Below are 288358 nucleotides of genomic sequence, written 5' to 3'. Positions count from 1 at the left end.
GCCTGTCAGCTGGGGTGACACACCTGATCACACTATTTATAATCAGAACAATATTAATTTTGAAAATATTTTTAATTTTGGGAAAGATGAAACTGAAGAAAATGATAATGTGGCCCAGTGAACATATGATATTATTTTGATTTAGAAATTAATAAAGTTCAAAATATGACTTAAAATACAACGATTTCGGAGGAGTGCAATTCCTTGCCGGCGGCTATATTTCCGAACTCATATAACCCGGCGACCTTCAAATCAAGAGTGAACAGGCATCTTCTGGGCGAGCTCACTCCATCGTAGGCCACTTCTTTGCCTTTGGCTAGTCTGTGGCCAAGAATAAGCCCATTTATAATTAAAAAAAAGTATGTAGTAAAGGAAGAGCTTGGGAAAACGTTCAAAAGACGTGGAAAAAGATTTAAATAACAGAACATGTTTAAAACGTATAAAATAAAACGTGATGTTGGAAAACTTGGAAACACAAAACAAGTTTAAGAAGATTTTCACGATGGAAAGCGAAGAAGTGAAAATGTGTAAATACGGTAAAAAAACTAGAAAGTGCAGTGGCGAGTCAAGCGTCGGACTATAATTATGAACTGTAGTCAGATTACTCATTATGGGTTTGAAAGTAACGGCGTGGTAAAATAGACTTTTTGTTAGACTTAGCGTCTTATTTATTATAAGTATTATGGCGCATTTACTGCGTTTTCATATTATCCGATCCGATATCGGATGTAGGACCGATATCCTATACATTACTAATAATATAATTTTTGCCTTTGACATCCTTCCTACATCCGATATTGGATCGTATGAATCGTAAAAATTAAAACGCACTTAGACTTAATAGAGTCCGATTTTTGAACCTCGGCCATTCGATTTCGTGAAATACATTCAATAATATCTCCACTACAAGCGGTTTAAATTCTACCAACAGAATCGGAAACAAGTGGTAATTACCACTAGTTTTAAAATTAGCCGTCCTTTTTCAAAAATAGTTTACGTCGTTTCCCACAGACTTTCGAACGGCGAATTCGTGCGTTCGTAATTCAAAAATCGATCCCCTGATCAGTTTTTTTTCTCGGGCGTGAATTTTCTACTTTTGTGTGATTTGATGAAAAGCATGTAAAGTACCATAACTTGGTTGCCTTAACTTCGACGCAAAAAGTCAACATTTATTGTAAGATTGTATATATAGGTATGTAACTATTTTCATTGACAATGAATAAATAATTATTAAAATTTTTTGATAGTTTTCAATACATACCTTTGCATTTAGCTATAATACTCTCAAACTCTAAATCAAAATTTTAATAAAAGGATAAGAAGAGATGTTTTTTTTGTAAAAAAAACATGAGCCTTAAATTCTCTTACCACGTCTGATTTATAGCTTTTATCCGTGGCTTCGCTCGCGTTTAATTCGAAATTTCCGGAATACTCCATACAAACTTCCACCCTCCGTTTTAGAGAAGAGGGGGGTTATATAGAGACAAAAAGTAGCCTATGTCACTCTCCATCCCTTCAACTATCTCCATTTAAAAAATCACGTCAATTCGTCGCTCCGTTTTGCCGTGAAAGACGGACAAACAAACAGACACTCACACTTTCCCATTTATAATATTAGTATGGATACATATAAAAAGAACCACTATCATACTGGTACTAAACTAGTACTTATATTATAAACAATAAAATATAAATAAACCATGACATGGTTTAGTTAAAACAATCTCGTAGATAGTTATGATTATGACAGACTAAAGTTACTCACAACTTGCCTGATAATTAAAATTTTGATAAGTTTATTTGGGGCCACTTGCACCAACGAAAATGAAGGGTTATTTTACATGGAATTTGACAATTGACAGCCCACTTACCCTGAGTTAAGTGGTTGGTGCAAATGGGCCTTAATAAAAATCTTCATAAACGGTTCACAAAATCTCCGCCTGTTTATCACTCAAGATTGAGACAATTGTCACTCAAGATATGAAGTATATATGTCACTAACAAATGTCGGCTTGGTGAAATAGGGTTCAGAATATAACATTACAAATTAAATTGTGACACTATAGATAGCAACGAAACAACGAAACTAGCAGTCAATGACATTTAAAATGGCGGAATGGAACCCACAAAGTGTCAATCAAGTCGGCCAAAATTGAAGTGTTGACATATAACTATGATACCTAGTTTAAAATGCCATGATTAAAAAAAACCGGCCAAGAGCGTGTCGGGCCACGCTCAGTGTAGGGTTCCGTAGTTTTTCGTATTTTTCTCAAAAACTACTGAACCTATCAAGTTCAAAACAATTTTCCTAGAAAGTCTTTATAAAGTTCTACTTTTGTGATTTTTTTCATATTTTTTAAACATATGGTTTAAAAGTTAGAGGGGGGGGACGCACTTTTTTTCCTTTAGGAGCGATTATTTCCGAAAATATTAATATTATCAAAAAACGATCTTAGTAAACCCTTATTCATTTTTAATACCTATCCAACAATATATCACACGTTGGGGTTGGAATGAAAAAAAATATCAGCCCCCACTTTACATGTAGGGGGGGTACCCTAATAAAACATTTTTTTCCGTTTTTTATTTTTGCACTTTGTTGGCGTGATTGATATACATATTGGTACCAAATTTCAGCTTTCTAAGTGCTTACGGTTACTGAGATTATCAGCGGACGGACGGACGGACGGACGGACGGACAGACAGACAGACATGGCGAAACTATAAGGGTTCCTAGTTGACTACGGAACCCTAAAAAGGCAATATAAGTAACACACACTGTACGGTTGTTTGTTATCCTGAAAGAGAACAATGAACTGTACTCTACCACAATAAATAAACAATTTATCACATCATCAATGCGATGAAAAACTCAGTATCATTCATTACAATTCATTCAATCCTAATGAACTTTACTTAATATTTAATCATTTAAAATTATCACTGAAAAGAGTGAAGTCAATGCCACCAGCACCAGCACACAAGGAAAAAACTCAAAAATTTCATCAAATTACTTTGCAATCCTAGTGAATAAAATGCAACCTTATCACCAGTTTTAGAATAACTACGTTATTTTACTAGAACCAATTTTAACTTAAACTTACATACATTATATATTAAGTAACGTATTCCAAAACATAAAAACTCACCGTAAACGTACATTAGTCATCACATGCGCGTTGCCGCTAACCGTGAAACAAAGAGTGCAAAAAAACTGTTGCAATTGGCAATGACCCAAACTGGTCTGTGCACAAACCAAAATGGCGGATAGAGAAATACGTTTTTGGCGTGGCTGATTGATTGTATTCAATTGAATGTGTAAGTTAGCAAATTATTTTGAAAGAATATAACAATATTCACCTACATACTGGTGTGCAACAAATAATAATTAATTAACACGAAATCACGAAAAAATCACGATATCTCGCCACTTGGTAAAATTTCGTAAAAAGTAATTTAATAATTTATGTGGTACGTTTCTACAATCAAAACAATACAAATAACTACAGGAAACATATCACACAACTTTTCTTCTTCTTTTTCTATCAACATTTCTTTTCTTCCATTACAACCGATACTACCTTCAAAACTTTAAGAAAAGAGCGCACTCGCTACGCTCGCGGTTCAATATTGGAATCTTTCGCTCGGGTATCAATATTGGCACGTGCGGTTAAACAACAACTTTGCCCCCTTGTAAAACAAATAACTATTGTAGAATCGTAGTTTTCACTACAGCAGAAGACCATTAAGTTATGAAGGCCCACGCCTTAACATTTCTACCATTACACAGATAGAAAATATCTCTTCAACCAAAGAAACCTATTTGAACCAAGAGATATCCAGTTTCCCATATCAGGAAGATTTTAATTACTTGATATAAAACATAAAATGTCTCGATGTTTATTACTTGCACTAACCATTTTATGTATATCTTAACATGATTAGCAAAACAATCTTTTTTTTAAAACTTAATCATTTATTCCAAGAGCGTAAACGTTTTGTTCAGTGATAATTATTACTCAGAAGCAAATCAGCAAGTTCTTAAAAACAAGTATAATATTTCTTGGTTCTAAGTAATAAAATTGTTGTATTAAGAGTTATGACGGTTTTCGGTTAAGAGTTATGCATAATTAAAGTAAAAGTTAATGTTTCTTGGGGTGAAACAATTAGTTACTTACACCAAATATATACATTTTTCATTTTAAAAGTTCTGACGGTATTAGATGAAGATTTACATGTTTGAAGTTAGATTTAATGTTTCTTGGGGTGAAACAGTAAGTATCTTAAACCAAATATACTTACTTCTTGGATGTAATTTATCTTATTTCATTTAAAATATATAATTTCGAGTTCCCCGGCCAGTTAGAGAGAGAGAGAGAGAACTGGAGCGGAAGCACGTTTAGGATAGTCCTCAATAATAGCGCGTAGTTCCCAGAGGGAAGCAGGGGGCTATTATGTCGGAATTTGTATTCCTATGATTCGATACATATCAAGTTCCAACCGGCGAGCCTAACCAAATCGGGAAAAATCTTAACACCGCGATGTACGAATTCTATGGGCTGGGGTCAGCGCCATCTAGCGGGTTTTTTGGTAACTAAACCGGTGTCGCCGCTCGGCGCGCGAACTAAATCTTGAAGCAAAACTTTATTATTTTTCGATCTAAACGTGTTGATTCTCAAATGGAACTTGTAGGCATTAAATCAAGAATTTGTGATATGAAGCCAAGAATGTAATAAATCTTGACCTAAGTCCGTGTTGATTTTTTATTTAAAACCTGCTCGAATTATGAATGAAGTCTATAAGCATCAAACCAAGAATTATTATAATCAAGCCAAGATTGTTCTAAATCTTGAAGTAAAACCTTGATATTTTTTGATTTGAACTTGTTGATTCTCAAATGGAGCTTGTAGACATTAAATCAAGAATTTGTGACACAAAGCCAAGAACTTAATAAATCTTGACATAAATCTGTGTTTATTTTTGTTTTAAGTTATTCTGGAACTTTGAATGGAGTTGCAAAGCATCAAATCAAGAACTATTAAAATCAAGCCAAGATTGAACTAAATCTTGACGTAAAACCGTGTATTTTTTTTATTTAAACTTTTATGTCTTGACTGTAGAACGTAAAAGTTAAATTAAGAAATTATGATTTCCTATTAAAAACGCAGAATTCTTGTAGTTAAATTGTGGTGAATCTTCTTTTAACAGGTTTTTATTTTTGCTTTGATAAAGGTTACTTGAACCAAAGACGTTTTTTAAGAACTAGCATATTCATACTAAAACGGTGTAATATTTTGTTGCAAATAAATACTTCTTTGATTCAAATCTGTCCTATTTGTACCAAATGTATATAAAGTTACGACTGAACAATTTTGATTCTTCTTTGAAAAAGGAATATCCCTTTAGGTTAAGACCATGTTATTAGATGAAGAATTATATTATTCCTTTTAAGTAACAGTGTTTGAGAGAGTTTTCCGTCTTAAATTAAAATATCTTTTCTATCTGTGTAGTGAAGGCGTGGCTACACGGGCGCGGCCGCGTAGCTTTACTTCATTATTTAGGTAGTAGACATGTCTTTGTCTATACGTCTATGTCTATAAAGATATTGGGACCGTGCGCGACGACACGCCACGTGACAGGTGACCATTATGGACAATATTGTCGCCGCTGTTAAGCGAGAAGTAAGTAAAAATTGTGAAAAAATTAATGAAATCTTGTGTTATTTTACTATATTAGACAATTTTGGACGACGGTGGTTACAACATTATCGCCAATAACATTAAAATTGTTGTTTTCAGTGAGAAATTAACAAACTGGTGACTAAAACGGGGTTTCGTGCCATCGCTCACGAAATCATTTTCCAACCTAAGACGATGAATAAAGACAAGAAATTGGTGCTAGCTGGGCATTTTCTAGAGATTGAAGACTTTTTTACACCATTTGTACCTATGTGCAATAAAGTATAAATAAATCATTGGCTTTTGAAATAGTTGATCAGTTCACTGCTATCCTGTCATTTTCATAGGCTAACTATAGGTATTATAAGTATCATTGCAGGGTACAGGGTTTATTGTAAAATAAAAACAAACTAGCTATAATAACGTTTAATTATAATATACATTACATAAACTTGTTTCATTTACTTAAAATATTGGAGGTTTACCAGATATCACATCAAATACAATCATGAATGCGATGAAATAAGTTCTCAGGAATTTTATTTAAAATGTGATAAGCCTTCAGTGGATGGACTGCTTCTGCTTCTATTGTTCTCGTGCTCCTTCTTCCCATTGAAACCTCGATATTTACGCATTTTCATCAATCCGTTTCGATTTGTAAACAGGAGCACAGATGAGGAAACAAATAAAATTATTTCCGAACATAACTGGGATTGGCTTCCACGTCGGCTTTTCTACCTCCAATAAAATTTGCACTATAAATTCACCGTAAATTCAATTCAATACTTGTATCAAATGATTACGCACTTTAAGTAAAACTTCAGAGATTGGACGACACTTTTCTTCTTACGGCAACTATTCACTTAAACGGTGGTTTCGTTTCCACCACGGTCTTGGAAATAGCTAGAATTTAGTCGCTACTTTTCTTGGAGTTATTACAATTCGCCATAACAAATTTTACTGGGCCCGTATTAAATTTATCTCAAAAACGACATGAAAATGTTTACTGCAATATGGATTTGACAGCGCAAGTCAGCGACTAAGATGTCAATTTTGGCCGTAGTGAGCGCTGTGATCGTTTTAGCTACCCCCTCCACCCGCTTTGCACCCTGCCAATAGAGTGTGTAAAGGTAATACGGTTGAATCTCTTAACGGTGGTGAGTAATGAGTATACGACATAAGAAATGAAATTAGATAATTTTTACTTGAAAGTGAAATATGTAATTGTAATAATAAATCGGTTCATCCGTTCGGGAGTTACGATTCCACAAACAGACATATACACAAACAGACAGACGGACATACAGATAAACAGGTCAAACTTATAAACACCCCGTCGTTTTTGCGTCGGGGGTTAATAATCTCCTAATGTAATGCAATCAATCAATCAATCAAAATATTCTTTATTCAAATAAGCACTTTTAAATGGTCAACAATGTACAATATTCATCTTATTCTAAATATCAAGCAAATAAGCAAATACTACCGGTCTGGCCTAGCGCGTAGTGACCCTGCCTGCTTAGCCGCGGTCCCGGGTTCGAATCCCGATAAGGGCATTTGATTAAACAGGAAAATATAATACCTAAAGTCGCGTCTTACGGTCTATATTTAGTGTCGATACCTACCGAGTTTTACCCCCCCTTGGTTCAGAAATGACGGAGATATCGAATAACAAACATTAAAAAATATACAGACGAATTGATAACATAATACAACATTTGAAAGTATTTATCACCAGAACCCCAAAGGAAGGCGGTTTTTTTTTTCTTAAAAATTATTTTTAACATAACCATACACCTGCGATGCCTGCGATAGATGTTACATGAATTGCTGTTTAGAAACGGGCTTTACAATTAACTACTTAAGTAAGTGTCAAAACTATGACATGCCAATCTCACATCGAACACACAAAGCCCGTTTCTCAACAGCATTTGAACTACTACACCGTGTTTTATTGAATTCCGTTAACTTCGTCATACGTCTATATTTAGAATACGGAATGGCATAGTTAGTTTTCTTAAATTCGTATTTTTTTTTCTAAACAAGACCATACACCTGCGATGGGTGCAGTAGATGTTAGATCAATTCAACCCTCGATCCTCTTTGGTATAAGTTGGTATAAGTATTAGACTAAGTCTATAGTATGGGACAACGTGGCACCTTTTACTTGAGAAGGCCACAGTTCTGTAGGTCCCCCCCCCCACTTTAAGGAAGTGCAGAGTTAGAAAGAGACAGTAAAAGTAGCCTATGTTACTTTCCATTTCTTCTACTATCTCCACTTAAAAATCACGTCAATCCGTCGCTCCGTTTTGCCGTGAAAGACGGACAAACAGACACACACACTTTCACAAGATTTGGTTGATCGTCTATGATTTCACTGTGTAGGAATACTATTATATTTGAGCCGAATTTATTAAAGTAGGTACCTTGTACCTGTTATTTTTATGCACTTTCCTCAGTCCAAGTCTAATTAGCATTTATGACAAGGTTCCACTATTTATGGTAACACATTTGCCCTGTCCCTATTTAGGTAACATTTATAAATGGTAAAAATCATTGACGGCTTCTCAGGGCCTGTGGAAAGGTAGAACCGGTCTATATCTAGATTCTAGATATAAATAGGTGGCCTGGGTAGTCTAACGGTATGGATAACTGCTTTCCTGGCGTGATACTGGATTTGAGATAAATCTAAATCTAGGCATTTAATATTATCATTAAGTAAGATGGGACTTAATAGCGTGTAAATAAGTATGCAATTGCAAATAGCGTGTAAATAAATATGCAAACCAGTAGCAGCCGATTCCCACCGGCTTGCCTAAAATTGATTACTAGTAAAGTACCTTATGGGATAGGAGGCAAACGAGCACAGGTCGCCTAATGGTAAGCGATCACTGCCGCCCATGGACACCCGAAACACCAGAGGTGTTGGAGGTGCGTTGCCGGCCTTTAAGATGGGTCAGGGTATCCACTACTAAACCCAAAAAAAATTCCCTGACTTTTCCCTGACTTTCCATGACCATTTAAGAAAATTTCCCTGACCAAATTTACATTTTATGATGACATTTATACCAATTTTGCTTAGGGTAGCAAAAAAGTTTTTTTTCTGTCTTGAAAAAAAAAACAAAAAAAAAAAAAAGTTTGGCCGTCTTTCACGGCAAAACGGAGCGACGAATTGACGTGGTTTTTTAAGTGGAGATAGTTGAAGGGATGGAGAGTGATATAGGCTAATACTTTTTGTCTCTTTCTAACGAAGCGAAGCTGCGGGCAAAAAGCTAGTACTTTTATACCTACGTTTTTTTTAATCTTTAGGTTAACTATTAAACTTTAATTTCTGGTTTTATAAAACTAAACTTAACGAAATCTGTAGATTGGTAGTTATCATTACTTATTTATTTTTGGCTGCACCAGTTGCCGGCCCGTGCACTCTTATCAGGGTAGAGCGAATTTGAGTTTCGGCGCCCTTGGACAATCTGCACTAGAAAAAATATCGCGAAATTTTTTCACCTCTTATACGTCCCTGGGACTGATAGTAGTTATTATGTACAAAAAATAACGAACAAACCGACCGAGGTACTATCAAGGCAGAGTCAGGAAAGCAAAAACGAGATTTCGAGCTTAGTGAGCGCGAAATATTGACTAATATAAAAATAATTACCTAGGTATTACCAATGTAGAAATAGTAAACGCGAACGAAGCGAGCGCGAAATTTTTTCTCTGTTATCAGCGTCGGGATGCTCATTTAGGTGTTTTGCCACTAAGTACATGCCTTTGGGTTTCCAAGTGCTTTATAGTTTTCTCATCGTCACGCTTACTATCCTCCTATGCTCCTTTGACTCATACAAAATTGTCGTTCGGCCTCGCAACGTGGTTCGTCAAGGGCTAGAATCCCCCTTTCACGTCACCCTAGCAAAACCACCACCTTATGAATGTTGTACATTGAGGTACAACTCTCCAGTTAATCTGAATCACAATAACTGAATTTTTTCCCTATCCCCCTCGCCATTTTGGAATATGTGGGTGGGGCACGCAATGTAAAAAAAAAATATCTGGATTTTTCCACATTTACGATTTTGGGCCGGACAGATTAAGGTCAGATAGAGCATGAAGATATCCCTCATTCATTAGCCATCACTGGGATGTAGGGCAGGTATTATATTTGTCAAAAAAGTCTAAACAGACAATTCTAAGTTGCCTTACAATCACTACTAGGAAGATCTTTGCTGTCATGGATGTGGCCAACCCAAGAAATCATATTATTTTTTCAATACTTTTTGATTTTTTCTCTTGGTGTCAAATTTTTCCCTGACCTCCAAATCATTTCCCTGACTTTCCCTGACTTTCCATGACCACTATGAGCTTCCCTGACTTTTCCCTGACTTTCCCTGACTTTCCAGAAAGTGGACACCCTGTGGGTGTACGCTCTTTTCTTGACCTAATCCCAAGTAACATTTTAGTGCTATAATTTTGGTTTTCGACGCCAAAAGCTACTATAGATATCGTATAAAGGTTTTCGGCGTGACCGCTTGTCGTATAAAAGCCTCCAGTAACACCTTTTAGCTCTATAAGCTTATACCGCTAAAAGGTGTTATTAGGAAGTGATGTAAACGTTTATATCACCATTTTATAGAGCCGCTATAGGCCTGGTCTATAACAGGATCAAATATGACTACTATAGATCTATATTATTGTATAATAGTGTTAGGAATCACTGCTATGCAATCAATTTGCGCTATTAAGGTTCCCGACAAGCCGCTATAGTTGTTGCGTTATACAGCTAAAAGGTGTTATTAGGAAGTGATGTAAACGTTTATATCACCATTTTATAGAGCCGCTATAGGCCTGGTCTATAACAGGATCAAATATGACTACTATAGAACAATATTATTATATAATGGTGTTAGAAATCACTGTTATGCAATCAATTTGCGCTATTAAGGTTCCCGACAAGCCGCTATAGTTGTTGCGTTATACAGCTAAAAGGTGTTATTAGGAAGTGATGTAAACGTTTATATCACCATTTTATAGAGCCGCTATAGGCCTGGTCTATAACAGGATCAAATATGACTACTATATAACAATATTATTATATAATGGTGTTAGAAATCACTGTTATGCAATCAATTTGCGCTATTAAGGTTCCCGACAAGCCGCTATAGTTGTTGCGTTATACAGCTAAAAGGTGTTATTAGAAAGAGATGTAAACGTTTATATCACCATTTTATAGAGCCGCTATAGGCCTGGTCTATAACAGGATCAAATATGACTACTATAGAACAATATTATTATATAATGGTGTTAGAAATCACTGTTATGCAATCAATTTACGCTATTAAGGTTCCCGACAAGCCGCTATAGTTGTTGTGTTATACAGCTAAAAAGTGTTATTAGGAAGTGATGTAAACGTTTATATCACCATTTTATAGAGCCCCTATAGGCCTGGTCTATAGCAGGATCAAATAACCTACTAAAGAACAATATTATTGTATAATAGTGTTAGGAATCACGGTTATGCTATCAATTTGCGCTATTAAGGTTCCCAACAAGCCGCTTATAGTATTTTTAGTAGTCGTATTTTAACAGAAATTAAAACCTAACTATACCACTATTTTGGGATATAGTGGCTTTGGAAAACACTGCTACAGTATTTAACACTGTAGTAGTGGTATGAATACCATTATAGAGCTATTTTGCTGTATAATGAAGTTTTCAGGATACGTTTATATAGCTTTGAAAAGCGTTAATAGTCGTTTTCTAATGTCTTTTATATCTCATCGCCGTATACGTCACAATTACTCTTTTATATCACAGAACTGTGGAATAATGGTTTCGGTATCTCTTTTAAAACACAATAGCGTTATAGCTGAGTTTACTATATGTTTTATAAAAAAAAAACTGTTTAGAAGATCTTTCTATAGTAAAACATTGAAAACAAGTATTGTTTTCTATATAAAGAACTTATAAGTTAAACTGGATTATAGTTAAAGTCTCATGCAACCCTAATAGAATCCACAATGGCGGGCTTATGGCAGTGAATGCGTATGATAAGTGACATAGTCGAACTATAAAAGCGTATGTTTTACTTCTTGGATCCATAGTAGAAACTATGGTGCCAATAATTTTATTGTATTAAATTATATTTATTTATTTTATTCAAAACAGGTATAAATCGAGGGCGCACTTAAAATACTCCATTAAACTAATATTCTTTTAACGGTAAAATTTCCATCGCATACCTTTTTGCAGTAATGATGGAATTATACGAAATCCAAATTATTTTGATTGACACTAAACTTCACAAGTTCACACGCCACTTTTCATAAAGTTCCTCGTTTAGAACAGTTTTTGTTAAATATTACACACATTAAATTATTTTAGAAATTTCATTCATTCGCATTAAAAGGGACGGCAACTGCTATTACAGAACAAAAAACCTGTATAACGGAATCTCAAATGCTACTATAGCATAAATTGATACTATAATAGCGTTACTGTGTCCTCTATGTCAACAAAATTAGCACAATAGTCATCATCACATCACCATTATAGACCTTAAACGTCACGGATGATACTGCTATAGCCCTATTATATCACTAAATGGCTGCATAATTGCGCCAAATCGGCTCTACAGTACCAATATAGACTATTTATAGGACCATTTAATGTGATTTAATTTGGTGCTCGCGACCACTATAGGACCAGAAATTGTTACTTGGGATGTTAAGGTAGGTTTTTTTTGCTGTGTTGCCTAGCAAAAATTTTCACCAGCCGTCACTGATAGATAATTAGGTATGTAGGTGGTTAGGTATAGGAACAGTATAAAAAAATAAAAAATGTATCCTTTTAAGCTACTTGACCTAAAACAGATCGATTGACATCAAATTTATTAAAACCTTCGAGTATTAATTGACCTGCCCTGCCGGTCAATTGCATCAAATAGGGCCACGTAATTAAGTATGTTGTTTTGCAGTTAATCAGGGGCCCGATTTGACTTGAGAAAAGAAACAAAAGTTGTAAACTTAATTAATGCAGACTATTTTCAAATTAATTATAATGAAGGCATTAATTTCGCCATTTCGTCACTACTTTTAAAAAATCTCGTATCTCACGCTGCTTCTCAAAGTTAAAACGCAGTAAGTCTATATGCATTCCATACATACTTACTACAATTTTTTTTTCATTGACAGACGAAGATACAAGTCTTTTTAACCGACTTCAAAAAAGGAGGAGGTTCTCAATTCGACTGAAGGTTTTTGTTTTTTTTTTTTTGTATGTATGTTCCTCGATATCTCCGAGAATTGTGGACCGATTTTCAAAATTTTTTTTTGATCGAACGGGTATAACCCCGAGATGGTCCCATTGGCACCAAGTCAGGGTCTGATGATGGGATCCTGGAGAAATCGAGGGAACTCTTCAAATGTTATAGGCACATGTAATGTTTTTAGTGTATTTTTCAAAGGTAAACCAGTATTTACGCCTGATGGTAATAATTTTATGTGGCTGAGCTGATGATGGAAGGTCAACTCCTCAATGGTTAGGAGTTAAAGGATAATTCTTTCACTAGTGTACATGTATTCGGACTGATACATGTAATATCAATAGGAACCACTAAAAATCAACAAATAAATAAACTTTTTAACAAAAAATAAAACCGCCTTCAAAAATAAGCGCGTTACAAAACACGGAGAAACTAAAAAGCAAAAAATAATAAACCTTTGAATTCAGATTTCTTATCGTATTGCAATAATCTAAACATCCAAATTATAAACAAATCAATTATTTTTGGAGTCGGTGCCAGCCTGCGTATGGTTGGGTGGGGCAAACAGGCAATTGGCAGGGTGCAAAGCGGGTGGAGGGGGTAGCTAAAACGATCACAGCGCTCACTACGGCCAAAATTGTCATCTTAGTCGCTGACTTGCGCTGTCAAATCCATATTGCAGTAAACATTTTCATGTCGTTTTTGAGATAAATTTAATACAGGCCTAGTAAAATTTGTTATGGCGAACTGTAATAACTCCAAGAAAAATAGCGACTAAATTCTAGCTATTTCCAAGACCGTGGTGGAAACGAAACCACCGTTTAAGTGAATAGTTGCCGTAAGAAGAAAAGTGTCGTCCAATCTCTGAAGTTTTACTTAAAGTGCGTAATAATTTGATACAAGTATTGAATTGAATTTACGGTGAATTTATAGTGCAAATTTTATTGGAGGTAGAAAAGCCGACGTGGAAGCCAATCCCAGTTATGTTCGAAAATCATTTTATTTGTTTCCTCATGTGTGCTCCTGTATACAAATCGAAACGGATTGACGAAAATGCTTAAATATCGAGGTTTCAGTGGGAAGAAGGAGCACGAGAACAATAGAAGCAGAAGCAGTCCATCGACTGAAGGCTTATCACATTTTAAATAAAATTCCTGAGAACTTATTTCATCGCATTAATGATTGTATTTGATGTGATATCTGGTAAACCTCCAATATTTTCAAGTAAATGAAACAAGTTTTTGTAATGTATATTATAATTAAACGTTATTACTTATAGCTAGTTTGTTTTTATTTTACAATAAACCCTGTACCCTGCAATGATATTTATAATACCTATAGTTAGCCTATGAAAATGACAGGATAGCAGTGAACTGATCAACTATTTCAAAAGCCAATGATTTATTTATACTTTATTGCACATAGGTACAAATGGTGGAATAATGTCTTCAATCTGTAGAAAATGCCCAGCTAGCACCAATTTATTGCATTTATTCACCGTCTCAGGTTGGAAAATGATTTCGTGAGCGATGGCACGAAACCCCGTTTTAGTCACCAGTTTGTTAATTTCTCACTGAAAACAACGATTTGAATGTTATTGGCGATAATGTTGTAACCACCATCGTCCAAAATTGTCTAATGTAGTAAAATAGCACAAGATTTCATTTATTTTGTCACAATGTTTACTTATTTCTCGCTTGAGAGCGGTTACAATGTTGTCACTGTCACGTGGCGTTGTCGTCGCGCACGGTCCCAATAGCAAGGCGACGAACAGGTCTGGTACCGACTACAAAAATAATTCATTTGTTTATAATTTGGATGTTTAGATTATTGCAATCCGATAAGAAATCTGAATTCAAAGGTTTATTATTTTTTGCTTTTTAGTTTCACCGTGTTTTGTAACGCGCTTATTTTTGAAGGCGGTTTTATTTTTTGTTAAAAAAGTTTTTAAAAGTAGTGACGATTTGTCCTTTATTTTGTGCAATAATGGTTAAATAAATAGATAAATTGTATTTTTATTAATTTTCTGGAACCTGAATATAGGATCACTGGCATACCTACATTTAGAATTTTAGAGAACATCTAATAGTTTAGTTGGTCGCTTAAGTTTTCATACTTAACATCTTTTCGACTTAAAAAGTGAGTGACCCTGTATAAAACCCATTGAAAAAATCCATCCAATTTTATTAAATGTCATGCCTAAATCGATGCAAGGACATAACAATACTTCTCAATTGTAACAAGATATGACTAGAGTTATGCCGATTGCAATACCTAAGTTTTTAATAGAAAGCGGACTAGGGTGGTTGCACTTATCGATGTAATAACGAAACCTAATTGACGATGATTAAAAGTAACCTACTCGTAATGAATTGACTAGCTTTTGCCCGTGGCTTCGCTCGCATTAAATCCAAAAATTCGGAATGCTCCATACAAATTTCCATCCCCCCTATTTTAGGGAAGAGGGGGGGGGGGTTAGAACGAGGCAAAAAGTAGCTTATTATGTCACGCTCCATCCCATCAACTATCTCCACTTAAAAAATCACGTCAACCGTTTGTCGTGATTTCGTGAAAGACGGACAAAAAAACAGACACACATTTTCCCATTTAATAATATTAGTATGGATTACTCATTATAATTATCTAAGCAATAACCATGACCTTTAGCAAGTTCATTAAAACTATTATTTTGCAACGTTGTTGTATTAATAACACCTTTTAAAACACGCCTTTGCTTTGATGGGTCGTGGTATATTGTCACGCATTCCATTTTGCCATGACACCAGACGAAATAGTAGATTGTGTCACAAGTGAGTGAAATGGCATAGGTAATTACAATTAAATACGGTTCAAACCAACGAAGCTATGGATTATATGTAATAGTAGTAGTAGTAAACACTTTATACCGTTATAATTATTCTCTGTACATGTAATTTACATGTACAGAGAATAATTATAACGGTTATGTACAAAGGCGAGCTTATCCCTTTAAGGGATCTCTTCCAGCTAACCATATGTGTGTTCAGTAAAACGTCCCATTAAGGCCAGCGGTTACCATTAAGGCCAGATTTACTGGTATTTTTATATGAATAAAATGATAAAGCAGCTTTACTTATAGCAATCGATAAAGTGGGACGTTTTCCCGTGCACACTCACTATAATGGATTTTAGATAAAGCTAAGGATAGAATGCTGCGCGTAGGGAGGGATACAAGTGTTAGGTAATGCCGAAGGCGAAAAGTTTAAGAGCGTTTTCACACTATCCGATGCGACATCGGATGTAGGATTTCAAAGACAAATGTCAAAGATGGCGCCTTTATGGACTAATAGAGCCCATTCTTTCTCATTTTCTCAAGGATGAAACTTTGGGATAATATAGAGGTCGTATCGACGTTTAATGTCTGCATTAGGGTTGCCAACTTTTTTTTAGGGAAATATAGTATTTTAGAAAATTCCATCTAAAAAATATAGTACACCGAAATAAAATATAGTACTGTACACATAATCGATAACCAAGTCGTAGAGATCGTTCTTTCTGTCCACTCTAAGGGGCTCCATTCGGTTTTCATCGATTTTTGACAAGTTTTGTGTTGCATTGGTTCTCTTATTTAAGTATCGTCGAAAGTTGTATGGCCGAATATCACTTCCCAGGCTACCTAATGATTCTCCGACAATTTTTTAGCCGATTATTGATTCGCCGAATGCTATTTAGCCGAATAATCAAACTATCGCTGTCACTTTTGGTCGAATAACGTTACGCAGAATCTTGGTTCGCACACAGTTTAGTTCGCTTCTGTGCAAATTATCCGAACTATTATTGGACATTTTTCATTTAGCAAAGTAACATTTTCGTCTAGGCCACGTTTAGTCGAATAACGTTTCACATTTTATACATCGTTAAAATATTTTCGAATAAACTGACACTCTTGTTGAGTGTAGAAACATAAATAAATAAATATTTTAAAAATTTCTTCCACGGTATCACATTTTAAATTCTCGTAGGTATTTTGTAAAGTACAGCGGGACAATTGCAACTGGGGGCAAATTTAAACTGATCCAATTCTTTTAATGTTTTACACTATTAATTTGAAAGAAATAAAGTGGCCAAACCAGATACATATCAAAAAAAAACAAGTCTAGTAGTTCCTTAGATGTAATAGAAAATTTGCCATCATCATCGTCTTTGAAGCAAATTATATACTTACTTTCCGAATGGGAGATGTAAAAATAACAATACATCATCATCATCATCATTTGCCTTAACGTCTATTGCAGACGATTTATGATGTAGGTAATATTCGAGGAGCACCTTTTCTGATGACTTATTAGACCGATGCGAGACCGACATAGTCTACCGCAGGACTGACAAGAGAAGTTTTCGAAAATCGGCGCTGAACAATACATAGGTACATAATTTACTAAAATTATTTCTTAGAATCCGAACATGATGATTAATATAAATAAGTAGTTGAAATGAATGTGAGTTACTCTTATAAACGTTCTACTCGTAACAACTATATTTTTGACTCCACAGAACAGTTTGTATGCAAGTTCCTGCCAACTCACCAAAAAAAAAACCAAATGATCACTCGACCTATTGTGTTTCGACCAATTTTTTGTCGGCCAATTTTATAATTACTAAATGATTATTCGACGAAAAGTAAATCGGCGTATGAAATTTCTGCTTACCGACTCCGTTTACGAACGGATATTATGCGAAATGAGAATCTTCCAATCGTTATTCGACCAAAAAAGGCGTCGGCGAATCGTTGTCGGCGTACAGAAAATCGGCGTATTTTATTTCGGAATATCAATCGGGCACCCACTTCCCAACTCACGTTTCGCGCAATTTTATTCCGCCGAATGTTCATTTCCCAACTTATTGTTTTATTTGCCAAGCTCACATTTACCAACTTAACATTTGGCCTTTTTTAAAAAAGCAAACTTTCATGTTGTCGAATGTTTTACTTAGCGTAATATATAACTAGTTTATTTATTGAATGTAATGTACCAAATCTTTTATTGAACACCAACAATATATATGGCGTATTCCGAAAAATATGCAATATTGAGTCTTCTATCACTTTCTAAATGTATTGACAGGTATGCAATTTTTACTTACGTACCTATTAATATTTTTTTAATTTCATTAGTTACCTACTTAATTTTTTTACAAGACCCATATTTAAAAAAGAATACCCATATTATAAGTATGTACTTATATTTTTTATGAAATTTGACATTGTTTTAAAAACATTTTTACTTCAATGAAATCTAGACTTTTATAAAAATGCAAAAGCGATTTTAATTTTAAACTAATTAAGGCAAAAATTTTGACCAAAGAACCAGTTTCGGTCCTAAAATAGTTCAACTTTGATGCTAAATATCACAGAATCAATGAGCTGTGAAGTAGGTACCTAATTAATATGGGATGCTAGTTTGTTTAAAGACGATTCTGTTAATATGATATGCTTTAGAAACTATCGTAATATTCATAATACCAATGGATTCAAATCGAAGCTCATCGGAGTAGAGAATCCCCTTAAGAAATGTCGTTATTTAATATATCATGGAAAAAATACAAATGTTTGCAAACAACGGTGGCTTTATACGTAACTGCAATATTTGCAGGACAGAACGAAGCAATGAAATATACAGTGAAGGACAAATATGAATAAAAGCGCGAGCGGAGCGAGCGCGAAATTTTTTTCATTATCAAAACGCCGCTCCTGGCGGTTTGACCCTAGTGTAAATTCGCCACTGGCATGGACCCCAAAAATATAGTACTTTTGCGTACTATATATGCTTCATATAGAATATAGTACGCTGGGCCAAAATATAGTACAGTACTATATTATATAGTACGGTTGGCAACCCTAGTCTGCATGTTACCTAGTTCGGCCCGTCGCCATTTTTTTTCTATAAGGTTCTTTTAAAAAACACTTTCTTTAAATTCTCAATTCTGATCTTTATATATGTGCTAGAAAATACTGTAAGGAATTGATAATCATCATTTCCTAATCATTTGGGCTCTTAGTCCATTAATATATAGAATATCGGTCCTCCATGCGATATCAGATCGGATATAATGTGACAAGGCACTGTCTGAAACTAATCTAAATATATATAGTATAGTTTGAGTTGCCCTACCTATTATAGTATAGGTGTTTTTAATTTTTTTAGGTGAAGAAATCGTGTCTACTTTATATTATTCTGTTATACGCCATGACACAATGCATAGCATGTAATGACATCATTATGCCATTTATGCCGTAATCGGCACTAAATGAAACATAATCGTGATTTTCATGCGTATTTAATATTGAAGAGCGTTGCGTAATAGCAATAAAGAAATGTTACAATTTTATGGTCAGACAATACGGAAGATGTAAGTTTGGGTAATATATTTCGGTAATGTTCAAGTAGATTTTGTCACTAGGGAGTAAAATGACATATTTTCGCATCGTACACAGGCAACGGAAACTGCTTACCACCAAGCGGGCCGCATGCTTGTTTACCATCGACGTTGTGTGACAATAGATTACGATAAAAGTGCGAACATGAGGAAATTCGAATCGTGTGGCGATAAATTAAAACACAATTGAGTTACGAATTTCCGCTTCGCACGTGTATCGTATGACATTTTACAGTACATATGGCACTTTGAATTTTCGATAAGGACAAATTAGTTAGGTAGTACTTTGCGCACTAGTGCTGAAAACAGTTCCCATTTATAATATTAGTATGTATGGATAATAATGGATATATAGTATAGTATGGATAAATAAATAAATGTGTTGCTTAACTTCAAAACTGGGTAAATCCATTCTGCTATAAGGTTGATTATCTTTCAGATCATGTTATATTTTTTTATATATATATTCAACCTTAAAGCAGAATGGATTTACCCATGCAGGTTTGAAGTTAATCGACACATTTATTTATTTATCCATACTATACTATACTATATATCCATAGTTATACTTATATTATATAATATTATAAATGGGAAAGTGTGTGTGTCTGAGCGATGAATTGAAGTGATTCTTTAAATGGAAATAGTTGAAGGGATGAAATAGACATAGGCTACTTTTTGTCTCTTTCTAACGCGAGCGAAGCCGCGGGCAAAAGCTAGTAATATTATAAATGGGAAAGTGTGTGTGTCTGTTGGTTTCTCCGTCTTTCACGGCAAAACGGAGCGACGAATAGACGTGATTTTTTAAGTGGAGTTAGTTGAAGGGATGGAGAGTGACATAGGCTACTTTTTGTCTCTTTCTAACGCGAGCGAAGCTTCGGGCAAAAGCTAGTCCTAAATAAATAATCCTTAGGATTACAAACATTAAAAGAATGCAGAGAAAACGACCTACAGGTGTCTTCATCTTCATTATCAGCTAAAAATAACTGTACTTAATAACTATTACGTGTGAGGTAATGGAAGGGTATTTAGATGTAGGTAATCGTCAAAGATGGTTGAAATTACAGGATGCGAGGTGCGAGCGTTACAGTGATTATGTCAGTAACGTACTGTATACAAGGTGCTCGCGAGGAACCCGCATAACTTGAACCACGCGTTTCTGAGGCCAAAAGAAAGAAAAAAATTTATATGAATTTTATTTATTATTTTTGAATTTTATTTTTTATTTTTTCTGTGTGGTGACGGGTAAAGAATTTCACCACCCCCTTTCTAAAAAATGTTATATGAATTTTATTTATTATTTTTGAATTTTTTTTTTTATTTTTTCTGTGTGGTGACGGGTAAAGAATTTCACCACCCCCTTTCTTCCCGTGGGTGTCGTAGAAGGCGACTATGGGATATTGATTAAATTGTGGCGTAGGCGAGAGGCTGGCAACCTGGTATGTATCTGTGAATTTAAAAATTTTTTGGACGTATTTAGACATAAAAAATAATTTTTATTCATAAAGTTGGCAATTAAAATGAGTTTCTTAATTTATTTTTCTAAAAAGCAAATTTTTTGGAAGTTTTTCTTGTCACATTTTGACATCTATCAATGACTACTGTGAGACTATGCTCCACAATTGCGCATCAGTGCCGTTAAGAAGACCTTTTCTAGTGAGTAAAAATACGGAAATGTTTTTTTTTAATTGGCAATAACTCTGAAACTAGACGAAATCTAGAAAAGTTTATATGACATTTTACTCTTAAAATGTGACCAAGAATATGCGGTTTTTTTTTATACTACGTCGGTGGCAAACAAGCATATGGCCCGCCTGATGGAAAACGGTCACCGTAACCTATGGACGCCTGCAACTCAAACAGTGTCCCATGCGCGTTGCCACCCCATTAGAAACTTGTACATTCCCTTTTGCCGTGCCGTTAAAGCTATATGGGTTCCTCGCGAGCACCTTGTATATAAAGCTGTATGTAATGCATTACGATAGGTACTAGCTAAGACTACTAACTACTACTACTAAATAGTATTTTATGCAACAGGCGTTTAAAGGAGGTTAAAAAAGACGAGTGGCGTGGATAACGATTTGAGGCAAAGCCGAAAATTGACAATAAAGACACCACGATTTTTTTTAAACTCAGTTAAACACCGTTGCATATAATACTTTTTCTACGACCATGTACAGTTTTAACAGTTTTCTAGAATAACTTTCGTGAAATTCACACTGTTTCCTGTATTTTGACGCAAAGGTTTGCACTGCAGTCAGCGCAGCTGCCGTTATAACAATGCGTTGCCATGGTCACAGAGCCAAACAATGCGTTTTTAATTTTTTCATTACTGCGCGCATGTGCGGAAAGCCGGCGGACGCTGACTTTGGGGAATAGACTTTTATGTAGGGTATTAAAGATTTATGCACGCTATTTGACGCGTGATTGTCGCTAGATGTCACTTAACTATGCCTATACAAATAACCCGAATTACTGATGTATTGAGTTACAACTCTACCCTTACTTATACCTCCATGCTGTGAGCCTAAGAAATTCTGCCTTGGCAGTAAAGGAAACCTAATTGATATGAAGCTAGTTCTCATCTACACCACATTTACTTGTAAAAGTGAATTTACGCACGAGAACCAAATAACTTAATTGCTCAGACACACGAAAGCGAATTCGTACGAGTTTTCTCTTCGTGACTGGTTTAGTTTCACTAGGCGACGATAGGTGGCGCTGTACTTCAAGTGTATTCGGAAACATGACGCAGTAAATGCTTCGGTTCGGTATTACCAAAGACATGTAACTCCGTATAGACAGCTACAGTCTAAGAAAAAAACGTACCTCAAAACCGTATAGAAATAGGTACGGTGGCCTAGATGGCGTTACACCTTCGGGGGACGCTAGGCTAGATGGCGCTAATATTAATAATTGACATTTTAACACATACCAAGTTAAGAATATGGGTCAAATTGTCAAATCTCAGGTAATTATTAAGAATCTTAAGGCAATTACATAAAGGGGAAGGTTATTTAGAAAATAAATTAAATAGTATTTTATACAATCGTGATATAATACAAAGCTTATTGATTTAAACTAACACGATCTTCACTCATATTATTAAATTAAAACGGGACTTTTTTTCCATTCATCAGAAGGTGAAATTTACGTATGAATTGGAATCAGATCGAAGTTTGCCTTTTCTGGACATAAAAGTGATAGGTCGGATGGATGGATCCTTGGCGCACACTGTCTACAGGAAGCCTACTCACACAGATAGATACCTCAATGCTCAGTCTCACCACCACCCTCGTCACCTACTGTCCGTCGTTAATTCCCTAAAGAACAGAGCACATGACCTTTGTGACCCTGAATTTTTAGGGAGTGAGATGTCACACATTCAGGAGGTTCTTAGAAAGAATGGGTACAGGGTGGATTGTCGGCAACCAAGACGAAAGCCTGCGAAGAAGCATCCGAATGTTGCAAGTCGACCGGCATTTATGCCCTATGTCAAGGGAGTGACAGACAAGGTTGGTACCATACTAAAGAAGTATTCGATACAGACTGTGTACATGCCGTTGTCGAAGGTGGCGGGGCAACTAAGGTCAGCAAAGGATGTTATTCCATATCAGACGCCAGGCGTTTATAAGATTGACTGTAGCTGTGGTAGTTCTTATATTGGAGAAACCAAACGCACCATAGCGGAAAGGGTCAAAGAACATATCGCGGCGGTCAAAAAACGACAAATAAATAAGTCTGCGGTTGCCGAGCATTTGCTAGAGTCAGGACCGAACCACTGGATTGAACTGCATAATCCCAAAGTCCTTTCAACTGAACGTCTTTACTATAGCAGGAAAGTACGTGAAGCGATTGAAATCAGGAAACATCGTAATTTCAATCAAAATGAAGGGCAAGGGATTTCATCTTCGTGGAATCCAGTGATTAGCAAGTGTAAACGTGAGAAAACTTCCCGTCTCATACCATCGGATGTCGTGAGTGTTGTATGTAGGCAGAGTGGCAACCCTAGCGTAAAAGTGACTGATGACAATCAAGTGCGGGTAGTTCGAAAAACTCGTACAGCTAGAAGATGTTGATACAACTCCCAGCCAGTCTACCCGTGACCACGGACGTAATGTCATGTCCGAAACGTCGGGTTAAATATAAAACGTAAGTTTTACGCGATTAAGTCCCGTTTTAATTTAATAATAATACAAAGCTTTTCAGTCGAGTACCATGTTTAGGCCACGAAGCTTGCTGAGTGGCCTAATAGTACGGTACGAGAGTGAAAAGCTTAATTATATCACTATTGTATATGTCACCCACAATGTCACCGTAAAATTGTAAAAACCGTTAGTTTATAATTTCACTAGCGAGATTATGAACTAACGAAATATTGTAACCGTAACCTACAGTTCACAATTTGACACAATACTTTTTCTACGAGTCATCATCTTCATCATCAATGTACGGAAATATCATCATTCAAGTTAAAATTAATGTTAATAGGCGTCGTTCACCGTTGTATCAACATCGAATTACCTAGCAACCAATTGTTTGTAATAACCGTCTCTGATTGGCCGATAACGCGACAGATAAAAAAAAATGTATTTCAGATGCAGGAAAATTTGCCAGGTATCGCAAATTAGTATAGAAATTGTATGAAGTTCTATTTTTGAAATTATTACAGTTAACTAAAGTCAACTATAATGAGCTTATTATAATTGAGTCGGAACTGCCATAGAGTATCCAATACTGAAAAGTTAGCACTTATAGTTTAGTCTGTGGTGTCCTAATTGACAGATTACAGTCGACAAGTAGAAAAATATATTTTTGTTAAGGAAATGAAAACAAAAGAATCATGGCGGCTAGCTCCCGTTTAAACGGCACGCGGTAAAGTCTCAGTGTAGTTAAAAAGCAACTATCATGACAGCAATAAGGTTCAAATTTTATGAAACAGTTCGCAGTATGCAGCCGCGTGCCGTTTTTTAAACGGGAGCTAGCCGCCGTCAATAATAGAAACAAAGGCTTTTGTTTAACAGATTACGGCAAAAGCCAAAAAAATCATCTCAGAAAATTCATACTAAGTATATGTTAGTGTGCGTCAAAACGTAGAAGTTAAATTTGACCCACTTCCCGGTTTACGATCGAGCTGAAATTTTGCACACATATGTAAATCACGTGACAACGCAATATTATGGTATCATAGAGCTGATCTGATGATGAAACAGAAAGGTGGTCATGAACTCTGTCATGAAACGTCATATCTCATCGAGTAAGGGGTTTTTAGAAACGTCTCGTAGAGCAGTAGAGGACTGTTGAAAGGAAGGTACAGTCGGCGATAAAAGCTTGTGCCATTTTTTTTTCGCAAAAAAGACTTATTGAAATTATTGCCCATTAAATAAATCATAATAATAGAATCTAAATAGATACTTAACAGATGTTTGTACTACTCGTTCATCTTTGCAAACAAACATACGGCCCATCTAACGGTGAGCAGTAACCGTAACCTATGGAGTATCACTACATAGTATAAAACAAAGTCGCTTTCTCTGTCCCTATGTCCCTATGTATGTTTAAATCTTTAAAACTACGCAACGGATTTTGATGCGGTTTTTTTAAATAGATAGAGTGATTCTAGAAGAAGGTTTACATGTAGGTATAGTACCCGTGCGAAGCCAGGGCGGGTCGCTAGTTACGAATAAAACACAATGGACAATACAAAAATAATTTTATTTGGCGACAATTCGAAAAGGAACATTTTATTCTTGTACAATTATTTTGATCATTATCATTAATTAATACTTATTATTAAAAATGCGATTGTATCAAAAATACTTAATTATAAAAATAATAGTAATCTAAATTCTAACCTAAAATGTACTCATCATTTTGCATTATTTTGCATCAAAAACATTAACTTAACAATCTTATAACTATTATTACAGTAAAGCTCAATTACAACATTTCAAATAATTATGAAATACCTACTCGTACATGAACTGAAAAATTTTAATCCTTTTTTTTTTTTAATTATTTGATGGATATCCGAGTTGGAAAACTACATACGTACAAGTTGTCTCAAAATCGTGGAACATTATTGTGGTCGTTTTAAACGGATTTGGATCCTCTTACAGCTTAGCAAAAATTGTTAGAAATTAATTGACAACATCGTAGTAAACTGAAATAAATGTCATATACAAAGAAAAAGTGACCAAGGCCTCCAACTGTTCAAAGCTGGATTCGAACCAGCGTCCTCCGTTATCGCGACGGATGCCTAAACCACTCGGCCATTCGGACACGGTGGCAAGGGTCGAAATTTCCAAGTATATGACACTATTACCGAAGGCTTATGGCGCCCCCCCGCCATCTCTGAGGTAGAACCGGAACTAGTTCGACCTCCTAACTGAATCAACACATGTGATTACGAGCTAGCGAAGAGAGATGGCGCTGCCGTGCTAATTCTTAGAACAAATTCGATAACGGAGGACGCTGGTTCGAATCCAGTTTTGAACACTTGGAGGCCTTGGTCACTTTTTCTTTGTATATGACATTTATTTCAGTTTATAGTTAAAATAGTAGTGTGTCTACTAAACCATACAAATTAAATTATTTTCTATGAGGATAAATTAATTTGTTCTAAGAACATTGTAGTAACTTAACTTTGAAACAAACTTATATAACAAAACGGGACGATACTATTTTGCTACATTTCGATTTCCACACTTTTTTTGGGTGTCTTATTTCCAGTGTCAATTTGAAGTGCGAGTTTTGGGACATCCTGTATTGTTTGGGCCATTTTTTTCAAAGTTGTCCACCCCACTTTTTTTGTATCATGGGTATGTTTTACGCGATTCATACTCAGAATCGCGAGGTCTTTCGATCCTGATAGGAGAAAAAAAATGTCCCAAGATTTCCATACATTTTTTCGAACCTTCCATTCCGTTACCGCCATACAAAATGTATGAAAAATTGGTAACGGAATGGGAAAAAACCCTTGGGACACTTTTTTTCTCGTATTGGAATTGAAAGAGCTCGCGATTCTGAGTGGAATCCACATAAAAATTTCCAAATCCAAAAAACTAGTGGGGTGGACAACTTTGAAAAAAATGGCCTGTTTACGTAGTTATTGAATCTTGGGTGTACGTTAACGGTTGTATCGTAGATGTTACGTTACGTGAGGGGTTCGTCGGTGAAGTAAGGGTGCTCCAGACAGTCTAGTGCCGTGAGCCGCTTGGCCGGGTCGAATACCAGCATACGCTGAAAATAAAAACAACTTTATTAAGAGCGAAAACACACCTCGGACACTGGCGATCAAATATATGAAAGAGGCGCGTTCCTAGCACACAGTCTAAGCTCGTGTAGGTGAACGCGTACCATGCTTGTATGAGTGAAATATGACAGGTCGACCGTTTTTGACAGGCGGTAACTGTGAGGTAACCGAGAGGGGGTGGGCGGCACTTTCAGCGGGGAGCGGGAGTGGCCATACTACGATAGTACTCTTTATTATACTGTGGCGAAAATGCTAAAATGGAAAGACCCCCTTTCAATTGGGAAAATTTAGTTAAATATACTAGTGTTCTGAACTAGATTTATCGAAAAAAAAAAAATGTCCATTCAGAACAACTCAGATAAAAGATATTGTGAAAAATCTTATAAATCGAGGTTCGAAAATGGTGCAATAATAGTACATTGCGATACAAGTGCGTAAAAAAGGAAGTTCGAAACGAGTGGCGATAAATTAAAACACGACCGAAGGGAGTGTTTTAAATCGACACGAGTTACGAATTTCCTTTTCGCACGTGTATCGTACGACGTTTTTCAGTACAGATGAGCCTCCGAAGTTTCGACCTGGCATATAATGAACCACTTCTCGAACTAGTGCGTAAAAAAACGACCATCTGTACTGAAATAGAATATTTACTTACTTACTTACACAGATCAACCTAGCCTAGAGTACTGAACGACGATATACATACATACCGCGTGTGTATTCCATACGGGCGAATATTTGAATAACGATTAGTATTGGACCTAAGGAGCCTAACTACATGGTTTTTTTATTGAATAGATGAGATATTTTTTTTCATACATAATAATTCAGCACACAATGTATTACGTCCATATCAATTAGCGTACCTACCTAAACGTCATTACGACATGACGTTTATGTCATGTCAAGTTAATATGGACGGCGTACATTGCTGCTTGGTCAGATTAAAAAAAATTATTACTCTTAATTAATAACACTTTTTAATAAAATGATTATCCTATATGATTCGTATGATTAGATACTATAACTGGATACATTATTCGCCCGTATGGAATCCACACGCTGTATATAGATAAATACATACTTATATACATAGAAAACATCCATGACTCAGGAACAAATATCTGTGCTCGTCACACAAATAGATCCGAACCTAACATAGATTACTTTTTGTCTCTTTCTAACCCCCCACTTCCCTAAAATGGGGGGTGGAAGAATGTATGGAGCATCTCACAATTTTTGAATTTAACGAGCGAAGACGCGAGGAAATGCTAGTTTATTGAACTTGTTTGAGTATTTTCTACTTTTAAAATGTAATATTGTACATACATACATACAACATACATACAATCACGCCTGTATCCCGTAAAGGGGTAGGCAGAGCACATGAAACTACTAAAGCTTCAGTGCCACTCTTGGCAAAATAAGGGGTTGAAAGAAAACGAAACTGTGGCATTGCAGTGACAGGTTGCCAGCTGTGTTGCCAGCCTCTCGCCTACGCCACAATTTAATATTGTAATATTGTATTGTACCCTAATTATGATAATTTAACTTTAACTTTGACATTTTTTTTAATACCACGTCGGTGGCAAACAGGTGTACGGCCCGCCTGATCGAAAGCGGTCACCGTAACCTATGGACGCCCGCAACTCAAGGGGTGTCACGTGCGCGTTGCCGACCCATTAGAAACTTGTACACTCCTTTTTTGAAGAACCCCATACTGTAGTTCATCGGGAATACCTCGACAGGGAGCTCATTCCACAGCTGGGGCGTTCGTGGGAGGAAATTCCTCTGAAACCGCACGGTGCGCGACCATTTAGGTTGCAAGGTGTGTGGATGAGCGCTGTCGATGGCGACATGACATGTAAAATTTTTAATTTTATAAATAAATGAATATGATCTTACCCGGATGAGATCCAGGGCATGGGGGTGTATCCGGGGCAGCACATCCGCTAAGTCCTGCGGGGGGTACTCCGGGAAACTATCTGCTACGATAGACACATTCTCAGGCCATTCTTCTCTTGGAGGTCGACCGATTAATCTGAAGAAAAATGTAATATAATTATTAGTTAAATATATATTTTAAGGAATAATGATTATCCTAGTTTTTGGCTTTGTCAATAGATTAAATATAAAAAGATCATAAGATTTATGGCTCGAAAGTGACACTTAACGCCAATCTACAAATAATCGACGGCAACAAGGCATTTTTTTGTGGCGCCATCTATGTGTAGTGTATGCGCGTTCTTAGGCGGTCGCATTTTCATGTATAGGATGGTATGATTTTCTTATATTTAATCTCGAAAGCTACAAGGCATTTTTTTGTGGCGCCATCTATGTGTGGTGTGGTGTAGTGTATGCGCGTTCTTAGGCGGTCGCATTTTCATGTATGGGATGGTATGATCTTCTTATATTTAATCTATGCTTTTTCTGACCTGATTGTCAGCAGTATTAAGCTTATATTCTAAGATTTCTAAGTATCAGGTCGAAAGCACAAGGTTGGCTTAGCAAACCAGTCATAGAATTAAGGTAAAGCTTAATAACAACGTGGGACTTTATCCTACCTCATTGCCAGCAGTTCCTAACCTTTTTTAGAAATACTAGTTCAAAACTCCAATGTTTTCCAAAGAAACCAGTCACTAACTCAAGGCAAGACACCATAAAACTCCATGATACCTTTACCCTACCTAATTGCCAGCAGTTCTAAACCTACCCTCAAAATCTCAGTTCAAAACTCCAACGTTACCCAAAGAAACTAGTCACCAACTTAAGGTCATACACCATTTGACATGGTGTAACGTTTACCCTACCTAATTGCCAGCAGTTCTAAACCTATCCTCAAAATCTCAGCTCAAAACTTCAGAGTTTCCTGAAGAAACCAGTGAACTTCATACCTGAAGATGCAGTGCAGCTGACTAGGGTGACTACACCCTACCTCATTGCCAGCAGTTCTAAGCCTATTCCCAAAATCCTAGCTCAAAACTTCAAGGTTGGTCAAAGAAACCAGTGGCCTTCTTAGGGTTGCAAAAAAACGGTTTTTTTTTCTGGCTTGAATAAAAAACCGTGAAAAAAAACAGTTTTTTTTCTGGAGTATGTTTTTTTTCTAAAGTACGAAAACTCAAAATTTGCATAGTAGTTTACTTTTATACGGTTTTTTAGACTTAATGTTAACTATTAAACGAATTTAATCAAATAACTTTAATTTCTGGTTTTATAAAGTAACATTTACGAAATCTGTAGTTGGTAGTTATCACTATTTACTGTTGGAAACACCACCGCCTCTCCACGCTACACGCAGCATCGGGGATTCCCCAATAAACGTTTGTATACTGAATGTAAATTGAATTAAAATGTACGTTATTGTTATTGAAACACGTTACTACTCACGAAAAACCGTTATTGTCGTATTATTTGTTCATCTGAAAAAAAAAACCATATTTAGAAAAAAAACCATGGTGCTCGGTTTTTTTTCATGTTTTTTTTCATAATTCTGAAAAAAAAAAACATTTGGTTTTTTTCTATTTACAACCCTAGGCCTTCTTACCTGAAGATGCAGTGCAGCTGGTCAGAGTCAGATGCTCCTGACCACACGTCCACTCCTGTGATGTAAGATACTCCGAGGACCTAGAGTGACTATACCCTACCTAATTGCCAGCAGTTCCTAACCTATCCTCAAAGTATCAGCTCAAAACTCCAAAGTTGCCCTAAGAAACTAGTCACCAACTTAAGTCAAGACACCATAAAACTCCATGTTACCTTTACCCTACCTAATTTCCAGCAGTTCTAAACCTACCCTGAAAATTTCAGTTCAAAACTTCAGAGTTTCCCTAAGAAACCCACTGGTTCTTACCTGAAGATGCAGTGCAGCTGGTCAGAGTCAGAGGCTCCCGCCAGGAGAGGCGCCCGGGAGTGTAACTGGGCGAGTACACAGCCCGCTGACCACACGTCCACTCCTGTGTTGTAGGATACTCCGAGAAAGACCTAGGATGACTATTCCCTACCTAATCGCCAGCAGTTCTAAACGTATCTCCAAAATCCCAGCTGAAAACTCCAAACATTCCCTAAGAAACCAGTCGCCAACTTAAGGTCATGCACCGTTTGACATGGTGTAACGTTTACCCTACCTAATTGCCAGCAGTTCTAAACCTATCCTCAAAATCTCAGCTCAAAACTCCAAGATTACCCAAAGAAACCAGTGACCAACTTAAGGTCATGTACCATTTGACATGGTCTAACGTTTACCTTACCTCATTGCCAGCAGTTCTAAACCTATCCTGAAAATTTCAGTTCAAAACTTCAGAGTTTCCCTAAGAAACCCACTGGTTCTTACCTGAAGATGCAGTGCAGCTGGTCAGAGTCAGAGGCTCCCGGCAGGAGAGGCGCCCGGGAGTGTAACTGGGCGAGGACACAGCCCGCTGACCACACGTCCACTCCTGTGTTGTAGGATACTCCGAGAAGGACCTAGGATGACTATTCCCTACCTAATCGCCAGCAGTTCTAAACGTATCTCCAAAATTCCAGCTGAAAACTCCAAACATTCCCTAAGAAACCAGTCGCCAACTTAAGGTCATGCACCATTTGACATGGTGTAACGTTTACCCTACCTAATTGCCAGCAGTTCTAAACCTATCCTCAAAATCTCAGCTCAAAACTCCAAGATTACCCAAAGAAACCAGTGACCAACTTAAGGTCATGTACCATTTGACATGGTCTAACGTTTACCTTACCTCATTGCCAGCAGTTCTAAACCTATCCTCAAAATCTCAGCTCAAAACTCTAAAGTTGCCCTAAGAAACCAGTCACCAACTCAAAACTCCAAGATTACCCAAAGAAACCAGTGACCAACTTAAGGTCATGTACCATTTGACATGGTCTAACGTTTACCTTACCTCATTTCCAGCAGTTCTAAACCTATCCTCAAAATCTCAGCTCAAAGCTCTAAAGTTGCCCTAAGAAACCAGTCACCAACTTAAGGTCATGTACCATTTGACATGGTCTAACGTTTACCCTACCTCATTGCCAGCAGTTCTAAGCCTATTCCCAAAATCCTAGTTCAAAACTTCAAGGTTGGTCAAAGAAACCAGTGACTATCTTACCTGAAGATGCAGTGCAGCTGACTAGGGTGACTACACCCAACCTAATTGCCAGCAGTTCTAGGCCCATTCCCAAAATCCCAGCTCAAAACTTCAAGGTTGGTCAAAGAAACCAGTGACTATCTTACCTGAAGATGCAGTGGAGCTGGTCAGAGTCTGATGCTCCCGGCAGGAGAGGGGCTCGGGAGTGTAACTGGGCGAGGACACAGCCCGCTGACCACACGTCCACTCCTGTATTGTAGGATACCCCGAGAAGGACCTCGGGTGGTCTGTACCAGAGGGTCACCACCTGAAATGATAAATAAGTAATATAGGAGGGCTAGAGATGGGCCGAATATTCGGTAAATATTCGGTATTCGGCAAGCATGGTCGCGCGATAAATGATAAAACATCAGGCGGTCCCTATCGCACTTACAAATAGGGACGGCCTGATGTTTTTATCATTTATCGCGCGACTATGCTTGCCTGCCAGATCTCAGTGAGCAATACAGGAGTGTTATACACCATGTTTTTATTGAACTCCGTCATGGATCAAATACAATTAATTTCTGTAAGAAACTACAGTCTTACGATTACCGAGTTATTAATAAATACAAATAATTACTGAACAAGTGTGTGACAGCCTTTACCACTTCCTAATGTTATTTGTTTTGACATGTGCTGTCAATCACTTGAATGTTATGCTTAAGGGTCTCTCACACTGATTAATTCATTTATCATGTATGAAAACGATGAAAAATTTTTTTTTGCGAATTAAAAGTGATATACAGGCTGGTTCCTGATAATTAACCTAGCTGCGTGTCGAATTTAACGGAAAACAAAAAAAAACACGGTGTATATCTCACTTACCACACTGGTGAGTTTCATATCGGTGTCATAAGTATTGTCCAGCCCGAAGTCTGCCAATTTGACCCGGCCTTCAGAAGTCACGTGGCCCGATAGAGTCTTCTATTCGGTATTCCGAAGTTATTGACTGTTTGTGAGGCTCAGGCAGGCAAGCATGGTCGCGCGATAAATGATAAAACATCAGGCAGTCCCTATCGCACTTACAAATAAACGTCAAACGTCTACCTATTCATACTAAAAAAAAACCGGCCAAGAGCGTGTCGGGCCACGCTCAGTGTAGGGTTCCGTAGTTTTCCGTATTTTTCTCAAAAACTACTGAACCTATCAAGTTCAAAACAATTTTCCTAGAAAGTCTTTATAAAGTTCTACTTTTGTGATTTTTTTCATATTTTTTAAACATATGGTTCAAAAGTTAGAGGGGGGGACGCACTTTTTTTTCCTTTAGGAGCGATTATTTCCGAAAATATAAAAATTATCAAAAAACGATCTTAGCAAACCCTTATTCATTTTTAAATACCTATCCAACAATATATCACACGTTAGGGTTGGAATGAAAAAAAATTTCAGCCCCCACTTTACATGTAGGGGGGGTACCCTAATAAAACATTTTTTTCCATTTTTTATTTTTGCACTTTGTCGGCGTGATTCATATACATATTGGTACCAAATTTCAGCTTTCTAGTGCTAACGGTTACTGAGATTATCCGCGGACGGACGGACGGACGGACAGACAGACATGGCGAAACTATAAGGGTTCCTAGTTGACTACGGAACCCTAAAAAAAAGTGCGATAGGGACGGCCTGATGTTCTCTCTGAGTTCTCTGATCTCAGTGAGCGATACAGGAGCGTTGTATATGTCACTTACCACACTAGTGAGTTTCATGTCAGTATCATAAGTCTTGGCCAGCCCGAAGTCAGCCAGTTTGACCCGGCCTTCAGATGTCACCAGCAGGTTGTGGGGCTTCAGGTCTCGGTGGCCCGATAGGAGTCTTCTATTCGGTATTCCGAAGTTATTGACTGCTTGTGAGCCTCAGGCAGGCAAGTATGGTCGCGCGATAAATGATAAAACATCAGGCAGTCTCTATCGCACTTACAAATAAACGTCAAACGTCTACCTATTCATACTAAAAAAAAAAAGTGCGATAGGGACGGCCTGATGTTCTCTCCGAGTTCTCTGATCTCAGTGAGGAGTGTTGTATGTCACTTACCACACTAGTTAGTTTCATGTCAGTATCATAAGTCTTGGCCAGCCCGAAGTCAGCCAGTTTGACCCGGCCCTCAGAAGTCACCAGCAGGTTGTGAGGCTTCAAGTCTCGGTGGACGATTCGGTGGGAGTGGAGGAAATCCACGCCCGAGAGGATATCGTAGGACATGCTCTGAAAGATGATAAATATCGCTTAGCTTAGCACAAGTAAGTCACCGTCCCCACTCAAGAGACGCATGTCCTGAGGCGCGGAACGGACGTCCGCGCCACGCCGCCTGAATGTAATTTAAAAAACGTTTCCTCAGTACATTTTGTATAGGAAGGATGTCTCTTGGCGCGCTCCAGGGCGCGTCTTACGTCTTTCCTATACAAAATGTAGTGAGGAGACGTTTTTTAAATTACATTCAGGCGGCGTGGCGCTGACGTCCGTTCCGCGCCTCAGGACATGCGTCTCTTGTGTGGGGATGATCCCTAAGAGAAAAGAAATGATGCTAATAAAGGAGTGTACATGTTTCTAATGGGTCGGCAACGCGCATGTGACACCCCTTGAGTTGCAGGCGCCCATAGGGTACGGTGACCGCTTTCCACTGGATTCTACGCACACAGTCTAAGCTCGTGTAGGCAAACGCGTACCATGCTTGTTTGAGGTGGTTGATAACCTAACCACAAAATTAAAATTTTGAAAAAACCCCCGACCGCGACATAGTAGACCGATTTTCATGAAACATGGCTAAAAACACTCCTGACTAACTCACCTTTCAGACGAAAAAAACTAAATCCAAATCGGTTTATCCGTTCGGGAGCTACGATGCCACAGACAGACACACAAACAGACAGACAGACACTTCAAGCTTATAACACCCCTTCGTTTTTGCGTCGGGGGTTAAAAACTACAGGGTGGCTAGCCGAATGGCACAATCGCTCACGAAACGCTCACGAAACGAAGCGCTAGTAGATATCTATCTCTATCGCGCTTGCGTATTGGCGCGACAGAGCCAGCGGCGTATCGCTTTCGTTTGGCGTCGGAGAAATGCCATTCGGCTACGGGGCCAGTTCATCAGGAATAACTTGCCCGTGGTCCGAGATGTGTCCCATGTGTCTATGGTACTCACCCGGATCCTGTTTTCTGACAACGGTCCCGGGGCGCGCTTCAGGTAAGAATCCAGGTCTTGTTCCACGTGTTCGAAGACCAGGAATAGCACCAGCTGCTCACGCTCCATAGAGTGGCCTCCGTGACACACATCCAGCAATCTGAATAAATAAATAAATATCATAGGTCATTCTTACACAGATTGACTGAGTCCCACGGTAAGCTCAAGAGGGCTTGTGTTGTTGGTACTCAGATAACGATATATTATACAAATACTTTATATTGTACATAGGAAACAATCATGACTCAGGAACAAATATCTGTGCTCATCACACAAATAAATACCCTTACCAGGATTCTAACCCCGGACCACGGCTTAGCAGGCATTTTCCCCATAGTAAAATGTATCATTGATTTGTGGGTTTTAAGTGCATTGTCATGAGTTGACCCCTGAGCAAATATTGATACTGAATAGGAATGGAATCGATTAGCAACAACACCATGTGAAATTTTTTTTTTTTTAGTTTTCTAGCCAGAATTTTTTTTGGTCCCATACAAGCTTTTGATCCTGAATAGAAATGGGATTGATTGGCGTCAAAAAAAAAGTTCTCAAAAATGCCCTTTTTCTCGCACCTGTATGTTTTTTCCAAAATATGTAAATGCCATTTTTCATCCATTTGAAATCGAGGGATGGTCTCCTTAGACCGTTTTCGCGTAGGACCACGGGATCTCATAGCTGCCCCAACGGACCCCGCTATAAAAATACACCCTGTATATTCATGTAGCTGCTTCTTCTGTACTTGGTCTGGTGTCTCATGGTTCAGTTTTTTTTTTTATTATAAATGGGCTTACTCTTGGCCACAGAATAGCCAAAGGCAAAGACGTGGCCCATGCGCGGATCCAGGGGGGGGGGTCATGGGGGTCATGACCCCCCCTGGAGCCTAGGTTGGCCATACAAATAGACCACGTGACCCCCCCTGGGGCCCCAGGCCTTTACCACGTGACCCCCCCCTGGGCACGAAGCTGGATCCGCACTTGACGTGGCCTACGATGGAGTGAGCTCGCCCAGAAGATGCCTGTTCACTCTTGATTTGAAGGTTGCCAGTTTTTTTAGGAGTCGCATAGTTCAATGTACCTGTTAAATGACTCATATTATTATAGCTCTATTTTACCTGACTATATTAGGATGTTTATAAGCCCCAAGCTGTTGCAGCAATGCTATCTCCCGCAGAGTAGACAGCGGGATCCCATCCTCGGTCAGAGCCACCTTTACTTTTTTCATGGCAACTATCTGCCCGCCTTTGAGCAGGTCTCGGGCTTTGTAGACGGTTCCATAGGCACCTGTAAGGAGGTTGTTTAATGTATTTAGTGTTTATAGAATAAAATAATAATACTTTTAATAAAATTAATTTAAATACAACCAAGCCACCAAAGGGCATCCCACTGCTGGGCACAGGCCTGCTCTCATGAGTAAGATGGCTTGGGCTGCAGTCCCCATGGTAGACCAATGTGGATTAGGGACATGACATACACCTTTAAATTCCTTCGTCAATATATGCAGGTTTCCTCACGATGTTTTCCTTCACCGAAAATCTAGTGGTAAATAGATATTTCATAATGTAAGTTCCGAAAAAACTGGTACGCTCCAGGATTTGAATCCGCAGCCTTCTTTATTATATTATATATTATTCTTTATTATATTATACAGGTTTTGCTGATTGTTAATAAATTATGTGCTTTAGAGCCAAGTGACCTTTTATTACGAACGTCGCAAAATTCTTTACACGGAAGGCAAACTACGTACACAAAAAAATAGACATTACTTCCGTGTTTTTTATTATAACAATATTCTTGTTCTTCATTTAAGAGAGGCAGGGCCGGATTAAGGGTAGAGCGAGTGGAGCGGCCGCTCTAGGCGCCACAAGGTAAGGGGGCGCCAAAATCGAGAATGTGAAAAAATCCATACAAAAAAATTAAACATTGCGTGGGCGCGCACATATCACAAAATGGCGAGAAGAGTGGGGAATTAATCCAGCTATTGAAAATCTAGATTTGTAATTTAGATTAAGTGTAAAGTTGCACCATATTGCCAACATATACCAACAATCATAAGGGCGCTGTTGCTAGGGCGTCGTAAAAGGAGGATTCTAGTCCTTGACAAACCACATTGTTGTGCGGCCCAACAACAAAGTTACGTTGTTATCCAAATGCAAAAATATGAGTATATCCGATAGTCTAAAGCGGAGTTCCTCATAGAGTCAAAGGCGCAAAACGTCTCAGAGAGGCGCAATTTTGTAAGTCACAGGAGATGATGAGCGAACTTCAAAGGACTAAGATCCCGAAGGGCACTTAGTGGCAAAATACCGAAATAGGTATCCCGACGGTGGCGATCGAGTTCGCAGTTAATATTTTAATTATAACTCTTAGTATTATAAAAATAATAGTGATAGCGAAATATAAGGCCTAAAAGTCTGGAACATAGGCGCCCTGTGAAGTCAAAATACCCCAAAATATGCCAAAGACCGCAGCTCTGCAGTTGATCAAAGCTTGGAAGCTCGCTGCTTCCCCACTAGCGGGTTGAGTCTTAATAAATTGCGTCAAAAGGAAAAAAATCGCGCTCTCTTCACTCGCGCTTACTATATAATGTCAGTCCTCTTTTAGGACGTTACTTAGGAAAAATTCCTCACTCACAGCGCTTGCGTTTTCATTTCAAATCTGCTTTCCTGACTTGGCCATAGTAGGTACAATAGTACTCTTTATTATATGTACTGTGCTATAGTACTCCATTTTGTTTGTTATTTTGATATCCACGTTCAGCCCCATGTAACTATAGTACTAGGGTGCGACTGAGAAAGTTCAACCCTTGTCCCTTTCGTACTCTGTATGATGAAATCCATAAATTCTGCATGTATAGCGTTCATCTTCAAACTACGGCATTACTATGAAAAAAATTTTGCGCTCGCTACGCTCGCGATTTTTTTTCTACGTCGTAAAACTTCTTCCCAAGGGCGCCGAAATTAAAAATCGCTCTACCCTGATCGACAGCACGGGCCGGCGCTGAAGAGAGGCATAGATGTTATTATGTTTTCAAGCATACATTTTTAGATATTACACAAATATTTTAAAATTTTATCTGAATTAAATGCTAAAAAATGTTGCGTGAAATGTATCTATTCTAAAACCCGGCACATGGATATTTAGGTTACAATAATTAAGATTATATTACGTTTTTAAAACGATACAGTACCTGTGCCAATGACGTTGAGCTCTTCATATTTCTTGGCAGACTCAAATAATCCACTAACTTCATTTATTGATACCAGAGGAGCTGTTTTTGAGCTACTAGCTGAAGATTGGTCCGACATGTTTATTGTTTCGAACTAATTTTAACTCACATAACACTTAACTATATCACAGATTACAAATACACACTCTTCATGACTGTCTCAAGGATTTGCACAGGTATTTACACAGTCAAAGTTCTTTATTTTGTCCTTAAAACTTGTTTAAAAGTTTGTTTTATTCAGCGTGAACTTTACAAGAATCAAGTGCAAGCTTTGAGGAATGAGGAGGGGCGGGGAGGTGAGGTGTAACTGTAATCAAAGAACACCTGTCGTGTAACCCAACTACATTTAGAAGGCAAAGTATGAGTTGTTTGTAAATGCAAGTGACGACTTTTTACTCTGGTCGTGTTTTTGCGTCAGTTGTAAACTGTTATGGTCTGTTGATTGCCATCTAGCGCGAAATCAAGGAACTAAATAATACAGTTACGAACTGCCAGCAAATGCGATTAGATTAGGCTAGAGGGCAGCACATGTCTAATTAGTAATTATGTCAAAAGCATCAAAAGCTCACAGAATGATACTGAAATTTGATTGAATTCAATATTTATTGAAAATGAGCTCTATTTCTTTTGATAGTTTTGGTTTTTTCATCATTGGATTGTCTGGATTAGATTTTGAGTTTTTGCCGAACCGCGTATTCATAAAATGTAATAAGAGGTTACTATTATTACTAACAGTCTAACAATATTGAATCCGAGTCTGCAAAAAAATTACATACATTCAATTTAATTTTCAACATAACAAAAAGATTACATTTTTAATTAAAAAGTTAAATTCGTCCGTCAGGGTAAGAAAATTAAAAAGTATGCACCAAAATTGCAAAAAGGACAGAGCCGGGCTCGTCCGGGATTTGAACCCGGGACCTCTCGCACCCGAAGCGAGAATCATACCCCTAGACCAACGAGCCATGTTAAAGGTGGGCGAAATACATTATCAGTCCGTGCAGACGATGACGTACCAAGGTATTGATGCTAATCTAAACAATTTTGATAAGTTTAACATAAAACTTCCTAAAACTTATCTACAGGCTTTTAACGTTTATTAGCATACATTGCTACTAAAATTTCAAGTTTACCTTTTTACAAACGGCGATAAAAATGGAGTGAAGAAAATTGGGTTACTCAATGATCATAATCTCAAAATTCTTGCCTGTTTGACGTAAGTTTCGTGCTAAAAATCGAACATTCCGTGACAAACATACCACATTACCCTTTCAAAGATGCTGCATCGTCACAGTTTTTGTTTCTAGCAATAAACTTTGCATTTTCTAATAGATGCCTGTATTTTTTAATAATTTTGATAGCGATACAATTAACGTGCAATCAAGTGTATGCTTAACCACATTCAAATAAGAGTCAAAACAGTTTGTATCATTTTAGAAAGTTGACGCGGGAAAGGAGAAAAAAAATACCGCTACATGACACCTCTAGCCGTCTCTTTCTTTCCCGCCGTACTCGTATGTTCTCTCTTTCTCGCCTGAGGCACGGTCGAATACGTTCTGAATGAAACCAGTCGTGTGTTGTATACTGCGCGCGCATGTTCGAATATGGCGGACAATTTGTAAAATAAACAATTTGAATACTTTTATGAATTGAAAAACTTTAAAATCTCTTCTTTCAGTGTCGTGCCAGTGATAATAAATAGTTATTTGTTGTGAATATAATTGTTATTGACAAATCAAGTGTTGATACGTGTGCTGTGCAGATGTGAAAGTTGGGTTTCTTATAAGAAAAGACTTCTTTTTTGCAAGCTCATCCTACTTTTTTTATTTGAACAGCTGTTTTTATTGCTAATTAAGCTGAGGTGAGTTTATTTCATAAATAATAATGATAATAAGTTAGTTAATTAATTAGAATAATGGCGGGTAGTTTCCCTAAAGAATTTTATGTGTTCCGTGTTCCGTATCCGAATGGTGGCGATTTGGCCAAAATTTGTAAGCATGACCGTTATAATGGAATTATTTTAGGCTGTGTGGCTTTTTGTACCTAATGAAATTGCAAAATTTTGGGTATATTTGAATAAACAATATACCTCTGTCACATAAGTACTGTGCGTTTACTGTATTAGAATAGGGAATGCAAGGTACAAATGTCACACGCGGGTTAATGGTCACATATTAGGATGTGTCATTTTGAGAGTATATTACACTACATAGGTATTGCATGACTATTGAGCAACTTATGCGAAATTGGCTGTTTCAAGCAAATAAATGTTATAGTCATAATTTGGCATCAGAAAAATTATTGGTGGTCGTAACGTAATAGTAAGTTGGAACCTGGGACCCTGTATATGGTACATAATTTAGTACTTAGTTCTAAAAGTTTGTCTTAGTCAAACCACGTCAAGCGAACCTGCAGAAAGTTAAATACTTATTTATGATTTTCAACAAGAATATCAATCATTAATCGTCAAACAGCATCCAATCCAAGAAGCTGAAATTACATTACGCCCCTAGTAGTGCAAGCACTAGGGGCCCTGTACTATAAAACTATTCTGAACATATCAAAAACTATTTTTAATTTTATACTCTATAAGCAACAATTTCGTCTGTCAAGTGTACAGAGAAGGGCCACTTTCCTCTTGATCCACTATATCTATATCTTTTTGTATATTTGAAGGTCACTACAGGACCGGTCCTAATCGGGTCAGCGACGCCCTTCGAACATGTTCTAATCGTTCTACAATATTTACTCGAGGCTGGGTACAGTTAGAAGACATTCCATGTCGCAAATAAATGTGGACGCTCACAACTGTAGATATAGTGTTTTAAAATAATTACCATACAATACAACTTATACCAGTACCCTTACCACAAGTTTGACACTGATAGTGTGAGCGAGTGTCAAATAGTCAAGCTTAAAAAAGGTAGATAAACTACGATTATTCAATTGTCTCAAGAAAAACAGTAATATAGGTGTACTAAAAATAAAACTAAATACAAATACTTAAATACAAAAATAAAACTGTTATAAAGAGAAAACCCCATCCAATAGTTCGGGGTGCGGCATAAAGAGGCAAAAAGTAGCTTATGTCACTCTCCATCCCTTCAACTATCTCCACTTAAAAAAATCACGTCAGTTCGTCGCTTCGTTTTGCCGTGAAAGACGGACAAACAAACAGACACACACACTTTCCCATTTATAATATTAGTATGGATAGGCGTCTATTGTACCTGACGTAGTATACCCAAAAGGCTTAAAGTGGAACTCCATTTTACTGAGCACTTAAAAGTTGCACTACATTCCTTTGCAACCCGCATGGAAACGCATTAAAAAGTGAAAACTGATAACTTGATAAGGCAGCACGTTTAAACTGGGTGGTACAATGGCTTAATTAGCACTTAGGTTATTTTCTATCTACCTTTAAACAAGAACGACATAATACGGGACAGACAAAGCTAAATACTAGATGGGCCTGTTTCGCAGCCTGAAAGTGGCCAAAATTATACTTTCCTGGAATATTTTTGCGTGTTTTTATTTTTTGTAAGAACAAATGACATATTTCTTTATTTTAATATCATAATATGTCAATACACATTTTGAAAAAAAAAAAAATGTAGGCATCACCAATGATAATATGATAGTATTTAATAGGTGGCGCTAAAAATTCGAGGTATGATTCTTAATATGAAAATTGTAAATCCTATATTAAATGACCCTTGCTTTAGCTATAGGAATAAGGGCTTCGCTTCCAGTCGGTGCATACGTCTATTAAAATTATATTAAAATATTACATGTTCCTTTTAAACAAAGCCCTTATATTATGACATCAGAAATCTCAAAATATGTAGAAAGAAATCCGCTAATTTTCGCCAACATAAACGTACAGATAGGCGGAATGAAAATCATCAACCTTTGCTTCACCAACACTACAGTCAGATAAAAAATGCAAGTATCCCCAACCGCACTCGAATCAGAACAGATACCCACTGCTCCACTGCACTCCATCTAGATATTCTAGATTGCAAATTACTGACCTAAGCCTAGAATTACCTTCTTCCCATGGGACTATTGCGGGTAACTTTCCATGGCGTAATTGGTGCGTAGGGATAATGACAGTGGGCTTGGCTTTTGAGGAATCCAGAGCGAAGTGAGTGAAATAGCTACGCCTACGCTACCTAATAATTTGAACTGAGAAATATCAGTCTTTGGGATTTGTATAGCAGTTTTAATAGTACAAGCTTTAAAAATAAAAAAATATAGTACATTACATCAGAGGCCGGGAAAATGAGGATTTCCGGCCAAGTGGGTATATACGGCCGAGCGAGCGTGCGAGCGAGGCCGGATAGGGATACGAGGCCGGGAATCCGTTTTCACGCCGAGGCATGTATAGTGCTTTTCTCAAACATACAATGAAATTAAAAAAAATGCTCTAAAGGACAATATTTTATAAAAAAAAGTTACTTTGCAGGCCTAGGCCTAAAAAATAATATGAAATCCCTTTACAGTCCTCTCGAGTTGTTGCGCCCAAAAAGCGATACTTCCCAGCCCATTTTAAGGAACGTAAAGACAATATTTCATTGCATGTTTGAGAAAAAGTATTTTTTACAGCTAGGGAACGAATCATATTATTTTATTTAATATTTTTTTGATTTGTTATTTTTTTCAAGTAGTCACACCACTATACCTCTATATAAATTATAAATTGAAATAGATATCATACACGAAAGAAAAAACGGGCAGGTGGTCTAGTGGTAAAGACGTTAGCCGCGTAAGCTGAAGACCCGGGTTCGATTCCCGGCTCGGCTACCAGTGGGCCTTGTCGTTTTTTCTTTCGTGTATAATATCTATTTCAATTTATAAGTATTTTTTTTTGTAAATTATATTTTAACAAAGTGAACGATGGACATTTGAGTCATGTCTTAAAACAATTTCCAACATTACACTTTACACCATATTCAATATTCAATAATTACTATAATCTATCTATACAATTGACGACCGGTCTGGCCTAGTGTGCAGTGACCCTGCCTGCTAAGCCGCGGTCTCGGGTTCGAATCCCGGTAAGGGCATTTATTTGTGTGATGAGCACAGATGTTTGTTCCTGAGTCATGGATGTTTTCTATGTATATAAGTAAGTATTTATCTATATAAGTAAGTATATCGTAGCCTAGCACGCATATTACAAGCTTTGCTTGGTTTGGGGGTTGGTTGATCTGTGTAAGGTGTCCCACAGTATTTATTTATTTTATAATTAGTAGCCATCGAAGATTTGAGCTATCTAATTAAAGATAACGCCATACAAAAGGCGGGTAAAAGTCCCACCACAGCACGTGAGCGCACGCGCATAACGGTATGACAGGTGCGCGACCCACATACTGGTACCGTAGACCCTTCGGCGTTCTGGCCTTGAACAAGTTCTAACAGGGGTTCAATGTAGAGATGGGCCGAAAAAGGGCTTTGCCGAATACGAATATTCGGCCGAACATTCGGTTTAACTCTTACCGAACCGAACATTCGGCCGAATTCGGTTACGCCATATTTTTAAAGCGGATGTTCATTAAAACTATTAAATGATTGATAATGGTTACATATATTACTATATATGTTCTTATGATTTAGTGGATAACTAAACCTTAGTTAAAACAACTCTAAACTCTTCTCAACTTTTAAACTACGGTTTTTTACATATTTTGACGCATTAAATATCTCTTTTTAGTAGTTCCTTAGAAAGCTACTAAAATAGGAGCTTATTATCCAGTGGAATACGTAAGATCTTCATTAGTTATTTATTACTTTGTTTATTCGGTAAATATTCGGCAATGCAACCGAATTATTCGGCCGAATACGAACATTGAAAAACTTGCCGAATATGCCGATTACCGAATATTTCTCTCCATCTCTAGTTCAATGTAAATGATTTTGAGTCATACATGAACGCTTACGCTGTCAGTAGGTGCACCGGTGAAGGTAGCTCTTAGTGCGTTTTCACATTATCCGATCCGATATCGGATGTCGGACCGTTATCCCATACATTACAGGAGCCATCTTGGATTTTTTCTATTGAAATCCTTCCGACATCCGATATCGGATCGGATAATGTGAAAACGCACTTAGGTATTAGGTACAGTAGGTCACTCTAGAACTCTGTCTTATTGACACCGTGCTGTATTTGTAAAAGAAGTCACTTCAACGTTTACTGTAAAAAGGTTCTGCAGCCTAGGATTCAAATTGGTTGACTGTATACTCTCCTGCAATAATATATATTATACACCTAAAAAACCGGCCAAGAGCGTGTCGGGCCACGCTCAGTGTAGGGTTCCGTAGTTTTTCGTATTTTTCTCAAAAACTACTGAAGATATCAAGTTCAAAACAATTTTCCTAGAAAGTCTTTATAAAGTTCTACTTTTGTGATTTTTTTCATATTTTTGAAACATATGGTTCAAAAGTTAGAGGGGGGGGGACGCACTTTTTTTTCCTTTAGGAGCGATTATTTCCGAAAATATTAGTATTATCAAAAAACGATCTTAGTAAACCCTTATTCATTTTTAAATACCTATCCAACAATATATCACACGTTGGGGTTGGAATGAAAAATATCAGCCCCCACTTTACATGTAGGGGGTATCCTAATAAAACATTTTTTTCCATTTTTTATTTTTGCACTTTGTTGGCGTGATTGAAATACATATTGGTACCAAATTTCAGCTTTCTAGTGCTTACGGTTACTGAGATTATCCGCGGACGGACGGACGGACGGACGGACGGACGGACGGACGGACGGACGGACGGACGGACGGACGGACAGACAGACATGGCGAAACTATAAGGGTTCCTAGTTGACTACGGAACCCTAAAAAAGGTCAGATGGCAGTCGCTTTCCTAAAACTAGTGCCTACTTCAAATCTTGGGATTAGCAAAGGCCTTCCTCTTCCCTTTCCACGTGTCCCGGTCCTGACCCGTTTTCCACCAGTTCTCATCAAAAGCGTCAAGGTCATCTCGCCAACGCCGTCAAGGTTTGCCGCGACCCCGGGTTCGATTTGGTGACAAGATGTTACTGAACTCATAATAAAGAGCTTATCATTTATATGTGTAAGTTGGACAGGTCAAATTCAAAATGAAAAATCCGTTGTTAATTGATATATGTAATTGATATGCGCACAGTTAAATTACATTTGAAGTCACTTGGGGTTCAAGCGCCATTAATTATCATCATTTTAACTTTTTCCGACGAATCGGACAGATTTAAACTTAAAAAAGCATGTGTAAAAACGCGAAAATTTTAAACCGATATTGTAAAATTATTTCTCTGCAGATTTTAAAGACATGAGAAACATATTTTTAAGGCACATTTTCTTACTGATCCAATTAACCCTGTAATCCGATTCGCCTTTGCATACCCCAAAACACTTATTTTTCTTTTATGAAACTCACTTTCAGTTATTTTCATATTCACATGCCTTTCATTATGTAATAGTCACATAACCAACGAATTAATTGTCTCTGACTCTAATTATGTCATTATTGTGATTTCTAAATTCATATACTTAATTGCGTAACTTTATATTTGTTGGTGACATTTTTATGCATACGAGACGAGACATAACATAAGTAATGTAAAAACTCTCTCATGATAAGTACTTAATAAAATTCTGCATAATATTAACGATGCATTAGCATAATGGATGTCTGTCAAGTCAAAATCAAAATCAAAATCAAAATAATTTATTCAGCAAATAGGCCACAGGGGCACTTTTACACGTCACAAGTACATAGGTATTTAAAAAAATATTTAAAATTGAGTTGAAATTACAATTGATACTATTATATACTAATTCTAAGTTCTAACTAAAGTTAACTCTATACAATTAATTAGAGATGTAGAAGGTCTCTAAATGTCGAATTACAACCAAGAACTACACTAAATTTTAATATAAAAAGTACAAATACAAAAAAAAAAGTCTAAAATTACTTTAGAGGTGCAAATGACTCTAAATGTCACAACTAAAAATAAAATGTATATCTACTTAATCTAATTCTCCTTAGAGATGTATATGGTCTCCATGAGTCAAAATCATATATTTAAAATATTCACTAAAAGAAAGGAAACAAACGACAACCGAACAGTGTCCTAATTTAATAAAAATTAGAATTAAAGTTACTAAGTTATAACAGCCCCAGTAAGCTTAAACAGACCGGTCTTCACAGACGGCACCCGTTCACGAGTATGACGCGTATCTCAGCCATCGCCTCCCTCAACCTTTATTCGGGAAGGTGGCGACCCGATCAACGACGCCACCGAAGCAAAGACTTTTAAGTGTGCATGACATGTTCAAGCTGCCAGGCTAAATTAAATATTCAAATAATAAAACATAGCTGTAAGACACTATATTCTGTGCTCGTATGTTACAAAGGAAGGAAATATAGATTTATACAATAAAATTAAAGTAAGATAAACATTAAACATTAAACACATAATCTTGGAGATGTATAAGGTCTCCAAGTGTCCACAACTAAACTTAAATAAAAACAATATAATCAGACGAGAATATGTTCTCATACGTCAATTGAACACTAGTATGCTTAATTACACAATGCAGAGAAAATGAAAAAATATATACGACTTCATTCATCTATTGACAAGCAACCACCTTAAAGGCATCCCTATCATCTATAAAATCCTTCACAGTGTAGTACGCCTTACATAACAACAAACGCTTAATGCGTGCCTTAAATTTGTCAAATGGCAAATCCACTATATCGGTTGGTACTTTGTTATAAAAACGTGTACAGTTCCCGACGAAAGACGTACCAACCTTACGGAGACGGTGGGCGGTCACAGCAAGTTTATGTTTGTTCCTTGTGTTATAGTTATGGATGTCACTGTTAAGCTTGAATTCGTGGATATTTTTCCGAACATACATAATATTTTCGTATATGTATTGAGAGGCAACGGTAAGAATGTTCACCTCTTTGAATTTTTCTCTTAAAGATGCTCGACCGCCCAATCCGTAGATTGAACGGACTGCTCGTTTTTGCAGCACAAAAATAGCCTGAATGTCTGCAGCTTTTCCCCATAACAGGATCCCATATGACATAACACTGTGGAAGTAGCTAAAGTATACCAGCCTGGCCGTCTCTACGTTTGTTAGTTGTCTGATTCGCCTTACTGCGTAAGCTGCAGAACTAAGTTTGCCAGCTAAAGTGGCTATATGTGCATGCCATTGCAGTTTTGAATCCAAAGTGACTCCAAGGAAAACCGTTCGATCTTCAAATTCCAGCGTTTCACCTTTCATTTGGATCTTACTGTTATTTACCTGCTTAACGTTCGGAAGCGCAAATCTGATGCACTTGGTTTTCTTGGCGTTTAGAAGTAAGTTATTCGCCGTAAACCAGTCTGTTATGCTAGACAGTGCATCGTTGATGTTATCGAAGCTGCTTTCCTTTCTGTCAACTTTGAATATAAGAGAAGTGTCGTCAGCAAATAACACTATATCATGTTTATCTTGCACTAGTTTCGGTAGATCATTAATGTATACTAAGAACAGGAAGGGACCGAGAATTGAACCTTGAGGCACTCCAAGTGCTACCGGTGAACCTGCTGATTGAGTCCCATTGATAACAACTCGCTGAGTTCTGTCGGAAAGGTACGATGAAACAAGGTCAAGGGCAGCAGCTTTAACCCCATAGTGGCTCAATTTTCTCTTTAAATTCTCGTGATCAACGCAATCAAAGGCCTTTGATAGATCACAGAAAATTCCAACAGCATCTTGAGCTCTTTCCCAGGCGTCAAAGATGTGTTTTAGAAGTACCACACCGGCATCAGTAGTTGAACGACCTCTGGTAAAACCAAATTGATTATTGTCAAGCAATTTATTTCTGTTAAAGTGAGACAACAGTTGATTAAGAATAAGCTTCTCAAAGACCTTACTTAGCGCTGGTAATATTGAAATAGGTCTAAAGTTGGTCGGGTCTGATTTCGTTCCTGATTTAAACAGCGGGATAATTTTGCTGTGTTTCATAATATCAGGAAAAATGCCAGTTTCAATACATCTGTTGAAAATCTCAGCTAAATAGGGTGCGATTGATTCTACTATTGAGTGTAATACTTTAACTGACAAGCCCCATAGATCTTCAGTTTTCTTTAAATTTAAAGATCTGAACGTTTTAATAACTATGGTCGGAGTAACATAAGAAAATGTGAATATTTCTGAACATTCTTCTACATTAGCTTGCAGCATTTCTTCAGCGACAATTGGCGATGAGTTAAGAGACTTTGTTGTCTCTGCCGGTATATTCGAGAAAAATCGCTCGAAGTGATCTGCAACTTCACGGTCGGAACTTACTAAAGTATCAGCAACTCGTAGGTTGTAGTGCCGTTCTTTTATTTTACGCTTTCCTGTTTCACTGCTGATCACTTGCCATGTAGTTTTAACTTTATCGCTGGAATTTAAGATCTTTTTGGATAAATAATCAGCTTTAGCGGCGACACACATCCTTTTAAAAGATTTCGAGAAATTCTTTACGTACTCTATAAATTCCGGCCTTTTATCAGTTGTTCGCAGATCATACAAATCATAGAGCCGGCGTCTCTTATCGTGAATATCCGGCGTAGCCCAGTCGCTAAATTTAACCTTGACCTTGCCCTGCATCTTCTTGGGGATGAAGCAGGCATCAAATTCCTTTTTTATACAGTTAAACAACTCAGAACTCAGACAGTCAGGGTTCTCTCGGTTACATGAAAGAAAAGGTAAGTTGTTCCTAATATTACGATTGAATGACTGTAAGCGCCTTTCGGAAATCAGTCTGCACACAGTGTCTTGTGGAATATCCTCTATCTTCCCGCCAAAAGAGGCTTTTAGTCCACAGTGGTCAGAACTCAAGGTGTTTATTACAGATTTACTAATCGCAATATCGTTACTGAAGATGTTGTCTATACATGTTGCACTGGTTGCCGTGATTCTAGTTGGTTCACAAAATAAATTTACTAAATTAAAAGATTTAAAGGTATTTAGTAACCTTCCACACAAAGGCGAATTTTCTAGCAAATTAATATTAAAATCGCCACATACAACTATAGTTTTCTGACTTCTAAAAACACGACTAAGGACTTCATCTATAACCGATTCAAATACATTATAGTCCGCCGATGGGGGCCTGTACACGCATACAACAATAAATCGTTCCAACTCGACACAAGAAAGTTCTATAACGCGTTCTACAGACAAGTCAACAATGTCTCTACGCTCTTTACTTTTTATACTATGTTTAACCATTATCAATGACCCGCCGCGAATGCAGGATCTTCTGAAGAAATAACTAACTATACTATGATTATTGTAATTAAACATAAATTCATGCCCTAAGTCGATTCCATAATAGGTATATGAAGTCAATAAAACTTCTGATTTGTTACATAATTCAGATATTTAAAAAAAACATATAGCATAACAAATTTCCCTGCTTATATACAATCAATGTTACGCTCTACTGTTAAACCGAAAAGCTTAAAACTACGTGGAATTTTGTTAAGTGGAGTTTAAAAATGCATAAACATTAAAAAAACGCCACTTTTAAATAAATTGTTGTCTGGAAGAGATCGCTTTTTAGCGATAAGACCGCCTGTTGTTACCTAGTTATACTCTCACTCAACATTCTGTATATTTATAACATGTAAAATGGTGCAATAAAGAATATTTACTTACTTACTTACTTGTTTAAGTTTCCCAACTGGACAACTCTCCTGGATCCCCCCTACAGTCCTCAGGCAGATAACGCCGCGTCTTGCGTGAGCGACGAACCCGCGACGGCGACGCGATGCGATGCGATGCGACGAAATCAAACCTTCTATCTCTATGGACTTGTCTTAGGTGGGCGACGGAACGCGACGGCGATGCGACGCGACGAACTAGCGATGAACATGCGAATGTTAAGCGACGCGATGCGACGCGATGCGATCAAACCGCTGTGTTCATATGGGAGTGTCTTGCGTAAGCGACGGCCCGCGACGGCCCGCGACGGCGATGCGACGCGATGCGATGGCGATGGGCGCGCGATGCGCGATCAAGCTATTTGATTTTTAGAAGCAAATTCAATACGTAGAGAGGTCGGACTAGAGAAATAACGATTGATTACTAGTCTCACATTTCATTCTTTATATTTTCTTATAATAAAAATTCAAAATATTCAAATTAACATTGTTGACCAAAGGAGTAATGTGCCTAAAAAGTAAGGAAATTACAACTTTTGTAACTTGTATTGACAGCCTTTGATTATGTGCACGGTGATACGAGATTGTCTGCGTAAAATACTTTGAGTAATTATGTTAACTAGAGAGGGCACCTCAACTTGATTTTGTGTAACAACACTTAGAGCCGATCAGCACAAACGCGCTTAGTCTGTGCCGAACGGCTGTGGTAGATTGACGTATCACAATCAAAAATATTTCGTCTAAATAATGCCGTCATGTGTAGTGAGGTACTGTACAAACTGCTCAGGAAAATCTAACAAAAGCCAAGGAGTGACTTTTCATACGTAGGTTTACTGTATTTTTGTTTAAACACGCTTACTTTTTAAAAAATGTATCAATATAAACTCATGCCGAAGCGCCATGTTGCGGCGGCCATGTTTCGTTGAAACCAAAGACTAAAAAATACAACAAAAGCAGACGTGACAATATCGCAAGTTAGTTCAAGTTTCCTATCATATATTAAATTATATATATTTATCGACGCAAAAAAGGTTATTTAATTATTATTGTCAGAATTGCACAGTTTTCCAGCATGTCGGTCTATAACAGATTCTCAATACGCGTGTCGAATTTCATGTGAGTATGTAAATGTAAGTGCAGTACCTAACCTGCCTGAATGAATTTGGGTAGGTAGACGGTCAAGCAAATTATGAGAGTATAAAAACGCGCGAAATTCAAATTTTCTATAGGACGATAAACCCGCGCTCATACATACATGGATGTAGATAAAGTTATGTATGCGACTATACATAATTAGGCATTAAAACACTCATGTTATCTTATTAACACAACAAAAACAACACTCATGTTTTAATGCCTACCATTATGCAAATGTCACATAAATAACTAATATCCAGTTGCGGCTACGTGTACACATGTACGCTCAGTCCGTATGCAGTTTTATGTGGGCATTTAAAAAAATTGGGACTCACAGAGTTGTTAAAAAAAGTTAAATCGCTGTCAGTTTTGAAACGATAATTAAGCATGGAATTTCAATAAAAACATCGTTTTTGTTTTAATTATGTAAATTATACTAAGCTATAATCTAAATTCAGAACGTGAAAAAAGTTTAGTTTTAAATACAGATTTCAAGCTTGATAGTCGTTACAAAACTAACAGCGTTTTATGTTTTTTGTTAACAACTCACGCTAATTGAGAGTCATAAATTAAAAAAAATGCCCATGTAAACCCATGTCACTTCTATACTACGACTTCTAATCTATGCACTCTATGCAAGGCTCATCATCGCGACCGAAAGATCGTAAGCGCCGAGTAAAATAGTAGCGCATGCGACGTTATGGAAGCGGGCCATTGGTTCACACCCCGCCCCCTCGCCCCGCCTTCAGCTTACAGGCTGTGACACGTTCGTTGTTTGCTATAGCTCCTCTATACGAAGTAATAATTACTCAATGGTAAAATATTAAAATTTAAGTGTGAACTAAAAATATGAAACACCTAGTGCGATGACCTTACGATATATGTACTAGCACTTGACTTTGGTGAATAGGATCACAAAATTAACTAGTTATTACAACGGGCTCGTAGCCTAGCGGTTTCGACGTCTGGACGCCGCGCCAGCGGTGTGAGTTCGAACCTCGGCTGAGGCGTGCTTTTGCAGTTTTATTTTTGTTTCTTTTATTTTCTATTATTTGATTGTTTACTTTTTTCTTTCTGTAAGAATCTTCATTCTTATTTTTATTTTATTTTTAATAACTCCGGCTTTTATACTAACAAGGAAAGGTACCCATACAAAAAAAATATAATTAGACTACTCTTTAAGGGGCGTTCATTGTAATTCCTACGATTCCTGCATTTATTGTAACTCTTAAATAATAATATTATCCTAAACCAGAACTTCTTGTTGCCATATTAAAAAAAATACATATACCTTTGTGTCGATAGATATTTTTCAGTACAGATGGTGTTTTTTTTACGCACTAGTGCGAGAAGTGGTTCATTATATGCCAGGTCGAAACTTCGGAGGCTCATCTGTACTGAAAAACGTCGTACGATACACGTGCGAAAAGGAAATTCGTAACTCGTGTCGATTTAAAATACTCCCTTCGGTCGTGTTTTAATTTATCGCCACTCGTTTCGAACTTCCTTTTTTACGCACTTGTATCGTAATGTACTATTTTAAAGCACATAAAATTCGAATAAAATACACTGCTGACACGGGCCCGCTCAGTTCAGTCTGCGCCCAGCGCTCATAGACAGTGGACCTACGTTCGATAGTCCGGCGCACCGTGCTCTCGTAAGCGTAAGCAGCTAGATAGTTCTGAGAAGTGCTGTATAGGTACTGCGACTAAACAAATCTTGATCCTGTTGGTGGCAAACAGGCATACGGTCCGCCTGATTTTTACACATGCAATTTTATCCAAGAAATTTTACTTGAAATCTGATGAGAGTTTGAATTATTATTATATTTCGGGACCAGGGGACCGATTTTTGAGTCTCACGCGTTCGAATTCAGAAAATTGTCACTGAAAATACTAAGCAATTCACTGTTTTCAACCGGTATTTTAGTGACAAATCCCATATGTGAGATTCAAAAACCGGCCCCCAGGATGAGGTTCTGGTTTTCATGGTGGAGTCAGGATATGGTCAACAAAACTGCTAGTTTACTCATAATAACTCCACTATGTTTGGGCTTATTACATTTGGGCTGATGAGCAGCGTCGATCTCGATGATGTCCAAGGTCACATGATCGAGTCAGGAAATGAATAACAGAACTGCTATTCTACTTATCGTAACTCGACCATGTTTGATCTCATTAGCCGGGCCAATAACACATGTAATTTTTTGCACACAGCTCAGCTCTTTGAAACTGTTTATTTTAAGTTACTTACAATTAGTAGGTACCATATAATAATAATATATTCTTATCTCTTGTAAACTTTACAAAAAAGTTAACACATGAAACCAAAAGAATTGTTACTAGCAATTAAATTCAAAACTATCAAGATCATTCTTGCCTGTGTGTTGCGTTACCGGTGGCTCGCGTACCGAGCGCCAACGCCATCTATCAATGGCTATTTCACGAAATTGATGAACACTCTAAGGAGTAAGGGCTCTTAGTGTAGTGGTTATGCCAGTCGACACTAGATGGCAGCATTAAAAAACACTGGGTTACACTGTATGACATTTTTTCATTTCAACATTAAGTAAATAGCATTCGTTATAAGTAAATAGTATACGTTAATTCGTCGCTCAGTTTTGCCGTGAAGGACGGACAAATAAATAGACACACACACACTTTCCCGTTTATAATATTAGTATGGATTAAAATAAACATTAAGTTAATAAAAACAAAATGCAGTATTATTGTGTGCTACTTAAAACTTTCCTTGTTAGTATAAAACCCGGAGTTCTTAAAAAAAATAAGAAAGTAGAATCTTAGAGAAAGAAATAAGCAGGTAAACAAAATCAAATAATCCATACTGATTAAACTGGAAAGTGTGTGTGTCTGTTTGTTTGTCCGTCTTTCAAGAGAATCCGCGGGCAAAAGCTAGTAGAACATAAAAGAAAAAAAAGTAAATAAAAATGCAAAAAGATTGCGTGAGCCGAGATTCGAACTCACGACACTCATGGCGCAAACGATTCCACCTAGAAGTCAAACCCGCTAGACCATTTGCACATTGTAAAAGACGGCGAATCTTGTGATTCTAATCACCAAAATGCTAGTGCCGAAGTTTCGCGCGATGGATACGCGATGACCTTGAGCCATCGCCGTCGCATCGCGTCGCATCGCGTCGCGTCGCCCGTCGCTCACGCAAGACGGAGCGTAAGGAAAACTAATTCATGTCCCTATATATGTATTTGATATGTATATAGTTGGCAGTCAGGCGTCTATAGACAAAGTTAGTGTTCGCATACAAATAAAGATCTATCTAAAGCAGCACGGGTAGCATGGTCGCGCGATATTAGACGATAAAATAGCAGGCCGTCCCTAATATACAGTATTAGTAAGTGCGATAGGGACTGATGTTTTATCATTTATCGCGCGACCATACTTGCCTGCCAGGTTACTAGTCCGTTGCTTCTGTAAAGTTATGTATGAAAATGTTGGCATAATTAATGGAAGATTTTTTTTGATTGGGATATGTACATTACAGGCCGAAGTTATTTTTCATCAACCCTCCCCATCCCTCCCCCCTCTGCGTCACCCCTCTTCCCCCCCTTAAATAGTCGAAAATGCGGTTTTTCGCGATTTCTGACAAAACCGTTGTAGATACAGAAAAAGCGTGTAGGAAAAAAGTAATCCTTGATAAATTTACTACAAATCGTTCATTGACACTTTGGTTCTAGCACTTATAGGTTTCGCGTGATCCATCACGAAAGTTGGTCCTTTGCTGCAATTTTCTTTAGTTAATTAATGTTAAGTTTTCTCCCAAATTGCTTACGAAATCTGTTTGATATTACTAAAATATTATAAACTGAAAATGAATTTCTGGGGGGAAAATCACTACCATGGGTGGGACTTGAACTCACGGCTACTGGATTGATACTCCAGGGCTCTACCAACAGCTACCAAAAGCTCAACCCCAGTCATAGATATACTATATAGATCAATGGTACTCCTAGCGACTACTACCGTGAAAATATTACGTCTTAAATAGTTACTGGAATTCCAAGATATATTGGAAATTCCACCCATGTTAGTGATTTTTCCCCCTTAATTTTATTTTAGTCATGAGTTACAATATTTTAGTTATATCAAACAAATTTCGACGATTTCGTATGCATTTTGGGCGAAAACTTAACATTCACTAAAGAAAATTGCAGCAAAGGACCAACTTTCGTGACGGATCACGCGTAAACTATAAGTGCTAGAACCAAAGTATTAATGAATGATTTGTAGTAAATTTATTAAGGATTACTTCGTTCCTACGCGTTTTTTCTGTATCTTCAACAGTTTTGTCAGAAATCGAGAAAAACCGCATTTTCGGCACTTTAAGGGAGGGTAGAGGGGTGACGCAGAGGAGGGAGGAGTGGGGAGGGTTGATGAAAAATAACTTCGGTCTATAACGTACATATTTCAATTAAAAAAAACCTTCCATTAATTATGCGGTAATTTTAGCTAATTTCCCCCTACTATACACGTGGGTTACAGATACACAATGGACTCTAGGAAGGCTGTAGCAAAACATTGCTTACAAACATCCTACTTACATTATTAACTAGCTTTTGCCCGCGGCTTCGCTCGCGCTGAATTCGAAAATTGCGGAATGTTCCATACAAACTTCCCGCTCCCCCATTTTAGGGAAGTGGGGGGTTACATAGAGACAAAAAGTAGCTTATGTCACTCTCCATCCCTGAAAATATCTTCAAAAGTGGATCGATTCGTCGCTCCGTTTTGCCGTGAAAGACGGACAAACAAACAGACGCACACACTCTCCCGTTTATAATATTAGTATGAAATATGGATTACGAAATTTACGAATAATCTTTAATCGGCGGGAGTCAGAATTGTTATGAAATAGTACATTACGATACGATACAAGTGCGTAAAAAAGGAAGTTCGAAACGAGTGGCTATAAATTACAACTTACTTTTAAAACGACACGAATTTCCTTTTCGCACGTGGCAGATGGCACTCCGAAGTTTCGACCTGGCATATAATGAACCACTTCTAAAAACTAAAAAAAACACCATCTGTACCTACTGAAAAAATATTTACAAATAAAAAACAGGAGCAAGCTCGGCGGATGGTAGGGTGCCCAGAAGGCTGGTAGCGCTGTGCAAGAAACGAACCGTTCGTTCGTTTAACAAACTTTTTGACACTGACATATTTGGATTCGATATCCGACTGAGATCGTATCCTTAGTTTATACTTGACATAATACCCATTGAACCGGGCCGAATGTCTATTTCAATTTACCCATCACAAAGTTCATTGACCGCATCTATAATAAATATAATACATAAACAAATTTACATTTACATACTTTCTAGTTTATATAACATCAATTTCCCAGAGGTCATTGAACTCAACGGTTTCTTATCATTAGGAACCAGTTTGAGTAGTTTTTCTACTTTTTTAACAGTTACGTGAATTAGACTAGCTAGAGGAATGCGCTTCGATGGTAAAAACATGACCATAAATAACTTTTTTTTAAATCAGGTTTAAAAAAAAACTGGTGTGCCCCTTCGACCCCGTCGGCCGTTTTTCTGATGAGTACAGATTTTTATGGTTAACTGGAAGAAATCCCTTAACGGGATAAGTTCGCCTTTGTACAAATGATGTGTGTGCTCTTTTTTCTTTCCTGTGTGTGTTCTTATTTTTGTACAATAAAGTGTATTATTACTACTACTACTACTACTTTTTTCAATAAGTGCATAATTATGGTTATAAACTGAAATAGATACCATACACTAAAGAAAAAGCAATCAAGCCCACTGGTGGCGAAGCCGGGAATCGAACCCGGGTCTCCAACTAACGCGGCTGACGTGTTCGACCGCTACACCACCCCGACCGCGTAGCGCCACAGAATATATAATAGTACAAGTAGCGCGTAGTATTGGTCGAACACGTCACGTCAGCCGCGTTAGTTGGAGACCCGGGTTCGATTCCCATGCTTCGCCACCAGTGGGCTTGATCGCTTTTTCTTTAGTGTATGGTATCTATTTCAGTTTATCCATACTAATAAAATTATAAATGGGAAAGTGTGTGTGTCTGTTTATTTGTCCGTCCTTCACGGCAAAACGGAGCGACGAACTGTCGTGATTTTTTAAGTGGAGATAGTTGAAGGGATGGAGAGTTACATAGGCTACTTTTTGTCTCTTTCTAACGCGAGCGAAGCCGCGGGCAAAAGCTAGTAATTTATATATGTTTTACTACTTAAAAAACAAATCAAAAAAATATTTAATAAAAATAATTTGATTTGTTCCCTACATCGGAAGTACCTACATATGGTGTTTTTCCCCCACTAGTTCGCAAAGTAAGACATTCTTATCAGGTCGAAACTTCCAAGGGCCATCTGTACTGAAAAAAGTCGTACAATACAAGTGCGAAGAGGAAATTCGTAACTCGTGTCAATTTAAAACACGCCCTTCGCTTCGATCGTGTTTTAATTTATCGCCACCCGTTCCGTTCCACTCTTTTCCGCACTTGTATCGTTATTTATTAGCTTGCGTCGTGCGGTTAAACAACAATTTTGTCCTTCACTCCCGTGGGTGTCGTAGAAGTTGACTGTGGGATGTGAGTTCAAGTGGTACACTGAGACAAATTTGCATTGTGAAATGTGAATTTAACAAGTTCGACTTGTTGCGGTTTATCCGTTTGAATCAGCCAAACGTATGTTTAAAACAATATGTGTCAGGTTGTTTTTATAAAATCGACTTGTTGATTCAAATATATTGCCGATTCAAATGACAAGTAGCTTGTTGTTTGAACCAAAGAGCACGTAGGCGCTATTTTAACCAAAAAACTTGTTGAACGAACATGAAAACTGGTTGTATTTTCTCTCAGTGTATGGGCAATGGGCCTGAACCTGTCACTATCATAATTTTTTTAACCCCTTTCTTAGCACTTTTAACTTAAGCAGTCACACGTGATCTGTCTAGGGTGTCACAGATACGCTACGTGGATATGTTCGATATTCACCAATCATGTGTTGTTGTCACAAAGCACAGCGCTAGTGGGAACGGGTTCGACTAAGTGCGTTTTCACATTATCCGATCCGATATCGGATGTCGGAAGGATTTCAATAGAAAAAATCCAAGATGGCGCCTGTAATGTATGGGATATCGGTCCGACATCCGATATCGGATCGGATAATGTGAAAACGCATTAAGGTGATTGCATAGACGTTGCGTCGCACATCTCTGGTGGAAAGGCACCCTAATCCTTTTGGACAGACATAACTTCCACCTTATTCATAAACGTTCACTAAAGTTATCAAGCCGGTAATGTTCGTTTGTCCCTTTCCGACGTATTGGTGTGATAGAAAGGGACAAACGAAATTTAATACCAGCGGGTAAAAACGCATTTTATCCACTAGTGGGTAAAGTAATTTGACCTTGAATAAAGTCAATTTAACTGCTTTAAAACTGATAAAAGTAGGTGAATCTAGTAATAAAGATGATTTACCACCTGTGGAACTACTGGAAGCGGTGATAAACGCATTTTTTGCGTTGTAGTTTCCTCGCTACAGTGAGGTGAGGGGAAAAGTTTTGTGTTACACTCGGGTGCAAATGTATTTTACTTCTCGTGTGTTAAAAAACTCGCAAGTTCAGGATTCAATTCTCGAACCACTCGCTTCGCTCGTGGTTCAACTATAGAATCCTTTCACTTGCTCGTTTTTCAATTTCACACTCGGCGTTAAAATACAACTTTGCCCCCTTGTATAACAAATAACTATTAAACTTTATTGCACAACAGACAAACTGTACAAAAGGCGAACTTAATGTCATGAGGCATCCTTTACCAGTCAACCTTAAGGCAAAGCAGAGAAGATTGTAGGCGGTGCATTGGAAACAAAAGAACAAAAAAAAATCTAGAAATCTAAAAATTAATTACATATAACAATCCTTAATAGTAACTACACACATATTTATTTCATCAAATAAGTTATCAAACCGGTAAAGTTCGTTTGTCCCTTTCCGACGTATTGGTGTGATAGAAAGGGACAAACGAACTTTATCGGCTTGATAACTTTAGTGAAATGAGGAATAAGGGGAAATGAGTTTATGTTGTGTCTACGCAAAGTATGTCTTAGTTCATAGTTTTAGGATGTCCGCTAGTGATTCATCTGAGATTGAGGCCAGAACGAGGCCTTTTCGACATCAACACTTAAACTCGACGGGTTGTCGCAAAAGTTGTTATTTTTCTGTGTCGCAACCGGTTTAGTCCAGTCAATGAGGATTTTGTCTGATGAGATATAAAAACTCATAGATATTTTAGGTAAAATTCTTGCAATTGACTACAGGAAATCTGTTCCCTATAAGTGAGTTTTCACATTATCCGATGGATAATGGGATGTAGGAGCAATATACCATACATTGAAGCCGCCATCTTTGATTTTTGACATCGGATAATGTGAAGGAGTCAATTTTAAAAGGTGGATGTCCATAATTGTAAAATCAGAACAAAACTTAACTTAAAATGAATTTGTAAATTAATGTGAGACGATATTAATATATAATATATGCGATTTCTTGACGTTACGTGGAAAAGCCTAATGGAAAAACTATATATGATTTTTTCGACTTCGTTTGGTCCCATCCCATCCCAAAATAAAAGTTACTCGAAATAAAACAATCGGATACGTAAATTTTATTTTAGATTTTTAAAAGTACATATTAATTTACGAAAACATCGTGAGGAAACCGGACTAATTCCATTACAATAAGATAAGATAAGTTTACCCTTCGGGTTGGAAGGTCAGATGGCAGTCGCTTTCGTAAAAACTAGTGCCTCAGTCAAATTTTGGGATTAATAGTCAAAGCGGACCCCAGGCTCCCATGAGCCATTTCAAATGCCAGAACAACGCAAGGAGGATCATTAATTTACGATATCGATATTAGTAACGCCAAATGTTGAGACATTTCAAAAATTCAATCACTAGCGTGATGACTGGTTCAGTAAAAGCTCTAAAAAGACTCGAAGTTAAAGCCAATCCTATTTTTGAATTTGGTTACTTAATTTTATGACGTCAATCATAACCCTCCAATGATCGGTGAGTGAACCGGCAACCCGGACCAAACTGTCGCAACTTCGCATGCCAACGCCACAAAAGCATCAAGGCACATGGTTACGACACTGTGGGACTATTCATTGAATCACAAAAGATAAATTATATCACTAGGGTTAGACCAAGGTAACTCTGCAGCGATTTTATGACAAACTGTGCAAAATATATTTTCCCCTCACTAGCTCGGAAACTCGTGTTTTGTCCTTACCAGCGGGTAAAAACGCATTTTATCCTAATGGATAAAATGCGTTTTTACCGCTGGTAAATTACTGTACCACTAATGTGGGTACAGTAATTTGACCTTGAATAAAGTCAAATTAACTGCTTTAAAATTGATAAAAGTAGGCGAATCTAGTAATAAAGATGATTAACCACCTGTGGAAGCAGTAATAAACGCATGCTACCTATATGTTTAATGTCTGTTATTTGTAATATGTTATCCTTGTGGTGCAATAAAGAATATTTACTTACTTACTTACAAATAAATGCCCTTACCGGGATTCGAATCGAACCCGCTACCGCGGCGTAGCAGGCAGGGTCACTACGCGCTAGACCAGACGTCGTCTAATGAGTTCAATTACCTTATTATAAACAAACTTGACGTCAATTATAACCCGTCGCCGGTGAGTCACCCCGGACGCGTTGCCCAATTGTCGCAACTTGGCATGCGCGGACGCAACTCACAGCATAACACAACCATCATAAGACAGTCACTGAGTTACGACACTGCATGGGGGAACCCTGCGGAACTTTCTATCGAATTCACAAGGAAACTGATGGTTTACATCAAGTATTACTTATATAGGCTTTACAGTCTCCATTTTCAGCCTTCTAGCTCAAAAAATAAAATTTTTAGACCCGGGTTAGATTTTTTAATAAAAATTTCCATTCTAAGAATCGCACCCCATTTTTTTAGCGTCACCTATTAAAAAATACTATTATAAAATACCTATTATAAAATACTATCTATCTATAACTACACTGATGATGCCTAATTTTTTTTCAAAGTGTGTGTCGATGTGATATTATGATATTAAAATAAAGAAGCATATCATTTGTTCGTATAAACACTAAAAACACGCAAAAAATTTATTTTGGCCACTTCCAGTTTTAAGCCTTAAAAGCCCATACATTTCTTAGCTTACATTATAAGTAGTATGTATCATTAGGTATTTATTTAAATAAATGTCCACAAAATCTACGAGTATTTAACCTTAAATGGTTCGTTATGTGAGGGTAAATATAAGAATAAATTATTGAAAAACCTTATTGCTAATATTACATTTATGCGTTTCCTTATCCTACGTGCAGTGTTACGTGCGCCCGAACTAGGAAGAAAAATCCTGTAAATGAAAACATTACACGACCAAGTAGTAAAGTTAACGATTAAGTTATATTGTATTGTAACGTGATTGAAACAATAAAACGCTACACAGTATACATCTATGGCAGACTGCAGACCAGGGATGTAACGGAGCTCTGCTTCTGCTTCCGTTTCTGCGGAACTTCCGTTTTGTTTTACACATCCGCTTCTGTTCCGGTTCTGTTATTTTTCAAACGGAAGTTATAACGGATGTCGGAACCTAGCGCGACGGTGGGACATGAGCGGCGTACATCAAAGACCAACAGGTCTATACTTGTCATTCGCTCATCTCTCCGTTTCCACGTGCTGCGATACTAAACATCAATCGCTGCATTCCATTGCGCGCCAATATTTGTCCTGTCCACCTAGTTAGTAGCGAATGAACAACTATTCAGTGGTGCAGGGCTTATCTACGATCCCCTTAGAAGCAAACTGCCGGGAGATAAAGCTGTTAATTTGTTTATTAAATACAGTTTACTTTTTTTTACAATCACTCCATTTAATTTAAAAATTAGGCTACTTGACCCTTTTTCAAAGTATGTCTTATACTGTGGTCTTATATTATTAATTACTGTCTAATTAAACGAAAAAAAAATAGTACCATATTTTGTTACGACTTAAAAAGCCGCAATAAAATTATTTAAAGTTTACTTTTACGTGATCAGGCAAAAACAACATCAGCCATATTAATCTATAGAATATCTATGACATGACGTCAGTATATTTAGAAAAAAATATTTCACATTGTCACACCCGTCAACGACTATGAATTTTAATACAAAAGAGGTTGCTTCTATGGAGATCAGATTACTACCTCTAATTTCCATAGTTGATCTGAATTATGTGACGTCACTCCATTGGCCAACACCGTTTTCGGAGTCCATAATTAAAAAAAAAACATACACACATCTTTAATTAAAAATACGCAATCATCACGCACTTTTAATGCCCGCAAGCTATAAATATTGATTTCTTAAGTCAAATACTACCGAAAACAATAACTTGATGTTCTAAATTCGATACGAGTCTAGTAGCCTATTGTGTGCTAACAATTACACATATAATTTTTACTGGTTGGTTTTGGATTGTATTATACTACCTACGAGTAAGTTTTCTTTTCGTTTCTAAAACCTTTTACGGCATAACAAAGGTTTAAAAGGATTCTTATGTGTTTTTAGTGATTACCTAAACAACTAAACATCTTAAAGTTCAAGGTGATTTAAATTTTTGGATTGTAATGAATGATATACTTAAGATAAAATATCAGGTAACTTTTCGTTTTTAAAACCTAAGTGGGCCTAAAGGCTGATTACAAACTGCTGATTACAGGCTGAACAGTAAACACCTAAAAGTTCTAGGTAATTTAATTAGTATTGGTTTATGTTATACCTATGTGGTATTTTTTCATTTCGTTTTTAACATCTATAACTTCCGCTTCTGGTTCCGGTTCCGCTTCTGCTTCCGTTAAACTAAATTCAAAACTTCCGCTTCCGCTTCCGGTTCCGTTAAAACCACATCTGTTACATCCCTGCTGCAGACACGCTTCAGTGGACGCGTGCCAAAGAAACCATAACACAAAGATAAAGAGTACCTGGAACTAACATCGGAATAGGTAAAAATAAAATAAATATTGTTACGCACCTTATAAAAACCAACACCTAGCCCCAAACTTGTGTTATAGGTACAAGTATTTAAAAAGTTTTGATTAATCACTATGTTTATTTAATTACACAATGTTGTTACACTTGTTAGTAAACATATATCAATATTGCAATCGAAATAATATAAACAACAATAGAACAACAAAAATAAAATTTGTTATAACAATATTCCTTAATAATATGTATCACTCGATCATTTAAGGCCGGTAGAGACGGACTGCTAACGTCAAAGACAATATATTATTTATTCGATTAAATAAATAAATTCAAATAGGTAGTTTGAAATCGTCAACAATGTGCAAGTATTAATATTATATCATGAATGTGTTATTAACTATCGTCGAATTCTAAATATTGGAGCAGTTTATTGGTGCAAGTAGCAAAATTGTTTAAAAATTACATTATATTATTATTATTTTTATTTGTTTTGTGCAATTTGTGTGGAAACTGCAGTGAGCGTGCATTTAGCGTACGCTTCACAACTTCATATATACCGGGTGAGTCTTGTGACACGACCCAAAAACACCCTACCTTTTATCGCTATTATCCCATCGCTACCAAAGACATATATAACTCCGTATAGACAGATAAAGTCTAAGAACAAAACGTACCTCAGTACCATACAGAAAAAGTTACGGTGCGCGGCCTAGATGGCATTACATTACACCTTTGGGGTACGCTCAGCTAGATGGCGCTAATATTAATATTTGATATGTTAAAACATATCAAGCTAAGAATATGGGCCAAATTATCAAAACTGAGGTTCAAAAGTTTTAAGCCTGTGTCAAGAGATGGCAGTCTATGCACTGTGATTACACATTTTACTTCGACAGTAACTCTCTATAATACTTGATCCTCTTTGGTTGCTACTTAACATTGATATGACATTAATTGTACGGATAAATTAAACAGCGCCCCCAAATGGTTACACTAAAACCAAAAATAACATACTTTTTCCGTGACATTTTTGCTGTAGAGTAAATAAATAAATCAATATTATAGGATATTCTTACACAGATTGACTGAGTCCCACGGTAAGCTTAAGAAGGCTTGTGTTGTGGGTACTCAGACAACTATATATATAATATACAAATAATTATATACATAGAAAACATCCATGACTCAGGAACAAATATCTGTGCTTATCACATAAATAAATACCCTTACCGGGATTCGAACCCACGAGAGTAACATTTATTAATTGAAGACCCGGGGAAGGATGTTATAATCCTAAGCTCTACCTGCAGGGTTAGCACATGATTGCCGCGAGAGTATGTCTCCGCGAGATAGACTACCCGTCCTTATGTCATTAATACAGTTAGAAGAAGACGTGTCATCTATCTCGCGGCGACATACTCTTCGCGGTCATACTGTCCTTTTGAATAGTGTGTGACATAGTTAGCATTGAGAATGCATTTTGCTGTAAATCTGACCTAAAATTCCTTCAAACTTTGGCCCCAATGGAAAAACCAGGGCTCGGATACCGGTTAAATATTCAAACCGTTATCATGTACTTGCAGCAAATCCTTTAAATTTCGTTTTCGTTCGAAAACCGCTATTTTTAAACCGGTTTTTAGGGGAACGTTTTCATAAAGGTTTCGTTCGGTTAACCGGTTTAGAACAAAATAAACCGGTTTATTCCGCATCATGATCGGTAATACTGCTCTAACTCTGCAGTATTTACGCGGCGCCGGCGCGATTCACCGCTCGTCAAATAAACCGGTTTATTTCGGTTAAAATAAAGTTCTCATAACGTTCGCGTTCTTTAGAAAGTTAGAAGTAAAATTGAAATAAACCGGTTTTAACCGGTTTAAATCGGTTCCGAGCCTTGGTAAAAACTTTGGCCACCAGACCGTTTGTTAGTCGCTTTCTGGTCACATCCAGTGGTTCCAGTATGTCAGTCTGTGCAACTGTTATCCGTTTAGTATTCGATGCACGCTTGCCCCACTTTACCACATACTGTAGTATTCGGAATTAGGGATCTAAGTAAAACCACGGAGATAGCTAGATCAAGACTGATTTATTTTTATATCGAGCCTACCCCACTTTACTTGACTACCCACATGTACAATTATGATAGGTATTCAATATATATACAACATCTTCCCCCTTATAAATAAGCACCCGAAATAAATCACTGTTAAATTGCTTACACAAATTTAAAGTACAGCGTTATCTTAATAAATGTATAAAACCGTGCGAAACCTTTTTTACATTTAAATCTTAAGTTTATTATGCCTATTTTCTTAACCTAAGTTGAATGATGCCTATTTACTTAACAATCATTATAACAACAAGTCACTACTACCCAGTACAAAATTACATATAAAGCAGACATATCAAACATGTCACATATCACCTACTTATCAACATTAACATGCGGCGACAAACTATTGCTAACGTTATTACATCGGATTAGAGTTCATTACAAACATAATTAGCTAAAGTGCGCTGAAGATAAGCAAGAAATTACTTATTATATGCATCCTTATATACTAGTCAATAGGTTTACGTGAGTGTAAAATATTATTCTATAATTTCTTACATTAATTACTTACGATAGGTTTTTTTTTACAAGATTCACCGAAAATACTTATAGATACCTAGTTATGTGTACCTATTATACAATTAAAACCTTTCCGGCGTACGTACTCGCCGGCCTGAACGAGTGTAGCGGAAAGTGGTATGTTGAGCTGTATCCTGGGGTCCTTGTAAACTCTGTGGACCCAGCGGTTGACCTCCGCCACACTCCTCCAAGTCATCATAGTATTTAGGTATATTAGTCCCTGAGCTGGTACTATTGGCAATAGTACCAGCCGGCGGCGCGGCGCCGCCGGTATGATCTGCTGCCTGTTGCGGCGGTAGCGGCGGCCGTCCGGCGTGCGTACCCAGTAGGAGCGCGGCTCGGCGGCGGCGCGCTCCACCTGCGCGCGCACCCAGCGCCCTCTGCCGTTTATCTCGGCCGGGTCTCGAATACGCACCTGCTCATTATCCTTTAGTGGCTTTAATGCCCTAGTTCCTCTATTGTAATATTGACACATTTTATCATTTTTAATATTGCGACTGATTGTTATTTCTTTTTTTAAGGGAGTTTTAGGGTTTAATAAGCAACTTTTTACTGGTAACTTTGTGTTTAATCTTCTACCGAACAATAACTGAGCAGGTGAGTATTTCTCTCCCGATATTGGTGTGTTGCGAAAATTCAACAGTGCCACGTAAAAATCAGTTTTAGTCTCTTGTGATTTTATAATCATATTCTTTACCGTTTGCACATTTCGTTCCGAAAAACCGTTCGAACGCGGATAATGTGGCGAACTAGTGACCTGTTCAAAATCCCAATCTTTAGCAAAGTCTCTAAACTCTTGCGACACGAATTGACAACCGTTATCTGATACTAATCTTTGCGGTATCCCATGACGCGCAAACATAGGTTTCAAAATACCTATCACTGTCGCACTTCTCAAATCTACTAAAGTGGCCACTTCCACATACTTTGAGTAATAGTCAACCACTAGCAAATAGTGTTTGTCCTTTACCTGAAAAATATCAGTAGCGAGCACCTGCCAAGGCCTGTCAGGCACGGCGTGCGGCGCGAGCGGCTCGCGCGGCGGCGCGGCGCGGCGCTGAGCGCACGCCTCGCACTCGCGCACCGCGCGCTCCACTGCGGCCGCCATGCCCGGCCACCACATCACGTCGCGCGCTCGCCTCTTGCACTTCTCGATGCCGAGGTGACCCTCATGTACCTTATTGATCATTTCGGCCCGTAAACTGTTAGGGATGATCACCAAGTCGTTCCGAAACACTACGTCCTCCACGACATGAATCTCATCTCTAACTTCCCAGTACGACTTAGCTTTCTCGGTTACCTGGCTTTTAGTATGCGGCCATCCCTTTCTGTAAAGGTCCATTACTTCGCATAAACTCTGGTCGATCCTCGTAGCCTCTCGAATCGCTTGCATTTTATTGCTACTAAATGGTAGATTAGTCACCAGAGTATTTATGTGTAAACTTACCTGTTCTTGTATTCGCTGATCGCACTTGCCTCCTAAATCCCTGGTCGCCCTTGACAACGTGTCGGCTACGTACATCAGTCGCCCTGGTACATAACAAATATTTAAGGAATATATTTGCAATTTAAGTAGCATCCGTTGTAGTCTTATCGGTGTTTCATTCAGCGGTTTTTTGAAAATAGCCTCCAATGGCTTATGATCTGTCTCCACCGTCACTTGAGAGTGTCCATAAATAAACTGATGAAACTTACTGCAGCCAAACAGGATGGCGAGGAGCTCCTTCTCTATCTGAGCCCACCTGGACTCGGTGGGCGTGAGCGTGCGCGCGGCGTAGGCCACGGGCCGGCCGGCCTGCAGCAGCACCGCGCCCAGCCCGCGCGAGCTCGCGTCCACCGACACCGTCACCGGCTCGTTGGGCGAGTAGTACCTCAGTGTGGGCGCCTGCGCCAGCTGCCGCTTCAGATCATCGAATGCTCGAGTGTGCGCCTCATGCCACTCGAAACTTACGTCCTTTTTCAATAGCTCCCTCAACGGCTCCACCTTATCTGCATAATTATGAATAAAACGAGACACATAGTTAGTCATACCTATAAACCGTTCTAACCCTTTTTTATCTTCCGGAATGGTCATATTCTCTATACATTTAACCACCACGTTCTATTTACGATTATAAACAGAATTTACACCTGACACCATGTAGTATTCGGAATTAGGGATCTAAGTAAAACCACGGAGATAGCTAGATCAAGACTGATTTATTTTTATATCGAGCCTACCCCACTTTACTTGACTACCCACATGTACAATTATGATAGGTATTCAATATATATACAACACATACCTTCCTCACCTGTCCGATTGTATATTTAATGTTGCGAATTTATTGTGCCAGGCCTTTGGGCCTTCCAAATACCGGTTTTAGTCATTTCGTTCGCTCAGTACCAAAATTTGGTTATCCAAATACGAGTATACAATATGTAAGGTACAGTGGGGCAAATCTCGACTGGGGGGCAATTGTAACTAATATTTTTTTTCCATTATTGCACTATGATGTTGAGTTCAACATGTATCCACTGAACACGTCTACCATATATAGCCGGTAGACACTCTATTTAATAATGCAAACATTGTAAAACATGGAAAAAATGGACCAGTTATATTTGCCCCCCAGTCGAGATTTGTCCCGCTGTACCTTACATATTTTATAATAGTAAATAATGGATCATGGATGTGAGAAAATAACATTAATTTAGATGAACTAGGTGGCCTAATAAGAGTTTTGAATGATTCACGGTTATTTTCATTAAGTAGACTTATATAGAGCGTGATTACCTTTTTAATTTTTGTCGAGCTAATGGTAAGGATGTTACGTTATCCACGTAATCGATCGAAGTTCGATTCCCGACTCAACCACCGGTGAGCTTAGTCAGTTTTCTTATTGTGTGATATCTTTTTGGTCTATAATTTATCTAGACTAACGAAAAGACTGTTAAACTGTTTGGTATTCAATACACGTGTGTCACCGTTTAGCCTCGCATACCTGCCTTTTTTTAGGTTTCCGATCCGATACAGTTGCAAATTGTTATTGGGTGCACTGCCTACAATGTAAGGTTCTTTGCTCGGCCGAAAATTATTTGAGTCTTTTTGTGAGGAATAAAAAATCTTACTTTATTATTGAGTTTATTTCTTAGTGCAACCTAGTTACCCAGGGTATGTATTAGGTATTATTGTTATTCAATTAACCTCACTTAACTGCACACAATGGTGTTGGACGGGACATGTTGCTAGGCAGAGTGATGGCAGATGGACTAAAATGTTAACAGAATGGTGGCCGCTCACAGATGTAAGAAGCGCTTGGCATCCGTTAGCTCGTTGGGTGGACGACATCCGGAAAATTGCGGGTCACAACCGGATGAGACTAGCTCAGGACCGGGACAAGTGGCGTACTAAAAGAGAGTCCTATGCTCAGGCACCTGCCTTTTGAGGTTTCCGATACTATACTATGGAGCAAGGGACTTTGACACGGTATAGAATGGAGTCATTTTAGATCGTCCCCGTAGGCACATACAGAAAATACACTGCGCGTTATCACTATGTTTTTTTTTGCATAGTTACTTACTGTATTGGCGAAATGCAATTATTTAAACTGACTAAATTACAATCTCAGGTCTCAAATCGTTCTTATAGGTATACTTATAAACTCGCAGCACCCTTTTATCGCCTAGTATGTAGCCAAAAAAATGTATATTATATGTGCATTAGAATTTATAATAATCTACCGTTTGAATGTAAAGAACACTGTTTCCATGTCTTTAAGAAGAAAGTCACAGAATGGCTTCAGCAAAATTGCTTCTACAGCCTTAAGGAATATTTTAATTGTAACGCAATGTAATTATTTAATATTTAATTTAATATTATATCATGTTTCAATCTTAATCTAAATTTGACATTAGTATATCCAGACATTAATAATTGACTTGTGTAGTAAATAATAATTCTTAATTTTGCAATACTTAAAATTCTGAAATCATGATAATATCTAGACATGTGTGTAATAAATAGTGTAACAATCTTTTACTTGTTAGGACCTTGTATATTTGTATATTTATTAAGTTAGATTAAGCACACCTTCTTTGCATGCTTTGATAAGCAGAATGTACTATGGGACATAATGTATACTGTAAGAACTTGTTTTGTGTACTACATTCTTGCAAATGAATAAATGATTATTATTGATTATTTAAAAAAAATGATTATTATTGATTATTGAATGCATGTGCAATAATAATGGAACTAGGTGTGTAGTGTGTATCTCTGATAGGTAGGTGCTATAACAAACGTAGAAAAATAAGATCATAATATATGTATATGCAATGAACTATTCATAAAAGCTTGTAATAAGGCCTACATGAATAAAGATATTTTTGAGTTTGAGTTTGAGAAATATACAAAAGGCCCCAAAGTACTTGGAATCCATCTTAAGCCTCCGCCACACATAAAGCGTTTTGATAGCGTAGCGTCAGCCAGCGTTCGTCCGGCGCACCGCTACCGCTCCGCTACCGCTCCGCCTACGCTATCAAAAATTCAAAACGCGCACGTGTGGCCGAGCTTTTAACCAATGCCAAGAGCGATAGAGTAGCGTTTCGACCGTCGCGAAGTAGGAACGATTGTCACTTCCACTAGGTCGGCTCGGTCCTATTCCTAGATCCAGGACTTGTGGACCTCGCCTCTGCAAACTGTAATAAAATCCCACTTAAGTAGCATACTTAACTCAACTTTCCCTTATTTCAGCCACAAATGTAGCCAGAGCAATGCAGAGCGGATGGGCAGCGCGCTGCTGACGTCACAAGATGGCCGCCACAAGATGGCGGACGTGCCGAGGCGCGGTGCTGTGCGCCATACTGCTGCAGGTCGTGCACGGTCAGTAAAATTAAATATTGCTTAATTAATTAATTTATTTATTATTTAAGACAACATATGGCCCGTACATACACTATTGAAGATTTTAAAGCTAATTGTTAGTATAACATAAAACAGAAAGTATACAACACAACAATACAGCAAGAGGTACACATTACTACATTACAGCAACAAAATACTCACCTAGTGGCGGTCATGACACACTCAAAATGCCGCGCCATAGGTGAGTCATATCGTCTGGCTACAGTAGCCAGGATGGGGTTGGTACTGGCCCGCACTCTACAAAGCAACGAGGCAGTTCTTTTGCGTCATCCGTGCGAGCTTGTGCGAACATACCTGATGCGCTGCAGAAACGAGACAGCCCCAACAACATCCTATCCTACGTGCCCGTGTGCTGACAGGTTAAGAATTTCAACTCCATGGTGGAAAGGCGGTGGTGAAATTCTTCTTGATATCTTCACGGACAACTAATAAGAAGCACCAACGAATGTTATATTTGTTCACGGTTATTAAAGCTCGTCCACACATGCGCGTTTTTAGCGTAGGCGGAGCGTTAGCGGAGCGCAATTATAGCGGTTCGCCGGACCAAGGAGGATCGAGTATTATAGAGAATTACTGTCAAAGTAAAATGTGTAATCACAGAGCTGTGTAATCAGAGAACTGACATCTCTCGACACAGGCTTAAAACTTTTGAACTTCATTCTTGACAATTTGGCCCATATTCTTAGCTTGATGTGTTAAAATGTCAAATATTCCAAGCGTCCCCCAAAGGTGTAATGCCATCTAGGCCACCGTACAATTTTCTGTATGGTTCTGAGGTAGGTTTTTTTCTTAGACTTTATATGTCTATACGGAGTTACATATGTCTTTAGCCGGACGAACGCTGGCGTTGCGACCAACGGACGCCGGCGGGAATTAACGAGTGCGTATTTCGAGCGGAATGCGCGCGGATTGCGAGCGGAACGCCAGCGTTCCGCCGGCGCACCGCTATCCTTGCGCTCCGCTAACGCTAAGCTATCAAAACGCTTTACGTGGGAGGCTTTAAGAGTTTCAACTCCATGGTGAAAAGGCGGTGGTGAAATTCTTCTTCTTGATTTGTTCACGGACAACTAATAACTAGGCTTAGGACTTTTTATTGCATAACGTGGTTCAGTGGTTCTAAAATCCGTGGAGTCGCCATATGAAAAATTATCGAAGTCAAAGTCAAAGTCCAACAGTATGATGTCATTGATGTCATATTAAATATCATATAGGATGTCCTAAATTGAATTTGTTAAATACGTGACAGAAAAGATTAATAATAAGTCTCCAGTCATGTCAATATTTCTTGACATGACTAAAGCTTTTGACCTAGTTGATCATGCAAAGCTTCTAAATAAATTAGATTCTTATGGAATTAGGGGTCAAACTCATGATTGGATTAAATCTTACTTAACAAATAGAATGCAGTGTACGCAAATTAGTAAACTTGTTGAAACTAATAATCAAATCCATAAATTAGTCTACAGATCTCCTCTTCGAACTATAGTTGCGGGAGTACCTCAAGGTAGTAATTTGGGTCCTCTTTTATTTTTAATTTTTATTAATGATCTTCCGGCATCGACTAAACAAAAATCTATTCTCTTCGCTGACGACACGACTGTTATAGTTAGTGGACGTAATCAAAATACGTATGAAACAGATATAAACAGCTCTTTGATGGACATAAATAGATGGATAACAGATAATAATCTTCTAATAAATCTCAGCAAAACGCAATATATGCAGTTTCATTCATATGGATCAGTACCTCCTCAAATCAACATTCACATTAACAACGCCACATTAGTTAAAACAAGTTCCATCAAATTTTTAGGATTCAATATAGACTCATTTATGAATTGGAAGGACCATATTAGCTCTGTTTGTTCAAAACTTGATCGGTTCATTTTTGCACTACGTAAGTTAAGACTTTCTGTTTCTTGTGAAGCAGCCCTTACTGCTTATCATGGATACGTCTCGTCCATACTTAATTACGGCTTAATTTTATGGGGAAACTCTGTTGATGTAGAAAAGGTTTTCAAACTTCAAAAAAGATGTGTACGCGCTATAGCAAATGCTCGCATAGGGACTAGTTGTAAACCACTCTTTAAAAAGCTGAATATTTTACCACTTGCTTGTATGTACATATTCAAAGTCTGTAATTTCTCCAAAAAATATCCAAAGTATTTCCAAAAGCGTTCTGATATATGTTCAATAAATCCAAGATCACAGCACAAGGATATTTTACACCAACCACGATGTATGACAGATATATACAAAAAAAATGCTTACAATATGTGTGTAAAAATTTACAATAACTTGCCTGTTCATATAAGATCTCTTGAAGGCAATAAGTTTAATAAAACACTAAGGAAATGGCTATTAGAACACTGCTTTTATAATATCAATGACTATATTGCTCATGAAAATTGTAATGATGATTATACAAATTGTACATAATAGGTGAACTTTACTATAAGATTCGTTTTAATAATTTTCAATTTACGTTTGTATGTACATCACTGTAAATAGCTTTAAAAGTAAGGTATAATAATTTATGTTTGCTATCTTCTAATTCTGTGTCATAGAGGTTTTTATTTTCTGTATATTTAATTCATGTCAACATAATTATACATTTGCATGCTGTTTTTAACAGCTGAAGAAGGTGGAACTATTTTATACTATTTAATAAGACGCTATGTACCCTTTTTCTGCAAATAAAGAAAATAAATAAATAAATAAATAAAATAAAAGCGCCACCTGTCGGCCATCGGTATATCGTGTGAATCATGGGAGGAGCTTGCAACTCAGAGATCGGACTGGCGAACTGCGATCAACACTGGTCTCAACGACTTCGAAAGTGCACGCCTCGAAGATCTTGACGCTAAACGCCAAATCTCGGCCCAAACCCTCCTACACATACACCTATGACGCAAATGGTGAGCTTTACTGCATGACTTGCGACCGGAAGTTTAAAACAAAACTCGGCTTCGCAAGTCACGTTCGAGCCCATGCACGTCAGAACTTATAAAATACCTGAATTGTCCAGGTGTCGCCGTCGACAGATACGTCTGGGAGGACATCATCATCATCATCATTAAATATAACTATTTATACATAATACTGTCACATCGTTTCTTAGTTCATTTTAATCGAACATAGTTAATGTTAACTTTTTTTTCATTTATAAGTACTTAACATTATTTATTGATTGAATTTAATTCTAATGGCATAAAAAACAAGGAGTTAGGTAGTTACACTAGTTACACGTGTCAAATCTATGAAGATTTGATACGGAGCCCCGCCATGACAAGACTGTATTTTTTTATACGCGCTTATTACAGCGTGCATCGACTAGGAAGCTTTTTGGACTTTAAATGAATTCGTGTAAGTGTTTACATCGAGATGTTATTCCACGCGATAACTGATAAAATGCGTATTGAACTTTCTGCAAAGTTTTGGTTCTTCGATATAGATAATGAATATGCCAGCATCTTGGGCACTATGCCTCAGGGGCCCTCTTTATACTTAGATTTTTAGTTTTTTTTTTTAATTGCCTAGTTTATGATATTTATTGTATGGAATTTTTATTTAGGTGTTATGATAAATAAATAAACATATAAGTTAAAAAAAAACTACTAACGTTACTCGTTTGCCTCCCATCCATACTTACTAATAATAAAAAAATAAAAAATAAATAATATAGGACATTCTTACACAGATTTACTGCTCAAGAAGGCTTGTGTTGTGGGTACTCAGACAACGATATATTTAATATATAAATACTTATATACATAGAAAACATCCATGACTCAGGAACAAATATCTGTGCTCATCACACAAATAAATGCCCTTACCGGGATTCGAACCCGGGACCGCGGCGCAGCAGGCAGGGTCACTACCGACTGAGCCAGACCGGTCGTCAAAATAATATTATTAAATGGGAAAGTATGTGTGTCTCTGTTTGTTTGTCCGTCTTTCACGGCAAAACGGAGCGACGACGAATTGATGTGATTTTTAAAGTGGAGATAGTTGCAGAGATAAGAAGTTTAGAAAGAGACAAAAAGTAGCCTATGTCTACTTTTTGTCTCTTTCTAACCTCCCACTTCCCTAAAATAGGAGGGTGGAAATTTGCATGGAGCATTCCGCAATTTTCGAATGTAACGCGAGCGAAGCCGCGGGTAAAAGCTAGTATTATATAAAACTTTACTTTTATTTGGCCTGTGTGGTGACGGGTTAAGAATTTCACCACCCCCTTTCTTCCCGTGGGTGTCGTAGAAGGCGACTATGGGACATGGGTTAAATTGTGGCGTAGGCGAGAGGCTGGCAACCTGTCACTGCATTGCCACAGTTTCGTTTTCTTTTAACCCCTTATTTGCCAAGAGTGGCCCTGAGGCTTTAGTAGTTTCATGTGCTCTGCCTACCCCTTTATGGGATACAGGCGTGATTGTATGTTTGATTGTATGTTTACTTTTATGAGTTGAGCACTTTTTTGTATGGGAATTCCTTTGTACTTTATATGTATATTTGAAAGGGTTTTTCTGTAGGCAAGCCCTTTCGCTAGCCATCCGCTCGCTCAAGCTTGGAAAGCTATCATAAGGACTTGATTGTTGAAAGCACCTCTAACGTCAAGGTCGTGCGGTCAGTGCCTCTAAATACCAACGAAAGAGTCCAATTTAAATGTCTGTCGTTCTTAATCAAAATGTACCATTCTCGTTTAGACACATAAGGACGCTCCAACAGGTAAATCTTATAGAGAGACGAGACAATCACGCCCTTGAAGTAAGTGACATGTACCTAACCTTTCTCTAGAGAACGACACATTCTCTAGGAAACGTCATGCACTCCAACGTCTCCAACTCCACATTGCATTTTCTCGTTTTTCCAAATTTTGCCAAAATGATTTGTTCGTAAATTTAAAAGGTTATCCAGTAATAACCGGACACTGCATGAGACCTCAGCTGTTCATGCTGTTGGCAGCAAGTGTAAGATTTATAATAAAATACCACAAACAATAAAATCAATAGCAAAACCCAAACTTTTTGAAACCGCTATGTTAAATAGATATTTGTTACATAAAAGCTATTATTCAATGAAAGAATTTTTTGATGATGCCTCCTGGAAAAATAATTAAAATCACCATAATATTACAAATTAGAGATGGGCCGAATATGGACTTTGCCGAATACGAATATGCGGCCGAACATTCGGTTCAGCTCTTACCGAACCGAACATTCGGCCGAATATTCGGTTAAGCCATATTTAGAAAGGATTAAAACTATTAAATGATTGATAATGGTTGCATATGTTACTAGAACTACATATGTTATTACGATTTAGTGGATTTAACTAAAACTTAGTTAAAACCACGTTAAAACAACTCTAAACTCTTCTCAACTCTTAAACTAAGGTTTTTTCAACTTTGTATTTGTATTTTGACGTATAGGCAATTATCTCTTTTTAGTAGTTCCTTAGAAAGCTACTAAAATAGGAGCTTATTATCCAAAGGAATACGTAAGATCTTCATTATTTTTTTACTTTGTTTATTCGGCAAAGATACCAAATTATTCGGCCGAATACAAACATTGAAAAACTTGCCGAATATGCCGAATACCGAATATTTACCGAATATTCGGCCCATCTCTATTACAAATATGTATAGTTATAGTGCAGATGTCTATATGAAGGTATAGACATATCATTAGCTTATAAGAAATAATTGTAATTATAATAAGTACATATTTACAATATGTAAGTTGCTATGCCCTTACAGGGTCTGTATTACCTGCTACATTTTTATGTAATGTGTAATATTACTGCAATAAAGATATTTGATTTGATTTGACTCACCTGATAAGCTGCCGCATATGAGAGCCTGCAGCTCCAGAGATGTCACATGTGCGTTGACAAAACTTGCCAGGCAAGTATGGTCGCGCGATAAATGATAAAACATCAGGCCGTCCCTATCGCACTATTTGTAAATTTTATCATTTATCGCGAAACTATGCTTGCCTGCCTGAGCTTCCGCGGGAGGAAATTCCTCTTAAACCCTTTGACCATTTGGTGTCTAGGAGGTTCTAGGGTTTATTGATGAACTAGAAATCTCCTTAGACTTTAGTCATGCGTAGAAAGCTATTATAAAGATTTGATTGAAGCCTCATCACATCAAGGCCGCGCCCGCGCGGTCAACGCCTCTAAAATCTCGAAATAGCGATGAAATGGTTCGATACATAACGGTACTTACTTATCAACCGAAGTTAAACATGTTTCTCATACTTAGCTGTTTAAGGATATATTATGATGATAAATATAGATGATATATTACGCTTTTGATTTTCTTTCAACTCCTAGATTGCTAGAAATGGCACTGAAACTTGAGTAACCCTTAATGGGAATATACTGAGATTAAGTAGGCATGTAGGTATCAAGAACCATGTAATACGAGACAGACAAAGCCCATACAAAGAAGCGTACCCCTGAAATGTATGGACCTTTTAGGCTTAAAACTAGATGGCGCTGTTCGCAGCCTGGAAGTGGCTAAAATCATATTTTCCCCAAATATTTTTGCGTGTTTTTATTTTTTATAAGAACAAATGGCATGCTTTTTATTTTCATATCATAATATCACGTCAATACACATTTTGAAAAAAATACTATATTTATTTTTATGGCATAGGCATCATCAGTGTGGGCATGATAGTATTGATAGTATTAAATAGGTAGCGCTAAAAAAATGAGATACGATCTTAGTATGGTGACTGAAAATCCTATATAAATCTAACCGGCAAGAATTAATAAAATCCTCTGTTTAAACCTCACCAGTCTCACCACACTCACCGCCCCATAGGCCCAAAATAGTAGGTAGGTACATTACGATTTACGATACAAGTGCGGAAAAGAGAACGATCTTTTTTGACACCGGAGCCCTATAATGAGTTTATTAAATATAAATACGAGTCGCAGTTCAGAAATCGCTTTCACACAATACTAGCTTTTGCCCGCGGCTTCGCTCGTGTTAGAAGAGACAAAAAGTAGCCTATGTCACTCTCCATCCCTTCAACTATCTCCACTTAAAAAATCACGTCAATTCATCGCTCCGTTTTGTCGTGAAAGACGGACAAACAAACAGACATACACTTTCCCATTTATAATATTAGTATGGATATATAAGTTACGCTCTCGTTTTCAAACGGCATTCTTGAATTACGTGAAACTTTGTATGGACATTTACATAACAATTAACAAGAGAATACGCGTGTGGAATTGTTGGCAGAAAAACTTTTACTTGCTCTAATTTATTTGTAAGTATTATATCTACAATTTCTAACAGTCAAAATTATGTCATGGTATTTTAGTGAAAAAATAATTTTGTTTTAGGCACTGGTCCCACCGCGAGCTAGTAAGCTATGAGCTATCGGCTATAAAAACGAACAAAATATAATCACTCCCGTGTAAATAAAAGAGACACGGCGATGTTTATATTTACTCGCCCAGCGGTGAGCTATCAATTAGGGATTGCAATCCGGTCTGATATCCAATCCGGCCGGATTTTGGTCCCAATCCGGCGGATCCGGCCGGATCCGGCCGGATTGGCCTTGAGGATTAAAAGTACCCAAATAGTAACTTTTTTTGTATGTTTTCAGCATAATATGAGAAATATGATGGTATTTTGCTTCACGATTAATAAACCAAAAGTTGGAAGCTTAGAAATCAACATTTTACCAGGTAACAAGTAAATTTTACTAAAATAATCAGTTTTTCGTTCTTTTTAAACTTTCATAGGGTAACAAAATTATTTTTACTGTATTGTTTTACAATAATACCTAAAGAGCCTTTAAGATACAATTAGGAACGGACATTATAACATTATCTTTGTAACATTAATTATGTTTTGTGTTATTTTACGGTTAACTTTTCTCACACGCAAAGGAGAACTAAAAAAACTGCAGTAGCTAAATTAAAGTCTTCAAGAGTAATTGACCTTAGTATTATTTGCTATTTCTGAAACCACAATCTTACTGGATACCTTTTAAAAATGTTCATATTTAAGCTTTGAATTGTTTTTTTATGATTCTTGTAGCAAATGTGCCCTCATACTTCTTATATCATTCTGAAAACGTTGTTGTTCTTGTAGTCCTACGTCACCACAGAGATGAAAAGGGCCTTCTCAAGCTCGCGCCATGCCATCCTATCTTCAGCTACCCTCGTGGTCTCGCTCCAGCTGACCAGGTCGTTCGTAGTTCATCCTTTCCTCAGGCGATTTCCAGCCGAAAGAAATGGTTGCGTTACTTCGTTAGAGGGAACTCTTGGAATTGTGTGCTACCAATGTACTTTTTGTGTCGCGGTTTCCTCACTAACGGGTGTTTGCTGGCATATACTCAATAGGTCTTGATTTCGGCATAAATTAAATATAACAAGATCATACCATCCCATACATTAAAATGCAACCGCCTAAGACCGCGCTTACACTCCACCACACATAGATGGCGCCACAAAAAATGTCTTGTAACTTTCGATTATACTTGTAGATGGCGTTAAGTGTCACTTTTGACATAGATTTACGGCTCGGAATTGACACTTAATGCCAATCTACAAATAATCGGTGGCAACAAGGCATTTTTTGTGGCGCCATCTATGTGTGGTGGAGTGTAAGCGCGTTCGTAGGCGGTCGCATTTGAATGTATAGGATGGTATGATCTTGTTATATTTAATTTATGATTTCGGATAGTGTTTGGCCAGAAAACGTGAAGGATCGACCTCAGTGTTTTGAGTTTCAAAGACGGAAAGTTTGACGCGTCACTTGAGCACATTATTTCACTTCCAAACGGCCTAGTAATGCAAAAAACATACGTATTAAATTATTTTTTTGATTGAAAATCAGACCGGATTGCAATCCCCTGTTGAGCTACGTTCAAATGTTAGCGTAAATGTTATTTTTTTGCACTATTCTAACATATTAAATTACATTACCGGATCCGGCGAATTTCACCGGATCCGGTAAAATGAAAAAAGCACCGGATCCGGCCGGATTACCGGATCCGCCGGACCGGATTGCAATCCCTACTATCAATATCGCCGTGTCTCTTTTATTTGCACGGGAGTGCTTATCTTTTGTTCGTTTTTATAGCCGATAGCTCATAGCTTAGGTACTAGCTCGCGGTGGGACCAGTGCCTTATGGCCGTTTTTTAAAGGGCTGTGTCCGTGTATTAACTAGAGTTGTATAAACGTCATATAATGTCATGGTCATAGACGAATAGATAGAAGTTTCCATAAACTTACGCCAAAAGGGGTAGATAAAACACATGAAACTGCTCAAGTTTTAGTGCTACTCTTACAGCAATTAAGGGGTTAATAGCTATTAAGATATTTCAGTGAGAGGTTGCCAGCCCATCACCCATAATACCACAATTTAGTCGACTTCTAAAGGGGGTGAAACCTACAGAAAGGGGGTGAAATTCTTAAGCCATCACCACACGGGGCCACAAACACAAACATCTATAATGGCTATGTTGAACCCGAAACGCACTATTTGCTAAGAAGCAGTTAGTTAACTGTGTGTTGGTCTGTATGTCTGTATGGGCAATTAACGCTGTATGATCATGCTCCAGTGGGCAATATGGCGGCTACGGATATCTATTGCTAGCAGGTAATTATAGAAATAATAGACGGAAAAATTGTGAAACAACTAAATTGAAAGAAAACAATTTAATAATTCTGGAAGAAAATAGGGTCTTAACTAGGGTTGCAAATATAAAAAAAAACCGAATGTTTTTCTTCATAATTATGAAAAAAAAAACATAAAAAAAACCAAGCACCATGGTTTTTTTTTCTAAATTTACGGTTTTTTTTTCAGATGAACAAATAATAGGACAATAACGGTTTTTCGTTATTTTTAACGTTTCAATATCAATAACGTACATTTTAATTCGAAAAACATTTCAGTACTTATACAAACGTTTATTAGGGAATCCCTGGTGCGGCGTGGAGAGGCGGTGGTGTTGCCAACAGTAAATAGCGATAACTACTAACTACAGATTGTGTACGTAAATGTTAGTTTTATAAAACCAGAAATTAAAGTTATTAAATTAAATTCGTTTAATAGTTAACATAAAGTCTAAAAAACCGAATAAACTGTTAATTGTTTTGCAAATTTTGAGATTTCGTCCTTTAGAAAAAAAACATGCTCCAGAAAAAAACTGTTTGTTTTTCAAGCCAGATAAAAAACCGTTTTTTTGAAACCCTAGTCTTAACCTTAACCCGTTAATACAAACAGACACACACACTTTCCCATTTATAATATTAAATAAGTAATAAGTATGGATAAACTAGCTTACTTACCATTAGGTAAGTTACCCGCCTATTACTTCACATTCCTACGAAAGAATGTTACCCGAGTTACGAAGACAGACAATGTAGGTCTCACCGTTACTCGTCGATGCATATAGGAAACATACAGCGAGAGAGAAAAATGTCGTGTCTCTAGTGCTATGTCATAGGTAGTTACGATGTTGTGAAAAGTAGGTTTGAAATACGGATAGTAGTAAAGTCTGACCAGAAATAAGTATATGACTATTGTCAGGAGGGCGCTGTTGACAGTTCAGTATGGTATGAACAAAATAATTCTAATGAAAATCCGCATCAATATGGCAGCCTGCGAATCTGGTATTATGCGAATCTGGCATTCTGCGAATCCGACATTCTGAGAATCTGACTTTTTGGGAATCTGGCATTCTGCGAATCTGGCATTCTGCGAATCCGACATTCTGAGAATCTGACTTTTTGCGAATCTGGCATCCTGCTAATCTGACATTCTGCGTTCCTGGCATAAAGCGTCAGAATCGATTCTTGATGCAGAATATCTGTCAGAAAATGTTAGTGAGATTTATTTTATCACAACATGTCTAGGTATGCGTCGTTATTTTATCAAAGCTTTATTACATTTGTCTATATTTTATATCCTCGGGAGACTAATGAATCTCCAGTTATTGCACAAAAACAATTGCAATAAACGTAGGTACTTTCACTGTATCCAGTCACGATTGTTTTCAACATTCGCCATTTTTGTTCAATCTCCAAACGTAGAGAACAAATCGAATTATTTTATTAAATACTAGCTTTTACCCGCTGCTTCGCCCGCGTACTAAAAGTATTTTTATTCAAACGTATACAAAAATTAAGATTTTCATTTGGATCCGTAGGTTTCTCTGTAGGTACATTTGTCTGCGATTATTTCGATTACACATAATACTATTGTTTTTAAAGAAATGCTTGCAATGATTGTAGAAATGTTACCACATCGACCACAGCGTAGGTAGTAGGTATGAGTAGGTATGTATTCTATATACGCTGGGGAAACCTTTATAAACAACCCACATAGCCCGTATTTCGACACTAATGGTCGGTGGGTAAAAAGTACTTTCTTGCATTATCCCTTACAATAACGATCCCTTCCCACTGAGCCGCCTGCTTTTTGCACTGCGTTTTACACTGCCTGCATATCCCTCTAACGATACCCATATTATCCCTATCCCTGTCCCTGTCGCTGTCCCTATCCCTATCCCTATCCTTATCCTTAACCTTATTCCTGTCCCGGCCCGTCCCGTCTCGTCCTGTAGCGACTACATTATATAAGGAACCTACGTGCCAAATTTGGAATCTCTAGGACCAGCGGTTTCAGCTGTGCGTTGATATTTTATGTTAGTCAGCCAGTCAGTCAGTCAGTCAGTTTCTTCTTTTATATATTTAGATTTAGAATGTTCGGGAAAGTTCTTATATTTTCTAGAATGTTCTAGAACGTTCCAAAACGTGTAAAACTTAATGTTGTTCATAATAATGTTCTGGAATGTTCTAAAAATTTCTGAAATGATCTAGAAAAGTCCAGAATGTGTGTAATCGATGTTTCAATCGATATGGAATGTTCTAGAAAGTTCTGAAAACTTATGGAATAATGTAGAAATTTCATAAATATGTAAAACTTAATTCAGTTTAACACATTTTGGAACGTTCTAGAGCATTCTAGAAAATATTAGAATTTTCTAGAGCATTCTATATCAACTGTATTCAGTTTTGCACATTTTGGAACGTTCTAGATCATTCTAGAAAATATCAGAACTTTCCAGAATATTCTATTGGGTTGGTAAGAAAGTAATGAGCGAATCATCGTTGTTATTTGAATAATAATATAATATAACCAATATTGTAATTTTTATTTAATTTATTATTTTAATCATTTATCAAAAATATAACGGCCTTCGTTATCTACTACTTGTCTCCATCGTTCTGGTAAAGAATGAATAGCATCGGCGAAGAAGTTCTTAGGTTTAGATTAAAAAAACTCAGCTATATACTGTCGTAGATGGGCTTGATCATCGAACTTTTTTTCATTCAAGGCATTGCTTAGCGATCTGAACAATGCGTAATCCGTAGGTGCCAAGTCTGGAGAGTACGGTGGATGAGGTATCACTTTCCAACCTAGCTCCAATAGCTTTAGCCGAGTCACTTTTGCAATGTGTGGGCGAGCATTGTCGTGTAAGAAAAAAACTTTAGCATGCTGTGGACGATTCTGACAGATTTTTTGGTTTAAATTTTCAAGCTGATTACAGTATACTGATGCGGTAACAGTCATTCCACTTGGTAGGAGTTCCCAGTGAATAATACCATGAATATCCCACCAAACGGACAGCATAACTTTTTTCGGATGAGGCTCTGTTTTTGGTGCCTCTATTCCTTTTTCGTTTGGAGCTAGCCACTGACGTTTGCGTGTGTGATTTATATATAAGACCCATTTTTCATCTCCAGTGATAAGATGGTCCAACCAGTTGAATGTGCGGCGAAAAGACAGAAGTTGTATGCAGATATCGGCACGGCGGTTTAGTTGATCTCTATCAAGTTCGTGCGGTATCCAAACACTGTATTTGTAGTTTTTTCCCAACTCGTGTAAATGTGTTTCTATGGTGACATGAGAGCAGCCTAACTCGGTAGCAAGAGTACGACTCGTTAGCCTCGGTTCTCCTTCAATTAAGGTTTTTAATTTGGCTACATCAATCTTCACCGGTCGACCAGACTTAGGTTGATCTGATAATGAAAAGTCGCCACTCCGAAACCGCTGGAACCATCGTTTCGCCGTGGCCTCAGACACAACTTCAGGAGCAACACGCTGACATATATTACGCACTGCTTCGGCGGCTGAATGGCCAGACTGAAATTCATACTCATACTCATACTCATACTCATTTATTTATAATATTGTTACATATTACACGTCACAATTGATTTAGGTACATAGTTATTAAATATTATATAGTAAGCAATGCCTTACATGCACTTTTAATTCGTCCATTTTCTTCCTTATATTAGCTCGGCGACAGCTAGTGAATGGCTGACAAGAAACAGTGCGACTCGCCCTTTATATACTTTCGACCATAGAAGATTCTAGAACTCTCTCAAAAATTTTATGTGGAATTCAATCGATCGCTCATTACTTTCTTACCAACCCAATATATCAATTACATTCAGTTTTGCACGTTTTGGAACGTTCTAGATCATTCTAGAAAATATTAGAACTTTCCTGAACATTCTATATCAACTACATTCAGTTTTACACATTTTGGAACGTTTTAGAACATTCTAGAAAATATTAGAACTTTCCAGAACATTATATATCAACTACATTCAGTTTTACACATTTTGGAACGTTCTAGAAGATTCTAGAAAATATTAGAACTTTCCAGAACATTCTATATCAAATACATTCAGTTTTACACATTTTGGAACGTTTTAGATCATTCTAGAAAATATCAGAACTTTCCAGAACATTCTATATCAACTACATTCAGTTTTGCAGATTTTGGAACGTTCTAGATTATTTTAGAAAATATTAGAACTTTCCAGAAGTATCTAGAACTTTCTAGAACATTCCAGATCGATTGAAACATTTACACAAATTCTGGACTTTTATAGATCATTCCAGAAATTTTTAGAACTTTCCAGAAGTACAGATATATAAGTACAGATGCACTTACCCACATTTTTTATATTGCGTGACACATTTAAAATTATATTGCGTGATACAGAAGTAGAGATGTACAGTACAGAAGAAGGACAGATATATATTTTTTTAACATTTTCGCCACCCACAGCCACCCACTTCCACCCACCGCGACCAAACTCCCTTACTTTCATCTAGAGACCAAGGCGTATTTACCACCCCAACAGGGGGTTGATTGGAATTGATAGTGATAGAGAAAACCCCGGACATACGTACATTAGCGTTAGCATTTTATATATGTATATAGATTTTTTGATTTGTTTTTTTAAGTAGTAACACTGCTATATATAAATTATAAACTGAAATAGATACCATACACTAAAGAAAAAGCGATCAAGCCCACTCAAGCGATACAACGACGAAACGTTGCCAGTATCCTTGGTACAATGCCTCAAGGGCCTATTTTAGACATTAGCACAGAATACATAAGAATAAGAATAAGAATAAGAATAACTTTATTGCCCATAAAATGAATAACAGATATGACAGAGGTCTCCGCACTAGGCTACGCCTGTATCGCGGGGAACCAGTTACAATTTAAGTAATTGAGTTAGTTACACAATGCAAATAATCTTAAGTAAAGTAAGTGTAAGGAATACAGGTAAGTACAAAGATACCTACATGCTTTTGAAATGTATAAAAAAAAAAAAAAAAAAACAAGATTTAAAGAACATTAACTAAAATATCTTCTGTCTCGGCATAAGTGAGGGAAAGTAAAAATTGAGATAAGAGTTTTTTTGCTTCTGTCATGGTGCAGTATTTAATGTTGCAGTGTTTAAGAATGGCGTTGTAAGTAGTTGATCGGATTCGTTCTCCAAAACGCTTCCCAAAAGCGGAACGTACTTCGGGGATTGGTAGGTTAAAGACACGTTTTTTGATTAAAGATCTATAACATGGAATCAGTTTGGAAGATTTGTGTGTTTGTAAGGTTATTTTCAGTAAAAATAGTTGGCGCACTGTAAATACTTTTGCTTGAGCAAAGAGATCAATAGTTGGACATCGAAAGGATCTTTTAAACATAACTTTTAAAACTGAACGTTGAGCCCTTTCAATTTCCAACATTGAGGTCTTTGCTGCACTTCCCCAAACTGTAATGCAATAGCCAATTACAGATTGACAGAGTGCGGTGTAGATCATTTTAAGTAGGGATTCGTCGGCTGAGTTACGTAGTTTTTTGAAAATAAATATGGATTTTCTTATTCGAGCGGAGAGTTTGTTAATGTGGATTTTGAAGTTCAGTTTGTCATCTACTAAAAGTCCAAGATATTTTATCACATCAGTGTTCTGTATGGATTCGCAGTTGCAGGAGTTTGAGATAGGGTATTCTGGGCATGAATGAATTTTTATTATGGGAGTAAAAGATGGTTTAGAGAGTTTGGTTTTATAGAAACAGATAAATTTAGTTTTGGTACAGTTCAAGGTTAGGAGATTGGAACGGAACCAGTCCGAGGCCAATCTCATGCCCTTTTCCGAAGTCGCAACGGTGTCCTCCCAAGATACGCCATTAAAAAGTATGACGGTATCATCAGCGTAACAAAGAATTTCGGCATTAGGAATTTGTAATTTTAGGATATCGTTCATGTAAATAGTAAAAAGGGTGGGACCAAGAATACTCCCCTGTGGAACGCCGAATTTAATATTTTCTTTCATGCTATTAAAGGAACCTATTCTAACAAGTTGACTTCTATCTTTCAAGTAACTAGCGAACCACGAAAGTGGGACACCGTGTATTCCCAGATTCTGAAGTTTTCGGAGTAAAATCGGTGTCGACACGGTATCAAAGGCCTTAGCCAGATCCAGGAAGATGCCAATACATTTTAAATTTTTATCTAAATAGGATGAGACTAGATTAACAAGAGTTGTAGTGGCATCTTCCGTGGATTTGTTCCTCCTGAAGCCGAACTGCCGATCCGATAATAGGTTATTACTTTCAAGGTACTTTACTAGACGATTGTTGACTAATTTTTCTAAGACTTTTGATAATACACTGAGCAGCGAAATCGGTCTATAATTACTGGGAATACTTTTTGGCCCATCCTTATGTATCGGAGTAACCGATGCGATTTTCCATTGGTCAGGAAAGCAGCCAGAACCAAGGCTTAAATTATAGATATGGGTTAGAGGCAACATAATAGATTTAATTATAAATTTTAAGAGTTTGTTAGTAACGCCATCGATGCCTGGTGAACTGTCGTCTTTTAATTGTCTGATAATGGTTTCAACTTCTCTATAGTCAGTTGGATGCATAAAGAAGGACTTTTCGTTGCAAGAGCTTAGTTTAATATTATTGGCAAGATCTTCCTCTGATTTTCCGGATTGTAATATGATTTTATTGGCTAAATTTTGACCGACGGAGGAAAAGAATCTATTGAAGTTATTAAGAGATTCCTCAGGATTGGTTGCACATATGAGTTCAGAATGTGTTGTGCTTTTTTTATTAATATTACAAATAGTTTTGACTGCTTTCCACAGTTTTTTTGAGTTATTATTACTATTAAGAAGTTCATTTTTTTCGTATTCGGTTTTCAATTTTTTAATGAGATTATTGCAGAAGTTTTTATATCGGTTATAGGTTAATTGGAGTACGGAGTCATGTGGATGTTGTTTTGATTTTAAATGCAGCTTGTCACGGTGTTGTGTACAGCGGAGGAGTCCTGGCGTCATCCAGGGCTTCAGCGTGAATTTGGATCGAGGAATCTTTACGTGCTTCGAGTTAGCTTCTATAGTCTCCTTGATAGTGGTCATGAAGGTGTTAGTTGCGTTATTCACATCAGTTTCTCCTAACACGTCGCTCCAATCTGTCGCTGAGAGCTCCTGATTGACGCCTTCATAGTCAACTACAATTTTAGTTCTGTCTCGTTTTGTACTAGAGGACAATTGAGAAGAGATTTCTATAGCGGCTGCCTTGTGGTCTGTAATATTAAGGTCACACACCAGGCCAGTTATTGATCGTTGAGTTCTTACGAACACATGATCCAAACAGGCTCTTTCACGCGTGGGCAAAGTTATCGCGGGCGAGAGGCCATTTTCTGCAAGAAGACATAGGTATTCTGTGGCATTATTGGCGTGGTGAGTATTTGAAGGTAGTATATCAATATTTATGTCACCTGCAATGATTAATTGGGTTACTTGTTGGAGTTTATCAAGAATACTCTCTAGGTCAAGTAGGAAATTAGACGTACACTTAAAGGATGGAGATCTGTACAAGCCAAGAATAGTGGCCTGGTTTGGAATCTCTACTAATAAACAGCAGGCTTCATTAAAATGGGGCTCTGAAGCAGTGACAGTAAAGTGGTCTCTGACATATATTATTACTCCGCCGTTTTGGTTTATGTTGTGTGATGTATGATAAGCTGAGTATCCTGGAATTTGATCAATGGTTGCAGAGTCTTGTAGCCTACACTCAGTTAACACTAGTACATCAAAATCAGTCTGCATTCGATATATATTAAGGAGGAAAAGATCCAAATTTTTATTAATACTCCTAATGTTATAGGTCAGAACTTTAAAATTACGCTTTAATTTAAAAACAGTTTTACAGTAGTCCGGATTGGGAATTTCAAAACAAGGAATATTAATTACAGCGTCTAAATCTTCTGCGATGGTGGCACTATTCATATTTGAAAGAAAGGTAGGTGTGTGTCAATGTTGGAAAATAAAAGGTTTTAGTGCTCTGAGTATATCTAAGTTGATTAAATATCACGATTTCCGGGAATGAGTAGATCAGTTTGGTTTTTGTATTAATAAGTAATGCGTTACTGCAAATAACAGTACTAATTCTTGACTTTTTCCGATTAAGATTAGTTAAATATACGACTTTCTCCTGAATCGGATTGATGTAGAGTTGGTACAGTTTGTGTAAGTCCATACTAAAGACATATAGTGGTAGAATGGTGAGTGTTGTGTTTGTTATGTATGATATAGAGTAGGGAGTAGCAACAGACAGATAACGAGTTAAACAGTAAAGGCTTAATATAACAGTTCGGTTCCAAATAAATACAGTATTAGAACTACAATAAAATATGGCACGAGACAGATATTTTTGAGATCCATAACAAGGCAAGCTTGTGTTTAAATTAATATCAAAATTATAAAATATTATATGGAAGCAAGTTGCTAGCAGGGTTAATAGTATTATGTACCCGCGTTCAATTAGACAGCCCTTGAAACGGCTCATATTAGTACAAGTGTTGGGGTTGCACTGAAAACATTATTGGTAGACTTGGTAGCTATTTATAACACGATGTAAAAATTGTTCTTGAATAAATAAACTGAAAATGCACAGAATGTGCAAGTATCAATTTAAACAACAAGTTGTTGACAATGAGCTATCATTTTGTACCTTTTAGCGTTGAAATTTTAGGTCCCAGTTCGACCAAGTTTTTCAATAACCTAACCACAAAATTAAAATTTTGAAAAAACCCCCGACCGCGACATAGTAGATCAATTTTCATGTAGATGGCTGGCTAAGAACACTCCTGACTAACTCAGATTTCAAACAAAAAAACTTAATCCAATTCGGTTCATCCGTTCGGGAGCTACGATGCCACAGACAGACACACACACAGACAGACAAACAGACAGACAGACACGTCAAACACCCCGTCGTTTTTGCGTCGGGGGTTAAAAATCAAAGATGGCGGCTGAAATATATGAGATAGTCCTACATCCGATATCGGATCGGATAATGTGAAAACGCACTAAGGAGCACTAAAAATATTCAGTGACTCGTATTCGAGTTAATTTACTTACGCATAACCCCAGATTTGATCCAGTTAGACACAGCGAAAGTACTTACGTCACCATTGTGCTCTGACTCTGACGGCACAATACGAATTGTGTCCGATTTGGACATTTGACAAGTACAGTACCGTAATAGAGACGCAGGTGTAACGTGGTTGAGCAGTAAGTTGTGGTTGGAGGATTTCTTGCAAAATAGGAAGCTGAACATTGTGATGATACGTAAATAATAATCACCGTCTTTTGTCGCATGGCCTTATACATTCAGAGTACATAACCTAACCACAAAATTAAAATTTTGAAAAAACCCCCGACTGCGTCACAGTATAATAAAGAGTACTATCGTACAGTATGGCCACTCCCGCTCCCCGCTGAAAGCGCCGCCCACCCCTTCTCGGTTACCTCACAGTTACCGCATGTCAAAAACGCGAACAGTCAACCTGTCATATCTCACTCATACAAGCATGGTACGCGTTCACCTACACGAGCTTAGAATGTGTGCTAGGAACGCGCCTCTTTCATATATTTGATCGCCAGTTTCCGAGATGTGACCGCGTTATAGTTGACCGATTTTCACAAAACATGGCTAAGAACACTCCCGACTAACGCAGCTTTCAGACAAAAAAAACTAAATCAAAATCGGTTCATCCGTTCGTGAGCTACGATGCCACAGACAGACACACACAGACAGACAGACAGACAGACAGACAGACAAACAGACAGACAGACAGACATACACACAGACAGACACGTCAAACTTATAACACCCCTTCGTTTTTGCGTCGGGGGTTAAAAATAGATAGATAGATAGATATTGCATAAAAATATCATGACAAAAAAAATTAAGAACTAGAATGTAACTTAGGTCTACAGAACTAATTACTAGCTTATTTTGAGAATTTAGATTTTTTTTTATAACGGCACAATTGCGAAAAGGCGCCGACATAGTACATTTCGTACGACGTTCTTGAGTACAGATGTCCCTTCGAAGTTTCGACCTGACATGAAATGCACCTCTTCTCGCACTGGTGCGTAAAAAGGACCATCTGAACTAAAAATCTACCTATTTGCCACCAAAGTGGTATATAAAAAAAAGTGCGGAAAAAAGGAAGTTCGAAACGAGCGGCGAATCGACACGAGTTACGAATTTCCTTTTCGCACGTGAATCGTACGACGTTTTTCAGTACATATGACCCTCTGAAGTTTAGACCTGGCATATAATGAACCACTTCTCGCACTAGTGCGTAATCTACACCATAAGCATGTTCGGCAGAGTTTTCTTTCGTTTCACTTTTGTAACATTTTGAAAATACCAGAAATTATGCTATTGCGATCTAGAGTTAGACATTAGAATGAAATGCATAAACCCGTGTATTGGATTTGGTTTTTATGCAGTAACTATAATATTTGTTTAACTGCCTCATATTTTATAAGATTATTTGCATATTATGCTATAAGTATATTTTACTTTCAAATAGCGATTTCTGCATCGTCTCGCTTTCATATTTTAATGGACATTTTAATCTCAATGACTTTGTATTTTATTCTAAAGAGTAAAAGTCATTTTGGGAAGGTTTATGGTGATGTTTAATTTAAGGTACAGCGGAGCAAATCTCGACTGGGGGCAATTATAACTGATCCATTTTTTCCATTATTACACTATGATGTTGTTCTACATATATCCACTGAACACGCCTACCATTTATATTATAACCGGTGGACACTCTATGTAATGATGCAAACATGGACCAGTTACATTTACCCCCCAGTCGAAATTTGCCCCGCTGTACCTTACATATCTTTCATAAAAAGAAAAAGTATCTACTTAGAACAGACAAAGTATCTACTTAGTACATAGGAAATGGTCACCATTGTAAAATACTTAAGATTGTATTTTCTTTTGTTTCAGGTTACGAAGACATCTACACGATATCGCAACTATCCCCAAAGTCGGACTCCTTCGAACAAATAGAAGACGCAGTCCTCCACACAACCAAGTCAGATAACCTAGCTTTTAGGATAGAACCCAGTCTCGCCAGGTACGACGATCTAGACGACCTAGTTCCTGAAGACATATTCACTGATGAAGAAAAAGAAAACCACGTAATTGTAGCCAGATCAGCTGATCCTAACGATAGAGAATCTAGATCTTTAAAATACGATGAAACACCATCAAACAATGATATAGACAACGATATAGAATTACTCGTACACAATAAAAAGAAGTACTATGACATACATCCAACGAAAGCATCTGTTTTTAGTCAAGAGAATGAGGTGCTGATGTCTTCTGATGGAGACAGATTCGAGTTTAATTTTCCGGGGAAGCCAGGAGGGCTCCAAAGGCCAGGGCGTTGCCTTTGGGGCCCAGAATACGGCCTACTGCCGTGCAACCGATGTATGCCACTATCAACCCTAATGAACCCAGACAAAACACAGAAATACAGAACATCATAACTGGTATAGTCAAGCTTCTGAACGGTAACGTCAACGTACAAGCTAATACACAACTCCTTAGACCAGGCAGACCTATGAACTCAAGGATAAACAACAGAGGACCACCTCGCATATCTGATGTTCCACCTATACCTGACTTTGACAAGCCTCTAACTCCCCCAACTCACACCTTTCATCCTACAAAGACCCCTCCCCCCTACCCCTTCGATAGACCCCATCATGGTGTTAATTTGCCTGAACAAATTGTCCCACCACTGAACCCTCACAGACCAGGGTTCCACAGGCCCAACATTCCCCCTTGGCAACGACCTAGACCTAGGCCTCCTAACATGCCAGGCAGACGGCCCAACCCTGGTCTACCTATATACAAACCTCCTCCTATGCCTGTTGATATACCCAACTTAGACGAAGAGGAAGAAGCTGATAATGAAACTAATCATGATAACCACTTAGTCCAAGATGAAAAAGAGACTGTAACTTTACTGAATTTACTAGTCTCAAATACCACAGAAGAGATTGAGAAAGAAGAAAACAAACTAACCACAGCCCCTGAAACTACAAGTAGTACAACAACCACAACCACAGAAAAAACAACAACATCCACAACGGAAAAAACAACAACAGAACCACCGAAAACAACAACCGAAAAAGCCAAAACCACAACAGAGAAACCAAAAACAACTACCGAACGTAAAACTACAACAGAAAAACCAAAAACTACAACGGAACGTAAACCTACCACAGAAAAAGCAAAAACTACAACAGAAGCTAAAACAACTACAGAGAAATCTAAAGTTGATAAGAAGCCAGAAAAGAAGAAAGAACCGTTTAACGCTGATAAAAAAGATAAATACAAGATAGATGAAAAACCAGGGAATAAGACAACGATTGAGACTATTATAGACATTATTGAGTCGTCGATAGATGAGTATAAGGCCTCATCAGCAGCTGCCGCCACCCCGACTGAAGGTCTGATATCTCACGCGCCGACTGCTAGTGTTTCGGAAAGTCCGCATAGCGTGGTGAAGACATCTTCTATCAATGCTCAACCATTGCCGTGTAAGTATTTGTTTACTATAATTTCTGTTGTCAATGTAAGTAGGTTAACATTTGATATTCCTGAATATCTGCTAATAACTAAGATGATACTTTCCCTAGTATACGTAAAAAGTAAATCCAATTTCGTTCCATGAAGACATTAGATTTAATTGCCTATATCAAACTCGAGTTCTCCATTATTTTTCTCACCATTAATAAACCAATGAAGATCGTTATTATCCATCATGAATATTCCGTTATGTATTTTGAGAATCACGACAGTTATTTTTGATAAAATTACTTTTGACAAGCAAATTGTAACAATTAGCGCACTAACTTCTATCATCTTTTAAACACAGAGAAAAGAGTAGCCCTATTTTTTGTCAGATTATTGCTTCAATGTTTGCCTTCCCAAAAGTTGGTCTTAAATTTAAAATGTTTTAAGCGGGTTACTTATATTAAGGTGATGTAACACTCGACATGTTTTGATCCATTTCCGAGGATCACCTCGAGGAGCACCTTTGCTCGTCGATCGTTAACATATCGAGCGTTATATCGACTTAATGCGTGAGTAACCCGCTTGAAATATTTTAACTATGTTTGAGTCTCACGGAAGTTTTATAGTTGGTTTTAAATTCCTTTCAAATCTTCGTCACTGATAATGTATTTCTTCCACAGCCTCCCAAACGCCATACCGTCCGTACCGCCGTCCGGGCATCGTGCTCGACGATCCGGACTTCAAGCCGGCCGGCAGCCGCCGTCCGGTGCCGGACGCGCCCGTCCTCACGGCGCCTTTACCGGGATACGGAGAGATCTTTGATGTCACTGTGTCTGCTATTCAGGGACCTGGGGAGAAAGGTGGTGCTTCTAGTAAGTCTCTTGATAATCTTGATACTATTTCTTTAAAAATACTGACAAAGAAAGATCGCCAGAAAATAGAATTAGGCATACACGGAGACATGACATTATGACTTCATTTCTGATTTTAAATGACATGTTTTGAATGAACGAATGAATGAAATCATTTATTTCAAACGTTTAAGGTCAAAACTAATATAACATTTTTGACTTATGATACCACCCCAATGGATTCGTTTGGAGATATATTTAAATGATTTACTTCTTCTTCTTATCGTGTCGAGCTTCCTTTCTTATGATTTACTGAAGTCATCGAAACTGCAGAAGTCTGTGGCACTTCATAAAGATTGTCTCACAACAGAAGTAAACACGACGAAATAATCTTATTTCTATAAATCACGAAACACATACCTACTAACTTCACACGCGCTTTAGGTAATTGTACGTTTCTCCTATACGTCTAAAAAACTTATTGGCACCAATATTTACGAGTAGATCAAGGGAGAGTCTTTGTTCCAAAATTGTTATTGTCTGTTATAATGGCACTAACTGTCACATGTCACAGTTTAGTTTTCATTCAATCAACCCCTTATTTGGCAAGAGTGGCACTGAAACTTGAGTAGTTTAATGTGCTCTGCCTACCCCTTTATGGGATAGAGGCGTGATTGTATGTAACTAACTCTTTTCTCTCTCTTTCATTCCAGTCCACATTGAAAACGTGAACCCAATGTCGGGGCATGCGGAGGACGACATAATCGTCTCACCGTCAGGCGAGCAAGGCTTCGTGTCCATCGACGGCAAACGGACTTATCTCAACCTGTTCGACACATCCAGTCACCATGTGGAGCCGACGAGGGTGCAGAGCATTCAGCATTCTGGTGAGATTCTATTATACGTAGTCTATCAGTCAGGGACGCCAGGATAGCAAGGTATCCATGAACGGCAAGCGGACTTAGCTACCGTCAATCACCATGTGGTGCCGATCAGGGTGCAAAGCATTCAGCATTCTGGTGAGATTCTATTATACATAGTCTATCAGTCAGGGGCGTCAGGATGGCAAGGTATCCATGAACGGCAAGCGGACTTAGCTACCGTCAATCACAATGTGGTGCCGATCAAGGTGCAAAGCATACAGCATTCTGGTGAGATTCTGATATACATCACCGTGAGGCGAGCAAGGTATCCATGGACAGCAAGCGGACTTATCTGAACCTGTTCGACACTTCCAGTCACCAAGTGGAGCCGACGAGGGTGCAGAGCATTCAGCATTCTGGTGAGATTCTGCTACACACCAGATTTTTGTCGGTGGCAGCAGAAGAAGATGAATAGAGAAATAATGTCCATAATCTTTTTCTGTCATAGAGATTGTGTCAGCTATACCTACCTAAAATGCATTTGAGTATACAGGCTGAAATAAAAAGGACCATTCAAACTTTGCACAGTGACTTTTGAGGTCATAATGAACTACTTTTATTATGGGACCAATGCCGTCGCAATAGGAATTTCTGACCTCATGTGTCATTCATATGTAGACCTTCATCTGTCTTCTGTGTCACACGCATTATTGATGAAAAGCACATGTGTTGAACTGTCATAACGCGAATTTAGACGTAAAGTAGTAAGAAAATTATGTAAGATTTAGGTCAGCGGTTCTCAAACGTATTTTCCCATGGAACCCCTTTTGGAAGTTATGTATCTGCATTAATGTATGACGTGTAAAATAATGTTTTACCAATAAAGTATCTGAATCTGAATCTGAATCTGGAATGCAAAATATCTGACGGAACCCTTAAATTAAATAAATAAAAAGATAGTTTATAGCAATTTTTATTTTAATAAGTCTTAATCATAATAGTAAAATCTAATCACTAGATTCTAATGTGAGGTATTACATGGAACTGTTTTTATTTTTACAATTGGTGAATCTTTGGTTTTATGGAGTAGAGTAAAAGTTGCATATCAGTCAACCAAAATTCACACGGAGCCCCCAGAGAGGTTTTGCGGAGCCCTAGGGCTCCGCGGAGCACACTTTGAGTATGGCTGATTTAGGTATTAATGAATATATCTCTGATACAGCACCTCCGGCACCAGTGCCTCACCCGAGCCACCCCCTCCCCAGTCACCCACCAGCGCCAGGAGTGGGCACCGGCATAGCGGTCCCAGCAGACCCTGAGCCAGTCCCACCGAGGAGACCACCTGCCTACCGTCCGAGACCACGACCTCAAGCTACCGTCAGGTTAGTACCATACTCATCATCCATACCAGAAATACTAGACCCATCAGACCTTGAACCATCCCCCAGGAATACCAGGATGATCACCAGGTCGATCCAAGACCACGTCCTCAAGCTACTGTTGTATTCTTCACTCTCACCAGCTGTGGGCTTAGGGACCAGTTCTATAGACCCTGGGCTTGTTCCACTGCCACCATCAGGTCCTCAAGCTACTATCAGGTTAGTACCCTCCACTTATCTTCCACCAGCAGCAGGAATAGCAGTTTCACCCACCAGCGCCAGCAGCGGGCACCGGCAGAGCAGTCTCAGCAGAACCTGAACCAGTTCCACCGAGGAGACCACCTGCCTACCGTCCGAGACCACGATCTCAAGCTACCGTCAGGTTAGTACCTTCGATTCCTGTCATCTATCAGGCGATTCAGGTGGCACAAAGACTACTAGTTCTTCCAGAGGTCAGTAGCTTCACTGTCAGTATTTCGACAGTAGGTCCAGCACATCCTGAAGCTGCTCCATAGACAAACATCAGCTTACCGTCCAAGACCACGCCATTCAAGCTACCTTTAGGTTAGTATCCTCTAATTCCAGTCACCTATCAGCAGTTGGCACAGATAACAGATCTTCCAGAGATCAGTACCTTCACTGCCAGTCCTTCAGCAGTAGGTATAACAGTTCCAGAATGTCAAAAAGCTGTTCCAAAGACAAACATAAGCCTACCGTCCAAGACCACGGCCTCAAACTACCGTCGCATCAGTACCTAGCTACCACTCCCTGGTTTACCAGCAGGAGTAAATAATCGCAGTCTCAGCAGACACTGAACCAGTCCCACCGAGGCGACAACCAGCTAAAGTAAATTTTATACATACATACATACATGTAATCACGCTACTAAGTTTCAGTGCCACTCTTGGCAAAAAGAGGTTGAAAGAAATCCAAATTGTGATTGCAGTGACAGGTTGCCAGCCTCTCGCCTACGCCACAATTTAACCCTTAATTATTATATTTTTTTTTAGTAAAATTTATATAAGATAAATTCATAATCAATATTTTGCTTTCAGGATTGACACGTGTATAGTTGGCGACGACTCGACGTGTGACCAGGCGCAGAACGAGAAATGCAGGACTGAGGCTGGTTAGTACATTCTTGGGGTACCCTAACTCCCCCTCCTCAGTCTCCTAAAAACTAAGAAGTCGGTAGAATCATACGTTTCCGATTAACTGTATGCACAGTTAATTTAAGTAATTACATATTGTTTTTGTCAGGTTTTTTTAAAATTATAAATGGACTTACTCTTTGGCCACAGACTAGCCAAAGGCAAAGACGTGGCCTACGATGGAGTGAGCTAGCCCAGAAGATGCCTGTTCACTCTTGATTTGAAGGTTGCCGGGTTATATGAGCCCGGAAATATAGCCGGGAATATATATAGGAGTATGGTTTTTTACAATAAATTTATAGGTTTTTTGGCCTGTGATTGATTTTGCCCCACTTTGTGCCCCAGGTATATCGAGCTGCCAGTGCCGGCCCGGCTACGCGCGGCGCACGCACCGCGACCCGTGCCGCCGCGTGGTGTCACTCGTGCTCAACTTGAGAGTAGACCGGCTGTATGATAAACCGGTACGTTTTACATTGATGTTGATTTTTTCTTGCCCTTAGCAAGGAATTGCAAGAGAACAGTAGGCAAACTCTGGATTGATTTTGCCCCTAAACTCCTGCTCAACTGGTTGGTTAATTATACCCAACTTATGCCTTGAAAATCTATATTATTTTGTAGATGTGATTGTAAATATCTATATGGCTAAAAATTTTATGATAACGTTACTTATGAGCATTTTTATTTTTATTTTCAGATGACATGGGACAACAAGTTGACGGACAAGGATTCCGAACTATACCAACAACTGAGCTACGAGGCGCTTAGGGCTGTAAGTATTTAGTTCAATCTTGTGCACAATAAATTAAAATAGCTAGTAAACTATTCACTTGCAAACATATTCTAACACACCCAGTTTCTCACAAGAAAAAGGCGGCATATTTTTATAATTTAGGCGCATAGAAAGAATCAAAAGGTTCAAAAGAATTTAGCAATTTTCTCTACTGACAAAGTGAATATATTAAAAAGACAAGTACTAGGAATAGGTATGTTAAATTAGACTTACACGATTCTTATCATAATTTTAAATGAAAAAACGTAAAGCAGGTTTTCGGTATAAAATTGTAAAAAGTATTTTGCTATTTTTGACCTTTATGGCGGTCAGCAGAATATTATCAGCGCGTGACGATAGTTAAACGCCAGTTAGTGTCGATAATTAATTCTGTATATAAGCACACAGTTCGTAATAATAAATCAGTCTAAGTTAACCCGACATAGGTGACTTTTACTCGCCCAATCTTGTTCCTTTAAAACCTTCTAACATTAATTTAACTTAACACTTTAAGTTCTCGCGCTTTGTACACATATTTAAAGTCACATACAGGTCGAACGCGATTAATTAACATTATTTTACCTTTTTTCCACGGCCAGTGCAACCTGGCCGAAACGTTGGGAAAAAAGGTAAAACAATGTTAATTAATCGCGTTCGACCTGTATGTGACTTTAAATATGTGAATTTAACTTCATGTGATTCATATTGCCCCTAGAACCACAAGAGTTATTGTAAATGGCAGTAAATGGATTGATTGTGCCCCACAGATCGACTCCGCGTTCTCAATGACGCCGTTCTCCGACGAGTTCGTGAGCGGCTCCATCAACTCTGTGCACCGCGAACTTGGTTCTGGCGTCTATGTCAACTACACCATATTGGTAAGAATAATTATTTTAATTATGGATTGATTCAATAAGGCCTACTTAGTAACCTTTCGGATTAGAAGGTCAGATGGTAGTCGATTCCTGAAAAAAGTAGTGCTACGCCAAATCTTGGGATTAGTAGTTAAAGCGGACCCCAGGATCTCATGAGCCGTAGCAAATGCCGGGATAACGCAAGGATGATAATGATGGTTAGGGGTTGATTCACCGTGCCCCACCGACAGTAAATACAAATGTCGTTCTTGACATTTAAAGGTCTCTATTTCATGGCAAATTTAGCCACTATTTTTTTTATTCTACGCCGGAGGCAAATCAGCATACATTCCATCTGTAGATTGATTCATCGTGCCCCAATATACCCAACCCGCTTGCTTTCACAGCAAAGTCCTTGCGGTTCCTTGTTCTGATTTTACTAGTGTGTTTGTATGTTTATTTCCATTTGTCCCTCCCCCATACACTAAGGAATTATTTATAAGTGCGTTTATAAAAAAACAGTAATTATGACAAGCGCTGGCAGCGTAGCAGTAAGTAGTTAAGTACGTGCGACTTTTATTCCGGAGGTCGCGGGTTCGAACCCCGGCTCGCACTAATGAGTTTTTAGGAATTTATGTGCGAAATGTCATCTGATATTTTTGCCAGTCGCTTTTCGGTGAAGGAAAACATCGTGAGGAAACCGGACTAATTCCAATAAGGTCTAGTTTACTCTTCGGGTTGGAAAGTCAGATAGCAGTCGCTTTCGTAAAAATTTGTGTCTTGGGATTAGTTGTCAAAGCGGACCCCAGGCTCCCATGAGCCGTGGCAAATGCCGGGATAACGGAAATAATTATATTATGAAATAAATGAAATATTTATTTTTCCAAGTAGGCATATTACAATGCGCTTATGAACGTCAAATAAAACTACGCCGGCTCTAACCCTACGCCTCAGCCTCGAGAAGATTTCAGTCCCCCCTCAGTTGGAGGGGGGTATCCACTATGGGACCGGCAAGAAACTCGGCGGTTACTATTAACTTATTCCACAGATGTTGGAATCCGGAGAGATGCTGCGTCCAGCAGTGGGCGCCGAGATCCACAAGCAGGTGCTCGGCGTGCTGCGCCGGCGCTCCAACAACGTCGGCGCCTCCGCGCTGTGGGTCGACCATCTCGCTGGTGCGGTCGCTCCACTCAAAGGTACATATTCAACACATTGTATTGTGTTCCTGTGTGGTGACGGGTTAAGAATTTCACCACCCCCTTTCTTCCCGTGGGTGTCGTAGAAGGCGACTGTGGGATACGGGTTAAATTGTGGCGTAGGCGAGAGGCTGGCAACCTGTCACTGCAATGTCACAGATTCGTTTTCTTTCAACCCCTTATTTGCCTAGAGTGGCACTGAAACTTTAGTAGTTTCATGTGCTCTGCCTACCCCTTTATGGGATACAGGCGTGATTGTATGTATGATGATTGTATTATACAACACTAGCTTTTTCCCGCGACTTCGCTCGCGTTATAAAAAGACAAAATGTAGCCTGTCACTTTCCATCCTTTCAACTAGAGATGGGCCGAATACGGACTTTGCCGAATACGAATATTCGGTTCAGCTATTACCGAACCGAATATTCGGTTCCACCATATTTTAAATCCTGGCTTAGAGTTAAAAACTCTTCAATGATTGGTAATGGGTACATTGGGTACCTACTAACTAAGGCTCTTAATGTTCCTATAATTTAGTGCATAAGAAAATTTAAATTTTTGTTTCGTAAGCTATGTTATTTTTACTTTTTTACATAATTTACTGTAGTTACTTATATTTCACGCATTTATTGGTCCTTAGAATCCTGAAATGGGATGTCATTATCCCATGAATTACGAAACAACTTACGCTATTTATTTACTTTGTTTATTCGGTAAATATTCGGCAATGTAACCAACTATTCGGCCAAATACGAACATTGAAAAACTTGCCGAATACCGAATATTCGGCCCATCTCTACTTTCAACTATCTCCACTTCAAAAACGACGTCAATTCTGCCAACCATGAACCTATAGATAGCCTAACCGAGAGATAAGACTGACCAACTGGGTTTGTTTCAGATCTGGATGAATGCGCGTCTCCTGAATACAACGACTGTCATCAGCTGGCGCACTGCATCAACACCTGGGGAGGATTCCGGTAAGACCGAACTCATCTTCTTTACGACCTCTTAGACGACCGGTCTGGCGAAGTTGGTAGTGACCCTGCCTGCTCCGCGGTCCCGGGTTCGAATCCCGGTAAGGGCATCTATTTGTGTGATGAGTACAGATATTTATTCCTGAGTCAAGTGGTGGAATATGGGACGGGTGCTGGTTTGGGACGCAACTTGCGTTGACACACTGGCCCCATCTCATCTCCACCGAACCTCTGTGAGGGCAGCGGCAGCAGCAGAGGCGGCCGAGAAAATAAAGGTAGGAAAATACAGCGGTCTCGGCGCCGAATATAATTTAATTCCATTCGGCGTCGAGACCCTTGGTCCGTGGGGCCCTGGCGCTCTGAGTCTCTTCAAGGACTTATCGAAGAGACTAAGAGACGCCATCGGCGACCGAAGAGCTGGCAGCTTCCTCGCTCAGCGCATTAGCTTGACAATCCAGCGAGGAAATGCTGCCAGCGTCTTCGGTACTATGCCACAGGGGCCGTTTTTAGATTTACTTTAGTTTAATTTTAGATTTATTTAGTTTAATTTAATTTTAATTTTATTTTAAGTTTAATTTTAGATTTAATAGTTTAGTTTTATTGTAAGATAATTTGATGTCCCTAATGTTTTATTATAATGTATTTTTATTATACAAATAAATTTCTTCCTGAGTCATGGTTGTTTTCTATGTACAGAGATGTTAACTATTTGAAATAAAAGCATTTCAAATAGAAATACAAAATACAAATACCTATTTTGTATTTGGTATTTTAAATACCTTTATCGAAAACTATTTTGTATTTTATTTGAAATACTTTTTAGTGCAAGTATTTTGTATTTTCTACCACTTCAAAATACAAAATGCTTTTTGTCACTTTTTGACGTAAGATAGATTGTACCGAGCGCGTATTCTATTTTTTCTTTGTCTGCCTAAGTTATGTGTAGGTGACCGGGACAACACGTTCGGAAGTGCTTTATTTGATGTTTTACAAAAACACACTTATTTTCGGTGCTGCCAACATAGTGGTTCCTACAATAATTAAGGTTCAATAAATAGTAAGCGATTTTTACAAGATCCCAAAGCACCCTGACCGTGAACATCGAAAAATCCGGGAAAATCCATATTGATTCGTATACCTAATTAATATTAAGTACTATTTTAGGATTTTTTTTTTCATTTTAACTTCTGATTAGCAGAAACGTCTGCAATCGATGCCACTAGGCCGATGATGATGATGGATGGTATCCAGAGGCCGTGAGTTCAAGTCTCACCCAAGGCAGACATTTTCCACTTTTAATTTTTTTTTTTCATATTTCATACATGCGATGTAACTCTTTCATTCGATTTTTATAATATTAGGTAAAAGACATGGAGACACTCTATTTTGGTTTCACTTTTTATAGTGTCCATTTTATAGAGCCAGGAAGGAGCCAGTTTTCTGGGTTCTCTGGTGATTCTGTGATTTCTGTGTTTCAAACACATCTTAAAAATAAAAGTTTTACCTTATGTCAAAAAAGTATTTTATTTGAATAAAGGTATTTTGAAAATACCTATTTTGCATTTTGTATTTCAAATACCTTTTTGTAAAACTATTTTGTATTTTTATTTGAAATAGGTAAAAACCCAAAGTATTTGCATTTTGTATTTAAATACATTGCACAACCTATTTTTTAACATCTCTGTCTATGTATTATTCACGTCTACGTATATATTTATCTATATAAGTATGTATAATGTATATCGTCGCTTAGCACCCATAGTACAAGCTTTGCTTAGTTTGGGGCTAGGTTGATCTATGTAAGGTGTCCCCCAATATATATTGTCCCCCAATATTTACACTATTACAGTTGAATTAAACAGAAATAATAATTACCACTCAATAATTACCATGATGTGTACAATTTTATGCAAAACCAATAACTTTTGCCCCAAATAATACTTGATTTTGTTTGCCCCAACTATACGGTACCCATAAATAGGTCGCTTAACTTTGAAGTCGGTTAAATCAAATTAAAATATTTTGCAATTTTAAGGTAAATGTTGTTTTATTTTCTAAGAGAGTACGGACGCATCCGAGTTTGAAATTAAATTATTCTATTTAAAATTGAATATTAAGTTTGACATGTTTGCAAACAAATCCTAGTATTCTGTACGAAAATGCATCATATTACTATTTAGCTCACCAAACTAAACTTGATTTCAGATGTTCTTGCCCAGACACGACACTAGACGCGCAGGAATCTGGGCCGTTGGCTGGAAGAGATTGCCGCGCGTGTGCCAGTAGCCACTGCAATGAGAGGGGGACTTGTCACTACAGCAACCGACGGCCTACTTGCAGGTATTAACATGATGTATTCTAGAGATGGGGCGAATATGGATTTTGTCGAATACGAATATTCGGTTCTTGCCGAACCGAACATTCAGCCGAATTTTCGGTTTCGCCATATTTTTAAAGCGGATGTTCAGATTAAAACTATTAAATGATTGATTTGAACTCTGAACTCTTCTGAACTTTTAAACTCCGGTTTTTTTACTTTTTTACAAAACAATTATATTTATTATTTAGTCGCATAGGTAATTTTATCTCTTTTTAGTAGTTCCTTAGAAAGTTATTAAAATAAGAGCTTAATATCCATTGAAATACTTAAGATCTTCATTAGTACCTACTTTGTTTATTCGGTAAATACTCGGCAATGCAACCGAATTATTCGGCCGAATACGAACATAGAAAAACTTGCAGAATATGTCGAATACCGAATATTCGGGCCATCTCTATTCTCACTTGTCTTCTACTCACGTGGTACAAATAAGAATAAGAATGGTTTCAGTCGTATTTGTGTTTAATCCATGTATCCTCATGTGCATGAAATGGAGAATAAAATGACCTATTAATTATGCAAGTAAGGTGTTCATTTGAAGCAAGAAGGCAAAGGGGAAGACCAAGGAGAGCGTATATGACTGAAAAAATCAACGTGGTGTCGTATCAGGAAATCTAAAGGAAGGCAGAAGACTGGCACTCATGGAAGTTCCTCCACCGGCAAGAGTCCAACTCTTAAATGATTGCTGATGTCATTATCCTCCTTGCGTTATCCCGGCATTTGCCGCGGCTCACGGGAGCCTGGGGTCCGCTTTGATGACTAATCCCAAGATTTGGCGTAGGCACTCGTTTTTACGAAAGCGACTGCCGTCTGACCTTCCAACCCGAAGGGTAAACTAGACCTTATTGGAATTAGTCTGGTTTCCTCACGATGATTTCCTTCACCGAAAAGCGACTGGTAAATATCAAATGACAGTTCGCACATACATCCCGAAAAATTTATTGGTGCGAGCCGGGGTTCGAACCCGCGACCTCTGGAACGAAAATCGCACGTACTTACCGCTAGGCTACCAGCGCTTGATGATGATGATTCAAATATTTGCCTTCTACTTGAATTGTAGCCTAAAATGTCTTATTGGATCTCTTCTAGTTTTTGTATGTTTATAAATTTCATTAGTGTTTCATTAATAATGACAAACCTTGACGATTAATCGAATCATTTTTTCCAGCTGCACATCAGGCTACTACGGTTCTACGTGCGAGGTGGACGGCGAGGTGGTGGGAGTGGCGGTGGGGGCGTCCCTCGCCGCCGCGCTCGTGATCGCCGCGACGCTGGCCGCGCTGCTCAGTTGGAGGTAGACATACCATTTTTATATTAAACGAAAAAAATTTAATAATTTACGTTTCCGGCGGGACTTGAACCCGCATCCCAGACATTGCTCTTAACCAATTGAGTCTTTTCATGCCTTTCCTTATGTACTGTGTGTCTCGGGGTTGGGGTGGGGTCTTGGGGTGGGGGTCCATTTTTTCCTTTAATATAAAAATGTTTAGAATCGTTAGCGGACGTTTCTGCTTGTTAAAAATAAATGTAGGCATACCGATTCAGCAATTTTAAGACCATGGATGCATTGGACCATTTATGTACAAAAATGTTATCAAATTAAAAAAATTGACTTAAGGTAACTGTACACTATTCCGGGATAGTAAAATGTGGTACATTATTCCGGGATACTTTGGTTTTTGTCGCAAACTAAGGAAACTATCAGTAAAATCATAATTTAATGCAGTATTTTATTAACTATAGATCAAATAGAACCGAAAAAGTCGATTTTCGAATATGTATCATATCTTTTGAAGCCGTGAGGTACCTCCAAACGCGTCAGTCGCAACCACGCAGTGGTTTCTATGGGCGTGTTTGACGGTGAGCTTAACGCGGCAGCGGAACTTCTTAAGGGTTTACTGTGATGCGGGTAAGTTTATTTATATTAAATTTGTATCATAATGGTCTTATACTTATTAAAAAACATTTATATCATCTTTTCAAATTAATTTAAAGCATATTTTAATTAAAATACCCGCTCCCGGAATAATGTACACCATTTTGACGCGGTGTACATAATTGCGGGAGTATCACGGAATAACGGAAACACAGTCTACAATGTTTTTATGTTTTATTACTATTTGCGGTGAAGTATAATTATATATTTGATGTAAATATATTGAGTAAAGATTTCAGATTTATAGTGACATAATTACGGCACATATATTTTTTAGATTTTAGTCTCATAATTGAGTACGAAATGTATACTCGTTGAGTAATACGTGCGAAATATTGGAAGTGTGGCATCGACATTAAATTTGTTTTATTTCATAAAATTAAAGCACAAAGGTTACTTATTTCGATGTTTTGAGTATAATTGTTATATAATCTTCCAATGTACTAAGAATAAAATCTTGTTTGTCTTTTAATATAGCCTTCGTTTTGACTGCCGTAATTAAGTACACGACTTTATATGAGTGTATCTTATTCCGGTATGCCCATATAAAGTATATTAAAATATAAAAACACAAAATAAGGTATAGAGACCCGACTATTATTATGTTTTTAAACTTCCTTAGTTAGCTAAAAATCTTTATACCGCACATTGGTTTGTCCGTCAGTCAGTCTGTCCGTCTGCGATTTAGCTCAATCATTATTAGTACTAGAAAGCTATATAAATATAAAATAGTACAAATTCTTCGGACAGTCAATCTGTGTAAGAACGGCCTATAATATTTATTGAGTACTATTTATTTATATATACATACTTGAATGACGTATCACCACCATATATGTATACGGTGTAGCTCAGTGATCACCAGTAACAAAAAACTGAAATTTTCACGAGTACCTTGCAATTTTTATAACCGGCAAGTGCTTCTGGATTGAAATTAAATTTTGAAAAAATAAACCCCGACATTGTGAAGTGTTTTTCATCAAACATGGCTAAGAACACTCTCGACTAATTCAGCTTTCAAACGAAAAAAACTAATCTAAATCGGTTCATCCATTCGTAAGCGATGCCTTAGACAGACAGACAGTAAAACTTATAACACCCTGACATTATATCATACAATCGTTATACCGTAAAATATCATGTTTCCCATCCCACCCCAACCCATCAAAACATTGCTAATTATAAAAAATACACTGTGTATAAGCATCTATTAAAACGATATGTGCATTTATATATTTATGTAAACAACATTTTTAATTCATTTTCTTACATTATGCTTAAAGAACGTCGACTTTAAAGGTATCCCGTAATTACGTACTACGACTCCCGGAATTGAAGCCATACCAAAATTGTATCCCGGAATAATGGGCAAACTAAGGGTTAAGTAAAACAACGGTAATTTCTATAAATTAGAAGTTACGATGGAAAATAGTATCTTAAATCCATCGTAGAAGACTTATCCTTAAAATAAAATAATTAACACGACTAGAAACTTCGCATTTTTTTTACAATCCTCACTCAAAGTAGGAAACGTCTTAAGTTCCCGTAATATGGGACAGTTACCTTATGGTGATCCAATACCTAAGTCTACTCAATAAACTATCTACTTAGTTGTAATGACTGGACTTCATACAACACTAACTTGGAATAAAAAAAAAATCCAATACCTAAGTCTAAACTAAACCCTATCCATTTAAATGAAAATATTAATAGATACCCACCTACTCGTACCGTGGACATATTTTGTTCACGAATTACAAATGGTTATTTTTCCCTCACTAGCTCGGAAACACGTGTTTTGTTTTGTCCTTTAATACCAGCGGGTAAAAACGCATTTTATCCACTAGTGAATAAAGTAATTTGACATTAAATAGAGGCAACTTTTCTGCTTTAAAATTGATAAAAATGGGTTAATCTAGTGATGAAGATGTTTTACCACCTGTGGAACTACTGGAAGCAGTGATAAACGCGTTTTTTGCGTTGTGCTTTCCTCGCTATCACTATAGCGAGGAAAGCACAACGCAAAAAAAAACGCGTTTAGGGGAAAAGTTTTGTATTACACACGAGTTCAAATGTATTTTACTTCTCGTGTATTGAAAAACTCGCAAGCTCAGGATTCTATTCTCGAACCACTCGCTTCGCTCGTGGTTCAACTATAAAACCTTTTCGCTTGCTCGTTTTTCAATTTCACACTCGGCGTTAAAATACAACTTTGCACTCTTATATAACAAATAACTATTGTATCACTGTGTCACTTATGTAAAATAAATAATAGGTACTTAATGAATATTCCTTAATTAAAATAAATAAATATTATAGGACATTCTTACAAAGATTGACCGAGTGAACACTACCCGCTAGGCCAGACAGGTCGTCAACAAAACACACAATAAATACAATAATTAAATGCAAGGTCACAGAAGATTATAGTGTACTGTTTTTTTTCTGTGTTTATTATCTCCATTTACATTTAGATACTCTTTGGCTCAAGTTTTTCGGGCATGATCGATCAAAATATTGTCCTTCATATTTATTTTATGTTTCCAGTCGTAAATGGTCCCGCGAGCAGAAAGCGGTGGGCATGGGGTCCCCCGTGTTCAGCTACATGCAGGGAGTCAACACTATCAAGGCCCCGCCGGTGGGAGGCCCGCCTTACCAGGTAATTCTAGTCTTCTCAGTCTTATAGTTTCTTTGATTCATTGTGCCCTACTTACAGTAAAGGCTTTAGTACCGTGGTGATTAATTTTGCCTCATTTATCTCTGATTTATTTTGCCCCTGCTGTTAATTTATTTGGGGCAAAAAAAAACATTTGTTATTTATAAGTAGAAACACCACCATTAAGCAAAAATCTGTTTTATACAAAATATAAATTCTGCCTGTGTGGTGACGGGTTAAGAATTTCACCACCCCCTTTCTTCCCGTGGGTGTCGTAGAAGGCGACTGTGGGATATGGGTTAAATTGTGGCGTAGGCGAGAGGCTGGCAACCTGTCACTGCAATGCCACAGTTTCGTTTTCTTTCAACCCCTTATTTGCCAAGAGTGGCACTGAAGCTTTAGTAGTTTCATGTGTTCTGCCTACCCCTTTATGGGATACAGGCGTGATTGTATGTATGTATAAATTCTTATTTCTTCTAAAATAATTTAACAATATTAACTTAATTTGTGTTTAGGTGACATTGGAGGAACGAATGCGCTGGGCGCAAATCGCAGAGGCAATGGCGCAATCCAACCATTACGCGGTATGACTTTTTCTGATTATGACACCCTTTTAAAAATAACTATAATATTAACGATACTTTTTTTTTGGAAAATCGGTAATTTTATCGGTAAGCTCTTGATATGCAAGTGGCGGCATTTGAACACCCTGTTTTTATTGAATTCCGTTAACTTTAGGGGAAGATTCTTTAGTTCAAATACAATCAATTTCTCTAAGAAACTAGCATCTCTAATTAAATTAATTATAATTGTATCCGATCGTAGTAAAGAAAATGTATTTAGTATTTAGTCTAATGACTGTAAAATTTCTTAAGTATTACCTACTGTTCATGATTTCTTTTGCTTACCTATTAGCTTACATATCTAATTTTGTTAGTATGTTAACAATCTTTATATTCAGTAATGAACCTCCAGGTCTTTTTTTATCCAAATTACTTAGTACCTACATTGTAGTACACCAACTCATTTTGTTTATGTGACTGTTTGTGTTCTAAATAAATTAAAAAAAAAAAAATCTTAACTCTTACAGTTATCGAATTATTAAAAAAAAATTAATTACTAAACACGTGTGTGGCATCCCTTACCACTTCCTAATGTTATTTGTTTTGACATGGGCCGTCAAACACTTGACAATGACTTTAATGTTGTGATTAAGGTCCTCTCACACTAATTAATCCATTTATTGTGTATGGATACGAAAAAAAAAAACATTTTTTGTTCGAATTTAACAAAAAGCGATATCGGGTGGTTCCTGATGATGAACCTAACTGCGTGTCGAATTTAACGGAAAACAAAAAAACACGGTGTATATTATTTGGTATGTTTTCAGACGGAGAACCAGACGATGGCGACGCGACCGTCGTCGGCCATGTTCGGCGGCTACCCCACGCTACCACCCGTGCCCATGCCCAGGTAGGAATATAATCTAACTAGCTTTTGCCCGCGGCTTCACTCGCGTTAGAAAGAGACAAAAAGTAGCCTATGTCACTCTCCATCCCTTCAACTATCTCCACTTAAAAAATCACGGCAATTCGACGCACCGTTTTGCAGTGACAGACGGACAAACAAACAGACACACACACTTTCCCATTTATAATATTAGTATGGATAACTATACTCATTAGACAAATACCAGTAATAACAGCCAAAATAAACTATCTACTTAATACTAATGGCTGGACTTCATATAACACTATTTGAATTGAATAAAATAAGATATTAGTTCTGTAGTTGTACTGAATTTCGCTGCAATATATTTAATACCTATTTATAATAATTTATAGATTTGATTCACATCTTTGTGATAAGTGATAAACTTAAAATTTCATTCCTAAATGTGGCTTCAGGGCAGAAAGGGGACTGAAACTAAAAAAAAAACGACGGGTTGTTATAAGTTTGACGTGTCTGTCTGTGGCATCGTAGCTCCCGAACGGATAAACCGATTTAGATTTAGTTTTTTTTGTTTGAAAGCCGAGTTAGTCGGGAGTGTTCTTAGCCATGTTTCATGAAAATGGGTGCACTATCGCGGTCGGGGGTTTTTCAAAATTTTAATTTTGTGGTTAGGTTATAGTGAATATTTTGTCCCATTTATAATGTAGTATGGTTTATTTGATACAGACTGGGACTTCACCACTCGGGTACGCTAAACACAGTGGCGTCACGCGTCAACACAGCCGGCTCACACCACAATTTATATGGTAAGAGTTTTACTGCCAATTTACTCATTTTATAGTTACTTATACTTACATTGTGAGTGTGCACGTGATAACGTCCCACTTCGTCGATTGCTATAAAGCCGCTTTCTCAGTTTATTTATATAAAGATACAAGTAAATCTCGCCCTAATGGTAACCGACTCAGTGGGACGTTTTACTAAACACACTCACCATTTGTATCTCTGGCTCTAAACTCGTCGTGCTTCTATAGACGTTTAATTTATTTACTTGTTCCACATAGTATCGAAATATTTTTTTGCCACTAAACACTTGTTTTTAACAAACTAATATGATCGCCAAGCGTGGAGAAGTCATGTCATGTCATGTCATGTAATGTCATGTCCGAAACGTCGGGTTAAATATAAACTAGGGCTCTGGATATTCGTTACTACCCGCCGATCCGTGCGCCCGGCCCCTTAGCCCCGGCGGTGCTAAGCGTCCGAACTACCCGAACCCGCCGAAGTCCGTTCCCGTGTAGTGCCGTTCGCGCGTGTAGTGCCGAATCGGCGTTCGGGGCCGGACGGCCGGACGCACGGACTTCGGCACCGTTCGGGTATTGAACACACGAGGCGGCCGGCGGACCGATCGACTTATTGCCGTGCCGGTTTGCATTTAAAAAATAAGTGAATTTTAAAATTTATGTTAATATAGCGAACGAATACGAATTGGTTTTATACATACTCGTTTTATTACAATCAATAACGTGTTAACTATATTTTTTGTACTTGTTCCCGTTACGTTGTAGGCTACTCGTACAGATTAGATAATATGGAGTGATATTCAATACAAATATTACAAACGTATTCCTATTCCTATAGGTCCATTATTCGCCAGGCACACTAGTCTACTGGTTTTTTTTTCAATAAAGTTGCTTAAGACAATTGCGAAAAGTAGAGTTTAATGGACTTTATTTGTCTCTAGGTTAACTAATAAAAGTATAAACAGGGTATTGGTTTGTGTGAAAAATACTATATTAGTTCTATTACTTGATTGTTTTATAATGTTCATGGTGCCTTACTATAGGGACCATACCACCTATAGTATAGTTATATAAAATAAAATAAAAATAAAAAAATAAAAAATAAAAATTGTTTATTTTCAGACAATTACAGTCCATAGTTGTTAGTGTACACTTACATGCTATGTTACGTTCTTATAATCTACTAACATATTTTAATGACTACAAAGTGAATTGAGTGATTTACCGAATCACATGCTTGTACACATGTAATTCGATATATCGCCCCAAAATGTCAGAGTCGAAACGCTCTGCTATCATCTTCAGGATCCCATTGCCGCTCCCCGCATACGGTGCACCACTGAAGCATTAGACTTTCGCATAATGGCATAAAAGTCGTCTACATGCGCATTCGCGAACATGCCAGAGGCACTACAATATCGGGGAAGCCTCAACAGGGCCCTGAAGATGTTATTATATTGAACCCTAAGAGAGTGAAAGGTTTTCTGCTTAAAGTTGGTCCACAGGCCGCTAGTATAAAAACATTGGCAATATGATCGGAATAGAGTAATTTTTACCTCAATGCTACATTTAGCGAACCTGTGCGCCAACATGCCACCTCTAACAGATAAAGCCCTTCTCTCCCTCTCCATGTCCATATCATCTTTTAAATCCTCAGTCACTATGTGACCTAAATATCTGAAATTGGTAACACGGTTCAAAGCAGTTCCATTTAAGATTATAGGAGGCACAGTCGCCGGACCCTTATTTTTACCTGTAATTACCATAAATTCACTTTTCTTCTCATTGTACTTTAAACCATGTTCCACAGCATATTCTTGGCACACTTCCAATAATTTACGTATACCCGCTACCGACGGACTCAGCAACACCATATCATCAGCATAACTGATATTATTAACACTTGTGTTGTCTATTCTACATCCAACATGCATGTTACTGAGTCTGCCGATGAGCTGGTCAACATATAGATTAAAGAGCCTAGGCGAAGTTAAACCGCCCTGTCTCACGCCACAATTAAGTGTATATGGATCAGAATAGGCATTGGCCCACTTAACTACATTAATTTGAGTTTTGTACCAATGTGACAATATACCTATTAATTCAGGTGGAATGCCTCTCTCTCTTAACTTCGCCCACAGTATATCGTAAGACACTAAGTCAAATGCCTTAGTTAAATCTAAGAAACAGGCATAGATGGGCGTTTCCCTCTCAACATAATAGCTGGCGGTATGTTTTAATGCTAAAATAGCACTTTCTGTTGATAATCCTTCTTTAAACCCGAACTGAGCATCATTTAATTTAATTTGCCGGCTTAAATACACATCCAATATTCTATCAAGGACTTTTGCCAGTACTGTTGCCAATGATATTGGCCTGTAATTAGTTTTATCTGACAGGTCACCAGTACCATTTTTAACCAGTGGTATAACTAAAGTTTTAGTGAGATCTGATGGCAAATATGCGTGTCTTATGCATGTGGTGTATAACGTTGACAACAGTCTGGCAATATGAACACCTGCATATTGGAGGTGCTCAATACTGAGCCCGTCATGGCCAGGCGATTTACCTCTTTTCATGTTCTTAATGGCATCTACAACCTGTTTGCTAGTAATTTGGATAGGTATATAACCAGAGTTAAGCGTGTCTCCGACCACATTGTGTAACGATGGGCATGGCGAGAATACTTTAAAATGATCTTTAAAAACATTTGCAACATCTTTTTGGTCGCTTATCCCATCGACACTTGCAGGCAGGCCCACCTTCCCATTCAAGTTTTTTGTACTCTTCCAAAACTTACTAAATTGTTTTTTGGAATGTTGCGAGGCAAGTATATCAAAACGGATTTGTTCTTGATTATTTTGACAAAATTTCAGTCTAGATTTGAAAACCTTACGACTCAAACACATTTTTTCATACACCACCCCGCAGTAAGGTTTTCCATAAAGTACAAACATTTTATAATCTAGTCTGGCCTGTCTATGTGCGTCAGCGACATGCTTATTCCACCCTAAGATACATTTTCCTTTAACAGCTGCCTTGTGAGTCCGTGCCCGGCTGTCCACGGCTGCACTCTTTAGAGCACATATAATGTCAGAATATAATTTATCAATAACTTTTTTATGTGTTATGTTGTGGCACATTCTATCAGCACATTGATTTAACTCATAAGGAAAATGTATTTGTTTAAGATATTTATTACATAATTCATGGTACTGGTCTGATTCCTCTGTAGTCCTAAGACCCCATACAATATTATTTTGTGATTCGTTTTGTAAACTTAATTTATTTTTAATAATTTTCATATTACACACAATTTTTAATGGATAGTGGTCCGACCAGTATATGTCATCAACTACTTCAATATTTGCTATGGTAGACATTGCTGAGGTACTTACCACACAGTGGTCCAGCCATCTACGGCAACCATGCGCTTCACTTACATATGTATGAGTGTCAGACGATATACCTAATCGCACCACATCTGCACATATCCAACTCTTTTCGTGACAAAAATTGAAAAGTTCTTCACCAAAACATGCTGACGGATGGGCATTAAAATCCCCTAACATATACACATTTTCGACACTGTTGTCCTCAATAATAGCGTTCATTTCTCCTAAACACTGCGTGAAAAGTGGAAGATTACACGATTCGTCAGTCGGCATATATACGCACATAACTATAATCTCACGTGAATCAGCTGTTGAGGCCTTAATTGCTACTACACGCTCACTGGTACACTTTAACACTGATACGTTACGGAACGCACTGCTTCTCCAAAGAATAGCTACGCCACCGTGCGGTCTTCCGCGGAGTACGCCACTGGAGAGATCTATTGAAGACTTGCCCGTGAAACTGAATTGGTTGTCTATTTGTCCTAAGATATTTATATCATGACTGTACAGCCAAGTTTCTTGAAGCGCCACGATGTCTGCTTTTTTGCATAGTTCCCGGACGCAGTGAAAGCTTCTTTTAATATTTTTACAATTATAACTGATAAATATGATGTTATCCTGATTCATTTAGAGGTTAACTTCGAATCATCCATTGCTTCTTCGCTGTCAGTCTTCTTGAAACGTATAAAACGCCTACAACTGACACCATTTGGCCATAAATTATCATTTAAATACAAGTGTAGATTATGTTTATACACGTACATTTTAAATGAATTATAGTGTCGATCTTTCTTTAGTGTCATTTTTTCCACTGTAACCACTTCGCTAGTTTTTTCCAAGATGTACTCAGAAATATCCTGTTCAGTAGATTCTTTGTTTACAAAAGTAATAAATAACGGCACTTTAATGTCGGCGGCTTTAAACTTCGCTCCCGGTTGCGGTATTGCTTTGCCAGTATTTCCGATGAACCGATTTCGCAACCTTTTCCTCTGCACTTTGATCCAATCTTCACTTGGTTCACTGTCTTTAAACTGGCCCTCCTTGCGAGCAACGTCCGCAAAACTAGGCATATTTTTAGTATTCTCACTTCTTTCTTTGTTCACAATGTCCGTTACAGATTCAGATGAGTTCAACTGAGAGAGGCATAGATTCTGGCTGTCAACGCCATGTTGTGATTGCGCATGCGCAATAGAGGTAGAGACAGAGTTCGCTTGCGCGGCATCACTTACGCGCGGGAGCGACAGAGAGGGGTGCGATGACTCGTTTGCTGATACTTCGGTCGTATCGTCGATCGCCTCAACGGTCTCAACGTCGCGCTCAGCTGTTACAGAGCTACCCGCGCATTCCGAATTTATGCTATGTGGTAAACCATAAGGCCCACTATCGAATAAATATGCTCCTCTTTTTCTCACGTTTACATTGTAATGGTTAACAATGGACGTCGATTTTAAGGTATCTAAATCCGCTTGCACTTTTTGTAATTGAGAAACTGTTGCATATGTTTCATTTAGACAATTTAGTTCGTTTTTTATTTTAATGATATCTTTCAATAACGTCACACAATCTATATGGTCGATCGATGTTGGTGGTAATTTTTGTAGATCACGGGCCACAAATATCGGCACTGAATCAGGATCCACTTCCTTGAAAAAGCTGATGATATCTTGCAAGTCTCTCATCTTTTTACCACCTTCTTGGTTTCCTTTACGTCTACTTATGAATTGCTGTGAACTTATTGACGATTCGAATAATAACTTTTTTGCATTTTCAATTTCTTTCTCTGAGAACGCGGAGTCACACATTTTCTTCAGGCTTACTGTGTCAATTACATCAAACTTGTACTGAATATAACACAGAACTTCACAAATAACAACATTGCAGTTGTTACATTTTAACGTATTTAACGCCATATTTTTAAAATCGCCGAGCACACCCGATCGGTTACGCTGTGCGAGCGAGACTGATGATAGTATAGTTATATCTATGTCGCATAGTTGTAAAATAAATATAAAAATTTTACCTTCCAATAAAATTGTTATTATTTTGCCTGGTATATCCGAGGTCTTATATAGAGAGAGTACGTCGTAGACGTCGCATCGGACCGATAGATGGCGCCATCGTTCGTTGTAAGTCGCTCCGGCGTCACACCGCCGCGATGTTGGTAGTCCCGTTTTCCCCACCTGCAACATAAGGCTCCTACGCGCCCCGGCCCGCCACCAGCCACCCTCATTGTTGAGGAGAAGTGCCGACGGTATATTAAGCCTACCAGGAAGGCATCACTCAGACCTCGGATATACCAGGCAAAATAATAACAATTTTATTGGAAGGTAAAATTTTTATATTATTTGTGCCGTTTGTATATCCGAGGTCTTATATAGAGACCTGTTTATTATCTCCTGGTGGCGAGTCAGCTGGCGCGCAAGCCTTTGGTAGCCCTATTGGCATAGCATAGAAGAATAAGTGAATCGGTTGTTGAACCGATTTGACAGATGTATCAGTCGAAATCGCCTTCGATCCGCGAATATCTCGGTGCCAGAAACGCCTAAAGAGATTTTCGTGATGACGTTTAGCTTTAGTCAGCGAATAGTTAGAGAAATGACATTATTATACATTGTAGGCGAGGCTGACTTGAACAAGATACAAAAACCTTAGATACACTTTTATTATTAACAGACACGTTATTTTATCAGGTTATTATAAACCCAATTTCAGACACAAAGTGTGGAAATTAACTGTAAAAGTAGTGTAACTATCTGTACTGTAGCAGGGTAACGTAATTGATACTGCTTTTGTCAACCCTTCGTAAAAATTATCTAAATCAATATTAGCTTTGATATGACTATTTAAAGTCCAACGTCTTACGTCCATATCAAACACAGAAAAAGGTCATCACTCACGCGCCCGAGGGCTATTTGTTACGATACTGGTATTTTCGATCAGACTATTTCGCGTCAAGCGAGCGCGGTTACAAGCGAGACTCCTGAACTCTGAACTCTTTTTAGTGAGGGCATTTGAGGATACTGATCGCTCGGTAAAACTAGCCTAGAAGATGAAAAGTACGAGCGCTGTCGATTGCTACTACACTGGACGGAGGTATCAGTCGATTTCTTCAAGTCAGTCATTGACTCTTAGGGTAATCCATTACCTAATCCAAAACCCGATGCGACGGATTTCTACTTCGTGCAATGAAGGTCGACAGTGTAGACTGAGAGGTGACGTCCGTGTCGCATCGCTGGTGGTTGCTGAACACGTCGTGGTAGCAGGTCAAGGGGTGAATTAAAACACCGCCACACATGCGCGCTTTGAGAGCGTAGGCGGAGCGCAATAATGGCGGTGCACCGCACAAACGCTGGCGTTGCGCCCAGTGGGCACTAGCGGGAACTAACGAGCGCGGATTGCGAGCGCAACGCGCGCGGGACGCGAGCGGAATGCGCGCGCATTCAGCGCGCTGATAGCGTAGCGTTAGCGAAGCGGAATGCGCTTTATGTGTGGCGGAGGCTTAATACGTACCGTTGTACGGCGTAATGCAGGGCTCTCGCAGACGAAGAGGTACGATGACGGGCGAAGCAGAAGAAGGCGAGGTCACCGAAGGTCACTTACTTGGCTCCCAGGGGGTGCATACTGACCTCGTACGACAGTCTGTTGGAGTCAGCAGTTACTGTCGTAGTTACTCGTAACCGAAGAGATGTAGTCCTGTCATCGTACAGCATAACACAACATACAACCGAACTGTGCATAGCATATAGTGCTATGCGAACCTTAATCCGGCTGCATGTCACTTCAGTCGCCAGCGCCACCGCCTGTTGAAGATTATTTTCCATCGGAAGAGCTTTACTTTGTACAATATTCCGATTATTTAAGGTCTTATCGGGCTGCAAATGCAAGCAAAACAGGAGCGATTGGCCTACAGCTATCGGCAGCTGTACGAGGTAATGCTGGAAACCAACCTCCCTCTGTAGACTACGAAAGTTGTGAAATTGATGAAATCAGGTTCTACGATCGAATCAAGCTCTATACTAATTCAGTATAGTCGAGCCAGATGATAACTACTGAAGTCCTCCTGAGTTCCTGGCCCCTTTCGCTTTGAGCTGGAATCTCAAGTTCACTAAGGCGAAGCGGGTTTATTTTTCCCAATTTGTTTATTAGAGGCTCGGCGAATAAGTTAATCTCTCGAATGGACAGGGGGCGCCACAAGCCTCCGGGAAATCGTCGTGTACTTGGAACCCCCGCGGCCAGATTACCGATCGGTTTTGGTGTCCGCCCGGTAAACAGACGCACGCTCAGGATGCAGCACGCTGGCTCGAATTCAGATCTGGACATTCTGAAAGAGTTTTTTTTTTTTTTTTTTTTTTTTTTTTTTTTATTCCGCAAACCTTTACGATGTCTTTGACCTACACAATGAGCGACGTACAGGAATCACAGGGTCGTCTCGCGAGGCGCCTCTCCGATTAGATAGCTCGCGAACATCGTCAGGACACCCTCGCAGCAGTGCGGCTCCTCGTCCGGTTATTGACGTCTTACCTCGTTCAACTATGGGTGGCCAAGCCACGTTAGGACGTAGCATCTTTAGAATTTATCTGTTCTCACTTCGGCGACGGAGGAGTCATTGGTCAAAATAGAGTGTAAATACTGTCGAAGTACTTCACGGGAACTGGAAAGAGAAGAGTGGATACCATAGTGTACGGGATGTCAGCTGATAGCGGCGCCCGGCGTCACATTGGAGGGCAGTATCAGCCTGGTCAGCAACAGAGTCTGCAACGATACCGTAGCAGACGGAGCCCGGATATGGTCGTGGCACCATTGTAGGGGAAGACAGTGCTCGCGGTGAGCGTGACATCTTAGGCGCGACGGGCGTTATCAGCGTGGCGGCTAGCAGTACCAAGGGACCACATCAGCAATCTTACCAGCTTGTCACTGCAGCAGACGATGTTACGTTCGGCGGTGAGATTGAGACGGCCGTCGTCAGCTCGAAAGGCGTCTTCGATGCCCCTGTCGCGTCACGCAGTATCGTGCTCGGTGGCCCTCTCGAGGTCGCCGCCGTCAGCGCGGGAGGCACCGGCGCCAGCATGACAGTCAGCTACATCGGTGAACAGCATCAACAGAGTTCGCGGCGTCGTCACGGCAGACGCGGCAGGAAAATTAGCGACGCCTTCGCGGCAGCCGCAGTATTGCGCTCGGTGGCGCGATGAAGGTCGCCGCGTCTGCAATCTTACCTCGTGCGATCGAGGCGACATCAAGGCGCCAGCATCAGCGTGTCGGCCGACGACACCGGTGGAAAACTTCAAGTAGCTTGCGGCGATGTCACGGCAGACGCAGCAGAAGGATTGCGACGCCTGTGCAGCGGTTAACAGTATTACGCTCCGCATCACCACTGAGGCTTGTCACGGCAGACGAACGCTCTGCATCACCATCGAGGCGCCAGCATAAGCGTGGCGGCCAGCGATACTGGTGGACAGCTTCAGCAGGGTCGCGGCGTTTTCACGGCAGATGAGCGCGCTGCATCACCATCGAGGCGCCAGCATAAGCGTGGCGGCCAGCGATACTGGTGGACAGCTTCAGCAGGATCGCGGCGTTGTCACGGCAGATGAGCTCGCTGCATCACCATCGAGGCGCCAGCATAAGCGTGGCGGCCAGCGATACTGGTGGACAGCTACAGCAGGATCGCGGCGTTGTCAGGGCTGACGCACGCTCTGCATTACCATCGAGGCGCCAGCATAACCGTGGCGGCCAGCGATACTGGTGGACAGTCAGCAGGATCGCGGCGTTGTCACGGCAGACGAACGCTCTGCATCACCATCGAGGCGCCAGCATAAGCGTGGCGGCCAGCGATATTGGTGGACAGCTTCAGCAGGCTCGCGGCGTTGTCAAGGCAGACGCACGCTCTGCATCACCATCGAGGCGCCAGCATAAGCGTGGCGGCCAGCGATACTGGTGGACAGCTTCAGCAGGATCGCGGCGTTGTCATGGCAGACGAACGCTCTGCATCACCATCGAGGCGCCAGCATAAGCGTGGCGGCCAGCGATATTGGAGTAGGCGGGGGCAGAAGGTGGCCGCGCTGGTAGCCTGCATATTGACGACAGATCACTAACGGCGCGGCGCTCGCGTCGGGGCAGCAGCAGACATACTTACAGCGTCGCACGCGACGCCTATGTGGCGGCCACAACGTTGTTCGGCGGCACCGCAGAGATGGCCATCGTTAACGAGGAGGCAACTTCTACGCAACTTCGGCGGCGCCGACGCGGCGGACAACACTGCCGCGGTCAGTGGCGCTATCGCAGCGCTACAGTAAGTTCCGGCGCCGACACGTGGTTTGGGGCCTCCGCACCGAATCGGAAACCGAACATGTTCTTTCTAAAATAATATGAATCTGCTCACCCATTCGTCGGAGAAATTCAAACCTCCTTGGAGCGCGGTATTCCTCCACCGCGCCCTCCGCCGCCGCCGCCGCAGCCCGCAGGTCGCGCAGCCCGCGGTCGCGAAGCACGTGGTCCCCGGAGCACGTGGTCCCCGGCGGAGCAACTTACCTACGTTACCGCTTATATTCTCGCGCGAAACTTTTAATACGCGGATAACACTTCCTACTTTAGTCTCGGAAATGCGAATAGTTTAAAAAGAAAACTGATTAACGGTAACGATTTTTGCAGCATGGAACTTTCTTACAAAAAAGTGGGTAGAATCATAAAGCACCGCTCGTTCATTTCTATCGTGAGAACCCCGAAAGACGAATAATGATCGCTAGCGAGGCATAATATATCTCATTATTCAAGAAGAACGAGCGTAAATTAAAAGGGAAGAAAGAATTGACGGTGAAAATTGAAATTGAAAAATTTCATAGTTCCGAAACGTTATAAGCCACTTTTTAAATAAAAACACGAATAACTCTGGTTTGACCAGGAGTAACAAGGAAATAGAAACTAAAAGATTAATTTCGAGACACCATGCTGTAAAAATGTTCGAACGGAATACGCGACAACCGGTCACTTCGGCGTTCGACGAAACAATGTGTGGCTGGTGGCGGGCCGGGGCGCGTAGGAGCCTTATGTTGCAGGTGGGGAAAACGGGACTACCAACATCGCGGCGGTGTGACGCCGGAGCGACTTACAACGAACGATGGCGCCATCTATCGGTCCGATGCGACGTCTACGACGTACTCTCTCTATATAAGACCTCGGATATACAAACGGCACAAATAATAAATAAATATTGGGGACATTACACAGATCGACTTAGCCCCAAACTAAGCAAAGCTTGTACTATGGGTGCTAAGCGACGATATACATACTTAAATAGATAAATACATAACTATGGAAACGGATTAAATTGCGTATCCTGAATTTACTATTCATCCCGACGTTTCGAACACTTTACAGCGTCCGTGGTCAACGGGTGACACTCAGTTTCCACAGTTTTATTTCATAAATATCTTTCAAATTAAGGAAATGTATTTGAACTGTCGAGTTATTAGTTTTTATCTAAGAAGTTAGTAGAATTAACGTCGCATGAGAAGACAAAGGTATAATAATAATGACTTGTGGGCGGCACAATAACCAATACCCGTGGTGATTTTTACTGATAATAATGACACTCAAACCTCACACTCGGCTTCCCTTTGACATGGACAAACCTTTTGTTTGAAAAGTTCTAGATGTAGCCGCGCTGTTTTACAAATACCTAGATAAGAATGGTATTTTTTTTGTTATTTTGGAGGGAACCACTTTGAAGTGAATATGTATCCATAGTCCTGGTTCTTAACTTGAGCTAGTCGGATAGGGTGTGACAAAAAGCATGAGATTTGACATGTATATAGATAACTTACAAACACTTAACAGAAAAAAATAAAAGTACGCAGACGCCGAAATGTCAATGTTTCCCCTCTTTTCGCTCATTATATCATTATCTTCAGTTTTTTTTATATTGTCATGAAAACCGTGAAAGCTATAATCACGATATTTAGGAAAAGTATATTCTCCATAAAAAAATTTCTACAATACTGTCTTTTAAGGTATATAGCTTTAACTCATCATTTTTAAATTATGCTTAAGTCCCCCGCATAATAATTGTGTTTAACTACTAGTGGGATGAGTAGGGGTAGCACTACCGACTGTTAGTAATATACTTAAAATGGAAATATTGTAGAGAATTTCATGGTACTTCTCCTAGACATATTTCTGGTAAGTACCTACTCGTAATATTTACTTATCAAAACCTTTAAATAATAGTTTTCGTGAAAATTTTAAAACGCTAAAAATGGGATATAATAGTGGAGGGAAGAGATTGACTCCTCGGCGTGTTTCTACTTCTATTTATTCTTATGAACGTCAAAGCTATGTGCACACCAAGTTTCATGCTTTCTGACATCATAATAATTTAGGCCACTGAAAACGCGTGCCCTATATAATAATACCTAAAATGTAAAACATGGAAAAAAATCGAGTAATTAAAATTTGTCCCCCATTCACAATTGCTCCGCTGTCCCTTTCTCGTTTTAGTTATTAAGGTTTTATCATTTTTGGTTCTTTAAACTGATTTTCATATTCGCTTGAACCAAGAACGCGAACGATCATCAAGCATCACTATACGTCGAGAACGGATCGGACCCGCGGGTTTTTAGAGTCCGTCGATCCGGACGCACGGACTACACGGGTACCCGGATTACGCACTAAAGGCCAGTTGCATCAACCATATTTGACAGACACATCATCGACATGCACGAGACATCTATGGAATTTCTCATACAATAAAATTTAACGAACGCTTTAACGGTGACAGACGGTTTGATGCAACCGACCCTAAGGCCTAAATCACTCTGCACATACTCTGTTCCAAATGTTTATGCTAAGGGTACTAAAAAGTAGAGATAATCCACTGACCCCTAATATCTCATATAACAGGATACACAAACCACATGGCGACGGAATCCTCGTCATCTGAAGCGTCGTCGCACGCACAGGAGCGAGCTGACTTACTGCACGCGCCGAGGCCCAAGTCCAGAGCACGCAGCTTACACGTGAGTAAATAAAGTACATAAATAAGTAAATAATTTAATTGGGGACCTATGACCTGCGGGCCGATTTTTGAGTCTCACGGGTTCGAATTCAGAAAATTGTCACTGAAAGTAATAGGTAAGTCAACGTTTTCAACCGGTATTTTAGTGACAGTGAGACTCAAAAATCGGCCCCCTGTAGGGGATCTAGTCTGTGTGTCACCACGGGTTAAGAATTTCACCACCCCCTTTCTTCCCGTGGGTGTCGTAGAAAGAGACTGTGGGATATGGGCTAAATTGTGGCGTAGGCGAGAGGCTGGCAACCTGTCACTGCAATGTCACAGTTTCGTTTTCTTTCAACCCTTATTTGCCAAGAGTGGCACTGAAACTTGAGTAGTTTCATGTGCTCTGCCTACCCCTTCATGGGATACAGACGTGATTTTATATATGTATGTATGACTTTAGAAAATGTAAAAAAAGACAATAAAACGAAAATCACAAAAATTGGACTTACAGTGTTGCCTCTCAGGTACTGAATAATTGCTAATGAAAAATTTCCAAAAACTGAATCGACTGGCATGTTATCATAGGAATGGTGGTAAGATCAGTTGAGATTTGTGATATGGTAAGGAACATCCGGACATCTAAAAGCAGATTGCCTAACTCAAACTGAATCTACAGTTAGTTTTTTTTTCAAATAACCGAATGAATAGAATGTACCATTTTGCCGCTTAATATAAAGTTAATTTTTATGGTAATACTAGCTTTTTCCCGCGGCTTCGTTCACGTTAGAACGAGACAAAAAGTAGCCTATGTCACTCTCCATCCCTTCAACTATCTCCACTTAAAAAATCACGTCAATTCGTCGCTCCGTTTAGCCGTGAAAGACGGACAAACAAACAGACACACACACTTTCCCATTTATAATATTAGTATGGATTGGCAATTTAGCAAGCGATACGGTTTGATTGAGATGAGAACCTTACATCTTACCTTCAAACTTGGGTAAATCCATTCTGCTTTAAAGTTGAATACATGAAAAATATAATATTGATCTGAAAGATAATCAACCTCATAGTAGAATGGATTCACCCAGGTTTGAAGTTAAGCGACACAATTGAGAACGTTACAAATAATTCTGTAACTAAATTCAGAAAAACCATTTATTTGCAGAACCAAACCGGCATCTATTATGACGTGGAATACGAGAACGCGGAACCCATCTACGGCACGAAAGGCATCCCTCTCTCAACATACACGGTGAGCCGCGGCCCGCCCTTCTACCGCGCCTAGTACTTGTAGTGTCGCTGGCCTCTCACGACCACCCTTCCGCCGTCAATGGAGTTTGCGAACGATGTAATCGAACGTTCAATGAAATATCCAAATTCTAAATAATTAAAGGTAAGGTCCATACGGTTAATTGTGTCCGGCCATCTCATTTGACCTTTTTTTCTACTCCCGTGTTGTTATTCGTCATTTACCGTGTCGTGCATAGATCGTTAAAACCCTACATGGCAGATGCCCGCCCCCGGCCGGCGCCCCGCGCACCCACGCATACGATATAGCTCTTACAGCATTGTTAGGTAGCCTTTAAGGGATATAGCGGGCCGCGGGGCGCCGGCCGGGGGCGGGCGGCGGCGCGGGGGAGTGCGAGCGACAGGGTGAGGCAGAAACATTGCAGAGGACAAGTCAAAATACTTATAGGAAACAATGCGAATTTCACGAAAGTTATTCTAGAAAACTATTCAAAAGTGGTCGTAGAAAAAGTATTTTATGCAACGGTGTTTAACTGAGTCAAAAAATACTCGTGGCGTCTTAATAACAATTTTCGGCTTCGCCTCAAATTGTTACCCACGCCACTCGTCTTTTTTGACCTCCTTTAAACGCCTGTTGCATAAAATACTATTACTCCACAGGTGTTTTTGCGAGTTCATATTTTTGCTGCTTGCTACTCGCAATTAGTTGTAAACGTATGAACTCTTAATAAACACTGATAATTTTGTTTAAACATACCAAATGTGAAGGCCAGACCAGACACACTTCACCGTATTGACCTTACTAAGTTTACTTACATATTCGACAGATTCTATTGATGGCAAGTTTCTAATGGGTCGGCAACCCTTGACACCCCTTGAGTTGCAGGCGTCCATAGGTCACGGTGAACGCTTTCTATCAGGCGGGCCGTATACCTGTTTGCCACCGACGTGGTATAAAAAAAATTAAGTAATATCTACGATGTTGATGACGCAGATTTCTCAACTTTAACGCAAAGCACAAGTCTTCTTTAATGAGACGATCTGTGAAGTCTTTAGGTGTTCTTTTGGACCATGACGGTCCAAAAAGATGCGTTAAGAAGTCAAGCTAAGTTCTGAGATTTTTGTTTTATTTTAAGAACCACAAGAAGTTGTCATTAAAAAAGTTCCGAGCAGTCGTGTGTAGGTAGAGGAATAAACTTTTAAGTTTTGAAATAGTATCTATTTTAATTGGCGCAGCCGCTAGGATTAGAAACTACGCTCTCAGAGACTTTATGTTTATCAACTATGACTTAACCTATGATGTGTTATGAACCTTTTTCATGACTCCCAAAGTTTATGGTTTACTAAAACAGATTGAATTACAGCTCGAAGACTAAAGACTACTCGGTTGGCGACAGTTTTTGAAAATTTTTTGGTATTTTTTTTAATATTATAAAACAAAAGATTATAGGCCAGCTTAATGTAATTCTGGTCTGATGAGCAGATTTTGCTTTGCGAGTTGCGACCGACTGTTTTGTAAAAAAAATATACTGAAAAAGTACTTAAGTAAGTAGAAATTAGAGACATTTTTGAATATTTGATGCATTTTTTACAACGAAACGAAAAAAAAACGTTTATACCGCGAAAATTTAATATTGTAATTCGCTACGCATATATTTCTATAATATATTTAATGTATTGAGTCTTCTCATAATACGAGTACTTAGTCGAATAAGATTTGTTAAGGATACTTAAGATTGTACATATATTATTTAATGATTAACATATAAGTAAAAAATATTTTAAATATTTCCATTTTTCGGGCCATCGACACAATAGCGTTTTTTTTACTTTCATCGAAATCTTTAGACTGAATTAAAATAGATTTAAGAAGTTTTGTTTTGAGTTTTTAAACCAGTTATGTAGTTTTTATTTTATTTGTGAAAAACAGTGATTTTTGAGCATTGTACATAGTTTTAATGTATTAACATAGTCATTGTACTTTAAGGTTGCATTTATAATGTAAAACCAGTTTTTATGTATACAGAGAAATAGTTATAAGAAGATATGTGTATTTATGATATTTAATTACATTTAAATATAAAACTGAAACTTTTGTTTTATTTAAATGTGTTCACATTCACACTATCATTCCTTGTATCCACAAGTAGTATTAGGTAAGCATAAAAAGAACGAAACTTTTATTATACGAGTAGACCATCTCGGCATACAGTCGGAGACATCATTATATTGATAAATAATAGGAGTTATACCTATGTTCATTCACTCATTCGTTATATTCGTGCCAACTCTTGATGATAATTCTACTAGCGCAACATCAATTTTTATCTTTAGCTTATTCTTTAAAATACTTTGCCCTAATAAACAACTCAATACATTTAACCTTCAATTGGCAACGGTAACCAGGATGTACATTAACTTTGACCATCTATTTGTATTTTTTCTAGGGATGTACCGACTATTGATTTGGCCGACTGCTGGCTTGCTTGGGTGGCCGATTAGTCGGCCGACTAGTCGGCTAGTCGGCCAGAACATAATTTTCGACTAATTCACCAGAATTTTTGAATGAAATTGGTCCTTTGTTAACGCTCTTCATTATTTTTTACAGGTTCAAATGTCAATGAGAATATAGATATAAAATTTCCATTGATGACAAACGGTTTGGCTTAGTGGGTAGGAATTCTGCCTATGAAACCGATAGTCCTAGGTAGGACATTTATTTCTGAGATGATCACAGTTGTTATTTTGACTAATAAAGGCATAACAAATAGGTTTATAATACAACAATATCAGCTGTTCATTTGTGTTTGTACTGTTTTTCTATCAGTTATAAAGTGCCGACTAATCGGCCCTTTTTGCCGACTAGTCGCCGACTAATCGCCGACTACAAATGTGGCCGGATAGTCGGCTTTCCCGACTAGTCGGTACATCCCTAATTTTTTCTCCTTTTCGTACGTTTTTGCCAATTTAAGGGTTAACGAGCTAGGAAAGAGGAATTCTAAATAAAACAAGATATACAATTAGTTATTTATTACACCCATACTGTAATGTTACAAAGAAACCCCACAGAGGGCGCTACCGACGACAAACAATAAACTTATAAATCGAAAGCGATTTAAACAAAACAATAATAATTAGTGATTTTATTTGGTTTTCCCTATAGAGGTTACAATGTATAATATATTATAATAAAAGTATCAAAATTGTTCGCGTGAGAACTGTATGCGATCGAGACTAAAATTATTCATAAAAGACATTAAAATAACAAATACATATTTTTATACAGATTAATTTTTAACGTGATACAATTTTTTGCTTAGTTGTAAAAAAAATATTATAATGTTAAGATGAGATTTTCACTGTGTACTTATATTATATTTTTGCATTTACTTGTCTTTAAATATAATCTGAGACATTGTAATTCGTTCAAAATTATTCTGCATTTAAAATATAAGGCAAACAGTTCGCTCGCAATATCTACATTACATATATTAGATTTCAAGATTATAATAATATAGTCATAACTATATTTATATTAATAATAATAAGACACCAGATTAGCCTGACGTTATATGACGTCATAATTATTACAAACTTACAAAACACACGTTTTGTTATATGTTTGATGACTTGACAAATGTATAGTCTAGTCTGTGTCAATATAACCGCTAAAATAAAATAAAAAGATAAAAACGACAAAAATACTTGAACCAAAGTGTTTTCTGCCTTTTTTCTATTTCTTAGAACTTTAGCGTAATATATCTGACACAGACAGTCCAAACTTATATCTAATTTACCAAGTACAGTTAATTATAATAATTATACTATACGAAATATATGTAAAGTTAATATAGACATAAATCTATTTGATTGGTGTTATATTACCTCCAGTGGACGTGACGCTTTTCGCGGGCATCTTATATTAATATAATATAATATTAATATACAAAAATATTAATTATCACACGCTTAATATAATTACCGAATTCAAGCTGTCATCAAATAAAATTGGAATTATATATTTATGCTGGAATACATTTTCAAGCGAAATTAAGGCACAATAACATTTTACAGGATCTTCTTCAAACCACGGTGGACGTCGCCATAATTTTTCTATAAAAAATAAACCATATATCATAATTTGTTTACATTGAAATAAATATGTTATATGCATTAGAAATAATCTCAGATATACTCGCAATCTATGTAACTACCGTATAAATGCTAAATATTACGACATCTATATAATATATTTAAGCAATTTGACCCATTTTAATATCCAGACGCATTAATATAAATGAAAAATATCTGAGATTATAAGCTACCTAGCTGTTACAATCATTAGTACTTAAATAGTTTAATATAAGCTATTTAGAGCTCATTCGCTCATACGTAGAGTATGGGCGACTGAGCTACAGTTTGGCAAAAAAGAATAGAAATGGTTTTTTTTTTATCATAGCAACACTTAATATTTTCATACAGAAGTGTCATAATAGTTGCCACATGCAATACGATTTACATAGACAGTGGCGCCCCTATTATTTTCTTCTCTTATTTGCCAGACTATGTCTTACATGTTATGTGTTACATTTGCACCCTACACATCACATAGTATACATACATTATGTACAAAAATGTTTATGGCACGTTTGTGGGTAGTTTTGATATAACATATTATATCAAAAGTACCTTTAGTTTTGACGCGTTGTAATAAAAATTTATTTGTAATAATTTAAAGACATTAGAAGGCTTTTTATTTGTTAAAGGCACGGTTGTAAATCAATAAATGTTTTAATGGCACATTTGGTTTTGGCTTAAGGACTAGGGGCGTGGGTATTTTATAATATTTTTATCTTTATATTTTTGTTTATTTATCACTTTTTAATATATTTGAGTGTAGACGTTATATATTTATTATGAAGATATCTGTGGCAAGAAATCTAATATACTAAATTTAACCTAAAATTCAAGTAATATATTTATATATTTTTAAGGTCTGTATATTTGAGTCCACTTTGACAGTCAATATTTTAACTGTAAAGAGATCTAAGTTTCCCCACTATTTTTTTTGTCTCTACTCAATAGTTTTTAATACAATTCCAGTTTAATGTTTTTTTTTTATATTATAATTTGAGTTTGTCGAAAAAAACTTTATTTATCTTTTCACCACGCCCCATTGCCTGCCTTGGTTTATATATTTTAATAATTTCACATTTCATAATACATTATTATATTTAAAGGCATAAGGTATAAGGTACCCAAAGGGCTAGCACTTCGTGAATTCGACTAGGAGCTCTATTTTTTATCAAGAAATATAAGGAAAGTTAAGAAAATCCTTCAATTGACACAAATAACATAAGTTATTTTTTTGCAACTTTTCTTTGGTAGAATATTGTTTTTGTGTTAGATTTTTTATAAAAGAAGAATAATATGTTTATTATTGTTTATAACATTGGATCTTAAAAACGATAATGTTATTTATATATATTGGTATTTAATTGTAAGTCTATTAAATTAATAAGTTTATTTCATAGTTAGTGTTATTCATTGTTGGATGTTGTCCAAACCCAGTTGTTTATTAATTTAGTCAATTTTCAACCGCTCCCAGTCAGAATAATAATTTTCACCAAAACATCAACTTTTATAGAATTTTCAAATTGAAACAATACTCTTTGTATACTCTTTCTAAGGCCAAGTTTAGGCACTAAGTAAAGAAAACCGTGTCTAGCACCGAAAACAAAGTACTAACTGCTAACCTTTTACACAAAAGGTAACTTTTTGGCATTTTTTAAATTTAATCTTCAATATTTTTTATTATTTCGCAGTTATTACTTTCTCGCAGTCAAGAATACATACAAAAAACGTTTAAATAACATGTAACAATATTTACATATTTTTTAAAGTAGCATTTTTGTAATAGTATTCTTGACTTGATCGTCATGTTACTTTTAATTCCTTTATTCTAAAATATGTTTTTACATAAGTCCTTGCATTTATAGTAAGGAACTAAAAATAACATAATATTGACACGTTTAACTATCAAGACAAAGGCAGTATTATCATCTAAACATAAAATCTTCGTTCGAGACATATATTTTATAATTTCAATATATTTTTAAATTTCAACGTGCGTTCACATATTTCATAAGAATCAATTTCATTTTAATGCACACACAAATGCCATATAACATACGCGTGAACTCTATCACCTTTACAATAAGGACTAGTTTTGGTTAATCCACGCGCTACTGAAGCTCTATTATATGATGCCATACAATCGTCTAGTATGACTACAGAAGCTACACACATAACTACTCCTTTAATTGACGAACACAACATCTACTTTAAGCCTTGAAGCCGATTCTATTGATACAAAAATATTTAATATTATGTATATTTAGAAATAAAAATAATAGCCAGAAAATATTAGAAAAATTGGGCGCCAATTGTTATTGTTACCTGTATAACGTAACGGCGGATATTTTCAGTACTGTACATATGTTTTGCTAATTTTAATAACAGCAAATTCCGCTTATAGATATCCGATACTGTAATATCATCTGGCTAAAAACATATTTACTTATAAAAACAATAAAACCGGCGGAACTAGCAAGCCTGTAGCTCAAAACCTTATAAGTGCCCTTATTCTATACGTAACTCAAATCATATTTCAATTTTGTCATACAAATTGTGGAAAATTGAGTTGACATATAATATGTTATAGTCTAAGGGCACTCAAGTTGAAACGAACCTTTAAAAGTTCCCAAATTTCTTGGTGACAGTCGAACTCGTTTCCGATTTATGCGATTTCGTCATAACGCTCTTCTTCTCAATAGTTTCCGAACTAATAGTCGATTTCGAGAACTTCTTATCCAAGTTATCAATCTCTTTCGACAGGTCTTTTTTAACTACATGGCTCTCCTGGAACTCAGAAGGTCTCATGAAGGATCTACTTGTGTCTGAACTTAGTTTTGACTCTAAAGTGTTGAATCTCGAATCCAAAGTGCTGTAGCGACTGTCGTTGTCAAAAGACTTGGATAATTCATCGATGCCTTCTAGTTTGACAGGTTCATATTTTGTGTTTGTAGTTGTTAGGTTCACTGGTGAAGAGCTGTATATTTTGGTAGTGGTGACCTTTTGAGTTCCATTAGGTATCTCTTTGACTTCTGTTGTAGTTTCTTCCATGTAATTCGGGCCTCCGTAACTGTGTACTTCTTTGCCGTAAGGCGAAGATATTCTTTCGTAGTCTGGCGTGGCCGCTTTGACAAGATCTGTGGACGTCTGTTTGAACTCTTGGTGGTAATCGGACTTTTCGAATTTCGAAGGCGTCGAGGTAACGAAAGGTGATTTTGTTTCTGTTTTTATGAATTCTGTTTTAGGGTAGCTTTGATACGATTCGCTTTTCATAGAGAATTCTGTCTGTTTAGTGCCGCCTGGGATTGCTTCTGTAGATTTTTGGTGTTCGGAGAAGCTTTGTCCGACCCCATCGAAATTCGCTGGTTTTTTAAGGGTTGAATAGATATGTTCTTTATCATCAAATTTGAGGTCTCTCGCGTTGAATTTAGGGCTTATAGGGCCCATTTTCTGTTCATAACCGAATTCTTTTTTAAAGATGTTAGATTCGTACTGCCTTTGTTCTTCCGTCTTCTGTTCTCGCGGAGTATCGAAGAGCCTGGTTTCGTAGCTGCAATGTTTTCCATGATTAGTTGACAACCGGATGTTACCCGCCACCGGAAGGGAGCATGCATTTAGTGACAGTTAGAAGCGGTGTGCGTCTGTCTCTGTCCCACACGGGGGGTGTGAGCGAGACGGAATGGTGGTCGACTTTAGCAATTCGTTTGTACGGCCAATGTTTGGTGCTGACGACGGTAGTCTACAAAAGTGTTATGAGAATTATGACTTTAAACGATTCTGTATTAACCAGTACCTTCTGTTCTGGTATTTGATATTTAGTATGAGGGATTGAACTAACAAAAGAATTAGCTGTTGAGCGGTAAACTACGTTATAAATCGATTTATCTTGATCAATCAATCAAATGTAATCCAAAGACGACTTAATTTAAATTCACAATCAAATTATAAGCCTTTCATATAAAAATTTAAATTCAGACACAATGCTATTTTGTTCATGAAAAATTAAATATAATTATTTGGAATATCGACTTAAGAAAATTCAACAAGCCTTTTAAGATAAGTTATAGTTAGTTATATATGTAATCGAATGGATATATGTATATTTAGTCAGATTAAAAGTGGTTGTATTTTGTCGACGATACGTACGTACTTATATAAAAAGTCATAATTGTTATCACACTTTTGCAGTCTAGTTGTACTTTGTTTTCAGAATTAGAAAGAATTCCACAAAATAAACTTCAACTTATTAGCACCAAATCATTCTTTAAATATGTTGTTGCAGCTGTTTAATAGGTTGGAATGAATTATTTTGGAGGCAAATATTTGGATGTACTCTTGGATGTAATACTTAATGTTTTAATATTAGTTCATAAGCTTCAGATTTAGATGTATAATCTCTTTCGCATAGTAACAAAATCATCCCTTATTTAATTATTTGCCAGCTTCGAAATTACCCGACAATCAAATATGATACGTAACGTATATAGTTTTGTATGTACACGCTTGGTATAGGTACGTATATTTTTTGTATGTGTGTATGTATTAAAATTATACTGATTGACTACTTTAATATTTTAATGGAAATTGAATTGTTTTATTTTTTTTCTCACACCCGCACTTTAAATGTACTATTGCATGCAGGCGGAGCGTGAGTTATAGAAAAATTGTTCTCCCAAGGGAATAATGAAATTTCTTGTACCGTACTTAACTTTTTTACATCTATTTACATATTTTTTACATTGCGAGTGTGATGAAAAACATTGTGTGTAACTCGGGGAGTATGAATATTACTAACTCGAATCTTTAAATCGCTCCGGCAAGCCGTCGCGATTTAACTTACTCTCGTTAGTAATATTCAACTTCCTCCCCTTGTTGCACAATGTACTATAACACATTACTAACATTTTATTGTGGAACACAATCTAACCCCAAAAACAAAGCACACCGTCAAAATAATGGTGCAAAATGGCTATCCCCGATGCGGAAAATGTCAACGAACCCTCACTCCGCATACTTTAGCAAGGAGGCGCGGCGCGGCGGCGGCGCGGGCTTCTCCCTCTTGTAATATATCCTGTCTCCCTCCCGCCTGTAGGCCGGCTCGGGGCCGGGGCCCACGAGCACGGCGGTCCGCACTTGGGGCAGTTGCAGCGATCGCACGGTTATGGTTTCGTCCATGCTCCTATTAGTTCCCCATGCAGGTTAGAATTAGTGGTCAGTTGGTGGGTTGGTTTAAACGATTTTTTTATTTATTTTGATAATTTTGCAGAAATATATTGATTGGGGACACCTTACAGAGATCAACTTAGCCCCAAACTAAGCAAAGCTTGTACTATGGGTGCTAAGCGACGATATACATACTTAAATACATAGAAAATATCCATGACTCAAGGTAGGGTCACTACGGACTGAGCCAGACCGATAGAAGTCTCTAGGACAAAGCACGATCTATTTAAAAATAAATCTGAGCTTTTATAAGTTTTATATTATCTATTCCCTATCTATCGTGTATTAATTTGGGTTTTTACTACAAAATGTATAGCGCCGAACTTGACTACCTGTCTAATTTAGCTGCCAAAATTGAAGATAGATCTCACTTTATGAAATATCTCATGTTTTTGTGCATACGTCTAAAAAGTGTTTGTAATTTGTAATTTTTTGTATAGAAAATTTGTCAATTTATAGGCAAAGATATATGATTTTTTTGGGGTGTCTTGGAAGACTATTATTACGCATACTAATATTATAAACGGGAAAGTGTGTGTGTCTGTTTGTTTGTCCGTCTTTCACGGCAAAACGGAGCGACGTATTAACGTGATTTTTTAAATGGAGATAGTTGAAGGGGTGGAGAGGGAGATAAGCCACTTTTTGTCTCTTTCTAACCCCCCACTTCCCTAGAACAGGGGGTAGAAGTTTGTATGGAGCACTCCACAATTGCGAGCGAAGCCGCGGACAAAAGCCAGTAATTTAATACATAGAAAAATCGTTTAAAACAACCCATGCTAGATCTACAAGTCAACACATTAATACAGTCTGTTATCTGTCAAAGCTGAAAAAGGAAATCATGGGATATGTACAGAACGATGGTTCGAAGCGCATGGCCACAGGACGAAATACCTTACCGTAGTTATTAAGTCAGTATCAATAAGATTAGTACTTAAAATCAATTAATTTAAAAATAAATCTATTATAGTATTTCTAGGTTTTGAAATTTGATTCCCATTTTTAGTTAATTATTGCATAATTAGTTAGTTATTCATATTTAAAATCATAGGTATATGTTTAAGAACAACAACGTATTAAGTAAATTCTACTCAATTTGTAAGGTATCTTGTTCTGTGGATTGTAAAAAATGTTTTTTCAAAATCGCGGGAAAGCGGTCAAAAGTCGGCGTCAGAAAAAAAGGAAAGAGCAAAAAGCGGACAAAAACTTGTATGGTAAGTTAAACCGTACTACATAATCAAAACTATTCTTTCCAAGTTATAAGTTACCTATAAAATAGGCGAGATGACTAAAAAAACTAATTAGTCCGTCAGTTAGATTATCAAAGAATTAACATAAATGAAAAATTACGACGCTACAGTAACTTTCGCGTGCCGTCACGCCTAGGTACAATTTTTACTTAGAAGTGACGTCACAAGCACCCACTCCGGAACTTTGATGCTTTATATGTTAGTATTTTTTTTTAATTAGAAAAAGTGATAAATACGTATTTAGTATTTTTGGACGATCTAACTGACGGACTAAACAGAATGCCATTTATTTTTATGTTGTCGTCATATCTATTGTGTTGTGTTACAAATGCTAAAAGGTGAAAATGTTGAGATTTATAATTTTCAAATGAATCTATAGCATTAGGAATCAAGAATTAAAGAGAAAATTGTATGTACAGGGGATTTTATAAAGGAATAATTCTTTTGATGAAAGATAAAACAGTAAATACAGGAAAAATATTTTTAAGATTAAAAAAAAAATGTATGAAAAAATAGTATTTTAAATATCTGACGCCGACCACACGGATTGCCATTGCACACAACAATTCGTTTTTTCTTACATTTTGTATGAAAATACATTATATAGTAATTTCATACAAACATATAAACGAATCATGTGCCCAAGCTTTACAAAGACTTACTTCATCGTTCTGTCATTTCTGCTTCTGTAAATTAAATTAAACGCTAGAAATAGGTAAAACACAGATTATAAGAAGATCTAGGTTTAAATCTAGACACGTAGCAAGCACCGGTCTGCGGACTATGCTAACAAGATAATATATTTACTAGTTTTCTATATAACATTTTGTTAGAATGTTGAAGGCATCAGAAGTGGGATCGCTAAGGCACTGGTCCCACCAAAAGCGTGTGAGCTATAACGAACAAAAGATAGCTCCCGACATATACACATAAAAGAGACACGATGATAGCGCGAGCGAGTTATAAGTATAGTTTGTCGCCGAGCGATCAACTATATATCGCTCGCTCTCTCTTTTTTAAATACCAGAAACACCAGAGGTGTTGGAGGTGCGCTGCCGGCCTTTAAGATGGGTGTACGCTCTTTTCTTGAAGATTTGAAGGTCGTATCGGTCCGGAAATACCGCAGGCGACAATTCATTCCACAGTTTAGCTGTGCGGGGCAGGAAGTTTCTGGAGAAACGCACAGTTGAGCAGTCCTCAAAGTCCAGCCATCTAAATGATGGATATGGAAATGTTGTTGCGTAGGGCGATGGCGGAAAGAAATGGCAGGGATTAATCCGAACAATTCCTCGGAGCACTCCCCGTTTTTACACGAGAGCGACTATATTTCGTTCGCCAACAGCTAATCGCTTATTAGAATCAGTGCCTAAGGCTATTTAAACGTATTTTTACAACTATATGATGGACTGTGCAATATGTAGAAAACCAGTAATACAAATATAAAAGGCAGTTTTAAGTAATTTTAATGTGTCCATTTTAAAGAACAGCAATCAGTATTTGCCCAAGAAGGGAGCAAGCGCTAAGCCATGCTAATGACGAGATATATTCTTAAAACTAACTTAAAATTACTTTAATTAGGCACAATATTGAATAAACCACACTTTTGTGACGTGAAACATTTGTTAGACACATTTTTGTAACGTAGCATATAAGAATTTCAAGTATTGTGCATAGGTTAGATATTGAATGGCAATATGATTTGTTAAATATTACAGCATAAAATTTATAAAAGCACCAAAGATGTGTATGTATAGTTATAAGAGTGAGCACAATACTTTGATTTGGGCCATTTTTTTCAAAGTTGTCCACCAACTTTTTTTTTGGATTTGGAATTATTTATGTGGTTTCCACTCAGAATGACGAGCTCTTTCAATCCTAATAGGAGAAAATAAGTGTCCCAAGTTTTTTTTCCCATTCCGTTACCATTTTTTTCCATACATTTTCTATGGCGGTAACGGAATGGAAGGTATGAAAAATGTATGGAAAACTTGGGACATTTTTTTTCTCCTATCAAGATCGAAAGACCTCGTGATTCTGAGTATGAATCGCGTAAAAACAACCCATGTTATAAAAAGTGGGGTGGACAACTTTGAAAAAAAAAATGGCCCATTTGACAAATAGTGATGAAACAGGCATGATTTGATGTAGAAATAGTTTTTGTGTTCTTAAAATGATCTAGAAAAGTGTAGTGTATTCTTAACAACAACTTAGTCCCTTCTTTTAAACTATGGTTTAAAAGAATGAGACAAATTAATGTTATCGAGTCCATTTCCAATAATACCCTCAAATTGTTTCTTAATTTGAGGGTAGTTTGAAAATGAATTTCCTAAATATTTGTGTAATATAAAATTTGGAAAATCTTATCAAAAATGCTTAAACTATATCAATGTCTTTAGGCACGTAGTAATTTTAATGTAAAGGCACTTCTAAAATTATCCTTAACGTATTGAAATTATCACTCATTTCAAGTTTTAGTTTTAGCGAAGTTGCATAAAAATTATGGCACAAGTGTGTTAATTATTAAAAGTACAAAATCATGTCCTTTATAAAGAACATTTATGTATAATCTTTACTTTTAGGTATTTAAAAGATCGTAAACATATAATTTTAAAATTTTCGAATACTTCCAATAGGCTAGTTTCCTACTAGTCAAATCAGCTTCTTTTTAAGAACTGTCAAAACGATTTGCTAATATGGAATGACTATGAAATACTGAGGAGTGACGTCACGGTCAAATCATTTACTTTATATGTTTCTCTTTGGCTTATTAAATAGAAATTATATTTAAACATAACTACTGTATATATTTGTCTTCTAATTATGTGGTGCTTTATTTCGTGCGCTGCATAAAATATTTTATTTTAAGTATAGGAAACTAGCCCATAAGCAAACGGATCAGTACTGTCTTTTAACCTTCTTATTTGGTCGTATAATGTTTCCATGTACCCCTCTAGACATAAGGAGGGCTTTGATGGTAGATTTAGTTTACATTTATTTTAAATACCTAAAGAGTATATATTTCTCCATTTCGGAGAGCAGTCTTGCTAGTGTTCCTGATGTTATGGTGTTATATACAGGGCGTTATCTTCTGTGGTCCAATGGTAGCGTGGAAAAAAGCATTAAAAAGTTAAAATTTGTGAAAATGTTAGTTTTGCGGATTCGTTTGATATATGAAAAGGTACGCATGATATTAGAGGGAAATGGAAATATTACTATAACAATTGTTTGTTTACTATATCCATAGATATAAATCAATATTCATAATTAAATTCAATAATATACTAATTAATATACTTGTAATTTATATACTTGCAAGTATTTTTGTAATTATTATACGGCTAAAAATGTCACTGATATTTCAATAGGTACACTTAAACCCAAGAACTAAAAACAAAGTTTTCATAGTTTTATTTCATAAAAACAAAGATCCTGACCAAATTTTTCAATGAGCTAAATGACATAATTATCTTCTCAATACAATTTGTGAACTTATTTCTCGTAAAATTGTACCTATAGAAATTACATTATCTACCTACTCAAACTGTTTAAACACTATAAAAAAGGCATATATTGATTTATTGACAACTCTTTTAATGTTAATGAATAAACATAGTAATATTCCCATTTACCCCCCACTTAACCCCCATTCCCCCACTTACCGAGTAGTGAACCCCTCATAATTCTGCTTGGCCTCCTCTTGCGGCCGAAAACTGGAAAAGGTCGGGCTCTGCACAGTATACTGCTTTTCATCATGCTTTCTCTCCAGCGTAGAATAACCGTTGCTCGAGTGCGTTGTATGTGACATGTTCTGGTTATAATTTTGATTATAGCCAGGGCTTGTCGGGTGTATATTTTGGGTATGAGTTTGGGTGTAATTTTGACCAGTTTGGCTGTACGTTTGACCTTGAGTTTGCCCATAGCCAGGACTAGTTGGGTGTATACTTTGACCTTGAGTATAACCTGGGCTAGTTGGGTGTATATTTTGTCCATGACCTTGAGTATAACCTGGGCTAGTTGGGTGTATATTTTGCCCACTTTGGTTATACCCCGGGCTAGTAGGGTGTATATTCTGGCCGTATTGGTAACCAGGGTGTTGTCCGTGTATAGAGTGGTCTAACTGCGAGATGTGTTGGCTTAAGTTCGTGTTGTAAGCAGAGTATGTGCTGTTGGGGCTGTATGTTGTGTTTATGTAGCTGCTGTTGGGGGTGCGAGGCCTGAAAGGGTGGAAAAGAATTTGTGACATTCAGAGTGAAATAATATCATGCTGACAAATTCATAGTGCATGCTAAGTCAGAATACACCATAAATTTATATAAGTAAAGTACAGCGGGACAATTGCGACTGGAGGGCAAATGCAACTGATCCATTTTTTTCCATGTTTTACAATGTTTGGATTATTATTTTTTAATCTAGCAGTAAGCATGCCAATGTACCAGGGTACGTAGCCGAACGGCACAAACGCTCACGAAACGAAACGCTCGTAGATATCTATCTCTGTCGCTCTTGCGTATTGGCGCGACAGAGCCAGACTACCTTTCGCGGCGTTTCGTTTTCGTTTCGCGTCGGAGAAATGCCATTCGGTTACGGGGGCTGACGTGTAAAATTTTATTTCATCAATAAAGGATTGTATTGTATTTAGAGTATCCACTGGTTGTATATGGCACGCGTATTCAGTGGATACATGTGGAACTCAACTTAATAGTGTTATAATGGAAAAAATGGATCAGTTACAATTGCCCCTCAGTCGAGATTTGCCCCGCTGTACCTTACCTAGCTAGTCTGTCATCTTAACATGTACATTAGTGGCAGAGACAAGGTAAAAGGTAGGTATCTTTTGCAAAGAATTTTTTATGCAAAAGCATCAAGCTAATAGTATCCAAGTGTGACGTCAGTGTCGGTTTCATCGCCAGAGGTCTCTGCTCCGCGCATCTTGTACTTGGCCTGGCGGATCGCGTTGAGGCGCCCTCTGGCTTCTAGCTCCTTCTAGAGGTACATACCTGACGGGCACTCGTCCAAGTGTGACGTCAGTGTCGGTTTCATCGCCAGAGGTCTCTGCGCCGCGCATCTTGTACTTGGCCTGGCGGATCGCGTTGAGGCGCCCTCTAGCTTCTTCTAGCTCCTTCTCGATGCGGAGGATTTCGGATCTGTGGAAAGAAACATTAAGTTTAGATATGTTTTAGAACTGTAAGGGTTAAGCTACGTTTCCATAATAACGTTACAGCGTATTCTAGTTATGTTTAGTCTTTACTTTGTTTTGGCGTTGTGTAATGGGGACACAGTGTTTATGTATGAGTGTCTCTAAACATGCATCGATTACTCGTTTGATCTACTGTGCTATCCCTCTGATAACCTGCTTGTCAGTTACTCAAGCAAGTTATCGACTTATATTGACCGGGATATAGACGGTGATTACCTTTTTGATTTTTGTCGAGCTCCCGATATTTCGACGCAGTTGCACGCATCATGATCACGGAAAACTGACGAAGGCGGGTGGATGTTAAAGTTGCATAGACAGCGCGCGATCTACCCTCCTTCGCGCGCGTCGGCTGCGTTCACTTTCAGCGTTACCACTGGTCGTATTCACACTCGATGGTCTGTCCAAACACACTACACTCAAGTGTAGTGTGTGTCAATATAGGTATTTCTGATAGAACTAACCTGGCATCGATCTCCTGAGCGATTCCCCCCACCATTCTCCTGTTCAGCACCAAGCTCCGCTCCTCCTCACAGTGCATGGCGTCCCTGGCCGCTCGCACGAGGTTGTCTGTGGAGCGGATGACCTCTGCGCCGGCCGCTTGCAGGCGCCGGGTGGATTCTGACGACGGGTCTGCTTTAACCTGGGAATAGAAGGTTTTATTAAGATTAATATCGTAATGAAAGGTTTTGATTTGTGTTTTTAAGTAGTCACACTACTATATATAAATTAAAAATCGAAATAGGATGTCATATATTAAAGAAAAAATAATTCAATCATTTTTTACGTGACATCTTATTTCGATTTTTAGTTGTTGAGTATGTTTAGATGAGAAGATATTAGTTTTTTTTGGCGAATTATGCAAAAATAATTAAGCAGAAAAAAGGCCCTGTCTAAGCGGATTTTAGGTTTAAAAAGTGGGTCTTACCTTACAAGCCACCAACAGTTGAGCCGTAGACGATGCCACTTGTCTCGCACTAGATATAAACCTTTTTTCTGACCCTGCCCCCTGGACCAAAGCATTGGCAGCTTCCACCAGGGAACATACTATTCTTCAGACCTTCAGACTAGTTAATAGTTGAGCCTACTTGTGTTTAGATCGTACAATACAATATCTTACCTTACAAGCCACCAACAGTTGAGCCGTAGACGATGCCACTTGTCTTGCACTGGAGATCAGCCTTTCTTCTGACCCTGCCCCCTGGACCAAAGCATTAGCAGCTTCGACCAGAGAATGTGCTGCCGCAGCGACGAGGCGGGCCGCGGAGATGAGACCCTCGGACCATTGCCCATCATCGGAGGAAGAAGTCGGCCTGCGGGCGACCTTGCCCTGGAGAGAACATTGTTATGGTCGTAAAAGAGAATAAACTAGTGGTTCTGAGAAACTGCTTTAGGCAATGCTAAGTAGTTTAAAATGCATACATAAAAATCTACTCATAAAATATCACGCAAATGTTTTAAGAATTGCGACTTAAAAAGATTATTTTTGTAACGCTTCGATCGAAATTTGAATAATATCAACCAAAGTTGCCTACGCTAAAATCATTAATAGAAAGAAAGAAATGCAGTACTAAACCTAAAATTACCTGAAGTAAAATTGCCTATTGCGTGGTATATTTATCCTGTGATATAATATTTGACAATCTCTGATGTAAGCGCATTCAAGAAATCTTTATCAAGATCGAGTCTTTGTTATCAAAATTAAATATCAACGCATATTGGCCCCTTATTTGCCAAGAGTGGCACTGAAACTTAAGTAGTAGTCTGACTACCCCTTTATGAGATACAGGCATATACATACCATCAGGTATGTATGTGTATATCAAAGAGGATCGAGTATTATAGAGAGTTACTGTCAAAGTAAAATGTGTAATCACACATTTCTTAGACTTTATCTGTCTATACGGAGTTACACATGTCTTTGGTGTATATTAATCGCAAAATGAGTACATCAAGTTATAAATATTATAGCAATACGAACCTGGTCAATAAGTTCTCTCTGCGCGGCAGAAGCGGCTCGAACGAGGGCGGAAGTAGCCGTGATGATGGACTTGGCTGCTTCTAGGATCATCTCGTCGAAGTTCAGGCTCTCATCCGCTTCCTAAGAAAAAAAATATTTCAGTAAAATAATAAGTATAAACAATAACCTAACCACAAAATAAAAATTTTGAAAAAAAAAACCCCGAGCGTCATAGTAGACCGATGTTCATGAAACGTGGCTAAGAACACTCCCGACTAATAGTCGGGTAGCGATAGCTTTTGAGGTTTCGATAATATTCACGTTGCTTCTTTTTTGCATATAGTTTTTAGACTATTGATCAAATATAAAAATAATATTTTGGGTCGTCCTAGGTACCTGCTTAGCTCGAAATTTAGGTATTTCTATTTTTAAGCAGTGTTCAGTCAAAGAAATATTCGAGAAGAAATTATTTGTATCTATATAAAAACAATGTGGTTGCCGATGTACATATGCATTTTGGGTCATTTTCATCCATGGGTTTAATGATATTTCAAAAATGTCTAATATTGGCCCTAAAACACCTAACAAAATATTAGAGTTGGTAAGTGAAGTCTTATACCATTCAGGACATTATTATATATATATTTTCTTAAAGTGTGTCACATTTTATCCATTGCTTATATATAAAAAAAATTTTTTTTAATAAAAACCTTGTCAAAGCCTGAAAAAAAAATTCATGTTAATAAGTTGACGTCTATATTATTATAAAATGATATCAAGTCATCATTTTTAATTTGGGTCACTTTCATCCATGGGTTTTCAATATTTGGCAGAATAAAACGCAACGCAATAGAGTAGTATTTTAAATTTTTGCGCTGTGTGGCGCGCAACCGATAGCCAATCAGGTTGGCGCATGCCGCTGGCGCGACGCCGCGCTGTGACACGAGGCGTAGGTACCTACTTCTCGTGCGCAGTCATACATAATTTAAGATTGCCAGAGGGTCGGGCTTTGGCGGGATTCTCCCGATTTTTTTGTAAGTCTTCCCAATTAAAACTTATACATAGTAGGTAACCTTAAGAACTTTATTACATTAGTAACGAAAACAGACCAATTATAAATGTCGAAAACACGTAAAGGTCTACTATCTAAAATAAACGAAGTAAACTAGCTAAACTATCGTAAATTTTTATTATGGTGCATTAGGGTAATTCCGAATGACAAAAATGCTCTGGTAATTCCGAAGAGGGAATCTTGATATGATGGAAATAATGGTGATTTTTATGTGACTTTCGTAATTAGACGACTTTCGGAATTACCCTAATGCACTATTATTTTACATTTCCCTACGAAATCCTCGAAACTCCAGAACCTTTTGTCCCGATATTGAAGTACCTAATTCGATCCGGCGCTCCTATTCATACACCGTGATTATATTATTGTAACTATTGATTTCAGTTTTTAGTTCCACAATACAGGGTGTAATTTTTATGACGGGAAATATTTATGGATGCAAATGGATACAAAACCCAAAAACAATAAATTGTAACTTGAATATTATTTCCTATATTTTCCTTAATTTTCATTTATAATGAACACGAAGCACACGGCGGCATAATATATCTGTACACCTTATAAAACAAAGTCCCCCGCCGCGTGTGTCTCTGTGCGCGCGCGTGTGTGCAAACACAGGTGGTGAGACTGCGGTAGCCATTATTGTAATTATTCTCATTATATGGCATTAGTATCCTTTTTACAGATTTTCGACATTACCTCAATTGGTTTCGAATTTAACCCTACCTTAGAAAAATGGTAATCAAAATACGTATGTATTTTTTTTACTTACATTTATCTATCCATACTAATATTATAAATGCGAAAGTATGTCTGTTTGTTTCTCCGTCTTTCACGGAAAAACGGAGCGACGAATTGACGTGATTTTTTTAAGTGGAGATAGTTGAAAGGATGGAGAGTGACATAGGCTACTTTTTGTCTCTTTCTAACGCGAGCGACGCCGCGTGCAAAAGCTATTGTAATATAAAGCTGCAACACGACTGACATTTTTCAAAAAACAGCCAGAAGGAGGTTCCGCCGGTGGCAGTGTTTGGTGTGGCCGTATAGAGGTTTGTCCTGCAACCCTGTAAAAATCCGACCGTCGGTCTACCTGTTCCAGGTAAAAAAATGTTGGACGGCCTGACCAAACGGCGGGAAATAGCCAAGGGGTGTTCGACCAAATGTCATAGAGGACCCTGGGTTGTTTTTGACGCTGCCATTTTTTTTTCAAAATGACCGTCTTTTTTAGACGATTTTTCAAGTTTGTCGTAGAGCACTCTAATTTTGGTCGTAGAATCTCCAAGCAGCCTTGATTAGAATGAAATAAAAAAAAATTGAAAAATGCGACAAATGTGAGAAAACTGGCTACTTTTGTTTTGTATGGCAACTTTTAAATCGTAAGAGATAGCCGGGGGTGCTCGACCAAATGTCATACAGATCTCGGAGTAGAAAAAAGTTGTATTAAAAAAATTCAAAATGGCCGACTTTTTTTTAAATTTCAAAATGGTCCTAGCGCGCTGAGATTTGGCACACGAGTGGACGGCCGACGGATTAGTATTCAAAAAGAATATTATTGAAAAATTTCAAATGGCGGCCTTTGTGGGCAAATTGAAATTTGTATGGAAGATTTTTTTAATAACCATATCTCCGTAACGGTAGGAAAAAGGTCAAAAAGCTTGAACTACACAATTTCAAAATGACCGACTTTGATTTTGGGAAATTTGACTTTGTCCCCTCTCGCCGCCGTTTTTGACTTTTCCAAAAAAAAAATTCTCATTCCTATTTTAGGCCCCCGTTTTTACCACGTGCCAAATTTTACCGCGCTCGGACCGAAGATAAAAAAAAAATTCAAAGTCGGCCATTTTGAAATTTTGTAAATGCCATTCGATGGACCTAAGATAACTGTACAACATTAGTTCAAGCACTTTAACCTTTTTCCTACCGTTACGGAGCTATGGCGATTAAAAAAAACCTCCATACAAATTTCAATTGGCGTTCAAAGGCAGCCATTTTGAATTTTTAGAAATTTTCTTTTTGTATACTAATCTTGGGGCGGCTATCCACCCGTGTTGCGACGTACAGACTTGCAATTTTGAGTTTTAAGTATGTTATTATAGCTTACTAATTACTAAATTATTTGAATGTGTCTAATTAAAATAATAATATTTTAAATAGTTAATTAATTATATTGACCAGATAAATTGTAGCATGTTATTATTTAAGTCTGCAAAAAATAAAAGGCTTTTTTATTTTTATTTTTATTTATTTATTTTATTTATTATAGCTTACTAGACGACGAAAATTTCTGCGTTCCGGTCTTATCCAGAGGTTCTCAAATAGGGGCCTGAAAATGCGGCGAAATGGTTCCAGTAAAGGATGGTACGGCAGTGTTGGCTTCGTGCTCGACTTGGCGGGGGTACTGCCGTGCCCCCAGATTAAATTATAAGATAGTTAAGTTTAATGAAAATGTTTATCTATTTGTATTCTTTTGCAGCAGCGTCTCAGCGAATCACAATGAGTTGTCTTGCCTTCGGCCGACCAATCGTATTAGTCTCTCGTATCTAAGTACTATTTAACGAGAGCTGTGATAGGCCTGTTTAAAATTATGGATATATATTAAAATCATAGTTCAAAACGATGGTTTTTGCCATACCTTTAACAGGCTTTAACACTGGCGTGTTTATTTTTGATAGGGGATGATTTTATTATTTCATAGTATAATTCCTCAATAAGGAAATGATGTATCTATTATTTTCGAGATACCTACAGTATCAACCATTTCAAAAGCTTTAACTGTTGTTTTGTGAAAACTTTTTATATAGTACTTTGGAGACTAGTTTCGAAGTCGTGACAGTTTTCAGACGTCCGTGACTGGCATCGCCTCGGCCATTTTGTACAACCGCGTTAAGAGCAAACGTCACCCAGCGTAAAAATCAACAAAACAAATCATGCAGTGATATCATAAAGAGATACCCAAAAACGCTGGCTACGCTAACAGGACTCAGGGTTCAGCATGAGCTAAAGCTTAGGTACTACTTTCCCAAGCGCTTATCATGATGAGTCGTACCAAAACAGCGTGTCTTTATATAATCTCTATATTGTACCAAACCTGAGTTCTACTAGGTACAGCCGAGCCAGTGTCAGCTCAGTGTCAGCTCTATCTTGGATACTGCTCACCCACGAACTCACCGTGACGATTTCTTTAATTACGATGATAATTTGTTTGTTATTTTTCGAAATACATTAACTTTAATGACAATTGGCGTTCATTAATTTTTAATGGTTAATGACAATTAAACTTTTGACTGTGTAATTTTTGTTAATTACCGTTCGGCCAATACTCCTAGGCATTTCTTGCAGCCAATCAATAAATAATATCCTAAAACATCTGGACGACCGAGCTTCGCTCGGTTCTATTTTATTATATCACGTCTTTAGAAAAAAAAACTTATAAATACAAGAACAAAAAAAAAAAAACAAAGTCGGCCATTTTGAAAAAAAAAAATGGCGGCGTCAAAAACTGCCCAGGGTCCTCTATGACATTTTAGTCGAGCACCCCCCGGCTATCTCCTGCCGTTTGGCCAGACCGTTCAACATTTTTTGACCCGGAACCGGTAGACCGACGGTCGGATTTTTCCGGGGTCGCAAGATCAACCTCTATACTACCACAGCCACACCAAATACTGCCACCTGCAAAATCTCCTGGCTATTTTTGGAAAAATGTCAGTCGGGTTGCAGCTTTATATTATATAGAAAAATAGAATAGAATATAGAATTGATAAATAAATGAATATACAAGAATTGCTCATTTAAAAGTATATGATATTCTTAAAGAAAATATATAAGTTATATTTAACCAAATTAACATGCAAAGAACTAAGTTATTTTATTTCATCTTTGTTTAAACGACAGGTAGGATAGGATAAGATTGGCTTAATAGTAATTTGAGGAAAGATTTCGTGTAGGGTTCCGTAGTTTTTCGTATTTTTCTCAAAAACTACTGAACCTATCAAGTTCAAAACAATTTTCCTAGAAAGTCTTTATAAAATTTTTTTTTCATATTTTTTAAACATATGGTTCAAAAGTTAGAAGGGGGGACGCACTTTTTTTCCTTTAGGAGCGATTATTTCCGAAAATATTAATATTATCAAAAAACGATCTTAGTAAACTCTTATTCATTTTTAAATACCTATCCAACAATATATCACACGTTGGGGTTGGAATGAAAAAAAATATCAACCCCCACTTTACATGTAGGGGGGTACCCTAACAAAACATTTTTTTCCATTTTTTATTTTTGCACTTTGTTGGCGTGATTGATATACATATTGGTACCAAATTTCAGCTTTCTAGCGCTTACGGTTACTGAGATTATCCGCGGACGGACGGACGGACGGACGGACGGACGGACAGACAGACATGGCGAAACTATAAGGGTTCCTAGTTGACTACGGAACCCTAAAAACACTACGTGACGTCACGCGAGGCAAGTCCATTGGGCGTTTAGTGTTTTGTATTCGATATCAGTTATATGACTTCACCACGTTAAATATTGCCGGTTATAAAAAGTACATCCTGTATTTTGCTTTATAATCCTGTACTTTCTACATATAAATTCCTCACCATTTTACGATATAATATGATCTCGTACCAACGTCGATCCCCACATGTACTTCAAAATAAAATATGAATAATCGGCGGCGCGTGTGTTAGCTCATTGAATTATATATATTTTATGTATGTGGATTCATATTGAAAGATAAGCGCTCAGCTACCTGCATAGTGAGTGACACGCTTAAATATAAGTCTAAAGTACTTAGATGATAAATCGCATTATTTTATTTGGCAGTAGTAGTAGTAGATTCCACGATGTATACTTAATTTATTATTTATAAATTAAATTATTTACTGACGCATGTGGAAAATAGGTATATTAAGTTAAAATTGTTACTCTAGTAGTCTTATCAAATACAACCCTTTCAGGCTTAGCATTAAATAGCGTGATGCGCACAGTTGAAATAAATTTTGGCGTTTTGTACACAACGTGCGGTTTGTCGAATGTCGAGAGAGGTCATTGCCCTTCCCCGCTGCCGCGCCACGGCCGCGCGGTCGGTATCATAATACCTACACTACCCGCGTCACTGCGCTCGCTTGACTTGATCGAACGCAAATATTAATACCGTATTATTTTTCGAAGCATTCTATTAAACTTACCCAAATTCACGTATCTTATTTATCTTGTCTTTTTAGTTAATAAGATAAGAACTCTAGTAACTTTAATATTTTTTTGGAATGGTAAAAACCTATTTTTGCTAAATTATCGCAAATTTTATCAAGCACTGGAGTAGGAAAACACAATTTCAGTTTATTGATATATTTAAAGGAGGCAATGCGACGTTTCTTATTTTTTTTAACATGAATATTTTTTTGTGTCTGTTTCGCTAGGTATGACAAATTGTCATATAGCACTCGAGTAAATTGACCCAAACTACGTATACACGCTAAAAATATCATTCTAAATGCAATACAGTTACATTTTTTCTCTCGAATATTTTTTTTACCACATTAGGTCAAATTAAAAATTATAACCACAAATTACCAAATTACTAAAAAAGCACCCTAGGAATGTGACCCAAAACGAAATGTTAAATTTATATGTTATCAATGTATTTATAAACGAAAACAAAATCGACTTTAATATTTTTTTAACTTAGGGCCCAAAATATAGCCAGCGCCGCAGGACTATAACTCAGCTTTCAGACAAAAAAACTAAACCTATATCGGTTCATCCGTTCGGAAGCTACGATGCCACAGACAGACATAAACACAGTCAGACAGACAGACAGACGGACAGACAGACAGACACGTCAAACTTATAACACCCCGTCGTTTTTCCGTCGGGGGTTAAAAACAGCCCAATTCATAATCATGCAAATGTCTTATCGCAACAGTTTTCAAAGAAAAGAGCTCGTGTTTATGACTTAAAGAAAATTGACAATTTATTGAAGACCGACAAATAATTATTTCATTTCATTTCATTTATTTGCCATAAATTGTATGTTTACATAAGATGGTACATGTACATGTTTAATAAGTTTCAATACAATTTTACCAGATTGGTGTAGCATTATTTAAACAATGTTTACAAAAGTAAAACTAACATGCAATACATTTTTTTTTTTTGCAAGCTGAAAGTACTCTTTAAGACTATATGGACACAGTTCGATAAGATATTTTTTTAGACGATTGAGGAATTTAGTGGATGAAAGAGACTTTATTTCTATCGGTAAGGCATTTATTTATTTTAAATACAAAATGGCGGACTTAATGCCAGGTGGCATTCTCTATCAGTCAACCATGGGCTAAACCGAAAGATCAAGTAGGTGCATGATTTTAACACGAGCTGCATACCATATCCATACTGATATTATAAATGGGAAAGTGTGTGTCTGTTTGTTTGTCCGTCTTTCACGGCAAAACGGAGTGACGTATTGACGTGATTTTATAAATGGAGATAGTTCAAGGGATGGAGAGTGACATAGGCTATATGAGACATAGGCTTTTGTCTCTTTCTAACGCGAGCGAAGCCGCGGGCATAAGCTAGTATAAATATATATCAAGAATATGTTTAGATAACTTAGAGAAAATATCGTTCTTTCTTCTGAGTTTCCGTTTTTTCTGTTTTCTAAACTCGTCGATTGGCCAGAGTCGTTAGGTAATATGTTTGATTCCCGGGTGATACGCAGAACAACCAAGAATATCAAACATATCTCAACGACTACTGGCATTGTCTTCTCTTCTATTATTCTGCTTTGTTGCTCTTCTTTCTTCTTTCTTGAATGGTTTTCTTCATGAATGTGATTCGTGTTGAACAAATATAAGATATATATGTCGTCTTTCATATAAAGCTGTAGGATATTTTGTGACGTTCTTAATTAAAAGGTCTCACGTCAACTAATACGTGTGTTATAAATTGAAATATATATCATACACGAAAGAAAAAAATGACGAGGCCCACTGGTGGCCGAGCCGGGAATAAAAATATTCAATAAAATAATTTGATTTGTTCCCTAGTCGTAATACGTGTGTACAAGGCATAAGGATCAAAATTAACGTACATTGTTAAGACAAGGCTGTATTCACATTGTCGGTTGACTAAGGCCGATATGAAATTATCATATATCAGGTATGTATGCCTACCTTCTTTTTCAAAGAAGAAAATGGACGGCATGTTGTCTATGATCATATTTCTATGATAGTGTAACATCGGTCTAGGGAAGACATTTGCTTTATCTCTAATATATTTATATGAATAACCTGTCTTATGGCAAGCGCCGTCGTAGGCCACGGCTTTGCCGTTAGCTAGTCTGTGGCTCAGACTAAGCCCATTTACAATAATAATAGATAATAGGCTACTTGCCTCCTAGTCAAATCAGCTTCTTTTCAAGGACTGTCAAGTCTGTCAAAACGAATTTGAACGACTTGCTAATATGGAATTTATATGAAATCGAATTGACGTTACGGTCAACTCAGTTACTTTATATATTCCTACCTGACTTATTAAATAAAAATTGGATTTAAAAATAACTTCTGTCCATGTTTTTCTTATAATTATCTGATGCTTTATTTAGTGCATGGTATAAAATATTTTATTTTAACTACAGTCAAGTTCCCTATAAAAAAGCGACAGTGAGGTATCTTTTAATTAAGAACGCTACATATTAGAAACATTAAAGAAAATACATACGCAAAACAAGCAGCGCCTTTGGCTAGTCTGTGGCCAAGAGTAAGCCCATTTATAATTTAAAAAAAAAGCAGATATGTTACAATATATTTTGCCAAATATTGGTAAAACTGACCTGAACTTTCATGCTCTTCCTCGGGCGCAGAGACTCGAGTTTCTTAGCGGCGGCGTCGATGGAGGCGGCGGCCCCGAGCAGCTCGTTCTCGGCGATGATGGTCGGGTCGTCGGGGTCCACCCAGTCTGAACCTGTCGACAGATGTTCTTGTCAAATATGTGTGACGATATCCTGGTCATGGCACCAATTGAAACCATATGTTATGTAGAAAAAAGTGGTTTCTATATGTCAATGTCTGCATCGAGCTAGAATTCAAAAATCAAAATCAAAATAATTTATTCAGCAAATAGGCCACAGAGGCACTTTTACATGTCACATGTATATGTACAGCCAACCAATTGGAACCCTAGGCCACTGTAGAACTATGTCACAGTAATGTTATAAATCAGATTGTAAGAAATCTCTTACTGCTTGTCATTTTGACATGGTTGTAGAGTGGCCTAGGGTTCCAATTGGTTGACTGTACACATGAAAAAAATTTAAATTGAATTGAAATTAGAATTGATACTACTAATTCTAAGTTCTAACTAAAGTATAACTCTATTACAATTAATTAGAGATGTATAAGGTCTCTAAATGTCGAATTACAACTAAGAACTAAACTAAATATAAAAAAAATGCTGCTGACTGAGGATGACAGCATTTTCACATATTTTATCCGATATTGGATATAGGTTTCAAACGGAGATCGGTCCTATTTATCGGATCGCATAATGTGAAAACGCTCTAATAAAAGCCTTATTCAGTAGTCATGTTATTTTTGCAAAGATCGTGTTCTGTTTTGTGTGGTAGGGCACAGCACAGCGGATATCATCTCGCTCGAATCTAGAGCAGAGCCCAACTGGGGTAGTACCTCCGCCTTACAGAAGACCGCAGCCAAATTCCATAAGGACCGTACGCTTGTTTGCCACCGACGTAGTATAAAAAAAAAGTTTTAAAAGCATACCTTTAAGTAAGTCAGCAGCGGCGATAATATCAGCCACGGCGGCGGCAACTCGTCTGGACAAGTCGGGCAACTGTCGTTTGCCGTTGCCGCTGAGTACGGCTTGGAGTAACGCTCTGTAAGCTAGAGCCGCTTCGCGACCAGATTCTATGGTGCGTATGCGGAGCTCGTCGGTTTCCGCTGTGAAGGCTGCAGCCTAAAATAGAAAACGTATTTTCACCACACCAACGAGTAAAGGCTTACTTTGCTATTCGAAAACAGATAGCAAAATTGCATTTTATCCACTAAAGTGCAAAGTAATTTCATACAAATGGAATTGATTTAGTTTGATGTTTTATAGTCAGTATTTGGTTCGTGGTGAAAAATGTTGTTTCACTCGGTGGCAAAGTTTGCTTAACCTTCGTGCTTTGAAACCCTCGCAACGCTCAAGATTCCACTTTTTGAACCACTCGCTACGCTCGCGGTTCAATATTGGAATGTTTCGCTTGCTCGGGTATCAATATTGGCACGTGCGGTTAAACAATAACTTTTCCCCCTTGTAAAACAAATAACTACTTAACAAGAAGCTCAAGAAAAGTGATTATTGTATAATTTTTCAAGATCTATGAATTTGACACAAAGGTATCGATGATACGATGTATGTTTCTACTTCATTAGCATTTCTATTTACCTGAATGCTCCTCGCAGTTATAAACAGCTATTTTGGGACTTAAATTAAATTTTTTATTTGAGTTTTTAAACACAAAATATACTGAAATAAAAGGTCCCATTTATTTAATCCTGTGTCTCAAACTATGTACGTCCCAGGTTAGCAGCGGCCGTCAACTGGTCTTACTTGTTGCTGTTCCCGGCGGAAACTGCCTTCGCTGTGCTGACGGATCAGCTCGTCTGGTTTGGCGGTGGTTTTAGGCCTTGGGTTCATGAGGACATGGTGTAATAAGTCTAATATGTCTTACAAACCTTGCAAGCAGCCAGCAGGTCTACAACAGTCTTCCGTCCCAGGTTAGCAGCGGCCGTCAACTGGTCTTGCTTGTTGCTGTTCCCGGCGGACACTGCCTTCGCTGTGCTGACCGTCATCTGGCGCGTGCAGCGGATGAGTTCTTCTGGCGTGGCCGTGGTTTTAGGAGGCGTCGGGTTCATGAGGATCTGGAGAAATTTGTCTCATAAGTAATTGCATCATTCATAAAAAATAAGCGTTTATTAAATGAATATTTAATTTAGCAACATATGCGCCTGACTATGTCACCCTCGACTTGTCAAAGAAATACTTCTTATTAATTAGTGTCTCACTAATGACTTGGTTTAGAAGAAAATTGTTGTTGTGTTCTACATGCATCTTTAAAGATCTCGAACTATTCTAAGATCTGTTAGTAAGAAAGAGTAACACTTTGGTGCCGTGACCAGGATTTTAATTAAAAGTAAAGTAACTATTATTTTCTACGTCATAGGGTTAAATTATGCATGTTATTTTAATTACAATATTTCATCATAAATTGAATTTCTCGTCTTTAAATGAATTATTGAAGATTTTTCTTGGTTTTGTGGCACTGGATCAAATTAAAGGGGTATGATAATACCACTTTGACAGTCATTCTTTTATCATATTATCCTTATATCTTACCTCAATCTCTTGCGAGATCGCCTCAATAGTGCTCTCGAGCGCCCTGGTTCCTCTCGTGTGCTCGTCTTCAACCGCCTTCACTGTCTTCAGCAGTGACGTCACATTCGTCACCATAACCTGAAAAAAATTAAGTTTATTAGGAATGAGTCGACATTTGGATGCCTTGATTTGTACACGTACAGAGCTAGAATATCCTTCCTGGCGGGTAAGCACGGTCGCGTGATAAATCTATCACGTCAGGCCGTCCTTTTCTGCACTATTTGTAAGTGCGATAGGGACGCACCAACGCGATAAGGTATATCACACTAGTGTGCTACGCGCGGTGGTTCATAAATAAAATTAGTCCCAATTTTGAAATTGATAATGACGATGTAACACCAATTAAATTAAAACATGAAACTGAATAACTGAAATCGGGATAATTCACTGAATTTGTTAATGAAATGTCTCTAAATACAATGTTATTTTCCCTTATTTCTAACTCTAAATAAAACTCGGCAAATCAAGGCATATTACCCAAGTAAAAATAGGAAGCAATGACGTAAATTTTAACCTAGTATTTTCCCAAATGTTGCCTGTATATTAATATTCAAAGCTTAGGGTTGCCAGCTAAGTTTAGGATGATAAAACAAGTAAAGCACCATGCCATAGCGGAAACCCATAAGCTTTCGACACCGTGAAATAGATACATAGATATAATAGACGAAGCTCACGTCAATATTGGACTTTTATTGCTAGTGAGATAATGAAAGCTTGTGGTTTTGAGTTATTCACTGGTTTACCATTCAACGACGACGGCGACCCCTTTTATTCAATCTAAGAACTAAAAAAAAGCAAACATTCAAAATAAGTTGCTGTGCGGTAGCTTAGTTGGTAAAGCGGCTGGTATCTCATAGTTTGAGTCTAAAGAACTCGTTGTCTACATTCACACACTTTTTCTTTATTCATAAGGACTGTTATGCAGAACTAAGCATGTGGAATTGGCAGGGTCGCCATGAGTCGTTGACTGGGGTATGGATGTCAAGCGGAACTTCCAATACCATGAAATGGATCGAAATGTGTTTAGTAACCTGAAAAACTAACGGCACATACAATGGTTACCCTTTCAGGGTACCTCACCCTGCTGGGTAGCAATTTTGATATAAATTTAGCCTGATTTTTGTACAAATATGTAAAAAAAGAAATAAGGTGTATCTTGGATAAATTTTTCAGACTATTTTTTTTAGATAATTGTACGGTTTACCCCACACGGTAAAGGGCGCGATGAGCGTGCATTCTAGCCCTGCGAAGGGAAGCATGCCACACCAAACAGACTAAACACATTTCTAGATGACACAAGAGCTGAAAATGACAGAAGAGAGGTGAGAGCTTGTGTCCGGAACACAAATTATTTTATTTATAAATTTTTACGAATGTTTAATAATAAATATATTGATAAAGATGTATCAACGTATTAGCCATTTCAAAACAGTAACAGACTTCATTTGACATTAAAATTATTTTAAGGATGGAATTCAAAAATGAGGAAATATAAAATTTTTAATGAGATTTTTATGACGCAAACGTAAATTTTTCTAATAGTCTATTCTGTATTCAACAAATAATAAATTTCGGGTAAAACTTTTGAATAAATCTGGAATTTCTTAAACAAAACATTTTTAAACGTGGCGATATATGAGGTTTTTGAAAGTGAACTCGAACACAAGCCATGAAAAAACTTTCGTCTATGAGAAGATAATTCAGAAACTATTTTGAACTGAATTTAGTATATGTTCCGGACACAGGCTTAACAAAAAATAGCACGACACTGATGCCCGCCTCATGCGTTAGTCGTGCGACAGACTCTGACCGATTCTCTGTTATCCGTCGCCACATCCTCGCTCTCCGTGAATGATTGTCTCTTCACTCCGTCCAGCATTTTCAACTGTTCCTCCATCCTGCTACTTGGTTTCCGAAGACTATTCCTGTATTTCACCACTGCGCGAATCTTCTTCAATTCTTCATCGGATGTGTCTTTTTTGTTTAAGATCGCTTCGTAGAAGTTCCACCAGTTATCTATAGAACCGAATTGGTGTTCCCTATTCTTTAAAATGTCTTCGTAAATAGACCACCAGTTGTTGGCGTAATATTCTTCAGGGTAAGTTCGAGTTAGATCGAAGATTTCTAAGTTATTTTTAGAATTGTTGTAGTTGATTTGAGAGCGTTTTAAAGAGTCGCCATTAGTGATTATTGTGCTGCCATAATGTTTTATGTTTTTAGTTAGATTCTGACTTGAATGAACATTTAAGATTACGTTTCTATGGAAAGTTGGCGGGGCTGACTGAGTTTCATCTCTGCATAAGCTAGGGGATCTATCATCTCTTTTAATATTCTCTTTATTGTAAGTTTCTTCTTTATATTTGCGGATAATTTCTTTGTAATATCTTTCTAGCAGACAGAGCTCCTCATAAGTATATTTAGAAATATCAATTTGTGTATAAATATTGACAATATCTTGAATATGAACCTTCTTTTTACGAGCTTCTATTTGTATATTAGAAAGAGCTTTGAGTTGTTCTATAAGTGGATCAAAACCTTTATAAACAAAATCTTTCTTAGCAAACTCTATGAGTTTCAAAACCATATCTTCATATTTTTTATCGTATTCCAAATCTTTATTTACAGCTTTCGATTTATCGACATCATCGATAAACGTCTGTAACGTTTTCTTCTCGTTCTCATACTTGTCTATCTCATTTTGGAAGTCACCTAGTACTAACTCATGTCCACTGAATCTTTCTAGTTCTTTCCTAGTTTCTTCCATTTTGTCTAAGTTCTTTTTAGCAATCGCTTTCCACCATTCAGAATCATCGTTCAACATCTTTTGGAAGATCACTTTGATATCTTTAGCAACCATTTCTGGAGCTACTGTGATTTCTGTGAACCCATTTTGTTTTTCATGAATAGGACTTTTAACTTCAACTATTTTATCTGGAGTAGGACTTTTAACTTCAAAGATTTTCTCTGGACTAGGACTTTTACATTCCAAACTGACTGGTCTAACTTTCCTAACTTTAAATATTGGGTTCTTCAGCTTTTCTACTTTATTAGTCCTGGGGAACGTCTGTATAGACCTAATAGTTTTTGTGACTTCCTTAACATCTACTTCAGAGTCCATATCTTCAATAACTTGAGATAATCTCTTCATTTCTTTATCCAAATCATCATTTGCTTTTAATCTCATAATGACCGCTCTCTTACGCTTATTTTCCGCTCTTTCATTATAATCTATGAACAGATCTACTAGCGTCTTAACTTCACCAAGTAGGATATTCTCTCCATACTTCAATACTCTCCAATCCATATCAACTAAGCTATTTTTCGCTGCGAGATTATATCTAAGATTAAGATCATCATCGACCTTTCTTTTCTCAGGGTTTTTCATTAATCTTTCTATATATGCGATGATTTCCTCGCAATTATCATGGAAGACGGATGGAGATACATCATCATCCTGACTGGAATAGTCTAGCAGCTTGATAAGTTCGTCCTCTTGGTCTGACTGGAAGAGATCGGTCTCGGAGTCGGCGGAGTTGTAGTCGCGGCGGCGAGGGGTGGGCAGGCTCCGCCGCTTGTCTGTCAGCCGCTATTGGAAATAATACGTTAGCGCTGCTCTTTGACAGAAGATCTGGAAAGCTTTGGTGCCAACACGTTTATTCACGTAATACAACACTAGAAGTGCACAGATGTTCAGAAACATGGAAAAATTCTTGACTAAATATTATAAAGATGAAAAAAATTATATACGGCTAGAGATTTATGTCAAAATATATATTTTACAGTAGATTACAGTTAGAAATTTTATTAAGTGTTGGTACCAAACTGACTTTCGCACATATTAAGGTTCTGTCACAGTAACAGCGTTCTCTGTCCCGCTTCAAAAGTCCAATATTGACATAGACAACACACACATTTTCCCAGGGTATATACAAAACAACACAACCACGTTTAATGTTAATATCAGCAAATTTAACTTACTTGAAATACTTCATATTTGAAAACGAAGTTTAAGAAATAAAATAAAAATCTGGTCAGGATTCGAACCTCCCAGTTCCACAGGATACCCATGATTTTTAATGCAACCAAAATGAAAAAGAGAGTTTTTCTCGAAGTTCACGTCGAGAAATCTTAGAAGACATAAGTGCTTGTTTTAACAAAAATATTACCAAATGTTTAATTCCATTGTCATATAATTAGATGTTCACGATTTCCAGGGTGATGTACTCTGCGTCTACAGTAGTGAAGGCTGCAAACTTACCTTAGCAGCATGCTTCAGTCGTTCACAATCAGGATGCTTCAATTGTTGGCCGCTAGCAGCGGCAGTAGCTGCACCCAAGTCTCTCAAGGGCACACAAACGTACAGGCCTCTACAGTGATAGTTCACATTATAACCCGCTTCTATACACGTGAGTGCTATAATCTTAACTTAGAAGCATGCTTCAACATTCAGCCAAGTTACACAAACGTCTCGGCGAATTCTATAGTGACAGCCTGCCATATACTCCGCCTCTATACACGTGCGTGCTACAATCTTACCTTGGCAGCATGCTTCAGCCGCTCACAGTCCAGACGTTTGAACTGTTTGCCACTATCGGCTGTAGTGGCTGCAGTCAAGTCTCTTAGAGCCACACATATGTCTCGGCGAGTTCTATAGTGACAGTCCGCCATATACTCCGCGTCTATACACGTGCGTGCTACAATCTTACCTTGGCAGCATGCTTCAGCCGCTCACAGTCCAGACGTTTGAACTGTTTGCCACTATCGGCTGTAGTGGCTGCAGTCAAGTCTCTTAGAGCCACACATATGTCTCGGCGAGTTCTATAGTGACAGTCCGCCATATACTCCGCGTCTATACACGTGCGTGCTACAATCTTACCTTGGCAGCATGCTTCAGCCGCTCACAGTCCAGACGTTTGAACTGTTTGCCACTATCGGCTGTAGTGGCTGCAGTCAAGTCTCTTAGAGCCACACATATGTCTCGGCGAGTTCTATAGTGACAGTCCGCCATATACTCCGCGTCTATACACGTGCGTGCTACAATCTTACCTTGGCAGCATGCTTCAGCCGCTCACAGTCCAGACGTTTGAACTGTTTGCCACTATCGGCTGTAGTGGCTGCAGTCAAGTCTCTTAGAGCCACACATATGTCTCGGCGAGTTCTATAGTGACAGTCCGCCATATACTCCGCCTCTATACACGTGCGTGCTACAATCTTACCTTGGTAGCATGCTTCAGCCGCTCACAGTCTAGACGTTTGAACTGTTTGCCACTAGCGGCTGTAGTGGCTGCAGTCAAGTCTCTTAGAGCCACATAGATGTCTCGGCGAGTTATATAGTGACAGTCCGCCATATACTCCGCCTCTATACACGTGCGTACTACAATTTTACCTTAGCAACATGTTTCGAGTCTTCCACAGTCAGGATGCTTCAACTGTTTGCCACTAACTAGTGACGTTAGTCTATGAAGGCCGCAGAAACGTCTCGAAGAGTTTTATAATGACATATATTCCGCTTCTATACACGTGAGTGCTACAATCTTACCTTAGCAGCATGCTTCAGTCTTTCACAGTCCGGATGCTTCAACTGTTTGCCACTAGCAGCGGTAGTGGCAGCAGCCAAGTCTCGTAACGCTGCGCAGACGTCGCGAGCGGCGTGGAGCAGCAACACTTGCGGCTCGGGGGAGTGGGAGCCAAGCGACATAGCGCCTTGTTTAACCACTTCACAGAGTTGCACTGTGGGGGAAAAGGTTTAGTTAGCTTTAGTAAGAAATAATACAAATTGATAGTATAATTTAACTCTTTTTTAACAGTTAGGTTACAATTAGCAATATGTGTAGAAATTTAGTGAAACATAAATCCCACTTGGCCGGTTACTCTAAGGACGATATTTGCTTGTATAGTTTTGCTGTAAAATGACAAATATAATACATTTGCCACACATCATTATTTTGTTGTGACTGAAATAAAAGTATTCTATGCTAAAATATAAATTCCTCAATCATCGCAAAGTATTTTTGTACAGTTGACGAGGTCAAAAACAACAGTCTTATTTTTGTTAAAGCAATTTTGATTTTTTAAAGTCTTCATATTTTCGATTGAATTTATATTGTAAAGAATACTTTTTTGTGAAGAGGTTTCCGTCTTAGATCAATATTAAATTTGAGGATTTAGTAACCAGGAAAGAACTACTCCACAAATAAAAATAAAGTTAATGATAACGACGAGGTATTCCCGATGAACTACAGTATAAGGTTCTTCAAAAAAGTAGTGTACAAGTTTCTAATGGGTCGTCAACGCGCATTGTACACCCCTTGAGCCAGTCCATAGGTTACGGTGACCGCTTTCTATCAGACGGACCGTATGCCTGATTGCCACCGATGTGGTATAAAAAAGTAGTATATATATTTTTTATGAAATAGGCAGAAAACGAGCAGGCGAGCCGCCTGATGGGAAGCAGTCATCTCCGCCCATGGACATAAGCAATATCACTCACTTATGCGTTGCCGACCTCTGAGAACCCTAAATACAAATAAATTTTGGAAAGTAACCTAATATTACTGAATCTTTTGCTGAAGTGTGCCAAAAAAGAGTATTCTATCTATCTATCTATCTATTACTGTTGGGAAGCTTACCAATGGTTGTGACCGAGTTCTGTGCAGCATGGGCCAGTTGCTCCTGGGTACCGGCGGCCCCTCCAACGAGGGTCTTGGTGTCTTCCACCAGCGTCTTGGCCGTCTTGAGGATATTCTCGCGGTGATCGGAGAAGGTGTCGTTTTCTTTCTCAGAGTGGAGAGTGCCTGAGGGAAATATAATAATATAGAAGTTGAGCTAGGAAGATGTATCTAATTGTTAGGCAAAACAAATATTAACAAAAAACCTATTGCTATCATGGCCTTTACAGTTTTATTTCATGGAAAAAAGAGAAAGGATTCTGGGTCTAGCTTGTTAAAATGAAACGTCTTATCTATTTGCCGCCCACTGCACATTTAGATGTACATTTGATGGTTTCAATGGAATTACAACTTTGTTATAAGTAAATAAAGTAAGTAACATTATTTTTGTCTCTAAATTCTTTGAAACGGGATCAAAAATGTGAAGCAGATATTCTTTATGGTGGGCAACACAAAGTATTAATTGACCATTTTGTAGTTTTATAGAAAACTAGCTTTTGCCCGAGGCTTCGCTCGCGATAAATTCAAAAATTGCGGAATGTTCCATACAAACTTCCCCACTGATCCAATTTTAGGGAAGTGGGGGGTTAGAAAGAGACAAAAATGTAGCCTATGTCACTCTCCATCCCTTCAACTATCTCCACTTAAAAAATCACGTCATTTCGTCGCTACGTTTTGCCGTGAAAGACGGACAAACAAACGGACACACAAACTATCTCATTAAAATATTATATGTAGTATAGTATAATATGGATACATGGTGATGTAGCGTTCGGAATAAAATGTACCTGCGCTAGCAAACAGGATGGTGGTGTCGAGGTCCTGGATGATGGCGGCGATGGTGGCGGCGGCGTCGATGCACGCCTGCGTGCCGCGCGACCCGGCCTGCAGCGCGGCCAGCACTGACACCACCTCAACACAAATATAGTATATATTATTTACTAGCTTTTGCCCGCGGCTTCGCTCGCGTTAGAAACAGACAAAAAGCAGCCTATGTCACTCTCCATCCCTTCAACTATCTCCACTTAAAAAATCACGACAATTCCTCGCTCCGTTTTGCCGTGAAGGACGGACAAACAAACAGACACACACACTTTCCCATTTATAATATTAGTATGGATTGCACCATTTTACATGAAAAATTATACAGCATATTGAGTGAGAGTATAACTAGCTAACAACAGGCGGTCTTATCGCTAAAAAGCTCTTCCAGACAACCTTAGGGTAGCCGAAAAAACGGAACAGAAACAAAAGGACAGGGATCTGAATTTACATAGTTAAGCTGTTCCTACAGGAGCTCATAGCGGTCGGGTTTCCTCAAGATGTTGATGATCAATCGATATAGTATTGTGAAAAATCCTGGTCACGGCACCAAAATGTAACAGCTACCCGTTGTCGCAATAATGAAATTATTTTTTCATCACACTCGCACATTAAATGTGCTATTGCACGCAGACGGAGCGTGAGTTATAGAAAAATCGTTCTCCCTATGGAGTTAAAGAAATTTCTAGTACTGTATTGAACTCTTTTTTACCTTTTTGCATATTTTTTATAATGCAAGTGTGATGAAAAACATTGTGTGTAACTCGGGAAGTATGAATATTACTAACTCGAGCCTTTAAATCGCTCCGGCAAGCCGTCGCGATTTAACTTACTCTCGTTAATAATATTCAACTTTCTCCCCTTGTTGCACAATGTAGTATAAAGCAGTGGATAGTTTATTTCTATCGTGGCTTGCCCAGGCTCACGAGGAAGAGCTCTAAACATGTATTTGAGAGTTTACCTTCTCGCTGACTTTCCTAGAGCAGTCAGCGACGAGTCGACGAGCGTCGGTGTTGGAGTTGAGACGGCAAGCCCCGCCAGCCTTGATGAGCTCGGCGGCTGCTTCGCCTAGCTCCACTACAGCCACACGGATGCTGTAACAAACATGAACATTTAAATATAATTGACAAACAGTACAAAACTGCTATTTCAAGCTTTGTAATAATAATCGAACAAGTTTGTATCGCCGCTGGTAGTTCGAAGCCATACAGTGTAGCGGCGAAACGAGCATGTTCGATGAAAAATTAGAAACTTAATAACGAATGTGTATAGAATAATAACTGATGAACTGACGACTTCCTCGCACAACGTATCAGCATTGCGATACAGCGAGGAAATATCGTCAGCATCTTTGGTACAATGTCTCAAGTGCCTATTTGAGATATTAGCTAGCTTTTAAGTTCAGTCTTAGTTTCTTATATCTTACACTTTTTAACGAGCATTTCTTGTATATTTATTTATTTATTTATATTTATATACCGACGATCTCGGAAACCACTCTAACGATTTAAATCGATCTAGCTGTAGCTTAGCCTTAGATCCTGGAAAACGCGAATTTTCGAGTTCCCATGCGTTTTTCTTTCGCGTTAGTAAACGCAAGATATGGTCGAAAATTTCGCCGACCGCGCATCGGCTGAGCGTAGCTCAGTCGTAAGAGGTAGGTCTAATATTCGTTCTAAGTTTCGAATCCTGGCCAGAAATAAAGTATCTTTTTAGGGTTCCGTAGTCAACTAGGAACCCTTATAGTTTCGCCATGTCTGTCTGTCCGTCCGTCCGTCCGTCCGTCCGTCCGTCCGTCCGTCCGTCCGTCCGTCCGTCCGTCCGTCCGTCCGCGGATAATCTCAGTAACCGTAAGCACTAGAAAGCTAAAATTTGGTATCAATATGTATATCAATCACGCCAACAAAGTGCAAAAATAAAAAATGGAAAAAAATGTTTTATTAGGGTACCCCCCCTACATGTAAAGTGGGGGCTGATATTTTTTTTCATTCCAACCCCAACGTGTGATATATCGTTGGATAGGTATTTAAAAATGAATAAGGGTTTACTAAGATCGTTTTTTGATAATATTAATATTTTTGGAAATAATCACTCCTAAAGGAAAAAAAAGTGCGTCCCCCCCCTCTAACTTTTGAACCATATGTTTAAAAAATATGAAAAAAATCACACAAGTAGAACTTTAAAAAGACTTTCTAGGAAAATTGTTTTGAACTTGATAGGTTCAGTAGTTTTTGAGAAAAATACGAAAAACTACGGAACCCTACACTGAGCGTGGCCCGACACGCTCTTGGCCGGTTTTTTTTATCTCAAGACGTGATACAATAAAAATAGAACCCAGCGCAGATATTAATAAAATTATGTAAATAAAGTAATTTTATCCATAGAAGTCATGTGTTTACCTGTTAGCCACATCAGCGTTAGGAGTGGTAGCCGAGGCCCCCACGCTGTCCTGGGCGAGCTGTTCATACTTGACGCACAACTCGTTTCCGAGCACGACCAGTCGGCTCGCGTCCGTTGCTGCCTTCGCCGTCTGTAATTACATTACATGCGTCACTTCCGAATGTCTTATTTCCCTTATAAATTAGTTATAAGGTACAGTCAACCAATTGGAACCCTAGGCCACTGTACAACCATGTCAAAATGACAAGCAGTAGGAGATTTCTTATAATCTGATTTACGACGTCACTATGACATAGTTCTACAGTGGCCTAGAGTTCCAATTGGTTGACTGTACAGCGGGTCGAATCTCGACTGGGGGCAAATGTAACTGGTCCATGTTATCGGATCGGATAATGTGAAAACGGACTTAATCGTCAAATTTTTGAGTTGACATCTTATTGCAAAATGCGTGTGAGATAACACAGGTAGTTCAGGTAGGTGGTAGGCGTATTCAGTGGGAACATGTAGAACTCAACATCATAGTGTAATAATGGAAAAAATGGATCAGTTACAATGGCCCCCCAGTCGAGATTTGCCCCGCTGTACCTTAAAGACACTTAACAAAGAAGGTAATTAGAGATCTGAAGTCTTGATTTCCGTTGAATCTTAAATTTTTGTCTTGTATACACAAAAGTGCATTTATATTATGATTTATATTGGTCCATTATTAAGGTCAGATTGCGGTAAATAAAAAGAGGCAACATTATAGTTTCATTCCATGCCTTTTAACCCCCGACGCAAAAACGACGGGATGTTATAAGACGTGTCTGTCTGTGGCATTGTAGCTTTCGAATGGCTGAATCGATTTAGATTTAGTTTTTTTTGTTTGAAAGCTGAATTAGTCGGGAGTGTTCTTAATGCCATGTTTGATGAAAATCGCTCCACTATGTCGGGGCCTTTTTCAAAATTAATTTTTTGTATCGATGCGGCCATAGTGCAGTTACTTTTTAATCTACACAATTTCTTGTTACACTAAAGTATATTCTACTTGAGCAATTTTAGAGGCTATCAGTGTTACAACATTGAATATATTCAAATATTGGTGACCGAAGAGCTGGCGACTTCCTCGCACAACGTATCAGCATTGCGATACAGCGAGGAAATGTCGCCAGTATCCTTGGTACAACGCCTCAAGGGCCTATTTTAGACATTAGCTAGCTTTTAAGTTTAGTCTTAGTTTCTTATATAATTATGTAAATATGTTCATGTAAAAAAAAAAAAAATATGGGACATTCTTACACAGATTGACTAAGGCCCACAGTAAGCTCAAGAAGGCTTGTGTTGTGGGTACTCAGACAACGATATATATAATATATAAATACTTGTATACATAGAAAACATCCATGACTCAGGAACAAATATCTGTGCTCATCACACAAATAAATGCCCTTACCGGGATTCGAACCCGGGACCGCGGCGTAGCAGGCAGGGTCACTACCGACTGCGCCAGACCGGTCGTCAATAGATTTCAAATATTGAGCTTACCATGTCTGTAGCGAGGCGAGCGATCTCCTTGGCAGTGCCGACCATCCTCGTCTGGTAGTCGACGAAGGAATCTGTCTCGTCAAACGATCCCACCAGAGATAGTCTGTAACAACGATACACATACTTAAATTACCAATTTACTAAAATAAGCTATGGACATATTGGACATGGTCGACCGTGTCTCAAGGGCCGCAAATCTTCATAGGACCCAAACAAACAGACCACTATAACGTTAGCGGTTCTTTAAGATTCATAGAAGTGCAATTCCCGAAAAGTTTGTACATTGGGATCACGTCTGCGATTTTGATAAAAATTGGTAGGCTGATAGAGTCCATGATGCTGAGCAAGATCCACTAGGTTTCCCAGAATGTCCTATGTAGTTTGTATGAAACCTTCCTTTTTTGTTACCAAATTTCTATACATTTTAGGTAAAAAAAAGGAAAGTTTCATACAATCAACCTAGGACATTTTGGGAAACCTAGTGGATCTTGCTCAGCATCATGGACTCTATCAGCCTACCAATTTCTATCCAAATCGGAGACGTGATCCAATGTACAAACTTATCGGGAATTGCTGAGAACTGGTAATTTCTAGTCACAGAGAACCTCCTATAGAGTGGCAGTCTTGTATATTTGGTTCGCGATACGAGTCACCACTGTTTGGGGTGCGAGGAGCGGGCGGGGAATGTGTTAAGCGCGCTGTGATTGGCCGTTTCAAGGACGGCGGGCAGTCGCGCCAGATGAAAAGGGACAGAAGTATGACTGTCCCTCTACTGACGCGTAAGTGGCCAATGTAAGTTGACCTATGCCGGCTCTGAATAAATTATAAATATGACTTATTTGTGGAATGTAATGCCGTCTGTTTTTAAATTTGAGCTTCTTGTTACCTTTCCACACCATTTCACACTACAGGTGGACATCTTTAAGGCATCAAAATACCCTTTTCCAATTTTTTTGTGCGAAAAACACGCGCTGCTTTCGGGTCTGTTACTTGGTCGATACTGATCGGGCACGGCGAGCGCCCGCGCTTATATCAGTGCAAATACTAGGAAGGCTGGCCACCGCGAGTCGTCTTGTAATAGATGTCTATAGGGGTTGGTCTGTGTTTCTAGTACAGTTGGATCTTCTTAGAAGTTTGTTAAACTCCGAGATATTCGTTAATCACAATCAGAAATCCATCAATCAAACTGTTATTTATTTGTGATAACTACAAACATACACAAGTACAAAAACAGATACAACAATTATAAATAAATATTGGGGACACCTTACACAGAGCAACTTAGCCCCAAACTAAGCTAAAGCTTGAACTATGGGTGCTAAGCGACGATATACATACTTAAATAGATAAATACATACTTATATACATAGAAAACATCCATGACTCAGGAACAAATATCTGTGCTCATTATACTAATAAATGCCCTTACCGGGATTTGAACCCAGGGCCGCGGCTTAGCAGGCAGGGTCACTAGGTCACTACCGACTGAGCCAGACCGGTCGTCAAATCAAAATTAAAATAAATTTAATATGTAATAACATTAAGAAGCCGGCCCAAGATCAATTTACGGTTTAGTCCTAAAAATATCTTTCTTAATTTTAAAATGTTTAGGAAATATATGTCAAATCCACTCCTTATGTCTTATTCAAATCTTCTTCTCAGTTTCTTTATAAAAGAATTTTATAAAGAAACTTAATTTTTCTATTTCAGCCAAAACGCCTAATATATTACACCATACACCACATGAAATCATCCACATTTAAACCATATCATCCACCACACGCCCTCATTTTACATGAATAATTGTTGACCTTGTTGTATGCCGAAATCCATTTTTCACTTCACGATCCATCGGTGCGTCAGACGCTGCGGAGAGCGAGCGGTTACTGATTTTTTTATTTGTTGTTCAGTACTTAGCTTCGATCAAAGATGGGAGAAGAAATAGACTGCGATTATGGCAATGCAAAAATGTTTTTAACTTTTTACAGCATTTAAATTACGCTTTATCAAACGTTTGAAATGTAAGCTATCACAATGACTAAGCTGAGGTGAAATAGAACTGGTACAAATTGCAAGAATAATAACTCCTCGTTCAAGGTCAAATTACTCAAAATGATGGTTGCATTATTTTGATATTTTTCGTACATTTAATGGATAATTGCGCTTTGATAATTTACGAGTATCAGGCGCTTTGATTTGATTGAATGAAACCTCAAATATGGATAGTATTCACTTTATCATTCATATAATTTAAGAGTATTAGGCGCTTTGATTTGATTGAATGAAACCTCAAATATGGATAGTATTCACTTTATCATTTACATGCGCCTCCCGCCTTTATGGCATAAAAGGGGTCAGTGCCATCTTAGCAAATAAGCGATTGAAAGACAAGAAATTGTGACATTCCAGTGACAGGTTGCCAGTTTCTCGCCTACGCCACAATTTAACCCTTAAATGCATGACCTTGACAAATATTTATTTTATTCAATTTTGAATTTTGACATGCTGTCAATAGAGTAAAAAATACATGATGCATATATACATCACTATGCATTTACGGGCAAACCCATATCCCACAGTTGAATTCGACGGGAAGAAAAGGGGTGGTGAAATTCTTAACTCGTCACCACACGGCGTCATTCATATACAGAGTGGGGCCTGTAACAAAGGTGAAGAATTGAACTCTAGGCTATTCTCCTTAACTGATCAACATTTGTTCGGCGACTTTTAAAAATAACTTGTATTTTGATTTTTGTCACCCTTGAAAGTTTTTTCTAAGAGGTAATGTATTGCGAATTCTGTTAAGTCTAAAGTGCGACAGACAACGTCAATGACAACAATAATGGCGTACATTGAAGCTAATATTTATTTTGTATGAAAAATTAAAAATTTTAAGACTTCATAATTTTTAAAAGTCACTGAACAAATGTTGATCAGTATAAGGAGAATAGCCTACAGTTCAATTCTTCGCCTTTGTTACAGGCCCCACTCTGTATAATTATACCTTCAGTTACAGTTAAGAACGAAGATATCTAGACTATCTTTAGTCATTAGATCACCGTTCTCAAGAAACTCAAGCGGGCATACGGCCAAGTGCAATCATCGAAGAATCGCATACATCTTTCGATACGAACTCCGTCTGTATGTAACATATTTATAGTATTAACTTAACCGACAGTTAATAACGAAGTTATCCAACTAATTTAGGCTATATTTAGTTCGTTAGGTCACCGTTCTGAAGAGCCTCAAGCGGGCATACGGCCAAGTGCAATGCATTGAAGAAACATAGTACATATGTGAGTGTGTTTAGTAAAACGTCCCACTTTGTCGATTACCATTAAGGCGAGATTTACTTGTATTCTTTACATGAATAAACTGACGAAGCGGCTTTATAGCAATCGACATAGTGGGACGTTTTTCCGTGCACATTTACATATAAGCATTTATATATGAAACTGTCTCGTCTGTATCTGGACGGTATATTCCGATGACTCATTTGAGATTTCGTAATTTACGTAAATAGGTTATTTTCATTAATTATTAATAGAAACTGTATCAGTTCTTGTTTTGTAAATAAAAGCGTTGATGAATTGGGTGAATCAACTTTTCTTGTCTGTTATTGCCGTGGTTGCCACGATGCGAAAATATCACAGAACTTAATTTAGATAGAAGAAACAAATTCATATATTTGTATAGGGGCCGAGCGTGTCAAATTTTGTACTGAAGTTGATTCTTGCCTGTAATTTTAAATATGTCTCAGGCTCTTGATTGTTCATAATTTTTGTGTTGTTGCAATTGAATATCACGTAACGAGGCATTTTTTATGTTTTGGTTGACTTCAACTTACAACGCCCGAAAGCTGCAAGCTGCGAGTAAAGACGGACAACTCAGTGGATTTCACTGAGTTCATTTGACACGCTAAGTAGATACGTTTGCTTGATCTATGGTATATATGACATCTGTGGAAAATATGCTACTTAAACTAGGCAAACTTGCATTTTTCTGGTGTTAACAAACCCTTTCCTTAATTTGCCACCTACAAACATGGACTACATGCATCGTTGCATAATTTTGCTTAAAACCAGCGTGACTCAGGGGACCGTAACCATGACAATAACAGTCAAGAAAAAGTTGATTCACCCTAATAAATAATAGGCCCCTATATATTATATTCGCAAAGACATAATATATCTGCGTATAAACAGGTAAAGTTTAAGAAAAAAACGCAACTCGGAACCATCAAGAAAAATGTGCGGTCGCTTATGGCGCAACACCTTTGATTGATTCTCGGCCAGACGGCGCTAATATTGTTTGACAATAGGCTACTAGACTCGTATCGAATTTAGCACATCAAGTTATTGTTTTCTGTAGTATTTGACTTAAGAAATCAATATTTATAGCTTGCGGGCATTAAAAGTGCGTGATGACTGCGTATTTTTAATTAAACATGTGTGTATGTTTTTTTTTAATTATGGACTCCGAAAACGGTGTTGGCCAATGGAGTGACGTCACATAATTCAGATCAACTATGGAAATTAGAGGTAGTAATCTGATCTCGATAGAAGCAACCTCTATTGTATTAAAATTCATAGTCGTTGACGCGTGTGACAATGTGAAACATTTTTTCTAAATATACTGACGTCATGTCATAGATATTCTATAGATTAATATGGCTGATGTTGTTTTTGCCTGATCAAGTAAAAGTAAACTTTTAAGTAAATTTTTTTTTGCGGGTTTTTAAGTCGTAATAAAATATGGTACTATTTTTTTTCGTTTAATTAGACAGTAATTAATGATATAAGACATACTTTGAAAAAGAGTCAAGTAGCCTATTTTAAAACATATCGAATTAAAAATATGGCTAAAGCGCTGGTAGCCTAGCGGTAAGTATGTACGTGCGACTTTCGTTCCGGAGGTCGCGGGTTCGAACCCCGGCTCGCACCAATAAGTTTTTCGGAATTTATGTGTGAAATGTCATTTGATATTTGCCAGTCGCTTTTCAATGAAGGAAAACATCGTGAGGAAACCGGACTAATTCCAATAAGGTCTAGTTTACCCTTCGGGTTGGAAGGTCAGATGGCAGTCGCTTTCGTAAAAACCTACGCCAAATCTTGGGATTAGTTGTCAAAGCGGACCCCAGGCTCCCATGAGCCTGAATTAAGAATATGGCTAAATTGTCAAATAGGCTAGTTTCCTACTAGTCAAATCAGCTTCTTTTTATGAACTGTCAAAACGATTTGCTAATATGGAATTACTATGAAATACTGAGGAGTGACGTCACGATCAACTCATTTACTTTATATCTTTCTCTTCGACTTATTAAATAGAAATTATGTTTAAAAATAACTACTGTCCATATTTTTCTTCTAATTATGTGATGCTTTATTTCGTGCACTGAATAAAATATTTTATTTTAAGTATAGGAAACTAGCCTATTGAGGTTACAAAGTTTTAACTCTGTATCGACAGATGGCATGACTATTAACTTTGCTAGTAATTCTCTTTATGATAATGCAACACCCGTATTAGTAGATTAGATTAGACACGCTTATAGTAAATAAAGCAATGATGCGAGGACTATTCTGGTACTCGGGTCATCGGTGATGTATTTATACGCGCGCTAGGTTAAGGACGCCCCAACGTAACCCAGACAGCCGAGTATATATGTATAAGCATCTCTACATATGGCAGAAATTTAATAAATTACAGGTACAGTTCAGAGGTTACGTATACGGGTAAAGTTCTAACATATTCTAGAACGTTCTAGAACATACTTAAAGTCCCCTATTTCCTTCATATCTCACCTGCTAGGCGTTAGCTTGCAGATTGAACGCTGTAGTGAGTCTAGCAGAGGTCCCACGGCGCCACGTTCTGTGCTCAACGTTCTAGCACATTCTAGAAGTTCCCTATATCCTTTATATCTCACCTGCTAGGTGTAAGCTTGCAGACAGACCGCTGTAGCGAGTCTAGCAGAGGTCCCACGGCGCCACGTTCTATGTTCAACGTTCTACTACATTATAGAACGTTCTAGAACATTCTAAAATCCCGTATTTCCCTCAGATCTTACCTGCTAGGAGTAAGCTTGCAGACAGAACGCTGTAGCGAGTCTAGCAAAGGTCCCACGGCGCCACGTTCTGTGCTCGACTAGCACATTCTAGAACATTCTAGAAGGTCCCTATATCCTCTATATCTCACCTGCTAGGAGTGAGCTTGCAGACAGATCGCTGTAGCGAGTCTAGCAGAGGTCCCACAGCGCCACGTTCTGTGCTCAACGTTCTAGCACATTCTAGAAGTTCGGTGAGCGCTGAGCGGCAGAGCTGACTCTGTTGGTCTACGTTGCGGTGGGCGGTGAGAGCCTGTAAGAAAATTATTTGTTAGGGAAACCTAAAATCATGGAACATAGAAGGTCCAAGAATGTCAATTTTAGAAAAAAATAAGGCTGTCAAAATTCACTTTTAGAAAGTAAAATATAACGTTGAAGTTACTGTTCTTTCTGAAGTTTCATTATTTATCCATCATAATATACTCGTAATATACACTTTCGATATTACATAAACACATCACAGAAATTATTAAAAGCTTGTAGTATTTGAAAAGCAGGAGGAAATATTAATAAGCGTCATTGTAAATTTAACTTTCGTTTCAGTCAGTCTTATGACTGACCTTATCTATCACAGTTATCTGTAATATGGCAGTATATTACGGGGTTATCATTATTCATTTCGTTTCTAAATTTAGGCACCAACTACGAATTTGTTCCTTTTAACCATCTCTGCTTCAGAAGTTGTCATTACGACAGTTTTTAAACCCCTTATTCATAAACGTTCACTAAAGTTACCAAGCCGGTAAAGTTCGTTTGTCCCTTACTATAAATAAAAATAAAATAAATAAATATTATAGGACGTTCTTACATAGATTGACCGAGTCCCACGGTAAGCTCAAGAAGGCTTGTGTTGTGGGTATTCAGACAACGATATATATAATATACAAACTTATATACATAGAAAACATCCATGACAGGAACAAATATCTGTGCTCATCACACAAATAAAGGCCCTTACCGGGATTCGAACTCACCTAACTTAAGCAACTTGACTATGTTCAGTCGTGATTGTTACATGGCATTATCTTATGGGGTAATATAAAAGGTATATTTGTATTGTACTATAAGTTTTTCTTTCTTTGTGTACAATAAAGATTAAATAAATAAATAAATAATATAATAAGTATTCTATGGTTGGGTCATTTTCTTTAAAGTTGTCCACCCCACTTTTTTGTAACATTGGTATCTTTTACGCGATTAATACTCAGAATCAAGAGGTATTTCGATCCTGATAGGAGAAAAAAATGTTTCAAGATTTCCGTAAATTTTTACGAACCTTTCATTCCGTTACCGCCATACAAAATGTATGAAAAATTGGTAACGGAATGGGAAAAAACCTTGGGACACTTTTTCCTCAGATTAGAATTGAAAGAGCTCGCGATTCTGAGTGGAAACCACATAATTTCCAAATCCAAAAAAAAAAGTGGAGTGGACAACTTTGAAAAAAAATGGCCCGGGTCTATTTGCTCGGAAACAGCTAAAATACTTACAGTAGGATTTCCAGCAGCCTGGCTAGCAGCATGGGTGACCAGTGCCAGAGTTTCCAGCACGGTCCGAGCGTGCTCCATAAGTTCTCCTGATGACGATGACGATGTCATGTTGGAGGCGGCGCCGATGGTCGCTGAGACGAGGGGTTCGCAGTATGATACCTAGAGAAAAGTTTGTAGATGAAAAATCATCTTAGAAAATAAATATCTATTTGGACATCAACAAAGAACAGCAAATTGCAAATTGGGTGGTTATGTAATAACTATTATACAAATACTATTAATGTCAGTACAGGTTTATTACGTAAATCCACATACCTATACACAAGTATATTTAGATTTCAGTTAGTTCTTCAAGCATAAAAAGAGCTTAAATAATTAAGAGTTTGGTACACAAGTTGTCGTGATTAGGTACATAGTCCATACTAATATTATAAATGGGAAAGTGAGTGTGTCCGTCTTTCACGGCAAAACGGAGCGACGAATTGACATGATTTTTTAAGTGAAGATAGTTGAAGGGATGGAGAGTGACATAGACTACTTTTTGTCTCTTTCTAACGTAAGTGAAGCCGCGGGCAAAAGCCGGTTTAGCCATATATTTTTTAATCGTGAATATTCGCCCTCGAAATAATTGTACCAGTTTCAGAGAGTTTGAGGGAGGATAGTTAAAATTAGGGTTGGGAGACAAATGAGTAAATGTCGCAGGCAGTGGCTAAAGTCTGAAGAGCAAATAATGAACAGTTAACCAATATTTACCAGTTGTACAACGGAGTGTCCAAGGTTCTCCGCTTCTCCCTTCGCGGCGACGCGAACCGGCTCGATGCGTTCAAGCATCTCAGTCGTACTGTTTTCTATTTGCTCCAGGTAACCTAAAGAAAAATAAATGAGCATTAGAGCGACAAATGTCTGACAATAGTTATAGTAAAATACATTTGCACTTGTGTGTAACACAAAACTTTTCCCCTCACTATAACGAGGAAACTACAACGCAAAAAACGCGTTTATCACTGCTTCCAGTAGTGCCACATGTGTTAAAACATCTTCATCACTAGATTAAGCCACTTTTATCAATTTTAAAGCAGAAAATTTGCCTTTATTGAAGGTCACTAGTGGATAAAATGCGTTTTTACCCGCTGGTATTAAAGGACAAAACACGTGTTTCTGAGCTAGTGAGGGGAAAAACTAGACCTATGTAAATTAGATAATAAGGTTAATAAGGATAAGTGTGTCATAAGGCGAGATGTGTCTGGCCTACACGTTTCTGCTTTTTAACCCCCGACGCAAAAACGACGGGGTGTTATAAGTTTGACGCGTCTGTTTGTCTGTCTCGGCGTGTGTCTGCCTGTGGCATCGTAGCTCCCGAACGGAAGAATTGATTTAGATTTCGTTTTTTTTTTCTTGAACCACATTTGACAGACACATCATCGTCACGCAGCAGACTTCCCACACAATAAAATTTAACGAATGCTTTAACAGTGACAGACGGTTTGATGCAACCGGCACTGAAATAAAAAAAATAAAAATAAAAAAATGAAAATAAAATGCAATTATTACAGACAAACAAGGTCCATATTTTGTTAGTATAACTTAACCTAAAACATAAAACTATGGTTAACTTAAAAATAATCTTAAATAACTAACTTAGGTACTAGAGATAAGTGGAGAGAGGACCAGTGCTTGATGAGGCCACTGTCCCATCTCTCAGCAACTACGCTCAGGAGGCTGTGGCGGCTATCGCGCACCCTGCGCAGCGTCGCGGCGCAGCGCTTACGCAGCGTCGCATGGAACCCGTCCACATGCGCGTCCGCGAACATGCCGGACGCGCTGCAATGACGCGGCATAGTAGAGCGGCGAGAGGGTCTCGGAAAAAGTTGATGTGACTGGAGAGTATACTGCTGACAAGTGGTATCGTTGTGATCGGTAGACTTTACTGAGTACGAAATAATGACTTGTCACATTCTCAGACTGTGGGGGGGTTAACTACGACGTCACAAAGATCGCGGTCCCGGGATTCAATTTTTTGCCAATTTGTCTAGAACCCCTTATCCAATTTTGAAAAATGAGGTGTCGATTGAAAGCGTATAACATGCTGATTAAGATTTCTTATAAGTGAAAAGTATAGGTTTGTTAGTTATTTTTTAATTAACAATAATGCAAAAAATACTTTTTTTTACTCTCTTTTTTGATTTTTTGGACTCAAAAAAGCAATGAAAACGGCCACTTAGCTAAAAAATATGTTATATGAATCATTTAACTACATTATTAAGCTATCTGTTGATTTTTAAATTTCTACGATCGGATAATAAATAAGCAAACTACAAGCACATACCTGTAGGCGGGGAGTACCGCTTGACGCGCGTTCCCATACATTCGGCGTCTACCAAATTACACCTCGCGCAAAATTCGTTTCAAGCAGATATACCTCTAATCTTATTCATTGTAACCTATCAATATTGGTATCATTTGAAAGTACAATTAAAGTACTTTAAGAAACAATGTCAATCATTTTCTTAAAATCAATAATCGCCAGTCTGCGGTGGTTACAAAGGAAAAAAGTGGGTATGGAATTTGGCTGGTTTCCTAGGTTTGATACCCTAGACGAGTTTAAAAGGGGAGGTAAAGGTGACATATGGGTTGTTCTCTGGCCTAAAAGCTACACAGAGGGTCAGGGGAGAAAAAACTAGGGTTTAAGTTTAGTTTTAAGTTATTTTTTCTTTTATTTGTTGATTTTATTGTGTTTAATTTTTTTTGTAATTTTATCAAGGATACACGTTGGTTTCTTTTGCTGAAAATTCACTTTTTTATGAGAAATGTGATGAATTTCATGGCATTTTCCGATAGAGACTAAAATTAACTTTCAAATAAGGCCACATATACATACTTTTACTTATATAATATTAAGGGTAATACCAAGTAATACCTACCGTTTGAACTCAAACGACTTAGAGGTGCGGTTTTTTGACCCAGTAGGTATTAAAAAGTAATCTTAAAATCAAAACGATTAGACTTCGGTCGTTATACACATTAAATCACTAAAATGAAGTTACCTTTGATGTTTTAGTAATTATAATCATTACTTTTAGCCACTTTTCTCAGAACATAATTATTCGACAGAAGTCAAGATAACATTAAGAGATTATTTATTATTAATAATGCGTTATAAATATGAAATAGTTGTTGGGGTACACTTGTTAAGTACATGCAGCTCCTGCAAATACACTCAGTGTCAAAAAAATCATTGACCCACATATTAGAGAGCAGGGCGCGCAGGGCACCTCGTAACACTATGTGTGGCACTGAGGAACCAGTGAAGTCAGGTCTATGGATTGCTACACTGCTGTCCCGCTTGCACTACTCCGCCGGGGCTATTACCCTTAATATTATATAAGTAAAAGTATGACTATGTGGCCTTATTTGAAAGTTAATTTTAGTCTCTATCGGAAAATGCCATGAAATTCATCGATTTTCTCATAAAAAAGGGCATTTTCACAAAAAGAAACCAGCGTGTATTCTTGATAAAATTACAGGCATCTTCTGGGCGAGCTCACTCCATCGTAGGCCACGTCTTTGCCTTTGGCTAGTCTGTGGTCAAGAGTAAGCCCATTTATAATAAATAAATAAAACAAAAAAATTAAACACAATAAAATCAACAAATAAAAGAAAAAATAACTTAAAACTAAACTTAAACCCTAGTTTTTCTTCCCCTGGCCCTCTGTGTAGCTTTCAGGCCAGAGAACAACCCATATTTGTCACCTTTACCTCCCCTTTTAAACTCGTCTAGGGTATCAAACCTAGGAAACCAGTCAAATTGAATCCCCGCTTTTTTTCTTTGTAACCACCGTAGACTGGCGATTATTGATTTTAAGAAAATGGTTGATATTGTTTCTTAAAAGACTTTAATTGTACTTTCAAATGATACCAATATTGATAGGTTACGATGAATAAGATTAGAGGTATATCTGCTTGAAACGAATTTTGCGCGAGGTGTAATTTGGTAGACGCCGAATGTATGGGAACGCGTGTCAAGCGGTACTCCCCGCCTACAGGTATGTGCTTGTAGTTTGCTTATTTATTATCCGATCGTAGAAATTCAAAAAGCAACAGATAGCTTAATAATGTAGCTAAATGATTTATATAACATATTTTTTAGCTAAGTGGCCGTTTTCATTGCCTTTTTGAGTCACAAAAATCAAAAAAGAGAGTAAAAAAAAAGTATTTTTTGCATTATTGTTAATTAAAAAATAACTAACAAACCTACACTTTTCACTTATAACAAATCTTAATCAGCATGTTATACGCTTTCAATCGACACCTCATTTTTCAAAATTGGATAAGGGGTTCTAGACAAATTGGCAAAAAATTGAATCCCGGGACCGCGATCTTTGTGACGTCGTAGTTAACCCCCCCACAGTCTGAGAATGCGACAAGTCATTATTTCGTACTCAGTAAAGTCTACCGATCACAACGATACCACTTGTCAGCAGTATACTCTCCAGTCACATCAACTTTAAAACTAGACGACTTTTTTCAATTCCGCCGCCTTACTAGCAGCCGCAACAACACCCTGAACGCGTCACTATATTGTACGCGCATGGCGTTAAACGTCCTTTGCGTGTACCGAGTCCACAGGCTGCAGGTGTACAGCGATGTACAGAAAGCTCGAAATAACTAAGTCGGGGCGTTTTTCAAAATTTAAATTTTGTGGTTATCTTACCTTGCAGCGAGTCTGTCTTCATGGTAGGCAGTTCTTGAGCCACAGCCTGTAAGGCAGCTTGGTCGAGCGCGCGACGTTGTCTGCCCAGGGTCTCAAGGGCCGCTGCGCACTCCCTTTGTCCGGGGGCTTTCTCTCTGTGAACAAACATGTTGTTTACAACGTCATCTAATTTAATGGATGCTGAAATGAATTGCTGCACCCTGTTTCCTCCCTGGGGTGTCGTAGAAGTCGACTGTGGGATATAGGTTCAATAGGCTAGTTTCCTATACTTAAAAATATTGTGTGCACGAAATAAACCACCACATAAGTAGAAGAAAACATGGACAGTAGTTATGTTTAAACATAATTTCTATTTAATAAGCCAAAGAGAAAGATACAAAGTAAATTAATTGACCGTGACGTCACTCCTCGGTGTTTCATAGTAATTCCATATTAGCAAATCGTTTCAACAGTTCTTAAAAAGAAGCTGATTTGACTAGTAGGAAATTAGCCTATTGTGGTGTGATGTGGACGTCGGACTAGCAAGGTGTTACAGTAATAATACATAATACATATAATCACGCCTGTATCCCATTAAGGGGTAGGCAGAGCACATGAACTACTCAAGTTTCAGTGCCACTCTTGGCAAAAAGGGGTTGAAAGAAATCCAAATTGTGACATTGCAGTGACAGGTTGCCAGCCTACGCCACAATTTAACCCATATCCCACAGTCGCCTTCTACGACACCCACGGGAAGAAAGGGGGTGGGGGTGCTTAATTTTGCATAAGACCAGCGTGACTCAGGAGACCGTAACCATGGCAATAACATAATTTGATTCAATAAGTTGATTCGCCCTAGTCCATATATTTCTTACTTGATATAGTGACGGAAATAGTTAGTTTTTTTACCTGATATCGCCGAGTAGACTCTTGATGCTGTCAGAGACTGTCTTGCTGTGAGTGGCGAGGGACTGCCACTGAGGACGGGCGTCTGGTGTCACTGCCAACGCCTTGGCCGATTCCAGCATTGAGCATGACGCTGAGATGATGCTCCTGTGGACAACATAAAATTTATTGTAATTGCCTTCTTGGTAATTCTGTCTGCTCTTACAGCCTCATCTTAGTCCTCACGACACAGGCTTGACCTATTATAGGGCCTTAGTGTAAACTGTAATGCTGTGTTACTTTTTGATTAATTAAATAAATAAATAAATAAATAAATAAATAGTAGGAAGACTACTGTGCTACTGTGTGTGTGTGTACTGTGTGTGCGGGTGGCGTCTCTGTGCGAGCGCGTGCGAGGCAGTACCAACACTCTCCTGAAGGTGATTGCTGAGAGGGTGGACACTGGACAGCCCTATCCTCACGCACTGGATGTCCTTGCATCTTCAGTCTAATTGTAGCTATACTTTCTACTAACGTATATTTAGTTTAGTTTTTAAGTTATTACTAACATAATATGGATGTGTGTCCGAAATAAATGCTTTCATTTCATTTCATTTTCATAAACTAATATATTGTAATGTATGTAAACCGTAAACCCACTTACGTAAATCTTGCTTGCTCCAATTGTCAACAAAGAATTTTTTAATATTTTTTTTTGTAAAAATAGTTAAGTAACGTCCGGTGCTGGTTGCTTGAATAATTAGTACCTATTAGAGTTGGTTGAGAAACGATTATAAATAAGAAGGCACACTCGAAGAAGATTAGAACAAATGGCGCCACCTAAGTCCATTACACAGATAAAAAATAAAGCTTTACTATTTACTTTGTCTATGGGCTTTCGTGATAGGTCGCATAGACACAGAAAAAAATATTTTAAACGTAAAAAAAATTAGTCTATTCGTAGGACTTTCTATTGATCCAATGTTAACACGTTCTCCGACCAGTGAACTCTTATTACAAAGCTGTAGACTGCTGACTTTGTCTCCCTTGAGGCCAAATACGAGCTGCATTGTGAGCTGTCAGCAAACTGACAGAGACTTCGCACTGCTTCTTGTAGTTGACCACTAAACTTCAACACCAGTTGATACATACCCTCCGCTCTCAACGATAGATTTGCCTGGCTTGGGGTGAGATGCGGGCAGGTACAGAGCTGAATTGTAGACTGTCAGCAAACTGACAGAGACTGCTTAATGTAGAGAACCAGTTGATAGATACCTTCCGCTCTCTAGTATAGACTGTTGGCTCTGCCTGGCCTGTGGTGAGATACGGGCAGGCACGGAGCTGAACTGTGGACTGTCAGCAAACTGACAGAGACTGCGCACTGCTTCTTGCAGGGGGCCGGTGGCGGCGGCGCAGCGAGCGCGGTTAGCCTACACATAAAAAAAAACATATTTTTAATAAGGAATACGAGTACTGACCGTTTTCAGACCGAATCACGACGAAATAATGTGACAAAAAGAATATATTTAGTTTAACTTTGGTACCACGTAATATATGAGTTATTGACGAGACTATGAGTAAAAAAATCTAAACCCGCTGTAACAAAGTATCATGCTCATGTTATAGGCATTATGAAATAAGGGATACTATTATGGGTGAGTCTCACAATACTCATTTGAGACCCTACAATTTTTAGCGATAAATGAGCTAGCTATGACACCCATACTCTTTAATTATTTTATTCGTTTTCATCGTTATGTTTATAAATGAAACAGTTAAATTAGGATACGGAAATAAAAAAAGTAACAGGTAAAAAAACTCTAGATTATGTACTATAAAGCTCGCACAATTCTTAGTAAAGTTGCTAAGAGACATGAGTTCATATATTAGTTCGTAAAATGACATTTAAACGTGTCTTGTGGCATCTTAAATGAATAGATTATTTGTACATATTTGTAAATAATATTCCACCTTGTTTATTTCGGATTTTTTTAATGTTATTTACGTACTTAGTCAGTTCTAAAGTTCTGTCACAAAGGTTTTAAGTGGAAAAAACTTTATTGACAGATATTTCTTACTATGCATATACATGGTTTGAAAGCTCGTTTCATACTGAATAAATTGCAATATTACTTAAAGTACTTTGCTGTTGCAGTTTCGCGTGGTTCCTTGTAACATCTGAAAATTTGGTAAAAAAAACAAGTCAAGAAACACGCGACCTCTTCCGGACGTTTTTATTTTTTATTTATTTTTGGTTGGCTTAATATGCTTTAATGACACTTATTATAAACGCTGGGTCTTTTATCTTTAAATTTGTATATGATTTTTGTGAATTAAATGGACAATATTGCTACTGTACAACGTTTTGTTGCACATTCCCGTTGATGATTGTGAAATCTAAGCGTTTTACTGAAAAGTACCCAAGTTCTAAAGGTTACTAGCAGACTTAAAGATTTCTAGGAAAATGAAATACCAGTAATTCAATATGCCCAAATTCAGAGAACTCATACTAAAAAAAATATTATTTTATTTGGCTAATGTAACAATGTTTTTTTCTTCCTTTTGCGAAGTCTATTTTTCCGCGTGCTGACGCCTATCGACAAACTCAAAGTATTCAAGGATTCTTAAAAATCACGATCTACATTTTCGATCGTTTATATCACATTTTAATAAGTATAAAACAGGTTTTGATATCATGTATTTTTTATTAAATAAAAACCTTTATATACAATTTTATCAGTTAAAGCATTTGTGACAGAACTTTAGGACCGACTCGTAAGTATATAAAGAACTAACCTCGCTATAGTCGCTGTCCAACGCCTTGATCTCCTTGACGAGCGCCGCTGTCGAGTTGGCCACGTCCTTAGCGGCCTGCACGAAGTGTCGCTTGGCCTGAGGTTCGGTGGTTTTGCCGGAGGCGACGCGACACGCGTTGCAGAGGGCGCTGGTGTGCTTGGCTATTACTGTGGCGGCGGATAACACCTGCAGGAGAATTAATAAATTATTATACGGTTCTATGCAAAATTGTATGTAACCTCAACAGCCCGCAATGTAACTAAAATCGCATGCGAGTTCGCACGCCGTCTAAATGAGGCCTTACTATCTTAACTAGATAAATAAGTAATGACAAAAAACCTGTCAAATGCCAATATAAACTATTTAACGTAGATGTGCCTCGCTCTATGTGGACTCGACTAATCTTTCTTAGTTTATCTGTCACTTTACAGAAGATGAAGTGTCAAGGTCAATGTTGTTAGATAAAGTTTGTATTTTTGACTCCCGACGCAAAACGACGGGGTGTTATAAGTTTCACGTGTCTGTCTGTCTTTTTTTGGCTGTATGTATGTCTGTCTGTGGCATCGTAGGTCCCGAACAGATGAACCGATTTGGATTTAGTTTTCTTTGTTTGAAAACTGAATTAGCCGGGAGCGTTCTTAGCCATGTTTCATGTAAATAGGTCCACTATATCAGGGGTTTTTCAAATTTTAATTTTGTGGTTAGGTTATCTGTAGTATGTTTAACGCCAAATAAAATCTTGAAAAGGGGAAAGTCAATAGACAAAATGTAATGAATAGAGGGTAATACTAACCTGTTGTTGGTCGCTAGTAGGATCGGCCAGAGCTTGGCAAGCTTGGTCGATAGCCACTGCTGCGCGGGCAAATTGCGCCTGGTCCACCAAACCTGGCCGACCGGCGACTGATGTTGAGTCTGATACTGCCACCTGAGGAACAACATAAGATCAATGTCAATGTGAATAGTTTTTATATCCATATCTAAAACCTTAAAATGACCACAATGAAAAGTTTGAGCCAATAACTAAGTTTCAGGTAATCCTGGTCACGGCACCAAAATGTAACACTGTTTTCGCCAACGACATATGTCTTTGTTCTGGATATTAGAGGAAAATGCAGAGGTAAAAAGGAATAGATTTATTTACAGAAAATAATGCGACCACATTGATCTAGTTTAAGAAGAGAAGTGACAGTTATAAAAAAACTCTTAGTGTTCGAAATACAAATAGCACAAATGGTAAAAAGGTTTAACATTTGTATTATGTTATAAACAAACGGATACTACGAAAATTTCACATTAGATGATGTTATGATGATGATGTATGGCTTGTGGGTTATAATATGAATTAAACGGCCTAAAGTGTGTACTCTAAAGACTGTCTGCCAATACTGTTTATGTTTTTGGAGTTAGATTGTGTAAGACTTACCCAATAAGCAGCCTGCGCGGTGCAGTCCACAAGGCCCAGCACGGCGTCGGCCACGTTACGCACGGCGCGACAGAACTGCGTGTGTTCCGACCGCTTCACTGAGGTCGCCATGCTTGACATGCCTTCGCCTGTAAAAAATCATTTATGCTTATTCAATCATATGTAAGGAGGTAGGGCATAGCGAATGATATTCCGCTTTGTGTGGTAGGGCACAGCACAGCGGATATCGTCTCGCTCGAATCTAGAGCAGAGCCCAACTGGGGTAGTACCTCCGCCTTACAGAAGACCGCAGCCAAATAGCACTAGACCCTACTCATAGTGTTGTGTTCCTGTCGGTGAGTAAGGCTGCCAGAGCTCAATTAGGGTGCGGTGTGCTGATGACGGGAGGAGTTACGGAACTGACTTTTTCCGTCTATTGTCCCTTGAGTCGTCGGCAACCCGAACCCTCCTTAGAACTTGTACACTCCTTTTTGCTGTGTACTTAACACAGCAAAAGGGAGTGTACAAGTTTCTAATGGGGTAGCAACGCGCATGTGACACTGTTTGAGTTGCAGTCGTCCATAGCTTACGGTGACCGCTTTACATCAGGCGGGCCGTATGCTGAGGCTGAGACGGCGCGTCGAGGACTCTAGAACCTCCGATGCTGCGTATAGCGGCAGCACACTCTTTCTGCCCTATTAGACAGTATAGTACACTCTAGAACAGTCTAGTATAGCTGACTTACTGAGAGCCTTGCTGTGTGCGACACAAGCGTCCACATTGGCAAAGTAGCTGAGTTCGCTGACGGGCTGAGACGGCGCGTCGAGAAGGACTCTAGAACCTTCGATGCTGCGTATAGCGGCAGCACACTCCTTCTGGCCTGGGGCAGCTTCGGTACATACATCCACCTGTGGGCAAATAGGGCATTTTAGACATCAAAGTTTGTTTTACAAAAGAAAAAAAAATATTAAATTGTCATTTTATAATTAGAATTATTTTGCAGTTCAACAAGTATTTCTTTACTCCGCGAGGATAATGCTGTGTAAAAAAAAAGTTCAATATGTCAGTGATTGCTTTGACATGCAGTAAGGTTCGAATTCGATGACGTCGCTATATCGCTGACAGAGTTTTCGGTGGCCAAAATAAAGAAATAATTACACACATTTTTAATCGAAAATACGTAGTCATCATTACTGATGTGCCGACGGAAAGATTCCAAAATTCTGAAATTTTCACATAGGAAAACTTCGGAAACTTTCCATACTTTTTATGGACAATTGTATGGATGGAAACTTTCCATTTCATAAATTTAAATTCCCTTTATTTTTCGTGAAAGTTTCGTGAATTTTTCAAGAAATTTAAGATTTTTTTGGAAAGTTTCCGCAACTTGCACATCATTAGTCATCATACACTTTCAATGCTCAAAATCTATAAATATTGTTTTTTTGTTATGTCAAATACTACAGAAGACAATCATTTATTGTGCGAAATTCGATATGAGTCTAGTAGCCTATTTTTTTTTATTTTTTAGGGTTCCGTACCTCAAAAGGAAAAAACGGAACCCTTATAGGATCACTTTGTTGTCCGTCTGTCCGTCCGTCCGTCCGTCTGTCAAGACCCTTTTTCTCAGGAACGCGTGGAGGTATGAAGCTGAAATTTATATCAATTACTCAGGTCTACTGTCCCTTGAAGCTGTGAAAAAATCAAACTTCTAAGCCAACGCAATCAAAAGATACAGCCGTCTATGCCGCAAATTTTCGACACTTGCAAGGGAATCAAAACCTACAGGGTGCTTCCCGTGAACTCAGAATCTTGAAATTTGGTATGAAGCAACGTCTTATAGCATAGATAAAGGAAAAATTACGAAAACCATAAATTTTTAGTTACATCACATAATATATTTTTTTTAATAATTTTAACCTTACTACCCATTTCCTCATAAACGCGTAGAGGTATTAAATTGAAATTCATACCAAATACTCAGGTCTATAATACCTTTAAGCTGTAACAAAATCAAACTTCTATGTCAACGCAATCAAAAGAAACAGCAATTTAAGCTGCATATTTTGAAACTCGCAAGTACTCGCAAGGGAATCAAAACCTAAAGGGTACTTCCAGTCGACCTAGAATCTTGAAATTTGGCATGAAGCAACGTTTTATAGCACACATAAAGGAAAAATTCCGAAAACATTAAATTTTTAGTTACATTACAAAATATATATTTTTTAATAAATATAAACTTATTACTTTTTTCCTCATGAACGCGTAGAGCTATCAAGTTGAAATTCATATCAAATGCAGGTTTGTACGGAACCCTCGGTGCGCGAGTCCGACTCGCACTTGGCCGGTTTTTTTTATATAGCCTATAATGGGTCCCACTGCTGGGCAAAGGCCTCGTAACTTACCAGTCTATTAATGCTCTCAGTAACAGCTCTGGCGGCGGCGGCGAGTTGGTTCTTGGCGTTGGGCCGCGTCAAGTCTTGGCTGACGGACTTGGCCACCGTCAGCAGTTTGGAAGAGTTGATGGTCACCGATTTCATGGAGTTCACCATTAGAGTTTGGGTTTCTCGGTCCTGTGCATAAAAGAAATTTGAGTTAGTCAAAATTAAATGTCAGAATTAACTGTTTGTGTTTTCAGTAAATAAAAATTAATTAAGTGCTTATTAGTCCTAGAAACGAGTTAATAGAGTCAAGAGTAGACAGCTTTAAAGGTAGAAAGTACTGAGTAGAACAGCAATAAGAAGTGTACAAGTTTGTAAGAAATACCATCAGCCCCTTTAGCACAACTTGCCTTGTAGCGCGTGAGTCCATACGTCAAGCGCGACTTCAAGTATTGACTCGCGCGCGACAAGGCAAGTTGTGCTAAAGGGTCTGGTGATATCGTGGTCAAACGTCTACCTATTCAAACTAAAAAAAAAAGCAATGGGTCAGCAACGCGCATGTGAAACCCCTTGAGTCGCATTGCAATCAGGCGTTCATAGGTTACGGTGACCGCTTTCCATGAGGCGAACCGCATTAAAATAAAAAAAATATATATATACTTTCGATTATTTTCGTAATATGCTAGTTTACCACCGACGTGGTATAAAATTTGTATTGTAAAAGGTCTAACTTACCTCAGTCTGTCCAGCCATCTCCATGCCAACTCCCAGCAGACGGTTGAAAGCGTCTCCGAAGTGTCTGGAGTTTTCAGCGAGGGCTGAAGGCGACTCTATACCTTGTACCACTTCTGACGAAGCCGAGTTGAGACCTACGGCCGCCGCGTTCAGTTCCGATTGAAGTTCACTGTAAATAAGTTTAATATTTAATACTAGCTTTTACCCGCGGCTTCGCTCGCGTTAGAGACAAAAAGTAGCCTATGTTACTCTCCATCCTTTCAACTACATACATACATACATACAATCACGCCTGTATCCCATAAAGGGGTAGGCAGAACACACGGAACTACTAAAGCTTCAGTGCCACTCTTGGCAAATAAGGGGTTGTAAGAAAAGGAAACTGTGACATTGCAGTGACAGGTTGCCAGCCTCTCACAATTTTTACCCATATCCCATAGTCGCCTTCTACGACACCCACGGGAAGAAAGGGGGTGGTGAAATTCTCAACCCGTCACCACACAGGCAGGTAGGTCCTTTCAACTATTTCCACTTAAAAAATCACGACAATTTGTCACTCCGTTTTGTGTAAAAGACGGACGAACAAACAGACACACACACTTTCCCATTTATAATATTAGTATGGATTACAAAAGAGTCCCTAGTGCACAAACTGTTCAAGTGGTTAGTCGTACTTCAGCCAGTCTGCTCCGAGACCACGGGGACAATGCCGTCCTTGAAACGTCGGAGGTTAGTGTTTAAAACATAGTAAATACGCGATTAAGTCCCGTTTGCAATTTTAAATATGTGTAACAATCGTGAAAGTTTAAATCAGTGATTACAAAAGAGGTTATCTAATTTGTATTTTTGTTAGCTTACAGCTCCGGGACAATAATAACTTTATCTTACCCATAGGTTCGGTCGCTGGGCGGGAACTCTCCCATGTTGAGAATATTCAGCGTCTCATTGATATTCTCCATGGCGGCATGCAGTTCCGAGTGAGAAGGCACCGCTTCTAGGCTCGTGTCCAGATTCTGCACAAAAATAAATAAATATTATAGGACATTCTTACATTTCATTCTTCGGGGAAATATTGCAAAAAGGCCAGGTCAGAAGTACTCGAAACCGACGAGCGTGTATGAGAAACGTTATGAAAGTGTGTGAAGCGAAAGTGATTTGTCAGGATCGTAGTAAATGGAAATCCGTGATCTCTGCCTACCCCTCTGGGAAACAGGCGTGATTGTATGTATGTATGTATTCTTACACAGATTGACCAAGTCCCACAGTAAGCTCAATAATGCTTGTGTTGTGGGTACTCAGACAACAATATATATAATATAGAAATACTTATATACATAGAAAACATAAATGACTCGGGAACAAATATCTGCGCTCGTCACATAAATGCATAAATCCCCTTACCGGGAGTCGAACCCAGGACCGCGGCTTAACACGACCCCACACTACACGATAATAATTAAAGTTTTATTATTTTTGAAATTAAACAATTGATTTGATCATCTTAGATTACAATGTTAAAATTTACATTTCAAAGTAATTATCTACGAAATGCTAAAGAAGCTTATTTCTACGACTGGGTTTTTTGATTGCTCAAAAATAGTGCAGTTTTGTAGGGGGTAGGGCATAGCGAATGATATTCCGCTTTGTGTGGTAGGACACAGCACAGCGGATATCGTCTCGCTCGAATCTAGAGCAGAGCCCAACTGGGGAAGTACCTCCGCCTTACAGAAGACCGCAGCCAAATAGCACTAGACCCTACTCATAGTGTTGTGTTCCTGCCGGTGAGTAAGGCTGCCAGAGCTCAACGAGGGTGCGGTGTGCTGATGACGGGATCGTCCTTTGAGTAGTCGGCAACCCGAACCCTCTTTGGAACTTGTGCACTCCTTTTTACTGTGTATTTAACACACAGAACACCCCACTAGAAGCCAAATGCAAGCGATATTGTTCGAGACGCAAATCACCAATCCTTGCGGGGTGAGGCGGGCGCGCACGGTGCTGCCATTGGTCGTTTCAAATAATGGCGCGCCTTTATGATTAGCAGCAGGGATGGGAATGGGACATGTCTATTATAGACAATGGTACCGGTACCAGTACTGTGGTGAATTTGTTTTGCAACAAATTATAATATTATAATTAAATTATAATAAGGCCTAGTTACCCTTCGGGTTGGAAGGTCAGATGGCAGTCGCTTTCATAAAACTAGTGCCTACGCCAAATCTTGGTAGTAGTTTCCAAAGCGGACCCCAGGCTCCCATGAGCCGTGGCGAATGCCGATGCCGGGATAACGCAAGGAGGATGATAATTGTGATAGCATCTCAATAAAAATCATTCTAGTAACTAATAACTAAACTGTGCATTTTTACTTACGTTTACTAAGTTAAATAACCAACTAAATATTCTAAACTAATCAATGAACTAAATACCACTACAGACTCTACAGATTCTAGATAATTATTCACTATTACAAATCTGCTTTCTTTTATATTTCATAAAATGGTAGCACATGGTACGAACGGCAGTACGAAGTTCCCGCAACAGACATAAACTAACATGGCCCCATGCCTAGTCGTTTACGTGAAAGGGATAGCATATCACATTGTTAACTCGGTAAAGAGGGATGGACGCGCCTCGGCGCCGCTCAGCACAACCATATTGACCAGTATAAATGAACTCCGCGGACAATAAACAATATTCAACAAAATAATTAATTTGACTTAACTGTGGAATGTTGTTCCATCTTTTTTACATGTAGAAGTGTTAGAAGACTTGCCACACCACTTTATGCTGTAAGAGACCATTGTTTGCAACCAAAATTGATTATTTAAGATTTTTTCCCGAGCGGACACGGACACTGTTAGCGGGTCGTATACTTGGGCGCTACTGATCAGTGTCGCACGCGTTCAAACTTTTATAAACCTGATTTGTCGTATGCTTGGTGACCGCGAGTCGCCCTGTAAGGGCCATCTTGTTGTATTGATCTGTGATTTAACACAGCAAAAGGGAATGTACAAGTTTCTAATGGGGTGGCAACGCGCATGTGACACTCTTTGAGTTGCAGGCGTCCATAGGTTACGGTGACCGCTTTCCATCAGGTGGGCCGTACGCTTGTTTGCCACCGACGTAGTATAAAAAAAAGTGCGTTTCTGATTTAAATTATTTAATAGTCTTGTAGTCGTAATCAATAATAATTTTATTACAGAAAAATCGTCTTACTTGAGTAACATCCTTAGCCATGGTCACGATGGTAGAGATGTCGACTCGCTCCGAAGTAGAAAGGTAAGTCTTCACAGTTTCCACCAACGTCAGTGAGGAGTAGAGGACTTCGCGCCCAGTCGATGTTAGTCTGAAAGAGACATTTCAGTTTTATACATACATACAATCACGCCTGTATCCCATAAAGGGGTAGGCAGAACACATGAAACTACTAAAGCTTCAGTGCCACTCTTGGCAAATAAGTGGTTGAAAGAAAACTGTGGCATTGCAGTGACAGGTTGCCAGCCTCTCGCCTACGCCACAATTTAACCCAGTTTTATAATCAGCTATTAATTAAATTAAATTAAAAATCATTTATTGCCATAACTTAGGTACACACATGCAAGATACTAAAATAGGGAACTTGACTGTAGTTAAAATAACATGTTTTATACCATGCACGAAATAAATCATGAGATAATTATAAGAAAAACAGGGACAGAAGTTATTTTTTAATCCAATTTCTATTTAATAAGTCCGGTAGAAATATATAAAGTAACTGAGTTGACCGTGACGTAACTCAATTCTATTTCATATAGATTTCATATTAGCAAGTCGTTCAAATTCGTTTTGACAGTTCTTAAAAAGAAGCTGATTTGACTAGGAGGCAAGTAGCCTATTAAATTTTACATTCTTTATTTAGTATGAATAGGTAGACGTTTGACCACCATCACACCTGATGGTAAGTGATGATGCGGTCTACGGTGGAGCACGCTTACTTATTAAGTTATTAAATACCTATACATTTTAAGGAAGTGACAATACATGCGCGGCTCTAATTCCGGCGGTCTACTGGCATAACTCTCGTGTAAGTCAGCTGCCGCTCCGTTAACAAGTATAAAAATTATTTTCTTAATCTTATACTATTAAACGAGCAATTCTTGTATATTTATTTATTTATTTACTAGCTGCCCGGCGTACTTCGTATCGCCTTATACTTGGAGGCGCAAAACATGGGGCAAGGCAAAGAAGTGACCATTTTTACTTGACACAATTAAGTAGCTACATCATTAATTACATTATAGCGTACCTATTTAATATACACATACCCATAGCTGGGCATTAATTCGTTAATCCGTTAATTAACGAAGTTAACATTTCGATTAACGGATTAACTTTTAAATTAACTCTAAAAAATGTAAACGGACTCGTTAACTTCCGTTAAATTTCTCCGAGTCCGTTAATCGTTAATTTAGCAGGGCAGCGCCGCGAAAAACACGCTACTGTAAAAGTCCGAAGTACGGAAAATCCTAGGATTTAACCGGTAAATCCCAGCTTTTACCGATTTTGATCGCCAAAAGCCCAAATATTACCTAAAGAATTGTTGTTCACATGGGTTCGCTTTTACCAACGTTGATTCGATGAATCCTAAGTTTTACCATGGCAACTGTTCTAGATTATACTGTGGTTCTAGTGACAGCGCAGCAAATTCGAGCCCAATTTACGACCACATTCTCTTCCCTAGCTTCTACCCGGCTTCCGCCTGCTGTGATCTTGCAGCTCTCCTGACACAGTTCTTGGCAGTAGCTCAGGCAATCACTGCCTTCCACATGTAGCCTAGAGTTCAATAGGCTTGCTGTAATTCGGGCTTTTACAGTAATATAATACATTATAGTGGATTACTGATACAACTAAATATATACCTACAGTAAAAATATTTTTTTGTCACGCGTTAACGGATTATCGATTAACTTTAACTTACGTTAAATTTGTTGAAATGTATCGCATTGACGATTAACGAAGTTAACTTTTTTAGTAACGGATTAACGATTATCGAAGTTAAATATTTGATTAACGGTGCCCGGCTATGCACATACCTATTGAAGAGATAAGATGACTTACCTTTTTCCTCTTGTGGCAATCATCTGGTTATTGCGTTGTTTTAGTTACTAACTGTAATACTTTAAATTGCTTTTGAAATCAATTTGGAGTTTTTTTACCATTCATTTAAAATACACCATTTAAGCTAGTTTATTCCAACTACAAAAATATACTACATGAAGAATAGAGATAAAGGAGCAACCTCTTTATGTATCAGAAGTGCACATATTAAAGAAAAGATAGGTGGCGCTGCAATCGCAGGCGCATAACGGTTTGACAATCTCTTAGCCTTCTCGGTAGTGACCCCGCCTACAGAGCAAGAGGTCCCGGGTTCAAATCCTGATGAGACCTTTATTATTTTTTTTCTACAGATATTTTTTCCTCAATTTTTTTTTAATATCCAAAAATATTTTGTTTAGTATTGACAAAATTAAAATACTAAAAAAAATCAAAAAACAAAAAAATCGCTGTCAGGATCGAACCTGAGAACATCCGCATACGAAGCCAGCGCACTACCACGGGACTACGTCTTGATTTGCTCAGTCTGACGAAATCAGTCTAGAGTAAAGAACGTCTAATGTCATGTCACGTCTTTGCCCGGCAACAGAACAGTCTTAAAAATTCATAATCTTAAAAAAAAATTGTATGCAAATTGACAGTTCAAACTGACACTGACAGATCTGTCAGTGTCAGTTTGCATACATTTTTTTTTTAAGATTATGAAAATTAAGACTCGTCTGTTGCCGGCCTTTGAGTATTGAGCGAGACATGCGCTCCTACCGCAGAGATTTGTAACTGCAATTAATAGGCCTCATTTTCGCGACTGTTCTACTTCGACAGATTGTCCTCCTTACCTCTATTCTCCATGATATACTATTTTTATTTTATCTCAAAACACAAATCACAGCAATTGACAACGTCTAATGGCCCTGTACACACATGGCCAACGGTTCCACCAACCCCCTTGGCCAAGCGTGTAGAGGGCTACTTGGCCGTAAGTTGGCAGTTGGCGCTTGCGCTTGCCGGCCAACCGATTGGTGTCGGTTTTTTGTCCACACATCAAAGGATCTTGGCGCCAATGGCCAACTGCGTTTACACGTTGGCGCTTCATTCAGTTGGTCGTCAGCCGTCAGAGAGGACGGTAGTGAAATATTTACGAAAATAATAAGTTTATCTATGTCAATAATAGTGTAGATTTTAGGAAATAAAATAACCTTGCAAATGTTTAATGTATTTCCTAAAAAAGATAAATGTTCTTATCATAATATTCAAAAAATTGTTAATATTTCAAATAATTTAATTTTACTACGGGGTTATTATTTTTTAATCAAATTTTTCTGTCAACGTCTATGATCTAGAATTTCCTAGACTTTTCCATTCCACGTCCATCTTTCATGAAGAGCCAATGCCAAGTGATTGGTTCGCCAATGTGTAAACAGCGGCTCTTATCTTGGCCAAGGGGTTTCACAAAGGGTTGGTGGAACCGTTGGCCATATGTGTACAGCGGCCATAACAGATTTTTTTTCTGTTATGACAGCTCATTCTCATTCATTTCATTTCAAGCAATATTTTTTAGCCGCATTACCTGGCCGCTACATATTAAGGTGGATGATACAATGGCTCCGGTTGTGCGATGCGAATCGGAGCCAGTGTGACATCCACCTAATCAACTACTTGTTGCACGATTAGAGTGAGATGGAGCAATAGGTAGAGAAGGACAAACATGTATTGCCTCACTCTATCGCTCTATCTCACTCTAATCGAGCAACCGATCGCCATGTGTGTAGAGATCTTGAGGATTGTGATCGTTTCGGTTTCCTTCGCCTAAGTTTTGCACGGAGCGAATGTAACTATTTATTTGCGATGGTACTGGTTCATCACTACTTTTGTGAAGTATAAAATTAATAGCTGTAACAAACTGTCAGATTTGGTTCGAGTCGGACAGCGGATTTAATTCGTTCCGAACCATATCCGGCCGTCTGTAGAGCACGCGGACCAAATCCGACCGGTCCGGCCCGAACCAAATCTAACCGTCTGTTACAGCTATTAGAGAAAATTTATAAATCTGGCAAGCAATTTGACAATGACAACTTCATAGACTACTTAAAATAGCTGTAACAGACGTGTGCGTTCCGATTTAGTATTATTTCTTTAACGGAATAATTACTAATTTTACATTATTTTGCCATTCCTTATTTCTTTAACGGAATAATTACTAATTTTCACATTATTTTGCCATTCCTTATTTCTTTAACGGAATAATTACTAATTTTCACATTATTTTGCCAAGATAAATTAATAAAATCACAATGCGTTTGGAACGCATCCGTCATTAATGTAAGTTTGGAACGCACCTGTCATTAACGTCACGTCATTGTCAAGTTGTCAGGTAGGAACAATTTGTATGGGAAAAAAGAATCACTGTTTTCTAATTATCATCACAATATTTACGTGTTTTTACACTGCCTAAACCTTCTGCGGTCTAATACAAACATTTCAATACCAAAATTACGTAAATCGGTCCAGCCGTTCTCGAGTTTATAGGTAACTAACAAACGCATTTCATTTTTATATATATAGATTTATTTATTTATTTATTTATTTATATATACCGACGATCTCGGAAACCGCTCTAACGATTTCGCTGAAATTTGTTTTGTGGGGGTTTTCGGGGTGAAAAATCGATCTAGCGTAGCCTTAGATCCCGGAAAACGCGAATTTTCGAGTTTTCATGAGTTTTTCTTTCGCATTTGTAAACGTAAAATATGGTCCTTAATTTCGCCGCGCGCGCATCGATTCCGCTTAGCTCAGTCGCACGAGGTCGGTCTAATGTACGCAGATAGATCGTAGGTGTCAGGGTTTCGAATCCCGGTCAGAAATTAAGTTTTTGTTTTTTGTCTTTTTTTTTTGTTTTTGTATTTATAAGAGTTTTTTTTTATCTAAAGACGTGATATATTAAAATAGAACCGAGCGAAGCTCGGTCGCCCAGATATTGATTTATCTAATAAGGGCATACCTGGGCGCGTGTTGCGCGTCAGCATGCGCGGCGGCTTTAACTCCGGCGGTCTACTGGCGTAACTATCGTGTAGGCCAGCTGCCGCTCCGTTAACAAGTTCAGGAATGACTTGTTTAGGGCATACCTGGGCGTGTGTTGCGCGTCAGCATGCGCGGCGGCTCTGACGCGGGCCGAAAAAAAACTGAGTGTATTTCAATGAATTCTCGTGTAGGTCAGTTGTCGCTCCGGTAGCAGGTTTAGAAAGTAATGTATTAATGATTTATCTATTCGAAGAAAACTGAGTGTTGTTTGAATGAATCCTCGTGTAAGTCAGCTGTCGCTCCGTTAGCAGGTTTAGAAAGTACTCTCTTAGTGATTTATCTACTGAATTAGACACTAGTAAGTAATTACCTGGGCTTGTGTTGAGCGTCAGCATACGCCGGAGCGCTAAATACACCGATCCACTGCCTTAACTCTCGTGTAAGTCAGCTGCCGCTCCGTTAACAAGTTTGTTTAGGGCATACCTGGGCGTGTGTTGCGCGTCAGCATACGCCGGAGCGCTAAATACACAGATCCACTGGCTTAACTCTCGTGTAGGTCAGCTGCCGCTCCGTTAACAAGTTTGTTTAGGGCATACCTGGGCGTGTGTTGCGCGTCAGCATACGCCGGAGCGCTAAATACACAGATCCACTGGTTTAACTCTCGTGTAAGTCAGCTGCCGCTCCGTTAACAAGTTTGTTTAGGGCATACCTGGGCGTGTGTTGCGCGTCAGCATACGCCGGAGCGCTAAATACACAGATCCACTGGCTTAACTCTCGTGTAAGTCAGCTGCCGCTCCGTTAACAAGTTTGTTTAGGGCATACCTGGGCGTGTGTTGCGCGTCAGCATACGCCGGAGCGCTAAATACACAGATCCACTGGCTTAACTCTCGTGTAAGTCAGCTGCCGCTCCGTTAACAAGTTTGTTTAGGGCATACCTGGGCGTGTGTTGCGCGTCAGCATACGCCGGAGCGCTAAATACACAGATCCACTGGCTTAACTCTCGTGTAAGTCAGCTGCCGCTCCGTTAACAAGTTTGTTTAGGGCATACCTGGGCGTGTGTTGCGCGTCAGCATACGCCGGAGCGCTAAATACACAGATCCACTGGCTTAACTCTCGTGTAAGTCAGCTGCCGCTCCGTTAACAAGTTTGTTTAGGGCATACCTGGGCGTGTGTTGCGCGTCAGCATACGCCGGAGCGCTAAATACACAGATCCACTGGCTTAACTCTCGTGTAAGTCAGCTGCCGCTCCGTTAACAAGTTTGTTTAGGGCATACCTGGGCGTGTGTTGCGCGTCAGCATACGCCGGAGCGCTAAATACACAGATCCACTGGCTTAACTCTCGTGTAAGTCAGCTGCCGCTCCGTTAACAAGTTTGTTTAGGGCATACCTGGGCGTGTGTTGCGCGTCAGCATACGCCGGAGCGCTAAATACACAGATCCACTGGCTTAACTCTCGTGTAAGTCAGCTGCCGCTCCGTTAACAAGTTTGTTTAGGGCATACCTGGGCGTGTGTTGCGCGTCAGCATACGCCGGAGCGCTAAATACACAGATCCACTGGCTTAACTCTCGTGTAGGTCAGCTGCCGCTCCGTTAACAAGTTTGTTTAGGGCGTACCTGGGCGTGTGTTGCGCGTCAGCATGCGCGGCGGCCCTGACGCCGCCGGTCCACTGTCGTAAGGCCGCGGAGAGGCCGGCGGCGGCGTCCCCGCAGCCCGGCGGGTCCTGGCGGCGCGCGGCCGACACGAGCTGCGCGGTGGAGCCGGCGGCGGCGCGGGAGGCGGATGCCATGGTGGAGCGCGCCCATTCCGCCTGGGGGATCAAAACTTTACATTATTACATACATACATACAATCACGCCTGTATCCCATAAAGGGATAGGCAGAACACATGAAACTACTAAAGCTTCAGTGCCACTCTTGGCAAATAAGGGGTTGAAAGAAAACGAAACTGTGACATTGCAGTGACAGGTTGCCAGCCTCTCGCCTACGCCACAATTTAACCCATATCCCATAGCCGCCTTCTACGACACCCACGGGAAGAAAGGGGGTGGTGAAATTCTTAACCCGTCACCACACAGGCTCCGACTCAGACCTCAGACTCAGGCTCAGACTTTACATTATTACTTTATTTTTAATTCGTCAGTTTCATGAAATAAAACATGGAAACGGATTAAATCGCGTATAATGAATTTACAATTCATTCCGACGTTTCGAACATTTTACAGCATTCGTGGTCAACGGGTGACTGAGGAAAAAAAGAGTGAGTGGTGGTGGGTGGGGGAGTTTTATTTCATGAGTAACTACCGCGGTAATCGTCAGTTTTAATTTATTTATTTATTTGAAAACATATTTCACTGACATTACAGACAAATCCAATGCGTCATGAAACTTAAATTTGAAAAAAAAAAAAAAAAACAGTAAATAAGAACATAATAAAGAATGGCTGCGTCCGTTAATGTCACTGTCAGTGCGTTTTCACATTATCCGATCCGATATCGGAAGGATTTCAATGGAAAATATCCAAGATGACGCCTGTAATGTATGGGATATCGGTCCCACATCCGACATCGCACCGGATAATGTGAAAACTCTTAAATATTTATGATCCAAAATCATATATAAGTAAAAACTAGATACTCTAGCTAAACATCAAGGAAAAATTTATATGAAAATACTTTGCACTATAACTTACGCTCTGTCCCGGCAAAGGCTTGAGATCGAAAGCCCTGGCGGCTTCGTCAAGTTCGTCCAGTTCCTCTTGCAACGAGCGGATGATCTCGGCCGCCGCGTCCAGTTCTAGGCCCTTGCATGAGATGCGGGCGCGGCTCACGGCGGACCTAAAACAAATGGGAACAATGAGTTAAATATATTCATAATGTTTCATTATCCATACTAATATTATAAATGAGGAGTGTCTTTTCAAAAGGGCTTATTTACACTTTGAAATATTTTTTGGGAAATCGAGAAAAACATAATTCCACGGTATTGATTTTGAAATTAATATTTAATTTGCAAAATTGTAATATTGTAAGTTGACGTTAATGCTGATTACATCAAACGTAACATGTGTACCTAAATAAATATTTAATTACCATATGTTTTTGAGAATTACTTAAGCACTTTTGATGCGAACTTTTGGGAATTAAGCCCTTTTGTTGTGGTTTTGTAGCGTAAATGTTATTATCCATACTTATATTATAAATGGGAAAGTGTGTGTCTGTTTGTTTGTCCGTCTTTCACGGCAGAACGGAGCGACGAATCCACGGGATTTTTTAAGTGGAGATAGCTGAAGGGATGGAGAGTGACATAGGCTACTTTTTGTCTCTTTCTAACGCGAGCGAAGCCTAAAGCTAGTATCTTAATATGTACCTAAGGTCAGCACAGCTAGCCGTGAGTTGTTGCGTGGTGTGCGTGAGATGCTTGGCCGTGGGCGCGTCCGCCACTGTGGGGAGCGCCGCGCGAGCCGCCTGCAGGACATGGCCGCTTGGCTGAGGACAAAAGAAAGGGTTATTGGATTGTTATAAATTATAAATGGGCTTACTCTTGGCCACAGCTTAGCTTAAGGCACAGACGTGGCCAGCGATGGAGTCAGCTCGCCCAGATAATACCTGTTCACCCTTGATTTGAAGGTTGCCGAGTTCCACTCCTTGGCAGTGCGCAAAGGAAAAGAAGAAGCGACCGGAAACCGGCCGTGCATCTAAGTGCGTTTTCACATTATCCGATCCGATATCGAATGTCGGACCGATATTCCATACATTACAGGCGCCATCTTGGATTTTTTCCATTGAAATCTTTCCGACATCCGATATCGGATCGGATAATGTGAAAACGGTGTAAGAGTCCGATGGTAGAGTGGGGACGGTGGGTAATCCAAATTATTGTTACTCACTAATAAAGGCCTTTTAACGGCGTTGATGATGACATTATGGAGAATAATCTCACTATCTATTTGCCATAGGATCAAATATCTCTACTTTATCCTGTGTCCCCAAAGCATGAGACCAAAACTGAAGTAAGAGTGGATAAGAGATATGTTCACAATATTAACTGTCAAAAGGCGTTAGCACACACGAGTTCAGGCCCAAGTTTATTTACCCAAAGTACGTTGCCATAACTCGATATAGAGTGAACATATGCATACAATACAATACAATACTCTTTATTGCACACCTTGATAAAATACAACAATACAAAACAAGGAAGAAACACGAACAAAGGTAAACAACAGGCGGTCTTATCGCTAAAGAGCGATTTCTTCCAGACAACCTTAAGGTAGCGGAAATTGATAAATTTACATAATGTCAGTAGGTGTCAGCAAATTCGAAGAAATAAATTTATCGCACAATATAGGCAAAAAAAATTAACATACATAAACATACATATATAAAGATAAATAACTAAATGCATAAATATATAAATAAAATATATATAAATAAATACACATATAACAGTACCAGGTTATTTAGAACGAGTAGTCAGACAAAAATATTACGGAAGAGATAAAAAATGGAGTTTAAGTAGTCTCTTGAAAGAGGAGACTGAGCAAGTCTTATGTCATGAGGTAGGGAATTCCAATGCATAATAATACCTGTAAGAATGCGTCAGCGCTGGCGCTAAGGTCCAACCTGCCAGCGGCGTGGTAGTATCAAACCGCGGCTTATCTGTATGGGGTGTAGCTATAATGTATCCCCAAAACACACCATAACTCGATATAGACTGAACATACGCATAACATTACCTGTAAGAAGGCATCATCACTCTCCATATGATCAAATACCTAATAACCTACCTAATATCTCTTGTTTCCCCAAAGTACGTCGCCATATTTCAACATAGACTGAACATATGCATAATAATACCTGTAAGAATGCGTCAGCGCTGGCAATAAGATAAAATACCTAATAACCTACCTAATATCTCTTGTTTCCCCAGAGTACGTCGCCATATTTCGATATAGACTGAACATATGCATAATAATACCTGTAAGAAGGCGTCCGCGCTGGCAATAAGGTCCAACCTGGCGGCGGCGTGGTCCGGCCGCCGCTCAGCGACTTGCACCGCGTCCACCACGCGAGGGATATGCTCGGATAACACTTCGCACTCTTGCAGAAGAGATTCCTAAAGAGGAAAACACAAACATAAATTATGTTGTTCACATTTGAATGCCGCAAGTAACTATTAAGACTCGGAAAATGTTAGATTTAGTATTAGCATGGTTTTAGCCTTTTTATTTATATTCTGTTTTTTTACAAGCTTTTATTCAACTTGCCTTGCTAGTATGTTAGTGTGCGTCAAAACGTAGAAGCTAAGTTTCACCCACTTCCCGGTTTCCGATTGAGCTGAAATTTTGCACGCATTGCATGCATGTAAATTACGTGACAATGCAATGTTATGGTATCATGGAGCTGATCTGATGATGAAGCAGAAAGGTGGTCATAGGAACTCTGTCATGAAACATCGTACCCCATGGAGTAAGGGGTTTTTAGAGACGTCTCGGAGAGCAGTAGAGGACTGTTGAAAGAAAGGTACAGGCGGCGATATGCAAAAAAACTTATTCAAGCGTTCAATAACTTACTTACTAATATAAAAATTTTACCTTCCAATAAAATTGTTATTATTTTGCCTGGTATATCCGAGGTCTTATATAGAGAGAGTACGTCGTAGACGTCGCATCGGACCGATAGATGGCGCCATCGTTCGTTGTAAGTCGCTCCGGCGTCACACCGCCGCGATGTTGGTAGTCCCGTTTTCCCCACCTGCAACATAAGGCTCCTACGCGCCCCGGCCCGCCACCAGCCACCCTCATTGTTGAGGAGAAGCGCCGACGGTATATTAAGCCTACCAGGAAGGCATCACTCAGACCTCGGATATACCAGGCAAAATAATAACAATTTTATTGGAAGGTAAAATTTTTATATTATTTGTGCCGTTTGTATATCCGAGGTCTTATATAGAGACCCGTTTATTATCTCCTGGTGGCGAGTCAGCTGGCGCGCAAGCCTTTGGCAGCCCTATTGGCATAGCATAGAAGAATAAGTGAATCGGTTGTTGAACCGATTTGACAGATGTATCAGTCGAAATCGCCTTCGATCCGCGAATATCTCGGTGCCAGAAACGCCTAAAGAGATTTTCGTGATGACGCCTAGCTTTAGTCAGCGAATAGTTAGAGAAATGACATTATTATACATTGTAGGCGAGGCTGACTTGAACAAGATACAAAAACCTTAGATACACTTTTATTATTAACAGACACGTTATTTTATCAGGTTATTATAAACCCAATTTCAGACACAAAGTGTGGAAATTAACTGTAAAAGTAGTGTAACTATCTGTACTGTAGCAGGGTAACGTAATTGATACTGCTTTTGTCAACCCTTCGTAAAAATTATCTAAATCAATATTAGCTTTGATATGACTATTTAAAGTCCAACGTCTTACGTCCATATCAAACACAGAAAAAGGTCATCACTCACGCGCCCGAGGGCTATTTGTTACGATACTGGTATTTTCGATCAGACTATTTCGCGTCAAGCGAGCGCGGTTACAAGCGAGACTCCTGAACTCTGAACTCTTTTTAGTGAGGGCATTTGAGGATACTGGTCGCTCGGTAAAACTAGCCTAGAAGATGAAAAGTACGAGCGCTGTCGATTGCTACTACACTGGACGGAGGTATCAGTCGATTTCTTCAAGTCAGTCATTGACTCTTAGGGTAATCCATTACCTAATCCAAAACCCGATGCGACGGATTTCTACTTCGTGCAATGAAGGTCGACAGTGTAGACTGAGAGGTGACGTCCGTGTCGCATCGCTGGTGGTTGCTGAACACGTCGTGGTAGCAGGTCAAGGGGTGAATTAAAACACCGCCACACATGCGCGCTTTGAGAGCGTAGGCGGAGCGCAATAATGGCGGTGCACCGCACAAACGCTGGCGTTGCGCCCAGTGGGCACTAGCGGGAACTAACGAGCGCGGATTGCGAGCGCAACGCGCGCGGGACGCGAGCGGAATGCGCGCGCATTCAGCGCGCTGATAGCGTAGCGTTAGCGAAGCGGAATGCGCTTTATGTGTGGCGGAGGCTTAATACGTACCGTTGTACGGCGTAATGCAGGGCTCTCGCAGACGAAGAGGTACGATGACGGGCGAAGCAGAAGAAGGCGAGGTCACCGAAGGTCACTTACTTGGCTCCCAGGGGGTGCATACTGACCTCGTACGACAGTCTGTTGGAGTCAGCAGTTACTGTCGTAGTTACTCGTAACCGAAGAGATGTAGTCCTGCCATCGTACAGCATAACATAACATACAACCGAACTGTGCATAGCATATAGTGCTATGCGAACCTTAATCCGGCTGCATGTCACTTCAGTCGCCAGCGCCACCGCCTGTTGAAGATTATTTTCCATCGGAAGAGCTTTACTTTGTACAATATTCCGATTATTTAAGGTCTTATCGGGCTGCAAATGCAAGCAAAACAGGAGCGATTGGCCTACAGCTATCGGCAGCTGTACGAGGTAATGCTGGAAACCAACCTCCCTCTGTAGACTACGAAAGTTGTGAAATTGATGAAATCAGGTTCTACGATCGAATCAAGCTCTATATTAATTCAGTATAGTCGAGCCAGATGATAACTACTGAAGTCCTCCTGAGTTCCTGGCCCCTTTCGCTTTGAGCTGGAATCTCAAGTTCACTAAGGCGAAGCGGGTTTATTTTTCCCAATTTGTTTATTAGAGGCTCGGCGAATAAGTTAATCTCTCGAATGGACAGGGGGCGCCACAAGCCTCCGGGAAATCGTCGTGTACTTGGAACCCCCGCGGCCAGATTACCGATCGGTTTTGGTGTCCGCCCGGTAAACAGACGCACGCTCAGGATGCAGCACGCTGGCTCGAATTCAGATCTGGACATTCTGAAAGAGTTTTTTTTTTTTTTTTAATTCCGCAAACCTTTACGATGTCTTTGACCTACACAATGAGCGACGTACAGGAATCACAGGGTCGTCTCGCGAGGCGCCTCTCCGATTAGATAGCTCGCGAACATCGTCAGGACACCCTCGCAGCAGTGCGGCTCCTCGTCCGGTTATTGACGTCTTACCTCGTTCAACTATGGGTGGCCAAGCCACGTTAGGACGTAGCATCTTTAGAATTTATCTGTTCTCACTTCGGCGACGGAGGAGTCATTGGTCAAAATAGAGTGTAAATACTGTCGAAGTACTTCACGGGAACTGGAAAGAGAAGAGTGGATACCATAGTGTACGGGATGTCAGCTGATAGCGGCGCCCGGCGTCACATTGGAGGGCAGTATCAGCCTGGTCAGCAACAGAGTCTGCAACGATACCGTAGCAGACGGAGCCCGGATATGGTCGTGGCACCATTGTAGGGGAAGACAGTGCTCGCGGTGAGCGTGACATCTTAGGCGCGACGGGCGTTATCAGCGTGGCGGCTAGCAGTACCAAGGGACCACATCAGCAATCTTACCAGCTTGTCACTGCAGCAGACGATGTTACGTTCGGCGGTGAGATTGAGACGGCCGTCGTCAGCTCGAAAGGCGTCTTCGATGCCCCTGTCGCGTCACGCAGTATCGTGCTCGGTGGCCCTCTCGAGGTCGCCGCCGTCGGCGCGGGAGGCACCGGCGCCAGCATGACAGTCAGCTACATCGGTGAACAGCATCAACAGAGTTCGCGGCGTCGTCACGGCAGACGCGGCAGGAAAATTAGCGACGCCTTCGCGGCAGCCGCAGTATTGCGCTCGGTGGCGCGATGAAGGTCGCCGCGTCTGCAATCTTACCTCGTGCGATCGAGGCGACATCAAGGCGCCAGCATCAGCGTGTCGGCCGACGACACCGGTGGAAAACTTCAAGTAGCTTGCGGCGATGTCACGGCAGACGCAGCAGAAGGATTGCGACGCCTGTGCAGCGGTTAACAGTATTACGCTCCGCATCACCACTGAGGCTTGTCACGGCAGACGAACGCTCTGCATCACCATCGAGGCGCCAGCATAAGCGTGGCGGCCAGCGATACTGGTGGACAGCTTCAGCAGGGTCGCGGCGTTTTCACGGCAGATGAGCGCGCTGCATCACCATCGAGGCGCCAGCATAAGCGTGGCGGCCAGCGATACTGGTGGACAGCTTCAGCAGGATCGCGGCGTTGTCACGGCAGATGAGCTCGCTGCATCACCATCGAGGCGCCAGCATAAGCGTGGCGGCCAGCGATACTGGTGGACAGCTACAGCAGGATCGCGGCGTTGTCAGGGCTGACGCACGCTCTGCATTACCATCGAGGCGCCAGCATAACCGTGGCGGCCAGCGATACTGGTGGACAGTCAGCAGGATCGCGGCGTTGTCGCGGCAGACGAACGCTCTGCATCACCATCGAGGCGCCAGCATAAGCGTGGCGGCCAGCGATATTGGTGGACAGCTTCAGCAGGCTCGCGGCGTTGTCAAGGCAGACGCACGCTCTGTATCACCATCGAGGCGCCAGCATAAGCGTGGCGGCCAGCGATACTGGTGGACAGCTTCAGCAGGATCGCGGCGTTGTCATGGCAGACGAACGCTCTGCATCACCATCGAGGCGCCAGCATAAGCGTGGCGGCCAGCGATATTGGAGGACAGCTTCAGCAGGCTCTCGGCGTTGTCAAGGCAGGCGCACGCTCTGCATCACCATCGAGGCGCCAGCATAAGCGTGGCGGCCAGCGATACTGGTGGACAGCTTCAGCAGGATCGCGGCGTTGTCACGGCAGACGAACGCTCTGCATCACCATCGAGGCGCCAGCATAAGCGTGGCGGCCAGCGATATTGGTGGACAGCTTCAACAGGCTCGCGGCGTTGTAGGCGGGGGCAGAAGGTGGCCGCGCTGGTAGCCTGCATATTGACGACAGATCACTAACGGCGCGGCGCTCGCGTCGGGGCAGCAGCAGACATACTTACAGCGTCGCACGCGACGCCTATGTGGCGGCCACAACGTTGTTCGGCGGCACCGCAGAGATGGCCATCGTTAACGAGGAGGCAACTTCTACGCAACTTCGGCGGCGCCGACGCGGCGGACAACACTGCCGCGGTCAGTGGCGCTATCGCAGCGCTACAGTAAGTTCCGGCGCCGACACGTGGTTTGGGGCCTCCGCACCGAATCGGAAACCGAACATGTTCTTTCTAAAATAATATGAATCTGCTCACCCATTCGTCGGAGAAATTCAAACCTCCTTGGAGCGCGGTATTCCTCCACCGCGCCCGCCGCCGCCGCCGCCGCCGCCGCCGCAGCCCGCAGGTCGCGCAGCCCGCGGTCGCGAAGCACGTGGTCCCCGGAGCACGTGGTCCCCGGCGGAGCAACTTACCTACGTTACCGCTTATATTCTCGCGCGAAACTTTTAATACGCGGATAACACTTCCTACTTTAGTCTCGGAAATGCGAATAGTTTAAAAAGAAAACTGATTAACGGTAACGATTTTTGCAGCATGGAACTTTCTTACAAAAAAGTGGGTAGAATCATAAAGCACCGCTCGTTCATTTCTATCGTGAGAACCCCGAAAGACGAATAATGATCGCTAGCGAGGCATAATATATCTCATTATTCAAGAAGAACGAGCGTAAATTAAAAGGGAAGAAAGAATTGACGATGAAAATTGAAATTGAAAAATTTCATAATTCCGAAACGTTATAAGCCACTTTTTAAATAAAAACACGAATAACTCTGGTTTGACCAGGAGTAACAAGGAAATAGAAACTAAAAGATTAATTTCGAGACACCATGCTGTAAAAATGTTCGAACGGAATACGCGACAACCGGTCACTTCGGCGTTCGACGAAACAATGAGGGTGGCTGGTGGCGGGCCGGGGCGCGTAGGAGCCTTATGTTGCAGGTGGGGAAAACGGGACTACCAACATCGCGGCGGTGTGACGCCGGAGCGACTTACAACGAACGATGGCGCCATCTATCGGTCCGATGCGACGTCTACGACGTACTCTCTCTATATAAGACCTCGGATATACAAACGGCACAAATAATAAATTATACCATTTTGTGACGACGAAAATTGTTTAAAATCACTTAAAAGGCTTCAACTTATACCTTGTACTTTTGGCTCTTGAAAAAAGTGTAAACAAACCAGAGCCGTCAAATTTGAGGGTTGTTTATTAGGTAACGTTTGGTTCCTGATTTTTTTTCTCTATTTAAAAATAAATTGAGTTCACTACTATTTTCCATTTCATTTCACTAACATGTAATTTCGTTTAATTTGACGAAACATAATACACCTTCATGAATACAAGCTTATTGTCATTACATTTAATTAATATAATTATTTTCTTCAGGAAATCTTTAACCAAAAAGTACCCAATTTGGCAGAGGTTTAAAACTCATGGTTGCATTTTAATCTGGGTGTAACACTTACGCGATTTTTAATTTTATCTGACATTTAGACATGCTTGTTATCAATCATCATCATCATCATCATCTGTTCCAAATTTGATATTTGTGTTTTCGAGCTTCCGTTTCTCCGTATGAGATGATGATTGTTATATTTCTGTATTTTTTTTTATACTAGATGGTAGTTTAGTTGATTCAGTAATATTTATAGGTACCACACTAAATTTTGATGAAAAACAGAGAAATATAAAAAAGCAATAGAAATATAATTAAGATTATCTGTGCATGAAATAATAAAAAAATATGAAAAAAAAATATGTCGTTCTATTCTATCCCCCTTATTCATAAACGTTCACTAAAGTTATCAAGCCGATAAAGTTCGTTTGTCCCTTTCTATCACACCAATACGCCGAAAAGGGACAAACGACCTTTATCGGCTTGATAACTTTAGTGTGCGTTTATGAATAAGGGGGTATGTGTTTAATGGTGAAAACATATGTATATTTTTAAGTAAAACGCAATACTTTATATATACGTTATTTTATTCTGGTGAGGACGATGACGACGATGAGGATGAAGACGAAGATGATTCTGTCACATTTATTATTATTCTGTCGGCCAAATCGTCAATCTTGTTGTCTAACTCTTTCATTTTCTTCTCTTCCTTGATGATATGTTCTTCGCATCTTCTCCAGTTTTCTGGTTTCACATTAGCAATGTGCGTTTGCCGACCCATTATAAACTTGTAATTACACTCGTCTTGTACAAATGTATTTGGTAAAATTAAGCAAAAGTAGGTATATGTTTTTGGAATGGAACGGACTATAGTAGTGAGCTCAATTACTTATTTTTAAATACGAATATTTTAACAGGAACCAAACGTTACTGATAAACAACTATTTGACGGTTTGTTAACAGTTTTTTAAATACCTATAAATACAAGGAATCGCATCGCAATCGCAACTCTCACCTTACTTACCATTTATGCGTTTATAATCATTAAAATTGGCTCACCATGAATAAAAAGTACCAAGTAAGTAGCGACCTACAATTTTGTTCTTCGATCTGGCCTTAAAAGGTTCACTACCCCTGGAACTGTCAAATTTGACGGCTCCGGTTTGTTTACACTTTTTTCAACAGCTAAAAGTACAAGGTATAGGGAGGTACAAAAGTGAATCAGTGGTACTTTCGAGATTCATTATACATATCGTGACTACTTTTAAAAAATCTCGCATCTAACACTGCTACTCAAAATATTGTCTTCGATTACCGCGATAGTTACTCATGAAATAAAACTATGGAAACGGATTAAATCCTCATCGGATCATGCTATAAAGTTTGACAAGCCTCTGATTCTTGCTAAGGAGAAGCGATATATACCCAGAATGTTGCGAGAGGCCATTGAGAACAAAAAATATCCAAACTTTAATAGAGAGGATGGCTGTACTTTACCACCGGCCTGGGATCCAGTAGTACATCTGATAATGGAACAAGCACGACGAAGGCTGTGAGGCATTTGTGTTGTATGGTGTTGGACATTTGCAGTTTGTTCTTTGTCAATTTTGTGTAGATTAATTGGTTAATTATTTTTAACATAGTAATGGTAAATTTTTTGAATATTGTATAACTAGCTTTATTAATAGTGTGTGAACCTGCCTTAGAAATCTATATTATTTGTGGTCATGGTTCGTTAATATTTCTTGTATGTGGGTAGCTTTCGCACATTTTAATTTTTCCTCAGTCACCCGTTGACCACGAACGCTGTAAAGAGTTCGAAACGTCGGAATGTATTTTAAATTCATTATACGCGATTTAATCCGTTTCCATAGTTTTACTGCTACTCAAAATTGAAACGCAGTAACTCTATATGCATCCCATACATAGTTACTACATTTGGCTTTTCATTCACAGAAGAAGATACGAGATTTTTTTAAAGTAGTAACGATATCGATGTAGGGAACAAATCAAATTATTTTATGAAATATTTTTTGATTTGTTTCTTTAAGTAGTAACACTACTATATACAGGGTTACTTTTTAGTCAGTTAACAAACTTCGTATAAATGATCGCTAAGGTAAATGAAATATACGTTTTGTTTTATTTTTATCCCATCTCAAATAAAAAAAAAGAAAATTGCACCCAAATTATTCCACAAAAACAGTAGAAAACTTGGTCACCCTAGTTACTGACGGCAGCGGCGGAGGCGAGGAGTGAGCGGGGCACTCGCGCGCGGCCAGTGGCAGCGCTTGCGCAGGGGGTGGGGAGGTGGTGGGCGGGGAGCTGAGCGGCGTCGGCAGGGTTCAAAGATGGCAGCTTTTGTTCTTAGCCGCGCCGGATTTACAGCGATTACAAATTTTCCTTCATACTTTCACGGGCTTAGGACCGTCAAAGCCCATGTCGATAGTCAATAAAAAACATTTAACATTTTAAGACAAATTAATTCACAGAAGAAGTCGATAAAGTGAAAAACGACATGTGCTTAGGCGTATTAAAAATTGGAATCAGCTACAATAATCGTTTGATTTAGGTACTTACAAATGGAGTCCATTTCTCCTCACTTAACTCACTTACACTAATTAAATTGTTTGCAGACATGACATGGGAGACGAGCATTAGGCAAACCGGTATTTCTTAACACAGGCAGAATCTCTGTCTCGTACAACCTACGAGCCGCTCGCAGATTGTTATTAGCCCTGGCGTACACTCTCACCATTTCATAAAACTCGCGGTTTGAGTACATCGTTTCGCGTTAGCTCACTGGCGTGCGAGGAAAACATAAAACGACTGTCCGTAAGAGAGCGCAGCGTGAGACTGAGGGGCGGTGTTTCTTTTGTAAAGCGGCGAGCGGCGCGCGCGCTCCCCCGCCCCCGCCGCGCGCACACCCCCGTCATACCCAATCATGCGCCGGCCGCCGCTGAACTCAAATGAACCCAAAATCAGCTGTGTAGGGTGTCCGTAATTTGTAAAAATTATGAGGAATCAAAATAAAAAAATAATAAATCTTAAAAATAATGTTTTTTTATTGAAATGGGTTCTATTAACGATACTGAATTCAGGGTTTTTTTTTGTAAGGTGACTAAAAAATAACCCTGTATAAATTATAAACTGAAATAGATACCATACACTAAAGAAAAAGCGATCAAGCCCACTGGTGGCGAAGCCGGGAATCGAACCCGGGTCTCCAGCTAACGCGGCTGACGTGTTCGACCGCTACACCACCCCGACCGCCGAGGTACCCGTCGAAATTTCTCTAGTGTATGTTATCTCTGAAGGCTAGGCGCCTTTGACCAACTCACAGAGAACCTCCTATAGAGTGGCAGTCTTGTATATTTGGTTCGCGATACGAGTCACCAGTGTTTGGGGTGCGAGGAGCGGGCGGGGAATGTGTTAAGCGCGCTGTGATTGGCCGTTTCAAGGACGGCGGGCAGTCGCGCCAGATGAAAAGGGACAGAAGTATGACTGTCCCTCTACTGACGCGTAAGTGGCCAATGTAAGTTGACCTATGCCGGCTCTGAATAAATTATAAATATGACTTATTTGTGGAATGTAATGCCGTCTGTTTTTAAATTTGAGCTTCTTGTTACCTTTCCACACCATTTCACACTACAGGTGGACATCTTTAAGGCATCAAAATACCCTTTTCCAATTTTTTTGTGCGAAAAACACGCGCTGCTTTCGGGTCTGTTACTTGGTCGATACTGATCGGGCACGGCGAGCGCCCGCGCTTATATCAGTGCAAATACTAGGAAGGCTGGCGACCGCGAGTCGTCTTGTAATAGATGTCTATAGGGGTTGGTCTGTGGACCAACTCTAAGGGCGAGCAATTAGTGCTTGCACAAAAACAAATCAAAAAATATTTCATAAAATAATTTGATTTGTTCCCTACATCGATAGATGGCAGCACCATCTCTCTCGCTATATCGTAATCCTGCAAAAGGATTCATATAGGAGGTGCAAGCACTAATTGCTCGCCCTTAGAGTTGGTCAAAGGCGCCTAGCCTTCAGAGATAACATACACTAGAGAAATTTCGACGGGTACCTCGGCGGTCGGGGTGGTGTAGCGGTCGAACACGTCAGCCGCGTTAGCTGGAGACCCGGGTTCGATTCCCGGCTTCGCCACCAGTGGGCTTGATCGCTTTTTCTTTAGTGTATGGTATCTATTTCAGTTTATAGTAACGATATGTTACAAGCACTGGTTTACGTTTCTCGAGTGAGAATATTTTTACGAACCTGTGAGTATTTGTTGGTGTTGTGCTGAGCAGCATTGTGAGCTGAGGTTATCAGTTGAGTTGCGCTGGAAGCAGCGTGCCGAGCGGTTTCCTAAAACAACAATACAATATTAATGTCAAAAAATAAAAAACGATGTATCGATCAAGATTACAAAATTGAGAAGAACAATATGAATAGGCTAGTTTCCTACTAGTCAAAACAGCTTCTTTTTAAGAACTGTCAAAACGATTTGCTTCTATGAAATTACATACTATGAAATACTGAGTAGTGACATCACGGTCAATTCATTTACTTTATATCTTTCTCTTTGACTTATTAAATATAAATTATTATATACTTCTAATTTTCAAGTATTTGTGTGATGGACGAACAAAGATATTTTGTACCCAAGTACCCATACTTCTAGGCGTTCAAGCTATGCTTAGTTAAGGGCTACGTCGATCAGTGTAACACTTCCCCTAATATTATATTTATCAAATTATAATCACTTGAGTCGATTCAAAGAATCATTAGCATGTATATCTACAACGTTTTCGCCATCTTGAGCATGCAAAGATCCATACTGATATTATAAATGAGAAAGTGTGTGTGTCTGTTTGTTTGTCCGTCTTTCACGGCAAAACGGAGCGATGAATTGACGTGGTTTTTTAAGTGGAGATAGTTGAAGGGATGGAGAGTGACATAGGCTACTTTTTAGGGTTCCGTAGTCAACTAGGAACCCTTATAGTTTCGCCATGTCTGTCTGTCCGTCCGTCCGTCCGTCCGTCCGTCCGTCCGCGGATAATCTCAGTAACCGTTAGCACTAGAAAGCTGAAATTTGGTACCAATATGTACATCAATCACGCCAACAAAGTGCAAAAATAAAAAATGGAAAAAAATGTTTTATTAGGTTACCCCCCCTACATGTAAAGTGGGGGCTGATATTTTTTTTTATTCCAACCCCAACGTGTGATATATTGTTGGATAGGTATTTAAAAATGAATAAGGGTTTACTAAAATCGTTTTTTGATAATATTAATATTTTCGGAAATAATTGCTCCTAAAGGAAAAAAAAGTGCGTCCCCCCCCTCTAACTTTTGAACCATATGTTTAAAAAATATGAAAAAAATCACAAAAGTAGAACATTATAAAGACTTTCTAGGAAAATTGTTTTGAACTTGATAGGTTCAGTAGTTTTTGAGAAAAATACGGAAAACTACGGAACCCTACACTGAGCGTGGCCCGACACGCTCTTGGCCGGTTTTGTCTCTTTCTAACGCGAGCAAAGCCGCAAAAGCTAGGGAATATAGCATTACCTGCAGACGAGCCATTTGTGAGCTAACGATGTCCTGTCCCTGTGCGTAGTCGACGGTGATGTAACGCAGTTCTTCAGCCGCTTTGCGAAGATTTTCTTGCTTCTCACGATCCTACAAACAAACATTCATCTTTCAGAAATCAATAATAGAAGATAGGTTGGCAAATGCGACCTGTGTGTTTCTAATTTATAAGATGTGTTGACTGATAAAGAATCCTTTCTCTTCCAGTATCTTATACCTTTAAACGAGCAATTCTTGTATATTTTTTAGATTTAGATAGATAGATCTTTATTGTTCAACCGTGTTTATATATACATACCGGCGATCTCGGAGACCGCTCTAACGATTTCGCTGAAATTTGTTATGTGGGGGGTTTTCGGGGATAAGAAATCGATCTAGCTTAGCCTTAGGTCCCGGAAAACGCGATTTTTCGAGTTTTCGTGCGTTTTTCTTTTGCATTAATCGCAAAGCTCCGTCATAAATGCGTCGGTTTAATAGTCGCAATGCACACAGGTGTCAGGATTCAAATCCCGGCAAGAAATAAAGCTTTTTTTAGTCTAAAGACGCGCTTTAATAAAATAGAACCGAGCTAAGCTCGGTCGTCAAAAAGAGCAGACGAGCCACCTGATGGTAAGCAGTCATCGCCGCCCATGGACATAAGCAACATCAGGGGAGCCACTTATGCGTTGCCGACCTTTGAGAACCCTAAATACTACTAACGACTTAAAGAATACTTAAAGAATAAAGTGCCCATTATTACTATCATGTGCATATTTATTAAGAAATTAATAGTATTTTATGCAACAGGCGTTTAAAGGAGGTCAAAAAAGACGAGTGACGTGGGTAACAATTTGAGGCGAAGCCGAAAATTGTTATTAAGACGACACGAGTATTTTTTGACTCAGTTAAACACCGTTGCATACAATACTTTTTCTACGACCATGCACTTACTTTTGAATAGTTTTCTAGAATAACTATATCATGAAATTCGCACTGTTTCCTATAAGTATTTTGACTTGTCCTCTGCAATGTTTCTGCACTCACCCTGTCGCTCGCACTCACCGCGCCGCCGCCCGCCCCCGGCCGGCGCCCCGCGGCCCGCTATATCCCTTAACGGCTACCTAACAATGCTGTAAGAGCTATATCGTATGCGTGGGTGCGCGGGGCGCCGGCCGGGGGCGGGCATCTTTTATGTAGTGTTTTAACGATCTATGCACGAGACGGTAAATGACGAATAACAACACGGGAGTAGAAAAAATTAAATAAATACCTGTGGTGAGGTAGCACATTGTCGCGCCGCTTCTACCATTCTTGCAGTGGCGTCAGCTAACAGCTTAGCGGCTGCCAACAGTTTGCGCTGGGCGTCTGATGGCTGTTTCTCGGCTTCCGTCTGAATAAACAATAGTTATTTGTTATACAAGGGGGCAAAGTTGTGTTTTAACGCCGACTGTGGAATTGGAAAACGAGCAAGTGAAAGGATTCTATAGTTGAACCACGAGCGAAGCGAGTGGTTCGAGAATAGAATCCTGATCTTGCGAGTTTTTTAACACACGAGAAGTAAAATACATTTGCACCCGAGTGTAACACAAAACTTTTCCCCTCACTATAGCGAGGAAACTACAACGCAAAAAATGCGTTTATCACTGCTTCCAGTAGTTCCACAGGTGGTAAATCATCTTTATTACTAGATTCAGCTACTTTTATCAATTTTAAAACAGTTAATTTGATTTTATTCAAGGTCAAATTACTTTACCCACTAGTGGATAAAATGCGTTTTTACCCGCTGGTATTAAAGGACAAAACACGTGTTTCCGAGCTAGTGAGGGGAAAAATAAATGATATACGATATAGGATCAACCAACTGGAATCAAGTGATTAATGAAACAATGTGATACCTTTGGGGTATTATTTGGAGATTCAACGAACCAAGGTACAAAGTGGTGTACTAGAAGAGTAAAACTAACCGTGAATCATTTAAAACTCTGATATGATGATGATGGTGAACGACTAAAAAAAAACTAATTAGTCCGTCAGTTAGATTATCAAAGAATTTTAGACACGTATTTTTTCTTTTTTCTCGTAAACGAAAAATGACGACGGTACGGTGCGTTGAAGTTTCGCGTGACGTCACGCCTAGGTTACTTCTTATAAGTGACGTCACAAGCCCCCACTCCGGAACTTTGATGTTCTATATTTTTGTATTTTTTCATTAATTAGAAAAGCGAAAAATATCTGTTCAGTGTTTTTGGAAGATCTAACTGACGGACTAAACAGAATGCCATTTTTTATTGTAGTCGTTATCCCTATTGAAGAGGCAAAGAAAACTGTTTGAGTCTTACGGGAGTTTTATGTGCTACCAACTAAAAGTTCTGTTTCATACATATATACTTTTTAGTTTGTTATTTCCTAGTGTAAGTTAAAGCAATTGTCTTCTATAGAAATGTGAAGTGTGAATTTTCATACATATATACAATCACGCCTGTATCCCATAAAGGAGTAGGCAGAGCACATGAAACTACTAAAGCTTCAGTGCCACTCTTGGCAAATAAGGGGTTGAAAGAAAACGAAACTGTGACATTGCAGTGACAGGTTGCCAGCCTCTCGCCTACGCCACAATTTAGTTCACCAGTTCTGTTTCTTACCTTGATATTAGTAATCAAATGGGCAGTTGCTTGGCCAAGTAATCTGGCTTGGCGCACCATCTCGGCAGGGTCGTGAGCTTCGACCACCCGTTCGCTGGCCGTCATCACGGTTTCCACGGAGCGCTCTGTCACGCTGGGCTGAGCTCGGCGGTCTGTTGACAAATTTATATGTTACTAGCTTATGCTCGCGGCTTCTCTCGCGTTAGAAAGAGACAAAAAGTAGCCTATGTCACTCTCCATCCCTTTAACTATCTCCACTTAAAAGATCACGACAATTCCTCGCTCCGTTTTGCCGTGAAGGACGGACAAACAAACAGACACACACACTTTCCCATTTATAATATTAGTATGGATAATCAAAGAGGATCGAGTATTATCACACCTCGGACACTGGCGATCAAATATATGAAAGAGGCGCGTTCCTAGCACACAGTCTAAGCTCGTGTAGGTGAACGCGTACTATGCCTGTATGAGTGAGATATGACAGGTCGACTGTTCGCGTTTTTGACAGGCGGTAACTGTGAGGTAACCGAGAGGGGGTGGGCGACACTTTCAGCGGGGAGCGGGACTGGCCATACTGTACGATAGTACTCTTTATTATACTGTGGTATTATACAGAGTTACTGTCGAAGTAAAATGTGTAATCACAGTGCATAGACTGCCATCTCTTGATACAAGCTTAGAACTTTTGAACCTCAGTTTTGACAATTTGGCCCATATTCCTAGCTTGATATGTGTTAAAATGACGAATATTAATATTAGCGCCATCTAGCTGAGCGTACCCCAAAGGTGTAATGCCATCTAGGCCACCGTACCTTTTTCTGTATGGTACTGAGGTACGTTTTTTTCTTAGACTTTATCTGTCTATACGGAGTTATATATGTCTTTGGTTATAATAAAAACTATTATGTAACATCTATGATATTTGTACGGAGTCATCAATTTCTATATACAGAGTGGGGCCTGTAACAAAGGCGAAGAATTGAACTCTAGGCTATTCTCCTTATACTGATCAACATTTGTTCGGCGACTTTTAAAAATAACTTGTATTTTGATTTTTATCACCCTTGAAAGTTTTTTCTAAGAGGTAATGTATTGCGAATTCTGTTAAGGGGGCGTCCATTAATCGCGTCATACTGCATAGGGGGGGGAGGGGGTCATGAAAAAATCACCAAATATCACCATGGGGGGTGGGGGGGTTAGGAACATATCACGTGTATTTTTTTTGTTACACTGACGTAAAGAAAAAACATATTTCTGAGCTATTTTTATATCAACTTTTACAGTCAGAAAATGCGTTCTGCAGTGCAAAGAGAACAGAATATAATTTATTCGTGAACACAGTCAAGATTCATTACACATTACTGACATTACAACACAAACAGAAAAGAATGAAGTGCCACGAAATGGCCTCATCAGCGTGTTGCTGGTGACTTCCAGCGCTGATCTTCCGATGAGACCATCAAGTGAGAAAAAAAGAGCTGTGTGCAGTCGGTTATTTTTAATTCTCAAAGATTATTTAGTTTGACCTCATCACGTGTACACGGACAGTCGGTTATAGACGGTCAACCTAATCATGGCACTGAAAAAAGGCGGCAAATTTGACAAATGTAGAGCTCACCGGCCAACTGTCTTCAAAAAACGCGTGCCTTCCTAACCTAAACCTTGACGTTGGCGGAATCATAGATGAGCCATAATACTTAAAAACCGGCCAAGTGTGAGTTGGACTCGTGTTGCAAGGGTTCCTTACATCACAAGAAGCTCAAGCGCCTTCTGGAGGCGCTAAGTAATTTTTGAAAATAAAATAATCGATTATTTGAACAATTTATAAAAAACCGGCCAATAGCGTGTCGAGCCACGCTCAGTGTAGGGTTCCGTAGTTTTCCGTATTTTTATCAAAAACCACTTAACCTATCAAGTTCAAAACAATTTTCTTAGTAAGTCTTTATAAAGTTCTACTTTACGCTTACTTTTTTTTTAAAACGGTTAGAGGGGGGGATGCTTTTTTTTTCCTTTAGGAGCGATTATTTCCGAAAATATTATTATCAAACTGAAAATATTATTATCAAAAAACGATTTTAATAAACCCTTATTCATTTTTAAATACCTATCCAACAATATATCACACATTGGGGTCGGAAAAAAAACAGTCCCCACTTTACATGTAGGGGGGGTTTTTATTTTACCACTTAGTTGGCGTGATTGATATACATATTGGTACCAAATTTCAGCTTTCTAGTGCTAACGGTCACTGAAATTATCCGCGGACGGACGGACGGACGGACGGATAGACAGACATGGCGAAACTATAATTGACTACGGAACCCTAAAAAGACGAAACAAAAATGAATGTACATGTAATATTCAAACGCACTCAACACTTTCAAAAGATTTGGTAACTCCTTGCAGCCCCAGTGAGTGAAATTCGTAATTTGAGTTTTTTCTTTTAAGTCCAATTTAGGCTTGACTATATATTTCTAATAGGTTTTCTTGTAATCTATACATTAAAGGCTACCTCAAGTATTTTTTGAAAATTTTATGCTAATTAGTTTCGGAGATAAGGGAATGGTCATTTTTGCCTGTTTTCTTAAATTACTTGAAAATTACTTGACTGAAAATTATTAAAAACATATTTCTGAAATACGTATAAGGGCCATTTTTTGTCTAAGTTGTCCACCCCACTTTTTTGTAACATGGGTATTTTTTACGCGATTCATATTCAGAATCGCGAGGTCTTTTGATCGTGATAGGAGAAAAAAATGTCCCAAGATTTCCATATTTTTTTAGACCTTCCATTCCGTTACCGCCATACAAAATGTATGAAAAAATAGTAACGGAATAGGGAAAAACCTTGGGACACTTTTTTACTCCTATTAGGATTGAAAGAGCTCGCGATTCTGAGTGGAAAGCACATAAAAAATTCCAAATAAAAAAAAAGTGGGGTGGACAACTTTGAAAAAAAAAATGGCCCAATTAACGCTCTTTCATTTGATATGTAACACGCTAAAAAACTATTTCAAAAAACTTTGATTTCTTTTTCACTTTTACCCCCCAAAAGTGGCCCCTATAGTTGTTTTTTTTTATTTTATTTAAATTACATGGCCGTCTTTGGGTCATAAGTTTACATATGTGTGCCAAACAAGTTAATCGGTTCAGTAGTTTCGGTTCAGTGGTTTCCTTTTTGAGGTAGGGAACCTTAACAATGAGGGCATAGAAAATTTGAATTTCGCGCCAAAATTTGGTTGATTCGTGGGTTGGAAAAAAGTCTACTTAAGTTGCCAAAAAATTACACGTCATATTGGCCAGGGGGGGGGGGGTCCTGAAAATATCACCAAAGATCACCATGGGGGAGGGGGGGGTCTAAAATAAGCCAAAAACGTATGACGCGATTAATGGACGCCCCCTAAGTCTAAAGTGTGACAGACAACGTCAATGACAACAATAATGGCGTACATTGAAGCTAATATTTATTTTGTATGAAAAATTAAAAATTTAAAGACTTCATAATTTTTAAAAGGCACTGAACAAATGTTGATCAGTATAAGGAGAATAGCCTACAGTTCAATTCTTCGCCTTTGTTACAGGCCCCACTCTGTATAATGAGGAGAGGAGGCCCACTCAAAGGTTATGACAGATGGCGCCACCCTATTAGTCCATTACACAGATAAAGAATGTCATACATGAGAGCGAGAAGATGATATTTGTTTTCTCTTTCTCACATATGAATGATTGTGACATGCCTAGACACTTGCACAGGCCTCCTCATTATTGCGCATCTTATCTAGCAAATAATAGGACAAAAACAAACAAGTTCGTTAAAACGTACACAGTTTTCATTAGAACAACACTGTCGACCAGTTTATCTACATCTCCAGTTACCGAATCACGCACTAGATGTCGCTGTACCATGCGTGAGAAATTCTGCATTGCGCTGTTAAGATTGTTCCGCAGAACATGATGACCCTTTCTCTTATTACCTTAAGATGAAGTACCAATATGACATTGCTGTAGCAGAGCAGCCTCTCCAGCTCTTCAGAAACTCGTTTAGCAGCAGCAGTAAGTTGTTCTACACTCTGTGGAGCAACTCTAGTTACTGAATCACTCACTAGATGTCGCTGTACCGTGCGGGAGACATCCTACGTCGCGCTGTTAAGATTTTTCCGAGGAACATGACCTCTGGAGCTTTGATTGATGACTTACCAGTGTGACAATGCTGCAACAGCCTCTCCAGCTCTTCAGAAACTCGTTTAGCAGCAGCGGTGAGCTGCTCCACGTTCTGCGGAGCGACGCCCTCGGCGGCGCGGCAGCTGTCCACGAGCTTCTCGACGGCTCGAGCGACCAGGCGGGCGGCGGATGTGAGTTGCTCGCGGCATTGCGGGTTGTGGAGAGTTGGGGCTACCACCTGCAGACAAATGAAGGGTTAAGCATTTTGTTTCACAAGGGGACAAAGTATAACATCTTGTTTTACTAATAATTTTAGTTTTAGAATAATATTCAGAACCTTTAGCTTGTTCAGGGCAAGCGAATACTTGATTAGTAACCGTCGCATTGAAATGAAATAAAATTTATTCGAAACAACACGTTACATCTTTGCAGTTGCATAAGTGGTAAATGTACAGATTGTTGTTCCAAAAAGGATGCCACTCAGTATGTGTCGGAGCACATAGTGCCACGACGCTGATTTTCAGTGGACCCTTAGACTACATTGCATTTAATCTCATGACTTGTTTCATGAACCCCTGGAATTTGCTATTGAATTAACCTCTGATTTTTAATTAAAGTCCAATATGTATGTGACGGATACGGGACCAGGCATTCGAGGGGTTAATAACTGATCTCGGTTTTGCTCCACCAAATTTGGCAATCAAACAGTTCTTTATTTTGACAATTTTTAGCTAAAATTATTTCGCTACGAAATGCAATTTTTAGTCTTTTAAATTACCTTAGCACAGGCGACTAGTTGGCTGGTGGCGAGCGCGCAGTGCGTGGCGGCGGCGATGATGGAGTTCTGCAGCGGCTGCTCGTCGCGGCACTGCGCGGCCACGTTCTTCGCCTTCAGCACCAGCGCCGCCGTCGTGTTGGCCACGGCCTTAGCCAGCGACAGGAGGATGTCCTAAGGGAGAAATGATGGGGTGAATAATTTGATTTTTATTTGTAAAACTGAATTATATTTTAAATAAACTTGGCAGGCAAGTATGGTCGCGCGATAAATGATAAAACATCTGGCCGTCTCTATCGCACTTACAAATAGTGCGATAGTGAAATAGTGCGATAGAGACGGCATAACATTTATCGCGCGACCATACTTGCCTGCCTGCTGTAGTTAAATGTTAAGTTAGAAAATAGATCATTGGACTGCTAAAAAAACTTACCATAGGCTTATTTTATAAACTAGCTTTTACCCGCGGCTTCGCCCGCGTAATAAAAGTATTCATTAAAATTTTCATTTGGATCCGTAGGTTTCTCTGTAGGTATATTTATCTGCGATTATTTCGATTGCACAAAATACTTTTGCTTGCAATGATTGTAGAAATATTACACATCGACCACAGCGTAGGTAATTCTATATACGCTGGGGAAACCTTTATAAACATCCCACATAGCCCGTATTTCGACACTATGATCGGTGGGTAAAAAGTACTTTTTTCTATTATCCCTTACAATTTTTTACATTTTGCTTATACTTATCGCAAACGTAATCTTCAAGCAAGCAAACAACGATCGTCTTAGAGCACATTGATTGTAAGTGACCGCCGACCGATTATCCGTATCCCTCTAACGATACCCATATTATCCGTATCCCTATCCCTATCGCTATCGCTATCCCTATCGCTATCCCTATCCCTTATCAAGATAACACTAAGTTCTCGCGCTTTGTACAGATATTTCAAGTCACATACAGGTCGAACGCGATTAATTAACATTATTTTTACCTTTTTTCCCAACGTTTCGGCCAGGTTGCACTGGCCGTGCTCGCGGAAGACTGACGTCCCAGCAAAATGTCACCGGAGATGTAAACAACACAAAACTACCCGATATTAATTTATATAAATGTTCGGGGTAGACAAATAAATATAATCTACCCGCTTTTAGTTAATGTTTATTTCCCACCGCACGACACACAAAAAAAAGAAAAAAGGTAAAAATAATGTTAATTAATCGCGTTCGACCTTATCAAGATGTTTAATGATTTCTTATCAAGTGCTAAAATATAAAGTTTCATGGTTTTATCTTTTAAAATTAAGAAATCCCATACAAACTTTCAACCTCTTTTTCAACCCCTTCATCCCTTTTTTTCGAAACAAAAAGTAGCCTATGTTCTGTCTCAGGGTCTAAAGATTGTCTGTTCCAAATTTCATCAAAATCGGTTGCGTGGTTTAAGCGGGAAAGCGTAACAGACAGACAGACAGACAGATAGACAGACAGAGTTACTTTCGCATTTATAATATTAGTATGGATTATTGTATCATATCATTATATCATATTAATTATATCATTTTAAATTTATTTGTAATTGTACCTATATTTGGATTTTATTTTGAAATACATTTTGATTTCATTTCGTATATAAGAGATTCTCAAAAACCCAATTAAGGTCAGTGTGGAGAAGACCGTCTACCCGGAAAGACCGTCTATTGACTATAACTTTTGTGTTTATATATCTACGCCTCTCACACCTCTGGAGGTAAAGCAGTTTTTCATCCTTAATCCATTGGTCTTCAATACCTATCTCTAGGACAAACACTAGTTAACAATAAACTTGATTCGTGTTTCGAACTCGAACATCGAGTTCAACATGGTTCCGCAAAAAATTAAAATAAAATAGAAGCAGTCGGAATATTCGTATGTTGTGTATGTAACGTAGTCATTTAACCGTTCTTTCTGACTAGTAGTATTAATCTACTCAAAACGCGCTCAATTTCTAGTTTTATGTTCTGAAATATGTAACTTAGAAATTGTGCCTACTCAGAAAGTCCGGCATAAAAGAGAAAGGCAAGACCGGCATATGATAAACAAGGAGTTGCCAACCTTTTTTAGGCTTTATTGATTTAGGCTTTATTGAGACAAAAAGTATTCTACGTCACTCTCCATCCCTTCAACTATTTCCGCTTAAAAAATCACGTCAATACGTCGCTCCGTTTTGCCGTGAAAGACGGACAAACAAACAGACACACACTTTCTCATTTATATTAGTATGGATTGTCAAGCTGTTATTCTGATGTATGCGGTGACAGTTCAGTATAGTATGAAGAAAATAGTTGTAATGAAATTCCGCAACATGGCGCGTAGTTATATATTTCTGGTTAGGCTTTAGTATACCCACGTCACAGTATAATAAAGGGTACTATCGTACAGTATGGCCACTCCCGCTCCCCTGAAAGTGCCGCCCACCCCCTCTCGGTTACCTCACAGTTACCGCCCGTCAAAAACACGAACAGTCGACCTGTCATATCTCACTCATACAAGCATAGTACGCGTTCACCTACACGAGCTTAGGCTGTGCTAGGAACGCGCCTCTTTCAATATATTTGATCGCCAGTCCGAGGTGTGCCCACGTTGTAGAGGTATATTTATACAATTTCCTTTTACTTTAGGGATAGTTAGTATTTCTTATTGACTCTCTATTTATACTTGATTACATTTCTACCCCCATTTTGCATACAACGGAATTATTTTTTTGTTTCTCTCTGTAGATATAAAATTACCTTTTATGGAAAAACAATCATTAGGTAATAAACTTTCATAGTTCTGTACAAAAATCATTTTTGAATGAATGAACGATTGCACACATTCATTCAAATCTTACTAAGACAATATCAGGGGCGGCTCACTCCGCGAATCTATCGCCGCGCTACAAGTACATGCCGGGGCCGCGAGTTCGCGGCCTATTCAGTGGTGACGCTGACGACCTTCGCGCGTCGCAATAGAATTCAATATCGGCTGCTCACGTGGAGTCCGTTTGTTAATAAAATTGTAGGTAAGAATTTAGAATGGCGTCATTTTGTGAATATCAAAGGAGTGAGCCTTCTGTTCTCATACTATTATATATTCTGTGACCATATTAAACAGCAATTTTCTACTTAAAAAAGGGACCAATGAATGTATTTTATACATATCGTTAGATACTTCAATAAGTCTGTTACAAATGATCGTTTTTCCTACAACGTCATGAATTATTCTTGCCACTACATTTACTTGTGCTTTGGACAGTTAGTGTAAATAAAACCAAGGTTCCCGGTCAAGCAAATGTATTAACAAAAATAATCCATGGCGCATGCTAAAAATAAAATAACCATCACCAATATGACTGCTTTACAATGGGTAACAATTAAAAATACTGAAGAGACATAAGAACAAAACCGTGAGACATATTAAAACATGTAAAATCGGTATACTCTTGGGTCAACAAGTTAGTTTTTCGTCACGTTCCGAATTTCACCACCCCTTTTCTTCCCGTCAGTGTCGTAGAAGTCGACTGTGGGATATGGGTTATATTGTGGCGTAGGCGAGAGGCTGGCAACCTGTCACTGCAATATCTTGATTTATTTCAACCCCTTAAGTGCCAAGAGTGGCACTGAAACTGAGTAGTTTAATGTGCTCTGCCTACCCCTTTATGGGATACAGGCGTGATTGTATGTATATATGATTTTAACAATTATTTTGTTTATGTTCGTCCCAATCCTGGGAGGTCTGCATTATCAAAAGTTCTTGAACTGTAATGTCTGTAATCACCGCGGTGCTGTAACGCGGGTTGGGGATTTTATTTATTTCGATTTGTTCAAAAATTATTATTAGCGCCATCTAGCCGAGCGTTCCCCAAAGGTGTAATGCCATCTAGGCCACCGTGCTTCTTTCTCTAGGGCTTTGAGGTACGTTTTTTTCTTAGACTTTATCCGTCTATACGGAGTTACATATGTCTCTGCTAGTGTTGGAATTCAATTTAAATAATAACAAAAAAATTACACCGAATATTGCGAAAATATTAGAAAAACTTACCCATTATAAAGCAGTCAAGATAGTAATAAAATCGTGAGTATAAAAAAATAAGTACAATATGAAAATAGCTGTTAAAACCAGTATACAGGGTGAAAACTTAATGAGTAACAAAAATAAATAATAACAATGTAAAAACTGTTACAAAATAAACATGTGTAAAAACCGAACAAAAAATAAATTAACTTGTAAAAAAATTGGGTCACTGTACAATTTTTAATAAATAAAAAACCAAAACAAAGCCATATTAAATTGCCTCACAAAAGTTTTTTTATGTATTTAAAACATAAACCAAGTTAATTTCGTATTTGGCCAAATATAAGAAAATAGCCGCATAAGTTAAAGACCCGGGTTCGATTTCCGGCTCGGCCACCAGTGGGCCTTGTCGGTTTTTCTTTCGTGTATGATATCTATTTCAGTTTATAATTATAATAAGAAAATAAAGTTATCAGTAAGGCAATTTCTATATTGATTTTGACTTAAATTACATGAATGAGTTACTTCACCAATACCAACCAATAAATGCTTCATTTAAGTAATTAGTTCACATATGACTAGTTTTTAGTATCTTTTAAACTTAATATTAAAATTTAGAATTTTAGTAACTCATAGATGTATTTCACTAATCCCAAAAATACTGGTAATTTTGTTAAATAATACTTTTAAATGCCAATAACCATCTTATTAAATTAATATAATTTATAACAAAATCCAAAAATAGTAACGTAAGACTAGATTAGTTAAGCACTGTATAATGTTAACAAAACTATAAAATAACAATGAAAAATCAGGTAAAATATGGCTCGTGTATGGCAAGACGTAAGTCTTTCAAATGAACATAAATATACATGGTTTATGATAATACTATGTACCGTCACATAACCATTAAGACAATACAATTATTTAGTCATCAGTTTCAGTATAAATAAATAAATATTTACAGGACATTCTTACACAGATTGACTGAGGCCCACGGTAAGGTCAAGAAGGCTTGTGTTGTGGGTACTCAGACAACGATATAATTAATAATATATAGATTCTTATGCTCGTCAAAAATAATGTCAAATTATACATTATTACTCTTTTTCGTGGGTCAAAATAAGATCTGAGGTTCCAGGTAGTCAAATGCCATGTGACGGTTTTGTATACACAGCAGTCTATACTACTTTGTCATGCTAAAAATAAAACCTAACAACTAAGTCATTATAGCAGTCTTTTTCCTTAAACTTTGTCTTTTAAATAATTATTTCTTGATAGGATTGAAAGACGAAACTTGAAAGTAAAAGGAAAACGACAGCAAAGTTGAATCAGGCAAAGTAAAACCCCGAATCAGTAAATTAAAATCAAATATGACAATTATAATGTTTCGAGAAAAATCTCAAATCTAATATCACAATAGATATTGTTATAATTTTTTTTCAGTCACATATTTTTTAATTGATTTCTGCCATCATCTTTGAATATTGCTAAAACACATTTATATTCAGGGGTTTCGATTTGCTGATCGAAAAATAATATGGAATAAAAGCATAAATACAGCTAAAAACAGTGATTCAAAATTGTCATGTCATCACATGAGATTCGGCGACTAAGATTATTTCCTACTGTGAAATAACGACGTCATTATTTTAAGTACTATGATATAAGATCAAATAGTTAAGTACTTTTGTTAGATTTAGCGGTGGGCCCACTTGCTCCAACCACTTAACTCAGGGTTAGTGGGCTGTCAACTGTCAAATTCCATATAAAACGGTGGGTTAACCCTCCATTTTCGTTGGTGCAAGCGGCCCTTATGCAAATATTGTCCACAAATGCTCACAATTACAGTGGTATGTAGTTGTGGCATGTATTGGATACTTATGATAGGTATATTTCTTATTTGTCAGAAAATTAACAATTGCAACCTCCTGTACAACCTCCTCCTCCTCCTCCTTAACCTTTGTAAATTTAACGTTTTGGAAATAACACACCCAAATGAAAATGCGTCAAATTTTTTGGATAAATCATCTTTTAAAAATCAATAGGTTACTCTTTTTCAATAAACCAATTCCAAGCAACATGCACCTCAAACATCAGAACATCACTCAGATCTTCCCTCTTTCTCTTTTCATACTTTTCTCACTCCATCTGTCTTTACTTGCTCGTCATCTCAAAACACTTATCTTCCTTCTCACAAACATCTTTAGACACAAAGCACTGGACCAACAACGCTAAAAACGCGACAACCAACGCCAAAAACAACAATATATTCAACCAATTCTCCTTCCAAATAGCTTTTAACTCAATCTCAAGACAAACACATTTTGGACAACATTTCTGCTGAGTTCTTGGACATTTTCTTTTGCAATACTGACAGAATCCTTTTAAGAAATTTGTAGTTGTGTTCCTAAATGTAGGATTATAGAAAATACGTATTTCAGTTTTCCCTTTATTATCACTGTCTAATTCTACTGTAGTTTTTCTATCACGCATTTCCGTTGTGTAATATTTTTCGCTTTTCTTAACGAACGTTTCGAAATCGTCTCTTTTGAGATTGATTTCGTTTTTAGTGAAGCTAGCTTCTGCTTTTTCCATAAACGTTTCTGTTGTAGTTAATACTCTATTATATTTATCCAAGTTGTTTAATAATTTCATATTTAAAGCCCCTGATACTTTAACATCAGGACCAGCTTTAGTAACATCATTACGGATACTATGACATTCAATTTTACCACCATTCTGCTTATTGATTTGCTCATTAATCTTATTCTTCTCAACATTATCTGCCATAAAGAACCTTTCACGTAAAACATCATTTTTAGATCGCGGTTTCTCAAAATTGATATTAACATAGTCGTGATTAGAGAAATCTCTTTTGAAATTGTATATTTTATCAGAAACAGTTTTAGGATATAGCTTCGGACTATCATTATTTAGATTAGTATCTTTAGCGTCTTTATCAACATCATTCAAAACTTTTTCATCTTTATTTACATTTAGATTAGTATTTTCAGCATCAACTTTATTACCTTCTAAATAACCTTCACAATCATTCAAAATATCCTCAATGTTAACTGTATTCTCTTCAACAATAGCTTTATCCCCAGGTTTAAAAACAGCATTACAATAATCGAGACTCCTATAATAATCAGAATCACTCTCCTCCTGTATAACATCGAGTTTCCAATGGCCAGTATCTATATCTTCATAGATGCCATCATCGTTGTACTTGTCGAAGTCGGTGTCGTAGTCCTTGTTGTCTCTGAAGAAGGCCTTGTAGAAGTTCTCGTAGCAGTAGTGGAGCTTGCGGTAGAGAGTAGAGGGCTTTACCTGTGTCTCCTTGTCTTCCTCGTCCCCGATGGTGTGGAGGACCGAGGTGGACGCCTCGCCGACGCGGGACGCGGCGTTCAGGAGGCTCTGGCGAGGCTGGAATTTGGAAGTGTGCATTGAATATGACAAAAAATATACGAGAATTATTATGGAATTAAGGGAAAATTTATTATCACCATTATGGGCATTTTCAGAATTTGGGACCCCCCAATTAGCGAAAGTTGTTAACAAAAATTAACTCACTGTCAGTTTTGTAACGATAATTAAGCATGAAATTTCAATAAAAATACTGTTTTTCTGTTAATGACATAAACTTTAAGCGATAATCTACATTCAGAATGTAGAAAAGTAAATTTTTAGACAGATTTTATGCTTAATTGCCGTCACAAAACTGACAGTGACTTAATTTTTGTTCAAAATCAAAATAATTTATTCATCAAATAGGCCACAGGGGCACTTTTACACGCCACATGGACATATTTAGAAAATATTTAAAATTGAATTGAAATTACAATTGATACTATTATATACTGATTCTAAGTTCTAACTAAAGTTAAAGTTCAACAACTCTTGCTAATTGGGGGACCCAAATTAAAATGCCCTCATATGTCTTAGTTGTAGGTAGACTAACGGAAAAGTGCCAAGTAAGGTAACGTTTTTCGTAGCTACATAAGCCAATATGACAGCATTTTACATAGGTATACTTAATGAATCTTTGCAACCTCAAGTTCATCGTGAAATCTTAGTAACCTTCCTTCAAAAAAATGGCATTTACTACTCGTACTTTGTGTAAACAAACTGATCATATATTTTTTGATGTTATGAAATCATTATAAAATCCTTTTTAAAAATCCCCAATACTGAAATTATAAACATATCGCGGGTCGCGGGTTCGAACCCCGGCTCGTACCAATGAGTTTTTCGGAACTTATGTGTGAAATGTCATTTGATATTTACCAGTCGCTTTTCGGTGAAGGAAAACATCGTGAGGAAACCGGACTAATTCCAATAAAGTCTAGCTACCCTTCGAGTTGGAAGGTCAGATGGTAGTCGTTTCGTAAAACTAGTGTCTACGCCAAATCTTGGAATTAGTTGTCAGAACGGACCCCAGGCTCCCATGAGCCGTGGCAAATGCCGGGATAACGCAAGGAGGATGAGTGAAATTATAACATACATACATACATACAATCACGCCTGTACCCCATGAAGGGGTAGGCAGAGCACAGGAAACTACTCAAGTTTCAGTGTCACTCTTGGCAAATAAGGGGCGATAGAAAACGAAACTGTGACATTGCAGTGACAGGTTGCCAGCCGCTCGCCTACGCCACAATTTAACCCATATCCCACAGTCGCCTTCTACGACACCCACGGGAAGAAAGGGGGTGGTGAAATTCTTAACCCGTCACCACACGGGTGAAATTATAAACAATAGAAAATCCTTATCTTTCTTAAGTCAAGCTCTCTAAAATATAGGTAAGTGTAGCGATAGATTACCTCCTTGGTCTCAGGCTCAGCAGCCTTCAGCAGGTCACTGAAAGCGGAGCACAGCTTCCTGGTGGCATCTAGTAAACGATCCCCGTTGTCGTCATCCTCCATAAGAGCAGCGATCATTTGGACACCTGTGGGAAAGAACAAATTAGACTCATGTGCCTTCTAATCAAATATGTAACTCCGTATGGACAGATAAAGTCTAAGAAGAAAACGTACCTCAAAACCATACAGAAAAAGGTACGGTGACCTAGATGGCGATATACCTTTGGGGGACGCTCGGCTAGATGGCGCTAATATTAATATTTGACATTTTAAAACATATCAAGCTAAGAATATGGGTCAAATTGTCAAAACTGAGATTCAAAAGTTTTAAGGCTGTGTCGAGAGATGGTAGTCTATGCACTGTGATTACACATTTTACTTCGACAGTAACTCTCTATAATACTCGATCCTCTTTGGTGTCAACCAAAGAATCGAATTAGAACGTTATGCTTACCTTTGGTCATCTCGGGCAGGTTGCTGGTGATGGTGGTTATAGCTGCACCAACCGCCGTATGGTCAACTTCTTCTGTAGAACCTGAAATAAGAACACATTATAATCTTACATACATACTAATATTATAAATTACTTTTTTTTTACTTTAGGAGCGATTACTTCCGAAAATATGAGCCATTATCAAAAAGATATTTTGAGTAAACCCCTATTCATTTTTAAATACCTATCCAACAATATATCACACGTTAGGGTTGAAATGAAAAAAAAAAAACCACGCCACTTTAAGTGTACTGGGGGGCTAATAAAACATTTTTTTCACTTTTTATATTTGCACCTTGTCGGCGTGATTGATATACATGACATGGGGTTCTTCGAGAAGCAGGTATTTAGGGTTCTTAAGGCCGGCAACGCATAAGAGACTCCCCTGATGCTGCTTATGTCCATGGACGGCGATGATTGCTTCCCATCAGGCGGCTCGCCAGCTCGTTTGCTGCCTAGACTTATGTTGCAAACCTGAGGTGAGTGTGACGACTTGCGCAGTGGCAGCGTTCATAGCGGCGATCTGTGACGTCACAACTTGCTTGGAAGTATCCATGGTCACTTGCTTCCATTTGACAGAGGCTGCGTCTTGCCCGAGAGATGGCAGGGTCGCCTGGTGAATATAAAATATTTTGAGAATACATTTTATATTTGTCTAAAAATGCGAAAGGCTTGCAATTTAATGCCGTGACTCGACAACTAGAGTATATATCTATCAGGGGGCCGATTTTTGAGTCTCACTGTCACTAAAATACCGGTTGAAAACGGTGAATTGCCTATTATTTCCAGTGACAATTTTCTTAATTCGAACGCCGTGAGACTCAAAAATCGGCCCCCAGGTCTTCGTATTTGAAATACCATTGTAATTTTAAGCATAATGTGGACAATACATCTGACAAAACAAGGTACACTCTAAATTATAAGCCCTTTTGTAAGTTTGATGCCCTATCGGGCCTTCGTAGTTGAACTTAACCCTTAAATGCATGACCTTGACAAAGATTTAGTCAATAGAATCAAAAATACATGATGCATATAATATACATCACCATGCATTTAAGGGTCAATCCTCCACTGGCGGGACTGTCAAAATCTTTGTCAACTTAGATATTGGACTTTTGTAAATTTTAAGTAATTAGTTTACTTCAATAAAATTCTATGCAATTTTTTAGTTCTCCTACCACTTATTTACAGTAGAAAGAATATTTCGAAAACATGTTTGCATGCAAGCATGTTTATGTAAGTCTATTTATATTCTCTTATATGTGTATGTTTATTCAATTTGTGTGTTGGAAATTAGAATAATTATGTTTTTTTTTATTTCGAAGCACCCAAAGGTTGTCTGGTAGAGATTGCTCTTTAGCGATAAGACCGCCTGTTGTCTGCCTCTATTTATAATCATTTGCTTTGTCTCCACTGAATCTTTTGCTGAGGTGTGCCAATAAAGTGTATTCTATCTATCTATCTATGTTTAAATGTTGTTAAAAATCAAATGACGGCAAACGCACCCTGCTAAGGCTCTCCTCTGTATGCTTAATAAGTTCTCGTCCAGTAGTAATGGTGGACAGTAGCGCCCTCTGTGGTTCGCTCATGATCGAAGTAACCCGAGTTTGCTGGACTTGCGAAGCCTGTGGATAGGATAATAATAATTAGTAAACTACAAAACTAAAATATTCAATATCGTCACTACTTTAAAAAAAACTTGTATCTTCGTCTGTCAATGAAAAGAAAATTGTAGTAAGTATGTATGGAATGCATATAGACTTACTGCGTTTTAACTTTGAGGAGCAGCGTGAGATACGAGATTTTTTTTCAAAGTAGTGACGATATATGATATCTCAATATGTGACGTTCTCGAATAAAAGTTACCAAATTTTCGCTTATCACCAGGACGATTTTTGTTCGTGGCTTTATGAGAATTATCTGCGAGATCATCCTTATGTTTAAGCGAAAATGTGGGGCCTTTTGCTTGAAAACGGCACATATTATGAGATATTAAGGGATGAATGAGTTGAAATAATCTTCGAATGTCGTTTTAAGGAAATATAAGATATATTATATGAATTATATCTTTGTTTTATATAAGCTATTTTAAGACATTGCATGAGTAGTTTTAGCAATGACCTGTAATTGACTTGCTAGATGTAACGTGTTTTGTTACTTGGCCAAATAAAGAAACTTCAAACTTGAAACTAAGTTGTTAGTAAATAATTAATGTTAGTATGTACCTACACAGCCTATCTCGTAGACTATAACGTCCAATGATTAGCGTGGAACAAAGAAAGGGCCGAGTTAGTCAATGTTTATTGACATATAATTATAGGTAGGAATCGGTTATAGGAGGAAGGAGATTAAAATCATCCTCTTGCGTTATCCCGGCATTTGCCACGGCTCATGGGAGCCTGGGGTCCGCTCTGACAACTAATTCCAAGATTTGGCGTAGGCACTGCTTTTACGAAAGCGACTGCCATCTGACCTTCCAACCGAAGGGTAACTAGGCCTTAATGGAATTAGTCTGGTTTCCTCACGATGTTTTCCTTCACCCAAAAAGCGACTGGCAAATATCAAATGACATTTCGCACATAAGTTCCGAAAAACTCATTGGTACGAGCCGGGGTTCGAACCCGCGACCTCCGAATCGAAAGTCGCACGCTCTTACCACTAGGCCACCAGCGCTCAAAATATAAGGATATTAAAATATCAATAACAATTTTATTAGCAATTAGCATAAGCAAACAAATAATGCAAACAAGCAAAATTATCTGGAGCAAAATAAACAACTTTTGAAAGCATATCTGTTGGCATATATTGCAATATTGTAACACAAACAGTGTTTTAAATACGAGCTGCGAATTACTTAGTCGCACATATATCGTACAACGTTTTAGAGTACAGTCAAGTGCAAAAATATGGGTGTACACATCTTACTCAAAAATATGTCGAAAATAGAGCGTATATTTATGAGACGATTTTTGCGAAAAACATTTTTGCACTTGACTGTACATATGGCCTTTAATAGTTATTTGTTATACAAGGGGGCAAAGTTGTATTTTAACGCCGAGTGTGGAATTGAAAAACGAGCAAATGAAAGGAATCTATAGTTGAACCACGAGCGAAGCGAGTAACCACTCGCATGTTTCACATTTCACGAGAACAGAATCCTGAACTTGCGAGTTTTTTAACACACCAGAAGTAAAATACATTTGCACCCGAATGTAACACAACACTTTTCCCCTCACTATAGCGAGGAAACTACCTTACAACGCAAAAAATGCGTTTATCACTGCTTCCAGTAGTTCCACAGATGTTAAATCATCTTCATTACTAGATTCACTCACTTTTACCAATTTTAAAGCAGTTATTTTGACTATATTTAAGGTCAAATTATTTTACCCACTAGTGTATAAACTGCGTTTTTATCCGCTGGCATTAAAGGGTAAAACACGTGTTTCCGAGCTAGTGAGGGGATTTTTTTTGACATAGTTGCATAATGAGCTCATTACCCAACAAGTGCGGTAATATACCGCCATAAGTTCTATAAAGAGTATTATACTCGGTTTCGTCCTCTATATTAGCATAATAGACACATGTAGTATCGCGTAGCGCATGCCATTTCACACTTTTTTGAGAATTTTATTTGATTTTTTTTTTTTTTTTTTTTTTTTTTTTTTTTTTTTTTTGAAGGTAGGTTACTTACCCGCTCCCAACTATCTACCCGTACTTCATTCGCTTTTTAGTGCCCCGCCGTTTCACATCGCGCTCCCGTGTTAAAGTGATAAATCAGTGATTAAAGTTGTTACAATGCCTAAACGGAAACGTGAAAAGGATAAGGATAGTTACGACTATCTTTTAAAGAAGATAAAACGACTCGAGAAGAAATTACGAGCACCTGATCGGGACAAACATCGTGACTCATCGATCTCGCAGGATGAATCAGGTATGCCATATACAACCTTGTTTAATTGTAACAAGTTCTATGTAAACATCGTTCGGTAAATTTATTTGCTTTTAAATAGCAAATTGTATTTTGCAACGGACTAATTGCAAAATAAAAATAACTTAATACCAACGTTTAGTAGTCACTATAGGTAATTCTGCTACTTACTTATCCTGTTTTCGTACATGGTACCTAACTACTTATGTTTGAGCTGCGGACAGTACGGTGGGACTGTTTCTTCTTGAACAAAGTAGGTTATATTACTTTATTTATAGTTAATGAATATAATACCGTAATTAAAACTATAAGTAGGTACCTATAGTGTAGGAATGTAATACGTAATTGTAAACAATACAGTTCTCGGCACCGGGCAGTACTTGCTATGCATTGGGACTGTTCTGCCGACTATTTACGTAAAGTGTAAATAAAAATGCATTGCATTTTTTAGAATACGTGTTTGTTACGTATGACGTATAGTGACCGTAGTACACTAAAAAGTGTGGAATAACAGTTTGGGGGCAGTTCTTGTTAAATAAACTTGCGACTGCCACTTACACAGTTATTGTATACTACAAGGTGGTCATAAGGCTGTGTCTCCTTTTCAGACACGGACCTTTTAGACGCATGGGCGATTCCTGAGGATGATGCCAATGGTGCGTTACCGGAACCGAACCAAACAGATGGTTCGTTATCCGATGAAGTTTCTCAGCCTGTGCTCATCACATCGAAGCCTGCCGTCACCGTGCCTACAGCACAGCCACAGCCGGCTCCTGGCGCGACAGCTAATCCTGCTGCTCCGGCTGCTCCTGCCAGCCCACCTTTGGAGTCTCAAGCCTCCCCCGCCATCGAGAATACTGAACAACAGATACCTGAACCAGAAGAAACATTAGATGCTGATTTGATGGAAATACTGGGTACTGATCCCAATTCGGTTAAGCAATACGGAAAAGATATACAAAAAGACTTGTCAATTAGATTAGAACATTGCGCAACAAACGGATTGACGAAAGAGTTGCGCAAAGAATTCAAGGAGAGATATTTGACACCTGATAACTGCAAATTAATAGATCCTCCTGAAATGAACGCTGAAGTCAAGGCCGCGGTATCGGATGTTGTAATTAAACGCGACAAAGCTATTGAGAATAAACAAAAGCAACTTACCTCTGCTATTAGTTGCCTTAGCGAGGCTATAACGATCCTTATGCAAAACAAAGAGAAAAATACACCTTTGTTGAAACTTCTCATTGATTCAACTAGAATCTTATGCGATTGTCAACATGCTGACACTATTACAAGGCGAAATTTCTTATTAAATGCCATGAAGAAAGAAATGAAGGATCAGCTTCAAAATACAAAAATCGACAAGTTTTTATTTAGTGAAAACTTGGCAGACACTTTAAAATCGGCTAAAGCCATTACCAAATCTGGAGCAGACCTAAAAATTCCGGCACCTAAACCTCAGGCTAAAAAGCCTAATCCCAGTACAAATAAAAATTTAAACTGGAAGCCGGGTCCAGCGCGCAGGCAGCCAGGACCGTCACGAGCGAAGGAGCCTGCGACCTCGACGAGTCATCGGCCCAGGCACACCTCGAGGCCATCGCAGCATCAGCAGCACTACAGGACGAGCTACAGACATCGTTAGCCACGGTAATACCAGGAGGTAGACTAGCTAAATTTTATACTCAATGGCAAATGCTTACAAATGATCCTCTGGTATTATCATATATCGAGGGTTATAAAATTCCATTTTCCAAACCAGTTTCTCAATTAGTACCACCAAGTACAAGAAACTACTCCAGTCAAGAAAAAATACACATACGTGAATCTATTTTAGATTTACTGTCCATTGGAGCTATTTCACAATGTGAGGCGCGAGACGATCAATTTTTGTCGCCTATTTTTCTAATACCCAAGCCGAATGGAAAAATGAGATTTATTTTAAATCTTAAATCATTAAACCAATTCATAGATACATCTCATTTCAAATTAGAGGACTTGCGCACTGCCTTAAAGTTAATCTCCAAAGACTGTTATCTCAGTACATTAGATTTAAAGGACGCTTATTTCCTGATTAAGATACATGAAACCGACAGGAAATACCTCAGATTTCAGTTCGAAAATAATATTTTTGAATTTAATGTCCTTCCGTTCGGATTAAATACCGCCCCTTTTGTATTTACAAAAGTTATGAAACCAGTAGTGAAGTTGCTAAGGTCATGTGGTTATATATCCACCATATATCTCGATGATTTATTACTTATCGGAAAAAATTATAATGAATGTGTTCAAAATATAGAAAATACCAAAAAGCTACTTACCTCGTTAGGCTTTATTATAAATAAAGAAAAGAGTAATCTCAACCCTTCCAAGTCATGCAAGTTTTTGGGATATGTAATAAATTCAAATAAATTGGAAGTTACCCTACCAAAAGAAAAAACATTAAAAATAAAAAATGAAATTAAAAAATTCTCTTCAATTAAACGATGCAAGATAAGAGATTTCGCAAGTTTCGTAGGTCTCCTTACATCTGCATGTCCAGCCGTCGAATACGGCTGGCTTTACACGAAACTTTTCGAAAGATGCAAATTTCTAAATTTAAAAGATGAAGAAAATTACGATAGATTTATGACTATCCCAAACAACTTGCAAAAAGACTTTGAATGGTGGAAAAATATAATAGAAAATTGTAACTGTAAAATCAAAGCAGATTATTACGCATTAGAAATTTTCTCTGACGCCTCAACTACTGGGTGGGGAGTAGCGTGTGGAGACCAGAAGGCCAGTGGTCCTTGGAATGCAGAGGAACGCAAAAGCCATATAAACCAACTAGAAATTATGGCTGCATTTATCGGCCTCAAAATATTTACAAGAAACTTGTACAATAAACAAATCCTTCTTCGCATCGATAATACCACCGCTATCTCCTACATTAATAGAATGGGAGGTATTCAGTTCCCCCATTTGACAGAAATCACAAGGCAACTTTGGCAATATTGCGAAACGAGAGAACTATTTGTATATGCTTCATACATTCGCTCTGCGGATAATTGTATAGCGGATCAGGAGTCGCGACGCACTCATCCGGATATCGAGTGGGAACTTGCTGACTACGCATTCCAAAGAATTGTTAATGAATTTGGATGCCCTAATATTGATTTATTTGCTAGTAGAATAAATAATAAATGTTCGATTTATGTATCATGGCACAGAGACCCCGACGCGTATGCAATAAATGCATTTACAGTCTCCTGGTCCAAATATTACTTCTATGCCTTTCCTCCTTTTAGTATGATATTAAAATCGTTAAGAAAGATTATTAATGATAAAGCCAGAGGCATAATGGTGGTACCACAATGGCCCACACAACCGTGGTACCCTCTTTTCAAAAGTTTACTGGTTTCAAAACTTTTGGTACTAGAAGCAAATAATAATCTAATTTTATCTGCCACTTCCAGCCGACGGCAGGTGCGCTCACAGACTACCCTGGTGGCCGGAATATTATCCGCGAAGCGATGATAAGAAGAGGTGTCCCACCATCTTCCACACACATACTGTTGGATTCATTATCTAATAACTCATACAAACAGTATGAAGGGTGTTATAAAAAGTGGTTCATTTATTGTATAGAAAATAAATTGAACATTTATGATGTATCAATTCCAGAAATCATAAGATTTTTAACAATAATGTTTAATAAAGGTGCCCAATACGGAACATTGAATTCTTGTAGATCCGCGCTTTCGTTGATTGCTAATGAAAAACTTTCCGATAATGATGACTTGAAAAGATTTTTTAAAGGAGTGTTTCGTTCTAGACCTCCACTTCCTAAATACACCGAAACCTGGGATCCGTCAGTCGTTTTAGATTATTTGGGAAAATGGTATCCCAATGAAGATTTATCTCTCGAACAGATATCTAAAAAATTAATAACACTTTTGGCTCTCGTAACATCACATAGAGCACAAACACTAGCTAATATTAAAATATGTAACATCGAAAATTGCTCCGATAAAATTAAAATTAAAATCCCAGACCTCATTAAGACGTCGCGAATTGGTTCTACACAACCAGTACTGATCTTGCCCTTTTTTAATGAGAAACCAGAGATTTGCCCGGCAAGAACAATCAACTCTTATTTACAAAAGACTAAAAATATTAGAAATCAGGCGGAATGTCTTTTTATCAGTTTTAAAAAACCTCATAAGCAAGTCGGCACGCAAACATTAAGTAGATGGATTAAAAATGTTTTAACCTTAAGCGGAATTGATACGTCATCGTTCACTGCGCATAGCACTCGGCATGCTGCCTCTTCTGCTGCGCACAGGTCCGGGGTCAGTTTAGACTTAATACGCAAAACTGCGGGCTGGAGTTCTACCTCAGAAACATTTGCTAGATTTTATAATCGCCCTGTTATTGATCCGAATCATGATGATTGCTTTGGCTTAACAATCATGAGAAGTTAAGTATTTACCTAAGTATAACTATTAACATGTTTAATCAATAATTAGAATACATGTTGAGTAAAAAATTTACATATTTATATGTACCTACCTATCAATGTGTAAAACGTACATATAAAGTAAATCAATAAAAGATGATTTAAAGTACCTTAAGGTATCTCATTTCATTATACTCATACTTTTACGATCATTGTCTCTAAAAGTCTACATGTGTCTATTATGCTAATATAGAGGACGAAACCGAGTATAATTAGAGATTAAACGAACTTACCTGTAAGTGAAGTTCTATCCTAATTATGCGAAGGTTTCGTCCGAAGATATTAGCAACCCTCCCTCCGCATCGTGTAAATAGCATTACACCCCATTGATCGTAAAAATATGAAGAACCTGCTGGTAGCTACTCTCAAAGAAATGAAGTACGGGTAGATAGTTGGGAGCGGGTAAGTAACCTACCTTCAAAAAAAAAAAAAAATCAAATAAAATTCTCAAAAAAGTGTGAAATGGCATGCGCTACGCGATACTACATGTGTCTATTATGCTAATATCTTCGGACGAAACCTTCGCATAATTAGGATAGAACTTCACTTACAGGTAAGTTCGTTTAATCTCTAATTGTATTGTATATTTTGCTCCATAACTAAAAAATAATAATAAAATAAAGCAAAACGCACGGCTGGCGGCGTGTGCCCCGTGATGACTTGTCCGGATATGGTAGTCTGCTGTGCGCTCGTCATGTGGCCCACTGCGAACACCTTCGCGCCTAGGGGACGCAAAATAAAAGGTAATTGTAAATCAAATGTGCGTATTTTAGCATTTAAAACTATTGTGCAATGAACACATCAAAACAAAATTTAAAATCATTTAATCACAAGATTTAAAAAGTACATGTTCGTCCCAACATTTGTTCATGTAGACTACATTTGTTAATGTTCATATCATAATACTGCATCTAAAATTTCTTATTTACAAATTATTGGTTTGAAAGCCCTTTTAAGTATTTACTTTGTGTTTCCAAAGTCCAAAAAGATATTAGGGCATTTTCAGAATTTGGAACACCCCAATTAGCGTAAGTTGTTAACAAAAATTATCTCGCTGTCAGTTTTGTGACGACAATTAAGCATAAAATCTGTCTAAAAATTTACTTTTTTCACATTCTGAATGTAGATTATCGCTTAAAGTTTGTGTAAATAACTCAAAAACCATATTTTTATAGAAATTTCATGCTTAATTATCGTCACAAAACCGAATTTTTGTTAACAACTTACGCTAATTCTGAAAATGTTCATTATAAACAATATTTATCCAATAAGATACAAGTAAAATATTTAAGGAAAATTTACCAGACCATTTTATATAAACCCCCTTTGTTTCCTAACAAATCAACAATATTTTAGCCCAGCGATTGTCCGAGAGAATACCTTAAGGCACCCCTTTGTAGTCTTTGTACTGATATATAAACATATATTTTTTATTAATTACCTTCAGCCCCCGGTCTCATAACTGCTGGCTTGGCCACAGATTCTGTGTTCACTTTGCCGGACTTGAAAGTATCATGTTGGATGATGTTAGCCCTGTAGACAAACAAATATAATATTTAAGAAAAGGATATACTCAGATCACTGCACTCTTGGCAATGAAACTGTATGGCTACTTGTGTTACGGGTTACCACACGGTTTTCATCGATTTTTGACAAGTTTGAAGTTGAAACTCCTAACTTTTCACTACAGATAGAATAATAAGACTAACGGCCATCGGTTTTTCTATCTTTTATCTCTGTAAGAGTCATATTTTGAATAATAAATCATACTTATTTTTTTATGAATTTTTTAAACATGGTCTAAAAAACAATTTTATGGAAATTTGATTTTACTGAAGGGTGTTACATACATGAAATCGACATGTTTCGATTCACCTTTGACTTTTCTAAAAATTCGAGATTTTTTTTTTATCTTATTAAATAGACTTTTGAAACTATCATAATATCAATGGATTCAAATCGAAGGTCATTGGCGCAGGGAACGCCCTTAATATTAATACGGAACTAGCGACCCACCCTGGCTCGAAATTTGTTGCGTAGTAAGCGACTACATACATAGGGACAGATAGAATAACAGATGTGTTTACTGAGGAATAGGTTCTAAATTCGACCAAATACCTGTTTTGCGTCACCCAAGTATTTTTTTTAATGTTTGAAATTTGAATTGTGGAGGAATCAGGTGGAGGAATATCATTCCAGCATTTGGTTGCGACATAACTGAAACACCTGGTAAATTATGTGAGTGTTTTCAGGAGACAAAGCCGTAAAGACCTACACTACTATAAAATGATGAAAAGTTTCCGAAAATGGGTCTGATAAACGAAAACTTTTTTCTTTGTAAGGATATAAACATTTTAGTGAGTTTTGAGATATGGTGATTAGATTCCGGATATTTCAGTAGAAGTTGTTATAGCCCTGCATTTATCTCTTTAGGAAAGCGACGTTTGGTGAAAATGAAAACGAAAACCAACCAAAACCAAACAAAAATGAAAACCATACAAAAAGAGCACTGTAACTCACTTGGAAGGCGAGACAGAGTCCTCCAACATGGCAGACCCTTCATCACCCTCGATGCCGAGGTGGTCGCGCGCGCGGCGCTTGCGCACGATGATGTCTATGTAGCCGGCGATCACTTGCAAGATCTGTTCGGCCTCGGTGGTTTGCACGGAGTAGTATTGGTCGCTGGGAACAAATGGGAACATGATAAGTAAAAAACATAATAAATATGCACAAAATCACCTATTTACCATTTTATTTACCTATGAAAGCAATAAACATACTGATTACAAGATTGGCTGATCGTTGAAACATACTTTGGTTATTTACTGACTAGGACATCATGATCTGGGGCAAAATAAAGTTATGATCAAGTTTTTACTCAAAATAGACACAATGAAGGTGTTGGCTCTCGGGCACCAGGCTCTGCACAGTAGTGAAAAGCCTGATCCCCTTGGTCTTTATGTAGAGTTATTATGCAGGAGATAGAGACCAGCTTATACCCAAGGCTTGGAACCGGTTTATTTTTTTATCAGTTAAAACCGGTTTATTTCGATTTTACTCGGAACTTTCTAAAGAACGCGAACGTTACGAGAACTTTATTTTAACCGAAATAAACCGGTTTATTTGACGAGCGGCGAGACGCGCCGGCGCCGCGTAAATGCCTACGTTCACGCAGCAACTTTTTTGTTTGGTTAGAACAGTATTATCTATCATGCCGCGGAATAAATCTGTTTATTTCATTCTAAACCGGTTAATCGAACGTAACCTTTATGAAAGGGTTCTCAACGAAAACTAAATTGAAAGGTTTTGCCGCAAGTAACGGTTTGACAATTTAACCGGTATCCGAGCCCTGCTTATACCAACTTCACAGTGCAATGTTAAGCTATTGTAGCTGTCTGGTAGGTAACGGTACTAACCTGTAGTCACCAAAGTCCAGGGTGAAGGTGTTAGGACTGGCGCACCAACGCCGCACGGTAGTTAAGGGCCAAGTCTGGAGGATTTCCTTGGTCTTCTCGTCTAGACGGAGCACAGAGTCCTTTGTGACACCCAGGAGACGGGGGACTAGTTTGTTCTTGCCCTTCATTTTTTCCTGTAAAATGATGGAGGATTTTAATTTTCTATTCTTTCTTCAAAATAATAATACTTGGTAGGCATTGCACTTATTTAAGGGGCACTTTGTTATTTTAAAGGCTCTTAGGCCACGATATTGTACAAGCTCACAAACTAACTAACCGGCCGGTCTGACTCAGTCGGTAGAGACCCTGCCTGCTAAGCCACGGTCCTGGGTTCGAATCCCGGTAAGGGCATTGTGTGATGAGCACAGATATTCGTTCCTGAGTCATGGATGTTTTCTATGTATATAAGTATGTATTTATCTATTTAAAGTATGTATATCGTCGCTTAGCACCCATAGTACAAGCTTTGCTTAGTTTGGGCACACCTCGGACACTGGCGATCAATTATATGCAAGAGGCGCGTCCCTAGCACACAGTCTAAGCTCGTGTAGGTGAACGCGTACTATGCTTGTATGAGCGAAATATGACAGGTCATCTGTTCGCGTTTTTGAGAGGCGGTAACTGTGAGGTAACCGAGAGGGAGTGGGCGGCACTTTCAGCGGGGAGCGGGAGTGGCCATACTGTACGATAGTACTCTTAATTATACTGTGGTTTGGGGCTAAGTTGATCTATGTAAGGTGTCCCTAATATTTATTTATTTATTATTATGTCTATACTATTAAACGTACCTTGACAAGGAAAAACGCGACGCCGTAAGTAGGCAGGTCCCTGGCGTTCTTAGTGTAGAGAACCTTGGCGTCCAACTCGGAGAGGCCGGCGTGGCGTTTGTGCTCTTTGAACACCTTCTTTTCAGTCCCCTTCACTTTTACGTACGACGCGGGGAGGAATTCTTTCAGACTGTGCACAAAGAGAAAATACATCGTCATGAGCACAGATATTTGTTCCCGAGTCATGGATGTTTTCTATGTATACACCGTGTTTCACTTAACACTAAAAACCTGAAAACAGTTTATTCAGAATCGAGAGTAGAATCTATTGAGCTAGATATAGCTCATATGGGGGTATTTTTTTATTATTGTATTATTAGTTATTTTTTTCGTGCCCATTCTATTGTATTCGTAATACAACATTGTGTATATCGCATTGTTAGAGGTTGTATACCTTTTTCAGTATTTAGGGGTATTAGTAATGGCTGGTTACTTGGACGATTATTTTTTCCGCTACGAGTCTGACGTTGTTTGTCAGTTTAATCTTAATGTTTATCATAAGTCATAACAAATGGAACTCGCACCTAATTACAACCTTGTCATTTTGAATGTTGGGTTCAAATTAGCTTACTGTGATTACCTGTCTAATTTGAAGTTCACTGTGACAAAGCTTTAAAGTGTTTTACAATGACATCATAGCTGTCTATTGGTAAACCTTATGTCGTTGCAGTAACGTACACAAATAAAAAGTTTTAAGGTTTATGATGGTAGTTAGTAATGAGTGTAGAGTTAAAAGTCGAGTAGAGCTGTACAGAAAATTAAAAAAAAGTAAGCATCAGATTAAAAGATGAATACTCAAGATAAGTTTAAAAAAATAAAAATCAGTTGGGGTGTCTGAGGTTTTCAGTGATACCGGAAACACGTTGTATAAGTATTTTTATATTATATATATCGTCGTCTGAGTATCCACAACACAAGCCTTCTTGAGCTTACCGTGGGGCTCAGACAATCTGTGTAAGAATGTCCTATATTTAATAATTTATATTGTAAAATGTATTTATAATATATATTTAATAATTTATATTGTATATATCATTGTCCGAGTACCCTCATCACAAGCCTTCTTGAGCTTACTGTGGGACTTAATCTGTTTAAGAATGTCCTATAAAATTTATTATTGATTTGTTATTCGGATTCGGATTCGGATAATTTTTTTGTTCGTCGCATTTTTCTACTAGATCAGTCTAAGATAAGTGTGCAACGATTTTGACAGCCTCACCGGTGCAAATATTATTTTAAACGTCAAACCAAAGAGGTTCGAGTATTATAGAGAGTTACTGTCGAAGTAAAATGTGTAATCACAGTGCATAAACTGCCATCTCTTGACACAGGCTTAAAACTTTTGAACCTCAGTTTTGACAATTTGGCCCATATTCTTAGCTTGATATGTGTTAAAATGTCAAATATTAATATTAGCGCCATCTAGCTGAGCGTACCCCAAAGGTGTAATGCCATCTAGGCCACCGTTCCTTTATCTGTATGGTACTGAGGTATGTTTTTTTCTTAGACTGTCTATACGGAGTTATATGTCTTTGGTCAAACTTAGATGATTATATTACGTTTACTTTACTATTAACTCTTTCAGAGGCGGGGCCATTAGGTACTAACTTAATAAAATATTTTTGCCTAACTCTAACAAAATAGATTTTTTGTCAATTCTGTTTTCTTATTTTTTAACGAAAGTATTAAAATGACACTCACTCTAAGAATCCCGTGGTGTGCTTGTCTTCCTTATGGTCACCAAATTGGATCTGACACTGAATACCCGCGAACTCGCAAGCTGTGAAGAAAAAAAACACTGAATTATTCCATTCAAAATATTATACTTATTTACAAAAGGAAATGCAAAAGGGAATGTACAAGTTTCTAATGGGGTGGCAACGCGCATGTGACACTGTTTGAGTTGCAGGCGTCCATAGGTTACGGTGACCGCTTTGCATCAGGCGGGCCGTATACTTGTTTGCCACCGACGTAGTATAAAAAAAAATTATACTTATTTACTTTTGTAGACTTTTGTAGATGTGTCGCTTATGATGCACGACGCATGTGGTTTTTAAGAGTAAATGGAACTTGATTTGTGGATCGTCTTATTAGAGTTCCGTACCAAAAAGGTACAAAAGAAACCCTTATGGTGTGACTCTGTCCGTCTGTCTGTCTATCACATTGCTAAATATCTCGAGAACTACTTATGCAATAGATTGTGTTTAAAACTATTTTTCTAGCATTTTTATCTTCTTACCTTTATCCTGTGTAATAGGATGTGTCCCATCCAATATCGCGTCTCTAGCTTGTACATACAACAGGTTCAACTGTACAGGGTCTCTGGAATCCACGTTTCTGTCTGAGAAGAAGAGTTTGCGGCGCAGGAGCAGAGTTTCTGTGACGTCAATGCCTTGTTCGCGGAGGGTCTTGGCTGGCTCCACCCAGTTGACTGCACAGACAAAGAAAACATGTTAAATATGGAGAATTTTCAACCAGCGATATTGTTGACAGTCAAACAAAACATGTTTTATTTTTATATTAAAGGATCGTTAGCAGACGTTTCTGCTTAATAAAAATTAATGTTTTATTTATTTATTTTATTTTATTTATTTTAGGGATAACAAACAACTATACAATATATAATTACATGTATAAGTACAATAAAAAAGAACTTAATGTATAGCCAACGACATTATCCACGAATTACTACATCAGAAACTATGGTTGGCTTAATAGATAGGAGACAGTTAAGTTTTTGATACATTATTAAAACAACAATATATATCTTAACATGAAAAGAAAGAGGAAGAAAAAAAATGCAACATAGAATAGGAATGTGTGTGCTAGAGAGAGAGAAAAAAAATGTGTTATATACACAGTCAAATAACTTAAACTAGAATGTTAATGATGGAGAATGCCCTAACAGGGTCTCATGTGACGAGTACCCATTATTATGTACTACTTTTTTCCCGCGGCCTCACTCGCGTTAAATTCGAAAATTGTAACATACAAACTTCCACCTTCCATTTTAGGGAAGTGGGGGTTTTAAAGAGACAAAAAGTAGCCTATGTCACTCTCCATCCCTTCAGCTATCTCCACTTAGAAAATCACGTCAATTCGTAGCTCCGTTTTGCCGTGAAAGACGGACAAACAAACACACACACACTTTCCCATTTATAATACTAGTCTAGATACTCATTTGAAAGCATGAATAAATTAATATGGCAATCCGACATTTAAAGTAAATAGAATTCCACAACACAAAGTGCTTCTCAATGAGGAGGCAAACTGATATTTTAAAAGCGTTACAACTGTCAAAACACACACCTAAAAATCGAGGGAACATATTAGATCGTTTTATGCAACAGGTGTTTAAGAGGTCCAAAAATGAGTGGCGTGGGAAACTAAAATTAGGGGGTAATAAAGATGCTATCGAGTATTTTTAGGGTTCCATAGTCAACTAGGAATCCTTATAGTTTCGCCATGTCTGTCTGTCCGTTCGTCCGTCCGCGGATAATCTCGGTGACCGTTATGGCACGCTCCTGGCCGGTTTTTTGGACTCAGTTAAACAACGTTGCATACAATACTTATACGACTATGCAACCAAATACTATTTATGTACCTTCATCATCAGTCCTGAGTTTCTTCCTGAGCTGGTCCATCTTAGCATCTCGCTCCTTGTCTTGGTGTTTCCTCTTCAGGGTCAGAGTCCCAAAGTTGGGCTTCTCGCAAGGGTCAGGTTCCTCTTTCAGTTCTTCACGGACCTAGAAGGAGACATGGCATCAAGAATTTTGTCATTTAATGTTAATTGATTGAATTGTGACCGGTCTGGCGTAGTCGATAGTGACCCAGGCTTGCTAAGCCGCGGTCCCGGGCTCGAATCCCGGTAAGGGCATTTATTTGTGTGATGAGCACAGATATTTGTTCCTGAGTCATCGATGTTTTCTACGTATATAACTATTTGTATATTATGTATATCGTTGTCTGAGTACCCACAACACAAGCCTTATTAAACTTACCGTGGAACTTAGTCAATCTGTCTAAGTTGTCTTGTAAGTGAAATTTCTGTAATTTCTTAGACAATAAAGTTTCTTCTTTAAACCGATCTGTCTAAGAATGTCCTATAATATTTATTATTTATTATCGTATCCGGAACACCACGCTGCTCTCCAAAACAAAAATAGTCGACGTAGCTCGGAAAGCGGCTAAGCTGAAGTGGGACTGGGCCGATCATGTCTACCGAATGCCGAATGAGCTATGGGTCAGGATTACCACAGAGTGGCAGCCCAGGCCAACACGGGGACCCGGCAGACCACGTATGCGATGGCGGAACGAGCTAGACTCCTTCTTGGAAGAATGGCCAAGTACTTTTCAACACAGGGAGGGAAGAAGCGGGGGGAGGCCTTTGCCCAGCAGTGGGACATGAAAGGCTATCAATAATATAATTATATATATTTTTATACTACGTCGGTGGCAAACAAGCGTACGGTCCGCCTGATGGAAAGCGGTCACCGTAACCTATGGACTCCTGCAACTCAAAGAGTGTCGCATGCGCGTTGCCACCCCATTAGAAACTTGTACACTCCCCTTTGCTGTGCGCACACAGCAAAGGGGAGTGTACAAGTTCTAAGGAGGGTTCGGGTTGCCGACGACTCAAAGGACAATAGACGGAACAAGTCAGTTCCATAAGTCCTCCCGTCATCAGCACACCGCACCCTCGTTGAGCTCTGGCAGCCTTACTCACCGACAGGAGCACAACACTATGAGTAGGGTCTAGTGCTATTTGGCTGCGGTCTTCTGTAAGGCGGAGGTACTTCCCCAGTTGGGCTCTGCTCTAGATTCGAGCGAGACGATATCCGCTGTGCTGTGCCCTACCACACAAAGCGGAATATCATTCGCTATGCCCTACCTCCTACGACTTTATTAATAAATTATTTTATCAGGATTCGAACCCCGGACCATTGGGTAAGCAGGCAGACCGGTCGTCATAATGTGTATGTTGGTACTAACCAGTCCATATTCGTCGTAGTTGGTGATACCGATCTTGGTGCATATCACCACCATCAGGTTGGCAACGATCTGGCTGTCGTCCACCAACAGGGTCTTCACCGAACCTGGACACAAATAGGAAAATATTCAAAATGAACTCAAACAACAAATAAGAACGGACAATGCATGAAAAGGTCGTGACGTCCGTGGCAAATAAAGTATAGTCCGCCTGATGGAAAGCGGTCACCGTAACCTATAAACGCCTGCAACTCAAGGAGTGTCACATGCGCGTTGCTAACGCACCTCCAACACCTCTGGTGTTTCGGGTGTCCATGGGCGGCGGTGATCGCTTACCTTCAGGCGACCTGTCTGCTCGTTTGCCTCCTATCCCATAAAAAAAAAATTAGAAACTTGTACGCTCCCTTTTGCTGTGCTAGGTTTTTGGCTGCATAAATGGGACATAAATAGTACGTGACCGAGCGATTTGGACGCATTTTGACCAAACTGGAAGGAACTCTATCGGAGTCACATCTGCAAGATTTGCGTACCGTCTAACATCCGGACGCGAAGGTTCCTGGTCTTCCGGTAGTATTCGAGGATGTCTCCACTCCGCTGCATGTAGTAACAGCTGCTAGCTTCTCTTGTCCTCTTCCAACTACAAGAACAGCCATAAGCTAGAGAGAGACTCACCATCCAACATCCTGACGCGAAGGTTCCTGGTCTTCCGGCAGTATTCTAGGATGTCTCCGCAACATGTAGTAACAGGTGCACTCTTCTCTTGTCCTTTTCCAACTACAAGAACAGCCATAAGCTAGACAGAGACGTACCGTCCAACATCCGGACGCGAAGGTTCCTGGTCTTCCGGCAGTATTCCAGGATGTCTCCACTCCGCAGCATGTAGTAACAGCTGCTAGCTTCTCTTGTCCTCTTCTAACTACAAGAACAGCCATAAGCTAGAGAGAGACTCACCATCCAACATCCTGACGCGAAGGTTCCTGGTCTTCCGGCAGTATTTAAGGATGTCTCCACTCCGCTGCATGTAGTAACAGCTGCTAGCTTCTTTTGTCCTCTTCCAACTACAAGAACAGCCATAAGCTAGAGAGAGACTCACCATCCAATATCCTGACGCGAAGGTTCCTGGTCTTCCGGCAGTATTCGAGGATGTCTCCACTCCGCTGCATGTAGTAACAGCTGCTAGCTTCTCTTGTCCTCTTCTAACTACAAGAACAGCCATAAGCTAGAGAGGGACTCACCATCCAACATCCTGACGCGAAGGTCCCTGGTCTTCCGGCAGTATTCCAGGATGTCTCCACTCCGCAGCATCTAGTAACAGCTGCTAGCTTCTCTTGTCCTCTTCCAACTACAAGAACAGCCATAAGCTAGACAGAGACGTACCGTCCAACATCCTGACGCGAAGGTTCCTGGTCTTCCGGCAGTATTCGAGGATGTCTCCACTCCGCAGCATGTAGTAACAGCTGCTAGCTTCTCTTGTCCTCTTCCAACTACAAGAACAGCCATAAGCTAGAGAGAGACTCACCATCCAACATCCTGACGCGAAGGTTCCTGGTCTTCCGGCAGTATTCGAGGATGTCTCCACTCCGCAGCATGTAGTAACAGCTGCTAGCTTCTCTTGTCCTCTTCCAACTACAAGAACAGCCATAAGCTAGAGAGAGACGTAGCGTCCAACATCCTGACGCGAAGGTTCCTGGTCTTCCGGCAGTATTCGAGGATGTCTCCACTCCGCAGCATGTAGTAACAGCTGCTAGCTTCTCTTGTCCTCTTCTAACTACAAGAACAGCCTTAAGCTAGAGAGAGACGTACCGTCCAACATCCTGACGCGAAGGTTCCTGGTCTTCCGGCAGTATTCCAAGATGTCTTCACTCCGCTGCATGTAGTAAAAGCTGCTAGCTTCTCTTGTCCTCTTCCAACTACAAGAACAGCCATAATCTAGAGAGAGACTCACCATCCAACATCCTGACGCGAAGGTTCCTGGTCTTCCGGCAGTATTCGAGGATGTCTCCACTCCGCTGCATGTAGTAACAGCTGCTAGCTTCTCTTGTCCTCTTCCAACTACAAGAACAGCCATAAGCTAGAGAGAGACTCACCATCCAACATCCTGACGCGAAGGTTCCTGGTCTTCCGGCAGTATTCTAGGATGTCTCCGCAACATGTAGTAACAGGTGCACTCTTCTCTTGTCCTTTTCCAACTACAAGAACAGCCATAAGCTAGACAGAGACGTACCGTCCAACATCCGGACGCGAAGGTTCCTGGTCTTCCGGCAGTATTCCAGGATGTCTCCACTCCGCAGCATGTAGTAACAGCTGCTAGCTTCTCTTGTCCTCTTCTAACTACAAGAACAGCCATAAGCTAGAGAGAGACTCACCATCCAACATCCTGACGCGAAGGTTCCTGGTCTTCCGGCAGTATTCAAGGATGTCTCCACTCCGCTGCATGTAGTAACAGCTGCTAGCTTCTTTTGTCCTCTTCCAACTACAAGAACAGCCATAAGCTAGAGAGAGACTCACCATCCAATATCCTGACGCGAAGGTTCCTGGTCTTCCGGCAGTATTCGAGGATGTCTCCACTCCGCTGCATGTAGTAACAGCTGCTAGCTTCTCTTGTCCTCTTCTAACTACAAGAACAGCCATAAGCTAGAGAGGGACTCACCATCCAACATCCTGACGCGAAGGTCCCTGGTCTTCCGGCAGTATTCCAGGATGTCTCCACTCCGCAGCATCTAGTAACAGCTGCTAGCTTCTCTTGTCCTCTTCCAACTACAAGAACAGCCATAAGCTAGACAGAGACGTACCGTCCAACATCCTGACGCGAAGGTTCCTGGTCTTCCGGCAGTATTCGAGGATGTCTCCACTCCGCAGCATGTAGTAACAGCTGCTAGCTTCTCTTGTCCTCTTCCAACTACAAGAACAGCCATAAGCTAGAGAGAGACTCACCATCCAACATCCTGACGCGAAGGTTCCTGGTCTTCCGGCAGTATTCGAGGATGTCTCCACTCCGCAGCATGTAGTAACAGCTGCTAGCTTCTCTTGTCCTCTTCCAACTACAAGAACAGCCATAAGCTAGAGAGAGACGTACCGTCCAACATCCTGACGCGAAGGTTCCTGGTCTTCCGGCAGTATTCGAGGATGTCTCCACTCCGCAGCATGTAGTAACAGCTGCTAGCTTCTCTTGTCCTCTTCTAACTACAAGAACAGCCTTAAGCTAGAGAGAGACGTACCGTCCAACATCCTGACGCGAAGGTTCCTGGTCTTCCGGCAGTATTCCAAGATGTCTTCACTCCGCTGCATGTAGTAAAAGCTGCTAGCTTCTCTTGTCCTCTTCCAACTACAAGAACAGCCATAATCTAGAGAGAGACTCACCATCCAACATCCTGACGCGAAGGTTCCTGGTCTTCCGGCAGTATTCAAGGATGTCTTCACTCCGCAGCATGTAGTAAAAGCTGCTAGCTTCTCTTGTCCTCTTCCAACTACAGGAACATCCATAAGCTAGAGAGAGACGTACCGTCCAACATCCTGACGCGAAGGTTCCTGGTCTTCCGGCAGTATTCGAGGATGTCTCCACTCCGCAGCATGTAGTAACAGCTGCTAGCTTCTCTTGTCCTCTTTCAACTACAGGAACATCCATAAGCTAGAGAGAGACGTACCGTCCAACATCCTGACGCGAAGGTTCCTGGTCTTCCGGCAGTATTCGAGGATGTCTCCACTCCGCAGCATGTAGTAACAGATGCTAGCTTCTCTTGTCCTCTTCCAACTACAAGAACAGCCATAAGCTAGAGAGAGACGTACCGTCCAACATCCGGACGCGAAGGTTCCTGGTCTTCCGGCAGTATTCGAGGATGTCTCCACTCCGCAGCATGTAGTAACAGCTGCTAGCTTCTCTTGTCCTCTTCCAACTACAGGAACATCCATAAGCTAGAGAGAGACGTACCGTCCAACATCCTGACGCGAAGGTTCCTGGTCTTCCGGCAGTATTCGAGGATGTCTCCACTCCGCAGCATGTAGTAACAGATGCTAGCTTCTCTTGTCCTCTTCCAACTACAAGAACAGCCATAAGCTAGAGAGAGACGTACCGTCCAACATCCGGACGCGAAGGTTCCTGGTCTTCCGGCAGTATTCGAGGATGTCTCCACTCCGCAGCATGTAGTAACAGCTACTAGCTTCTTTTGTCCTCTTCCAACTACAGGAACAGCCATAAGCTAGAGAGAGACTCACCATCCAACATCCTGACGCGAAGGTTCCTGGTCTTCCGGCAGTATTCAAGGATGTCTTCACTCCGCAGCATGTAGTAAAAGCTGCTAGCTTAGCTTCTCTTGTCCTCTTCCAACTACAGGAACATCCATAAGCTAGAGAGAGACGTACCGTCCAACATCCTGACGCGAAGGTTCCTGGTCTTCCGGCAGTATTCAAGGATGTCTCCCAAGCGCGGATCCAGCTTCGTGCCCAGGGGGGGGTCACGTGGTAAAGGCCCGGGGCCCCAGGGGGGGTCACGTGGTCTATTTGTATGGCCAACTTAGGCTCCATGACCCCCCCCCTGGATCCGCGCATGATGTCTCCACTCCGCAGGATGTAGTAACAGCTACTAGCTTCTCTTGTCCTCTTCTAACTACATCAACAGCCATAAGTTAGAGAGAGACTCACCATCCAACATCCTGACGCGAAGGTTCCTGGTCTTCCGGCAGTATTCGAGGATGTCTCCATTCCGCAGCATGTAGTAGTCGAGACTGCGAGACGCTTCGAGCCAGATTCCCTTCTTGTTGTCTTCTTCTGACGCGAGGAAGAGGCCGTATTCTTTCGCTGTGGGAGAGAGACAAGGTTATTAAGAAAGAAAACTTTGATTTTGAGACAAATGAAAGGCATATCATGGTTATGTTCCGTCTGTTTTACAATACGGATTGTTATTCTGGGGTAGTCCAGTGAAATCGAAATGAGTTATTCGTTTCCAAAAAACGGTGAGATTTATAGATATGACAATTATTGCATATACATCAGTCCCAGAGATTACACCAAGAAGGATCCAACTGTAAGACATCGTAAGAAGAAGGCTATTTATGGTCAAATACGTCAGTCCAGACGTCCTAGATACCGCTGGAGCGACGAAGCCAAACCTGTCCACCCTCGAAGTGTTCAAGTGGCGAGAATTTTCAGAGAAGAGCTCCTTTGTGATTTGTGAGGGACCTAGATCCGTTTTGAATCATTGAGCCTTGAAAAATACCAAATTTCTCGATTTTAACAGTCCAAAAAGTACTCCGGCGGTCTTTTATTGGCAGTCGGGAAGATGTCAGGGCATTCCAAATACCGCTGGAATAATAAAGCCAAAAACCTATCCGGCAAAGTAGTTGTACCCGGCAAAGTTCTCTTGTGTGAAATAGAGATCCTTTTTGGCTACTGAGGCTACTGAATCACTGAAGTAAGAAATACTCACGGTCACTAGAACTAGCTTCAAGGATCTTCTCCCTGATGATGCGGCAGGCGTCGTAGATAGTGGTGGAGGGGTCGAACTGGATGGTCTTGACCACCTTGCCGCCTTCCAGCGATATCTTCAGTGAGAGGGTCGCCATCTTGGTTAAGGAGTAGGCTCTGGAAAGATAGATAGAGGGTTTAGTTACCGTTTACATTTCTATTGTTGAAACATATTCAAACTGTTCTTCAATCTGCTAATCCGAGATTCGAAAAGAATTAAATTCTATAGTACAGTGCGCTGCAAACTTGTAGACCGTGTGGCCTTACTGCATAGAAGCGATTTGTCTTATTAGGTAGTTTTTTTGCTTGTATGTGTACGATGCGCAAACTTGCCCCCACCACTTCGCCTATCCATATTTTCCATTGAAATCCTTCCGACATCCGATATCGGATCGGATAATGTGAAAACGCACTAATGGTCTAAAAGTTTGCCGCGCACTGTATCAGGCTGGGCCGTGGCATTGAAATCAATTTTGGATACCACTGTCTTTGACGGCCAGAGGTCTTAGATCAGTCTGACCCAAGGTCTATCTTTAGATGATTCTTTGCGTCATCAAACAAAGCGTGTAAAAGGCGACAATGACGACCTTTCGATTCGACGACCGGTCTGGTCTAGCGCGTGGTGACCTTGACTGCTAGGCCGCGGTCCTGGGTTCGAAATATCACAAACCTGCTGATGGTAGCAGTGCGTCCGGGGTCCGGTTCAGGGCTGGTGTCTCTACTGGTCGGCTCGAGGTCGAGCGAGCGCGCGCTGGGACGTCGTCTTCTCGGTTGGCTGTATGAGCGGAGACGCTCACGGGGTTGCCCGTTCTGTTGACAAAAGTAAAAAATAAATACAAATAAATAAACCAGATGTCTTGAAGCGCGTGCTCAATGACTAGCTGGATGGCTTGCTGGATTGATGGACACATTGCTGGAAGAATGGATAGACTGCAGGATTGCTGGATACATGGGTGGCCACTTACTGTGTGAGTCAACCGTTCTCCAGTTGTCTTTAAGCCCGTGTTCGATGGCTAGCTGAATAGATTACTGGATTGATGGACAATTGGACAGATTGCTGGATTGATGGACAAATTGTAGGATGGATGGACAGATTGCTGGATGGAAGGATGACTTACTGTGTGAGTCAGCCGCCTCCAGTTGTCTTTAAGCGCGTGTTCGATGGCTAGCTGGATAGATTACTGGATTGATGAACAATTGGACAGATTTCTGGATTGATGGACAAATTGTAGGATGGATGGACAGATTGCTGGATGGAAGGATGACTTACTGTGTGAGTCAGCCGCCTCCAGTGGTCTTGAAGCGTGTGCTCGATGACTACGAGTAGCTGGATGGCTTAGCTGGGATTGATGGACACATTGCTGGAAGAATGGATAGACTGCAGGATTGCTGGATACATGGGTGGCCACTTACTGTGTGAGTCAACCGTTCTCCAGTTGTCTTTAAGCGCGTGTTCGATGGCTAGCTAGATAAATTACTGGATTTATGGACAATTGGATAGATTGCTGGATTGATGGATAAATTGTAGGATGGATGGACAGATTGCTGGATGGAAGGATGACTTACTGCGTGAGTCAGCCGCCTCCAGTTGTCTTGAAGCGCGTGCTCGATCCGCTCGCGGAGACTACGTCACGCGCGCGGCGATGCTTGCGGTGCTGGGTCCGGGTCTGAATCAATCTGCAACAATTGATAATATGACGTTAAATTCCAGTCCAAACTATTGTAAATCTACATGATCTTTATACATCGTTCTGTAGCAGGATCCTCTTCGCTAAAATCACGGAAAACCAAGGAAAAAAGTAAGCTGAACGTTCTTAGGTATGTATCTATCTATTGATGAAAATCTGTCTGTAGGCCTCGTCCAAATTGGCTTGTCGCGACAGTGTCGGTAAAGATTACCATTCTAGTTTATAATCAACTAGCCTTTTCCCGCGGCTTCGCCGGCGTAGTAATCTATTTTCCCATACAAACTTTGGACCCCCATTTCACCCTCTTAGGAGGTGAATTTTGAAAAATCCTTTTTTTTTTATTATAAATGGGCTTACTCTTGACCACAGACTAGCCAAAGGCAAAGACGTGGCCTACGATGGAGTGAGCTCGCCCAGAAGATGCCTGTTCACTCTTGATTTGAAGGTTGCCGGGTTATATGAGCTCGGAAATATAGCCGCCGGCAAGGAATTCCACTCCTTCCTTAGTGCCTTTCTAGTTTCTACATCTTTTAAGGAACTTACGTCCCAAACTTGGAATCTCTAGGACCAGCAGTTTCGGCTGTGCGTTGATATGTCAGTCAGTCAGTTTCTTCTTTTATATACAGTGTAAACTCCATGTAACGTCTCTCGATTTAACGGCACACTCTCTAAAGCGTCGAAACCAATTGACTTTGGTTGGTTTAGCTTGTCTACCATACAATGATACACTCTACATAGCATCACACCCACTCTCAATAACGGCATTAACGGCAACAATTAACTAATAAAAAGTACCTTTTAAGTTGCTAAAATTAGTAAAAACTGCGCAGCTGTGTACGTTCTTTTGTCGCTTTGTTATCCTAGCCGGCAATAAACTCGACGTCGGCATCAAGCAACCCGAACTTTCTAAACAATTGGTTCTTTTGTTTACAAATTGGGATTGCTTCCATGTGTAGGCTGTTTTTGACCATGACTAACGTATATTAATACTAACACTATTCTTTTCTTTTTCTAGTTCCGATTTTTCTTCTCTCCACTTAACGGCAACTCTCTATAACGCCATAAAATGCACAGTCCCTTCAGTGCCGTTATATAGAGTTGAAACTGTATTTAGATTTAAATTTATAAGAGGACGAATGGTCATGGTCTCACTCATGAGTGATGATTTGTCATGGGTGAAATATTGTTGCGCTGCTCTTGAGTTAGACCTACTAAATCGACTATCGACCTTCAACCTTCAACCCTAACAGGCTAAACCCACGCCCATTTCAAGTACAAGTTTAAGAGGGTACTACAACTACATGCTCCCGATGACCGTAAGCGTTTTTTGCGCGTTTTTTACATAACTATTGTACTTATCACGATGCAGTGGACACAAGCTGTGGGTATTTCGCTTCTTTCTAACTCCATCAGAGAAACGAGACGGAACATCCGTTATACTGGCCCATATATCAAGTTGTAAACCTCAGAAAGCAGGCCAGCCGGCCATCTTACGCAACGCGCAAGCGCGGGAACAATTAAGGTTATTATTGGGCGCGTTGTACGCGTGTTGCAGTTTTAAGGGATTGGGGACATGGGGACAGTGGGTAAGCAATTTTGTATCTCAGAACAATTATAGTAGTTACACTAATGATTTAAAGATGGTACAAAAAAACCGACCGAGTAATTATTCTTTGATCTAATAATTAGGTAATTAGGTATTAATCTACCTACTGAAGGTCTAAGGGCATTTTCAAAAATTGGGACCCAAAATTAGTGGAAGTTGTTAACAAAAATGAACTCGATGTCAGTTTTGTGACGACAATTAAACATGAAATTTCAATAAAAATATTGCTTTTGTGTTAATTACGTAAACTATAAGCTGGTTAAAGTTGGTTTTTAGACAAATTTTATTCTTAATTTGTCGTAACCAAACTGACATCAAGTTAATTTTTGTTAACAAATGTCACTAATTTTGGGTCCTCATTTCTGAAAATGCCCCTAAGGCGAACATTGAATTTCGCTATTTGCCATGTTTCTCTTTTTCATGTGTGCAATTTAAAAATTCGGCGTTCATTGGTAGATACTCTGGTCATAGATTAGGCAAGCATCGTATCATAATATTCATAATGTAAAACCTTCCAAAGCATAACCTAATCACAAAATTAAAAGTTTGAAAAAACCCCCGACGCCGACATAGTAGTAGACCGATTTTCATGAAACATGGCTAAGAACACTCCCGATTAACTTAGCTTTCAGACAAAAAAACTAAATCTAAATCGGTTCATCCGTTCGGGAGCTACGATGCCACAGACAGACACACACACAGACAGACAGACAAACAGACACACACAGAGACAGACACGTCAAACTTATAACACCCCGGCGTTTTTGCGTCGGGGGTTAAAAAACTGAATCATCATCATCATCATGAAAACTTAAAAAACTGAATAATGCTGGAAGTTTTTAAGCGAATGTTCATACTTGGTGTCCGCATTACACACAATACCAGTTAAATGACAGGTCTTCATCGTTTTTTTATTCACGGCATTTAAGGTCATAGAGCCTAGGTGTTATTTGCAACTATGTGGATAAAAATGTCGTAATGCCTTGGTGATATCATTGTTATATTCTTCATCTGTCCGTGACTTAATCCACTTCACATACCAAAATAAGACACCACATTTGACAACACTATTAAGTCATACGCCCACGGCGAACAATATGCAGCAAATAATATTTTCCGGTCATCAAATTCTGGCTAGAGATAAAAATATAAAAAAAAAAAAAATTGGGGACAACTTACACAAATCAACTTAGCCCCAAACTAAGAAAAGCTTGTACTATGGGTGCTAAGCAACGATATACGATATACTTAAATTGATATTACATAATACTTACATACAATAGAATATGGAAACGGATTATATCGCGTATAATGAATTTTTCATCATGCGTTGGGAGTTAAAAGTATCCCAACAAATAGAGATCCTCGCAGTCCAGAATACTGCCACAACAAATTCTCATTTAATCATTTTAAAGTGCACAATAAACCCCTCATAACTGCGCACGAACTCCATATTGCGTCGTCAAAATTCCTGCAGCCGCCCGTTTTTATGCAAAACGGCCGTAACTTTCCTTGGAGGACCGATGGGGTTCCGAATGCAGGGCAATACTCGCCTCTCTGATATCTGCCGGGAGATACTTATAAGGGTTTTTTGGTCCTTTGGACAGACGAGATCCCGACAGCCTTGAGAAGGCGTCGATCGAGGGTTATCGTAGAAGAGCTGGATACCCACGCGATGGTTCAGCACTATCAAGAAGGTCACACGCGTTGGGCTCCATGGATCCTTTAGAAGGGCAAAAAATCGGTCTGAGTGGAGGGCACGGCAACGTACAGCGATTTATGGTGGTCACGATCCTCAGTCCGGAAAACGGCCGGTCGAAAGGCCCAGATACCGATGGATCGATGAGGTCCAGAAAGACCTGTGTGAACTTCAAGTGACCGAGTGGCATCAGATCGCACAGGATAGGAGCGAATGGCGGAATCTAGTGTCGGAGGCCAAGATCCACTTCGGGCCGCTGAGCCATCGTAGTAAGTAAGTACGACCCTCAGTCACGAGGTTTTAACGAATAAGAAATGCAAGGGAGTCTGAGTTACACCAACGGTCAAATAGACTATGTGTTCTAGACTGTCTAGAACATTTTTTAGATGTATGGACTTTCGTGATGGCAGGTGGAACAAAATGCTGACAGAATGGTGGCTTTCGGATATAGGTAAGAAGCTCCTGGCATCCGTTGGCTCGTTGGGTGGACGCCATTCGGAAAACTGCGGGGCACCTTTGGATGAGACTAGCCCAGGACCAGGATAAGTGGCATACACAATCATATTCATGTCTGATATTGTATTTTGTACTAAAGAACTACTCGTGAATATGGTCAAGAAGAAGATACATCTAGTAAGTGTTTCCATATGAGGTTGGTAGACCACATTAAACTGCTCTAGATCGAAAGAAAACGAAGTGAAAAAATATACATGTTTAAATATGCAAATTATCAGTCTAAAGTCTGAAACACTTGAATCCTAAAGATCTAGTAACATTGGTTGCCACAATCATACCTCTCTCTACCAACAGCATTTCAGACATTGCATTTTAATGGACTGCATATGAAATTGGGCGTTCAGAAACATTACACCCTATCTCAAATAAAGAAGGATGCCTTTAGTATGATCACCACTTTGGTGAAAAATCGTCTGAAACTGCAAGGGATTTTAAACCCAGTGTTGTAAAGATGAATTTTGTTTGAAAATGGTTTCTGTTAAATTTAGATGTAGATTATGATTCAGTTTATTGTTTAGCGGTATTTCTAATTTTAGGGCGAGGATGAGACGATGCAGAATAAAATAGTAATAAGGGCGGACCCTTTTCCATTCCTTGGTCATTACATTTTATGATATTTAGCACAAGTCTTTATGTATCAAAGACATACTTATTTAACTCCGTACAGACAGATAAAATCTAATAAAAAAACGTACAGTCGAGTTCATAAATATGTGTACATTTCTTTACCATAAGGATCATAACTCTATGCCATAAGGTGAAAAAATGTACACATATTTATGAACTCGACTGTACCTCGGGACCATCAAGAGAAATGTACGGTTGCCTAGATACCGCTATTGGCACCACACCTTTGGTTGATACTCAGCTAGATGGCGCTAATATTGATATTTGACATTTTTAACACATACCAAGCTAAGAATACGGGCCAAATTGTCAAAATTGAGGATTAAAAGTTTTCAGCCTGTGTCGAGAGATGGCAGTCTGTGACTTGATTACGGATTTTACTTTGACAGTAACTCTCTACGTATAGGCGACCGTATACAACTCTTGATGGTTCCATAGAGGAATAAGTAAGGGAATTAAGAGTTGTAACTCCATACATAGTAAATGCAAGTGACATCTAGCGTCATTCACGCGTCAACTAACGAAAATTATCAGTATCACTACTCGACACTAGGTGTCAACAGTGTCTCATCTGCCAAAAGTGTAATATTAAAACAGTTTACAATTTATATGACAAGCAGAAGGAATTGATAACAGATTACTGACTAATACCACACCTCGGACACTGGCGATCAAATATATTGAAAGAGGCGCATTCCTGGCACACAGTCTTAGCTCGTGTAGGTGAACGCGTTCTATAGTTATATAAGTGCAATATGGACACTTGACTGTTCGCGTTTTTGACAGGCGGTAACTGTGAGGTAGAATCGAGAGGGGGTGGGCGGCACTTTCAGCGGGGAGCGGGAGTGGCCATACTGTACGATAGTACTCTTTATTATACTGTGCTAATACTATTGTAATATTAGCTAAACTTTTTTGAGCATTAAACTTTTTGTTAGTCGCGACATCTATTGACAAGTAGCAGTACTGATAATTTACGCTAATGGACGCGTGAATGACGCTAGATGTCACAACAAATAACTTGCATTTACTGATGTATTGAGTTACAACTCTTCCCTTACTTTTGGTTCGGCAACAGGTTTTTCCTTAGACATTATCTGTCTACAGATACACAAGGCTTGGAACCGGTTTATTATTTACCGGTTAAAACCGGTTTATTTCGATTTTACTCCGAACTTTTTAAAGAACGCAAACGTTATGAGAACTTTATTTTAACCGAAATAAACCGGTTTATTCGACGAGCGGCGAGACGCACCTAAATACCTAAGTTCACGCAGCGAGTTTTTTGTTTGGTTAGAACAGTATTACCTATTATGCTGCGGAATAAACCGGTTTATTTTGTTCTAAACCGGTTAATCGAACGAAACCTTTATGAAAGAGTTCTTCTAAAAACCGGTTTAAAAATAGCGGTTTTTCGAGCGAAAACGAAATTTAAAGGTTTGTCCGCAAGTACGTGATAACGGTTTGAAAAATTTAACCGGTATCCGAGCCCTGTAGATACGTACATTATGTCGGAGTTATATACCTACGTCTTTAGTGCTATAAACGCATTTATGCGTGCGTTGCATCGTTGCACTCAATTCCTTGATAGGCTTACTCATCAAAACTAATAAACATGAGCTGTAAGTGTATGGAGCGATAACCGTTACGCATAACATACAATGTACAAAGATTTATTGTAAGGGGAGCGAAGTAGTTACGATCTGAATAATATTTAGGGTTCCGAAAGTACTTTAAATGGAAAAACAGAACCAGGATTAGTGTGTGTGTCTGTCTGACACTCCATACGTCTTAAACAGCGATTTTTTCCCGAAACTACTAGATTTGGGCAAGGTCTTATACGTTTTCATACAAAGAATATTTTTTTGACGGATACGCTCCTAGCTCGGTCATGGTATGGTACGGTCTAGGGGCCAAGACCTTAAAATAAATAATTGATTTTCATACATGGCGGATAGTAATGGAGGTATATTAGACAACAAAACATAATTCGAAATTATATTGAATAAAATATCAAACCAAAGGGCTGAATTCAAAAGGGAGTCCTCTTAATACCACGGAATAAAAAGATAATGATAAAAAAAATTTTAGGTTTATAAGTTTAAACTCTACATTAATTTTCTTTGACCATTTCAATTCAAAGAACATAGACCTGTTCCATTCGTGCAATTCCCGAGTGTCCATGATGCTGAGCAAGATCCACTAGGTTTCCGAAAATGTCCTAGGTTGATTGTATGAAACTTTCCTTTTTTGTTACCGAAAATGTATAGAAATCTGGTAACAAAAAAGGTTTCATACAAACTACATAGGACATTTTGAGAAACCTAGTGGATCTTGCTCAGCACCATGGACACTATCAGCCTACCAATTTTTATCAAAATCGGAGATGTGATTCAAATGTACAAACTTAACGGGAATTGCACATTCATTACATAATTATGTATGTAAATATTTTCGCTACATAAGTATGTTTACTTACAATTACATACGCACTTTTTGCTACCTCTATACACAATTAACTCCTCACACAATCCATCCACTCGCCGACAATCATCGCTAACAATATTTGACGGACGCCTGTCACTCTTTATATAAATAGACCCGCACCTGCGCAGGCGCCGGTGTCAAAATAATTAAATATCACCTACAAATATTGACTTTATTATTAGGGTAACAAGGTTTAATTTGTTTTGAAAGCTTTAAAAAATACTTTATGAAAGAAAACACAACGATATACAACGTGTAAATATCGATATTATTGCTAGAGAAAAAGGTTGAATTTACTTTAAAAAAATTGTTTATAGTAAAACTATTTTGTCAGTTGAATAGTAACCTTATGTTGTACAGTAAAAGGTTTACGTTTTTAAGTATTTGTATAAATGGTGGATAATCGTTTAAAAAACGCTCTTACCATCAGGTTAAAAGAGTTAATTTTTAGTGACAGGTTTGACAAATTATTTTCTTAAAGATTCTAAAAAGTTTCAAGTCGTATGCAAAATAATTTCTCTATGTTATAAGTATCTTTGTCGCAGAACAACTCAGTTAAAAGATATTGCGAAAAAACTTTAAAAAACGAGGTTCCGCTTTCGACTGTTTCCTCCTTCAAAACTTAATCAATCATATAAACAAAATTTGAAAATCTGAATAACAATGAAATTATCTGTGTCTGACCGTTTAGTTTTTTTGGCTAATTGTTACCAATTTTTAATACCACACTTTTTTGCGCCATAATCAATAAGGCCGTTTTCGGAAAAATTTGATAGGCTCAGCGTCTTTAAAAATAAGAATATCAAAAAAATCAAAACGGTCCGACACAGATAAAACTAATAATAATCTGTGTTGAAAAAATCAGTGCTCTAACTTCAAAAACCAGGAAGGAAATAGTCGAGAGCGTTTGTATGGAGAATTGACCCCTCCTGTATCGTCTTAAGCATAATTATACGCTGTTTTAAAGTTAAGAGAATATGTAGTTAAGATATAAGGATATATGTGTAGTATTAAACACATGCTTATAGGACCTTTTGTAAATGAGAATATATTTGATGTTTCCACGGTAAGAATTGATATCATAGGCTGGGTTTGTTTTTAGTTTATGTTGTAAGTTTCAGTTGCGTTTTGGCACGGGTGCTATCTGAAAATATCAGTTTACCTGAGGGCGGTAGCTACTAGACTAGCTACATTCAATTATTACAAGTAGCAAAGAGCTACCTTGGTTTTTGGACTTTTTAGAGAGTGTGAAATATAAAGACCGTAAGTGACATAAGTATCTACAACAAGGAATACATGGATTGATAAAAAATAAAGAGAAGCTTATAGGTAAGCGTGCTCTACCGCATCATCACTACCTATTCATACTCGTACTAAAAAAAAAACCGGCCAAGAGCGTGGCGGGCCACGCTCAGTGTAGGGTTCCGTAGTTTTCCGTATTTTTCTCAAAAAGTAATAAACCTATCAAGTTCAAAACAATTTTCCTAGAAAGTCTTTATAAAGTTCTATACTCGTACTAAAAAAAAAACCGGCCAAGAGCGTGGCGGGCCACGCTCAGTGTAGGGTTCCGTAGTTTTCCGTATTTTTCTCAAAAAGTAATAAACCTATCAAGTTCAAAACAATTTTCCTAGAAAGTCTTTATAAAGTTCTACTTTTGTGATTTTTTTTTCATATTTTTTAAACATATGGTTCAAAAGTTAGAGGGGGGGACGCACTTTTTTTTCCTTTAGGAGCGATTATTTACGAAAATATTAATATTATCAAAAAAACGGTCTGAGTAAACCCTTATTCATTTTTTAATACCTATCCAACAATATATCACACGTTGGGGTTGGAATGAAAAAAAATATCAGCCCCCACTTTGCATGTAGGGGGGGTACCCTAATAAAACATTTTTTTCCATTTTTTATTTTTGCACTTTGTTGGCGTGATTGATATACATATTAATACAAAATTTTAACTTTCTAGTGCTAACGGTTACTGAGATTATCCGCGGACGGACGGACAGACAGACATGGCGAAACTATAAGGGTTCCTAGTTGACTACGGAACCCTAAAAAAGATAATTGGAATATCCTTATAATATTCCGAGTAGCCTGTTGTTTGAATTGACGTGATTTTAAGTGAAGATAGTTGAAGGGCTGGAGAGTGACATAAGCAATGTTTGTCTCTTTCTATTATATATCCCGTATTGCCCCAAAATGGGGGGGGGGTGTTTGTATGGAGCAGAGCGAGTAAAAGCTAGTGATATGAATACGTACGTACGGGGGTGTTCACAGGCCATTACGGGGTCAAAGGAATTTTAGACAAGATGGGACACGCCGACAACACTGATTGTCGCATGTGTGGCGAAGAGGAAGAGACCGTCAGACATTTAATGCGTGAATGTCATGCCCTCGCCAGACAAAGAATGAAGAACTTTGGAGCAGGCTACCTGGCACCGAAGGACTTCAGAGAGCTACCCATGAGCCTCATCATCCGATACGTGGAGATAGTCGAGAAGCTCCTGAATAGCTGAAGGATCTTAGGATCGTAGGGGGTAATTGCACAAAAGATCCCGATGGGTCGAAGTGTATCCGTAAGGGCCCCCGCAGATTTAAGATAAGATAAGATATGATTACGTTAGTCATAGTTTTATACATACAATACGTTGTAAAGTTCTTAGCACATATCTAAGCTCCGATCTGGGGCATCTCGTACTCGTAAGCAAGAAGTCGGCCGCTATATTTAGCGGCATGAATGAACGGCTGATTTCGACAACAGCCGGTGTCAATGACTTCAGGCGTTGGCTGGAGAGAATTTCAGTATTTAATGCGGATCGACAGGTGAACATGGGGCTACAATTTTAAATAATTTCAAAATTATTTAAAAAAGTTTCTTCAAATAATAACGAAGTTGATTGCATACACGGTGTAATAAGAGGAAACCGACTTTCATGAAACATGGCTAAGAACACTCCCGACTAACTCAGCTTTCAGACAAAAAAAAAAACTAAATCCAAATCGGTTCATCTGTTCGGGAGCTACGATGCCACAGACAGACAAACAGACAGACAGACACACACACAGACAGACGCGTCAAACTTATAACACCCCGTCGTTTTTGCGTCGGGGGTTAAAAACGTTTAACAAAAAAAATGCAAAAACTAAGTTTAAGTGCCAGTTGTATGAATAACATTTTTTACTACTCGTATAATACGTAAAAAAACACAAAAAAAAACATTTTTTTTTGTTTTTAGCTATTTCATTGTTTTCTTTTGCAATATTTCATTACATACTTAACACATTTTTTTCCTTTTGGCCTCAGAAATGTGTGGTTAAAATTATTCGGTTTCACCATGTAGTTAGTAGTAGTAGGTTATGTTACACCGTGTATAGGTTAGTGTTACAATTACCAGTATCACAAGTAAATAATACAGCATCGAACTATTAAATAAATAAATGTAAATATTCAGTAGACATTTTAATTAAGTTTTCATTTATTTTGTTTAATTTTACCACTAATTTAATTAAATTTTACATGTAATTTAATTTCATTTTACATTTAATTTTTTTATGGGCTCAAGGTCTGAAATAAATGTTTTTTTTTTATAATCTTCGTGGGCAACTGTTTTGACATCTCACGCATGCAAAATGCAAACTACAGAGATAATATCTCACCTATTAACCTGAAATAAAGTAATCTTTGTACAAACAACGTTTGCACTGTACCATTATCATAACAAAATAACTAAGGACAAAGTCAAAATAGATATATGAGCTCCGAGATAAAGTGTTACTACTCCGTGCAAAAATACTTAGAGTTTTTCAAAGATTGTGCATGAAAGTTGGACTACTTTTTGTATTATCAAGAACAAAGGGTGAACAGGCATCTTGTGGGCGAGCTCACTCCATCGTCGGCCACGTCTTTGCCTTCGGCTAGTCTGTGGCCAAGAGTAAGCCCAATTACAATAATAAAAAAAAATGTGAAAGGCTTAAAATGTTTAAATCTTGAAATTCTGGATTTTTTTATCTTTTTTGAATTCATAGATTTGAGAAGGGAAGAGGGCACTGATGGTGGTCTATTTAAAAATGAAATATGATCCTTTACATTTGAAATACCAAAAGTAATTTTCATAAAAGCTCCAATGATCAGACACCAGATTTCTAAAACTACACAGAACACGGGTAAATATTAAGTATTTCCAGTAAATATAACACCTATATTCAAACTACAGTTAAGACAGAACATTTAAAATTCCTCATATGTCATAAAACTCATAAAACATGGTGCATCAAAGCGAGAACCAATAAAGAACGCCTGTGTTAAACCGACAGTGTTATAATGTATTGCAACAAGTCACTTCATATTTCTGAGGGCTGATGAGTCCAACATGTAACCAGAACCAGCATATTTTGAAGCTAGACGCTACAGGAGCGAAAATGCTAAAACGGAAAGCCCCCCCGTTTCAATTTGGGAATTTTAGTTAAATATACTAGTGCTATAAACTAGAAAAAAAAATTGTCCATTCAGAACAACTCAGTTAAAGATATTGCGATTTTTTTTTAAATCGAGGTTCCGCTCTCGACTGTTTCCTCCTTCAAAACTCAATCGTAACGAAATTTGAGAATCTGTATAACAATGAAATAATCTGTGTCGGACCGTTTAGTTTTTTTGGCTAATTGTTACCAATTTTGAATACCACACCTTTTTAGCGCCATAATCAATTAGGCCGTTTTTGGAAATTTTTGACAGGCTCTAGCGTCTTTAAAAATAATATCAAAAAAATGAAAACGGTCCGACACAGATAAAAATAATAATAATCCGTATTGAAAACATCATTGCTCTATCTTCAAAAACCAGGGAGGAAATATTCGAGAGCGTTTGTATGGAGAATTGACCCCTCCTGTATCGTCTTAAGGGCTGACTTAGGAGGTATTCACTGTAAGAATTCAAATGTAAGAAGTGCCTGGCATCCGTTGGCTCGTTGGGTCGACGACATCCGGAAAATTGCGGGTCACAACTGGATGAGACTAGCCCAGGAGCCCAGTACCAGGACAAGTAGCGTACTAAAAGAGGCCTATGCTCAGCAGTGGGCGATAAAGGGCTGATATAATAATTCACTAAAAGAGGCAAGCAAACAAACAAGCAGACGAGCCGTCTGATGGGATGGAGTCAACCGCCCATGGAAATAAGCAACATCGTGGGAGCCACTTATGCGTTGTCGACCTTGGAGAACCCTAAATTCCGTCTTCCTCTTTAATACGAGTTCGCCGTTCTAAAACTTTTAAATGAGCCTTAAATCTATTGTTTAAATATTGACTTGAAGTGTTTTAAGCTGAGTTTAGACGTGCAAGTTATTGCTGCAAGTTTTGAGACAGAAGTATATGCAAGAAAGAGATGCAGATATTTGCCACTCACTCTTACCTATAGTTGCGTCTCAAAACTTGCAGAAATAACTTGCTGGTCTAAACTTAGCTTTACAGAATATATCATATAATATTGTAATATTATTGTAATCCTCTATTACTGTAAGGCCGATAGTCCACTATCACATGTTTATCATAGAAATATGATCATAGGTCTGTATGTCTCCCTTTTTCTCCAACGTGAAGAAAAAGGATGGCATGTTGCCTATGATCATATTTTTATGATAAACATATGATAGTGGACTATCGGCCTAATAAGGTTCAATTCAATAGTCGTAGGGTTAGAGCCGGCGTAGCTGAGCATTTCTTTTTTTTGCCACTTTTATGAAATGTGATATTTCTACTCAGCATCACAGCTTTTTCAATCCTAGTACTTTAAAAAATTGTCCCATACGATTCTTTCTTATTATGTTACCATTTTCCGTACGTGTTGTGTGGGGTAACAAAAGAGGAAAGTAACAAAAATGTATGGAAATTCTGGGACACTTTTTGTCTCCCAGTGAGATTGAAAGTACTTGTGATTCTGAGTACAATTGACCTAAAATTCCCTAAAAAAATCAAAATAAAAAAATGGCAAAAATAAAGAAATGCTCAGCTTTATTTGACGTTCATATGTGCATTGCAATATGCCTACTTGAAAAATTAATATATTATTTTCATTTTCTTTTTTTTTTAGATAATAGATAACGGCTATGAAATGAAATGAAATATTTATTTTCCAAGTAGGCATATTACAATGCGCTTATGAACGTCAAATAAAGCTACGCCGGCTCTAACCCTACGCCTCAGCCTCGAGAAGATTTCAGTCCCCCCTCACTTGGAGGGGGTATCCACTATGGGACCGGCAAGAAACCCGGCGGGCCACTTCTTTTCAAAACATTACATCTTATAATTAACATGCATTAAAAAACGAGATACAATTTAATCAGCAAAAGTATTCATAAAAAAAAGAAATATTAAATTAACAGACTAGGTACTAGCTAGAAAACTCGACTCGCCCTTTAGATAAGGGATCGGAATATAACCTTACGGCCATTGAGCAATTCCTCGAAGGGGTCGGTCAGACGCAGGCATTTGGCATGCAAACTTTCAAGGGGTTGCGATATCAAGTGAGTGGAGCAGATTTAGTGTGGAGCCTCATAGTGGAGTCTTGATTTTGTCTTAAGACAATACAGGAGGGGTCATTTCTCCATACAAACGCTCTCGACTATTTCCTCCCTGGTTTTTGAAGATAGAGCACTGATTTTTTTCAACACAGATTATTATTATTTTTATCTAGAGGTATGTCCGACCGTATTGATTATTTGATATTATTATTTTTAAAGAATCATCAAAAATTTACAAAAATGGCCTTATAAATTATGGCGCAAAAAAATTTGTGTGGTATTTAAAATTGTTAAAAATAGGCTAATAAACTAAACGGTCCTACACAGATAATTTCATTGTTACTCAGATTCTGAAATTTGGTTACGATTTAAAATCTCGACATGTAAAGGCGGGGTCGCTACTCTTGAGAAAGGTTCTCGAAATTGAACCGAAACATGTCGAACGCTATATCGACTTAATACGTGAGTAACCCGCTTAAAATATTTTTAAATATGTATGAGTCTCACGGGAGTTTTATAGTTAAAATTGGTTACGATTGATTAAGTTTTGAAGGAGGAAACAGTAGAAAGCGGAACTTCGATTTTAAAGATTTAACTTGGGGATAACACCAGCGTTGTGACTCAGTCCACCGAAGGCATTCGTTGATGGTTTGAAACGGTAGTCCTACATTGGTTAATCCGTCATCCCCCGAACCGGGTATACTCGTAGTATGTGTTTAAAGCATTTCCCCAAAGTTAAAAAAGGCTGTGAATTTATTAAATACGAAGCTTGGAAATTTTTAAATCACCACAACGAGACCTCGTTTCAGGACGAAGCGATCGTAATACGAAAAGTATAGCACACTGAATTTGCCCCCACACCTTTAGAATAAGGTTTACAAATCGGTCTCTCTGTCGGCAGAACAGCGACCTAGTTACGAAGCGACGGCGACGCCGCGGCGCCGAACCGTTGCCTAGCAACGGGAGAGGGACCACGCTTCAGGATCGCTCCTCAGGCATGGGTATAACAACAGTTTCGACTGAATATTGGACTTTATGATTATATCGTACAGTCTGTCGACTCCCTACTGGAAAAAACATCAATAAAGGACTGCACACGTTTAATTTACATTCATATCATATCTTAATTTTAGTATTAGATATTTTGAAACTCACTTTTTTTAGGGAAAAACTTGAGCTAGTTTCTAAATTTACAACCAACCTAAGTCGAGATACGTGTAAGTACATGATATTCCAAATGGAAATGAAGACATGACTCTTACTTTATCAAAATCGGATCTAAACTTAGATGTTTTTCACAAGTTAATTTGATATGTGAACACTACTAACCAGTGGACGTCAAACAAGTCCATGTGAAACTATCGACTAACGGTGACACATCAAACATGCCCCTTGACAAAATAAAGAAAATCTCGAGAGCGCTAATAACTAATATAATAAGACAACACAGTGAGACGAAACATTAACCAAGTGAAGGGTGGGACGTAGGACAAAGGCTGTCAAAGTGACAACGATACATTAGTGTAGGGTTGCGAGATAATAGATACAAGTTACTTATATGAAGGGTGTACAGATATTGAAGATCAGAAAGGCTATAATTAAGGAAGTGGTGAAGGAACTAAACGACGAACTAAATAAACGTATGTTTAAAAAGTCAAGGGTGAACAGGTGTCTTCTGGGCGAGTTCACTCCATCGTAGGCTACGTCTTTGCCTTTGGCTAGTCTGTGGCCAAGAGTAAGCCCATTGATAATAATAATAAAAAAAGATAAGACACAATTAGTGTAGGGTTGCAAGATAATAGATAGGTTCAAGTACTACAAGTTACTTATATGAAGGGTGTGACATTGAAGATGAGATAGACTCTTAAGACATTGGTGAAGAAACTAATAGACGAACTAAATAAACGTATCTTTAAAGACCAGGTACAATTACTACATTAATTTGGGGTTGCGAAAGTATTAGCAATAAAGGTTCCAGAAAAATGATGAAGTGACGGAAAAGATGCCCAAACCAAATGAGATTTTGTGATTCAGTGAACATAGACGAGTAGATACGACAATTAATAAAAAAAGCTAGAAGGGATGAAAGTGGGTGCTATAGATAATTAAAGAAATCAAGCCAAAATAAAGGTAGATCACATAAAAGGATAACTTCGAATGAATTAATAAATTCAGTTAATTCCAGGAAATAAACATCAAACGAACATGTAACGACCTGAGAAAAATGAAGTGAAATTTCAGGACCTGAAAATTTTAAGGTAGCTAATACAGAAAAAATATCCGTAGAAGACAAGATCTAAGCATAAGATAATAAAATCTAAGTTAAGCATTCAATATTTTCTAAAGAATATATCTCTCACTGAATAAACCCCTAAAACAATCAATAAGATCAACGGACCTTAGAAGCCACATGCTTATATACAATAAAGTAAATATACATAAGACCAAGACGCGCCCTCATTGGCTACATACACACAGCACATAGAAGCCAAGCCATTTACCCCGCCCCAAAGATTATGTACTTAGTAAATGGCGCAAGGAAATCTATAAATCCGCAGAGATCTGCGCAAACAAGTTTAGCGCATGCGTCACCCCCACCAGAGGGAGGATCGATAAACTCTGGCGCCGGATAGTCTGCCGCCTACGGCGGCGTCGTCTCGCTCTGAATGGAGGCTGTGAGAGGGATAGAGAACAAGGTGTGGCAGGATAAGATGGATTTGATTTTGAAGATAGTCCTGAAGAATTTGGTAATGCCGGGTCGCTGAATTAGTATTATCACAAATTGTTAAAGATAATGTAAATTTTGCAACCAGTAAGCTCTTAGAATACGCTACCCATGTACGTATATGAAATTAGGAATCAAGGAGAGGATAATCCTATCAAAATAAAGTTACCATGACCAAGATCTGCAGGTTATTTTTCTTAATAACAATGCCAATTGCTCATTTGCTCACTCCTTATATTTTACTGACAATGAAATACTGTTGTATCCCTAAACACAACATCAGAAAATAAGACTTAAGAAGCTTCTAAATAACTTTTGGAACCTTTGGAACCCCTGGATTAAACAGTATAATCTGTTGAACTGTCCGTCTATTCCTCATCATAATAAAGATTTATGGAGCAACACCAGAGACATCGTTTTTGATAAAACATTCCACAAACGAATTAACATTTCTTCCTTCAAGACGTGACATGTTTACCCAGGATATGTCTTCAGATTAAACATCTCCAATCTGTCCATTACAGATAAAAGCCTCCGCCATATTGCACATCCGGCGGATGTCGTCACGCTGTCCGGCCCGTCCGGTAATCCGATCGTCTGCTTTCTATTAGCGGGGGAGTGTAGTGGACCGTTAATGCAAGTTTTATTGGTCGAGGGTGGATTTGTTAAATTCATTAGTCAGGTTTTATGTGGTGATAACTGATAGATCTTAAGGGACCCTTTAGTTTGCCGGACGAAATCGGAGCGCCTTTTGGATAACTGACAAGCGGAAATCATCTGACGAAACTGATAGTCTATAGACCCTTTTAGATCTTTTAGGCGGCTTTTTACTACCACTTAAGAAGTTGATTTGAGAGCAGTTATCGCTCATGGCGTTAGATTGAATGTTTGTCCACGAGAGTCAGAAAGTAATAAAATAATTTATATTGGACTTCAAAGAGATATCTTACAGATTTGATTTGATTAGTATTTACTCAGACCAAATGTCTGCTGATAGCAAAACAAACTGAAACTGACTGGTCAACATTGTCCTATGTACTCGTATTTCAGTATTGATAAGTTCCAAAATTTGGTAGCAGATAATCAACAGTCGGTGTTATTATCTTCAGATGATTTTGTCCAAATAACCCCTTTAAAATGAACAAAGAACCCCTAGAAAATAGAATAGTAACATGAATAGTATAATAAACGAAAACATTCTCAAAGAAATATTTTCTCTTCTGTCTAATGCAATTGACAAAGTTATCAATATCAGCAAGAAACGTAACACAAGTAACACAACCCCGTAAAAATGGAGCACAATTCACTCAATCACCCAGTAATTGGTGAGGCAACAGTCACCGGAGCCAGCAATTTGGCAATTACGAGACATCGATCACCCGCCGGGAGTAATGAAGAGATTTGAATAAACCCGGTTCTGGATTACAAGTCGATAGTGCAGTTTAATAAGGAACCCGTTGGGATGATCACATTGACGAAGGCTCAATCATTCTCTTTTTATTGGACAAAGATAAATGAACTGAAAGAGAACACGAACAGTTTAGAACTAAAAAAAAGGTATTTTTAAATTTGATCTTGGGTCAAATTTGGGAATTTATTGCAGTGATTATTAAAATTATGTTAAATTTAAAACGTTTTTTGTAGATTTCTGAAAGTTAAACAAAACAAACTTGGATCCGTCGAAACAGATAACTACATTCAGAGGCTAATGAAGAGATTTGAATATACCCCATGGTTCTGGATTACAAGTCGATAGTGCAGTCTAATAAGAAGAATAAGAACCCTAGGACTTATTGGAGAAAGATAAATGAAAAAGTTAAGTAAAACAAATTCTTGGATCTTGAAGATTAGATCAGATGCTAATTTAAAATTTCTTGTCGTGCTTGAGTAAATGAGTAGGTGGAAATCATGATATGCATCGTAACAGACAACTACAGTCTAATTGAGATTAATGAAGAGATTTGAATAAATAAACCCCGTGGTTCAGAAGTCGATAGTGCAATTCAATAAGGACCCCGTTGAGATGATGAAGGCTCAGGGATTTAATAGACAAAGACAAACGAACTGAAAAAGTTAAGTAAATTTAACAAATTAAATCGATCTTGGATCTTGCAGATTAGATGCCAATTTGGGAACTTTTTGTTGTGCTTGAATACTAATTGTATTTTTTTTTTGTTTAACGAAGAAAAAAGTCGATCCGTGATTTGCATCAAAGCAGAGAGATTACATTGCAAGACACTAATGAGGACATTTTAATAAACTTCGTCGTTCTCGATTAGAAAAGGTTAGTGCAGCTGCAGTCTAATAAGGATCTTGTTGGAATGATAAAGGCTCAGGATTTTTATTCGACACAGATAAATTGACTGAAAAAGGTAAGTAAACTTTACAGAAGACGAATAGCTTCTTTTTAAACTTGTTTAAAAAAAAACTAGTTTGGATGATCATAGGAAGTTTAGCAACTATTTATGTTTTAATTCGACATGACATCGAAAAAGAAACAACTATATTCAAAGAGACTAATGAAGAGAGTAGACACCCTGTGGATTTTGGAGTCGATAGTACAGAGTAATCTCTCCTTATTGAAAGACCACCCTGTGGAGTTGACGATGCTGATGGATTAGAAGGTTTTAAGTTTATTGGACACAAATGAAGAAAACGACACGTAAATTAGTGCGGATAAAAACACCAATTTGCATTGCGAGACTGTATTTTTGATACGAGTTGGCATGTATTGATAATTATAAAGACATCATTGACAAATTCAAATCAATTGTGAAACACATAAGGAGAAAGGAGCCCCAAAGTACCTCTAGCGATGAAAATGTTGAAATCAATTGTGTTCATCTCACATGAAACACATTTGGATGAAAAAGAACATCTACGTATTTTGTCAAAGCATTAAATTAGGATACTGAACCTACAGTTAACGTTACCTTACACCTATTAATAAATACCTCATTGACAAATTCAAGACAATGGAGCCCGATATAATTAACCAGCATGAAACACATATAAATGTAAAGGAACCAAGGAGCAACCAAGTGTTGAAATGTACAGTTTCTCTCAGATTGTTATTTCTCATGATACTGATATTAATAAAGACCTTATTGACAAATGAATATCAATGAAGCCTGATATAATTACACAGCATGAAACACATGTGGAGAAAGGCGCCCTAACGAACAGTAATGACAGGGTACAGGGTACGGATATTCTAATCTTGGCAAACAGATTAGGGGGCAACGGCCCCGGTCGATCGGACGGTTTTCGGACTGCATAAAGGTAAACTGTGAAGGGGAAAATGGAAATTGAAAAAGATGCGGTTGTGAGAAAGAGTTAGATTTGTAGCTTGATAGTAACATTAAATTTTTCTTGAAAACAAGCAAAGTTTCTCTCAAAAGAATAACATAAGTTTAGAGAGTATATATAAATCAGGATTGAAAAGGTTTTTTTAAGAGAAAATAACACGGTAGTTAATAATTTGAAAAAATTGCCGGTTGTTTAGAAGATTGATGAAGAAAGTGAGAAATGAATACTGTGTTCACTGATAATAGATCAAGAGCCCAGGCCCGCCAGACCTTCCTCAAATTCTCAAGGATGAAACTTTGGGACAATGTAGAGTTCACATCGGCGTTTAATGTGTGCATATTTACTAGTTCGGCCCATCGGCCAATTTTTTGCTATCAAGTGATGAAGGTGAAAAAAAAAAGTGCTTACTTTCCTTAAATTCTCAAGGCTGATTTTTATATATGTGTTAGAGCATGTTGTTAGAAATTGGTTATCATCAATGCCAGACCGTTTCCGCCGGCCATAACTTTTACCAGACGCGACAAAGTTGGCAAAAAACGACTCTAACTTACCTCATTTTCTCAAGCCTGATTTTGATATATGATACGCAGGGACCTATAACTAGACCGTTTATAAGCAGCCAGACCAATCGGATGGACCCAACCATCCGCCAGACCGACTTAAAGTTTCGATATGAGCATTAGTAGAATTGAAATATTCCGGTTCTATAAAAGCTAAAAATTTGAATTTTCTACATTAAGCTACGTGTATATTGTATACTTGACGTAATAAGCGACTTTCAAAAATTTTACTTCTAAGGAAATAAAAAAATGAAAGTTTATATGTGGTGCAAGATTAATTTTAAGCTATGAATTTTATTTACACTGCGTAAGTACATGTGTATTTTATTATAAATATAACTTTTACCAGACGCGACAAAGTTGGCAAAAAACGACTCTAACTTACCTCATTTTCTCAAGCCTGATTTTGGTATATGATACGCAGGGACCTGTAACCAGACCGTTTGTAAGCAGCCAGACCAATCGGATGGACCCAACCATCCGCCAGACCGACTTAAAGTTTCGATATGAGCATTAGTAGAATTGAAATATTCTGGGTCTATAAAAGCTAAAAACTTGAATTTTCATCATTAAGCTACGTGTATATTGTATACTTGACGTAATAAGCGACTTTCAAAAATTTTACTTCTAAGGAAATAAAAAAATGAAAGTTTATATGTGGTGCAAGACTAATTTTAAGCTATGAATTTTATTTACACTGCGTAACTACATGTGTATTTTATTATAAATAAAAGAAGAAAAGTAAATTAAACTTTTTTTTCGGTCGTCGAACAAGGTGGTTTATCATCAACCCCGTTATAACCCATGTCGGAGATGCTGAATTTTCAGACACGAATACATTTTTGGCATTCTTCAAATACATGTATGCCGTTATAAAAAGTTTAGAATACTTTACGTGTGTACACAACATATACACTTATACTTTCCACCTCATTTTAACTGAACTTATATAAATGCTTAAATAACTTTTGTAGTATGCGAGGGATTTGACATTATATGCAACATACACATAGTGCCTTTATACATAGTGTGAGGTCCCTCGCCCACAAATTAAAAAGGATCGATCTTAAAACTAATTTTAAACCACCTTGTTCGACGACCGAAAAAAAAGTTTAATTTACTTTTCTTACGCAACTATGGGAACAAATCAAATTATTTTAACAAATATTCTGATTTGTGTTTTTTATGTAGTCACACTACTATATATAAATTAAAAATCGAAATAAGACACTGGTGGTGCTCGTCATTTTTTCTTTAATATATGACATCTTATTTCGATTTTTTACTTTTCTTATTTAAATTTATAATAAAATACACATGTACTTACGCAGTGTAAATAAAATTCATAGCTTAAAATTAACCTTGCACCACATATAAACTTTTATTTTTTTATTTCCTTAGAAGTAAAATTTTTGAAAGTCGCTTATTACGTCAAGTATACAATATACACGTAGCTTAATGTAGAAAATTCAAGTTTTTAGCTTTTATAGACCCGGAATATTTCAATTCTACTAATGCTCATATCGAATCTTTAAGTCGGTCTGGCGGATGGTTGGGTCCATCCGATTGGTCTGGCTGCTTACAAACGGTCTAGTTATAGGTCCCTGCGTATCATATATCAAAATCAGGCTTGAGAAAATGAGGTAAGTTAGAGTCGTTTTTTGCCAACTTTGTCGCGTCTGGTAAAAGTTATGGCCGGCGGAAACGGTCTGGCATTGATGATAACCAATTTCTAACAACGTGCTCTAACACATATATAAAAATCAGCCTTGAGAATTTAAGGAAAGTAAGCACTTTTTTTTTTCACCTTCATCACTTGATAGCAAAAAATTGGCCGATGGGCCGAACTAGAAAATATGCACACATTAACCGCCGATATGAACTCTACATTGTCCCAAAGTTTCATCCTTGAGAATTTGAGGAAGGTCTGGCGGGCCTGGGCTCTGGGTCTATAAGTAAGTAACCAATATAAAATTTGCTTTAAAACCACAAAATTTTGGAAAAGATAATTGCAAAATCGCAATGAACTACTACTTAAATGAACAAGTGTCAACAACAAAACTGAATTTTAGAGTAAAACAAGACAATTTTAATGTGAAAAGAGGAACTAAAATGAATTTCTGTTAAGTTATTATTATTAAATATAAATTATATTTAGTCGTTGACATACTTTTTTATTTATATAACAATGGAATGAAGTTTTTTAATTATTATTGTTGTTGAATGTGTAGATTTTAATTTTGTAATTTTTTAATATTAGTAATATATTTTGTATAATTAATAAATTTAATACTTAGTTTTAAGAAACATTTGCATGTCGTCATGACGATGACTGAATACTTTTACTTGTCTTCTTACACGAACATCTGTACCTTAGTTATAAGTATTCTAGCAAATAAATTTCTTATTCTTATATTAAAAGAGGGAAATATCTTGTAAATTCAATTAATCAGCCCTCAGCCATCAAGTAAATGTTACGATATTTAAAGCTTTTACGTTACATTAGTCACTTACACATTTTTTTAAATGGAAATTTGGATATTTTAACACAAATTTAATAGATTTTTAACTTATTCTTGATTTCAACTGATTATCATTAAGCCACTTCAATCGAAGATAACTCACGAATATAAGCTAAATTACCAAAAAAAATTGTGTAACCAAATAACACCACACGACAAAAAAACGTGACAAAACCACGTGGACTCACCTGAGCGCCATCTCTCGGTCTCGCGACAAACTCCTCTCTTTCACACCCTGCTTCCACTTTGGAAACTCTGTGGTCGGAGAGTATGAAAGAGGTAGGACCACCGCCGCCGGCGGCCCTGTGAGGAGTGAGGTCTTCTGCGACTTTCTGATGCTGTCACCTCATGAGGGGACGGATCGCGCATGCGTGGTGCCTACCCTCTGTCTTTGTCTACCCTACGCGTGAGAAAGAGAGGGGAGAGGGATGATTTCGGAGGGTAAGGAAATGCATAGGAGCTTGGATTTCCTTCTGTGATTTTGTTTATTGATTTGTGAGGCTGCGTTATTAATTCTCTTGTTTGGTGTTTTTTTTTTTGATAAAATTGTGGAGGTTTAATGATGCCTTTTGTGAAACACCTGTGGTTTTGATTTTTTTAAGAGATTGCGATCTATTTGAGATAACATGAAAACTATTGAATTTAGGTGCTATATTTTCACTGTAAATTCGACCTAAAATCTTGGACGTAACTATCAATTTTGCATCAAAAATAGGGGCGTCAGATGCCCGAAGAGGGAAAACTGTATGAAAAAAATAGGACCAGAAGAAAAATAGGCCCCGTAGAGGGACTAGTTTTGACTTAAAAGGAACCTAAAGTTTCATGAAATGTCTAGGAATCTCATGATTTGGCGTATATTTAGCAGAGATTACTATTGCTTGACTATTGGCACACCTTGGACACTGGCGATCAAATATATGAAAGAGGCGCATTCCTAGCACACAGTCTAAGCTCGTGTAGGTGAACGCGTACCATGCTTGTATGAGTGAGATATGACAGTGACAGGTCGACTGGTCGCGTTCTCGAATAGTACTCTTTATTATACTGTGCCCATTGAGCTCTGGCAACCTTACAGTCTCCGGCAGGAACTCTATGAGTAGATTATTCTGCACCCATCCTAAATTCGTTTAATTGCATTGCATACATCTATAAAAGAATGGCCATTATGAATATTTACCCACCGAAGCGCAGAAAGCAATAGGCTTGAAATAATACGCGATGACGTAAGGGTTGAGGGACAATATAAACATAAGTACTGCTTTAACTGTTTGTTTATTTTTAAAATGGATACATCAGACTAAGATAAGTTAGCAGCGATATTGATGAGCTTGCCCTGAGTCTAATGTTTAAATAAAAACCGCGAAAATATCTAAGTATCTAACACGATTATTTGTAGATCGAAGTAGATATAGCGCAAAAATGTCAGACATAGTAGGAAGTGAGGAAGCTATCATGATCTGAATATGATTAAGATGTTATATTTATTTAAGATGTTGTGCAAGATATTATTACAGGTGTAGTCAGGTGCAAAAATAGATATCAAAAGAATCTGCTCATATATACGAAGACCGGATTAAGATGTTACGCGATGGGACATATTTTTGAGTGGGATGCTGAGATTGTATTGTGTCAGTTGCACATTTGTTCGAATCTTTTTTTTACGGAACAAATACAAGATAATTGGAGTTTTGAATGATTCACGGTTATTCATTTCCAGAGAGATTTTTTCGAAGGAGGGTAGATCGCGCGCTGTCTACGCAACTTTAACATCCACCAGCCTTCGTCAGTTTTCCGTGATCATGATGCATGCAACTGCGTCGAAATATCGGGAGCTCGACAAAATTAAAAAGGTAATCACGGTCTATATCCCGGTCAATATAATTATAACAAGATAATTGTTCTCTGGTGTCGCAGGCAATCCCTTTGCGACACTCAGTGAAGTAAGCGAACGAATAAGCAGGTAAGAAATATTGTAAAGAAATATTTGTTTAAGATAAGGCAGTATAACAACGCCAATTAATTGAATAATTAACCCTCAAATAAATATGTAAAAATGCATGCAATCATTAGTATAATTACTTAGCCATAAAAGATAGGACTCCTTAACTCAAAAAATCTTTATTAGTAAAGATTAGTAGTTAAGAAAAAACATGTTATTTGTAATTATTTATAGAAATAAACAGTTTAAATTTTAATTTTTTTTAAGCACCTATTATCGTAGATAAACTTAGACCTATCAATCCTATCATACCAAGGGTGAATTCAATTTGGTAGCATAAACACTTCAATTTGATGACATATTAATTTTGAACGCGAGTGGGTTACATTCTTGAGTGTTTGTTTATATAAAATCATAATTGGCTGTGTCAACCCGAAGGGCAATGCACTGTTTTATTTTGTCTTTTTTAACATTTGAAATCACGGGTGAATAGGCATCTTCTGGGCGAGTTCACTCCATCGTAGGCCACGTATTTGCCTTTGGCTAGTCTGTGGTCGAGAGTAAGCCCATTTATAATAAAAAAAAACTTCATAAAATCAAAAATACTATATACCTTTTCATAAAGAATTTTTGTAATTTTTTTTGTATTTTGGATATTTCACTCATACACGCATAGTACGCGTTCACCTACACGAGCTTAGACTGTGTGCTAGGAATGCGCCTCTTTCATATATTTGATCGCCAGTGTCCGAGGTATGCTATTAATGATGACATCGCCACACTTCGTCTTTTTAAGGTAAACAGTTAAACACCATGCAAAAAACTTTCGAACATACAGACGAATGGCCATCACGCACTGACCAAATCTTCGAAATCCGAAGGGCGCGTCAAGAAATGGCGAATGTATGCAGCGCGACATGACGTCCGTGGGGGCCTAATGGATAGGAACTATGTGGCCTTCCATGCATGAAGAGCCCTTTTTATACGTGAAGAGTTCTAAATGTCACAGTTTTCGTTTTCTTTCAACCCCTTATTTGCCAAGAGTGGCACTGAAGCTTTAGTAGTTTCATGTGTTCTGCCTACCCCTTTATGGGATACAGGCGTGATTGTATGTATGTATGTAAGAGTTTTAAATGATTCACGGTTAGTTTCATAAGACTTATATTGACCGGGATATAAACCGTGATTACCTGTTTGATTTTTATTGAGGTCCCGATATTTCGACGCAGTTGCATGCATCATGATCACGGAAGACTGTTAAATTAAAAATGTTATACCTATGTAAAACTGGCACTTAAAATATACATATTTCTTTTTAATATTTTTTTGCAATGACGCAATGAGTTACTAGTTATTTCTTGACATCTATCAACGAGGATAGTTAGATTATGTCCGATAACGTTCTCATCGCCATCAAAACAGCGTTTTATTCTGAGAAATAATAATTGTTATTTTTTTAAATGCTTATAACTCTGAAAGTAAGCGAAATCCAGAAAAGGTTATATGACATTTTACTCTTCTAATATGATGAGGAATACGCTGTTAAAATTACTCGGTCTCCTCATCTTACACCGTGTATTTCCGAGCTCATATAACCCGGCAACCTTCAAATCAAGAGTGAAGGCATCTTCTGGGCGAGCTCACTCCATCGTAGGCCACGTCTTTGCCTTCGGCCAGTCTGTGGCCAAGAGTAAGCCCATTTATATTTGAAAAAAAATATTAGTATAATAAGGATATTTTTAAGAGAATTTACGTTGGAATTTATGATGAATAAGATCTGCATTTGAAGAATAGATATGGGCCCCTCTGTAATGGTGAGCCACATAGCTAAAGAAGTATTCGGGCGTGCTGTGCAAGCTGGAAATTTTTTTAGGAAGTAAAATATATTTTTAGAAAATATGTAGTATCGATCGCAGACGTTTCTGTATGATAAAAAATAAGTTTTAAGGCCGTCTTATTTAAAAGAATACCGAGAGCTCTTCATGGAAACATTGCAATTTTTGACTTTCCCTTTTTTTTTCAGATTTCCATACATTTTTTAAATCTTCCATTCATTTACCGCCATACAAAATGTATGAAAAAATGGTAACGGAATAGGAAAAAAACCTTGGGACACTGTTTTCTCCTATTAGGATTGAAAGAGCTCGCGATTTTAAGTAGAAACCACATAAAAATTTCCTAATCCAAAAAAAAGTGGGATGGACAGTCACTGGCAAAAAGAAGTGATGATTTTTGTACCTTTTCATATTAACGTCTTCTTTGAAATGTCATACGAAATTGTCAAACGATTAAAAGCGACAAGGTACAGAAATCATCACATTTTTATGCCGGTGACTGGACAAGTGGACAACTTTGAAAAATATGGCCCGTGTAGGTAATTGTGAAGGGTATTGAATGATACTTCATGTGGTTGCGTGACTAACCTCATAATTGTGGTTGCGGTCGCATCCCACACCCCGTTATGGTTAATATCTGAATAAACAAGTAAAGTGTTTCAAATTTCCTGACTGGGTTTAGAACTAAGGATCTTCAACTTCGTAAGCATAACTTTGCAGTTGTATAAACCCTAGTGAACAAAAGGATTTTTCAAAATCGTTGTAGGTATGAAATTGTTATGATTTAAAATGTGTTTAATGTTCCAGATTTACTGGGATTCGATCTCAGGGTCCCAAAGTTCGTAGACAGCAGTATTTGTCGAATATCTGAACAAACAAGCAAAGTGCAATATGTTGGATAAACTAACTCGAAACCCTTGAGTTGTGAACATTGTTGGTGTCAATATAGAACGCGTTTCCATAGTTGCCCCGGCACGAGTGAAACTGTCAATGTTCTTACCGGGCTAACGCAGGGCCTCAAACTTCGCCTCATCAAATATAATAAAACCAATAGGCTGCTAGACTCATATCGAATTTGGCACAAAAAATGGTTGTTTCCTGTAGTATTTAACATGAGAAACCAATGTTTATAAATTTTGGGTATTAAAAGTGTATTATGACTACGTATTTTCGATTGAAAATGTTTTTTTTTTACTTTAGCCACCGAAAACGTTGTCATAGAACCTAACTCAACTTTATGTCGAGTCAATCACTGACATGATGAACTTTATTATGCCTCATACATAAATGTCAGAAAATTTTGCGTTCAATTCGATTGACGTTATGCACAGACAATCTATAGATTAACATGGCTAATGTTGTTTTTGCCTGATTAAAAATGTTTTTTTTTTCGGTTTTCAAGTTGTAATAAAATATGGTAATTTTTTTTTTCGGTTCATTGGACCGTAATTGTTGTTTTTTAATATCCAGCAGCGCCATCTACAGTGTATGTTTGAATAAGGAATGCAATGTTCTAAATATAATTTTAAATATGACATGATGTTCATGACATTGTATTCTTGTTGTAACTCAATAAATCATCTTCGGAGCATTTACACGTATTTGATTAACAATAGGTTATGGGTATATTTTATTGATCAATACGGGGGGTTTAGTCAAGTATTAGATTGCAGTTTACAGTGTATTGTGTTATTTATTTATATTGTGAAGTGATCTGTGACTAATCTCCGGAGATGTCGTCACCAAACTATGTGGCGAATGTGCCCAAGTTACGTGGCCGAGAAAATTATTGTGAGTGGGTTTTCGCAGCAGAGAATTTTCTTATCCTAGAAGGCACGCAGAAGTTTGTTACGCGTAAGCCAGAAGCTACGGGTACAGAAGTTGCAGATGACGAAAAAGCCCGTGCGAAATTGATTTTGACTATCGACCCTTCCTTGTATGTCCATGTAAAAGGTGTCAAAACTACGTTTGAATTGTGGACAAAACTCAAAAGCTTATTTGACGACTCTGGTTTCGCCAGAAGAATTACGTTGTTACGAAATTTAATTTCCATAAGGCTCGAAAATTCAAATTCGATGACAGAATACGTAACAAAAATGGTAGAAAATGGTCAGAAATTAAGTGGCACAGGTTTTGCCATTAGTGATGAGTGGATCGGCTCGCTATTATTAGCAGGTTTGCCTGAGAAATATTCCCCGATGATTATGGCAATAGAGCATTCCGGCATTTCCATCACGACAGACGCCATCAAAACAAAGCTTTTAGACATGGAAGAGAAAAATTCAAATTTGACAGGGAATGGGAACGAGACTGAGAATGCATTCGCGAGTACGTCAAGTTACCAACATAACAAGAAAAACAAAACGAAATTTGTCTGTGGTAAACAGGATGGCGGCGAAATGACAACAAAAGTCAGAAATGTCAAAGTCAATTGTTTCAGATGCAAAGAATCGGGTCATTATAGAAATCAATGCCCGAATTACGAAAAGAATTCAGTTAAAAATAAAACTGGTATACGGAAACAGTCTCATGCATTCAGTGCTGTGTTTTTAAGTGCCGATTTTAAGAAAGACGAGTACTATATTGATAGTGGCGCTAGTACCCATTTAACACCAAACGAATGTTGGGTTATGAATGCATCGTACGAGCCGGCAACTAGTGAAATTATAGTTGCAAATAAGGCATGTTTGCCTGTGTTGTGTACCGGAAACGTACAGATTGCGACTGTGACTCCAGATAGTGAATTCGACATAACAGTTGAAGATGTTCTATGTGTACCGAGTTTAACTACAAACCTTTTATCGGTCAGCCAACTGATAAAGAAAGGGAACAGAGTGGACTTCACTAAAAAGGATTGTAAGATTTACAATAGAAGTGGACAGCATGTTGCTACGGCCGCTCTGACAAATGGCGTTTACAAATTGAATATGCCAGAAGATACGACCAACGTTGCTATGGCAGTGTCTGCCGAGACTTGGCACCGACGTCTCGCACATGTTAATGGCTCCTACATGGCGAAAATGAAGGATGCAGTGCAAGGCTACAGTATTGGCGGCAAGATAGACATCAGTAATTGCAAGTAAGAAGTTCAACGAGTTCCTGAAGCTAAATGGGATACTGCATCAAAGGACAAATCCTTATACTCCCGAACAAGATGGATTATGTGAACGGCAGAATCGCGTGGTCTGTGAGAAAGCTAGATGCTTATTATTTGATGCTGAGCTACCCACAGAGTTCTGGGCAGAAGCGTGTAATTGTGCAGTTTACTTAAGGAACCGGACAATAGCTTCAGGTTTGAACAACAAAACTCCTTTTGAAATGTGGACAGGGACACAGCCAGACCTGAGCCATCTAAGGATTTTGGGCAGTACTGTCATGGTCCACATTCCCAAAGAGAAAAGGTTGAAGTGGCAGAAGAAGTCTAAAGAAGCTATCCTAATGGGTTACCCAGAAGGGGTCAAAGGATATAGACTATTTGATCCAGAAAAGAGAACCTTTTTTACAGCAAGGGATGTTAAAATTATTGAAAATAAAGTGACATATTGTCAAATTGAAGTTCAACCACAGATACAGAAAGCTGAGGTAGGATGTCAAAGTTCAGTGGGGGATGAGAGTCCAGATAATTCCAGAACTTTAACTGATACATCATATGATTCGATCAATCCTAGTGAGTATGAGGATCCAGATACCACAGCGGAAAGTGTTTCAGTTCCGGATAATGTTCCTGCTCCTGAGAGAACCGGGCCAGTCCTGAGAACAGCAGAACAAAGAAAAGCTCCTGAAAGGTATGGAATTTCAAATCTTTGTTCAGATGCTAGCCCGAGGGACGATGCCAGTGGTCTGTCACTATCTGAGGCTTTACGCGGACCAGAGAAAGAGCAATGGAGACAAGCTATGGCAGAAGAGTTGAATAGCTTTGAAGAAAACCAGGCCTGGGAGCTTGTCAGTATTCCAAAAGACTCTAGTGTGGTAAAGTGCAAGTGGGTGCTTAAAAAGAAGTATGATAGTGAGGGCAATGTGCGGTTCAGAGCCAGGTTAGTAGCCAAGGGCTATACTCAGAAGTATGGAGTGGACTATGAGGAAACATTCGCGCCAGTGGTAAGGCATACAACTTTAAGACTTTTATTTGCTCTCTCTGTGCAGTTGAACTTAGATATTTGTCATTTAGATGTGACCACTGCTTTCCTGAACGGCTACCTTGAGGAGGATATTTATATGGAGAAACCAGAAGGTTTTCCTTCGCCTGTAGGTAAAGGGCAGGTACTTAAGTTGAAGCGAGCCATATATGGGCTCAAACAATCCTCAAGAGCGTGGTACAGGAGGGTAGATGATTGTTTAACCGAGCATGGTTATACTAGGTCTAAATTAGAACCTTGTTTATATGTGAAAAACGATAACGGTTTGACTGTAGTAGCTCTATATGTCGATGATTTCTTTGTTTTTTCAAACAACGCTGAAGAAACAAAATGCTTGAAACAGGTACTGTCTTCACAATTTAAATTAAAAGATCTTGGTCAAGTGAAACAGTGTTTAGGCATGAATGTTAGTGTTGATAAAGAAAACAATGTTATAACTTTAGATCAAGAAGATTATGTCGACAAGTTGTTGCATAAGTTCAATATGACAGACTGTAAGACTGTTCAGACTCCTATGGAGGAAAGGTTGAACTTAGATAAGGGTGAGTGCTGTGATACTGAATTACCTTACCAACAACTCATTGGTAGTCTCATGTACTTAGCAGTTTTGACGCGACCCGACATTTCTTTTAGTGTAGGTTATCTGAGCCAGTTTAATAAATGCCATGGTAAAGAACATTGGGCTCATGCTAAACGTGTTTTGCGTTATCTTAAGAAAACAAAACACTATTGCCTCAGGTATAGTAGTGATTCTGATTCAAAACTTACCGGGTTTGTTGATGCAGACTGGGGCAGTAATGTTCTTGATAGGAGGTCCTATTCAGGATATTGTTTCACTTTGTCGGGAAGTGTAATCTCATGGTGTAGTAAGAAACAGACTAGCGTGTCCTTGAGCAGTTGTGAATCGGAATTCATTAGTATTTCTGAATGTATCAAAGAAGCTATGTACTTACGGTCATTATACCATGAAATTACAAATAAAATTTCATTGATTAGAATATACAATGATAATCAAGGTGCTCTGAAGTTATTGGCCAACCCTGTGTTTCACAATAGGTCGAAACACATTGACATTCGTTATCACTTTAGTAGAGATATAGTTGCTAAAGGTTTAGTAGAAACAAAATACTTATCGACAGCTGAGATGCCAGCCGATTTGCTGACTAAGGGTCTAGGGTTTGTCAAGCACTTTAGATTCCTTGAGAAGTTAGGACTTGTGCCTAAGTAGTAGTAGTAGGTATGTTTAGTTGGTTTTAAACCTGTTTCGCTTAATGCTGATGATGCTGATGGCTATGCTTAGATATAGTGGGGGTGTTGTTTTTTAATATCCAGCAGCGCCATCTACAGTGTATGTTTGAATAAGGAATGCAATGTTCTAAATATAATTTTAAATATGACATGATGTTCATGACATTGTATTCTTGTTGTAACTCAATAAATCATCTTCGGAGCATTTACACGTATTTGATTAACAATAGTAATTAATAATATAAGATAGACTTTAAAAAAAGGGTCAAGAAGCCTATTGTTTTAAAAACCAGAGAATTATTTTCGTTTAACGATTCTTCAAGCACAACGATTCTACAAGATGCATGAGTTCTTACGTTACGTTAATACGTTATGGAGACGGAGGTAGAATAGTTGACATTTTTTTTATAAAACATCAAAGCTTAGCAAGCGATTGTCACTTGCCGTTTTGTAATGGAAACACACACAGCGTGTGACACGCTGGCTGTCACAATATTGACTCGGAGAAGGGTTAGCTTATTAGCGATGTTGCCACAATCTATTGTAGCAAAATACTTAGTACTCACGTGCACTAACACTAGAATATTTATACATACATTAACTCACGATTGTATTACCAAAAGGGGTACGCGGAGCACATGAAAGTACTCGAGTGACAGTGCCAAATTGCCAACAGTGGAATGAAAGAAAACGTTCGTAAAAAATTTGAAGTTAACCTTATTGACACGCGACAATGTGGTACAAAAGGTACCACTTGAAAATGTCATATATATACAGAAAATACAGTGGCGAGGAAACGAGGAAACAGCTAATATAAAAGAATGTAGTATTATTTAAAGAGCTTATATTAATAGAATGGCTAAAGCACTTTAGAGATTCACTAATGTGCTGTCAAAACTACTTATGCAAGAAATAAATTCATGCGTGCGAACTACTTATGCAAGAAATAAATTCTTACCTAGAGCATGTAAGATTTATAACGAAAAATTTGGCGACATTGATATATTTCATTTAACCATAAATCAATTTGTTTCCGCAATCAAAAATAAAAGTAGAAATAGCTATTATTAACTGTACCTTAGCAACCAACAATCACTCTCTTTGCATGTAACTTAGAACTGATAGATTTAAAATTTTACCTTTAGTATGTATTAGTAATAATTCTGAGCAACAGAGATACATGTGTTATACATTAGTGGAAACTGTGTGGCTTATGTATGTGTATTGTGCTTTGACTATATGTGTTGTATTTGCCTGTTTGTTTCCCAAAGGTTTAAATAAATAAATAAAAAATTAACGAGATTGGTTCCAAGTAGACATAATTCGGGATATCGCATCCAATAACATTTTTGCATGGCGACGAAATTTTCTAAATAAACATTTTAAGATATATATAAAAATCGATGCATTCTTAACTAGTTATAAATAATAAAAAAATACTCACCAAATACAAAAATATCTTCGTTCGCGTTTCGTTCGTTACAACTAAGAATAAAGGCACAGTTTCGTTGGCTTTGCGTAAGGCACTTGTTTGGCGTGTTGCTGTCTCTCTCACATCGCAGTTATACCTGGGGAGGAAAGAGAAAGATATTAAATACCAGCTTTTTCCCGCGGCTTTGCTCGCGTTAGAAAGAGACAAAAAGTAGCCTATGCCACTTTCCACCCCTTCAACTATCTCCACTTAAAAAATCACGTCACGTCAATTCGTCGCTCAGTTTTGCCGTGAAAGTTGGGAGTGTTCTTACCCATGTTTCATGAAAATCGGTCCACTATGTCGCGGTCGGGGGTTTTTCGAAATTTTTATTTTGTGGTTAGGTTATTACTTTAATGCACAGTATTGTCACCTTAGTTCGTTAATTTCATTAGATTTTACTGTATCTTATGTTTTGTAGTGTGCAATAAAATATTTTATCGTTATTATTATACATGACCAGTACAAATTGCCGACATAATGCCAGAAGGCATTCTCTACCAGTAAACCATGGGATAAGCTGAAAGCGAAAATATAGATATTTTGCAATCAATCCTTAACTAAGTACTTTATTTTCAGAAGTAACATAAAAATGTCTGCACAGACCCCGTAACCAATAAAATTCCACCAATAACGTGACCACGCCCTAATGCACAATGTTCAATCTACCCTCTTGCGGAATAAACACATAAATCTTGATAAAAGTCAGTTTTCACCTCTATTCCAGATAAAAAAATATAATCTTTGCGTTGTTGTGTATTATTATGTAGAGTCCAAGCTAAGTTGACAGCAATTTCGCTTTTAAATAGGCGAGACTACTAAAAAAGCCAGTTAGATTATCAAAGAATTTTAGACACGTATTTTTTCTTTTTCTCGTAAACGAAAAATAACGACGGTACAGTGCGTTGAAGTTTCGCGTGACGTCACGCACGCCTAGGTACAATTTTTACTAAGAAGTGACGTCACAAGCCCCCACTCCGGTAATTTGATGCTCTATATCTTTGTATTTTCTCATTAATTAGAAAAAGCGAAAAATATGTGTTCAGTATTTCTGGACGATCTAGCTGACGGACTAAACAGAATGCCATTTTTTATGTAGTCGTCATCCCTATTATGGTCCCAAAAAGTCCTAAGCTTGGCTTAGCTATAAGAACAGAAAAGAATATAGTCACCTCCAATTATATGTTACACAACGTATAGTTGTAATAATAATAAGCCGTGAGTGTATCAAATATTCTTATTTTTATGAGCGTGCCACATTAATATGGGCATTCGTAGAGTAAAATAAAGTACAGCGTACAATTTACTTTCATTCCAGCCTCCAGACTAAAAACGCATAATGAATTCATTCCGCTAGCGCATTTTATGTACAAGATGAAAAGTGCAAATTCGAAAATTAGCCATCCCTTTACCTTTACAGTCAGGCTCTTAGCCCCTATAACCTAAGCAACCAACTTCTGAAACTGAAGCCTCCCGAAAATCCCGGGACCCCATGAATTACATAACAGGCTCCAGGGCGGCGGCAGACGACGACTAGACGGCGCCACGGAGCGGCGCCGAGAGCGAGACAAACGCACAGCTGTCCCGCTCCGCTCTTAGGAAACTTGGCGCCCAACGTGGGACTAGAGTTGTGGCAAAAGGTCTTATGTACAGTCAGCCCATCTGAATCCTAGGTCACTGCAGAACCCTTTCACAGTAGAAGTCAAACTGACTTCTATAGCAAATAAAGCACGGTGTCAATACGACAGGGTTCTAGAGTAGCCTATGATTTAAATTGGTTGACCGTACAACGAAGTACCGGCCAATAATTTTAACTTTATAACTCCCGTGAGACTCCATTTTTAAAATAATTTAAGTGGGTCACTTACGTTTTAATTAAGACGAACGCTCGACACGTTTCTATCCAATTTTTCGACTTAATTAAAACCTGCTTAAATAATTTTTACTAATGCTACAACCTAACTTAATGTCCTAACCTCCACAACTTTCAAATCTAGGGCATGAACAGGCTTCTTCTGGGCGGGGCTTACTAGTTTAGGTAGTCTGGTAGTCCTTTATGCTAGAGATAAAAAAATCCGTTGTAAAAATTAGTTTTACACGTTACCAGATCTCTATGTAACAAAAAAGTTTCATACAAACTACCTAGGACATAAACATTAAATAAATGTCATTATACAAAGAAAAAGTGACCAAAGCCTCCAGTGCTCCGAGCTGGAATCGAACCAGCGTACTCCGCTTACCGGGCGAATGCCAGAACCACTCGGCTATCGGTCCACGAAAGTTTATTTAATGTTTAGAACATAATAGTAGTGTTACTACTTAAAATAACAAGTTAAAATATTTTCTATGAAAGTAATTTAATTTGTTCTTAGAGTACCTAGGACATTTTGGGAAACCTAGTTGATCCTGCTGAGCATCATCGACTATCAATTTTTATTAAAATCAGAGACGGGACGTGACCCAAATGTACAAACTTTTCGGGAATAGGCTACTACTCATATCTAATTTGGCACAATAAATGATTGTCTTCTGTAATATTTGACGTACGAAACCAATATTTCATGATTTTGGGTATTAAATGTGTACGATGACCTGCCTGTGTGGTGACGGGTTAAGAATTTCACCATCCCCTTTCTTCCCGTGGGTGTCGTAGAAGGCGACTATGGGATATGGGTTAAATTGTGGCGTAGGCGAGAGGCTGGCAACCTGTCACTGCAATGTCACAGTTTCGTTTTCTTTCAACCCCTTATTTGCCAAGAGTGGCACTGAAGCTTTAGTAGTTTCATGTGTTCTGCCTACCCCTTTATGGGATACAGGCGTGATTGTATGTATGTATGTATGTAAATGTGTACGATGACTACGTATTTTTAATTCAAAAATGTGAGTATTTTTTTTTTATTCTGGCCACCGAAAACGCTGTCGGCCGTGTAGTGACGTCATAGAGTTCATGTCAAATCAATCACTGACATAATGACCTTTATGCCTCGTACTTAAAGAGTCAGAAAGTGTTGTTTTCGCACCGAATGACTTCATTCACAGAAAATCTATAGATGACATGGCTGATGTTGTTTTTGCCTGATTACGTAAAAGTATTCTTTAAAAATATTTTTTGCGGTTTATTATTCATAATAAAATATAGTGATTTTTTTTTTCGGTTAATTGAACAGTAAGTTTAGTAATAAATTAATATAAGACATACTTTAAAAAATGGTCAAGTAGCCTATTGCTGAAATATGCAATCTCCAAATGAAAATAAATCGTTTACTGTATTATACATGCTCGATCATACACAAAATCACAAATGAGCTTAAGGCAAGATTTTGCATATCTGAGCATTTTCAGAGTTTGGGACCTGGGACCCCCTAATTAGCGTAAGTTGTTAACAAAAATTAACTCACTGTCAGTTTTGTGACGATAATTAAGCAAGAAATTTCTATAAAACATTGTTTTTGTGTTAATTACATAAACTT

The 288358-nt window shown here is 38.6% G+C and overlaps 5 protein-coding genes and 1 non-coding gene across 19 annotated transcripts; 2 read left to right on the top strand and 4 right to left on the bottom strand.

Annotated features, from left to right (window-relative positions):
• Positions 1-26335: 26335 nt before the first annotated feature.
• LOC125238710 (cyclin-dependent kinase 6) lies at positions 26336-38602 on the bottom strand. 2 transcript variants are annotated; one of them, XM_048146117.1, is made up of 8 exons: positions 38084-38602; positions 36009-36177; positions 34859-34997; positions 33751-33918; positions 31955-31984; positions 30933-31063; positions 28508-28643; positions 26336-26589 (listed from the first exon to the last, which is right to left on the bottom strand). In XM_048146117.1, exons 1-8 carry the CDS (start codon positions 38199-38201, stop codon positions 26503-26505), a joined length of 978 nt encoding a protein of 325 aa, XP_048002074.1. In that variant the 5' UTR covers positions 38202-38602; the 3' UTR covers positions 26336-26502. The 2 variants fall into 2 exon arrangements, with proteins under 2 accessions (XP_048002074.1, XP_048002073.1); XM_048146116.1 differs by lacking the exon at positions 30933-31063 and having other exon boundaries at positions 31824-31984; positions 38084-38597.
• Positions 38603-39015: 413 nt separating this feature from the next.
• On the bottom strand, positions 39016-39087 carry Trnap-cgg. Its single transcript has one exon. It is a non-coding gene; the product is annotated as a tRNA-Pro (tRNA).
• Positions 39088-65692: 26605 nt separating this feature from the next.
• Positions 65693-67722, bottom strand: LOC125238953 (uncharacterized protein K02A2.6-like). Its single transcript, XM_048146453.1, has 2 exons — positions 67351-67722; positions 65693-67185 (listed from the first exon to the last, which is right to left on the bottom strand). The coding sequence occupies exons 1-2, from the start codon at positions 67682-67684 to the stop codon at positions 65693-65695; spliced, it is 1827 nt and encodes a 608-aa protein (XP_048002410.1). The 5' UTR covers positions 67685-67722.
• A 23875-nt stretch (positions 67723-91597) lies between these two features.
• Positions 91598-123914, top strand: LOC125238603. Its single transcript, XM_048145957.1, has 18 exons — positions 91598-92844; positions 93502-93693; positions 94386-94559; positions 95758-95917; positions 96970-97043; positions 97411-97526; positions 97760-97834; positions 98602-98712; positions 99737-99884; positions 100786-100864; positions 103067-103201; positions 104410-104535; positions 107725-107836; positions 108349-108417; positions 109224-109306; positions 110012-110091; positions 122379-122494; positions 123644-123914. Exons 1-18 carry the CDS (start codon positions 91725-91727, stop codon positions 123761-123763), a joined length of 3090 nt encoding a protein of 1029 aa, XP_048001914.1. The 5' UTR covers positions 91598-91724; the 3' UTR covers positions 123764-123914.
• A 2827-nt stretch (positions 123915-126741) lies between these two features.
• On the bottom strand, positions 126742-285008 carry LOC125238646 (talin-1). 12 transcript variants are annotated; one of them, XM_048146014.1, is made up of 63 exons: positions 284862-285007; positions 251573-251683; positions 250677-250816; positions 249969-250123; positions 249185-249340; positions 244550-244653; positions 243162-243303; positions 241797-241988; positions 241259-241337; positions 239519-239687; positions 238692-238864; positions 237796-237957; positions 236717-236808; positions 235909-235997; positions 228349-228468; positions 227318-227456; positions 226805-226885; positions 226312-226436; positions 224818-224913; positions 217457-217627; positions 216715-216916; positions 212515-212666; positions 211143-211262; positions 209873-209983; positions 208578-208667; positions 197980-198117; positions 196369-196487; positions 195692-195836; positions 194616-194809; positions 188107-188236; positions 185782-185906; positions 184894-185062; positions 184183-184350; positions 182523-182685; positions 181799-181926; positions 181169-181300; positions 180376-180561; positions 178855-179009; positions 177604-177747; positions 176716-176849; positions 172758-172870; positions 172005-172163; positions 170607-170767; positions 164412-164514; positions 162887-163017; positions 161449-161581; positions 160454-160577; positions 159627-159791; positions 158537-158727; positions 154808-156583; positions 152959-153075; positions 152298-152483; positions 151341-151533; positions 150395-150525; positions 141506-141625; positions 140645-140854; positions 139989-140167; positions 139328-139474; positions 137990-138544; positions 134993-135016; positions 132875-133039; positions 130478-131410; positions 126742-127839 (listed from the first exon to the last, which is right to left on the bottom strand). In XM_048146014.1, the coding sequence occupies exons 4-62, from the start codon at positions 250102-250104 to the stop codon at positions 130480-130482; spliced, it is 11145 nt and encodes a 3714-aa protein (XP_048001971.1). In that variant the 5' UTR covers positions 250105-250123; positions 250677-250816; positions 251573-251683; positions 284862-285007; the 3' UTR covers positions 126742-127839; positions 130478-130479. The 12 variants fall into 12 exon arrangements, with proteins under 12 accessions (XP_048001971.1, XP_048001970.1, XP_048001973.1 ...); XM_048146013.1 differs by having other exon boundaries at positions 126742-131410; XM_048146021.1 differs by lacking the exon at positions 126742-127839 and having other exon boundaries at positions 131251-131410; positions 132860-133039; positions 284862-285008.
• Positions 230543-235234, top strand: LOC125238647. 2 transcript variants are annotated; one of them, XM_048146025.1, is made up of 3 exons: positions 230543-230777; positions 231383-232424; positions 234233-235234. In XM_048146025.1, exons 1-2 carry the CDS (start codon positions 230642-230644, stop codon positions 232417-232419), a joined length of 1173 nt encoding a protein of 390 aa, XP_048001982.1. In that variant the 5' UTR covers positions 230543-230641; the 3' UTR covers positions 232420-232424; positions 234233-235234. The 2 variants fall into 2 exon arrangements, with proteins under 2 accessions (XP_048001982.1, XP_048001983.1); XM_048146026.1 differs by having other exon boundaries at positions 231383-232437.
• Positions 285009-288358: the final 3350 nt, after the last annotated feature.

This window comes from Leguminivora glycinivorella, chromosome 24 (assembly GCF_023078275.1).
Source record: "Leguminivora glycinivorella isolate SPB_JAAS2020 chromosome 24, LegGlyc_1.1, whole genome shotgun sequence".
NCBI classification, from domain to species: domain Eukaryota; kingdom Metazoa; phylum Arthropoda; class Insecta; order Lepidoptera; family Tortricidae; genus Leguminivora; species Leguminivora glycinivorella.
Note: the sequence above shows the minus strand (reverse complement) of the source record. Positions and strands in the feature narration are given on the sequence as shown.

What these genes read in the sequence shown, in the direction of transcription:
- LOC125238646 (XM_048146013.1), bottom strand. Translation starts at nt 250,104, where the DNA reads ATGGCGACCCTCTCACTGAAGATATCGCTGGAAGGCGGCAAGGTGGTC. An exon ending in ACTACGACGAATATGGACTG is followed by an intron (nt 243,304 to 244,549) that starts GTTAGTACCAAC and finishes GTCTCCTTCTAG; the next exon opens with GTCCGTGAAGAACTGAAAGA. An exon ending in AGATGGCTGGACAGACTGAG is followed by an intron (nt 184,351 to 184,893) that starts GTAAGTTAGACC and finishes TTTTATGCACAG; the next exon opens with GACCGAGAAACCCAAACTCT.
- LOC125238603 (XM_048145957.1), top strand. Translation starts at nt 91,725, where the DNA reads ATGTATGCCACTATCAACCCTAATGAACCCAGACAAAACACAGAAATA. An exon ending in GAAATGCAGGACTGAGGCTG is followed by an intron (nt 97,044 to 97,410) that starts GTTAGTACATTC and finishes TTTGTGCCCCAG; the next exon opens with GTATATCGAGCTGCCAGTGC. An exon ending in GCCGCGCTGCTCAGTTGGAG is followed by an intron (nt 104,536 to 107,724) that starts GTAGACATACCA and finishes TTATGTTTCCAG; the next exon opens with TCGTAAATGGTCCCGCGAGC.
- LOC125238647 (XM_048146025.1), top strand. Translation starts at nt 230,642, where the DNA reads ATGCCTAAACGGAAACGTGAAAAGGATAAGGATAGTTACGACTATCTT. An exon ending in GATCTCGCAGGATGAATCAG is followed by an intron (nt 230,778 to 231,382) that starts GTATGCCATATA and finishes TCTCCTTTTCAG; the next exon opens with ACACGGACCTTTTAGACGCA.
- LOC125238953 (XM_048146453.1), bottom strand. Translation starts at nt 67,684, where the DNA reads ATGACTAACTATGTGTCTCGTTTTATTCATAATTATGCAGATAAGGTG. An exon ending in CGCCATCCTGTTTGGCTGCA is followed by an intron (nt 67,186 to 67,350) that starts GTAAGTTTCATC and finishes GTTATGTACCAG; the next exon opens with GGCGACTGATGTACGTAGCC.
- LOC125238710 (XM_048146117.1), bottom strand. Translation starts at nt 38,201, where the DNA reads ATGTCGGACCAATCTTCAGCTAGTAGCTCAAAAACAGCTCCTCTGGTA. An exon ending in GCTCAACGTCATTGGCACAG is followed by an intron (nt 36,178 to 38,083) that starts GTACTGTATCGT and finishes ACCTCCTTACAG; the next exon opens with GTGCCTATGGAACCGTCTAC. An exon ending in AAACATCCTAATATAGTCAG is followed by an intron (nt 34,998 to 36,008) that starts GTAAAATAGAGC and finishes TTATTTATTCAG; the next exon opens with ATTGCTGGATGTGTGTCACG.